This window comes from Meleagris gallopavo, chromosome 1 (genome assembly GCF_905368555.1).
Source record: "Meleagris gallopavo chromosome 1, MGAL_WU_HG_1.1, whole genome shotgun sequence".
NCBI lineage: Eukaryota > Metazoa > Chordata > Aves > Galliformes > Phasianidae > Meleagris > Meleagris gallopavo.
This window is the reverse complement of record NC_139404.1, coordinates 32,917,779-33,187,169: the sequence shown is the minus strand read 5'-3', so window position 1 is coordinate 33,187,169 and position 269,391 is coordinate 32,917,779. Positions and strand designations below refer to the sequence as shown.

Sequence of the window (269,391 nt, the reverse complement as noted above, 5' to 3'; positions counted from 1 at the left end):
TGCCAGTTTATTATATTCTGAGTTTGGTACTGAGCATACAAAACTACAATATCTATTCTACCATGTCTTTCAAAAAAACCTACAAATTGTGTATCTTGGTAAAATGCTGTTTTTCAAATTTCACACAGTTTTGTTAATGGCTGCATATTATGGGGTGGAATCAGGGAAGCTTTGAAAAATCATCTGCAAAAAAAAAAAAAAGTATTCACCATAAATCATTATTGTTATACCATAGATACACACCCCTGAATTTCCTTCCAGCTTGCACTATCCTACAATACAGCAATAACCTATTATTTGAGATCTGAATACACAACTTGGTGCAAAAATAGTGCTGACTGCGCAGTCTCTGCATATGGAACAATGGGATGGTTTACTCAGTAGGAGAACTATTCCTGAGCTTACTGTATATAAAGTCCATGTTACTAATGAAAATAAGCAATGATTCTTATTTACGTTACCTGTATATACTCTGAGCTAATGCTTCCGCGCAGACTTGCCAAGCATCCTGAGATATCTTCAGCTGCTCAAAGTAGGCCAGTGCCTGTAAGCATCCAATTAAGTTTCATGTGATAAAGAACCAACAGAGAAAATGCCAACGAAATAAGACCCAAAGGACACAGCAAAACATCTTGTTCACACTAAGACACACTTCTCCTTCAAAAAACGCGGTATTTGGAAACTTCCAAGTTTTTGTTTGGCTCCCTCATTAACACAAAGCAAGTGTTCCTCCAAATCCAAACACTACAGGTGCTCGTTTCCACTTAACATTTTGTTACTTGAATATTAAAAAGGTCAGAATCACATAACTGGCAGAGTTGGAAGTGAATTCTGGTGACAGTCCAGTCCAAACTGCTTGCTCAAAGCAGGGTCAGCTATGGGAATTCGTTCAGGGCCTTGTTCACTTGGGTGTTGATTACAATTTCCAGGGGTGGAAGTTCAAGTCCAAGTTATAAATTCCCTCCACAAATTCTAAAGAGCAAGAGACTTAGACTTTTTCACTGAAAACAACTCATTTCTGTTGCACTACTTTGCTTGTATTCTACATTCCAAGCAACATTCAAACACAAATCTCTCACTGACCAGCTGACAATAGTCAGTTTATGAACCCATTACAGAGGCTGCTAAGAAATGTATACTTCAGGTAGATTATAGATACCAAAGTTGTTTATCAGATCTTTTAAGACTCTTCTGAAAACAGCTACCTTGACATAATTGCTTTCAAATTTAGTGTGGCGTGTTATACAAAACAGTAAAATAATTTTTGAAACTCAGATGAGATTGACAACATCACTTAAAGCCTATAAAGACTTGTATTTCAAGAGGTTTTTCTAATTATCATGACTGTTTACGTTCATTGAAATAATTATTCAGAGAGTTGAATTAAGTTCTTAAAACAAGAAATCACAGTAGCTTGCACTAACTTCCTTACAGTGAACAGTTTAATTAGCTAAGATTTGATACTTAGTAAATTCAAGTAGTATAATGTCATTTCCTGCACGAGGAGTAAAAAATTACTCACCTTTCACCATGAAGTATTTTAGAAGAATGCAGATTGCATGGTTAAAAGGTCAATAAATCCGTGAGCTTCAAATGTACGGTGACATTTTCTTGACAAAATATTACAATTCAGCCATACTCATCTTTTCAAGGACAAACACCCCCAACAAACAGATTTAACAGGCTGCTTAGCAACGCCAGGATGCATCAAATTACAGTTTTAACTTCCTTATACATTCCAGGGCTTGTTTTATGAACACCCAAAGAAGATGCTTGTATTCCCATTTCTGAAAGGTTTCATTGAATGTCATCTTATATGTAGTTGAATCAATTTGATAAGTAAGCATTTACTCATTAAATAGTTATAAAACTAGAAATGCCTTCCCAAGTGAGCATCTCTCATATCATCTAAGTTCCTGCTTACCATGACTTTAAATTACTATAAGCTTTACCATAATTTAAAAACCTGTGTTTCGTTAAAAGGCTCTCAAGGCAGGTAATCCATTCAAAATAACAACCAATCAAAATAAATAAAAAACACAACAGCCTGTCCCCCATCCCCAAACTGCCACCCAAGAATTAAAAGGAAATCACAAGCAACTTGGCATTTCCAGTGGCTGATTTCCATTCCACAGGAACCCACTTAAGGTGCTGAACAAGGACTAGAATTGAAAGGACTGGAAAAGCCAGAGCCCAGAGAAACAAATTCTATACAAGTTAACCATAGCTTCACTGGACTGGCAACATCTCTTTCAGCTTCGATACACACTTGCAACATGGCACCCCATACATGCCACCACAAAACCTTTGTGCATAAATCAAGAAAGCAATTACTAGACTTTTTCACTGAAGCAGCACCCCAAATTATTATAGAAATAAGCAAGTTAATTACGTACTCTTTGTCTGAAGTCTGCATCAGCATTTGGGTTCAGCCCCAGAAGGGCTTGCTCATCCATCTCTATTGCTATACTCTCCGTTTCCTACTCCTGCTAACAGGTTTGCCCACTTCTTCTAGAGTGGAAGCTACGATCATCTGAAAATAGAAAAAGAAGTTTTATTCGCTCAGCACAACAATAAAAATTAAAAGCAGGACAGAAAGAACCACAAAATTTTGTATACAAATCTCAAACACACTGTATGCACTGCACCAAAACATGAACATGCTTCTGATACAGATCTCAGAATTCTACATCTTTTCATCCACTTTCAGTAACAGAAAAATAGTATAATCTATACTGTTCTCTGGAAAGGTTTGAACTCAAATTTCAAGCACACCGAGGATGTTTCAATAAGACATGACATAAGCATAGATAGCTACTTAAATGATAGCAGCTTAGCAACTGCAAAAATGAGCATCCCTGCTCCGAAATACTGTTAAGATGCTTCATAAAGCCATCTGTAAAGTATTTCCTCTACTGGAACAAAAGCATTACCAGGCCCTTCTTCTAAAGCAAGCACACATTAGAGAAGTATCAGACATTAACCACAAAATAAATCATACTGAGCTGTTAACAAAGTGTTCTATTCCTATTAGTGGATGATAATTTACTAGAGATGATTTGTATTTAGACACATCAGTGTAAAACTAACAAGGAAGCTGGACAAGCGTTCTGAAGATCAGGTGTTTCTACAGGCCATTCTGCAATACGTTGGATAAAAAAGTGGATCCAAAAAAATCTTTGTTAAATGCACGGATGCTGTTAAAGAGCAAGAGAGTCCAAAAATGCACCAGGCCATCAAAGCATGCCCACATGGTAACAGAGTTACTCAGGCCCTAAGTAAGGCCTTGTTACATAAGTACGTAGGAGGTAAGGGAAAAAAAGCACACAAAAGGAAGAGACGAAACTCAAAAAACTGCTGTTTCAAACTGCCTGCAGGTAGAATTTCCGATTTCTGAGCACTGCGTGCCTGGTGCATGCCCTGCCATCACCTCCCCCACTGGAAGAAAGGTGGCACAGTGACAGCCGAGGAAGCAAGCCTGAAAGGGACAGCTCAGCAATCAACGCGACATCAGGCAGACATTTCTGTACAATTCACTACAGAACGACTGTAACTAAATGCAACAAGAAGGGCAGTTTAGTAGGGAAAATTTAAAGAAGTTCATACAAAACGAAAAAAAGTGCAAGTTGTGGCAGTAGAGGAACCAGAAAGTCTGGAACAAAGCGATGAGTCGTGGCAAAACAAGCTCTGCACTCTGCCTGACAACGAGCAGGGTAGCTCTGTGGAGTCAGAACCTCCAGAGATTAAAGCTGCTCTCCCCATGTTTCTCTCTCTGCACCCCCAGCTTGTTTTCCCCATAACTGATATCCAGAGCAGTCAGACAAAAACAAACTCTGAAAAATAGTGTAAGAATAAAGTGCTTTCTTGTATGGCTTCTTCCACTTGGGGCCTGGCCCACGGTTACACAAGTAAAAGCGTCTTAACCAGCCTACTGTTGGGTTTATTTTTCCCGCTGATTATCACTAGAATCTCTGTCCCCCAAGTAGCAATCTTCTACACACTGGTGACAAGCCTCGCTATTAAAGGTACCGTGGCTCAGAGATGAACTCCTTCACATGTTCAGCTCACAGCAGAGCCTGTGCAGCTCTGCTACCCCTGCACACACGACATGAGCACATTTAACATTTGATCTTCCACCATATAACCTGTTCGAAGGGTTTCAGCTTGACTCGCCCACTCAGAAGGCCATCAGTTACACAAGGAACAAACGCGGTCACGGCTCGGGTGGGGGAGGAGGACTTGTAACAGCATTAATGGTCAGAGGCGTGCGGTGCTCAGAGCAGGCAGGGCTGAGCCATAAGCGTGCTGAGAGCACGCACTACAGATGATGAGCATCAGAACAATTAGCGATTAAAGCGCCTCATTTACACCATTCATTCGGGGTATTTATAAGGCCGTGTCAGCAGGCAGAGCCACGTCCGCGCTGCTTTAATTCGCTGAGCTTTCTCGCCAACCCTACGCGCTCCTTTCTGCTGCCTGCTCTGCTTGCCGCAAGCCTGGGGCACTCGTCGGACCCGAAGCCTTTACGCCGGCTTAACGTATGCACGAGCAGCGCCGAATGACGGCCGTTCCCACAACTTCTCCCATAGCCTAGAAAGTTCTCCGGGCAGCACGGCGCTCCGCCGGCCGGCAGCTCCCCGCGTCCCAGTTTTCCCCTTCCCCCCGCCGATGCCGCGGGCCCTCCGGCACAGAGGCGCAGCTCCGCGGGTCCGGGGCCTCCGCCGACCGCCTCCAGAGCCCCGCGGGGTGACGGAGCGCTCCCCGCAGCCGGGCCGGCAAACCGGCGGAGGCCGCCACCGCCACCTCGGCGGTCGCCACGGACCCTGCCCGACAACGGCCGGCGAGCTCCGGCTCCCGCCCGGCCGCCGTTACCTTCCCGGTCACTCCTCCATCGCGGCGGTGCCGGTTCCCGCCCCACAGCTCCGATGTCGCCACGAGCATAGGGAGCGGGCCGGGCCGCGCAGGCCGCGCCGCCTCGGCTGGCGGCGGGAGGAGCAGAAGGAGGCGGCCCGGGGAAGGTGGCGCGGCCCAAGCGCGTCCGGAAAGCGAAGGGAAGGCGCCCCCACCCCTCCGCCACACCGCGGGACTACAGCTCCCACATCGCCCCGCGGCAGCTCGGGACAGCTCTAACGGCCCGAGCGCCCCGCGGCCCTTGGGAGCTGTAGTCCCGCCCCGCCCCCGTTGCGGAGGACGAGCGACGCGTCGCAGCGCACCCGCGCGTGTTGTTCGCAGGGGCCCGGAACATGGTTCCGCGCCCCCTCCCTCAACGGGCGGAGGCAGCTTGCGGCGTTTGCCTCGCGAGCGCCGTTATTGCGGTTACCCCGTTCTGAGAATAACGTGAGAAAGGGCCCCGAGCCGCCACCCCCCCCGCCACGTATGCAGGACCCGGCGGCACCGACGCGAAAGAGAGACGGGGCCGCACCCCTAGGGGCACCGACACGCTGCCGAGAGGGGCCCGTCGGCCGCCTGATTGCGCACCACCGCGCGGCGATGCGGCACACCCTCCTCCCACGGCCACGCGGATGCCGCCGCCCGGAAGCCAGGGCCGGCTGTCGCGAGCGGAGATTGACAGCCGCCTCGCCCAACCACGCCGCGCCGCGGGCCAATGGGAGAGCGGGAGGGCGGCGGGCGGTGCCGCGGCGGGCGGGTGACGTGAGGCGGCCGCGCGTGCGGCCTTTCCTTTCCTGCGGGCGGCGGCGGCGGCAGCATGAAGGCGTCGGGCACCGTGAGTGAGGGTCGCGGAGCGCTCCGACCGCGTCTGTGTCTCGCGGCGGGCCTGAGGCCGGCCCCGGGTGTTGGGAGCGTGGCTGTGCAGGCTCGCGGCGCTTGAGAGTGATCTCCGCGCTCCTGAGCGGGCCTCGCTCGGCCCCGCGTGGAGGCGAGTGGCCAATATGGCGGCAGTGGCGCTCCGGCACGACGCGTGAGGGGGGGCCGCCATAGGCCGGGCCGGCGGGCGGCGCTGCCGGTCTCTCGGAGCTCGGCTTTTCCTCGGGTGCCGGGAGGCCCGGCTCGGTGCGGCCCCTCGTCTCCGGGACCTCTGCCCTCCGCCTCTCACCGAGGTTCCCGCCCCGAGGAATCGTTCCGCAGCCGCCGCATCGCGACTCACGCCGCTGTCTTTCCCTGCAGCTGCGGGAGTACAAGGTGGTCGGGCGTTGTCTGCCCACGCCGAAATGCAGGACTCCTCCGCTCTACCGGATGCGGATCTTTGCTCCCAACCACGTTGTCGCCAAGTCCCGGTTCTGGTATTTCGTGTCTCAGCTGAAGAAGATGAAAAAGTCTTCCGGAGAGATTGTGTACTGTGGCCAGGTGGGGGATGGCAAACCCGGTAAACTGGGCGATTTCCTGCTGGTATATATAGGATAAAGTTACATGAAGCACTGCTACTAGGAGTTAAACTCAGCTTACATTTCTATTGCTGTCAAGTTAACCAACGCATTCCTCTTTTGAAAATGGCAGTATATATCCAAGGAGCTTAGGAAACAACAAATGGTCAAAAAAAAAACAAGATTAACTTTCTAGAGCTATGATGACTTAAATCATTACTGTACTCTGCTGTTTTCAGGGTCTAGTGTTCACTCTTTGGGCTTATATCTTTAAGAGTTATGTGGACATTCATAATTCTTGGAGAGCATATGCTTACCAATCTTCTTGCTTATAGTATGTTCTTTTCCATTTATTTCCATAGCGATGTAGAGTTGAATTTAAGTATTTTCACCAAAAATTATCAGTTTGAATGCAGCTATGTTGGTGTGGGAGAAGAGACAAAATCTTTTTTCACTAAAACTTTCCACAGTGCTTTCATTAGGGCTTCAGTATAGTTAAACTAAAATACTGATGATGTATTTAACTTCTTTTGTACCTTTGTCTAATTCCAGGTGTATGAGAAGACCCCTCTGCGGGTAAAAAATTTTGGTATTTGGCTGCGCTACGATTCTCGTAGTGGAACTCACAACATGTACAGAGAGTACAGGGATTTGACCACTGCTGGTGCTGTCACTCAGTGCTGTAAGTTTGTGTAATTGTTTGAGATAGAACCTGTATATAAACACAAGCTTAAATGTTAAACTGAGCATAAAGTCTAGGTAAGAATGCTGTCTTAAAACTGTGAGAAACAAAATGAAACTCTAGGAAACTAAATCAGGAAGCTGCTGGAGAGGTCTGTAGGTGTGATCTCACTCATAATATGTTTTCTCTACATAAAAATATTCCCTTTTGATCAGTATGTAACATTGAATAGCTGGTAACGAGTTTTGCTCTATAGGCTGAGTTTCTTAGTCTTTGAGGTGCTCTAGATGTTTACTATATATAATGTTTCAGAATGGCCTTGTTGAGGGAGTATTTCAGATTAGAACATCTCAATTTCTGTTATGTAAAGTACTTGAGGGGTACACCATTTGTATAGCTGATTCTGTTGATAGTTGAATTTGGAACTGTACAAAATGCACACAAAAACCCAAAGAATGTTGTTCTTCGTAATGATGTTCTTGTCGTGTGTGCAAATATTATATGGATCTTGTCGCCTTTCCAGAGCTGAGGTGCTCTTGAAAGTGAAACTTGAGGTTCTACATTAACTTAATAGGATATTTTCTGTTAATTAATGTACTGAAAGATTGCTCAAGAGGCCTCAGAACTTGTTTGCCATAATGCAATGATTGGTAGCTAAGTATCTAGTCTGAATAATTTAGGAGTTTTTTAGAACGTTTTTCCATTAATAATACTTCAGTGTTGATTCTGAATCAGCTCGCTTGTTTTAAAAAGGTAAATCCCATCTAGATTATTTCTATAAGTGCATATCTTGAAATCAGGCAAGAGTAAGATGGCATTCTTTTGGAGACATTGAGTTACGGGTTCTCTTGTTGCAGACCGTGATATGGGAGCCCGTCATCGTGCCCGTGCTCACTCCATTCAGATAATGAAAGTGGAGCAGATTCCTGCTAGCAAGTGCCGTAGGCCAGCAGTCAAGCAGTTCCATGTAAGTAAAACTGCAGTGCCTGCTGGGCCCCAGTCTGATAGAGGGCTGAAGGAAGGGAGCTGTGTCTGGTACAGGTTTGCTTTACAGGCAAGAGTGTGGAGGGGGAACCAAACTTGCACTCATAGCTTCACAGATATTTTATTTTGTGGTAAAATTCCTTTTGTTAAAGTCAGAATATAATGTATTATATTACAACAAATGTGCCTTTCACAGATGTCTTGTTCAAAAAGAATCACAGACCTTGTGCATCTTTTCAGTACTGTGAAGTGTAGAGCAGTAGTGATGAGTATCTCAACACAAATATTTTCCTTGCAGGATTCTAAAATCAAGTTCCCTCTGCCACACAGAGTTCTGCGTCGTCAGCACAAACCACGTTTCACCACCAAGAGACCAAATACTTTCTTCTAAGTAGAAAAATGTGCTGTCTACTCAGTGTAATAAAGGTCTATTTGAACCTTTCACTTCCAGGTTTCTTTGTAAACTCTGTCTCTCATACCCAGGAAGCCCCTGTTCATATCCAGTTTTCTGTATGTTATCTGCAGCCCAGTTGAAGAGTAGGAAAAATAATGGCCAGAGGAAGCTGGGAACGCTGCTGGTCTGGGACAGCAGCAGGGGAGCTCTGCAGCTCAGTGCAGAGAAGTGCGTGCTGATTTCAGTAGAAGGAGGTGGGTGGGACAGAGCTCTGGTTTCCCCAGGAGCTGGAACAGGCAATGCTGTCACAGCAGCCCCCTTTCCATGGGCTTGTGTGCCACAGCTCTGCTTTGTGCTCATCTTTCCAATCTGTTCAAGGAGTTGATCTGTCCAAAGCTTAAATTAGTGCTCCTTTCCAGTGGGTTGAGCAATTGGGGATCCCTAAACTGGCTGCAGAAATGTCAGGTGGGATTGGAAGCTGTAGATGTCACATGTCTGTACAAGGTGGGAGATCGTGCAGGAGTGGTCCTTTAGGATCCAAGCTAACGTTGCCCAGACACCCCTGTGTTTGGACACTTAATGGGGAAGACAGTGTAGCATGAAAGCGGCCTTCTGGTTTAAACCAGATAAAACAATTCAGGAGCGGAGAGCCCGTGCTCTGCGCGCTCCCATTCTTTTGCAGCGCGGCGGAGACGGCCGGCGCCTCGCAGCGGAGCAGCCCCTCCCGGCATGCCCTGCGCCCACCTGTGCCCTCGCGCCGCACGACAGGGAGGGCCGTCTCACCTCACGTGACCGCGACCTTCCCGCCCGTCTCTTCCCGCATCACGTGACGGGGACTTCCGGGGGCTGCGGCGCGAGCGAGGCTCCTCGTTCGGCTGGGAGCGGAACCCGGAAGCGGCGGCGGCGGCATGGGGGAGTCGATCCCGCTGGGCGCGCCCGTGCCGGTGGAGCAGGCGGTGCTGGAGACTTTCTTCTCCCACCTGGGTATCTTCTCGTACGATAAAGCCAAGGACAACGTGGAGAAGGAACGTGAGGCCAACAAGAGCGCGGGGGCCAGCTGGCTGGCCCTGCTGGCGGGGCTGGCGCACCTGGCCGCCGCCGAGAAGGCCTACCACAGCATGACCTTCCTGGGCCAGAAGCTAGGTACCGCCGCCCTCGGGCCCCGACACGGTCCCGGCGGGCCGCCGCGTTGCTCCGGGTCCCGTCGTGGGGGGGAGGGGCGAAGCGGGCGGGCTTGCGGGAAGCGCAGGAGTGCAGCGCTTGTGTGGAACGCGAGCGCTGGGTCCGCGCCCTCCGTGCGCTCTGACGTTCGCGTTACCCCGAAGCATATCTTGCGGCTGGCACAGCGAGTCCTTCCGAGCCTCTGCTGGGGAATAAGCAGCCTGGCTGCGTTTCCCGAGCTGTAGCCAGCTCTGTTTCCGGGCGGGTGTACTCTTGGTTGAGATTCTGGCAAAGGTGAGCTTAGTGGGGTCGCCAAGAGCTTCTTTCAAGTTGTGGTTCCAGGCCCTAAAACTAGAACAGCGTGTGTGTCAGAACGTGTGTAAGTACTCAGGGCTGAAGATTGCCTCCTGAAAATTGTTATTCATGTAGATGCTGCAGGATCTCAAGAAATCTTGGCCACGAACTTAGCTGCTTCTCTAAATACAGAAAACTGTAACTCATGCAGGACAAGCCATCATCATGCTGTCCTCTGGGCAGAGCTCTTTGTTTTCTCTTTGAACTGCAGACTGGCCTGGAAATTGAATCAAGGGATGCAAGTCTGCTGTATAATGCAGTAAAGCAACAAGAAAGTTCTGCTATGGCGTTTATGTTGAAGTGGTGACTTTATTTTATAGGAAGAACCTTACAGAGGGAAAAAGCCTATTGTAAAGCAGACTTCTAAAAGTGTGTTTGGTTCTTGAAGAAAGAGCAACACTGACAATGTAAAGGACATGCATAGTTTTATTTGCTTGCATACCTCAAGAACAGCAGCAGTAGGTGACTGTTCCCCTGCTATGATCGAGGGACAGCTTTTGGCTTGGAGCTGTTTTTCTATGATAACCAATTCTATGCTTTTCTGCTACAAATTGCCAATAAAACTTTTGAACATTACATGTGTAAAATAGATGTGGAAAGGACTATACACCACTATGAAAGTTATATGCAGTTTCAAAATGGAACCTGAAGTCTCTTAAAAAAAAACAAAATTCTGCAGGTTCTTTGTGATCCTTGCTCTGCTGCAGCTCATGAGTGCCACAGCAGCACATAAAGCCATCTGGAAATGGAAACAATCAAATAAAGTAGTACTTTTGTACATCAATGAGGAATATCTTTTGTCCGTATCCCTGGTGGTGGTGGGGTTGGAACTAGCTGATCTTTAGGGCCTTTAAGGCCCTTCCAACCCAAACCTTTTCACAAATACTTTTTGTTTATTATTTATTTTAAAATAATCATAATGTTAAGCAAGCGGAGGGAAGCACTGACTTCGTTTTTTCTCGGTTTTAGTTATGAATTAGCCTGCATTGTGGTCCCACTGAGATAAACTGTAGTTGTTTTCCCTTTGAGTTCAGGTTTATGTTAAGATAGGGTAGGAACTGGAAACATTTGGTTTGTACAAAGGATCGCGTTTCCCATGTAAAGGCTGCTGTGCAAGTCTGTGTGTTCTGTGTTTGAGGAGGTGTTATTAAGGGAATTCCCCATTAAAGTTTTGGAGTTACTAACAGCAGCTGAGCCTATTAAAACCTCATGTTGACTCATGACTTCCACAGATAATAGTGTATCATAGTAGCAGAGTTAACAAAACCCTTGTTAAAAAGCCCATAGCGTAGCTATGGTGTGAAGAATTTGAAGAAATTTTGCAGCAGTCATTGGCAGCTGAAATAAGAATTGGTGCAGGATGACTTGCATCAGATTACAGAGTGCTTCTGTGTGCAATTCGTACTTGCAAAATAATAGGCTGAAACTTATTTCTTGATGAAAAACCCATAGGAACACCTGGGGAAAAAACAAACGTGGTTTTGTTTTCCAGTATTGCTGTCTGTCTTTCCTCTCCCTGGAATTTGGTAATACCTCCATATTTATCTGAACAGGTGGTCAGTCATTCTTCAGCCGAAAGGACTCCATCCGAACCATCTACACATCCCTGCATAATGAGCTGAAGAAGGTGGTGGCGACGGGTCGCAATGCACTAGGAGGAACAGCTCCTCACTTGGAAGAGCTGCTTTCTCACCTGTCTGAACAGCTCTGTTTTTTTGTTCAGGCTCGGATGGAAATTGCTGACTTCTATGAAAAAATGTACACGCTCAGCACCCAAAAGTTCATTAACTCTGAGGAACTGGTAAACATTTTGGAATCCATCTTAAAGAAATATAGCTCAAGGTCAGTACTTATTTGCTGGCAGTAAGTACTCGGGCATACGATCTGTGATAAACTATATTATGGCTGAAAGCCTGAAGATTTTGCTGTCTTTTGATTGCTGAGGAGTACGGCTCCTTGCATGAATTCATGCATGAAGTGAATGTTGGTGAGCAATGACCACCCTTGAGCTGAGGGCTCAAAGTAAGACTTCTCAAAAAAAACCAGAAAATTCTATTCATTACTTTACAGGAGTCATCTTCACTATTCTTTAATTCATACTCAGCAGAGAGCAAAGAGTAATGTTCTTGATGGGAAAAGTGCCAGAATTCCATTCTTACGTCCATTGCTATGCTTGTAGGGTAAACAAGGACTTAATTCAATATGGACTTGAGTGAAAAGGGCTCGAGGGCTGGAGCACCTCTCCTGTGAGGAAAGATTGGGGGATCTGGGCTTGTTTAGCTTGGAGAAGAGAAGGCTCCAGGGAGACCTCATTGTGGCCTTCCTGTAATTTAAGGCAGCATATAAACAGGAGGGGGAATGGCTGTTTACGAGGGTGGGTAGTGATAGGACAAGGGGGAATGGTTTTAAATTGAGACATGGGAGGTTTAGGTTAGATATTAGGAGGAAGTTTTTCACCCAGAGGGTGGTGATGCACTGGAACAGTTTGTCCAATGAGGCTGTGGATGCCCCATCCCTGGAGGCATTCAAGGCCAGGCTGGATGTGGCTCTGGGCAGCCTGGTCTGGTGGTTGGTGAACCTGCACATAGCAGGGGGGTTGAAACTCAATGATCATTGTGGTCCTTTTCAACCCAGGCCATTCAGTGACTCTATGAAATTGGTTTAGGAATAGAACAGATATTTGTGTGCTGATTTTAGTTTTAAACTTAGAATTGAGCCAATGCATTCTAAAGCCATACGTTAGTCTTCATGTGCCTGTATCTGAGTAAATTTCAGATTAATTTCACAATATTAGCTTTTAATATAGACTATCATTGTTTCTGATCCTCCTGGAAGGGTTTTATGATGTTCTGTTGCCACTTCTTTTGGGAGCTACTGGAGTTAGTAGAAGGAGCACAAAGTCTTCGGTGGTCTTGCCTTTCTTACATTAAGATCTCTAAGTCACTCTTGGTTGAGTATTTCACAGCTAAAACGTGATCTGTGCAAGTGCAGTTTAAAAATAAAAGAAATTTTTAGTAACTTGACAGCATGCAAAAATGGCTGTAAAAATGCTTTTGTTTTAAAAGCCAAGCAAAGTAGCTGTTTTAGGAAGATAGTTTTCAAGTGTAGTTGGATTCTTTTAATCTTTGTTAGTGAAATAGCATCTAAGAAGACATTTGGGTGAAATATTGTGAGGTTTTTTTATAGTTAAGATTTTTAAAATGTACATTAAAAAAAATTCAGTGCTGCTGACAGTGTTTCTAAAATTCCAAACCTAAGCACTGCAGCTGACTCCCCTTTTGTTAATAATTTTAAGGAAATTGTTGTGTAACATTGTTATTTGGAAGTCTGATTTATATGATCTTACTAGTAATTTTCGGCAATTCTTGGTTTGTAAACCCTTCCAGTCTCAGGGTTGTTAGTCCAATGAAACGTAAATGATGGAGATGTTCTGAGATGCTGCTAGAGCTGTTTGGGTAGCTTGGTTCTCCCCAGTGTTGTACAGGATATTTCTGAAACAAAGTCCATCCTTTATTCTTTCTTTCAGTTGTGTCGTATCTCAGAGCAGTTTCTGAGGGCTGTTACCTGACGTGTGTTTGCCATGCAGCATTTCTCTGTCAGTCTGTTGACTCTCTCAAGTGAAAGGTCAGATAAACTCACCCTTAAGCTGTCTGTTCCCTCTGGGAATATATCCTCACTTATAGGTGAGGCTGTGCACCGTTTTATCAGTCAACACTTCTAAGCCAAGTGGGGCATCTGTTTTCCAGCAGGTTCTGGCCTTGGTTTCTTTGCTTTACATCTGAAAATCATCGATCTCTGAACAATTGGAAGCTATTTTGTTAGTGCTTATTCCTGGCTTGGAAACAGCCAGTAGAAGACATTTTCCTCTATGTTTTCTGTAAAATGCATCATTTCCTGAACTTTTTGAACTTTTTTTGTGGGGTGAAGGAGGCAATGTATGGGAGGAGAATGTTTATGTTTTTAATTGGAGAAAGTAAAACAGCCTCAGATCTATAAAAGCTGAATGTATAATAAATAAGTAATCTGTTTTGATATAATTATTCTTGTGTTAAATGCTTTCGTCTAGTCAGAGTTTGGTAGCTTTGTATGCATCTGTGATCTACAAAAAGAAGTTAAGAAGTTAAAGAAAAATATTTTCTTTATAGTCTGGAGAACCATCATCCCTGTGCTCTCATGAATGATTGGGGACAAAATTGACCAGTCTGCCACATTCCTCATTTAGTTTTTTTTTAATAAATTTGAACTTATGTCTTAGAAGCAAATCTTTTCGAAAGTATGTATTGTGGCTATCAAGAAGAAAGGGGACCCTTGAAAAATAATAAGGCTGTCAGACAATTTTTACAAGCTGAAGCATTGATGTTTTGGCAGCCAGATGAGTGGAAAGTCAAAGAAAAAGTAGTGAAGAGGAAGAGGGGGAAAAGCTTAAAATTCTTCTCCATTCTTTTGGCCTACAACAAAATGAAATGTTTTGGTTTTGAACCAAGTATTTCCAAAATTGCTTCTGTGTGTTGTGACTGGAGAGTTCAGGGAGATAATGAGTGGAGCTGCTTTCACCTTGGCTGTAGATCTCCTGTTAAAGGTGTGAAGAATTCATTGTAAACTTGTTTGCTTTAAAGGCGTATCAAGACCCAGGATGTTTGAAGTGAGGGCATCAATCTGTATTGATTTCAGTCAAGTCTTGTCTTTGAAGTGTTGGTTGCTCTTTGATGGAGATCTCTTTAAGAGGTCACCTAAATGCATATTATGGGAATGCACGTATTAAAAAGGCTTCTTCTGTCTTAGCTGAAGTTCTGTCTTTCAGAAGTTGAGTGTTTACCTACTGTAACTGAAGCAGTTCTGCACAATTTGAATTAAAGTGTATTTATCTCCAGTGTTACAAATCTATGAGTTTGAGTGACGAGGGGAAGGAAGTAGACTGGATCTGAATGAGGTTTTTTGTGGTGGGGTGGTTTGGCTTGTTTGTTTTTTTTTTCCCCTCTGTGAAGTTAAGATAAAATAGAGAAAGGGTGGGAGGAGAAGAGAAAGCTATAAAATGGATCTATTAAAACTCCGTTTCACTGAGACTTGTCCTAATGGTACAGTCACTCTAGTGAATAAGATGTGTGTTGGCACTTCTATCTTATGGATGAGATTTTCATAGCATCTGTTAAACTGAGAGCTGGTCCTGCCCTGAATTCTTAGAGAGGGAGATGTGCTGATAGTTAGAGAATTTTTGCTGTGAAAGTATGACATCCTGCTGAATATTTTTCCTCTTCATTGCTCCTGGCACACCAACATTCAAATTTGAGACTGGGTTCAACAGTAAATACAGTTAACTGTGGTTCTACTGATTTATTTCCCATCGCAGTTTTATTGTAAATTAAAAAGGAAAGAAAGAAAGCTCAAGTTGGTTTCCTCATAGCTTCCCTGCATGAGCAGTGAATTTATAACATAACTTTATTTAAACTTAGTATCTTAGTACTATTTGACAACTATCAACACATATTACCACCAGAAGAGATATTGAAACAAAACCACTTGAATTTAAAGAGGAATGGTTCTGTAATAGCTTGTGAATCAATATAGGCTGATGTAGGTATGCTGTACATTCATTAAAATGTTTGTCCTAGTTGTGCTAAGTAGGAATTCTTAAATTAAGAAGATAACTTGTTGGCTTACGCTTCAGCCTGCCTTGATGTGTTGTGTTCTGTCTGTGAATTGAGAAGCAGTAGCTGATAACTTCACTGTTGTCTATAGAATTTCTCATGTCTTGAATAATGTCGTGTTTTCTAGATTTCATCATCCAATCCTCAGTCCTCTTGAAAGCAGTTTCCAGCTGGAAGTAGATGTGCTCGCACATCTCTTAAAGGCTCAGGCTCAGATCTCAGAGTGGAAATTCCTTCCATCCCTGGTCAACTTGCACAGCGCTCACACAAAGCTCCAGACTTGGGGCCAGATATTTGAAAAACAACGAGAGACCAAGAAGCATCTGTTTGGGGGGCAGTCTCAGAAAGCTGTACAACCTCCTCACCTCTTCCTCTGGCTGGTGAAACTCAAAAACGTTCTCCTTGCCAAGTTTAGCTTTTACTTTCACGAGGCCCTTAGCCGACAAACGACCGCGTCTGAAATGAAAACTCTGACTGCTAAAACAAATCCTGATTACTTTGGGAAAATCTCCAGTTTTATTCGGAAATATGATGCTGTCAATGTTTCCTTAATCTTTGACAATCGTGGATCGGAGAGTTTTCAAGGACATGGTTATCATCATCCCCACTCTTACAGGGAAGCTCCCAAAGGAGTGGATCAGTATCCTGCAGTGGTGTCTCTGCCCAGTGACAGGCCTGTTATGCACTGGCCCAACGTAATCATGATTATGACTGACAGAACCTCTGACCTCAACAGTTTGGAGAAAGTTGTTCACTTCTATGATGACAAAGTCCAAAGCACGTATTTTCTGACTCGCCCTGAACCTCATTTCACCATTGTAGTTATTTTTGAGTCCAAGAAGTCGGAAAGGGATTCTCACTTTATTTCTTTTCTCAATGAAATTTCACATTCTCTTAAGAATTCCAAAGCTTTTGCAAGTTTGAAGCCTGGATCCAAAGGGTAAAATATGTAATTGTCAAGGCAGACTGCCAGCCTTGGGGTAACAGCAGCTTCCAGGATTACATAAACTCACAATTATAGTCACCTAATTAAAAAGGAACCATTATTTTTAATGATATAAGTTCAATTAAAAAAAAAACAAAAAAACAGCAAACTGACTCTTGGGGGAAAAAAATATTTTTGGCAGTATTCAGTGGGATAACTTAACTGTGGGGTGCTAAATGGCAGCAGTGAGAGCTTTTGTGTGTGTGTGTGTGGTTTTCAATTTGCAGTATGATTTATTTTTTCAGTCCGCAACTTAGTTGCCTGTATAACAAAGGAATATATGCACTTTATTATAGTCTGATCTATAGAGATTACTGAAAATGTGATGAGGGTGGAAAATGTGTATTTTCAGAAAACCAAAAAACTGTCTGACAGGAATTACTTTTGGGAACTGTACGCTGATGGAAGGGAATATTGAAGTGTGTGAATCTGCAAGAGCACGTTTTAAATAAATAAGATACATGAATCACAAAGGAACTGGCTAATTAAAACACTTTTAAAATGGTTGAGAACTGATGCTGTCTGCTAAGTTTATTCTGAACAAGCTCTGAAGCATAAAGCTGCTTCAGAACACAAGCTCAGTCAAATAAAGCTGAAGCGTGTTTTGGGAGTAGACCATTCCCTACAGTGATGTGACCCTGTGTGTATCTGGCTCCAACTGAAGCTGGAGGAGGCTGAACAGGTGGTTTAGATTGGAATGGCTCCACAGAAAAGCAGCAAAGCTCTTTTAAGTTGTGCTTTTGTTCAGCTACATGTTAAAAAAGCGTGCAGGAGGAAATACCCTTTGTGAGTTATTTTACAATTTGTGTCAGGGCCAACTTGGATATACTTTCAGGTTTTTGGAAGTTTGTTGTTTTTATTCTGTTCTGTTTTAAATGCTTTCACAAGCTAAATTGCAACTCGTGGAATTTTGATTTTCATTCCTTTGCAGTATGTTTTCCTCATTCTGAAATGTCTGTTTCCCTGCTTAGTTTTTCCAAATCTGGAGGGTAGAAGTGTGGTTTCTGATTATCTTGAAAGTGCTGTTCATTTTGAGAATTGATATTTCCCCATGTCACACACGACTTACAGGCTTATACTGTGTGTTTCTTCCGACCATTATGCAGTTTCCTTGTATGGGAATTCGGAGGGAAGATGTGGCTCTGACATACAGTGTATGCTGTTGTAGTCAAGTTAGATCCTTAGCTAACACTGTTGAAGCTTTGAAGCAGAACAGATACCCTTGGATATTAAGTTTTACTGAGTACCTTCTCTCTTGCAAAGGGTTTTGGTAGCTTGTTTCACCTCTCCTACAAGTACTGATTTCTTCACAGTCACGTAAGCATACTCTCATCTCAAAGTGTGAGCTCCAGTTTCGCATTTTATGCCACAGAAAGTCTTCCATATTTTGCTATAATTAGATGTTGGTCTGTTGTAAATATCTGCTGCTTCCTTTTTCCTCAGTCTCAGTCTAACTGCAGTATCACCCTTCAGATTTTGAAGAGACTCCTTTTTGTCCCTGGAAAAGGAGTTTAAATATACCAGCAGCAGACCACCGCCTGGTTCTAGCAGTGTTGCATTTTGCATCTCCTGTTGTCCTTTTGCCCGAGTGAAGTTCCAAACTCTCCCAGTACTGTCTTTTGCGTGCTTACCTTCTTTCAGATAGTGACTTTGTAATATTGTCGTGCTTTTGACTTCCTCAGCCTGAGTAAGAGAGAAGAAGCTGTCACCTGAACCGATTCCCAGTCTTCAGCAGTGTAATAAAGTGTTGCACAAATTCTGTCTGCCTCTGCAGTATTTTCCCATGAGCTATCCGCAGTAAGGGGAAGAAAGTAGCGTTGGGAGGAGAAAAGCATATGAATACAGTCACCTGTTTCCAATCCTTAGGTAGCAACCGTCTTGGCTGAGCAGCTCTTTCTGGATAGATGATTTTGAGAGTCTTAGTTGGTTTACATTATTAACTAGGACATGCTAATATGATGTTAAGAGCTAACATTTGAAGCTTAGAGCAGTGCAATGCTGGTTGTAATTGTGCAGCTCACTACTGATCTCATAAAGTATTTAGTGTCACTAAATATTTGGCTCTGTGTTATATGCATCATTTGCTACCAAAGTACTGGGAGGTCTTTTTGGTGTGTTTAAGTCAAATTACTCAGAGCTGTAAAGAGAGCATAATTGTGCTGAGTTGTTGTGGTCCCATGTGGGGATCTACAAGTTGAATTAAAACTAGGGATGCCTGTGTCAAGCTAAATTCATAGTCTGTTTTGGAGTTAGTACTCTCTGGGAATGCAAGTGGGGGAAACGTTTCCTCCCTACTACCAACTAGCTGATTCTTCTCTTAGGAATTTACTTCACAAAATGTCAGACCCAAGCCAGGGTCTTCTCATATGTATGTTTACAAAATGTTTGGAGCTGAGATTCCAGATGAGCCCTTGACTTCTCATGGGAGAGCCAGCCTTCATCCCCCTGGTCCTGTGCCTTTGGAGCTGTGCTGGATGGTGCTGCAGCCTCAGCTGGACTGCAGGTGTTTGCATTAAACATCAAGACACATATAGGATCATTCTCCTGGCTAAAGGGGGATGAGAATTGAAACTTGGCAAAGAGGAGAAGATTGTCTGTTTCTTGGGTCTTTCAAACAACTGTGACAGTTGTTAAAAGACTTGCTTTCATCAGCACCAGTGGCAACTGCAGCAGGCTGGAGTTATGTCCTCTCAGGGTGTTTACTAGGTCTGGTTCTTCAGGAATAGTGTAGTGCTTCTCCAAAGACTTCCTGGGTCGATGTAGACTCTAGGTAGAATTGTAGGAATACTCCAAGGGTGAAAGGTTAGGTTTTGCGACTCCACTTTTCACCTAAAAGCTCAGTTAGAATTGTGGCGGGGCATCTGAGGCTGGTTTTGCCCTCATCAATACAGCTAAGTAAACTAGGCACCCCCACTCTGAGAGATGCTAGCTCTTATCAGAGGATGGGGTGGGAAGTTGTGAGCACTAATAGGCTTAGTCTTCTGCTTTTCATCTGATGCTCTAAATCTGCCTGCCAAATGATTTACAAATTTGACCATTTAAGTCCCATTGTAGGTGTGGAAATCATTTCGTAGAGCTCACTTCTGCCTGGAACTATGCTGAAGGAAAGGTTCAGAAACAGTAAAAATTATTTCCTTCTTCTCTTCATACGTATCTATCTAGAGAGAGCAGTAGGCAATTATTTTCAACTGTCATTGAATAATAGGCGTTTGGGAAAAGCGTGTCCTTTTTTATTGTTACTTATGTGGGGAATGAGCGAGATAAATGAAGTCCCCACCCCATCTTCCTAAGCAATTTGTCTCCACCATTTTGCCTGCAAATTCAATATTCCTAGGCGTAGTGGATCAACCATTTCCATGCTGAAGTTTGCAGTCTGCATGCAGAATATCTTTAGCTGGAGAACTCCAAAATTTCATGCGCTGAATTTTCACAACACAGCAGTTGTCTGAGGCCAACTGAACTACTGATTGCACATCACACACAACACACACACACACACACACACAAAACATGGTGAATTTCTAAAGCTGTGTGTTACTCACTCTCTGTTAGATATAAAGGTAGATGGGGATAAGTCTTGGACCAAGCTAGTTGAATTTGTGGCACTATCCCCTCATTATTTTGCTATCCTGGTAGACTGAAGTGATACCTCAGATCCATTCATGCCTGAACTTGTGAGGATTTCTGTACATAAATGTGATTTGGGTGCCTCAGGCTCATCTCTAATTGGGGATGACTTATTGAAACGATGGCTGCTAGATTAATGAGGGATCAGTCTACTTGCTTCTGAGAGAAGCAGGATAGAATAGAACAGAATGGAATGGTAGAGTAGAACAGAACAGGACAGGACAGTTGGAAAGGACCTTTGTACATCATCTAATCCAACTGCCTGATCACTTCAGAGCTAACCAAAAGTTAAAATATATTACTGAGGGCATTATCCGATCATTTCTTGAAAACTGACAGGCATGAGGCATCAACGATGATGTTGATAACCCACCAATGTCTTAGTTTTTGCACAGCAGTGCTCACTCTAAGTTAAGAACTTTCCAGCTTTCCCCATTAGCTTGCTAGCAAGAGGCTGGGAGATCATGGGAGGGGACAAAGCCAGGAGAGCTGATCCAGACTGGCCAAAGAGCTATCCCATACCATATTGCATCCCTCTGGATCAAATTGGGAGAGATGACCAGAGAGAAGGACTGCTGCTCAGGAAGTCCCTGAGAATCTGTCAGCAGGTACCGAGCAATTGCATTGTGCACCACTTGTTCTGTGTATTCTTTTATCATTATTAGTTTTCCTTCCTTTTCCATCCAATTAGACTGTCTTTTTTCTCAACCTGTGGGTTTTAATTTTTTTCCAATTCTTTCCCAACCATTGTGGCAGGGTAGGAAGAGTGGATGAACAGCTGTGCAGTGCTTAGCTTCCTTTAGGGTTAAGCCACAACGAGTGTCTGGCATTTATCTTTGATGAACTTCATGCTACTGCTGACTGCCCAGTGTTCTGATCTGTCTAGATCCTTCTGCAGGCATGCCATCTCTCCAAGAAGTCAACAGAACCTCACAGTTTAGTACCATCAGCAAACCTGCAAAGACTGTTTTCAACTCCTGCATGCAGGTTACTGACAAAAATGTTGACCAGAACTGGACCAGTCCAGAAACATGCCGTATTAAAGGTCTTACTGAAAACCAGAAAGGTTATGTCCACTTCCTTGCCTTCATCAACCAAGCAGGTGGCCCTATCATAGAAGGAGATCAAACTGCTAAGCAGGACTTTCCCTTGATGAACACCAGTTGACTATATCTGATAGCAGCTTTGTTCTTTAAGTGCTTTTCAAAATCACCCAGGAAGATTTTCTCCATAACTTTTCCAGGGACTGATTAACAGTCTGCTGTTTCCTGGGTCTTCACTCATGCCATTTTTGTAGATGGTTATGACATTGGCTATTTTCCAGTCAGCAGGATCTCCACAGACTTTCATGACCTTTGGTAAATTGTTGAAAGACATCCAGCTATAGCAACTGCTGATTCCTTCAGTACTCTAAGGTGAATCCCATCTGGACCTATGGCACATCAAGCTGACATAGTCCTTTTATATATACAGATGGAAAGTCATTGCTCCTCAAGTCATATTCCCCCAGTTCTCCCCAGTTCTGAGGCCAAGCTGCCCAAGATCTGTCAGTACTGTTTTTCGTTTGAAGAGAAAAAAAAAAAAAAAAAAAAAAAAGGAGAAAGCATTGAATTCCTCTGTTTTTTTCCCCTCCTTCCTCATTAGGTGATCTTCCCTCCAAGTATTAGTCCAATTGCAGTTGATATACTTGAAAAAGATTTTTTTGTTGTCTGACACCACATTGGCCAGTGGCAACTCAAGCTGGGTTTTGACTTTTCTCATTTTCTCCCTGTAGATGAAAACTGGAGCTCCATACTCTCCCCACGAAGACAGACCTTGCTTCCAGAGATGATGTATTTCCCTTTTCAAGTCTAGTTCCAGGCAGAGTTCCCTGTTCAGCCAAGCTGGTCTTCTAGCCCATTAGCTTAACTTGTAGCATAGTGGGTTTACCTGCTCCTGAGCTTTTAAAAGGTGGTTCTTGAAAAGTGAGCAGCTCTCATGGGCCACTATGCTCTCTAGAGCAGATTCCCAGAAGATGCTGCCAACCAGTTCCTGGGAAAGAAAGAAGGAAAAGAAACCAAACACATTCATGGTTTTGCAGTATATCCAACTACTCGAGAGAGAGGTGAAATTTCAAGAAACAGAACTATTTCAAGTTCTTCTATATTTATCTTCAAAGCTGCCAGCTGAAATATCTTCTAAGAGTTGATGCGTTAATCATATGTTAAAAGCATAGCTTTCATGCTTCAGAGTATAATTTGCTCACCAAGTGTGGAAGAACTTATGTATCCATCTGAAAGGTTATTCTGAAACCATGTTTCATAGGGACTTATTATTTTTTTGCACTTCGTGATAGTATTTCCTTAGACGCTTATTTAACAAATTATATTTAGAAATAAACTAGACAGAACTTTCCCCAAAACTGGCATTCCTTCAAGTATGCCAAGTGTAAGCGTTCTGTCCACCTCAGGGAAGAAAACAGCTGAATCCAATTTTTGTACCATTTTTCCATGCATAAGAGCAATACATTTATTACTTTTTTACTTTGGTAAGATAGAAAAACTACCACTAGAGGGTGGTGTTAATATTAAAAGTAAGTGGTTTTGAGCTCAGTCTGTATCCAGGATAGAATTATTATTTGTACTCTCCTACACGCTTATGAACACGTGATAGATTTTAATGCTCTAGTCAGATTTGTTGTTTTAGTATTGTTGGCTTTCTTCCCCATTGAGTGACTTATGGAGTTCTGTTTTAGCTGTAAACAGCAATAATAGGTATCTTGTTTCATCCCTTAGTATGTATGTGAGCACTAAAATGATTTTGTTTCATTCATCTTCTTCATGAGGGGATTCTCACTGAGTTGAAGAAAAAAAAAAAAGACTTAAAAAGCTTTACAATTTTTCTGTTGAAAACTACCAATTCATTTAAAATTGCATTGCATTTTAGAGATTTATTTTCCTCATTCTTACCATTTCTTTCTTCCTCAACAGTAGAGGAACGATTTTTTTTTTTCCCCAAGGCATTGCAACATGATCTAATGAGTGTTACAGCCCATTGAGGGAGCTGGATAATGTCCCCCTGCCAGTTTGCTCCAAACTCTACTCAAGGAATGGTCAAGACACGACTCCCCAGTGGGGCATATCAATCCAAGGCGACATCTTTTGAAGTGTGCTCCTGGGAAGATTTTTCACTACTTTTTTTTGGTGGGGGTTATTGTTTCTCTTCAGTGTGAGCAGTCATCTATCAAAGGCAAGCAGAGTTGGTGTTCCATACGACGCTCCTGAGGAGGCTGCTTGCAACCCATTCTGATCTTTATCAGTCTGTACTGACTGACCTTCCCCAAAAGGGGATTTGTTTTGGGAGGGAGAGATATTCGAGGAGACCTTGCTGGCAGACAAAGGTGACACCAGGTTAGGGTTTAAGCCTGAAGTGTGTTAGAGGGTTTTAGTAGTGTAGCTTGGTCAGAGCCAGGTCTGTTGGAAGTGAATCCCTGCCAAGAACCTGCTATAGATATCTGCTCTAACCACCAAGCTCTTCCACCACCCGTGTTCCACTTCCCACCCCCCAGTCTGGGTCAAAACACATAAACGGTTGTATTTTTTCCTCCTTTCTCCATGCTGAAAGATAGTTGGGTGAAAAACATTACCCAGCAGCAAATTATTGGACTTTGAAGTCATCTTAAGAGTGTCAGTTTTTATTCCCCCCGCTGATGCTGTACATCACCACACAAGATGACCAGAGAGCCCATGACTGTGACTGAACCAGCACTAGAATTACAATTGCGAGGGTTTTGGTGGTGCATAGTAAACATACCTTTCAGTGTGACTGTGTTGAAATTATGACTGTTCAGGGGATAGGACAGTGCCTTTGAGCTGATAATGTGACTGCGTGCATGGGATGCAAATGCAGTGTGTACAGCCACCCCGTGGTGCACAGGTTTAATAGAGCAGATCTTCATTGACTCCGCGTGAAGATGAAAATTTTCTAGTCATGTTTAATCTTAGCCTGATAAATCACTGGGAAAACAAACAAACACGCAATTAAATGGGTTAAGCGTACAGTTGTGGCACTCCAGCAGGAAGATGGGCTTGGTTTTGGAGAGCTGTCAGTGGAAGGCAGCTCAGCCAGTGGCTGGGAAACACAGAAAGAGATTGACTTAACGCCCAGAGGTGGGCTGGGTGGGACTGCCAGCAGCACAGAGCCGAGCACCCACCGTGTTGGTGGCCGTGGTGGCTGAGGTGGTGGCTCTTCCTCAGTGGTGCTTTGGCCGCCTGCTCACCGCGTGTCTGGTTAAGAGCTAACAGTATTTGTCTGGTTACTATGGCAATGAGCAGCATGAGTTGTCATGGTGATAGAACAGATTTTTTTTTGTCATCTTTGTACTGAAGAGTGATAGATGTAATCTATCTATAACCCCTAATCTAGGGGTCTCTAGACATGACAGTTCACCTCATATCTTTCTCCTGGACAAAAATATTCACACTCACCCTGGACAGTGCATGTCCTTCCCATATGACTACTTGCTTTTTTGCATCCTGATGATCCATTTTTCTTTCATGTTTGGGAAGAAGAGAACACTTCTGGTAAACTATAAGTTGCTAAGCCCGATGTAATTATGTGCACTACTGTCCAAGGTATGTTAATAAAATATAATTCTGCTAGTGAGGCTGTTTCCGGGCACTTCTTTAATCTTGTGTCTGCTATTTATATTATTTACATCTGTACCTGCACATGGTACAGTGGGATACTAGGTTCCCATTTGAAAAAATATTTTTGAGCTCCTCTCCGAAGAAAATTTGCTTCAATTTCTCCTTTTAGTATATTACAATGTTTCTGTTTTTGTCTTGGAAATGCATCTTTTTGATGCAGTCTTATTTAAATTGACCGCTTTCTCTTATTTTTTGAACTCCATGACCAGTACACAGTCGTTTTCTCTTACATGTGAGCTTTGCACCAGTATCTCCTGGTGTTGCTTTTTTTTTTCTTCATTTTTTTCATATAGGTCACTAGCAGGACAAGTATACCGTATGCATGATATAAATTATATTGCTTTCAGTAGTCCTTTCCCTAGGAAAGCTAATAAAGTCCTATTTTACCCTTAGAGACCCAGAGTCTACCAATCAATCATCTGCGTTTTTTCAGCTGAATGAGAAATGAAATTCCTGGAGTGCAGAGCATTCCCAACCAATTGGTTGTGTCAGAATAAAACTCTCAATCACAGAATCGTAGAATCATAGAATGGCTTGGGTTGGAAAGGACCCCGAGCGTCATAAAGTTCCAGCCCCCTGCCACAGGCAGGGTCACCAACCTCCAGATCTGGTACCAGACCAGGCTGCCCAGGGCCCCATCCAACCTGATTTTGATCACCTCCAGAGATGGAGCATCCACAACCTCTCTGGGCAGCCTGTGCCAGCACCTCACCACTCTCCCTGTGAAGAACTTCCCCCTGACATCCAAGCTAAACCTTCCCTCCTTGAGCTTAAAACCACTCCCCCTTGTTCTATCACTGTCTACCTTTGTAAAAAGTTGATTTTCCTCCTTTGTTTAATCCTCTTTTAAATACTGAAAGGCTCAATGAGGTTACCGCACAGCCTTCTCTTTTCCAGGCTGAACAAGCCAATCTCCCTCAGCCTGTTTATGCAGGAGAGATGCCCCAACCCTCTGATCATCTCTGGAATATTCACCTTGACTCAAGCTTACAGCTGTTTCTAAGAAAACAAACATTCTGCTCATAATCTAAGTACCCCTAAAACCTTAACGGCTCTGCAGTGTCCCTGCTAAGCCAGGCACCTCAAAATGAAGCCTGAAAACAGCAGTGGGAGTGTTTCTTGACAAGGAGTACAGGGTGCTTTGTTTGTAGGCACCAGGAAGTCTGGAAGATGGAAAATTTGAAAACTAGGTGTACAACTTAACATCACTGATACTTCATAAATGTCTTCAATGCTTTGTTATGTGCTTTTTAGCAGGAAGTCGTGTGTGTGCCAGTAGCCCGACACTCATTGACAGGAAGCATAGGAAGGATATTGGGTCAGGAAAGTGTTAGGATTTGGACCTGAACAGTGCTGGGTGGGAATCTGGGTTGTGCCTGACAGTCCTAAATCTTTGTCATCACAGTAATATTTTTAGCATCCTTCTTGCTTTATAAACCACTGATTACTGTGTGCGTCAGCATACAACTTGTGTGAGGAGTTCTCATTGCAGCTATATGCTGGAGGGCTTGTTGTAATTCCTCAGAACCAAGTCCAGCTTTCACAGCATCACTTTGACATCTACAAATAGTAATTCTGTTTTCTTTCTCTCCTTCATCCACAGCTTTGTGATTACTTCCATAAATTGTGTCAAACTCAGTGACCTAAGGAACAAAGTTTTCAGAAACCCACAGAGCCATGGGTACCCAAGTACTTATTCAAATACAGAACTGCAGCCTCTGGGTGAGGTAAACTCTCAGCTGCAAACAGCTGGGAAGCAGCAAGGTACTACAAGGTGCTGGCTCTGTCTTTCCAAACTTTCCCTCTGAATCTCTAGAGGTCCCTGCTAGCACCTAAAGGCAAACATGGTGCAGCCCTCCTTGGCTTGCTTCTAACTCAGGCTTCTCAGAGCCATTTGCTTTACAAGAAGCTCAGAAATAATGGGAAAATGCTGCTCCATCAAAATAAAGATCTTGCAGGTGTGACACATCTGCTTTTGCCATCTCATCCTCCTGCTGTTCATCGGTTTTCATAGGAAATATGTGTGCTTTCAAGTTCTGGACTTAGATGCAGAACCTGCTTGGACTGCCTTGCCAACACAAGATGGGACCTCTGCAATGCCCGTCTTGTTCTTCAGGTGTAAGTTGACCATTGGATTAGATGTTCTTGAAAGTCTTTTCCAAGCTCAATATTTATATGATTCTGAGACACCCAGACTCTCTGCTAGATGTGACCAAACAAGTGTTTTGTAAAAGCCAGAATATTTTGGAGGACAAGCCAGCCCTGCATTTCCGTACAGGTTACCTTTCTCAGACTGGATACAGGATTTCCTAGAATCATAGATTGCTTGTGTTGGGAAAGACTTTAAGGGTGACCCAGTTCCACCTCCTGCATGGGCAGGGACACTTCCCTTCAGCTCAGGCTGCCCATGAGTTCCAACCTGGCCATGACTGCCTTCAGGGATGGGGCACACACAGTTTCTCTGTGCAGCCTTTGCCAGAACTTCACCATGCTGAGCATGAAAAAATTCCTCCTAATGTTTAATCTAAACCTGCTTTCTTTCACTTTAAACCCATTACTCCTTGTCCTATCACTACATGCCCTAGTAAAAAGTATCCTCATCTTTCTTACGCTTACGTATTCATAGGCTGCAAGGAGGTTCCCTGGAGTTTTTCTGCTCTCTCCTCTCCAGGCTGAACACAGATTTTGGTGCTGGAGTCCCAGAAGGGAAACAAAACCCCAAAAGTGCTCTCATGCCATGGGTTCACCCTCCTCCTCTGCCCTGCATAGGAAGTGAATTCCAGCAGTTCAGAGGCTGCAGTTCCAGCTGCAGAAGTAGTGGTAGTCCAGCAGCATCCACACCGATGGGGCCGCAGGTGGGAATGAGAATGGAAAAGAGTTTAGAATTAACTACATGTGAGTACCTGATCAGCTGTGTTTCGGTTCGTTATTTTTATCTTGTGTATAAATGGATTTTGTTCAGGATAAATGGGATTTAAGCACAAAATTAGCCCGTGATGTAAGTGAAATTTAGAAGAGAGGTCTCGATGATAGATTTGAAATTAATTTTGGACATGCCCTTATAGTAGCACTGAGGAAAAAAACATCTGAAGACTTGAGAAAATTGTTGTGGTGAAATTCTGCTGGATGTGAGAGTACTGTGGCAGCTGCTAGGTGCACTCTGCTGGCTGCCAGCCATAGAGTTGCTGTATGATCACAACAAGCTGCTCTGCAAACACTGTAGTCAGAACAAAAAAAAAAAACCAATTAAGAACAAATCTGATGTGTTGAACTGGTTGGTGAACAGCCTCACAGTTCTCAGCATCCCTTGGTCAAGGTTGTGAAGGATTTTAGATTCCACCCGTAGCACACTTGAAACGTACATTCTGACTGACAACAACCTCTTTAATAAGTTCTTCCATTCCAGTCAAAAAGCCATTGTTAGAAAAATGACTGCTTCAATGACCATTTTATTTCTCTGTGTGGCAGCACTTGTCTCTGTGATGTGGCTGACCTGAAAAGTAATGCATTTAAATAAATGCATAGCACTTTTAATGTTCTTTGGTCAGTGTTTACAGATGTTAGTGTGCACTACAGAACACGCACACAGCAGATATGAAGTGGGGCACCAGGCATGGGATGCTGCAGGGCATGGGTCCATGTCAGCTCTGGGTGCAGCAGCTGCCTGCCTGCTGTGTTCTGTGCACGTATACTCCTGTTCTGGTACTCTAACCTGGGCAAAATGAAAGTTTCTTTGATTTCATAGAAAAAGTGACATTCTTAACATAAGAACAGTACTTTCCTGCATCAATTGCTGATTGATGCTTGGTCTGGTTTCAGTTGATCCCCACAGATCAACACCATGTGGACCAAAGAAAGGCTCATCCCTCTGAGCAGTGGGGACTTCGTGGCTCTCCCACACAGGGTCACAAGGCAACAAGTTCCACACCCTTCCAAGGACACTGGGAACACTGCAACAAGTTTCCAGCAGTTCCTGAGCCCCCGGGGCTGAGCAGAAGTTTGTGACACTGAGGACGGCTGTGCCTGGAGCTCCCTGCAACTCCAAACTCTTGTTTTCAGAGCTGACCATCGAGCTGAATGTACCACCTCCACCACTGCTCATTTTCTGCCCTGCTAATTGACTTTTCTCAGATCAACAACCCCCACTGCTTTGCTAAGTGCTGTAAGGTCGGCAGACCCCTTCCTCCTCCAAACCTCTGGGCTGCGCAGCGAAGGCAAGGGCTGCTCTCACCGCAAGGCCTCTGAGCAAAGAGCAACGTGGCACCAGGGTTTCAGCATCAAGTTAAACAAGGGAAGGGTACTCCTCAACTCGTCATTTCTCTTTTGTTTTAAAATAGGTTGAAAGCCGCCACAGAAGCCTCTCTGTGCGGCAGCTGACTGCAGGAATTAGGTTACACTTCCTCTGGGCTACGCAGGGCCCCGAGTGAGGGACGACCTGTGCCAGCCCTTCCTGCAGCTCTGAGCCGGCTTTTGTGCGGCAGAGGACGAGAAGAAATACCTAAAGTAGGTCACTGGGTGCTGGAACGCAGAGGCTGCACTGCAGGCTGACGGATGGGCCCACCAAGAATGTTGCTGTGGGTTTGCAGGACCTGTATGGAAAGTGGTACTGAGGGCAGCAGCACAAGTCCAAGAAGCCCACAGCCCAAGATGGCTGCCACAGCCCTGGATGGCTCCCCTCACTCACTTGGGTTTAAGCAAGCATTCCAAACGCTTGTTTCAAAATGGTTTTTCTCCTCCTTGAACCATTATAAGTTGGAGGGACTTTGGTGAGCGTACGGGGATAGTGCTCGTTAATTAGGAAGCATCCTGTCTGGGAACAAGCACTGCTTCAGGCCAGGATGGCGACCTGATGCAGGGTGGGTGTGGATGGCGAGGGAATACTGATTATTCTCTCATGGGGAAAGTAAGGATAAATGAGAAATCCACGCCAGACAGTATGGAGGTTGAGCCATCAAAACCACACACACAGACAGAACTATCTTCTTTATTATAAAGATACACTATGAGGAACAAACCTGAATGTATACTGAAGCTTGTAATGGTACATGCCAAAATGTACAGTACTATACATAAAAGTGCATTGTCACAACAGATTAACAGTGCATTTCTCTTCCAGAACCGTAAAGTATCCATGTTTTTGTTTGTTCTTCGAGAATGGAAGGAATGCAATGGGAATGCAGCCATACACGAACAGGGAAAGATGCAATGGAAATGCAACAGTACAAGAGCAAGGCTAAAGCTCCTCTAAAATTTAAAGGCACTTTCACATGTACATACTACAGATGTACATTGACACAAGTAGGTAACAGTCAACAAGCAGGAAGCTACCAGTACTGCAATTCATCAAACTTGACAGTAAAGGACAATACTGACTCGATTAGGTGTGCAGGAGTTACCCTTTAGTACGTCTGTAGTTGTAGCAGTCTTTCCTGTTACATATCCACTTACTATACTTTTAAGTATCTATAATTACCATCGAACTACACATTTAACTGTGTGAATGCACTAAGTGGATGCATTCACTAAATGCACTGTTTCTAATATTTTCTTTTGCTAAACAATTTCTAGTATAAGCATTATGGAGTTCAGTACAGTTATTTAAACATACAAAATTCCCTACGCAATTTAAAGATACAGGCATCCATCTCAATTATGCCAGGTAGGTTATTTTAAGAACGCTAGACTACAACTGCATGTCAATGACAGCTGGAATTCCAGTTTGTTTCACTGTTTCTAGTAAACTGAGGAACCACTGGCACTTATCTCCTGGTCCCGAAGGAGCGTGCAGACCCCAGAGAGCAGCGCTAACCAGGCTGGGGAGCCACTGCTGCACTGTGCTCTGGGAATCCAGACTTTGCTTCTCAATGGGACAGAGGACAGCCTGCAGTGGGGCTGATGATGGGTTTGCACACAGTGGGAGTAGTGGAGGAGCCCAGATGGGTGGGCTCTCCAATGCATTGAATGGGATGCTCTTCTCTGGGGCTTTGTGGTATCTCTCTATAAAGTGTAAATCATAGCAGAAGTAAATTGCTCGTAGATTACACCACCTCAGTAACTGTCTGTATCAAAAGTTGTCACCACTCTTCCTCTCCTAGACTGAATTATGTGTAGTGAATGGGACAACTTAAAGCTCTCCATTGGCGAGGTCTTAAATAACGCATGGAAAGAGAGATCTCAAAGCCTGTTTTACTCCCATAGCTGGACTACTATGGATTTTTTTTTCCCCATCCTCTTCATTAGAACTTATTTTTTGGGTTGGATGTTGGAAATCTTACTCACAGAAATCATCTGATGGCTTACTGCTGCAAAGTGCTGAGCAGCTGTACATTTAGTTCACGTGGAGCAAAGCTCAACAACAGAGTGCTAAGCAAAGCCGACAGTCTTCACTCACACATTGGCGTAAGAAAGGTACTGATTTCTGCCGTTAAAAAAAAAAAACAAAACAAGAGGGGAAAAAGTGGTTATGGAAAACCTGAGTCAGGTTGAATCCAGGTGGTAGAACAGCTGCCTGTTCTGTGGGTGAGCCCAGCCCTGCGTGGGGCAGCCCGCCTGCAGAGTGCCCTGTGGGGCTGTAGTCAGCACAGCGCTGAGAGACAACTAGCAGCACTGGGGCAGCTCAAACTCTGACTGCTGCAGCTCAAATCACATTTTTAGTCTGCCACTGAGCAATAAAGTCAATGGGATACTTTGCTGAATGACTGCGTAGCTGATCCTTTTAACTGCCTACCAGCCCGCCAAATGGACCGACAGTCACACGCTTCCTAGAGCCTGGCTCGTCCAGCTAGCAACTTTAAATGAAGTTAGCTTTTGTATGCAGTATCGGGGAATGAAGGTCTAGGTTGGTGGCGAGAGGAGTTTCTTGATACTATCCTGGAGATGCGTTAGCTGTGACCTATCAGTGAGAGCAGAGCAGTGTGATCTCCAGATCTATTCAGCACCTGTCCCAAAGTGAGACTGACAACAAGAAAGCTAAAAACTGGTGCCAACTGTGAGAGCTGTGGTGGCTTTTTTTCTTTGTGTGTGTCTTAAATAGGAACTGTGGCCTGAGATGACTTAGACATTCCACACAGACACTTAACCCTCACATGCTGTATTTCAGCTCTTCCTAACTTGCTTCAGAATTGTTTTGGTGACGCAGAAACGAGAGGTTCCACCTCTCTGATACCCCCCTCCCTGCCCCTTACTTTTGTGCAGGATCTGTTATTACATAGTTACAGTAAGACTGTGAAATACGGTACAACGTGGCAAGCTGTTTGTGATCCGTGTTGATTTTATTACAAACGGTGCAGCATCAAGTTTTCAAGTAAGTGTATGTTTGCTTTCTTTTAAAATGATGCACAATTGTCCAGTTTTTTTTTTAATTGAAACCATACAAAATACAAATGCCCATGTTAATGTAGCTACTTTCAGACAATACATTCAAAAACACTGAAAAACAAAGCCTCTCCAGTTATAAACATGAACAAATGATGTTATGGAGCCCTGACTTCTATCGTTAATCCATTTCTTTCCCTAGCATACTCCAGCCGGGCACTGTGGGTGGCTGAGCTTCTACATTGTGCAAGATTTGTCTGCTGGACCCTGGGAAGGAGGGGAAGGCCCTATGCTAGGGTTTGTTTTTGGAAGAACAATAGGTTTTGGCCTAAGAGCGGGAGGTTTCAGCTGCACTCCCATTCTAGGGGCCACCATGGGCTTGAAAGTACTCATGGTGTCACTGGAAGAACTAGTGCTACGGCGAATCTGAGGCTCAGAGCTCCGTAAAACCACGCTGTGGAGAGGGCTCAGCGACTCTGTGGAGGTGGCGGGGGTGGGGCTGTTCTTCATCTGTTCCAAGGTGTCCAGCACGACGTCGGGGGCGTGCTTGGCGGAGCTCTGCCGCTCCAGCTCCCGCAGCTCGTTCAGCGCCGTGTTCATCGTCTCCTCAATGTCCTGGGTCAGAGCACAGAGACAGTGGCACGTCATTGGAGCCGCTACTGAACTCACAGAGCAGGACGAGCAGGGAGGGGTGCAAAATGCACGAATTAACTTGCCAGCTACCCTCTCTTTAATGAATATTAGAGTGTTAAAGCCAATTTGCACCAGATTTATTTGAAAGACGTTACAATCGACAAATCTGCAGTCTGGTTGAACGCTGCAAAATTTAACCTGCTTACGCGACATTAGTCAAAATCCATCTCAACTGTTAAAAAAAATCAATTAAGCCAAAACCTGGAATAATTTTATTAGGTGACAGTTAGGGCAATGAACATTTGCTTCATGGCATTTTTATTTAACTGAGAAGACTTCTTGCATCTTTGGGGTAACGCCAGCTCTTTAGATTTTGTCCCATTTGCTGGCTCTTAGTTGGCTGCAACCCCCACACTCAGGTGTTCAGGATGGGCACTGCCTACAGGGGTTACAAACCACGTTTTCTAAGGAAGTCGTGCCTGCATGTCTGTCAGCTCTTCTCTCCTGTTTCTCCAAGTTACATTTTAAGCAGAAAAACTGCAAGATGTCATTGTTCCATGAGCTTATCTTAGAAACTGTTTTCTATTAGGTTTTCCAGCACAAATATTGAAAGAAAGCACCAGCACTGTTTATTTATTCTCAGTGGTACTGAGATAGAACTGAGGTTAAATATCTAATGTTCCTTGCTTACTCACAAGAACTTTCACGTAGGTTAAGCAAAGTTCAGGTTCTTTCACAGCCAAATTATCACTAGTTTAGGCATGAAAAATGATAGCTTGAGCCAAACAGCACTACGTGTGGCTCATGAAAAGTAAACAAACAACTTAGAGTAAAACAAAACAGTAACAACATTTAGATTTTCTAACTCTCTAGTAGTGGTTCAGCTTTCTGACCCAACCGTGACAGTCCCCTGTGTCCCTTGTTGGAAGCTGAGTTTGAAAGCAAGCACTGTCAGTACATGAAATTTTAAAACATGAGTGCCAGTGTTATTAGAAAATACTTCTGCAATCATACTGTACCCCAGGGTGCCCCAGTAATCATGTTATACTATCTAGACAAAACCTGAGTTTTGAAGACAAAAGCATTAATTTGTTCAAGAGCTCCCTGTTACCAGTTTTGCACAGTCACAGAATCATAGAATGGTTTGAGTTGGAAGGGACCTTTAAGATCACATAGTTCCAACCCCCTGCTATAGGCAGGGACACCTCCCTCTAAACCAGTTGTTCAAAGCCCCATCCAGCCTGGCCCTGAATGTTTCCAGAGGGAGGCATCCACAGTCTTGCCATGGATGCCATCCTCACCACAAAGCACTTCTTCCTACTTCCACAATGACCAATGTGATGATCGGATGCTCCCTGTTCCACCCTTCTTATCATTCCACTGATAGGAATGAAACTCTTGAAGGGTTCTCATGGGGACCATATGGATTTACAACAGGGCAACTTCTTGCATTTTATGTTCTAAGGAACAACTACAAGCATCAAATAATTGTACAGTACGAACCACATATGATCTATATGAAAGCTAAATATGATTTACACTTCACAAGACTCCAGAAAGTAAATCTGTGCTTTGAATGGCAAAGGCAGCTACTAGCCAGTCAAGGCACTCAGAAATAATTGAACACTAATTACATGCATGTTAGATTAGGCTTGCCTTCATCAGAGCACAGAGACTTACGTAACCATTGCAATCACTTATTATCCTAGCAGAGTGTGTGGCAGAGGCAATTTCGTTATGGTATAACAGGAAATTATTTCTTTTTATTGCTTTTGCAACATCTATTCCCCTTGTGCTTCTCCATCCAGGATCTCTTAATGCTTTTTCCTTCACATGCACTGTTTAGAAAGCTAAGTAGGATATTCTCCTGCACACTCATACTTGTGTTCCCCCTTCCCCCCCCATGCTATGCTGTTCACTGAGATTTGCCACTATTAAAAGCAGAGTGAGTGGGGAAAAAAAGGCACAAACCTGAGCTATTGACTCTGGGTCCAGTGGCTTATGATCATTGAAACCTGTATACTGACCAGACGACGTAGATCTTCTGATTGGAGGGCTATCAATCTTCTTCAGAGAATCATGCCTACTGATGTTGGTGAGACTGCCATGCCCAGGCCTACGTCTCCTTTCAGGGCTGTCTGCATTGAGGTTCCGGTTTTGAAGGAGGGCTCTGGGACTGCAGTGAGTTGCCAGGTTGGGGGATCCCAGGTCCACGGATGAACTGGAGAGAGGGTGAGGGGGGTGTACTGGGCAGTGACCATCACTGCTTCTGCCGGGGCGCCTTAGAGGAGGTGGAGGTTCTGATCTCTTTCTTTGCCTGTATGAATGAATAGCAGTCATAGTACGAGTTGTAGTGATCCACCACAAACACGTCAAGAATTGGTGCATTACCTGAGCTGTGAGCAGTACTAGTGAAAACCTGTTATGCTCAGACTTACCTTCCTAAATATACATCAGAATGACGATCTGTGGGAGAATTCATGTCCTTTGATGATGACTTGTCCTCAGTTACAGGTCCACTGCTGGCCTCACTGTCTGCTTTTTGGCTCAGTGTATCAGAGAAAGTATCATCCCTGAGCAGAACACACATACTGAGATTAGAGGTCAGAGAATTAGCTGTGACAGAGAGCATCTTGGCACTCCCAGGTGTTAATCCCCTTTAAGGAATTCCAAGCATGTTATAATGCACTGCAGCATCTCTGAGTCTCCAAAAATCACTTATAATCCTTCTGATTACTCAGCTCTTTATGTTTGCATGCAACCTTTCCATAAACAACAACTTTGTCATCCTTGGCAATGCACATGCTTAATACTGTAATACAAGAGCTCAGGGCTGCTCTGCTCCACCCCTTGCTGTTCTGAAGTTAACTATTAGCAATTGCTAGAAAGAGATAGGCAGATTAAAACAGGTGCAGCAGCACCTATCTCTTAATGAACTGTGAACACATGCACCAAGTTGCTTAGCCAAGCAGTGGCTTTTGATTAAGAGCCACCAATTTGAGGTGATAGAGACAGAGGGCTGCTGCTTAGAAGGTAAATGTTTAACCTATCTGAGCCTTCAAAACACTGTCTCATTTGGAAATGACTTATTAATTGCTTCAGTATGCTTTTACACCCCACCAAGAGCCCTGTTGTACGAGACACTGCTTACATATCTTGCACCACTATGTACTGGTGAGGGACAAGGCCATCGATTCCATTGTGCCTTCCTTCCCACCAATCTTCAGATGCTCGATGATACAGGAGAAGGGAAGCTCCTTTTTTGAAAGAGAGTTCTCGTGCAGATCTTCCAATGTAGTCAAACTTGGCTATAGCTTCTATGGGCTCGCACTCTGGGTAGGAAAGGAAGAAGAGTGGTTATCAGATTCCACAGAATGCATTTTGGCTTCATCAAACTCACTGATTGCATTTTCTTCATGCTCACTCTTACTAAGCAGAGCTGGCAGAGCTGACAGAGCTCAGTTGAGCTAAGGCAGACTTCAAGCAGTCACTGCAACATGTCCTTTACAACGAAACACAATCTGTGCCCAAAGCATGAAACATCTGGGTACGTAATAGCAGACTCCAATGGCACAACAGCTGCTGCTGGCAGAGAGGGCTCAATCTACAGAGCAAGGGCTCTTTCATGGCTGGGTGTGAGCTGGAGGCAAGGTAATGAGGACCCCTGAATGTAAGATGAACAAACTGAATAATTGAGATCTGAGGAAGCAGTGTGATAAAGACAATGAGAACGCCTGAAGACAATCCTGCAAAATACCATTTTAAAAATTAATACACTATTGGTTTGAATAACTCAAAGTAGGACCTCTGAAATAACCATTTTCTTTATACAACAGAACAAAATCTGGGTGGAAATTAACATCTGGACTAATGACTAGCATAGCAACTTTCTGTCTGGTGCAAATTAAAATCTCTGAGGCAGTAATTCCCCAAAAGGCCAGGTGTGTAATAAAAGCCACTGTCTCTTTATGACAACATTTTGCACATTTTAAAATTAACTTCATCCTGCAGTAAACAAACACATGACTGTACCTTTATTGAGGCCACAGTTTGCAGCTATTTGTTTTAATGACTTGCCCAGCCCACAGAAGGCTGCCTGGTGCCCTGCTGTTTGGGTGGCCGCGCTGTAGCAAACTGCAGGGTGCTCAGCTTGGTCAGAGCTGTAACACCAGAAGCTTTCCTGAGGTGGTACACAGGGGCATGGGGAAGTAACTTCTACAACATAACTGAACTCAGGTAGAACTCAAAAGGACAAGATTGTATGGACATGACTCTAAGCCAACAAGCAAGCTAATGGGCTATGGAATAATGGGTCAAGAACTCAGAAGCAGAAGCGCACAGGTTTCAGAGAGTCACTTGCTCACTAATGGGTAATAATTTGAAATGCTAAAAAAACAACAAAACAGTAACAAAAAAGAAACCCAACACCCCCCCCAAAACAAACAAAACAAACAAAAAAAAACCCACACATTTTTCCAGCAAATAAGAAGATCCCAAATTGCCCAGACGTAATTTTCTCTGACATTCTCTGAAGTGAACTGATAAGAGTCACAGATACTGGACTGACTGATAAACCCCTAAGTTGACTCGTTATGGGATTTCCTGTTTATCTGCTGATTTCAACAGATATCATATAGTATCCCACACTAGAGTGTACAGGTCTAAATGTCTTTTTATTTATAATTAATGGACTGAACCAGAATTAGGTATATCTCCCTCAATAGAATTATGCTAATGCAAGCATAGCACACGATGGAACTCTGTCTTCTGTACCCCATTGCCTGCACCTCACTACAGACCGACATATTTTCATACTATCTTTTGAGTTGGAAAAAAACCTCATTGCAACTCCCTGCAGTGAACAGGGACAGCTACAGCTCCATCAGGCTGCTCAGAGCCTCCCCAGCCTGACCTTGAGTGTCTCCAGGGATGGGGCATCCACCACCTCTATGGGCAACCTGTGCCAGTGCCTCAGCAGAACCATGTTCGAGGAACTGGTAATGTACTGATAACAGATGTGACTTTCGAGACATCTGACAGACTTCAGAAACAAATCCTGCTTCTTACTGGAGAAAAGGCCAATAAATCTCAGAGTTTTATTAATGGAACTAAAAATACATTCAGACAGGTTTTACTGTTTTGAAAGGGGAGTTTTCCTTGCTTGAATATTCCTGTTACATGGATAGAACTTTCCTGTAGCAAACAGCATTCGGGTTTTATTTTTTAAACAGCAATTAATGTTAGCAATTTATATAGGTCAACTCTGATCTTCAAAACCAAAGTACCATGACAGTTACTCTTAGAAATAAATGCATGGTGAGAAGCTAAGCCATTTAATACCAAGGTTACTGAATGGCAGACAAATATTTTTCAAAGAAAGCAAAGGCAATGAAAGCTGAATTTGGGATCTGTATTTCAAACTCTGCGTGGTACAGAACTGCAGTGTCTAACAGTAAAATTGACAGCTTGGAGGGAAATGTAATTGCACTGCTCTGTCAATACCTGGGGGCATTTGCCTACAGCAGCAAGGAGCATTTGGTGACATATATGATCTCACCAGCAATCATCTCCAGTGATTCAGGCAAAGATAAGGCAGTGAAAAATTAGGACAAACTGAAGTACTGCGGGAGAAGCTTTAGGGACTTGATTACATTCAGCTTTGTTCTCATTTCTTTACGACCCCGAGTTCTGTTGTGATTACTACCACCATTTGGCACGTTATGTTGTGGTGTGCTCAGAAGTGAAGGTCAGATGGACAGTAAGCAGAGCTGTCTAAACCCAGAAGTTCTCCAGGGGAGAGCAGAAGAGGCATAGGAAACGTAAGTGCTAATTTTAACTTTGCAATCTCAGTTCCAGATGTAGTACTGGCCTCCCTGCAGTGGTGACAGCATTAGGGTGGCACCAGACTGTTCTTTGCACCTCAGGACATGAGGAGCTAAGGCTGAGAGGGACAGTGGCTCCCTGCACTTTCCAGGAGGGTTGCTGTTGCTGTACACATCCTCAGTTACCCCGGGGGTACCCTGCCTGTTGGGAATACACTGTGTCCTGACATCCTCTGGGAAGAAGCTATCTCCTGTCTCCTGGTCTCTTCTGCCTCTTCTGCACCCCATCACAGAAAAGCTTTGCCATTGCAAAGTCTTGTCCTCAGGACAGCTGAGCTCTGACTGGGGAGCAACAAAAGCAAAGAAGTGTTGGTAGGACAGGTTTTAGCAGAATGAACTGCTGAAAAATAATACGAACATTACATGCTGGGGACACAGCAGTAACTCAGAGCCTTCCACGTCCCTTTAATTTTTGTCTCCAGCAGAACTACCGTCTCAGTTCTTATCCTATGTTTATGAGATATCTATGAACACAATGACACTAACTGTATGCATGTTTTCCCAGGAGAAACGACCCATCTGTTTGACTTCCTCAGGAAATTCTCATTTACATCCTTTGAAAACAAACCTAGTCATGCCTTTTCATACGCCCCAACAGGAATAAAAAAAAATCCAGCAGGTAAAAGAAGTATTCTAAAGACTGCTTGAGCAAAACACAAACAACATCCTTCATTGTTTGAATCTTTACTGCAGAGGCACTTTCAGGAAAATGTTCTATTGCAAAATTAGATAGATTTTTCAGTGTCTACACAAACTTCACAAATTAGACTTCACTTCCAGAAAAAGAAAGGTATGTGTTTTCTTTAATAGGGATACTTTACCCATATTTACAAAAACCCAGAAACACTACAGTAAAATGCATCACAGAATCATAGAATCATAGTATGGCTTGGGTTGGAAGGGACCCCAAGCATTACCTGGTTCCAACTTCCCTGCCACAGGCAGGGCCACCAACCTCCAGATCTGGTTTAGTATCATGCAATGTAATTCACCATGAAATGTAATGCATCATTTTCTCCTTTTCTTTTCCCTTTCCAGTGATCAACAGAAATAAACAAAGATGAATGGCCTCAGAAGAAAAATGACTACTAAGATGCTTAAAACTAAGCAGTTATGAAGTATTTATATGCTCAATTACAAGTTGCAGCCATCTTTTCCCCAAGCCTCCAGATGTAACCTCTGTAGACATAAGTTTTTTTAATTTTTAAAAAGTCTGGTTGTTCTGTAAATTGTAATTAAACACTCCTAGTGCTGCTGAACTAGCAAATACAGAGGGGTTTGCTCTCCTAAGAGCAGAGAGATTCACATGCAATTCAAGTTTATATAGCAAGCAAATCTTAAAGCAACCATAACAGAAAAATAAATCCTTTAGCTTTTGATCATAGCCTCTGGATTATGTTTCAATAACCCTGTAATTCCTATGAGGTTAGCTCCTTGGTCTTGGGTACATCCAGAACATTTCAGCATATACCTAATCAGATTTTCAGCGTTAACTGAAATTTACAGAATTTGCTTCTTTCATCTCCCAACAGGTGAGTACCATGTGTCTGATCAATACAACAACCCCATGCCTCCCCTGTCCACATACCAGTGGCAGTGACGAATCCAGTCTATAACCAATGAATCAGTCACACTCGATTCCCCCAAATACTCCAGACACTTCAGGTCCACCACAGGTTGATCAGTGGCCCTCATGAGATTCGATATGCAAACTGCACAGTTCTCATCTGTTCTCACATTTGGTACAAAGAACGTTTAATAAAAAGATCTGTCTAAAGAAATATGTAAATATGCACGTTGGAATAAATGTGAGATGGTAAATGCACTTAATTTAGTGCCTGTAGCCGACATTAGAAAAATGAGCTATTATAACTGAAAGCTCCTATCTATGGAAACAAAAAGAGTTAAAGCTTGCAGGCTGAGTGAGAACTGAAGGCCAACAGGGCTTTGTGTGCAACCCAGAGGGTTGCTAATCTTTGTCTTTGCAACAGTATTTTGCTAGATTAGAAATATTTTTGTGCTAACAATTATTTTGCTGTAAGCACAAATGTCTGCTTCCTTTCAATACTGAATGGATTAAAAAGGTGCGATGGGACAACTAATTGCTGGCCCATCTGGTGAACAAAAAACCACACATATCCAGCAGCTCAATTTCTCTGTTCTGTTGACAGCTCTTTTCTTCAGGGTTTGTTTCCATCAAGGACACAGTTGTAATACAAGTAGCAACAGAACAGTAATGTAAAACTGTTTCTCTGACAAATGGTGGAGTAGAGCCCACAATTACTGAGCCCCGGGTGACACACTACATATTTTCATAGCCTGAATAGGGACATTCTTACTCCTCTAATGTTTTCATCTTTCCTAAGCTTGGTTTTGAGGTAACCACTTCCATCTGCAGATGAAAAACTGTGCTTCTCTTCCCTGCCCACTTAATACTCTGTCGTTTTGGCCATGGGCCCCCAGTGTTGGCCCTTACATACAGCACTGGTGCGTTGCCTGCATTTCACTGCTTACTTCATTTATGCTCTAAATGAGAGGCAGATGGAATTCTTCAGCTTCTTATCTGGCTTGATACCTCCAACAGAAGGATGTATCCTAAAGTACAGTTATGCTGTCTCGGAAAGATAAGGTGTATTTATGAGTTTGTTCACATCATTTAATGGCGCTGTACTGTATAAGGAAGTTGCTTTTAGCTCTACACAGGTGGTCAAGGTGATCACATGTCCAGGTTCACTCATAAAACTGCCAATATTCCCTACAGTAGGTGTAGGCATGGGTATAAACCCAGGCACAAAAATAACAAGAGACTTCTATTCTCCTTTCAGTTTTTTATCCCTATATGATGCTTATCCACTCAAGTGTGCTTCCTCTCCAAACAGGTGCATAGACTGTTTGGAGAGACAGATAAGACTCTGCCTGCTTCTCCTCACCCCAGCAAAGGGGAAGAGACAGGCAATCTGTCACAGGCAGCTTGTCTCCATGACAGAGCAGACAGACACAGCTACACTTAAGCAACTGCCTGCATATTTTGTGTGCATTAGGACCAATGTAGTTAAGTCTCCTACAGGAAACTCTTACTGTTTCCCTTCTCTATGGCAGTTTTCCCAGCTCCTATCTAATGTCCCCTATATATTACTTTTTAAAAAAGAAATAATTTCCTTTCTTGCTGTAGCTTCCTTCCTTCTCTCCCTCTCCCCTCTCTACCTCTTCCCTCCTTCCATGCATCCTCTAATATGGTCAAGAGGTACCTTTTGTTTGCACCGGCTGTAAGTGCAGGTGTGCTTGTTGCTCTCTGAGTTGCCTGTTGGACAGATCTGCAGTGAATTCACACTGCAGCTCTTCTCTACAGGAAGCAATATTTTATTCCTTCTCCTCTAACTGGCTACTTAACAATTCTGACACCTCCTTTCATCTGTTACAATTGCTTGTTAACCAGGTAGAAGTTTATGGGAGGGATGGTTCAACTGAAGTATGCCACAGTCAAACAGACCTTTATTATTTATGGAATCTAGTTAAAAAGAATTCATATAACAAAGGTGCATCAAATTTTTCATGGATATCAATGGTATCTGAAACTTTCATAGTGCCTATGATCAATAACGTGAATAACTTGTTCAGAAATTTTACTTGGAGTGAATACATGTTTTTCAGTAGTTAAAAGTCTCCTAGATGGCAGCAGCTTTTACACCTATATCAAAATAGAGCATTTTGAATGACAAACAGCCCTTAGATAAAATATTTGAAGACGTACTTTTGCGAAGTTCAACGTTTGCAGACAAAAGACAATCACAAAAAATGTTACATTATATCAGAAATAGTATAACAGCATTTGCTGACTGAAATAGTTTCTCTCTTGCCCTTCCTGTGACTGCAGGGCAAACCAGAAGAGAACAAGGAAACAGCTGGCCAAACACAGATAGATCAGAGTGAAAAAGAACACAAAGACTATAAACGCTGGCTTTGTTACATCACACCAGGACTGAAAATCTCTTCTCTCAAATGAGACTAATTGTGTCTCATTAGGAAGGGAAGAAGGTTGCCTGCATGAAACACCTGTAAAACTTATTTTTATCAAAGAAACAATAACAAAATGGGCATACCGTCTTCACTGGTATGGGGCTCTGTACTAGCATCCTGGTCCACTTCCTCTAATGTACCATGTTCACTGTATGGGCTGTCACTGAAAGGAAACAAAAGGTCAAGCAGAAAGAGAAACTAGACCATGAAAAGGATGCTTCAGTGAGCATTCAACTCCAGTCCCTCTCCTCTGCAGTCCACCAGAGGTAACTGACATCTTCCACACGTATCAGTGATTTGCCACTCCCAGGCAATTACTTAGAAGTATTCTTATAATGTTATAAAGTAATGTGCAACACAAATTGCATGACATGCTATGAATATACAGTTACAGAACAAGTCTACATACCTCTCATTCGGACAACATCTTCAGTTATTAAGAATGTTAATCCTTTCATTTATGAAAAGTGTGTGAGAGCAGGGGGAAGGCATCATAAAAGAAAATTTGTTAGAAGTGTTTCACCTCCCTTCTGAACTAGTGGTTCCCAGTCAACTATTATCCTATCTAACTGTGGACTCTGCTCAGTACACTGTGAATTCTGGTATCAGCTGGCTGAGTACAGGGCTAGCATCTTCCATAAAATGTAGGGAGCCTCATCATAACTGTCTTTGCTTCACGCGTTTTACAGCTAAAACCTTCCTATATGAACCTAAATTATACTCTCCATAGTTCTTTGAAAGTGATTCTTTATCACAGGAGTTACCCAGACAACCAGTCTAATGATTTTATTAAGGAGATAGAAGGACAGTGTTCTGACTTACCAGTAGTCATCTCCAGCCATGCATTTTTCATACACTGGGCCATCAAGTTCCTTAGCATCTGGAAAAATAGCCTCATGATGGATGATGATAGTTTTGATTATCTCATTCACGTGTGCCTGACAAGACACCTGATCTTGTATGTCTGGAACAGGCATCAGGGTTGGCCCAAAACAAATGGCCAGATTGTACGGATCCATCATGTTTTCATCACTATACTGTGAAAGGCTGTAATAAAAGAAAAATCAAGAAAAAATGACCTTTCCACTGTAACTAACCTTATTTAGGAAACTGGATAAACTTAATTTTCTGACCCATGCAGAGATTTCCTGCTCTCTGACACAATTCTATGTAACACAACACAACAAAAAAGGGAATTTCTTCAGTAGTTTACATACATTACAGAATGAGTATGTAGCACATATATGTACATTTATGCACATGCTCTTAAACTGTTATATATAGTATAGACTGACCTAATGGGCTAATGTAAAATGCACTGACTGCTGCTGCATCCATCTCATCAGTGTTTATCCCTGGAAGCCCAAGTGGACTGCATCCTAAGTGGGTATTACAGGCATATCATTTCTCATCTGACCTGGATGCACATCTCCCATCCACCTGCTATGTAACTTAAGCAGATTGAATTGTCTTCTGGAGGTAACTAAGTTCCGTTATCTTGCAAAGACTCTTCTGACTTCTAGTTTCTGTTTTTACTATACAACACTTGTGTTGTGCTCAGAAGCTCCCACAGAAGTTTCAAGAAAAGGTTTTGATTAATCTTATTAATCAATTTTTGCTAGCTCTTCTTTCCTATAGGAAATTAAACATTACTAGTTTTCAACATTATTTTTTTGAATGACAAGTTGCTTTCTATTCTTGCATTCAAAAGCACCAAAACTTCTAGTGGACATTCTAGCTTTTGAGTGGTTTGGTGCAGGATCAGTTGAAAAGAATTGGAAGTGCTGAGACATCCTTTACCTTAGTGCTGTTCTGTACTCTGCAGCAGCATATGCTGCTGGTTGTATTTAAATACAGGAATATATTCCCTTTAGAAAGGGAATTTTACAACTGTTTGCCATGTACAAACAATACAAACCGATGAAGCAAACCTTAAAATGACTGCCTTTGTAAAATTAATCATGGTCTCCCTATTTATGCCATGATGTTTTCATATCTTGTGCATTGAATGAAGTAGAATGTTCTACTGATATATAAGCCGATCCAGACTTCGTGAGTGTACAAGATGTTTGTGTAAAAAACACATAAATCATCATTGTGAAATATGGCAAGTACTGCTGGTGACTGGTATCATTCCATACTCTTCTGGATTCATTACTGGGGCTGATACTGTTCAACGTCTTTATGAATGACCCGGGCAATGGGATGGAATGCACACTCAACCAACTTGCAGATGATGCCACTCTCTGGGGAGCAGGAGATACACTGAAGGGTAGGGTTGCTATTTAGAAGGACAAAATGGAGGGATGCATTAACGTGTACTTTATCAAGTTAAAGCAAGGATGAATGCAAGGTCCTGCTTCTGTCTTGGAATGTCCTATTATAGTCTGGAGCTAACTGCTGTGTAGCAGCTCTCAGTGGAAAACACGAGGGTCTTGCTGGACAAGAAGTTGGTTGTGATTCAGCAGCGTGTTCTCTGGTGATGATGATGTAGTTGCATACGTAGCTGTATTAGGACATGCAAAATCAGCAGGTCAAGGGAATTCATTATTCTACTCCACTTAGCACTCATGATGCTATCTGTACTGGGGCATGAGGTACTACGTCTAGTTTTGAGAGACTGATGAACTGGTGCAAGTCCAATGAGATGGTTAGAGAGCTTGAGCATAAGGGGTACAAAGCAACACTGAGAGAAGAGGGTTTGTTTAGCCTTAAAAAGAGAAGACTAAAAGGAAACACAGCTGCATTCTTACACCTTCAAAATCACAAGCGTGAGAGAGAGAAACTTTTTTTGGAAGTATACATCAAAGGGATAAGAGGCAACAGCTACAAGGCACAGCAACAGACACCCCAACTGAGAGCAGGAAGAAGATTGTTCACTGTGAGGCTGACCAAACACTGGGTCAGATTACCCAGAGAGGCTGTGCGTTCCCTGTCCTTTGAAATACCTGACTGGTTATGATCTTGAACAACTTGATCTACCTTTAGAAGCTTTGAGCAGGATGCTAGACCAGGTGACCTCTAGTCATGAAATCTGATGACTTCTTGGCCATATGAATATACGCAAAAAGCAGAACTGGATTGCAGAAAGTCAAACTATGGGAATGTTTTTTCTGTAGCTGCAACAAGAGCAGTTTGGAGGCAGTAAGAGATTTAGCCTTCCTTCTGAACTGCATTTCTGTGTAGAGAGCATAGATTTAGGTAAGATTACCACGTACCAAATACAACCCTGTATAACTCTGGTCAGTCTATATGTCTATTCAGAGGAGAAGCTGAAACACAAGCATTTGAGATATTTACACCATGTCACTACTGAGTGATGAATTCACGTCTTCAATGAATAGCTGCTTTCACAAAACTTTGGATCTCTGCCCTCTTTTAAATATTACCTGAAAGAGGTTCATGAATTACTAGAAGAAAGGAAACATGAACAGCTGTTAATACAAGCAGATCCACAACCTGGCTGAAAAGAGCCTGTTTCTACAGGAACAAACATAAAGGATTAAATGGGGAAAGTAGCAAAGACAGAATGAATCAGCAGAGGGGAAATTTAGAAAAAAAAGAGGAAAAAGGTGATATGAAAACAGATATAACAGGAAATAGATATGTAACAGCAGAAGGAAGAAAGAATCAGGTCAAAGTGCTCAGCAAGAAAAGTTTGCAGTGAGAATACTGGACTCAGCAAAACTAGACAGGGCTATGAGGTAGACCAATTGCCCAAACTATCTTTATTTTTCCTTCGAGAATGAAGTAGCTTTTCTAATATAATAAAGACCTTCTCTCCCTTTCTCACACAACCTTCCTTCCAGCAGCTGCCTGTGTTCTGTTAGGATTCAAACAGTTTATATCAAAGCATACACAGATGATACATGTTTTATGTACTGGTAGTCCCATTAACAGAAAACAGAAGAGGCAATATACATCTCATTCTGGCAGTGCCTAGCATTAAACAGGTAGCTTGCAATGCCTGTGTTGTTTGAATACACTGTTTACTTTTTCCATCGGGAGATCAAAATCGGATTGAGGGAAAAAAATCTACTTTTAAATTATGTAAATTATTTTAAATGTAACTAAAGTTTGTATTAGTTATTTTTGTTGCATTACTGCTGTAGACTGCACTCCCCATTTTGGACATTACTTTAATCTGTCTTATTACAACCTTGCTCACTGTAGGACAAATGCAATATTAATTTAAACAGAAACTGGTATTTTCCTCCTATTTTTGTTGCCAATTAAAAGATTATCTTTTGCATTAAATGCAACTTAAACATGAACTGTACATTGAATATAAGTAAAGAATACTGATACCAGTAGAGCAAAGCAGATAAAGAATGGTATCCCCAAGAAGTATAAAGCACTTACTGATTGAGGAAGGCAAAGAGGTATCTCATCACTATAAGGACCGACCTGGGCAAAGTGAGGAGGAGTTTGCGGATGTGAAGAGCCCTCTCATAGAGATTGTCTATTCCTGTAAACAGAAGAAAGTACTTCAAATCACATTTCATATCAGTCTACTTAATTTGACTCTCTCCTATCACATGCCCGTGGACAGTATCTTCTTACATTATGCTATTAGAAAAGTGAGACCTGAAAGTCTTCTTTTCTCTCATCAAAATCACACATCTTTAAATACAGAAAGTGATACATCTGCCCAAGTCAAACCTTGGGTCGTTTGCTCAGCTAGGCAGTTCATGAAACCAAATAACAGAACATAAATAACATGAGGGAATCAAGAAGACATGTTTGCCACCAGTTTCAAAAACAAACTCATTCTCTCTATTTAAGTATACATATCAGCTATAACTTTCACATAATTTTCACATAGACAAGTGGACTTGTCTAATCAGTTTTCCTAATGAACAGCTATAATTCTATTAAAGCCAAAGTAGAACAAAGGTCTTAAGTTGTTTGAGGTGTAAACAGCAAACACAAAGATCCCATGTACTTTCCTGGTTGATTTTATAGCAGTTCACCAACAGCAATAGTTGGTGAAATAATTGCTTTCATTAAAATGTTAACTGTAAGCAGAGTTTCATGTGTTTATTTGTGCTCTTTGGTATGGCCAGTTCTACCAATAGGAATTTATTTGCAGAAGCAAAATGTGTGGTGACTTATATTTCTTAGAAGAATAAGTGCTGTTTAATAATCAGTATTTTGGTACCAAAATCTAAGTGTAAGAAGAGAATCGGCAGTGAGACATCCCTGCATATCATTAGGATTATTTAGTGTAGTGAACTAAAAGGCAAAAACTATTCCTATGTCTGCATTTATGGGAGATCCCACTGGCTCAGCACCACTAATATGCTTGGAAACAGAAGATTCTGGGATGTCTTACTGGTTAAGAACAGGGGTCCTCCGCAGGGGCCTTGGAGATGTTTGCACATCTGAGATCTGCAGAACAATTGCAGTTCTCTGCCTTTCCAGTACATACTGTATCTTGGACATGCTAATACTACGTACCTTCACTTCTGCACCGGAGTGCCACGCTGCTCTTCTGTCACTGCTCATGTACACTGCTTTCAGCCCAAGGCCTTTCTCCACCTGTCTAAACTTGGTGGAAGGAGCCTGACTATTCTTTCCAACAAATGCTGCTGCTATTACTGCTAGTGATGTCTTGTAGTCTCTACCTCACCTGACCTCTCTGCCAAACCTATCTGTCAGTCTTCTAAGGAATGAGGTTTGGGAAGGAAGGTCCCAAAGTGCTTCAGTTAGTTCCTAGAATACTCCTGTCTCAGCAGCATGTCTGCATGGTGCTGTGACACGGTTTCTCCTGAGCCTTCCTACTCTGCGTACTGGATATGCGAAGCTACAGGGAAGATGTAACATAGCCAGGATCTCTTTTCTGCATCAAAGGCTTTACTTGGTAAGGCTTTGTGCTGTGGTTCTGCTTCTTCCAACAAGTTCTGGAGACCTGCCCTGAACCAGGTTCAGTTAACAATGAATTCAAATCAGCACTGAACTGAGAAATGCACTGGCCTGACTCCCAGGTGGGTCCGGTGGCTCCTTCCAGCCGTGTGCTGCCAACGTGGGTGCAATAGCTTTGTTAAATCTAGGAAACTAAAACCAAGATGGGGCATGATCCTGAATGCTGGCATGCAGGTACTGCATAGAAACCTCCCGGTCTCTGTCAACTGCAACTCCTCCGAGCTCTTCCCAGACATAGTTTAGAGGATGTATGGGCCAGGAACTAGTCTCTACAGTCAGCACAGACAAGGCAGAGGAGGCACAGAGAATTTGGATGTGTGGTCATGTGCTGAGCTACCTCAGTTGCCCTACCAGGGGCATTGCTGGTACCAGGAGGTCTCCTTTGCAATGAAGCTGTTAAAAACTTTATCACACAGGCTGAAATGTGAGTATTTCTAATTCCTTCCTGGTAACCCAGCCCCAGCTTCCATGAAAGCCTCTTTATTGAGAATCCAAACCACTGCCAAGTGGTAAGTTTGCATGCTTTCCACGTGATTTCAAAGGGTTTGTTTGTCCTTCTAAGCACTGATTTGGTATAAATGAGATATCTAGTAACATCATGTATTTGCGTGCTGCTTTTGAGTGAGGAACCAAATTTTAGAGCTGCCCCTGTGTCAAAGTGCGTGAGTGTTTGGATATGTCAGAAAGAAGGACTGAATACACAGAGCTCCTTCTGCATTCAGGAAAAAAGAATTTGCAGCTCTGCTGCAGAGGAAAGAGGAAGCATTGCCTTATCGCCTCTGGCCGTGTTGCTAATGAGAACCTGAGGACCAAATGGTCATCCAGGCCACAATCTGGCAGCTGCAAGGAACCACTGGCAGTGCTAATACCAAAGCATATTAACACCATTTTTCCAGTACTGAAGCACACATGCCACTGTGCTTTCCCTCCCATGGTGCTTCTGTTGGAGGCCTTCTTCATCAGTCTGATTTTAAAGAACTGTAATTATCCTCAGTTCAGCACTCAGTGACCTACTGCCCATTTTTTAACTAAGAAAACTGAAATACTGATTCTACACAACTTGTTCAAATACTGCAATTAGTTGCATTAATGGAAAATGGAATCAGAGAATGTGAAAACTGATTTGTTACTCTAATTATATGATAAGACTCTAATTTTCAAAAACAGAGAATGGAATAAGCTTCCGGCAAGGACAAACATACTGAGAACTAAAAAGATTTGTCTAACTATGGCAGGAAAGAGAAATCTGTGTGAACAACACACGAATATCAACATCATATCAAGATTACCACTAGGTAAAAACAAAAAATACAGATGGTCATTTATTTACTAGTTCCTGTGCCTCAGAGCAGAACAAAACTTCTGGAGCTCTTGACTGACTGACACACCTGCCCCCTGACTGTCTAAGCTATGAGGATCAAACCCACAGCCAGAACAAATCCAGCATACCAACGTCACTGCAGAAATGAAACAGATTATCAGCCAGCTGCCTCTTTGTCAGCCACAAGCAAAGGAGCACTTCTCAATGGCATGAGATAGGCACAAATCCTAGCAATCCAAGACTTACATAGAAGGTGTGATTTTTGACCTCCACGACAGATAAAACACTGGTGTCTGTTTTAGAGAGGTGGTGTCACCTTTGCTTATTGCAGAGTCAGTGAATGCACACTTTTCTCTTTTTTAAGAAATAATACATTTTAGCCATCTGGCAACTCACAATGAATTTTTTGCAAAGGCAGACATTAAAGTGAAACAGGCCAGAAGTGAATTATCAGCCTCAGAAGAGAGTAAGAAGCGTAAGAGAGGAGAAATATACATAACATATATATAAATAATGAATATATAAGTTCAGTGCTTTGGTGATGAAAAATAAAAGGGTTTTGCAAGACAGCAATTGCTGGTGTTTCCCAAATCCTCTGGGCCATTTGGCCACATGCCTTTATCATCCTAGTTTAGTTAAAGATGTTACAAAAGCACCACTCATTTCCCGGTCATGGTCCTACATGTGACCTCTCCTTCACTAGTGGTGAAATGTTCAACAGAGAGAACTTCAAGCTTTGGGAACAGTCAGAGCTCAGAAACCAAACTATGGATTCTGGTTTGTGCTCTTCTATCACACTCTGTTGATATACTTCCTGGGCCAATCTCAGTAGTAACAAAAGAAATGCAAACATTTTGCAAAAGGAAGATACTGACTAGAACATATGGGAGGCAAAGACTAGTGTTAGCAATGAATGAATTGTGCTAACCTAATTGCCACTGCTGTGCAAGCTAAGCATATTTCACAGGTAAGGTCACCACAAAGGGAGAAGAAGAAAGCCATCAGTGGTAACATAAGACATCTCTCACCTTTAGAACCACTGGTTTGAAGAACAAAAATCAGTGCAGTAGCTCTGTGTGGGGGTCTCCCACTAATTAGAATGGCAGCTACTTTAACAGATTGAATGCTGATGCTTATTTTACATATCCACTGAACATCAAATGGGGCTGAGTTACACTTGCAGATGTAGTTTTTATGGTCAATTTGCAGCTGACAAGTAGTCTACATGAATATGCATTAGTGCTGAACTTCACAATTTGTGCACCTTTCCACTTCAGTAGATAAATCCAATCCAACTCAAAGGTATGTATGCATTAATTCAGCAATGCCATTTACAGCTCTTTCAAATCTCTTTCAGAAGGCATTATAGGAAAACAAACACAAGGGCATCCACTGTCACTTGGTGAAGAAAACAGCTGTTGTCACTTGGTTGAATATTTTTCAGGAAAAGCTGACAATTCATAGCATAGTTTTTTACTTTTTAAGTGATACTCTGGAAAAGCAGTGAATAATATGCATACATAACGATCACGTCTGGAGCTAAATGCACCTTGCTGGCTGCAAAGGATCAAAATGATACACACTAGAAGGAAAAAGTTTTCATCATCCTGGCATTGTAGTGCATCCAATTTAGGACACAGGAGATGAAATCCAGAACTATAATGACCTGAGCAGAAGCTGCACTGTCTGGGCAGCTGAGATGAGCGTGCCGCCACACTGCACAGTTATGTATGCAGATGTCAACTATAATTCACAAGTATAAAAATTCATTCCAGCAAAGGAACTGTAGTCCTTAAGTAGTGAATTATGGCCAGTCTTCCACACAGCTTCAACATCCTCTGCCTATGCAGAACTCCTCTTACAAATACTTTGCTTGCTTGGCCCAATCTATTTTCAGAAAAGGGCAGAAGAGAGGTACAGCACAACTCTTCACCCTTGCCCACCACTGTATTTTACCTGCTGGATTGTTGAGTGCTGCTCTGAGTAATAGTAGCCACTTCTTTTGCTAACAACGCAGAATTATGGCCCATAATAAAAAGGAATCATTATGTTCTATCCTAACTTTCTTGTTTGCTGAGAAGTTAGAGTTTGGATGCAATTTTACTTAAATGATCCATAAACCCAAACAGAAAAACACCATTCTCATGAGTCTAATTAATACAAATTGCCCTAAAAGCCAGTCATTTTGCTCTGCTTTCAATGTATTTCCAAAAGGGAAACCATTAAATCACAATGCTCTATTTCATTTGAAAATGTATGCATAGATGCAAAGGAATTCCTCAGTGGCTGTACTGAGGAAAGGTTCATTTTGCAGCTGTAACCTCAATTATGCTTGACATCCATAAGTAAGTACCTCAGATTCAAGGGTTTTTTCATGGCAACATCACATTTCCATATAGAATGCGTGACATTCTGCCCTTTTAAAATTTTACATGAACATTAACTTCATTGATTTGTTTTTCTCCCTCCCAACTCTTACAACAAATTCTGCCACTAATTAACAAAAACATATTGGCATTTGCTTCGAAAAATTATTTGAAAACAAGTTAATGCTTAATCCTTTTCTCACTGTTCATCAGAAAGCAAACACAGTAAGTACTAAGAACATTTCTTAAATAAAAATGTGAAAGCTTTCTGGACTTTACACACTCAATTGTGATCTAAAGAAGTTACATAAACTTCTGTTCTCACGGAAGAAACAGAATCTGGCCCTGCTCCCACCAACATGAAGGACAAGACACTTAGTATGTGATGGAACTGTTATGGATATTAGGGCTACAAGGTTACAGAAAAAGAAACTAATGCAACTACAACAGCTTCCAAATCTCAAGTGGGAGAAAAATTCTCGCCTAGACTGTCTTCTTTACTGCAAGACATATGAAGTATCAACGCTGAAGGACAGCAATAGAAAGGGTCTTAGAGACAGACAGTTTCTAATATGATGTGCTACATAGGTTCCATTTAAGCTAAATGGTGACAGGTTAGTGTATCCTGAAATGTTTCTTTTTTTTCCAAATGAAAAGCATCTAATTCCCTGAAAGTAGTGCACCACCTAACAAGGCACACAGACTAGGTACACAGCTGTAAAGACTCTCCACCCTGAGCTTCTCTCAGATAATCAGAAGATGCAGACACACAGCTCGCTATTCCCAGTGTGTGACCCTGCGCTGGCTGTGGATACAAGGCACAAGAGCTGTTTTTTTCTCTCATCAAATTCAAGACTCCCACTGTGACAACACAAATAAAACCACCCCACGATGTTCAAAAACAAAATCCCTTTCTTTCAGCCAAATTCCAATCTTAAGTCTTCTCCTTCAATGAAGGGAGGCAACGGCGTGTTATTTCAGAGTGCCCCTAAAGATAACCCTGAGGAAACAACAACAAAATCAAACAACAACAAAATCATACTTTTGTAGATATCTGTCTTCCTTCAAAAGCTGCCAAGAACACTTGGCAAACATTATCATAAAGAAAATTCCTATCTTCTGCAAGAGCAATAGTACAAGTCAAATCCAGCAGAACTATTCAGCTAGTGTCCTGGTTTCAGCTGAGACAGTTTTTTTTTTTGTTTTTTTTTTTTTTTTTTCCTTCATGGTATCCAGTACAATATTGTATTTTAGCTTTGGGAGAAAAACAATGTTGATAACACAGCAACGTTTTAGTTTTTGCTGAACAGAACCAAGGACTTTTCAACTTCATGTACTTCTTGTACTACTCTGCCAGCGAGGGGGCTGAACGGGCACGAGGAGCTGGAAAGGGACAGAACCAGGACAGCTGACCCAACTGGCTAAAGGGATGTTCCTTGTGTGAAAAAAACCTTCAAGAACTGTAGGGAGTTGGCTGGGGTCAGCCACTGCTCAGGAACTGGCTGGGTTAAACCACAACATCACATCTTGTTTTGATAAGATGCCTCAGAGAACAGGCTGGTCTAAGCCAGGATCAGATGGCAACATTCTTCCCCAGTAACGATCCCACTAATGGGAAAAGCAGTGAGTTTGTTCAAAATTAATCAAAACTAAGCTCTGCTGCATGATTCCTACTAGTTAAATAAAAAGGTTGTTAATTCCTGGTTGAAAACAATCCAATTCCATAAACACGTAATAGTCTGACCTCCTCCAAGAAACCAAGGCCTAACGCTGAAGTCTATATTCACTGTTACTTTTCTCAAAATTCTTGATAACAGAAGATCACTCTAAGATAACTGAACTTGATCACTCTCAGAATTGGTAAGAGGTTGGTGAATCACCCCCAACTGCAAAGATGCCATGTACACACGCTCAGTCTGCTGAACTTCTGATCTCCTTCTACATATCCTATCCTGTCTTCAGAAACATCAATGGAGAATGGAATTTCTCTGAAGCCTCCCAGGTTTCTCATAATTAATTTAAACAACCGATTCTGGCAGATATTTTTCCATCTTCTAAATACTTCACTTCTGTAATCTTTGCAAGCTGAATAATACTTCGAATTTTAAGTTTCTATTCAAAGCTCTTCAACACAGAGGAGTGCAATTGCACTTACTTTACTCCATATAATAATGCATATAGTATCTTCACATATAAGAACTGTCATCCCTATTTTTCTTAATGTTTAGTAAAAATGATGAAGTCATAAGGAGATCCAGTGGACAGAATCTGAAAGCAGAAATTCTGAAAAGGAGATCTTGTGCAAATGTTTGACGATGAAAGCGATTAACAATCTGAACAGCTTATCCACTAATGTGGTACATTTTCAGTCAACTGAAGCTATTAAACCAATACATTTTTCCAGCAGACATGCTTTAATTCATCCAGAAGTTATGGAAATCTGCACAGAATTAGTAGGTGAAGTTCCATCATCCCTGTCATGCAGAAAATCACTCAGTCAAAACGATCCCACTTTAAATTTCAATTTCTATGACTTACGGACATTTTCTGGCCTGTAACACTGCAGTCAGATAAAGCTAAGCTCAGGCAGGACAAAGATTATGCTTTCTAAAGAGATGGTGGCTCTCTCAGCATCCTCCTTAGGGGGGAATCAGACTGTTAAACTGCTGAAAACTGTGCAGATCTGTCTGACAAAAAACAAAACTTTGCACACAGACCTGATCCCAGCAATCCATATATTTCATAACCTCCAGGCTGAATTACTGCAATCCTCCCTAAGTGGGAAGGAAACTGCACATGTAGGGTTCCCTCTGGCACAAGGCAGAACAGCCCATCTGCTGGCCAGTCCAGGACACTGTGCACACATCGGTGCTGTCCTAACTACTGACTGTCTTTTTTGCCAAAATAACACAGTTCAGAGAGCCTGTCCTAATTAATATCCTCAAAGGACTAGCCCTCATTACCTGTGAAACTGTCCATTGGCTTCATTTGGCTGAAGCAAGCAGTTTACAAAGGAAGGGTTCAGAGAAGAAAGTTCCCCACACAGTGTGGACTGCTCTGACTACTTCTAATGGACCCACAGGGAACAGTAAGCCTACTGATGGTTGGCTGGGCCTCACACCTCCTGAATATCTGCAGGGATCTGTGAATTGGAAAAGGCTTTGTGCATGCCAAAGCAAATCAGCCATCCACTGACTAATTCCTAAATTACTACAAGCTCTCAGCATCCAGCTATGAACACCAGCAGCACGCAGGCTAACACGCTCCTCTTCTTGGGCATCCCATTACAGCTTGACAACTCTGTGAGTTGGAAGGTGGACTGGGCCCTTCTGCACACAACATTCAGCTGCTTTCCCCTGTTCTTGCACTGAATGGTTTTCCAGATAGTTGGATCTGGGCTTGTAAGCTGAGCACAACAAAGGTCCAGAACCACACAATGCTGAGCGGTTTGTTACTTATTCACCAGCACCGACCCCAAGCTGCAGGGCATGAAAACCTCTGTGAAAAGTAACATATTCTGTTTGCACAGTCATGACTTCATCCCCCTCCATCTGCCTCAGTGCATAGAAGAAAATAATAATGCTTATAAATTTAACTATCTCCTGTACACCAGAAGATTTTCTTCCTTCCCTATTAAACAAAGAGTTGTACTGTACATTAATCCCCCTGGAAATATGGAACAACCACAGCTGCAAGTATGACTAATAGCTGACCCAGACTGCTACAGACGGCAAACAAATTGAGAAAAGAACTGTGAAGTTTGGTCTTTTTTCATTCTGCTGTTGTATATATGAAAACAAAATTATGTTAAGAAATAAACAGATTTCTACTTACTGATACAAGAAATAAGATCATTAAATCTTTCCTTAGGAAAGACAGGATTTTCCAGCCCTCGGAAATAGAGCTTCAGTACTCCAGCAACTGAATTAATGTCATGGTTACTTTGGTCATCTGCCAAAGGATTTTCACCTTAAAAAGTAAATAAAGTGAATTAAAATATGCATGTAGGAGCATTTTTTCATGAAGCATTTTAATAAATGAATGACATTTTTCTTGTTGTTTTTACTACGTGGGAGGTGGCAATGCAAGCATGCAAAATAATAAACACTGGCTTAGAAATCCGAGGCTATGATTAAACTGAAAATGTCAGCTTAAATAAAACTTCCTTTACAGTACAGAACCCAGCAATCTCTTAGATCCTGAACTTCCTACCAGGCATTTGTGGACATGTTGTTATCTACAATTAGTAAATTAAAAACACTGTATGTGCTTAACTGAATAAGGTTTCTCAGACTATTTTTTGAGAGCTTACGTAAAAAAAATGGAATTAGATAATTCTTCAAATTGCGAATTTGTCTTAATTCTGAAAAATTAAAATGTTCAGGAATTTATGGAACCATTTGGTGAAAGCACTGCATGGAAACTGAAACTCTAAGGCCCATGACTGAACTATGCTTAATTCTGAAAACTCAGACTTTATTCTGAAACACTGTAGAATGTATGCACCTTCCAGAATAACACTACCTAGGAGAAGCAGTGAAAAATAGGGCATATGCAGGAGTGGGCAAATAGGAGAATCTGCCTCTACTTCACAGATAAAAACAGCTTATTTGTGTATTTTTTCAAGGACCAGATCAAGTGTAACAAGATATGCAACTAACACCACGGAGAAAAATATTGTGTGTATTCTTCCATGCTTCTAGTCATAAGATTGACTGCCCCAAGGGTTTTCTTATTAGCACATGATCTGTAAAAGGTTCTTCTAGAAAATGAAAAAAACAAGCAGCTTCCAAAACACAAGAAAAGAGAAGACTAAAAAGAGATAAAATTGTAACTAGTGTTAACACAATTAGGGATTGTTGGACTCTATCTCCTGTGAATCCTAAACTTGCTGCTGCAAGCCATCCATGTGCAAAAAATCTATTTTTACTTCCTGTTGTATTTCCCATAATTCTTCCTCTGGGGCTGAAGATTCCTTCAGGATCAAAAACTGAAAATGGAATGACTCATTTGCATTGACCTGTATGTGCCTTGATAGTGATGTCACTTTGGCACAGGGGGTAGAAACTTAAGCACTTATATTCCAGAAGATCAAGTAGCATCATTCTCAAGTTGCTTTAAGTAGTCTCTTGAATCTAATTAAAAACATAATATTTCCTTTTTAAGAACCTTTAAAATAAAGACTAACTATTCCTTGCTTTTTACCTTAACAAAACCTACCTCAAGCTCCTGGGACAACTGGGGGAAAATCACGTTCATGTCATCATTACACTTCACCTTATGATGGTGCTAAGTTTTAGGAGCAGTACACAAAGTGCATACAAACTGCTTAAATGGTCAGGAAAGTAATTAGAATTTAAAAGACCTTTACATATCAGACACTAGAGTGCTTGAATAAACAAAAATGCAATTACCTCTCTCAAATGAATTTTTAATATCATTCACCTCCACCTGGGAACCAGACACTCTAAAAATTCCCTGATGCTGAAGACCTGCAGCAAAGACAGGAGACAGTGGTGAGAAATGAATCTACTTTTTAAACAGTTTTCATCCCTATTTTTAAAACAAATCAAATGTTTTATGGGAAAGATACATTCAAAGGTTCAGTAAGTCAAGTAACTTAACATATTTCAGTGCTTACCATATAAGTTGATAAATCTGATACAGCTTTCCACGATGAGAGGAATGACTTGTCCTGAATCCTGGTAAAAATAAGAGGAGAAAAAGTACACTGCAGATTTGAAAAAGGAAAATTCCCTTCTCTGGACTAAACGAGAAAAAGATTTCTTTTTCCTCAACCCAGATGACACACAGTGCTGTCAAAAAAATACATACAAAAATACCATTCAGGGAGGGATGGAAAGGAACAGGTGAAGAGAAAGGATTACGGTTCTTAATGAAAATCAATGAAACAGGAAAACCATAGACTTCAGTCGCTGCCTCTGCCATTTTATTTGGCTAACACTACAGTGACATCTAAGCTCACGCATCTGGTTTAGATTTTTGAAGCAAAATGAGCTAAAGCAGTGAATTTGCCTTTTTAGAAGTTTGTTACTAAGAAGAATACTTCATGATGAAGATTCTGCACTCATTTAACCTATCTTTTTTTTATCTGATGGAGAAAGTCTTACATAGGTCTAATGATACAGGGCCTAATTCCTGGAGGTGCTTTCTCTTTGGCTAAAAGTTATGATCGTGAACAGGACCTGTTAGACTATTAAAAAAGTTATTGGAGAAGAGTCACAATGACTCTGCATGGGATAGTGGCTGTCTCCTTCCTGACTCACTCCTGATCCGTGTACCCTAAAATACAGTGGATGATCTGCACGCTATTTCTGGCTACACAAAGTACCTGGTAATACACAGGATGGTGAACTGAAGCCACTTTCAGCCAAGCACAGTGCCCAGCTGCCTCTTCAGCACGATCGGGGAATAGGGAAGGGCCTACGTCTTACCACTTTCAGCTGGCAGAGCTCATGGATCAGAGCTATTGGTCTCAGCCATCATAGAACAGCCAATTTAGATGCACATTTTCAATTTAACAGAGATGATTTAAAAAAAAGGTGAAGAAATGCTTGTGGTGGTAGGGGGAGAAGAAGATCACTATAGACCAACTTTCAGTGAACTGTCTTTTTCCTTTAAACTGCTTGTTTTCCAAAAGAACTGTCATAGTCCTTTAGTTGTGTGTTTTGGCACCTTAAAACATGGATGTCTTACTCAATGCACTTTAATGACTACAAGTCACCAGATATCTATTAGAGTTATGAATCATATGATTAACAATTATTTAGAAAAGTTAGTGCTTATGCTGGAAAAATTACTATTTCATAAGTAATAAGTACCTTCAAAATTCTTGTCTTAAGAGCTATAATTTTTCTTTCCAAACGAACTTCAAATACGCAAGCACTGAGGGAATTGACTAATTCATTTGTAAGTTTAGAATAAAAGCAGTCTGTATTACAAAACCATGAATTCAAAACCTGTAACTCAGAATACACATTTCCTCTTACAAACTAGTCCTTCATATTTTCATACTAAATTACACTAAAGGGAAGTTTATGAATTGAGCTCAAGTAGACAAAAAGTCAAGTGCTAGAAAAAAATGACTGAAAAATAACACACACTGAAGCAACAAAATAAGCACTTCCTGAGACAACCTAACTCTTGGTTTTCTGTGTCCTACATATTGTTTTAGTGGGCCTCAACAAAGAGTGTAACAGTAATTTCACGATTTCGGTTGTGGCTTGTTTGTCTTTTAAATCAAAGCCTAGCAAAACTGGCTAGCCAAGAACCAATAATGTCTGGATGAGCACTTTCTTTTTGAGAGGTCTCATGACTCAGTAAGAGTTGAATAAAAAGACATGGAACAAGTCAATTGCTAAACCAGAAATACTGTAATCTTCACGAACATCAAGGACTCTAGTCCTCCAAAAAAGCAGAGTATTAGAAAACATGCGCAACATGCACCCGTATCTCCTGTTAGTACACTGGTTCATGCAATGAATGTAAAGCCTCTGAAAAGATAATGTTTGCAGTAAGAAATTACAAATAAAAAATTACTTTCATACTCATTTGTGGAGAATCTGGTACAGAACCACACACAACTTTGTAGTGAAGGAATTCCTTTAAGTATCAAAGCAAGATCTTAAGGTTTTGGATCCAATGACAGGGAAAAGATATGAAGCAGCAATCTGAGTTGGTGAAATGTCAAGAACAGTGTGACCCTCCTATTGCTGCCAGTTTGATCTGATGTGCGCAGTCAGCGAATATACATTTGAGACTAATTATTGTATCTTATGATACAAAAAGTAACAAAAAACAATTGGGCTAACTCCCACACTGCCAAATGTGTCATGAGGCTACATAGTTTTTGAAAGACAAACTGTAGAACTCTCTCCGCTTGCAAGTAAGCTCTGTCACCCACACTGCATGTAGTGTAACCCTCTTCAGCATGAGGGAAAATGACAGGACAGCATTTCTCTGTCATGGTTTTATGATTTTTTTTTGGTTATCAGTATTCCACATCATAACATCATGTTATGCACTGGGGGTTTGACTGCTGATGCTCAAGTTCCAGGTGCCTCTCCGGAGGAGAAGAAGAGCTACATTTCCCCAGGGGGCTTTGCGGTCAGCGAGGAGATATAACTCCTGGCAAGGTCACCTGATGCTCTCTTCTTCGCCTGCGCTTCTATGTCTGCTCTTCTCTGCTTTTCTTCATCGGCTCAACTGGACTGCACTTCTCACCTCAGCGTTGTGGTGAGGCCTATCCACCTTTCAGATACACTCTCTCTCTCTCTTTGTATTTTGCTGATACTATATTTAGTAAATTAGTTTGTTTCACCTCAGATCATTGCTGCTGTTTTCAATTATTTTGGGGTCCCTTGTATCCCTTTTCCAGAGGTGCAGATCCACGGATCCCTCTGCCCCGCTAGTCACGGAACCGGGCCAAACCAGCCCGTAAACCGCTGACATTCTCCTAATTTCCTCTGTTCTTCTCTAATCCAGCAGCTTTCTGCTGTGGGAGTTTCTGTTTCTTTGCTTACTTTCTTGAGCAAGAAACATTGTGTGATATTAATCTTTTGCACCATGTGAAGATTTCCTGACAGTCTTTGCCACCACTCATATAACAGTAACAGTTTTTCCACATAGTTGCACTGAGACTGGCAGCTAAACAGTTACAGTGCCACCAGCACAGAGTTAGCTCTGAAAAATATTCTGCTAACTGCACTGTGGAGGAAGAAAAAAAATCACGTAACATTCTAACTCAGTTCACAGAGCTTGCAGTCAGGAATTCTTTTCACTGTGTTTATGAATATATTGCTACAAATTTTTTTTAAGCTGGCTTTCTTTTTGCCCTGTCAGCTATTGTCCAAAACCACAAACTAATTGGGAGGGGTAAGTGCTTGTTAATGAAGAGGGAATATCCTCATCTAAGGCTACAATCACTCCGCAGAGTTAAGCCATGGTTCAGTTTTGCCTGCTGTACTTTAACAACGTTTCTTAATGCAAACTTTTCCCTTCAGTTTAGTGAAAGAACTAATTTTGAGCCAAGGGTGAATGAAGCCCAACAGTGAGGCAGAGATGGTTCTCTTTTCACCAGAACTATACCTGATGTCTTGCGTGAGAGTTCCTTCGGCCTCGGCTAGAAGCATTATTAGAAATAAAAGTATGAAAAAGAAGATAGTAATTACAGCAAAGGTACAAGATCCAGAATAGTGGTGATCATAATTTCACACAATATAATAAATTCCTAAAGTCACAGGAAATCAAAAGCTGGATATGAAACCCAGGCTAATACTGCTTCTTTGCAGACTTTGAATACTGAATCTAACTAAAATGGCAAGCTAGAAACTGTGCTAAGTGTGAGTTACACCACTAAATTCTATCTTCTACATGATGCTATGTTTCCTAATAAAACCAAGCTGTCAATACTATCCCTACTTGATTAACAAAATCGTAGGAAGACTAAGGTTGAGTAATTAATCCTCCTCTTTCCCTCTGACTTCAGGAAGTATTATATTGATCAACTGGGAAAGATAAGAGCCCCAGGACAGACTTACACATAATGATCTGCCTCAGCTCACATGAGGCTGTGACCATTATAGTAAGGAGTGTTGAGATCAGCCACTCCAGTGGCTGGTGCCAGTACCTTAATGAATGACTCCAAATCACCATTAAACAACTTAGCACTATACTGTGATCGGGGTCTGGACCTCCTGTGTTTCTGGGGCTTAGGGGGAAGATTTGGAGGCCTAAGGGAAGGGAATATGATTACTGTGCAAGGTAGAATTAAGTCAAACAATAAAATGAAATGTCTGTAAACTCAGTAATAACAACAGAGTATTGTGAAGGGAGAAATAAACAAAGTAATTATCAGGTACAGATTTTCCAACAAATTTAACTGTAACATGTGAAGAACACCTCCATTAACAATGCATTGCTTATGCATAAATATTGCCATTCTTTATCAATCCCCGCTTTGAAGTTGCACCACATACATTTATTCCAAACACTGTACAAGTGGAACAGCCATTTCTTGTTGCTGTCATCTATGACATCTACAGCACTACTGGAATTCATCCTGCCAGCCACGGCAGAACAGAAGGCACTCTAAGCACCTCAAGCAGGAAAGTTGCTTCATGCTGGAGAAGCTTCACTTTCAACTTCAAGCTGCTGAGCACAATCCTATGACGCTTCAAGACCAAACTGTCTGTATCTTCAACTACAGTCAGTAAGATTAAACACCTTTAGACTTCGACATTCAACCACCAACATCTTTGGAGAGTACTCCAATTTGTCACTGCTTTTCAGCTGAAGACATCTATGGAAGAAAGGTGAATCCAGCTGATGGAGCTACAATGGGCACAGATCAGTGGGAAGAAAGGAGGTCTGGAGTCTGTTGAGATGTCTCCAGGAATACTGGGGACCAGGCAGAAGAAATTATATAAAACCAAATGGTCTGGGCAAATACAAAGCAAGAGCTGCATCCAAACTTTTTAGCAGTGGACAAAACTTTTGTTGTTGGTGTTTTTTTGTTTTTTTTTTTTAATTCAAGAAGAGGGGCAGTGGCAATGCCTCTCCTGTTTGGGAAGCAAAAACTGACCATGGCTGGAATAACTGAGAAGGGCAAGGAAGAATAAGATCAGATAGGCTGGGCTGGAAGTTCCTACTCTCACAGGGTTGGGAAAGGTGGTGCTCGCAGCCGTGATACAGGCAAGTGGCAGCTGCAAACCCTAACAGTTGCCATTGCCCCCCACAGCCTGATAGCCCTGGGGGCTGTAACGTGCCTGTCTGTGTTTATGTCTGGAGGCAGCCTCACAGGTGTGGCATTACACAATGGAAAAAGTATGTGCTGCACAAAGAAGGGAGACCTAACATGGCCTCCCTTCTCTTCTGGGAATATATAGGCCCTCTTAAGCATCACATACATGGATACTGAGGTAATCATGTACTCCTGTACTCCTGAGGTAAGTTACCACAGATGTGGCCTATCCCCTAAATACATGTCTGTATCAGTTTCTTCTGAGATGAGCATCTTAATCAACACTTTTTCCTAGCAACAAATATTCCCCTCCAACTCACAAACTTAACATGTTTCCCAATACACAAATATTTTCAGTGATTTCCCTGCTTCTTCCACCCTTGACACTGGCATAGGCAGCTCACAAGAATAGGGAAGATGAACAGGCAGTCCTTAATCCATCAGCATGTGGGAACAGAAAACGTTGTATGTTAAAACACACAGTACCTGCACACAGTTTAGGTAACAATAATAATGTTATACATCAGTAGGAAATTGCTCTAAGATTTATAATTTCTTTGTTTTCCATTTGTAGCTCTGTAAATCTAGTTAAATAAAAATGTCTTACCTTGTTGTCATATATTCAGCCCTGTGACCTAGAAAAGTTCAATAAGCAGGAAACAATTATTTGCATGTTTTAGGTAGATTTTTAGCTTTTTGCATCTAAATTATGCTTGACAAATAGTTTTTAACCCCAACTTTCATATTAACAGCTAAAGATAAACAATTATACAATTAACAGACAATGTAATTATCTACCATCTCCAGAGTTAGATTTAGAATACAAACACGTTACCAACAACTAAGAAGCCTGCCCACAGATTAAAGGATCATTTGATACTGTAAATAATTTGAAGCAAAACTCCAACCAACACATGTTGCTTATGCTCATGTGTTTTTGTGGCTAAATCAGTATGGAGATAGAGCTGTGCCAATATTAGATTATACCTCCTGCTACGCTTTGTGTCTGAACTTGTTCAGTGTTGAAAATAGAGAGCTCTGTTTATCAGTGGCTTGCTGCTGAAAGCCTTTACTCTCTTTCATTTGTATACTCTGGGAAAAAAATACAGTGCTATCACCAGGACATGCAATATAGACGTAAGAACTGTGACAATCGCACAGAATAGTACAAAAGCAAATACTGTACTCCAGAAAGGTTTAAGCTTTGTAGAACAACAGATCAGTAAGTTAGGCATGTGCTCCATGCAAATGTAAGATAATGGCAAGCAAAATAATCAAACAGAAGGAAGGTCATGATAAGGTACGTTCCACCAGTCTAGTTTTCCCCAAGGGAGATTGTCATCAGTTTAATACCAGACAAAGGAGAATCACTGTAATTAATTTATTTGTAAGTTCTCTAATCAATTTCTTCAGGAGAAGCTACTGAAGTAACTACACAGCCATGGATTGAAAGGCAAAATAAAATGGCTCATCAAGAAACTAGTGAAGAAAAAGGAAATGGGATTGAATTAAATAGTCTATTTTTATCATGACAGAAATGTAACTGTCATTTAATCAAGCCTTCCAATCATGGCCACTTACGGAACACATTTAGTAGTGTCTAAGAGAGATCACAGCAGCTAAGGAGGCAAAAGATTATGAGATAACATAATAAAGTTATGAGGTAACTTTTGTATCACGTCCTGACCAAACTGTGAAGTTCTTCAGAGGGGTTTAATCATGAAGAAGACATACAATGGCAAATTAAAATCAATATTGACAAGTTTAAATAACAGATACCAGAGAAGAAAGAATTAAACACCTATGGAGCTAGTAGAACTACATGTAACTATACTGACTCAGAAAATCACTCTGAGCATCTCTGGGACTATAGGTCTAAGGTCACTGCTCAGTTTGAAAGTGACACCAAAAAAGCTCCCTAGACTGCACAAAGAATGAAAATTGGTGATATACAAAAAATAATATTGCTATGTGGCAATGTCCTGTGCAACTCACATATTGTATGGTACAATTTTCTACTGAAAATATATTCTGCGATACCAGAAGGCTGGGGATCCACTGAAAGCACCACAAAGAGTAAGTTCTGGGGAAAAAAATCTCCAGCATTAACAGGATGTGTAAAGATTACTGGCCATTATTTTACAGAGGTGTAAAAGAGGGATAAAAGAAGAGTATGGTAGATAATAGATGATGTGGAAAGGGTAAGCCAGGAACGACTCCTTTCCATGTCACATGACCACAGGTAATTCATCTCAATATCTAAATTATTAGTAAAACAAAAGATGTTAAAAATCCTAAGACTGGAGGATTTAAAAATATCTCTTTAACATTTAACTTTAGCATTTAATAAATTATGACAAAAACTATGTGGGACAGAGAGTCAATTTCTTATTCTCTTGCCTTTGTCTTCGCTTTGTTCAACAGATAAGCCTTAAGTCTGAATGAACGTGGGTAAGCATGCTTCCTATGCTTAGTACTAACACTGCTTGAATATTTCTCATTTATTCTTCCAAATCTGCAGCTGCACACTTAGCACAGAGTATTTCACCTATCTTCCTTGTGCAGATCATGAATATGCACCTAAGAAGCCCAAGAAGAGCAACGGATGTAACAGCTATGTGACTGGCTGGAATAGAATCCAAATGCTATCAGTGCTGTGGATCACATGCTAATCTGGATTTATTCTGCCTACATCTTTACACTGTAGAGGTTCAAATAAAAGCTAGAAAAACTTCCAGTTCAGACCATCCGCTTCCCCTCCTCTTTTATCCTTCTTCCCTCCTATTCCTCTCTCTCTTATTCTCTCCTGCATTGTGTAGTTGGGCACCGTATTAGTCGTCAGCTGTCTTGCTGACATGCAAGTTTCCAGAAAAGGCAGTTTAAGTAGAGAAGGAGAGCTCACTTCCTAAAAAAAAAAAAACATTTCTATAGTAGCTACAGTAATCATGTGCTTAACTTCACAGTAATTCTACTCTTTCAATCTCTTCACTCCAGGCACATGCAGAATACAGGTCTTCCTTCCCACGCGTGTACACTGACATGTCTCAAAAAATGGGGCAATGAAGTTTGTTTTTTTTTTACCTACAGGAACAAGGGCTTTTGCTCCAAATACCAGCTTTGAATAAGCATGTGCACATTTCATACAAATAGTATGTGCTACAGCATGATAGAAAAATAACTAAGCGGAAAAACACTGTGGGCAACAAAGATAAACAATCTGAGGTTACAGCTGCTGGGTCAAAGGGAACTCTTCAAACCGAATGGTCCAAGCACATCTGAGCGTGGCTAAACATCCCTGAGTCTGGCGGAAATTTATCACTTAAGTCATGTTGCTGAGCAACTTTCCTTTGATACAGTTCTGTCCTCATATCTGTCCAGCATGCATTAGGCAAGGGGTTCTACTGCCTTTCATCTTTCTCCCTTCTTCATGTATTTTGCTGGGCTTGTAAATAACAAATATTCACTTCATTTTTCCAAATACATTTTCTGTGAGCATTTGGAGGTGAATATTCCTAATTTTTGATCAACATAGATGCATACTGTTTTGTGGGAATAAACTGCTTAACACTGCACTGCAACTAAATCCTACTAAGTGAAAACTTTCATGAAAAAGAATATAATTAGTTGTCTGAAAAAATTACTATCTTCTAGCGTCCAGGCTTGCAAGAAAATGTTGCTTATTTCATGCTCAGTCACTCCCTGAACAGGGGCTTTATTTGAGTCATAGCCATAGAAATGCTAAAAGCCCTTTAGGAACCTTCACAACTGGACTTGTGAAGCTGGAGTTTTATATTATAGGCATGACGAGATCTGATTAACAACACATTTTTGGCAGTAAAAAGAAAATAATTTGACATCCTGTTACTCTTCAGAGAACAAGCTTCCTTTCTTGTGCCTGGACTTTGAATTATATAGTCTTTAACCTTCAGGAGAGAGTTTTTATTCTTTGTGGTGTAATAGACTTCTTCTCAAGTATGTAAAGCCCTGTGTGGCTAGTCCTCAAGGCATGTGGGACAGTCCTCCTTTTCCCATTTGGTCCATGAGAAAGTGCCTGCTGGGAGGGCTGGTAAGAGGTAGGCTCAAACTACGCACAGTGCCAATTCAGTACTGTCCTAATTCAGCTCATTTGAACGTAAGCATCTGCTGATTTGGTTTACATTTTAAGAGAATGTGTTTTTAATAATTGTGGAGTAAGTTCAGGAGAATGGATAATTCTCTGCCATCACAATTCGTAAAAATTCAAATAATTTTATATGCAATACTGATAATTATAGGTATTTCTAAATGTATTGCTATGTCTATAGGTATAGAGCTATTCATCAAGTTTTCACTCATTTCACTTCACAATGAGAAAATATTATGTAGAATCCCACACTAATTATGTCTACAAGAGTATCTCTAGTGACAGTAGGTGAGGAGCTACAACGTAGCAGGAATGACAGCGAGGTCTGGATTTCACCCGTTGCCTTTCACAAATGCTCCGCTGACTTATAAGGCTGCAAGAAGGACATTCATACCCATGTGTCAGACATGTTGCACTACTGAATCCATTGTAAATTATGCATGCTGGGTAATTCTGCATGCTAAGTTTTCACTTTCCTCTGACTCTTAAAATAACCAAAAACTCAACTTGATACAAATCACTGAGACACGGAAACAGTGCATTTGTTACAGCTCTTAAATCACCCTGCATTGATTGTATCAGCTCTCCTTTCAAACATGAGATTTTTCATTCAACAGTTCCATCTTCATATATAGTCACTTGTCTAAACATTTGTACAGTGGAAATAAGTATCTGCTGAAGAAATAAAATTGAATTATTCTCTGTATTCTTACCACTGTATCAAAACTATGACTGGTTAAAAATCTATGCTTAATTGACAATTAAGCTTTAAGTTTCTTCATTTTCTCCTAAATACCTCCTGCATTTCAGTGGGTTCACTGTATATATAGTCTAGAAACACATTCACATATACTGTATAATATTTACCTTCTCCAAGTGCCCTTTGCAGCAAGTCATGTTTTGCTTGAAGTTTTGTGATTAGATTACTACCTTCCAGATATTCTCTGAATTTCTGTAAAGGTGAAGACCGATCTATTACTATGCATGTGACATAAATTCCATGAATTTCTGCACAATGATTACTCTAGGTGTTTGATCTGTTAACACAAGAATGAGGCAGCACACAACATACCATGAAATAGAATTGCTCAGTTTCCTGCTGGTTAGCCCTTCTTTTTGCAATGCTAGGTTTACTTAAGTATGTCTCAGAGACTGTTGACTTCACAGATTCTGTTGAACGACTGTGCTGAAAACATTCGGACACATCATAGTCTTCAATGGTGACCATATCTTGTATTGTCTGCAAAGTAGCTTCTGTTGTTTTCTTAACCTGGTATTAAAAAGCACAACTTACCAAACGGGAAGATAAATGCATACCAGAACAGCTTATAATGGAAGTTCATTATTTATACTAATTCTCTGGCACACTCCTCTGGCACACTCTCCCAAACAAACTGCACCATGTGAATGTGAAAAATAAGATGTTGTATAACAGATAGCTACATAACAGAAGAATGACATAATTAGATTTCACATCTAGCTCCCTGCTTTACCATAGTACAATCCACAAACATTGATGTTCTCTTCTGATGACTGCGTAACATTCTCAAACATTTGTTTCCTGAAATTAGAAATGTGGAATGATTTGATTATGGTCCCTAATTTGGGACAACAAAAAATTGTGTATCCACAATGCAAGAACTGGCAAGACTGACAAGGATGTCATTTACCATTCAGTTCTGCTCCACTCTCTAGCAGAGTCAAAAGAGTCATGCACACTTATTGTGTAGGAAAATATCTTTGTGCCTGACAAAACGATTTCTCCCTCTATGCTCTTGCACTTACTGGTGAAAAAAAATATTTCCTTTTGTCTCTACTACCTTGAAACACTTGGTGAATTCTAGTTTTATTTTTTAAGACTTAAGGTCTCATGGACCTCAATATTTTGTTCTAGGCATTCAAGACGTCACATAGAATGAGAAAAATTTGAATCTCAAAAGTTTATCAAAAAATTACACCAAAAAATTAAATAGCCTCTATGATTTAATTTAGGTGCAGATATCCATTTAAACTGAAGGCCTTTAACACTGCCTTAAATTGGATAAAAGTTCAGTGTCTACTCACAGTGGGCCTCTTTCTACTGCTGGACCAGAGGAAAGAGAACAGCACTGTTTTTTTGTACTTGACCAAAAAAGTTTTTTATTTTACTAGGTGAGCTATTCCCATGACAAGCATTCAGTATTCCTGTTTATAAATAGCTGCAGCTAAAAGCATAGCAGATTTTGACTAAGCTACCACAAATGACAGTCTTCAGAAGCAGCAATCTGGGGACTGGACAGAGGGTGGTCATAGACGACAGATACCAAGTGTGATCAGTGGCTATCTGCCACAAGGTTGCAAAAATAAAATACGTCCTACAAGTTTTCACTGAAGCACAAAACGCACTACTGTGACTGCATGGACAGGAAAAAGGCAAAGTTCTCAAGCATCTATAAAGCAGGCAAGGATTTAGATATCCTTAAACGATACAAAAAAAAGTTCTGTAGCATTCTGAGTAAATGCAGTGCTCACACACATACCTTTACATAGTTAGATACATCAGGCGTCTCGTTAGAGTTCTAGATGTATCATACAGGTACCAGCTGAACAAGAAAGACTTCTAGAAACATACACCTTGGTGACATTTAATGATACTTCCTAAATGGTGCTTCTCTTAACACCTCTAGAAATGCCCCCAAATTCAACACATTTGAACATTTTGTAGCAGACATGAAAAGTGGTAGTTTTGTATCTGAATGCACATTGTATCTCCAAGAGTTAAACAACTGAAAAAGCTTAGTGCAGATTTTGTGGTTTTCCATGCCTATCACATCCACAAGGGTGGCTACAAAAGGAGGTTGTATATAGCATTCTGCCAGTGACCTTCAAAATTAGGTTCTACACTGGGATAACTGGGTCTCAGGAAGTTAAGCAAGATGACAGGCATGTAAGGAAAAATCAGCATGTTTCAACTCTTTCCAGTTCAGTAGTTCCCTAGTAATTCCTGGACAGAGCAGTTATCAGGAAAACAGTGATATCAGTAATTCAAAAGAGTGCTAACATTTGAGTGTGTACAACTACACATTTGGTAAAAAGAAAAAAGAAAAAAAAAGCACCATGTAGAATACAAGTTTCCTTAGGGGGTAGAATTACGTAGAATTATTCTCTGAAATATCAGGGTTAAGTAAATACAAGTGTTAGAAAAAAACAACTACTTATCTCTGCTGAAAGACATTACACAGTTTATGAAGTTTATTTTCATATTTTCATACAATTCTTCACATTTATGAATTGCTAAATATAAACGTGAAAGCAGAATAAAATTATAAAATTATAAACTGGTGCCTGATGCATTGCCCATGCACACACAGACCTTACCTCCTCATTTTCAATTTTGAGAGTGGCCAATCGTGACTGCAGTTGCTGATATCTAAGCATAAGCTCTGCTTGCACAGGCTGCTGGGCAGTGACTTGACAAACCTAACAAGCAATCAGAAAGAGCTGTGAGATGTAAGGAAGAAAAATAAAATCAATTCTTCAGTTGCTCTCCTCAATGCTATGGAATTCCCACCAAAGCCACTAAAATGTAATAAAGCAGACAATAAAATGTATTCATCTAAATTAAAAGTATTTGTATGCTACAGAGTATGGAACTATATATGTCTTAGGAATACAAAACATCTGAATGGCTGCCTTGTGCTGTTGACTCTCTGTCACAAAGAAATGCAAATCCTGGAGCTGCCTTCCCCTAAAGATGTACGTTCTGCATCCTGCTTTTCTACCAGCCTTTGAAACAGCAGGATACAGTGCAGCTGGGGAGCACTGTATTCTTGAAATAATCAGATGGCAAAATGAGAGAGGAAGAAGGGGAAAGGGCTACATTTCAGTGAGCACAACTTGGAGATCTGCAGTTGCCCTCAAACAGCAATCACAAGTGCCATTATAGGAAAAGCAGGTAGTGAAGACAAAGTCACTACGCACGTCAGTGTTGGGCAGAGCACAGGCTGGCCAGAAAATGTTCTGGTATGTCATAATGGGTAATACTGAATATTGTAACACACAAAAAGCGTTTACTTTAGAACTCTGAAGAACCCCAGAACAGTGCTGCAAGTTTTGCAAAAGCTTACTGCTGACCATTTGCTTCTGGACAGCAACAGCAGCTGTTACCAAGCTGTGACTTTGTAAAAGGTGATAACATCTCTATCTTTTTCTACAGGAACAAAAATTATCTCTGGGGGGATATTTGTCACTATACAGACCTCATCACCCATATGAGACTGGAACTCAAATTTCATTGGTGGACAAAAAGCAGTGGGGAACATTTCCATGAATCTCTGCTTGTCACTTCGAGGCTCCAAGCTGTCAACTGCATTTTCTATGATGTCAAGGCCCTCGTGCCTAGAAGTTTCAAGGTTATACTCTGCAGAAAGATACGTTCTTAGGGCTCTGTTCAGACTTGCATGGTATCCAAGATCACAACACTAATAACATAATAAAGGGAGAAGAAAACAGATTAAAAAGCAGGAATACTATATCCAGGACTGCAATATCAGAAACACAACAAAAGGAGATAAAAGCCAGTTAAAAAGCAGGAACACTGTTCCAGTACCCCAGGTCACAAATTATCACTAAAATTTTCTGTCTAGGAACTTTTCTGTCTTCAAAATACTTTATGAAATACCTTGTAATTTTAGTATTGGGGTTAAGACAGTAAGTATTTAGTATTCTCATCCTACTGCAAAGACTAAAGGACCGTTTGAGAAAAGAGATCAAGTGTACAAGTATGCCAATTCGTCTTCTGGATTCAGATAAGCTATGATCACATTTCAGAGAAAAAGTTTGGGACTTCACAAAGAAGCAGGCTTTTCAGCATAACAGTTAGGTCATCTATTCAAACAGATTTAATATTCTCTCCCATCTAAGTCAACGCTAGCACCTAACTGAATACTAACCATTTCCTGCTAAAAAGGGCTGTGCCCAACCAAAAAAGCCCCATATCTGCCTCCCACATTAGTGATCCATTTAAGATGTTTTTTGATGCAGTGACAATGATTTAACATCCCCCCCCCTTGGCAGTACAGGCATATTTACCTTATGCTCAGACAGAGGCAGCAGTGCACATCATTACTAAATACAGAAAGTTATAATTTACGTCTTTTTTTCTAGGAGTGAGAATAACACTGGAATGCAACTGAAATCTAATTGGTAAAATGTAATGTTCTGTTTGTTCGTGAATTTTAAGTATGCTAGGTTTGCATTATTCATGATTGGTTAATATTTTAGAGGAACAGCTCAATATATTTTTAAAACGTCACAGCAGGAGTGTATCAAGTAGCTGTTTTCTTAACTCCTTCCCACATTACACAGTAAACAATATCTTCAGCTTCTACTCAGTGAGCTTCCAGGTAATGGCAGACGTAATGCAAACCTTCGTGTCACTCCTATACACAAACATCAATCTGCTAACAGTTACATACAATGCAATGCTAATCTGAAATGTGTCTTTAGGCTTGGCTCAGTCCAGAGTGAAACTGACCAAACATCTGTTGGTACACAGTCAGCAGCAGACAAAAATATCCAATATTTCCCATCTCATAGAGCGTTTGCAGGAAATCATTGCAGTTTTAGGAGAGATTTGTCCCAGTCAGAGGACAATGCCTCCCTGGGGCAGACAGACAGCACATGGCCTCCACTCCCCTCTTCTTTCCCAGGTGATGCCCCACAGCTTAAAATCATCCTTCCCTGCAAGATGCATTTGGATAAAGAAGCAATTTGAATTCAGTCCACTGTTTATATGCAGCCCCCCTTCCCAGCTATTACAAACTCCTAGGACTCATTGAATCCTTTCCCTTTTCCTTTTACAAAATGAGCAAACCACTCACGCCTCGCCTCATGTACATTCATTATGAGTGATTAAACTGCTCTGAAATCTGTCAAGGCTGTTGTACTCAATATGAATGCCAAAACTTCCAGACAAACTTCTGGGCTTAGCAAGTATTCTGGGTAGTTACTGCCAATGGGACAGTGTTCTACCCATAAACTAGCTCTTGAACTATTTACAGAAAAAAAAGAAGATGTCATGTTCAATCAAACGCACACAGCTTATCCTCTTTCTTTTGCACTTATACAACAGAAGAGCCACTCAGCTTTCATACTAAAAGCCATCTATATTTCAAAGACATCCATTCTATAAAATACTGTTTCTAAAAGGAAAAAAATCTCCTGGTGTTTTTCTCTTGTTCTGTGTCAACTCAGATCTCATATTTAATTCACTACCTTGGATGAAAAAGACAGACTAAAAGTGATGATAAGAAAGTGGATGAGGGCAGCTGTTTTATTTCATGTGCATTAGTTTCAGAGACACCTCATGGAAGATTTAACTGAGAGGAAATAAGGGCAATGCTAGCTTTAGCATGGCCAACTACCCATGTGTTATAAAACTACAGGCATCTCAAGCCTGAATTTTGGAAGATTAACAGAAAGTTCACTGATTTACAATTATAGATGTGTGGGTTTCTGATGCAGCTGTTTTACAAGTTGAAATATAAGGTTGCAGCCTTGCAGCTTCTCCGTTTAACCCTTAATCTACTCAGTAACTATCGCCTGCTCATGAATGAAAGCCACAGTTATTTTTGAAAGCAATGACAGCTGTACAGGGTAACAAATACAGCTTCTCAGCCAAGAACACGGATTCTTCAAGTGAAGCAGAACAATCTTGCAGACTAAGGCGTTTTCCTGCAAGACTAATACCAGTGGAACAAACAGCAACAAAATCTAGAACCTGAACTAATGCCTTATCACCAATGGCTCTTTGAATCAAACTTAAAATGCTTGGATTTGGATTTTGACTTCAAAAAATTAAGTAAAAGTTGAATTTATCTGAGTAGTATTACATTTTTAAAAGCAAAATGAACCCCCGTAAAACATCCCAAGTCTTACTTCTGCCAGAAGGTAGTTCATTTTCTCTAAATTAGGAAGACAAAGATATTCTTAACCTGAGAACAGGTCTGTAACAGTATCAACTCACAACTATTCAGAGAGGAGAGCACTCTCTTAACCTGCTAGTACTAGTGATGGTTTAGAAATAGAGGAGGCTACAACGGAGAAAGAGCTTGATACATATGCTCGTTATTGAGAATAATGACGTGAGGTACTGCTACTAAACCGTTATCCCCACAGCACTGGAAAAAAAAAGCCAACAACAAAACCCCAGTCCTTCAGGTGCTGCAGAAAAGTATGCATGCATGCATATATATGCAAATATACACACATTCATGCATTAATACATGATTTTCAGGAAAAAAACACAGATCCAAAAGACTTTTAAAGCTCAAAGAAGCAACCACACTGTTAATCAAAAGATCAGCACAGCAAGCTGACAGCCTGGATGGCTAATAAGACCTGCTATCAATCTACAGCCTAGAGAGAGATGGTGTCTGTTGATGCAGTAAGAAATGAAGATGAGAAATGAGAGAATGAAGTCACAGACTATGAATTTTATTGCATTTCAGGACTCATAAAGACTTTTGGTGAGGCAAAGTTGGGGGAGATGAGTGATGTAATTGGGGTATGTGTGAAAAATTAATTTTGTTATTTGCATTTTATACTTATTTGGAATTAAATCTGAAGCAGTCTCAAGAGCATTTACCGTCTTTACTGCACCCAAGAGTATATTTAGGCTTGAACAAAACAGACTGCAGTGCTTAGCACAGAGCTGCAACCAAATATCCAAGATGATCTTCATTTCAGTAACAGTAATAAAATACTAATGCCATGGGTAGAGAAATTAAAAAGAACGTGTCCAGCAGGTCGAGGGAGGTGATCCTCCCCCTCTATTCTGCCCTGGTAAGGCCTCATCTGGAGTACTGTGTCCAGTTCTGGGCTCCCCAGTACAAAAAAAGACAGGGATCTCTTGGAAAGAGTCCAGCGGAGGGCCACAAAGATGGTGAAGGGCCTGGAGCATCTCCCCTATGAAGAAAGGCTAAGTGAACTGGGTCTGTTTAGCCTTGAGAAAAGACGACTGAGAGGGGACCTGATCCAGGTTTATAAATATCTGAGATGTGGCGGCCATAGTGGTGAGGCCAGTCTCTTTTCAGTGGTACGTGGAGACAGGACGAGGGGAAACGGACATAAGCTGCAGCATAGGAAGTTTTGCACGAATGTGCGTAAGAACTTCTTCACGGTGAGGGTGACGGAGCACTGGAACAGGCTGCCCAGGGAGGTTGTGGAGTCTCCTTCTCTGGAGATATTCAAGTCTCGCCTGGACGCCTACCTGTGCGACCTGGTGTAGGGAACCTGCTTTGGCAGGGAGCTTGGTCTCGATGATCTCTAGAGGTCCCTTCCAACCCCTACAATTCTGTGATTCTGTGAAATTCATAAAAATGTCTTAACCTCTGAGTAAGTCACATTGTAATCATTTGTCTTACATAGACATCAACACTCAAATCAAAGAGATCTGACTGCACATCTCACATTTATGAGAATTTTTAATACAGACTGAGCTGCACAAACTCTAGCCTAGTTTTAAAATTGCTTCCATCGATGATTAACAAAGAATCTTTACCCAATAAAGTCTGTGACAGAGAAATATTCTCTAGCTTCCGAACCATCCAAGGCATGCAGACTGCAATTAAAGATTTGGAATTTCCCTTCTAAAGAAGATCAAAACATAAACATTGTATTTATTCTAGAAGTAGAATTACAGTCAAATTAATTTTGACCACTGTTTCCTTGTGCTCACCTTCAGATCACACAAGTGCATGGTCAGCCTGGAAAAGAAGGTCCCTACCCTCCTCTTATACCCAGATAAAGCTAATAAATGCAATTACATGGACATCTTTAAATAAATGAATAATAATTTCTGACATGTGGACATATGTTGGCACCAACAGTCAGTTTGGTGTGTACACTATTGCTCATCAAAAATCAAGAATTTAAAAAAAATTCGATGTGTTAAATAAAGCTTATTTAATTGGGGTAAAAAGCACTCTGCTGTTTTCTGCATGATTCACATAAAGAGTAAAATTAATCCTATTCCTCACTTGAACTAGAACCTACTAGATATCCAACAGAGAAGAAATATTGAACAGAAAAAACAAATTCCACTAAAACTATATGGACAGGACAGAAATGTATTATGCACATCAAATCCTTCTCATCCCTCCACTTCTTTGCAAATGATGGTCACAACCCTCAGCTTACTAACTGCATTAGAACATCCAGCTAAGATTCCAGCAATATTTTTATTTTTTGTATATCACAAGAGCTTAAGATGAACACATTTTAAACCAGAAGCCCTGAGTTTCGTTAATGAAATGAATGAGTTGAACAGTTCACATCGAGCTCAGCCATGGAGCTGCAATTTAGGATTTTCCATACGAGCCTCACAAATCAAGCTACAGCAGAACCCCAGTGAAAGAAAACTAAAGAAGAAATAAATCCCACAATCCTCCCCAGTCTTGCTGCAAACAGTTTATCAAATACTTCATTGAGTTTCTCCATATCTTTATCTAATTTTCATCAGATGTATTTATCAGTAAAGTTGGAAAGCATTCAATATCATTTACGGGCAATGCCAACAGCTCAGAGAGATCTGTATCCTTTCCATGTTAGCAAGAATTCAGACACTGAGGATATGTAATCCCCTCCTACACAGACAAAGTTCATGGAAGCACAGAAAAGAAGAAAGGCAGATAGACAAAGTAGAAAAGGTAAAAAAAAAATAACCACCACTGCTCTGAAAACTCAGAACTGTTCAATTACACTAATAGATTTACAGAACGAGATAGTTTGGACTGTTGCAACATATGGCGAGTGGGAAGCATGTCTCACATTCCAATGATATAACACAAAAACCTTGCCAAGACTCTTTCATTTACAGAAAGTGTTTCCTTTGTGAAGTAGTAAACATTCTGTCTAGATACCACTGCTTTCACAGAATATTCTGATGAAACACAAATGCCTGCAAGACACTTCATTTAAACAAGATCACAATCAGATTAAGTTGGCTCAGAATGAAATTCTAGTTACAGGTTTATTAGCCAAGTGTTACAAAACAGTAATGAAAAGGGCAGTGTGGGCTTACAGCCCAGAAAGCCAACTGTATCCTGGGCTGCAAAAAGCAGCATGACCAGCAGGTCAAGGGAACTGACTGTCCTTCTCTACTCTGCTCTTGTAAGAATCCATCTGGAGCCTCCAGCACAAGAGAGACATGGTCCTGTTAGAGCATGTCCTGAAGAAGGCCACATAAATGCCCAGAGCATTGGAGTACTTCTCCTACAAAGAAAAGCTGAGAGCCTAAACAAGAAAAGACTCCACAGAGACCTTATTACATCCTTTCAGTACTTAAAGGGGCCTAAAAGAAAGATGAAGAGAGAATTTACTTATGTGTGCAGTGACAGGACAAGGCGTAGTGGCTTTAAATGGAAAGATGGTAGATTGAGATTAGATATAAGAAAGAAATTCTTCACTAGAAGGATGGTGAAGCACTGGAGCTGGCTGCCCAGAGATGCTGTGGATGTCTCATCCCTGGAAGTGTTGAAGGCCAGCTTGGACAGGACTTTGAGCACCCTGACCTACTGAAAGATGTCTCTAACCATGGTAGGGGATTGAACTAGATGACCTTTAAGAGTATTTTACAATCCAGATCACTTCATGATTCTATGAAGAGTTTTCCTTCCTTCCAGCAACCAGGAAACAGCAATAAAGTTCACAGTTATCAGACATGCTGTAACTAGAAGCTAAAAATCCATCATCCTCTAAGCAATTATCAGGAAAATTATCCATTATGTAAGGATAACTTCTCATTTGGGTGGCACCGTAGTAGGTATGCCATTTGCCCTTAGTTTTCTGCCTTCATTAACTATTTGTTGGCATCTTGTTAAATATTTTCATTGCCTGGGCAGGACAGGTGGGTTGAGCAAGATGTACAGATGTATGGCTGTAGATTATAGAAAGACATGTGGCAAAATAAAATAGAAGAAATCAGAGGAGGCAAAACATGCAACTGTGAACAGGAAAAAAGAAAAATGCTCAAAACACAAAAAAAGATCATCATCAGTTCCTATCGGAAAGAAGAAAAAAAAAGTGCTGTGTCTTGAACTTTTTCTTTGATAGGGGGAGGTTGGTGACCCTGCATGTGGCAGGGGGGTTGGAGCTTCATGATCGTTGAGGTCCCTTCCAACCCTGGCCATTCTGTGATTCTCTGAATTCACAGGCCACCACTCAATGGACTTCCATTTTGACTCTGGCTTGTAGCGGCAACATCACATCCTGTTACTGGTAATGATGCAGTTAATGAAGCTGTCACCTTCAGCCTCATAGTGGTTCAACAGGTCCTGACAAACTCGCATACAGTATTCTTTCGGTTCGTGTGTGAGCATTCTTGTGTCCCACACAGCATAAACTCCGTGATAATGCAACGTTGTCACCATTGCTTCCAATGAGTTGAAGCTGATATTCAGCTCCATACATGGTTCCCTGATTGCAATTCGCTGATTCCTGTGGATGAACTGATTGAGATGTTCTTCATTTCATGGTGTGACAGCTGCGCGTGGCCATCTAGAACATGGCTAGTCTTTCACACGACTGTTGCCATTGTTGAAACACACTACCTACCACCTCACTGTGCTTGCATCAGTGTTGTTTGGTCTCCATAACTGTTCAACAAGCATTGATGAATGTCAATGGGTGTCATTTTTTCCACATGGAGAAATTCAGTGACACACCTCTGTTTCATAAGTACTTCCATGTCAGATGTCATTTTGTCAGACTGCCCCTCTGCTGCCATCTGTCACATGGCAACAAAATATTATAGAATACTGGCAGGAAGGTCCAACTTACTAGTGCCGTATCACCAACATCTGCCTCTGACATTGTGGGCAACATACTAAAATAGGACGCACTACTTTTGGAGCAGCCCTCATGTTACTGAAGAAAGTAAATGAAAAAGAAAATTGACTCTCAGTATTTAAAAACCACAGAGCTGTACATATATACACATGTTCATCTACAAAAATCTAAATATATGTATAAATATTTTAAAAATATATGAAACAATAGAATCACACAATCATTAAAGTTGGAAATAACCTCCAAGATCACCTAGTCCAACCATCCACGTACCACCAATGTTGCCCACTAAACCACATTCCTTAGTACCATATCTACACATTTCTTGAACACATTCAAGGATGGAGACTCAATCACCTCAGGCAACCCATTCCAGTGCCTAACAACTCTTCTGGAGAAGAAATTTTTCCTGAAATCCAACCTGAACCTCCCCTGGTACAACTTAAGGCCATTCCCTTCTGTCTTATCATTGTTATCCATGAGAAGAGGCCAACTCCCATCTCGCCATAAACTTCCTTCAGGTAGTTGTAGAGGGAAATAAGGTCTCCTCTGAGCCTCCTCTTCTCAGGATAAACAATCCCAGTTCCTCAGCTGATCCTCTTAAGACCTGTGCTCCAGTCCTCTCATAAATACAATAAAATGCAAACAACTATTTTAATCCATTCATCTCAAGAAGGTATCTTTCCCTTTCTCTATAAAAGCTTTGCTAATCCAGACAGTAGAAATAAAACATTTCTTGTCAAATGCTAAATTAATTTATACTGTACAACAAACCAGAACCTAGCTGGCTTATCATTGCATTGAACCTCCCACCAGAAATGACAGTGGGTGAATACTATTTACTCTTACAAGTAACAAATGTCATTGTTACAGGAGAAAGCACATTCAAGTATCAGTGGTAAAGCCATTGACTCATTTAACACTATGCTGCTTCCTGAGGTTGTATGTGCTGTAGCCTAATTTTCTTTAAAAAAATATATGATTAGTTTACAAAGAGGGTGAGACACGACAGAGCGCGAGTTCTGCCCTCTGTGTCATCTGAAATGTCACTAATACATGTTCTGCAGACAACAAGCTGGCATAGATCAGCATCATCGTATAACCTCATATTCCTAGGATGTTCTCATGGCCTACTGAAAATCAGTAACAAGTTCTGTTGAAAATATAGAGAACTGATTCTGCACGTTCTGCAAAATATATGAAAAAAAATAGCGTGTATTCAATTCAATGACTAAGTGAATGAATCTAAATGATTTTGAAGACACAAAAGAAGTTACTTCTTATTGAGTTGAATATTATTATTACATGCCCACTTAAGAAGTTTCTCTCCTAAGAAATGCTTATACTCCAGAAATACCTCTGTAGTACAAAATGGAATATTCAGCTTTTTTTGTGTGTTATTCCTGTCATATTTGTTCTTGCCACATAGGAAAGAAACATAATGTTCTAACTTTAGAGGAAGGTTCAGCATCTTATTGGTTCTTTATTTCGTGAAATATAAGGTTAACAGGAAAATCTGAAAATTATACCATACAATATTATAAATGATGAATATATTGTAGGCAATCCATAAGATCTATTCCCTTTGAAAATAAAAATAAAGGATATTAAAAACAAATATGCAAATACTTACATCAATTAAATCTGAAAGGTCATGAATATAATACTTGAAAACAGAAGCATTGGTTGCTTCAAGGGTGAGCAGATATTCGTTACGGGCCTTAATAGATTTCAGCTTGTTTTCAGAATATTTTGCTTGACGCTAGAAAAGAGATTGTACATTAACGTCTTTGAATGACTTAATTGTTGGTATCTAGCAAAAGCAGCAATGACTCAAGAGCACATTCTTATTAACAAAAATGAACCTTAACTGTCAGACTATTATATGTATAAAGAATGTAATATATAGTAAGAATTGTACTGGGAATAAAGTATTCCTCCCTCTGAACTGCAATTAAATTGTCTATAACCCACTTCTAGTTCATTTTGTGTACCTTGTTTAATTTTATTTCCCAGCTGGTTTCCCTAATGTCATGCTAAAGAACATCGGAAATGCATTGAATTGATTTCAAATGAAGCAAAATAAAAGGACTATTTACTTTTTCCTTCATTTTCTCAATCTTTTTCACAGAGCTCCGTCTTTGGTGCCTGTCTTCTAGTCGTATATGAAAAACAGGGTCTCCTGACCTCCCAATCTGTTTCTCTTCTTGCTTCTCTGCTTCCTTCAGTTTGCTTTCTGCACTGATGCTCTCTGCATGATACATGTGGTATGTTTTCATGACCTGCAAAAGACAGAATGAAAAGGGAGTTAGGAGAAAGTAAAAACATACATATAGAAAAATGACGGGGCCATCAAGTAAAATGTTCTCCTACAAAGATGGAGCTTGAGTAATTTTCTTGGTCAACAGAATTGCTACTATTCACTTTAAAGTAATAATAAGTATATATAAAACTCTAAATGTTTGGAGTGCTTCAATAGGCACAGTGAATAAAGATGATGGAGAACTAGTCATCATCTGAGTGTCTGAGATCGTCTTGTGTTCTGCTGTGCTTCTGTTGAGAAAGGCGCTGTATCTCAGAAATATTTTGGCAGGTGATTAAGCAGAAAGCTATCGAATATTTCAGTCAGTAGTTGTATAAAATATTTCCTAGAATTTTTTTCTCATTTTTCTGTCAGGAAAGAACCAAATCCTTGTTACTATACTTCAGGACTTTTATCTTTGTAAAAAATCAGAAATGATGAGTAATAAAACTAAATATCAGTGCCAAATCTATCTCACCTGCTCAGTACTTAGTTAATGACGGCCCAGCTGGGGACATCAAATGTTTGAGACTGGGAGGGTCCATCTAGCTCTGAGGACAGGGCATGGAATCAGAAACAATAGGAAGCTTCAGCCTGGGGATACATCCCTAATCAGATGGATTGCTGTTGAAGGCCTGGAAAGAAACTGTGTTCAACCATGCAGCCAGTGGATTAGGCATAACATAGAACTGGCCAGCTCTCCAGACGTGATCTGGAGAAAGAGCAGTTTGATAGATAAGCCTTGAAGATAGTCCCTCCATAGCCCCAAGTTAATAACAGCATCCCTCTCACACGCACAATTGCTCTGTAGCTGAGAAAGCTTAGGCTGCCAGACTACAAATACACACAAGATACAAGTTAGGAACAAGGCGGGAAGGCATCTCCGGGAGGACAATGGCTTATTCTCTTCCTCACAGGATGCTGGAGCTCTCTCTCCAGCAGATGTCACTTTTGGGATCAGGCCACGCAAACACTTGCATCTCCTGCAAAGGATGCAGCCATGGAGGAGTAAAAGGGGCTGTTCCACCTTCAACAGGGTTTTGTATGGCTGCTGAAGAGATAGATTAGTTTGGGGAACTGTCTTGAAAATGAGACAAGTAACTTTTCTAACTGAGAAGTTAGGGCAGCCCATCCACAGACTGGCAACACTAAAGCTAGAGGGTGTAAATCAGCTATTATCAACCTTCAAGCCATCCTGCATGTGGCTTAGCATGAATCAACACAAACCAGTTGAACTCCACATCAGATGAGTGGTGAAGAGATGCATAATTGAAGTCCTATGCAACAGGACTTTACAGATATTCACACCTCTCTGCCAAAAGGCTGCACAAAGAGAAAAGCTGGTGACCACAGTCTAAATGGATGGGGCACAACCGTGAAGACTAAACAAGCAGGGCTGGGAAGAGGATGCAAGCCTGCAGAGCTGAGATTTGCCCTGTTTTCAGGTTAACTACATACCATGCTTGGCTTCCTATATCTGCACTGTTTTCAAAGGCTTTTTAAATGTTGCTGATAATCCATCTCCAGGGACTTTAACTCATATAGACATAAGGAAATAATTACTGAGAAGGAATGCACTTCTTAAAGAAATTATGTATGAAATAAATAATAAAAGGCACAGAAAGTGATATGGCCCTATTAAAAACAATAGGGAAAACCAATCAAGTAAAATGATTTCACCTTTCCATTTTGGTCTTTGTATTCAATTTTTAAGTGTTATTTACAGAATTCTACACGTATTTCTTTTTTTTTTATTATTTTTTTGTTCAGTGTCAGCTCCAGGAACTTTTCAGTTGGTGGGAGATGAAAGTAATTTATTTGTCTTACCATCTAGAAAAGTTATTCTGTTTTATACTCCTTTTTTTTTGTTTTGTTTTTTTGTTTTCTTGCCAGCAAAGAGAAAACAATAATAATATCTCTGAGTTTCCTAACAGCACATCTCAAAGCACTTGACTTTAGAACAAATCCTTGCTCTGTCACTTCTTGATAAAGGCAACAGTGAATGCTGAAGTTTCTGAAGTGGTTTTTTTGAGTGCTACATAGCTCAGCACACTAGGCATAAGTGACTTTCTGCAGTGGCTATGAACTTTTCAGCCTGTCTCATTGTTGAGTGAAGGAGCATAAATACACCACTATCTGCTCTCACCAAGAAGTTTCAGAAGCCTCTGCACTGACTCCACTAACCTTGCATCATTGAAGATCACTTCTTCCACTCACTGCCTGCTTATAGCACAGACTACCAAACCCAGTATCCCCATACAGCCTGACTGAAAGCCAAGTTCTGTGTGAGAATCACAGCATCATTAAGGTTGGAAAAGACCACTAAGATCATCTAATCCAACCATCAATCCATCACCATCATTAGCTTTGAATTTGCATGCTATGTTACATATATATTAATCTTTCTCTTAACATTGCACTTCCTTTTCTCTCAGAAGTATTTAAAAGATTGTTAAATTCTGTAAAAGACAATAACAGGCTTGTCTAATTCTTGAAAACAGACTTACTGTAAGAATAGTACTGGGATCCATAGATCCCAGAGCTGTAAATATGTAACAGATCCATAGATCTGCTATTCAAATGACAAATCAACTAATGAAATAAGTGATACAGCTTTTTAAATGCCCACCAAACTGTTGAACTGATAGACTATCCTGTGGGAGTATCCATCACTGAACTGACTTTTATTAGTCTCCAAAGTGCTTATTGATCAGCTATCAGGCATACACTGAAAAGAGAACAAGGTTGTAATTTTGCAGATGCTGAATTGCCATCAAGACAGACAAACTGCACTTTCTGCTGAACTCAGCAAGCACTGTTAAATGTATGCTAGTCCCCTTCTAAAATCAAATGGTGAGTTCATCTCTGACTAATTTAGCAAGTCTGTTACTGCAGATGGAAAATGTAAAATACAGATTTCTGATAGATAACTGAGTTAGACTGCAAGTAGATAAAAAAAGATGATGTTATACAAACTATGTACCCTCCTACTTGTAGGTGACACACTGTATGCTTAGTGATATAAACTTTCATCATTTCTAAGAACTCGGAAAGGGCATCTGTATGGGAACTGCTGAATCATGGCCTGAACCTCTGATTGATCACCTGAGGTGAGCAATGCATCAGCCATGGGAGCACAGGTGAAGGCAATTCACCTGTGCTGCAGGAAGGGGTGGAGCCTGGCTCCAACTCTCCTAGACCCATTTAAGAGCTGACTGCCAGTGGGGAAGGATCTGTTCTGGAGATCAACTTCACTGGAGTTTCCTAAGCAAGCTCAGGATGTGGGTGAGTGTCTCTATCTTTTCTGCTTTGGTGTAACAGCAATGTAGCCAAGCTCTCTGCTATACTGTAACATCTGTAGATTCATTGATTGTACAGCAGCGCATAGCACTTAGATCAGGGAAAGGAACGTTAGAGTCAGCACTTAGAAAATCATTTTATTTAAACTCACAATAATTACTGGGACAAATGAAGCAACAGGACAGCAGTTTGTGCTTACTTTCGTGGGCTACAAGAGGAATGTTCCTATAGCAAGGCTGTGGCCTTCATTTTCTACATGAAAGCTTCTTTTCTAGAAAATTTCTTAACCTAAGCTACTGGCTGAATGTTTCTAAGTCAAAACACATTGTATTTATCATGAGTTGTCAGAGAAACATGCTTTATTTGTGTAATAAAATGGCATAATTAATAGCTTTTTCATAGTATTTCTCAGGAAATAAGCATTTAACAGAGCAGAAGTTCATCTCTGTTGGAATTACTGAGTCTGAATAGTTTCAAAATTGACTCCGGTAAGTACTGAATTCTATTAGAAAGTGCAGTTGCAAGGAATTCATCATATCAGATTAGAGAGTGCTTTCCCCAGGAAGTAAGTAAAATCTTATGCCAATTCCACTACATCATTGGCCTTTAGCAGTTTAGCAGGCTTAATATTTAAATGTTTTCAGCATTCTTATCACTTCCAAGACAGCCTCTGATGTGGCTGCAGGAACAATCACTGATTTATTACTATCAATGCAGAATTACCTATTTCATCAGCTCTCAGATGCCTGATGTACTACAATAAATTGAACGTAACTTTTTTACAAAGAATCCAGATTCCATGTTAATGAGTAAAGAAAAAAGAAAATCTGGCAGCAATGACTCTCAAAAACTAAACAGCCAAAATTTTAATGAGTGAGATAAAACAACGGAAAATGCAAGTGGGACTGCTGCCTTTGTCTTATTTAATATTAAATTGTTTCTTTTGGATTGTACCTTAGATATTTTCATTTTTCTGCAAGCCCTACATCTGTACTGCTGTATTTCTAAAAGTGCAATGCTGGGAAATGTAATTTGGAAAATCAAGTAGGAGACAGAAAGATATTTACAAGATATTGTAATTTTCAAGAGACATGGAAGAAGAGTTTGGGAAGCTTTCTCTACAGTAGTGATGATCAAGTGTAAAATGAGTGATTTATTTCCTCTTTCATTCAATGCGTAGTAAGATTTCTAAATCTCTCCGTTCACAAAATAGACCAACCCAAACCCTTACACTCTTCTGTTTGACTATTTTTTTTTTTCTGGAATTGCTAGGAAAAAAAATCATTCTTTGACCACCTAGAACTGGGCCCCGCTTTTCTCATTCCTGCTTGCTCCTTATGTAAAATATAGGACTAATAACATTGGCTGAAAAAGTAATAGAGAGAGGAATAAGAGATAAATGCAGTTGCTAGGATGTTGCAGACCTGAAAACACCGATTATCTGGCACAGCCAGAGAAAAGCCATGCATAATTAAAGTACTTGCCACTTACAATTTACTGAACTTGCAAAGATACAGACTGAAGCTTAGCTATTCAATTATTTTTAGCATAAAGTTTTGAGTAATAACATTAGGACCAGAGCATAAAATACTGAGAACTAAAAATGAAAGAGTCTTAAAACCTATTTTTACTAGTAATGCGAGTAAGAAAGAAAACATACTAATATTTAATGTAACATTCAAGTAAATCTTTTCTACAGAAGAGAGATGGAAATTAGAAAGGAAAGTTTGTCTTATAAAATTCTGATTACTCCAATAAAATCTACTTCACTCACGGGTTCTGAAAACACACTCTGAAGCCCTGGTTCATCATCTTCTGTTAATATTTTTTCATCAATTCTGTACATGATGCATAATTTTAATTAAGATGACACACAACACACTGAATACTCCAAGGGAACAAATACAAGAGCTATCACACCTCCTACTTTCAAGATAATTTCTAGTGATGCAAATGGGAAAAGAGGAATTACTAAAGTATAAGCATAGAAAAAGATCTCCTAATGGAGTGCACTTCTAAAGAATAGCTATTTAATGTTCTAAAATATCTGGGTTTTGGACCCAGGTGTCTATTTTGTTTTGGACATCTGACTGCAGTTCTGAGCTTTCCACACTCAGTAAGAAGCCAAATCACTCTAGTTTCTTGAAAGACAGAGATTGAAGTTTTCACTTATCTCTGAACAGAAAGAAGTTTTTTAATTGGAAATCACTGTGCGTTCTCAGTGGGAGGTGGTAAGTACTTTCAACTTCTCAGTGCTTTATTTTTTAATTCTCTTGGAACAGTTTATTCTTTGCAAAATCTATAGCAGGACTTACGGACTTAAAAAATTTGATCATTGATGCCGATGGACAGAACTCCCTTAACTGCAGCGGTATTCAGATATGACCCATAAAGATATTAATTATTATTAGGAACTTTGGAGGCATAAATGTAGTCTATAATTTCAGAGAAGGATCATGAAATCATCTTTTATATCTGGCATCTTCTATGATACAGGTGACTATCATACTTGATACAGTATTGTTGCCAGAATAAAATTTATTATTCTCATAATCAGTAGGTTGTGCTTGAATTCAACCATTAAAAATACCATCGACAAACTGATATTTGTCCCCTCACACAGCTGCTTTAGAGGCACTTAAACTTCAGTAAGGCTTTACATTTTAACAGTTATACTTCATGAAAGCACCATTCCTTTAAAAAAAAACAAAACAAAACAAAAAACAAACAAAAAAAACCCCCAGAATATATTGCTACGGAGAGACTTCAATATTACTGTGCTTTTTACTGACTTGAAATTCTTTATTTCTTTTGGACGGAAAGATTTATGTCACAATGATAAGACTGATTTTGCTTTTTTTGCTAAGTCAAAAGAAAAGCAAAAAAGATGACTTCTCCCTTTGTAAATGACTGAGAAATATACTTCCCAGAGTTTAAAACTGTTGGTATTTGTTTAGGTAAGGTCACTATCACCTTATTCTCTAAACAGCAAGCGTTACACAGAATTAAAATCCTATGTATGAGGTTTCTATTTGTCTAGGTATCTTTCTAACTTTATGTACAGAAGAATATATTACACAGATAAGCTGATGATCACCCTAATGCTGCAAACAGTGGAACAGATGCTACTCAGCACTGTCCTGCTATGCTACTATGCAAAGCTTATATCTGGCTAAATATAGGCACCTACAGCTGATCAAGTCCTTTCCAATCAGTAAAAAGCTGGACACCAGAGCTAATAGTGTAGTAAATTTTATCTGAAGCACACACTTGCACCTGATTAGATGAAGGGTTCTGATCTCCACGTATTACATCTTACTGACTATAACTGGAAAACAGATGGCAAGCTAAGATATTTGCATCTACGCTGCAGTTGTGTAAAAATTAGGTGTAGTTCATTTCATACCAAAAAAAATAAATCAGTAATTCAAATGGCACATCTACTCTGTATTTTATCTATTTCAAAAAAACTACCTAGTTAGCAAAAATCTTAAAGCCTAAGAAAGGAGCTGGTGTTCACTGAAAGACATAACATGGAAATTAGTACCTGAATAAATTTTTGCAGCTCTCAGTGGGAAGACATAGCATGAACACGAGTGAGACTACTAAAACACAGTCCTGCAGATTTTCACTGGTAATTCAGCCAAGGATTTCAGAACATGCATCAGTGTTTCTCTATCCTGGGAGCACATGCACTAATCCCATGCCTTGCCAGGCACTGGAGTTATGTAACTGTTTAATTGGAACAAGTGTGTATCTTCAGGACTTAACTCACCATTGGAGTCCTGCCTGTGCAATGGCTCCTACAGTTGCTGATTCCCTACAGCTGTGTGAATTGTCTGAAGCTACCACTACTTTACAGAAGCTGATTCTAGCATTTTTAACAGACTATAAACAAGCCTGAGGAAACAAGGCTTTACAATATCACACCCTACAAAACCAATGGTTATTTTAAGAACAAAAAGCCGTAAAGAAAAACCCTCTAAAAAAATGAGGTTTTAGGTATATTTTAGGAATTTCCATCCTGAATCACAGTCTGAAAGAATCTAGGGCAGTGGTACAGGTCCACATTCATTTGGGTCATTTTTTTGCCACCTAAGTTGTTCAAATGCTTGTCAGCCGATCTACAAGTAGTGCACAATTTTTTGTAGGCCGAAAGAAAAGGAAATCAGAAGCACTCAAGTAACTTTTGACTGATCACTGCTTCAGGAGGGCTGGTCTCTGATGTTTTCCTAAACATCACTGAAATCTCAAATTGTTTCTTAATATAAACAACATGTTGTTTTGTTTTGTGTCTTTTTGCTTTTTTTTTTTTAATCTCTCAAATACCATGGATAGGGAAGGGAGCAATCTAGAGACTGTTATGTAATTATGTAAGGTACTGGAGCATAGAAGTTTCAGCTCTTTCAGGCTGAAGATAAAATACAGCCATACTACTTCCTTGACAAGCAGGAATCAACAGACTTTTGTAAGAGGTGGATATTACCATTTCTTCTTCACTGTATAACTATATTAAAAAAAAATAATAAATCCTTGTTTTGTTCTTTCTTAAAAAATGTTGTTGGTACCTACACCCAAAATATTTTGGGAAATGGCTTTCAGGCAGACAAGACTTCACCCTGTAGTAATGAGCTGTGTAGGTGAGTTTCAAAACTCTTCCTCAGATTTTCCACCACCAGCAGTTTGCCAAAAGGCAAAAACGGGAGAAGCCTTGAGTAGAAATGTCTCACTGATAACCAATGAAACTTAAACTGGCTTAGCGCAGTCTGGGAGGAGAACAGGCTGAAAATAAAAATTAATCCTGAAAGCATTAGCATATGTGTTCTAAACAAGTTAGTGGTCTTTCTGCGAGAGAGAATTCAGACTTTGTAAGAAGATAAAAATAAACAACTCCACTGGGGGTAACCTGCTAGATAAAAGGATACTTAGTACTTACAGAAGAAGTTCAATACAGAACTTGAATAAGATAAAGTAGGTAAGATACTGTACTTACTGTGTAAAGCTCGTTAAGAACTTTCATTAAGTCTTCATGAAGCTGGAATGCAATCTCTTTGCTCTGTAATTAAAAAAAAAATCATTAGAAAAAAGAATGCAAAAACTGCAACATAAACGTATCTCTTAATGTTAGTATTCACTATTCATGCTAGTGAATGTAAGGGAGCTCACAGAGACATTATTCTGACAGAGTTACAGTGCACTAAAAATAAAGATTCAGGGAGACAGGGGTAGACAGACAACATCTATATAGAAAACTTCTAGAGGGAAACCCAGAAGTAATTTAAGAGATATTCTCATGAAGCATTAGGAGACTAGGTGCCAACAGAAAGGGTAAAGTTTGGGATTAATGTTATAAGCCTTTTTAATGGAACAGATTGTGTACTGTTTTACAATTGCTATGCTATATACATAAACTAAACCACATGGAATGTGATACTCTAGAGGGACGTCCCTCCCAGTTCTAGATCTAGAATAGCTTTTGTTTCTCAGCACATGCAATTATCTAAATATTTATGCAAGAAATAATTGTGGCTTCTCTTTGAAACAGATACTCAACTCCACAATATTTCACAGAGTGGGCTGCTGAAACAGCTTTGTTTAGCTTTCCTGGACTCTGCTTTTACTTTCATTCTGACCCAGAAAAAAGAAATGCTTGGCAGCAGTTATTAACAAAATCAAGTATGTCAAAATAAGAGTATTTAATTAGAGTCTCATTCAAATATATTCCTTTGTCAGTTGTGCACAGCAGTTCAATCAGATGCAACATTTGAAGGCATTTGTACCACAGCCTTTGGAAAACAACTACAGGACAGAACTACAGAGCTTGTTAAACAGCCTAGCTACATTTTTTCTGCACAGTGTATAATTGTAACACACATTCTTTTTTCCACACACCCCCTCTTCAGTGAATATATTGACATTAGCCCAACTTCTAAAAACTCCAACTTCGTAATAAATAATGACGTTAGCTACGAGAAGTACTTTGTATTTGGATAGAAGCCAAAGGAAAACCTTCTAGGGCAGCTAATCTCCAAAGCTGCTAACACATACTTGGCCATCATTAAAACACCTGCAAGAATAACAATTTCTGAATGACAACTTCCAGTGCAACACCCACATATGAAAAGGAGCCACAGCACACATCCCATCCACTATGTCTCCTAAAAGAACAACCAACACACACAGTAGCTGGAACAGAACACTTACCAGATTTTGCTCCTATCTGCGGTTGGACAAGATGACCTTAGAGGTCTTTTCCAACCTTGATGATTCTATGATTCCAATCCCACTGTCATACCCAACTCTGGGCAGCATGTTAAGGAATGTGCCTTACCACTTACAGATATTCATACCAACCCTTACACACAACATGATTTTTAACTGACAAGAAACTAGAAATACAATCATGGAATTGCAGAATCGTAGAATGATTTGTGCTAGAATGGACATTAAACACCAACCAGTTCCAATCCCCTTCCATGTACAGGGACGCCTCCCACTGGATCAGGTTGCCCAAAGCCCCATCCAAACTAGCCCTGAACACCCCCAAGGATGAGGCATCTCAAGGCTTCTCTGGGCAGCCTGCATCCGTCCCTCACCATCCTCACAGAGAAGAATTTTCTCCTAACATCTAAATCTACCTTCTTTCAGTTTAAAACCATTACCCCTTGTCCTATCACTATACCCCCCGATAAAGAATCCCTTCTCAGCTTTCCTGTAGGCTCTATTTAGGCACTAGAAGGCTGCAAGGATGTCTCCCCAGAGCCTTCTCTTCTGCAGGCTGAATAACCCTGACTCTCTCAGCCTGTCTTTGCAGGAGAAGTGCTCCAGCCCTTTGATTGTCCCCATGCCTCTCCTCTCGGCCCATTTCAACAAATCCACACCCTTCTTTTGACGGGGGGTCCAGAGCTGAACACAGTGCTTTAAGTGAGGCCTCACAAGGGCAGAGAAGAGAGGGACAATCACCTCTCTCAACATGCTGGCCATCCCTCTTTTGATGCAGCTTCACAGTAGACAAATATAATTGTAAGACTGTCAATACTTTTAAGATATTTGTAGTACAGAGATTTACATCAAAATTCATGATTGTGTTTGGACCTTGAGTATTGTTCTACCTTTATCTAACTGGAGGGATTTATGAATCTGGTCACCCCTCCCACCCTTCATGGGCAGGACGTGTCAGCAGCCCAGGAAACAATTGGCTTTCTGGGCTGCAAATGCACTTTGTTTAATTCTCATGTTGCGAATTAAAAAAATCTCGAGAGATTCTTCTATTCTCAACAGCATCAGCTGTAGTAACCAAGGTCCAGTAAGATAAATGCTCTGAAATTGAGTTATGCAGGTCTGCTGTGAAACTCCACCTATTATTTATACTTCTAAAAGTTTGTTATTTTTCAAGATGTATGTTTTTCTATTCCAGTAACTTTAAAAAAAAAAAAAAAAAGGCTTATTACTTAAATTTCTTTGCAAACCTCAGGTTATTTCCATCAAATATTAAGGACAAAAATTCATAACAGTGCCTAGACTGCATGTGGAGAGTTGTAAAGGATTGGAGAAAGACTGCAGATTCGCAAGCTGCTGTAGGGAAACACAGTCAAAGCTTTAACAAAAATTCTGAATCATATTTCATTGCTTTACATTGGCACCCTGCTTTCAAAAGTCAGCAGTGCAGCTCTGACACAGCTTACGCACCTCCTCAAAGATCCAAGAAATGGAGACCACCTGTTTTTTCTTGGAAAGCTGTTCCTATAGCACTGAATACAAGCAGCCTATTTTAAAAATTACTTTAGGAGAAAGAAGAACAAAACCTACAAGATGATAGACATTAAGACTGTTAGATGAAAACATATTCACAAGGGAAAAAAAACAGTAGGGATGAACTCCAGCTCCAAGCAATTTATCCCTTCCAACTGTTGGTGAGCCGCTACCACTTCAAAGCTGCTGACAGCTCAAGCCCTAAATACAGCAAGGTTGATTCTAAGTATTCTTCATGATTTAACTGGGCAGTGCAAAAGGTTTTTTTGAAAGTGAGACAGAAAAGCAGATTTTCTTTGGTGGGTTTTTTTTTTTTCAGACTCTTGTGTAAAAACAAAACAAAACAAAACAAAACCAAAAAAAAAACAAACAAAAACCAACCAAACAGAAAACCCAGTAAAAATCAGGGAGATACAGCAATGCCACATGATCATAAATGAGTCATCCTTCCATCAGTTCAACTGGGGACTCAACCTTCAGTACTGGTGTATATTATGTCAGTTTCTGTCTTTTTCTGATGAAAGATTTTGCTGGAATTGTCCAATAAAAATCAGGAAATTTGGTTAGCATTGGCAGCATAAAAAGGATTAATTTTCAAGAACCAACACATTTTACATTAACATTTATAATCAAGAAATACTGACTCAAGTGCAAGCAATATGGCTTTCAGTGTGTGATATGCAGATCGTTAGAGCACCAGATAAGAAGAGCATTTATTTTCAGTCGTTAATGGCTCTCCTATTTCTCCTTGATGCTGCCTATTCCCCACAGTAGTTCAGCATGCCTAGGAGCTTCTCCTCAGGGTAGCCAGACAGAACGTAATATGCAACATGCATTTTTCTGGAGTTAAGCTGATAGCTCTAATCAGGCCATTAAAACCTGAGGAACAATCACTGAGATGCTTCTTTATTCACTGTGTCCTAGGGAAATGTATAAATGTATTAGCATCTATTAACCAAAAGAACATAGACGGTAATAAAAATGTTAGAGTCCATACAAATTGCTGTTAAAAATATACTGGCAACCAATCTGGTTCAAAGCATGAAGAGACATTTTGAAGAAACTGCCACAGTGTGAAAGTTCTGGGTTTTTTTTGTTTTTTTTTTTTGTTTTTTTTTTTGTTTTGTTTTTGGGTTTTTTTTGAGGGGGGGTGTTGTTGTTGTTGTTTTAAATATCTAAATTACTGGTAGGATAGATCATGCCTGTGCAACAGACACAAGTGAGTGTAATTAAACCAGCCTTTCAGCATATGCTCAATTTTCACCCTATTAGTGGTCCTTCTGATGTTCTCAAGATAAGTATTTATTGAATAACAACTGATATGCTTAGAATTTTAGTCCACATTAATACCCTTTCTCTGGAGACTGTAGGGAATTTCTGTCCATTCTTTCCATTGGGAACCCAATCTTCACTCATCTGTTTTTTTAGTGAAACTTTAGGCAGTGGAATTGTTCCTGGAACTCTATATTGTCTGTATTTAGCACACACAGTACTACTATCAGTTACATCATTTCGGGAAAATATTCTGTGACTATTCCTTTTAAATGAGTCTGCTGCTGGTCCCTGGGGGAAGTGATACGCAAACCCTTGTTTAAAAGAAGCTTCTGTAAGCTGCTGTGACACTGACACAGCTATTGTGTCACAGTAACGTTCTGTCCCAGATTTGCCAGTTTACAGCAACAAATAGCTTTGCTATCTTTTTAAACCTTTAAACGTTTAAGAAAGTGATGTGAAAAGTCTCTATGTACACCACAATTTTCATAACTTCCAAACAGATCTGGCAGGTAGTCATATTCCCTGCTAATAGTCAGATTACGGAACTAAAATATTTATTGTACTTGGCTTCTTCAGCATCTTTTACTGTAAACACTGGAAGATATGTTCATCTTGCCTTGTTATGGTTTCTGTCCAAAGAAAATACATTTTAATTATAAATAATATTATAATAAATTATAAATATACAAATCTGCTTAAGGATTTTGTGGCTGTGTGTTTATACAGTTGATTATTAATGCTGGGGACCAGAATCGCTGCATGAAATGTTCTGCATAATACTTTTCCCTTCTGCTTGACATTTTTCCTTATTGCTTTATTCTTTAATTGTCCCCACGAGGCCATCTACCCCATCTGCCTGAAGAGATGTGCAAGCATGCAAGATCTGAACTCTTGCTACTTTATGTTTGCAATTTTATGTGCAACAAGAAGGCAGAAATGAACTGCAATCTGCACTGCTTTCATATGCCAGTAACTGAAAAATAGAAGAGCTTAAGTGCTTCCCTGGTAGTAAGAAGCCGGAGATAATATCATCAGGTAGATGCCTTAGTATCTCCGAATTAGATCCTGTCTTTGTCCTGCACTTAGTAGATTTAAACAGAAACTGGTTCCCGACCTCTGTAAAACATAATGACAAATTGCTCCCAGGAGAACAAAAATAACAAGTGTCCAAACATTAAGTGGAAAGCCATGTATAATCAGGTGCAGGAAAACAATTTATTTTGGGCCCATCGGAATATGTACATTAGAACCTATAAGGGTCATTTCACCAGATCAGGTCAAATATTAAAAATGATGAGAATGAGAAGCAATAACGTACAGATAGGAAGAACAGAGAGTAAGCCAAGGGCAAGGCATAAAGTCCAAGGGGCAGAGACATCACCCATGACTACATTTCATGTAGAACAACAGTGGGTACTATACACATCTTTTTCATAAGGACTAGAGCAAGGGGTTGCTACACGTAACAGACATGAACAAAAAAGGGAACAAAACAATACTTCTAGGCACAGCCAGAAAATGAAGACAATATTGTTTGATATTTTCATTACATAATTTTAATGAGAAAAAGTGTTGGATGTCACGTTTCTCATTCTAAGTGCAAATAGATTTGCTACTGCAACCTCTGCCTGCCAGGTGAACATGTGCATTTTGTACCTAATCTCTCTCTGGTTCCGGTGGATGTCAACTAGGCAGTCCTGAGATGCGAGGTACCTTATGTCACATAGCTCATTCCTATCAGACAGAAATTATGGTTGAAGCTGCCCATTTGAACTAAACCTAAGTGTAGACAGCTTATGTTCTTCATGAATAAAACAAGACAATTTGCTAATAGCTCCACTTCCCGTACTGGTCTTGTTTTTCTCTCTGTTCAACATGGTTCACCTCATTTCATACTTGCTTTCACTTTTACTCAGAACTGGAACTTCACTATCATTAGAGTTTTAATCAGTTCTGTACCTGGGAGCTAAAGGCAAATTAATCACCTCACTAGCACTCTGCAGCAAGCACTACAGCCCGAATTGTCTACACAAGCACTGAGAGGAAAAACCAATTTCTCCAACAAGTACTAATTCCTGACAGACTAAAGTCCTAAAAATAAGTGCTCAAAATTAATACTGGTGAACAATCATTGCCACACTGAAGATGCATGCTTGTAAAACTCATTTGCATCATGTCGAGGTGCTATGTGTCTTCCTGCCCACTATTTCCCTCAAATCACAGAGCCTTGCTCACATCCCTTCACACATCCCTTGGGGAGCTCACCCTGCCTGTGCTCCAAAATATCTAATTGCTTTTTGATGTAACAGTATCACTTTGTGTATTAACTAGAAAACCCTGCTGAAAGGTAGGATAGGGTTGGTTAGGAAATGGGCTCCACTAACGTGAGCCTCAGGATATGCATATCCAATTTCTTTTCTTTCCCCTGCAGAAGACTCATATTAGGAATAAAAATGAAAGAAAGCTCCTTGGTCTTCTCCAAGAAGCTATGCTACGATGAGAAAATCTGAAGTGTTATGTGTTCAACACATCTGGAGAGAAGGAAAGCAAAAGCAAGATTTCTAGCGCTAGAGACCCTCAACTATGGGCTAACCTAGTGATGCACATATAACAAAATAGATATTTCTGAGCAACGTAAGCAACTGAAAAGCCATTCATTCCAAACTCGTTACTGAAAAATTTCTACTGTTTCAAGCAAGTCTGAGACATCTCCACACAGATTGTACTGGAACATTTCCACATCGCTTTTCCATCATCTTTTCAACTTCCGCAATGTTCTCCCTTATTAGTAAACTTACTGGTTTGTGAATTACAGCTTTACAGAGACACAAGTTAACAAACCATTAGAGACTGAAGAACTAGAAATTTTGATCCTATTACTGCTACACGTTTTAATGCACACCAATAAAATTGAGTCATGTTTTTAGATCTTTTCCATCAACTACAACCTATTCATTCTCTAAATCATTCTTCCCACTCTGTTGTTATCTGTCTAGATTACAGTAGAGTAAATGTGAAAAGAGTCTCCCGTTTTGAATGTATTAACCTATTACCTGTTAACCTGTCTCAACTCTTTGAATGGGTAGATAATAGCAGAACAAGGGGAAATGGTTTTAAGTTGAAGGAAGGAAGATTAGGTTGGATGTCAGGGGAAAGTTCTTTACTATGAGAATGGTGAGGTGCTGGAACAGGCTGCCCAGAGAGGCTGTGGATGCCCCATCCCTGGAGGTTTCAAGGCCTGGTTGGATGGGGACTTGGGCAGCCTGGTCTAGTATTAAATGTGGAGGTTGGCGGCCCTGCCTGTGGTGGGAGGGGGGGGAGGGAGGTTGGAGCTTTATGATCCTGGAGGTCTCTTCCAACCCAAGCCATTCTATGATTCTATGATGATTACTCCCTGCTACACATACTATTGTTTAGTCACATACTTTATATTCTGTAAAATTCTTGGAACTCTTTCTTGTACTAAATACAACCTTTGCCTACAAACATCACAACTGTGACTGATGGATATGCATTTCTATTCTATTTTTATTTCAGAACCTAGTAACAATGATGACTGCAAACACATTATATAGATCTCAAGCTAAGACACTTAGAGTGCTTAGCCAAAGAGAGATATACATGTAGGTCACTCCAAAAGTAATGTCTCCTATTTATTTCCATGGAAACTACAACAGATACAAAGTACACTACACTACTTGATAAAGCAAATTCTCAGCTGCAAAACACTGTTTTTTACATAGTCACCACCATTAGCTGTGCATTTTCACCAGTGATGAACAAGAGTCTGCATATTTGTAAAAATCTGCAGCAGAGGAGGTGATCCATTGTGACTGATGCCACTACTGAAATGCACCACCCACCACCTCCCTGTGTTCATATCCACTGTTTAGTCTCCAGAAACGTTCAGCAAGCTCTGGTGAATGTCAACAGGTGCCATTTTTTCCACATGAAGGAAATGTGGAAACCCCTTTGCTTTGTGTACACTTCCTTGTCAGATGCCATTTTGCCCTTCTACTACCATCTGTCGCATGGCAACAGCATGTAATGGGATACTGGTGGGAAGGTTCAACCTCCACTGCTGTGCCACAGCCATCTGCCTCTTATGCCACAGGCCAACTTAGTAAAATAAGAGGCACTACTTTTGGAGCAGCCCTCATACATTATATGGCTATGAAAAACATGCAATGGCCATGTACAATGACAAACACAGATACAATGCTTAATGACCTAACAGAAGTAGTTATGTTATCAGAAGTGCATGTTCATACCTAACATTGGGAAAGAAAGGAAAGTCCTTCAGAAGAGTCACTGTATACGCTAGAATAGTTATGCCAAGGCAGAGCTGCAAGGCACACCCTTCATTTGGCTTGAATCACAGTTTCTCTAATTACAGAGTTACAATGAAATACTGTTTTTACAAATAATTCATTAATTCAGCGTGGCTATTTTGGAGTCCTAAGTAAAAACTGTTTCCTTTCTGCATGGATAGACAAACGTGTTTTTGAAAGAGGAACAGGCTTTTTTCCTTGCCTCTTGGATATTTGCAATTCAGTTCTTAAGGTCAGCAGCATATAAAGCAGGTTTCCAAGCACTTCAGCACCAAGGACTTGCTCCATGAGAACTGTCATGAAGAATTTATGTGTGCTACAACAGATTTTATGCTACATATGCTGAACCTTCTCTTCAGATGCTACTGATTGAGACACGTTTGCCTTCCTCATGCATGTGAGGGTCCCCACTGCAGAAGAGGCTTTACCTTCTTGAACATTCTGGTGGAGTCTTCGCTTATCTGCATGAAGCGCATGATGACGTTGTTTAGGTAGATATCGCTCAACGTTGCATGGTCTTTGCTTTCTCTTCTCACTTGGTTCAGGAGTAAATACCAGCAATTCACTGGTGATAAGAGGTTCTGATCTTTCCTAAGGAGGAGAGATACATATGTGTTATGTACAGAAATGGAAAAGTTACTTAATTATTACAATCAACCCCCTGATATTTACACTCATAACTTGTTATGTAAAAATGACTACTTCTGAAAACTCAGACTATCCATTCTTGGAGTAACTCAGATCAGGCAAGCTTCAGATGATTCTTTTAAGACAAATTTCAGAAATCCCATGAGGCATGGATACAAAAATACTAAAAAAGTGCAAGAATTTAGAACACTGCAAGACAGCCAACAGTTTAAAAATCCTGCCACAAAGCTTCAGTTGCTTACAGACTGCGTACATGTGAATACGCAAAATTAATAAAGGTTGTTGGTGAGATTAACAGTAATTATTTTTTTTACATTAGAAATAAATAAGGACTGTAGGTGCATTCCAAATCCTTCATGAGAAAAGTTGTAGCTATTTCACAGTAACGGATTTGTATAACTGCTATAAAATCACAAGGAAATGTCACAAGCATATATATATATATATTCTGTGATCAGCATTCATGAATGCTGTGGAACACACTGCTACTGCCAGTCAAAGACAATTCAACTACAGGGCCAAGAGAAGTACAGACATTTTCCCCAATGATCCAATTCTGAACTTCCTTTACAGAATTTTGTTCTATAGGCCCAAGTGATTAATGTTGCAGATGGTGAAATCACAAACAGCTTCTCATTTCTTAAACACAAATAGAAATGTACGTAATTCAACAACTGTTTCACAGACAACAAAAACCTATTTGTAAAATTTGCCTTATCATTTTACTTAAGCTTTAAGTTTGCCTTCATCCATGTGGCCTAGAAGATCACTGCTCTCTCTTTTTTCTTCCATAGGGATTCTCATATAGTAGTAAAGGATCAGGCACATGGAGATAACATAGTCAGGGGTGGCAATGAATTGAGGGAGAAACTCCTTCAGCTCTTGGTAAATTATTCTAACAATTAACTATTGCCACTGTTAACAATGTGTCTTTAATTCCTCATCTGATTGTCCAGCTTTAGCTTTTACCCCTAGAATGAAAGCAACAATGAATAACTAACAGACAAAAGCCTTTTCTTAATCATTCAGTGAGCACTGATTTGCTGTGAATCAGAAGCATGTTCAGGAAACTTCTCCGTTTTGTCTGAAAGGTACATCTTAACACAGGTACTCACAGCAACAAGATTCAGGGTCTTACTTAGCTTAGCCAGCTAAGCATCCCTGAAGGGCCACGCTGACATTACTTGGTCTGCACTGCTTCTGTGTGTCCTAAAGGTAATCCCACAGGATCCCAACTTCCCATAGGAAGGTACTTCCACCTTCCAGCTGTTCTGGGATGGAATGGTGGGAAGAGCAAGGAAACCACCAGCTTAAGTGACTTTTGCTACGATCACTTCTCAAAACAACCAGACAGTTGCACAATGAAGTTGAAGACAGGACTTCAGTCATGATACCCACACACATTGGCTAGTCTGGATTTAGACATGTTTAAGAATGAAAAAATATGTTTGTATGCACAAAGCAGAAGGATCTTGACACAAGTTGTGTAACAGCCTGGGCTCCCTCTGAAGCAGTGACATGCAAAGCTTGGTTATTTCGTAGAACTACTGAGTCACTTAACAGAACTTTTGGAAATATATAGCACTGTTCTTTGAATTGTGTGCTATATTCAGATTAATCTCTTCTGTGTTCAATGAGTTTGGAGAAGATTTTTGTCCCCAAACAAAAATATCTGTGTCTACAGCACAGTACTAGCTGGATAGTGGAAAAAAATCCAAACACAAAATTTTGGGTTATATCCCTAAGCAAAAGAGAGCCAGGCAGAGCATTCATTAATCAGCCCAACTCAGGAAAATAAACAGATGACACCGTGCTAGCAAATAATGCGTTTGAAACACTTTCTAAAATACGCTGTAAAGACTTTTTGACAAATACTGCCTGCCCACTTCTGTTTTGTCCCAAGTTACTAAGCCATCGAAGGGATATATTAAATTGCAAGCAAGACGTAACAGTCACATCCTAGTCCAAGAATAAGAGTGGCAAAGAGATACCAGAAGTTTACATGCAACAGCAAAATCAAAATAGCTTTCTCTCTCAATATCTTTTTGCCAGTATTTGTGGCCTTTTTTTTGTTGTTGTTGCTGTTGTTGCTTTTATAATATTGATTGACCTATTTAGACACTTTTAAAATCTGTCAATCACACTGCAACAGATCAGCACACAACTTTCAAGCACTTTTGGGGCTCTGCTTCTCTTCCAGATATCAATTGCATTTCAGATGGTTTAAATTCAATGTAGTAGGTGAGGAATATTTCTGTAATATACCTTTTAAGAAACTGAAAAATGTTCTATGAAACTTACATGAATAACTGCAATGGCAATGGTCCAAACCAACACAACAGTATTCAGGTGACCAGCTACCTTCAGCTGAAATGAGAACTGCTATGCTCCTAAGCACGGATGAGAATTTTTAATACGCCTTTGGACCTGGCTCCAACCAAACAGTACTCAAAACCAGCAGAGGCTGACACAGAGGTGAGGAGGAAGAAATATCTTACTTGTACTGCTGATGGTCTTTTGTACTTCTTGTTTTTGCCATGAACCTCTCTGCCAATTTTTCCAGGTTTCGGGAATACTCCATCTCTATTTCCGACTTCTTGCGGAAGAAGTCCTGCAGATCCTGAAGAAGCTGCACTCTCATTTCAGTCTGCTGCTCCAGGCATTTCTGCTGCTCTATGAGTTGAGCTCGGATCTCTAATAAAAGAAGCACATGCCACTCAAGTCAGTGAAAGTAAATGAGAACTGAGCGTTATGAATCAAAATTACAAACACTCCAGACAACTTCAGCCTCTGCAGCTACACCAGCTGGACCTGAATTTCAGGTCTTGTGGTGGGATGCAGCCAAGGCAGCTCTCATTTCTGCCTGTGTCCCCACACCCGCTGTCAGTCTGCTGGGCTGCTATGAGCAGATCTGCCTCACATTTCCTCTCCCAGCCTCTGGCATTAGCAAGACATCTGGCTTGGAGCTAAATGCTTGTGGGGGGGTGGTGTTCAACTGTTTGACCAGCAGCTCCTTCTGCTATCCCCAGAAATGTCAGGCTAAGCATTCACTCTTTGGGCTGCAATCAGCCTACTGCCATGTGGACCATGCCAGCTCATATCACCATACACAGCATGGAAATAACTCTGCAATAAATTCTGGAGGCATTATCCACCATAACTGTGCACAGATGACCTTCCGCAGCTGCCCATCTACACTGGAGGGAGAACTGGTGTATTATTCACCAATATGCTACAGTGAGCTTAGAGCAAGAAGTGCACTTGTATTTAGAAACAGCTATCTGAAAATGTGTAAAAAGTTTCAGGCATTGTGGTATATTTATTAATATAAAACAAAATTAGTCCATTTAGAAGAGAATGTATACTTATAGAGAGTACCTGGAGTAACAGGGAAAAGCCTCCAGATTTCTTACCCCTGTATTCTGTACTGTTTGCCATATGTACGGTTACTACATGTCTTTATTTAGGTCTTTTTTTTTTTTTTTTTTAAACACTTCTATTTCTTCAGTGCTAAGTTGATAATCACATTCTGGAAAATCGTCTAAAAATATCCCTCTACCTCTTTTGAAAGGCTGGTTCATTAGAGTTTTAGAATTTGCCCATATATACTGGAATCCAACACTGTGGAGTAAACACTTTGCAGCCATTATTTATATACATACAGTTTAGCATTTATATTATAATAAAACAATATGTCAGAAGCGATGTTCATGAAGTTGTCGATGTTTATTCCATCACACAATCACTGAGGTTGGAAAAGACCATTAAAATCATCAAATCCAACCATCACCTAACACTACTGAGTTCCATCACCAAACCACATCCCTTAGTGCTACATCTGCACATCTCTTGAATATCTGCAGGGATGGTGACTGTACCACTTTCCTGGGCAGCTTTTTCCAATGGTAAGCGCTCTCTTCATACAGAAATTCTTCCTTACATCCAGCTTAAATCTGCCCTGACTCAATCTAAGGCTGTTTCCTCACATCCTCAGGCTGCCTCCTCATGTTCTACTGATTTAACCTCGCAGTGGGTGAAAAGACATCAGAAAGCTTAGATGCCTCATTGGACTGAAGTAGAAAAATCTTTCTGAAAACCACCACTAACATCACATGGAACAGCAAACCAGTAAGAAACAACAGAATTGCAAAAGCTTGTCTGAGGCAACTAGGAACTAATGTATCTTCACTCATCTTAAAGCAGGTCTAACAGCAGAGATCCAGTCTGCTGGGATTCAAATGTGTATACTGAAATAAGGTAGGATGAGCACAGAAAGCTGTTAAGTCAATATATTTACTGGAGGAGACAGATACTGCAGTGTTTTCTTCCAAACCTCCTTTGAGCTACCATCTGCTGTGTTAATCATTAATGAGACCATCCATTTTTATACTCTGGTAGGTGAACCAAAGAATTCATGTTTTGGTTTTCATTTCATCTAAAATCAGCTCATCAGAGAAGGACCATGCCTCCAGCAAGGCCGAGCCACTGTAATACAACACCCTATCAATGACATTCATGTATGCAGAGGAGAAAAGCACACTGAAGCTGGAAGGTTATTAACAGAAATAATTTTAAAAAAAGCTTTTTTTTCTTAAATGCCCACTACTTTGTGGACATTATCATCACAGAAAATTCCTTCTTAAAGGAAATCGGTTATACAGATTCACTGATCAGAAGCAGGAGTTTTGGCTCAGTCCAAATCCACGTACATTATCCCTTTACTCTGGTCATCTCCCATTTCCATCAGAGATTTTCCACTAGTGACTTTAAAACCAGAGCTTTGTATGGAGCAGCTATCTTCTAATTATTTTGTAGGTCAGTGGATCTTACTGTTATAATTCTTCCTTTTTAGGCAAGCTTTTACCATAGCAACAAGAAGAAGAAAGAGTGTAGAAAAAGGAATACATGAACAGAGATGCAAGAAACAATGATCACGGGATGACAAATTCCATGTGAGAAAACTACTTGACAGTGGCTTCCTTCAAGCTTGTATGTTCAAAGTCAAAATTGAAGCATGACCACTTTATGTTGATGGTGGCTGGTGGGCTCCAAGCTCTATGCAAGGCAGTAAGCTAGTGATGGGGGACAGCTTCATGAAGGATGTCTCACAATTCCTGGCTGGTTGGATCTCAGCAAGGAAGAAGACTGTCAGTCCTATAGCTATGCCTCTCATCTGCAGCAAGGAGAGAAAGGGGAGATGCACGTTCTGTTTGAGCCAGCAAACCAAGATCTGTTCAGAAGAGACTGTAGCACTGTAGCACAGCAATTCTCCTTCTAGCCCTTCGTGTCCTTCTGCTCCTGCTCCTCTGAATTCTACTGTTAGGAATGATGTGTGATGCCATGCTGCTAGGCTGGGGAGATGGCAATGAATAAGAAATCAGATCAGCAAATGTGTGATTTTCACTTTCTGGTAAGAGACAACCGTGGATTTAAAAAAAAAAAAAAGGAAGAAAAGGAAACCTAACAAACATTGGCACAACAGCCAGCCAGCCTGAGTGGCTGCACATCACAAAATCCCGAGTAACTGGCATAGTACTTCTAAGGAGCACAGCCTGTCCATCTCCTCCTGTTATGGAAAAATTCACCAAGGCAATGCTATTGTCCTTAACAAACCCACATGCGTGACTTCCCTAGAGCTGCAAAGAGCTGTGTGGAATACTGTTGCACTATATTCAAAGAAATAACTATCCAATACGCTGAGATGGTGCCAAGTAAAAACCAGTCAGCCCAACCTCTATAGCGGCACAGACAGGTGTAGCAGGCAACAGAAGACTGCCTGTCCTTGCTCAGTATTGCAAGCACATTTAAATTAAAAGTTGAACTGACACCAGCTGTAAGGCACAATGACATTGTCCTGCTCTGCTCTGTGGAGTAGCTGATGTAAAATGATTGTCAGGGCGTTCTGTGCCAGGAATGCACACGTTCAAACTGTGGACAAATTAACACCTTCGCCTTCTCTGTACAGCAATTTTCAGTCGCAATCACTGCTCTTCTGGCCAACCGAAGGGAATCCCCTCCATTTACAATGCAGCTTCAACAGACTGAACTCACATCAAGTGGAAAAAACCCACTTGACTTGAACGCATGACCAAAACCAGGAAGTGGTTAATGCAACTATAATTAAATCAATAACCTCTGAGTAAACTTTTGTTCTAAAGATTTTCATATTAAAACTCATTTCAAATTTATGCTCCACTCAATAGTGTTTCCTAGAATTAAAGCTTTAAGAAAAGAACTGATTGTGTTTGTCATAGCCTTTAAGATACTGCTTTAACCTTTAGCATATTTTCTTCTGGCAAGACATTAAAGCAGTGCACTACAGAAAACAAAAGCAGACAAGATTAGAGCTGTTTTGAGAGGTGTAAGGAGTAGATGAAACTGAACTTCCAAATCATAATCAGAAATACACTCATCAAAGTTGCCTCGCAGCATTACAATGACTTACACAGCACCACAGTAAGATGCAGCCAGTGACCCATCTGAAGGCATCTGCAGTGAAACACGATGATGCGACACATGGTGATCATGCTGGCCACACACCAGCAGGGAACACAACTCATTGCTTTTACCTCCATGAATACCCCACCACCATGCTCCATCAAGCATCCTGGAAAGCTGTGGATATCCCTCTCCTGACCTCAGAAGTCAAGAAGCTGGTCATCTCATAGATACACAGCATTCTCTGACTCTAAAATTTAACATGAATTCTAAAACAAAACAGTGTTATTTTAGCACTTCCTATGAAGACTACCCAATTGCCCCACTGGGACACCCATGCTCCTCACAGGTGATGCTGCACTGCCCACATCATCAGACAGGCTCCAGCCACACCACTCAGAGACCTTCCAGAGCACTGCAAACCCTCACTACCAAACTCTCAACCCAAATGACTCTAATGAATGCTTCACAGCACTGTTACATGGCTGCTTTTCACTAGAACTCCCTATAAGCTGCTGCAGCCTGCCATCTTTAACTCCCTTCTAACTCTACCTAGGTGGAAATAACTCCTGCGCTTGTGGAACAGCACTGGCATGGTTCTTGCTGTTTGCTCAAAACCCCGTAAAATGCTGCATGAACCGGACCTGGTTTGCTCCTTGGGTCTGCAAGCTCCCACCTGCTGCCTTGGCACACTGAAGTTGTGATTACAACATACAGATACATCCGCCCAGCAGTATCAGTGGACAATGATGCAAAGAGCCCATCCTGCTAATGGTGGTAACAGCAAGAGCTTATCAAAATTATTGAAGAGTACAAACAAGGCATGTTTGTGTGCAGGTCTACAGCCACTTGGTAACTGTATCACCTACCCATCTTTTTCAAATATCCCCCTCACAAAAAAATTACATTTTATATTAGCTTTAAAACACTCAGTGTATCATCAAAAGCACTAGGATGCTTTTTGATAGTGTTTTAGACTTCCTCTTTCCAATCCACTACAACTCATCCATTTTTTCACCAGTGAACTACTGACACACATATTTCTCATTCTTACGTTTATGCAATCCAGACTGTATTTCATAGGAAAATATTTAGAACTTAAATTCAGTCTAGATATTATCTAATGACTGCCATGTGTTTGTAATTAAGGAGATACTGGTGCCTTATTAATTTTGTAGTTCCTCCTTACAGACACAATCTTACATGATTCTCACTACGCCTTGGTTACTTCATAATAGATCAGCTCATGTCTAAGTTTGTTGGTTGAAGCTGGGACGCTACAAAGAACCATAGGCTTGGGTTGGAAGGGACCTCAAGGGTCATGAAGCTCCAACCCCCTGCCAACAGGCGGAGTTGTGAGCCACTACATCGAGTAGTAGATCAGACTGCCCAGGGCCCTACCCAACCTGACTTTGAATATAGGATATCCACAACTTCTCTGGGCTGTCTGTGCCACCACTCTCTCACCAAAACTTCTCCGAAATCTAATTTAAATCCCCCCTCCTTCATTTAAAACCATTCCCCTTTGTCTTATCACTATCTACCTGTGTAAAAAGTTGATTTTCTTCCTCAAGGGATCAACCTTCCCAGTTCATCATAATCTTCTGTCTTTGTAAGGATCTGCCTTTGGCTTCTCTATTGAGATGAGCAGAGCTTTGGTTTAGCTGAACACAGCTGGACAACAGCTGCATCAGTGCAGACATTCCTTAACCCTGTGAAAGCACAGATAACTTGGTTTACAAAGCCAATTTTTCCCATGTTTAAATATTCTCAGTAAAGTACTTAGCTCCAGCTGGTCAGGTCTGTACCTGTCAGCAGAGAAAGAGCAGCAGCAACCACCAAAAGGCCCAAGGAAGCTCCTCCGTGCAGTTAGGATTAAGTCACCCCTACAATCAGCACTCCCAAGCCTGCCTGGGATGTTATCCTGCCTCTCAGCAGACAAGAAGATAAAGATTGTAAGAGGTATGAGCCTTATGGTGACTCTTCTGGCCCAGCTGTTGGTACTTCTCCAGAAGATAAGAAGCCTAAAGGTACTAGTGTCGGACAAGCTTTTATTTCTCAGAGTCATAACTAGAAAGCTGTCAAAGTGCTTCTATGATAATTCATGGGAGAAGCAGTGTGGTCAGCAGGGAGCTTGGCTCATGCTCTGTTCCAGCTCCATTTTCTAGGAGCACAAGCACTTCCAAAGCCAGGAAATCCCAACTGTCTGACAGCTGATGAGAGGTGCTGGAGTCAGACTCTCTTAGGTTGCTGCAGAAATGCCTTTAAATAGATCGTAAGTCTATTCCACAACATTAACTTTCTCCAACAGATGAGTGATTATCACTTCTCTGTCTTCTACATGCACATAAGAAATGTGGCTGCATAGATGGTGACAACCTGGAGCTTCCAAAGGCAGAATTTTGGGGGACTTTCTTCTACTCCCTAGCTGATTTCACTTAGGACATTCAGCATTTGCCTTATGCATGCTTGCACTTAAAATGAAACCTCTCCAATACAAACCCCAATTATAAATTTATTGTTTGGCTGCGTGTCATTTCAAAAATCCATTTCAGGTTTTTTGTCTGCTTGGGGATTTCGGGGATGCAGCTGAGGTTCTTCCTAGCACACGTTTCCAGGTTTTAGGAGCCTGTGGAGATAGAATGTGAGTAAGAACCATGACTGGCATCTGGAGGACTGCACAAAGGGTCAGGGATCTGAAGACTCTGTTGACATCTGTACAATTAATTCATTTGAGCACCTCAGCCTTAAAGATCAGTCGTTGATTGGTCATTAGCAGAAATGCTGTAGAAAACATTTCCACCATGCAGACAAGTGCTTACAGCTCCATTTGTCCGTCATAGTAGAAACAAAGAGCAGAGAAATAACAGATTCTCTCCTTGCTGTAACTGAAAACTTCAAGCAATGTGTTCACGCAAATACTGCCCTAGTCCTGCTTACTGCAGCCACAGATGGAGCAGCAACATGCTCTCAGCCAGTAACTGGGGAATCCCAGTGGATGGGGTTCAAAAGGGATGGCTACATCCAGGCACCTTCCACCTTCCAGTTACCTTCAGACAAGTCTCTGGAAGAGCCACAAAAACCTCTAGACATAGCTGAAGAAGATTTTCATCGTGTTGTTCTTGGAATAACGCCCTCCTGCTATTCACAGCCACAGCTGTTGGTCACTTGGCTGCCTGCAGTCCAAGCCTGAATGGAGGGCAGCTTGCCAGCTCACAACTTGGCTGGGTGTGCTTCTGCCATGGTGCTGCTGCCAAGTGGCCGTGGGTTTGGGCAGGCAGGCTGCCTGCACCACCTCTCAATGCTGCTGCTTCTGCGTTGTCTGCTCCCGTGCATCATGGCAAGGCATCAGCCATGCATCCTACCTATACCTGAGGACAGCATAGGTCAACTTTCTCATCCTTGTTTTGCCAGAGCTGGAACTAAGGAAAAAACCTGTGACTCCACTCGGAGGAGAGGGGACTTTCTTTTGCTAACAGTAAAAGCCCAGCTCATCCCAGAACACTGCCAGTCAGAAAAAACACCAAAGTACAGGACACCGCCTGGGCCTGGAAGATCTGCAGCAGGGCCCTGCAGCAGCCTCCCTCAGGCTGCACAGTGACGCAGGCAGTGGGTGCCCTTCACCTCCAGAACAAATCCATCAGCTTGCAAACCATGGGCACACAAAAGGAGAAGAACCCACATCAAACAAGCCACAAAACACATTTCAAAAGAAATGAACAAACCAGACACTGCCCCAACCAGGGCATTCATGACAAAGGCCTACAGCCTCACAAAGGAAAGAAAAAAAAAGTGAGTGAGGGACAGACAAGGAGTCTGTGGGCATCTCTGTCTGCCAAGCAGACAGAATATCATGCAGTAGGTGTCCAAAAACCCGTTTAGGGCATCTAAACTGTCAAGGTCTGTGTGACAGCTCATTTTGATCCTTCCAAAGGGTTTCCACTGTTCAGGCTTTTTAATGCTTGTTACAGATACTATCAGCCTTTCCCTGCAGATCTAAACTCTGGGCACAGAAGAATATTAAATAAAACCTCAATACACCCAAATCTTTCTTTTCTTACTAATGAGGTATCTGTCAGCAGAACAGAAAAATCATTCATGACTCTCCTTTGAATAATTCTTTGCAGCAATGTCTGGAATGCAGGGTTGACAAGAGCACTCTACAAGAGAAAAAAACCCACCACCATACCCCTTCCTGGCCACAGATTTCTATAGGTCTACTATTTAATTTAGTTATTATAGGCTGCTGCAATTGCCCTAATCACAGCAGATGAAATGTATCCTTCCTTCTGCTTACTTCTTCTCTACAAAAAATTCTCTCTTTACAGAACAGAGAGTGTTTTTTATCTATTCAAACATAATTCATTCATCATACACATTATGCTATATTCTTGTTACATGCTTCTTCTGTGTTTAGATTGTAAATTAGATTGTAAATTCTACATTTTAACTAGCACCTGGAGAAATGTTATTTCAGCATTACCATTTTATAAAACAGACAAAAGAACCCCTCTATTCCTAGACATTTAAAAGCAGTTTTAGCACTGACTGACGGTGAAATTCATGTATCCCAGAAAATTAATGTCAGCAAAAGATCGAGATTTTTAAAATAAATTTTGATCTCCTTGAAATCAATAGAGATTTGCCACCAACTTTACACACGCTGGGATTACTACCTAACTCTCTGCTTGAACTCAAGGCTGACCTAACACACATACTGCTGTCAAAGGAGGCAGTACCTTTTTCCCCTCTTACATCCTGGCTACACAAACCTTACAGGTCATCATGCCTCAGTACTGCCTCTGCAAACAGAACAAATAAGCCATAGGGAGAAATGAAAGATTTTCTCAGCTGTTCTCCAAAGGTATTGTCAGACCAAGGAAAAGGAAGGAAGGCGCAGCTCAGACTACTTAAGTCACTGCCACTACAGGTCAGCCTTTTTCAAAACAATACCGAAGTGGGTAGCTACAGCAAAGTTTAGTTCCCAGCAGAAGTTTACATTGAAGAATGAATACCGAGTTCTCCACCAGGCTTGGCAGGAGCAGACTGGAACTTTTTGGAAAGTCTGATCTGAATTTTGCAGAAATTAACTGAACTGATTCCTACATTGAACCTGTCACAGACAATGGGAAACTCTATCCATAACAACTAACAATTCATAACAATCACCAGAACATCATCTTGGCACATCAACATCAATTCAACGGGACTGGGACTTGGAGATAAAACTCATCCTTACAGGTGAATGATTCTGCTTCAGGGATTGGCAGAAAACACTTCTGAACAAAAATACCATTCTGTACAGGCTGGGTGATCTTACTGCTCTTAAATCACTGTGTATGGTTCACAAACTACAAGGCAATATTTTCTGGATGGCAATCAATTCCCCTGCTCTTTACAGACAAACTGCTGGCGGCTTTTACCTTCTGTATGCGTACCATGTATCTCTATGCATGTATTTCAGCTCACCTGGATCTTTCAAAACAAGACCTCCTTACTTTTGTGGATTCTCAGCTTATCAAATCACTCTCTGACTACTTTAATGAAGAACGCATAGTATTCACTTTTTAAAATCTACTCTAAGAATTTCTCCTTGGTTGTGTTTTGCCACTTACTTTTAAAGCCAAAATGATCTTGAGAACATCATTAAGAAGTTTCATAATGCACATGATATTGTTCATAGAGCTAACTACCTGTATAATGAAACAACAAATATAACAACCTATTATTGATCCTCTGCCAAGGTAAAATGACCTCAGGAGTGAAAAGAAGTCAAGAAATTAACAAGTTTCCAAACTAGTCTCATTTCACTTAAATTTCTATGCTTGGCATCTCACCTCTGCAGGTGTTTCCAAGCCTACAGCCCTATCATTGACCAAATGGCCATGGAGGCTCTTGGCACTGTGCTGGGGGCTGCTGCCATCTGAAGAGCACTTCTGAGGTAAGCGATACACTGGTCAGGCGAGAGCCACAAATGGCAAGAAAGGAAGAACAAAAGGAGCAGCAGCTGGTAGTCTTAAAATTGATGGTACAACACAAAATCAAACGTTGCTTGTATGCAGATTTTACATACCTTGGAATCACCATCATGAATTTCTCACTAAAATACAGGCAAGCACTTCTGTTAGACAGTCTCGTTCTTGCCCTGGAAGACTTCTGTACATCTTTTCTTTCCCATGCGAGGAAATTGTAAGTCAGACAGAAGACATTGTGGTCTTTTTTTTTTTTTTCTTTAATTTTCACTTTAGAGACAGCCTGTGAGCAGGCAGGAGCTGACAAAGCACTGGGGAACCCTTGCATCCTGTCTGACGCTGGTTTATTATCTCAACTTGACAGATTTAGGTCCTCTTTTTCCTTTTTCCACCCCTCTCGAGAGCTCAGAAGTCATTTTATTGCTTCAGTTCACTAATTCTCTAATTAGATTTAGATGGGAAAAAAATATGTAAAACTGATTAAAGTCATAATTACTATGACTTTTCACAATAATATCCAATTGCAGAAGAAAAAATGAGATTTGTAGTGAAAGCAAGTTCTCATTTACCCTGGAAATAACTCAAGACAACTCTGCTTCAACACGCAGTGCATATATGCTCTTGCTGTGGAGTCTATACCATAAACATAAAAGATACTCGGTACATGCAGTAGCATCTCCTTTAGAAGGTTCTCCTAAAATTATCAGGATGCAGAATATAATACGCAGGCTAATATGAAGAGAAAACGATCTGTATCGGACTGTCAAGAGCAGAACGGTAATGAAAACTGTATGACCTTTATCAGGTAGGTGGTGAAAGCTCTGTCTTGGCTCCTGCACGGCTGCAGACAGGCCTGCATCGCCACAGCACCGCGCCATCCGTCACCGACAGCTCCTGCAGTGGCACCAGGCTTGGAGCTGACATGTCCTTCACCCGCAGGGAGAACAGAAACCTACCCACTGCACAGACCACCATTTTGTTCTGTTAAACTCTACAGCAATTGAACCCCTCCTTCTTAGTATCTCAGGTGGATAGCCGACAAGAAAAATGTCTGATGGCATTTTGTATAAATTAAATGTTGAGAGATGTGTCGTTTTTGAACAACAACAAAAAATTATCCTGAGCCTCTGGCAAGTGACATAGCTCTTAAAATGAGAGTCACGCTGGAAGCAGCACAGGCAGGAATTCCTGAACAGCAAACGACCAGGAAAGCCATGAAACCCAATGTTGCTATCTGCAATTCCATCAGCACGCTGTGCACGGTCTCTCCTGTACTTTGATTACTATCACTGTGATAAGGCTTAGGAATTAATAACTACAGAAAATGCCTTCTCTGCATCCTCTGGAAGTGATTTCTCATGCGTGGCACATCTTTGAGAGGTCAGTAAAACATTTCTAGTATGACATATGCACAACTGCATGGTGTAAATCAGACCACACATTTGACCCAGCCATGACTTTCAGTGCAGCGTCCCAAGGTGAAGTCACCATCCAGTTAAGGACAAGAGGAAAATTACAACTCGTATTCCGTGTGCGAAGTTGCTACTCACATCCCTTTTCAGTTCAGCCTGTCTAACACATAGCAAAATACTTTCACCGCTGCTCCTTTATCTTTTACACATTAAACTCCTAAGAATTGTAAATTTAACACACCGAGAACTTTTTACCTAAAACAGTAATTTTGTGCTTTTTTGCTGTGACATGTCCATGATGTTCCCTTTCTTCACTGAGACAGCTATGTTGCTGTGATGCCTTCAGTGCTAATTTTAAAACATTCTGCCAAATCCAATGCTAATAATATGCCCGAGTACATCCTCCTCACTGCATGAGGCCTTATCTACTCCAGTGAACCAAATGGGACAGAGACCCAGCCATGAGCAGCATGCCAGAGCTGCAAAGCCTGCTGTCACTGCTGCACTGGCCCCTGCCCATGAGCCCCCTCCTTGCAGATGCGGTCTGGGCAGAGCTCAGGGGCAATATGGCCCAGGGACCATCCACAACACCCTGCATGGGTGAGGGATCTTCATGGCAGTTGGGGCCTGGAGCTCCAATCTCACTGTGCAACACTGTGAGGGGGCTGGCATCTACCACCCAAGAAATCTTGGAGCTAAACCATATCCTCGAGATTCATACCCCTTCTAGGAATGTATCTGTGCAAATGCAAGCCCTGCTGGGTGGCATGTCCTTCAGGCAGGCAGATGGGCCTTGATCTGCATCCTTTCGTAATGGAGACATGGTCTGAGTGTTTGAGAGAGGCAGTTCCCAGTCTGTAATTACTGGCCCTCTGAGCATGACTATATTACCTAAAAATACATTCCAGTGCCTTGGCTCACTTTCACATAACAATACTGAATTTGAATGAACGGGTGATACAAGAAACAGGACAACAACAAATTCTGGGAATTAAAAGAAAGTTTCATATGCCAAACTTTGAGTAGAAAATGTTAAAATTTTTACAATTTGAACAAAATAATAATTCCTATCGTAATAGGAGAACAACTTCTGTCTTCTGGAATCTGACAAAACTATTACATGATAATCGCAGTGTTGGTTCAGTGTAACTATTAAACAAACAGTGGTAGCAGTCAAGTATTTTTATGTGTTACTGAACTAATAAGATAATATAAATTCAACCAATCTTCAAGTACATTGTTTATGTACTGCTCTGATCTGGTAAAAGACGTAATTTCTAAGTGAGAAAATAAAATGTCTACCTCAAAGGAATGTTTTTTGACAAGTTTGAACTCAATTACCCAAATTCCACTCACTACCAGCAGTGAGAAAAAAAACAAATCCTTTAGTGTCACAAAGCAGATTCTTTGTTCTATCTTTCTGCTATGGGGAAGTATAAATTGGATTGTGGACCACATTTAATTAAATTTAGCTTGAGTTGTTATAGCTGGAGGAGAAGAAAGCCCACCCGAGGTTCATGCTAATGGGGATAGAAAAAATACATCTACTGCTGAGACTGTAGGTAACTGCTGCACACACACTCAACACTAAGATGAAGAATAGTATCTGCTAATAAGGGATCTCTGGGCTAGAATCATTTGCATATTACCAGATCCTCTGGAAACAATTTTTAAGCCGTTAGAAATTTTAAAAATAACTTTTCTTTTTTTGAAATGAGATTAAGTATTAGAATCAGTAAAATAAAAAGCTGATGATTTGCAGAACTCAGTATCTGCACTGTCTTTCTGCAACAATTCTCTAATCTACATCCATTGTGAAAATTGTCTCTTTCCAACAGACATATGGATGGTTATGGCCTCCAGTGGGGCTCTGATCACTGCTCTACGGAAGCAAAGGCACTGAGAACAGCTGTAGGAAGCAGATGTGCCACTTCGGGCACTTTCAATGAAAGGCCAAGGGAGGAATCCTTCATGAGCTACTTAGCGCAGGATCCCCTCATAAAAAGACCATTAAAAACCAATGATTGCCTTTATATTTAGTCTGTCACAACTTGGAAGCAGATATTCTGATAGTAAAGTCCTTGCTGGAGCAAATAAAGGAGAAGAGTTGCTGCAATAGGCAGAGCAGGAGCAGTATCTACTAAGTCCTTTCCCTGGAAAACTGAATCTCAATCCAAGCCACTGAATTTTCATACATACAAAGTGCCAGCTATAAGAAGCACATCAATGGTCATAGCAGTAGTACAGTTTGGTAATTCACAGAAAGCGGTGAGACAAATGAAGGAATGAAAGATGTGATACCTACATTGAAGAAAAACTCGTCCTGTAAAAACCTATCCTCCAGAGCTGGGTTAAAAAAACAGGGGAAATTTTCTTAAGAACAAATGCAGTAAACCCACTGGCTCAAAAAGCAAAAACTCTCAAAAGGATGAACCAGCTATGCCAGCAAGAAATGAGAGAAGCAAAGGACCCTTCATAGCTGGCTACACCCTCCTCAGGTAGCCATCAGTAACCCAGCTTCTACTTCCAGCTTACTGAGTGCCCCCATAGTGCTGAGCACAGTGCCAAGCCTGGATGTGACTGCAGACAGTAACACAACACCCATTAAATACTTGTGGTCAAGCCATGGCGGTCATTAGTAGACACACCACTTATAGGCAGCACCGTCTGTTTGTGCACACAGGCACTAGCACTATTCAAAAACTGTATGGTCCTGATCTTTCACAGTAGCATTTCTAAATACGATGGTACAACAAAGATCCTAACATCTTAAGGCCAAATGCAAGCAGCAAATTCTAAACCATAAAACTGTACAAAAAGTAGTATCACCAAAAATTTTTTCTTGGTTTTCACACTGATTTTCAGGTTATGAGTAATGAGACTAAAATAGTTGGTAGATGCAATGAAGGGCTTTGAATATAATTTGCCTTTATCTACTTTGAAGGAACAAAGCGCTAATACGAGAAAATTATCTTTGTTTTTTTCCACAATGGAAAGCAATGACAGAAAAAGCTCCGATGGTATCTGAGTTCTGCAAGTCAAGCCTTTCTGATGTGCTAAACAGCTTTGTCCTTGTCTGTAAAACACAGTTTCATTCCTGATTAGTATTGGTTTTGACCCATCAGAAAACAGATGAGCCTTGTACATGAGGAAAGGGTGCTCAGACAACTCGATGGGACTTCAACATCCAGACACTGCTGTGGATGGGTCAGCAACCCTCACCAAGAAGATCCTGCAAATCTAACTAAATTTACTGAGAAGTTGCCATTACTCTCTTCTTTTCCCCCTAAGGCTGGATTTAGAAATTGCTGCAAGACCTGATACGGTGTGAGAGATGATGGCAAGTGGTGCCAACCAGACAGCTCAGCCCAATCTTCTCTGCAGAACCAGCACTGCTCTTTCCAGAACAAGTCCTAATGATGCAAGTGCATGGCACTATCTGACAAACTTGGCCTTTTTCAGCCTCTCCAGCTGAAGCTCTTTCCTTCTGTATAAATCATGGAACATGCATTATTACAAGGCCTAAAACTGAGCTGCCTTTTGCCAAACAAGCATTGCAGTTACTGTGCTGGAAAGCCGGACATTGTCACTGGTCCAACTGGTCTTAGAAAGTGAGTGCTTCAGCATCTTTCAAATCTGTACTCAAAACTATAACAAGGCTGGTTCCGAAATATGCCTGGTTTTTGAACTCCTTTGAAATTCCATTCATAAAAATTCCTTTTATGACTTGCTCCCTTTTCAACTTCTTTACACACTGGAGATAAGCAAATTTCAGATCAGAAAAGCCAGTAGCTTAAACAGAAAGAGGTGGCTGTAAGCCAGCTTGCTAGGAAAAAGTTTTCCAGCAAACCTACAAGCACTTCACACTCCAGCCAAACAAGCTGCTGAGCTCCTCAGAGTGGGTGGAAAAGCCACCCAGAGTTAGTGTAGTCTGAGCAACACGAGGAAATGACTGGAGGCAAATCTCCTGTCCTCTGAGAGAGAAGCACATCTGCAACAGTTTGATCTTCTGAATAATTGTTTCTTGCATCATCCTTAAGGCTAGACATACAATGGATCTTGATAGAAATGTATCAGATTTCATTTTTATTGTCGGTCACTTACAGTTTTGTGAAGTGATTCTTTCATCCAAAAAAACCTCCTATCTGCCCTGCAGTGAGGAATGCTGCTCAACTCAGCCCACTCTCATCCCAAGACTCTGTTGGGACCGCCAGTGGGACAACCATGTCCAACCAAGCCCCCTCACACTGCCTGGAGGCTGACACCCCCCAGGCAGGCTCTGGGGGCAGGCTCATGCTCTGACCGGTCCAGGGATCATCTGAGGTGTGCATACGCATAGGAAAGATGCATTTAGAGCCTATTTGCTGCCCAAGAGGCAGCAAGGTCAGGATGTGTAGAGGTCGTCTAAAAAAAATGACCACAAAACTCAATAAATCAGAATAACCCTCAAGCATTTTAATTCAAGTAACCCAAGTCAGTTCTAAGAACTTAATGATTTTAATTAAAACTTCCCTCCTCCGCAAAGTTTTGGTCTTTTAATTTATTAAAAGAATGTAATTAAGATATAAACAAAAGTTCAAACATTCTCACTTTCTGCAAAAGGGAAACATTGTGGATTTTTTTCCTAAAATGTCATTAACCAGTGTGATTTAGGAAGAATTTTTAGAATTTAAATCTTCCAATAAAAAGAACGAAACAACTGCTGCCAAAGAAAATTCAAGGAAGGACATAAAAGCTTTGGGCACCATCACCACGCCATCAGTGCAGGAGAAGCAGCAACCCTGCAGAGGCTGTACCTGGTGGAGAGATGCCTGGCAAATGTGTCTGCTTGGGGGCAAAAGGAAGCCCTTTCATTATCTTTCCACGCATGCACTATGGAGACACGTAAAGCACTGATTTGCAGGATGCTCATCTCTATTTACCAATATGTTTTACTCAGCACACATATGCTCCCTCTGTATTCCCATATGTTGGAGGGGTTTTAAAAATAAATTTGGAGGAATGGAGTCATTTGCTCTATTGTAGGCAGCTTATATGAGGGGCATTTGGAAAAGCAGAGCAGAAGAGAGAACTCTACCTGATGGATTCATGAGAAGATATTTAATCTTGCAATATAAAAACTCTTCGTTAAAAATACAGAATAAGGTTCTGAAAGATTAAGGGCATTCCTTATTAATGCCTACAGACATAAACATCTGAATACGGTGTACTACTTGAGTAAAAAATACAGTAAAGGGCAGGTCACCTCAAGAAGCTGTACCCTTCTTGCACACAAAGGCAGAATGCTGCATCCCCTTCAGCATGAGATTGTTAAGATCTAGCCACGGAAGCCATTTCCAGCTCACAACAGCAGCTGTGCTGATCAAATGCATTCACACCCAGCTGTGCTTACTCTTGTCTTAAGTACCGGAGACCTTTCCATCAGCCACGTACACAGAAATCTCACACCATCATTTGACAAATGCTGCACACGCAGGAACAATGAGGTTTTCGTGCTGCATTTAGAGTCCATGCCTGAACACATGTAGCTACACAGAAGCTTGTGGCATGATGGGGAAAACAGGGTATGGACACAACACCTGGGAAACAGAGGTTCTATACTTTTTTGAAGAACTTTTTGTACTCACTAAATTAGAAGATAAAGTTGTTGGGCGTGCACTAGCACACAGAGTTGCAGCAGCTGCAGGGATGCCGTGCCTGGCACTGCAGCACCTTGGAGGGGGTGAAAAGAGCAGCAGCACATCAGGGCAGCAGCATAAGAATAAAAATGCACTTCAGATGCGTGGTCACGTGTTAAGAAAAAAAAGGGGTGAGAAAAGCTCTTTATGCCCTGCATGACGTGCTGTCATCTGATCACAGGCTCCATTATTTCCTGCAGTGACTGGCAAAGGCGCTGTCTTGTCTGTCAATTCTGCATCAGACACCTCGGTGAAGTACTTGCAAGGATACAGTTCCCAAAAAACGACATTCTGATGCCTTGGCAAGAGCAATGGCACTACTGCTGAGGGCTCGCTGCCTTCCAGTCTAAATCCTCCAGCACAGAGTCGATTTTTATTACTGTCAGCCACAAAGTACAACAGATATTGTCAAGCACTTGAGTAAAAATGCACGTGCAAAGCATTAACAAGAAGGACAATATAGCTTTCTCCCTGATAAACAGCTCTGCTGCCTAAAGCCTGCAGCACACACAACCACATATTTCACCTTGTTTCCTGTGGAAGAATTTCCTTTTAGTTTTGCAGACCAAACCATCATTTAACACGTCTATCCCACTAATGGATGTTCAGTGGTATGCAGCGACAATCCATAGGAAACCATATCTCAAGTGAAGGCACCTATGTTAGCTAAGACATACCATGGTATCTACGTTCAGGAACTAATTCCTCATTCAGGTGACTATGAGTGGAGTTCTCCTGCATGGTGGGTATGATGCCCAAAGGCTGCTCCGCCACCAGCCCTGTGAGGGCTAGCCATGTTGGGGGCCGGACACCTGTGCTGGGGACAGATCCACCAGGGCACCAAGGGCACAGGAACACGAAGGATTCCTCTGAATCGCAGAGGAAGCCAGGGAGGAAGTGGTATTTCATGTAATTGCTCCTTCATGTGTGTGTTAAGCCTGAGGCATGGAGGTGTCAGGATATTACTCAACTGTGAGGAAACGGAAGTATCTTATTCTGTAGGTTATTTTTATTTTTTTTTACTGTTACTTGTTTTTATTGGTTGTTTTTATTGTGGAGGAACAAAAGACATCCATGACAGGAGCTGGCATTCCAAAACCATCTGTCCCAGAAGCAGCACTCCAAACTATGACACTGTTCAGGACTCTCCCTTTTGTAAAGTGCTGGATACCACACCAGCCGTGGATGAAAGGGACAGATTTGCCAAGCAGGAGCTTGGCCAAGTCACCAGCTGGCTAATACAGACATGCTAGATAGCAGACGTGCTGACCTTTTTGAAGGAGCAGAAACATGCCTTCTTGCTTTGTGAACAGCAAGTTGACTCCTTCACCACTGGAATGTCTTCTGTAAGTACAGCAGCATTTTCCTTCTTGCCATCTCTCCTTCCAACTCTATGCTTTCTGGGTTAGGAAGGTAGGATGCAATATATTTGATGACAGTTGCTGACATGAGAGCTCCATGGAAGAAGATATTCGATACATGTTATGGACCAGGGGCACTTACTAAGGATATCCAGGTCCAGATGTTGGAATGCTAACACAAAAGAAGCTATGAGCTCCTAGAAACATACTAGTCAGGAAAGAGTGTAGTTACGGGAATTAAATAAGAAGTAAAAACAAATATTTCCTTGTTCAAAGGGACTTAAAAGTCTGAAGAAAATACAAGAGGGAGGAAATGCTATGGCAAAAAGCCATTCACAAGAACAGAACAAGGATTTGTCTCAGGAGGAAGGAACTGTAACTATTATAAATGCCGTATCAAGTGCAACAGATAAGTTTCACAAACAAATTTAAAGGAATTCTACAAGGAACTCAATCTTGTGTTAATTATTTCCAGGTGTAAGATGATAGCTAGAAAACCATACTAATGACCAGCCCTTAACTATGGCAGAAAAAGAAGCTCTAACTAGGAGGTAAATTTTCCCAGAATGGCCTCTGCAGAGTTCAGCAGGCTCCTCCAGGTTTCCTTTATCATATGTAATAAAGGCATGCCACCGACTCAGCTAATCTCTAAGCTATTGGTAGGAGTCACAAGGCTGGGATCTATCATTTTAATCTTTTGATTTTTTTTTTCCTGACACATTAAAAACATTTCACTCAAATCCCAAACAAAAATCAAAAAGCTCCTGGAGAATCAGTTTTACAGGAAAAAGGAGAAAAACTAAGTGCAAGATGCACAGATCTCTGAAACACAGAATGACTTGTGTTGGAAGAGATCTTAAAGATCACCCAGCTCCTATTCCCTGCCATGGGCAAGGTTGCCATCCACTAGAACAGGCTGTCCAGGTTCCCATCCAGCCTGGCCTTGGACACCTCCGGGGATAAAAAACACATTTCTTTCCAGCCCCCCGAGCTAAACACATCTCTCAAGGAGTCACCACTGCCACTCCTGGGTATTTGCCACGCCTCTGCCCAGCTGCTAGCACTTGAAACCATGTACATCAGGGACTTCATCTCCAAGCAGCCCAGTCCCATATAGATGAGTGCCACAGGCTGTTGCACTACTCTTCCCACCTCCTCCTATCCTCATTCTATCTATGTTTCAAGGACACAGATGTCTTTCTTTCCAAAAGCCTCTTTTTCAGACCCTTATGCTTCCTCCTTTCCCTTCATTTCTTCCTACTTGACTACTCAACCTACAGGGGACAGAGAGAGAGTAGGAGAAGGCTTAAACATCTTATATTTGCCTGTCTTCAAGCTGCCAGGGAGCAAAAAGAAGGGGGTGTAGGGGCTCTCTATTGCTGCCATCACATGCTGAGGAGGGGAGAGTGTTTTCACCACTCTACATCCACTGCAATAGAAAAGACTGAGATCAGACTATCCTTATTCCCTCTCCTAACCTCAAAGTTGAGCACAGGGGACCCAAGAGCTACAGTGACTGTTGTACATCTCATTCTCGGACCTGGCAATCCATTCTCCTTTCTCAGCTTCTCCCCCCACCACAGTTCTATTCTAGTCACGAGCTTCCAGGTGACGGATGCTTGTCTACTACAACTCACATAGGCAGCCCTTATTAAAACAATACACAATTAAAACAGCATTGAGTTTCTCTACTGCCTTTATCAGTCATTGCATACAGTGAGATAGTTACCACCACACCTGTGCGATAGCTGAAAGCTAAGACAAGAGCAGAAGGAGGTGTCTGAGGTCTCACAGCAGGATACAAAAGCACAGCTCTGGGGAAACAGCTGAGCAGCAGGGAAGGGGTGACAGCAGGTTCCTGACGCCCAGATCACCGCCAGCTGTAGGTTGGTCTCTCCATAGATGCACACCCTCGGACAAAAGCGTGTCACTGACGGTAAAGGAAATCCAGGAGAGTAACAATTCTGGTACAGAGTATATGCGATGCATTTACCCCCATACTAGCACTTCTGAAATAGCTCATTTGAGAGTTCTGTTGTGGGTCTGCATACTAATAACTTCCTCCTGCTTCCTAAGGAAAACATTTTGTTCTAGGTGTCAAGAAGCCCTTTTTGAGCATTCAAATACACAGACATCTGTAGCTAGGATGAAGAGAGGAAACTGTGCAATGCTGCCTTCAGCCTGCAAAACTAACATCTGCGTGGTCACAAGGAGTTAATTGTCCAAGTGTAAAGCAGGAGAGCACAACAGCTGTCCCCATCTACTCCCAGCAGTTGCAGGGAGAAGAGGAAGTAAATGCTAGCTCTGAGAAGAGTGTAAGAGGTTCCAGTACAGAAGGCAAAATGCTTAAAAACAAGTAAAAGGGAATGACACAGCTAGGATGTAATCTTGTAAAACACCTGAAGTATGAAAAGCTGCTGTACATTTTCTGGCAATATTTCGACCAATCTACAGTTTATGGAAGGATTTTACTCACCTTTGACCGCTTCAAAATGAATCTTTATCTAATCTGTATAATCTTAACCGCAAGTCTAGGATTCTAATTGAAGGAATTTAAAAAGTGCTTTTGAAGAGTAAAAAGTTGCTTTATAACTTTTCGCTTCCTATCTGAAAAACACTATCTCATCCTGAAAGTAGTGTACTTGTGCATTAGTAAGATAAAAAAACAGCAGTTAAACCTAATGTTGATTTACAAATAAAATTTACTACCCAACTACCCTGCAACTTTTCAGTTTGCTTGAAGAAATCCAGCATCACGACTGCATTTTGCAGAGTGGTGAAAATACTGTGGAAAATCCCCAAGCTAGATTTCAAATCCTCAGACTTGGAAGAAAATGAGCCTCGTGAATCTCAAACTAAGAACCTCTAAAATATAGGGCGATGCTCTCAGTGCATCCAAAACAGGAAAAATATATTTGCTTCAAAAGTAAAAGGATTTTCCTCTGGTTACAACGTTTGCCGATGACTTGCATGTCAGCACAAGTTGGCAGTAGAGCAGCAGAGTTAGTGCTTGGGTCACTGTACCTCTTAATAAAAGAGCCTTTGGACAAATAAGCCATTCTCAAGCACACTGCATCTTTACATCCTAAAAACTTATCTGCACATTTCAAGTTAACAGGCTATCTAATAAGATGTATCACCACACAAACACACCCCCATTTTAGAAGCCCTTATTTTTCAGGAGATCCCCAGCTGGAGGCTACTCACAGCTCAGCCACAGTGTCTGCACAACAGACAGAAGCCAAGAAGGTTGAAAAGACCTTGAACTACATCTCCTCCTCGAAAATCTTGACCTCACAAAATAAAACACAGGCGCAGGCTGACTCAGTTGGAGCTTTTAAAAAGATATTATCAAAATGCCACGCTCTGATTTTAAGTCTTACAAATTTTATGGCAAATTCTGACCAACTGCGTAAGGACCTTGTTCAATACACTGCAAAGTAGAGTTGTCTGACCTTCCTGCAGTGTGGATAATCCTTTCTACAGATGTTGGCGTGACAGACACGAGTAAAAAACATTCAGGACTCTGGACTCCTCTGCAATATAAACAGGATCAGGCTTAAATCTCAATTTTTAGAGGCATGAAGCTGAAAAAATTCAATATCTTTTGGTGTTACATCATCTACAGCTGCGTATGTGACATCCAAATCTATCAAACTTGTATATAATTATGGGCATACTTGCATCAACCTGTAGCTATGCAGAACAAGGCAGTGCTGATCTAAATTTTGAAAATCTCAAAAGGAGAAATGTCATATTTGTTCCAAATTCTCTTAAGGGAAGGTGTCCTGGATTTCCAGAAAGAGAATTAATCAGATAAATATCTGCCACCATATACAGCTTAAACACAAGGACAAGGAGATTTACCTATGCATTTCCTCTACCGAAACTAATATTATTGCTCATCGTTTGACTGAGACGCTTCCTGCCCTTTTCCCTTATCCTTCCATGGAAAAGGTAGAAGCTATTCCATATTTTTATTTTATATATAAATACCGTGAAGAATCTGTAAATTCTCTATGTTGAAGGCTATTATATGGCGACAAATGTCTTCAGGAAAGGGAAATCCAGAAAATACTATCAACAGTTCAGAAGCACAGCAGTTTTATGGGCTTTCACTGTGTACAAACTAGATACTTAAACATTCCCTAGCTAACATACTATATGTATGTAATACATTGTGTGACAAACATGGTAGTGGCAGAAGTGAGACTGCTAACATGGAAAAGGGATTCCGATTTAGCTAACTACCAGCACGTAGCCCTTCCCAGAAGGCTGGCTAGGAGAAACATATCTAATGAAGAGGCTGGAGAACACCTACTTAGCTATCGGTCAGCTGGGAAGAGTTAACAGTCAACCCTAACAAAAAAGGGGAGATAACAGACTGTAAAGTGCTTTACAGATACACTTCAGAGTAGAAAGCTGTCCTTAAGCTCCAGTAGGGCTCCTCACATATGATGGGCTTGGCTATAAATCTCAAAATGCAAAAAAGTTCATTCCTTCCATGACATCTTTTTCTTTGGTTTTACAATATTTAATTCACACTGATGAAGTTCCGGAAGCTTTTCTCTTCTGTAACACGAGTTTGAAGCATTTAAAGCATGTCATGTCCCAACTTCTTTAACCACAACAGAAATTTTGGAGCAGCATGGCCAACCAGGTACAGTTCTGCACACCCAGTGACCCACACACAATAATATGGTTGGAAGGAAATGCTGCGATTTAGGCACCAGCGGAACACACGGGTTTTAGATATTTTTCCGGGAAGTAAACACTATGGGAGGCATCTGACAGCGCTGAGAAACAGAGCCAGGTTATTAATTAAAAACCTTTGGGCCTTTCACCCCAGAAGAGTCCAAACTCCACTTATCAGCGTTTTGCTAATGGCGAGCTTGATGAAGGGTGAGCTGATCTCATTGATGGAACAGCGCGATTAACCTGTGCTTAAAAACATAAAACTTACTTTTCAGACAAAAAAAAGCAGGAAGCAATAAAAGCTGAAAGCTGCCCATCTGGAGTGTGATATTTGTTGGAGCATAACTTACATTTTACAATAATACAGTTACAAAAATTGAAACCTATTTTTATGCCACTACGCTTGCAGAGAGACTAACTCCTTTGGCAGCCCAAGACTGAGCACAGGGAAGGACCAGCCTTTCAATGAACCAAAGCTGCAGCCGAAACTAAAATGCTGCATTTCCTAGCAACCGCTAAGTATTCGTATGCGTTGCTAATATATGGCACCTGAAGCAACAATCACAGCCTCAATCTAAAGTAAAATTGTATTTTTTCCAGTCAAGTGAAAATAATGTACAGTTACTGCTACGATAACAGGTCTAATCGTTTCCTTAGGCTGTCTCCATTCTCCGTATGTTGGCTGTGCATAATTCATAGGTTGTGCCATATGTTGTCTGAAAGAAGTGTCCCTATAAGTGTTCGTGGTTCTGCTCAAAGGCATGTCTTCATAAATTACACTGTGATATATTTGACATTTTAAAAAAACAAACAGGGAAAACAATTCAGTGAAACATAATCTGCCTAAAGTTTGCCACTTAGCCATTTGTTGAATGTTCGGGTGATTAACTCACCGGAGTACATTGGGTTTTCAGTGCGCGCAGGCTGCTGCTGGCGTGAATTTCAAAGGCAAGAAACAATTCAGCTGGCTTTCAAAATAAGGACTCAATCCAGCTCCTTACACACAAGGACAGACTCTGCTGGCTTCCCAGAGCCTGAGCACACAGATGAGGATCATTCACTGAGCAGAGGACGGCAGGATCAGGCTTTACAGAGAGAGCAGCCCTGCGGCAAGCAAACATCCCCCCAAAAAACTCCAGTTTCCTGTTTCCTGACAGACCTCTCAGCCCTGATGCCTTTTGTTCTGTGCCTCCCAGCTGGCCTCCTGACAGCATCTCTAACAACTTCTAGGCAAGCAAGGTTAAAAAGATAAGCAGCTGCAGAGCAAAGACGAGAGCAGTGGTCAAAATAACAGGATGACGAACAGCAGGCCCTCCCCAGAGAGCGGCATTGTTCAGAGAGGGGAAGTGAACGGGAAAAAGTAGAGACAAGGACAGAGGAAAGGAAAAAATAAGAACGGAAGTGATGAAACCTATTTGCTTCTGTCTCCTGCCTTCAGAGGCTTCTGATAGCTAATGAAAGATGAGCTAATGAGCATAGCCTTCAGCTGGAAAAGCCACGATACCTCTCGCCTACAGAAGAGCTCCGCAGATTTTACAGACTGAGAGGAGAACCCTGCCTTGCAGACTGCTGACCCTCTGACCAATCTGGCCCAAAACCTGCCTGGATGCTGAGAAAGTACCAGAGAGCAGAGCAGTGATGACGGGCAGGAGCTTGCAGCAATGGTTCCTTAGGAAAACAGGTTACAAGTCTGAAGGGTAGAGAAAAACAAACAAGCATGTTCCTCTTGCTCCGACAGAAAGCAAATTGTCTTTTGAGGTTTTTAAGAGGGAAGTGGGAGCTGGATGGAAAAGAGAGGTAAACAAGAATGGAAACAAACGTGTCTATTTATGAACTCACAATTTTAAGACAGCTTCTCAAAATACCAACTGTGTAGTAAGGTCCCAATGTGTAGAGGAAGTCAGAAAGGCAAGCATGAAATTAAAGTCTGAAGTGATGCACATTTTCTAAATCACAATTTCTTTCTCGTGCTCATAGTAGCAGTATCACCAAACCTCCAGGCAGTTACCACACCAACAAGTTTCACACATAAAAACTGCCACAACCCTATAAAGGCACACATTTCCAACATGAGTAATGCAAGCAATCACATCTGAACCTGCAGGACAACCAACACTTACAGCTGAACACAAGCTCATGCCTGTAACTGGGATAAGGCTGAGAATCAGCAGCCTCCCTCAGTATATGATGGTTGCTTTCATCGTAACAGTTAATCCAACTTGCTCCTGCCTTTACTCTGAGAAAGCAGATAGATTATACCATGATGACCTGAAGTTGGTATGGGATTTGTGTTACACAGTGCCACGCTCCAGTCTGGTATCTCACTGATTAAATTACACACAAGGAGAAATGAGTTGTCTTGGTGCAAATCAGCAAGAGATTTTTGTAAAGGATGTTAACCAAGAAGCTTGATTTCACTGGAAGCACCTAGAAGGCTTCTACTATTTTGTTACTGGACAGAAGTTTTTTGCCTAGTTCTGTCAACTGAAAAAACTGATAGCTCACCTGAATTATCAGTGCCCCCTCTAAAGAATGTCTCTGATGGGAAAACTTAAGGCATTCACTGATACTAACAGCATGCTGACAATATTTTTCTTTTAAATGAGATTTCTGAGTATCTCTTAATAATCTAACTCTTACTACATCAGAGGAGTGTTCTTTCAAAGCAGGTTTTGAGTGTAAAGAATTTATGGGATATTTCTGTTCAAGGTTAAGATTCTTCAGTTTCAAGCATATATTTAAATGAGTAAGAAAGCTAAATGTATTATTTCTATAGCACAAAAAAAGTTTGCTGTCATCTTCATTTTTCTGAACTTGTGCATGGCTTAATAATTGAGGTAGATAAAATTAGTCTACTCCTTAAGCAGAAAGGCTTCCAGAAAACCCAGCTAAGAAGGAACCCTGCTGTGCTAAATCATGTGTAACAGACAATGTTCTCCCACAGTTTACCATCAGGAGGATGAAAAAGAAAGCACCATCCCTGCTTTGCAGCAGCAGACCCAAAGGAAACGAAGAGGCTTTTTCAAACCAAGCAGGAAAGCTGAGAAAGCAATCCAGATCTGCAGAGATCAGAGAAAACGGACTTACCCACAACATGATGTCTTCCTCCAGAAGGACTTGAGGCCTACCCTCTAGTAATGCTCATTAAGTATGATCTTCTTCATCCTTTTCATGCCTCTGTGTTAATCTGTTAATCTACCTTTTTTTGAGGGGGGGGGTCACTCTACCTCACTCAATTTTTGTCCTTCTGGAGTCACCAGTAGTTCACTCAAAGTTACTATTAATATATAATACACTTCATTGGCATTTTGCCATGCTCTGCTCCAGCTGCAAGTGCTTAATCTTCTGTTCTGAGTGGCTTATTTTAGTGGTTACCGATGTCCTCTTCATTGGATCTGATGGAAGCAGTCTACCCATAGAGGTAGGTAAGGCATTAGAAAATGCACAGACATCACTATTGTCTTTTTTGAAAATAAAAGTACCACCTATTTTGCAAAGTTAAAGCACATTGTGTTATTTGACTGCTCCATCACGCTTTTTAGCAATGCTATGATAGAATGATATTCTGCCTCTGGAGTAATGCATCAATCTACCAGCCATAACTCAGAAGATGGACAATGTAAGCTGTGACAGAAGCACTATTACACAATATAACAGTAAATATAATGAAAGCTGCTATGAAAAAAAATATATATTCATAACACTGCAAGCATAAGCAAGTTGTTGACACTCCATTGCGTACCACTGTCTAACAGACCAGTTACTGTATGTCTTAATGACAAAACTCAACAGGGCTGTGTGAGGAGCAAACATGGAAGTAACAGAGTGAGTACCCAGGTAAGAATATGAAAGTATACACCTTAAATACAATGGGGCAAGCTGTTTAGCATCAAGAAAATTATTTCCTTTCTCTGCAGTTAGGTGCAGATCTAACTTTGCAGGAGCCAGCACGACCAGACCACTGACTTTCCAGACAGTCTGAACAACACCTTTGCTGCAAAGGCAGGATAAGCTGCTATGGGCTCCCAAAAGTCAGCACAAGGCAGCTGGAGAGAAGGACCTCAGCTCATTCAATGCTGGAAAAACATTCTGTAAACACTAAGTGCATTTAAACCATTCTGCTTTTTAAAGCTAACACTTATTTTTGCATGGATTTTGTTCCAAATCCAGCGAGTCACTTCAAAGAGAACAAAATTACACAGTCTAGGGAATAAATTAGGCCTAGTGAGTAAACCACAATCTATATTTGGAGGACTGAAACTCAGGGCACCGCCTAAGAGTGGGAGAGCTGCAAGCTGCCTCACAGAGACAGGACTGCTCAAGGCCTGTGGTTGGGACAGTGCTCAACTGGAGGTCCCAGCAATGCTCAGACGCCTGCTCACCACGGCACAAGCTATGGCAAGGCTTTCAGGGATGCTCATTTTGTGGCAGTCACCACATGCTAACGTATCATCCAAGGCAAGTAAAATCAGCACAAACCTGAAGTCTGTTATAAACGTGTGTGGATGTGAACTGACTATAAGCTCAGTGTAGTCCCACGTGAAGAAAAGCACCTGAGGCACAGTCTGTAAGTTCCAACAAAAGCAATCTTCCAAATTCAGTAACATCCATGATGTCATCAGAATTTGGAGCACAGAAACTGTCTATATAATAAATTAATTTATAATGTTTACAAACAACTGAGTAAGGTGACAATGCCAGTCCACTCCTTTTTAAACTGTTTTCCCTACTAAGAAAGAAGGCAGTAAAGAAACAAATGCTTAAGAGGTGAAGTTAACAAACCAACCCAATTTCTTCTATCTTAAAACTCTCAGAATCCTATAACCCTGGCAAACTGATGGCTTACAAGCATATTAGTGGAATGAAAGATTTATTTTCCTATGTTCTATGAGAAAGTTTTTGTCTCCGAGAACATAATTTCACTGCCACGATTAGAAAAATAAAAATGTCTCTTAAGTCACAGGCATTTCCTTCTATTCTGTGCAAACAACATATTCTTATGCAATTCTGCATGCTTTTAATGAGCATTTTGTTATGAAGCTAAATATGAAATGGTACAGGATGTATTCCCCAGCATATGCAATGATATTTATTTGCTTAGAATGGGTAGAGATACCATTAAATAAAGACATACTATACCTATTTACGGACACTGCATAAAAGATATTTCCTACTCTTGTGTTCTGCAGCTCTACTATGAATACCCAAACCAAGCCAAACCAAACAAACAATCTCCCCCTTACAAACTCCAAAGCTCTGCAAATTAAGGTAAAGAGTTTGAAAATAGTGTTTTTTTAAACAGAAATAAAAAATTAAGTTCAAATCATTTTCTTCTTTTGCGCCGCATGAAGGTTAAGTATTAATATAACTTTTATTTCCAGATCCAAATCAATTCCTTCTCCAAAAACCTTCCAATCTTATAGTAAGCTTGATTTAATGTGAAAAGTTTCAGTGCAACAGCAGACATGTTCTAACCTGAAACTAAGATTAGCACACAGGCAGGTAAGTTTGCCATGCAGCCCAATGAGCACAGTGCTAGTAGCATCTTAAAACCAATTAATGATGAGTTTTAAGGGAAAGCTTAAAACATTAGAGATAGCTCACGAAGTCAGAATGAAGACAAACCCTGTAAACAATGACATCTCTGAACTATCTTGAATTTTCTGTATACTAACAAAGATGAAAGGTATATCAGTATAACCATTCAGTGCAGTGGAAAATGCCATAAAGACACCATCCTTTAGTATTTTCCTTGTACACACTGCTGGTCATTGTTCTTGAACAGGTACTTCCTTCTCTCTAGTGTTACACCTAATCCTGACACTGGGCAAATGATACACCTGATCCAGGTCACTTTTTAAGGCCTTCTTTTGTTGTTTTACTCTCATGACAAAGGCTATTCCAAGCAAAGCAAATCTACTCCATCCCTGCAGGAGCACAGCGTAGGCAGTTACCTGCTCCTGCTTAGGCCTTTCTCCATGCATCATGTGCCAGCTCTTCAGGGCATAGAAGGAGTACTGGAAAGGCAGTGACAGGCATCAGTCAGGATTCAAGCAGCATGGCCTACAACCTCACAACTTGTCTGCTAACAGCCAGACACAAACAGAGAATCATAGAACGGCTTGGGCTGGAGGAGATTTGAAAGATCATCTAGCTCCAAACCGCTGCCTTGGGCAGGAATACCTCCCACCAGCCCAGGTTTCCCTGGGCCCCACAGAGCCTGGCCCTGAGCACCTCCAGGGATGGGCCATCCACAGCTTCTCTGAGCAACCTGTGCCAGCGCCTCACTACTCTCACAGTGAAGAATTTTTTCCTAATATCCCAATTCTTTCAGTGTAAAACCACTATCCTTTGTCCTATCGCTATGCACTCTAGTAAATAAAGTCTCTCCCTGTCATTTTTACAATCCTCCTTTAGGTACTGGAAGGACACAATGATGTTCCTCTGCAGCCTTCTCTTTTCCAGGCTGAACTAGACTAGCTCCCCCTCCTCTGGACTTGCTCCAATAGCTCCACATCTTCCTTCTGCTGGGGGCTCCAGGGCGTGACACAGTCCTCCAGATGGGGCCTCATGAGGGCAGTGCAGATTGGGTTCACACTCTCCCTTTCTCTTCTGGCCACCCCTCTTCTAATGCAACACAGGTTGGCCCTCTGGGCTGCAAGCACACACTGCCAGTTCACATTGAGCTTCTCATCAACCAACACCCGCAAGTCCTTCTCCTCAGGGCTGCTCTCAACGAACAGGTCACCTTGAAGACACTTAAAAATAGCAGTCACTATAGTAGCATCTGATTTATTGCAGAATTTAAAGAGCTCTCTGCCCCAGAACAAACCCCAACGATCTCTGCCTGCCTGTATTACACAGTGCTCACCAGCACCAGACCACTGAAGCCAGCTACAACACACCGCTGTGCCTTTCCCCAGTGGCAGTGGTTCCATCAATACCAGCCCGACCTACTCATCAAGGCCACAGGCCCAAGAGCACTCTTTGCAAATGTTACGTAAGAAAGAGCTGCTGGCTGTACCGTTGCCTTTTTGTTTAGCCACGCAAATTAAAAAGTGTGGTCATGCATAAGGTAATCAATAGCAGAAAACAGCTATCCCTACTTCTTATCCCACATGGCCTATTTATTGCTCTCCATTTAAAAAGCAACAATAAAAAGGCCACAAACCAGATGTCAGATAACTGGAGAACAGCAACCGGTGTGAGAGGAAGCCAGATTGTGACTGCTGTCATATTTCCAATAACCCAAAAATAAAATTGGCAAAAGTTATGGATGCATCTCTAGCCAACAATATACATTAAGACCTATTGTAACATGATAGAATGAAGTCCTAAGCACAGCAAAATAAACTTGGAAGAAAGGAGATGACCAAGAGGTATGAAGAAACAGATGCAAAGTCACTCTATTTTAAGAAAGCACTGTAAGAAAATAAAAACTACAAGAAAATCTCTATAACATATGTCATATCCACTATTTAAGTGTTTCTAGGAGAAACAGGACATTTGCATCCAGCTGTCAGACTTTGGCAAACGATGGAAAAATTACCCCAGAATTTGCCAACTAGACATTCTGAATTTCCAGCATCTCTTTCACTTAATATTAGTAGGAGTATTGCAAAATACTTCCTCCCAGCAACCACAACACATCCTCTGGCATAACATCAAGCTTTGCATCTAACAACTACGTTTCATGGTACCCAGAGCAGAAATTTGCCAAGATGCTAACTAAAAAAAAGTCAGCACCTGCATGAGGTGACCTTTTATACATTAAAAAAAGTAAGAAGCTGCAAGGTGTTAGACTGTGGTTTGGTGCCTGTGATGCAGCATGTATCAATCACAAACATTTCTCACAGCCATCTAGTATCCGGACAGCACATTCTGAGGTTTGATATCATTGTAATACCAGCCTCATTCTAGCCTTACATAATACTGTGTCTTTTTTGCGCAATAAAGAATTAATTTATTCTGAATTAATTCCTTCTTCTCTTGCTCTCCATACAGTCCTTCAAAGCTGCACAGTGTACTTCAGCACTTTAGCCATTAAAAAGTTGAAATGCAGGGGGAAAGGAACTGTAAGGTCCAAAAACCTGTTAATCGAGATGGAATGTCCCTTGGTGCTCTCATCTGACCTCGGGATTTTTCAGGATTTCACTGGTCTCCCTAGTGATAGTTGCTATGAGCACTTTCAGTGTGTGTCATGAGAAACACTGAAAAAGGCATTTTCAGTGCCCTTACAGAGTCCTCTAATCAGAGCTGTATTAACTTTTATCAGTGTTGTAACCTCCATGAAACAAGCTGCAAAATTCTTATAACTCATTTTAATACCCTTGGGAATCCAAGTCTGAGCAATGGACAAGGGCTTGTCTTTGCCAGCCACCTGGACCTTCCAAGACAAAAAGACTTTTCCAAAACTTGTCCTCCAAGGAATGAGCTTAAGAAGCAGCTGGTGCTTCAACTGACTCCAGGTGAAGGTCTTTTTAAAAAGCTCAACAGGTGTGATGCTAACTACATTAAAGTTATCGGGTTATCTATGCTCATCACCTTCTAAAATCAGGCCCTAAGAATTTTACTGTTTTACACACCTGAACAAATTGAGTTTCACTGTATAAGAAGTAACAAACACTAAGCCTTCATATTTGATTCTCTTCTCTTTCTACTGATTTGAAAATACTAATGCTGGGTTTTAAATCTTTTAAACCTCCTAGCCAAAATGCTTCTTAATAAATCTTAGCATGTACAGTCATCTCATTTAAGGTGTGTTCCATATCATCAATGCAGTAACTGCTTAGGTCAAAGCACTGTAGAATGTCTGTTTATGCATGGTATGTTCTGAGCAGTTAAAACCATCAGAATGGATGTCAGAGCCAAACGCCACAGTAAAATATAGCAACTCTTCCTGTCTTTTTCTTTTGTTCTGTTTTCTGGCTATTCCAAGGGAAATTCAAATTTAACATCTGAAAGAGCAAAAAGTAAAATCAGCTTTTAACTTTGCATTAATTGCAAATGTCTGGTAAGAAAGAAAAATTAGTCATTAAAACAAGGAAACAATTCCAACCAAATTAAACTGGGGTCCTTGCTGGCTTTTCTTTTTCTGAGAGAGTCCTATCGGGAACCTAAGTGATTTAAATAAATGAAGTGAAATCAGCTACTCCTGAAAACGCAGTAAACACTTAGCTCTGAAAATGTATAGGAACCAACTTATGGAGATCATTAGATACTCAATGAGAAAATAGTACAGAATACTATCATAATTTATTAGGATGAAATGAGGAAAAAACATTGAGTTTTAAGTTTTACGTCTTGATCATATCCTACAACATGAGAAATTGCCACAACTTCAAATGTAACAAAAATGAATTTTCAGAAGGCTTGGGAAACACAGTTGAGGCCACCATTTTCAGAAGACACTCAAATATAATTCCTCCGGCAGCAGCAAAAATGCATCCAGATGTACTAAATATGTTAAACATCTGCTCAAAGGCTTTCTGACAAAATTAAGTCAAAACCAAATTTTATATCAAAAGGCAAGGCTCAGAATTTTCCTACAAGATTTCTTTACACACACACGATTTTCATATTTTGTTGGAAGAAAGCCTGAAAGAACAAAACACTTCAAGTTGAATGTATCTGGATTCAAAATGGAATGCTCAGAGAGATGTAATGCAAGTGTTCTTTCTATGGTTTTCATTACTATTTAGTAGACAAGTTCAGCTGAACTACACTCCGTTAAAAAGGAAGGGAAAAAATCCTATAATTAGAAAATTCAGCTGATAGATGAGTTCTGAAGCAGAAGACATTTGTATTACAATTCCCAAATGAAAATAAAACAGCAACTTGATTTTTTTTCCCTTTTTAATGACTGTCTAAAATACAAAAGGAGATATCAGTGCCCTGCTCAACCCAGTGAGAAGGAATACAGAAGACAGATGACACCGTTCCCAGAGGTGTACTGTGACAAAATGAGAGGTAGTAGAAGCAAACGACAATACAGGAAGTTCTGAGAAGCTGTAAGGAAAAACTCTTCTCTGTGATGGTGGTCAAACCCAAGAATAGGTTGCCTGGGAAGACTGTAACTATCTTTATTTGATGTGTGTTAGGCTAGATTAAAAGCTCTGTGAAACATTTTTAATATGACAAGGTCAACACTCACTCAATCGTGCTGCTATACCCATAATATCACTCCCAAGCTAGAGACCACCTTTCAGCACAACACTGTCAGGAAAGGCTAATCATTGGTCTAATCCCTTCCTAATCCTATACATACTTTGTCCTCACTATCTTAAGGAAAAACATGCTCCAGTGCTTTACCACTTCAGTCACTCCCAGTCATCTTCTCCACATTATTTTGCTGACTTACAGCTGCATACAAGTTCCCCTTTCCCTCTCCAGTGATTTCTTTCCAGACTATCCGGAATCATTTTTGCACCCAAGTGGTTGCATGCTTCTAATGATCTTCTATACTCCTTTAATTATACTTCTTTATTTCTGAGATAAAGTGACTGCAACGCCTGCAGGGTTCAAGATGTTCTGCATCATGGATTTACACAGAAGGCTCTTTGATATGTACCATACTATTAACTTTGAACACTTACAGACACCACATTAAACCACAGCCATGGTTTAATGGTTTGATCCATAGCTTAATCCATAGTTTATTACGTATTTTACCCTTTGAGCTGCTCCTTTTAATATGCCTTTGATTGTTTCCTCATTTTTATCTACTTCCTTTCTGAAACGTTATAGTGGGAAGTGTTTTTTTGGAGGCTTTTTCATTTTAATGAGAAAATTGAATTCAAATAATTACACTGACTATTAGAACTCTTCAGTGGATTAACTGTGAACAAAGACTCAGGACAAATCAGATTTTCTCTTGTGGGTTCTCCAAGAAAGTCATTTGTATTTGACCACTACTTCCACATCATATATTTTGTGACTTCTTTGTGTTGCAAAAGCAAATAGAGTCTCTGGTCATCACTGTTCTCTACCTGGCAGTGATCCTCATTTATTTTTGTATTCTACATCATTAAAATTACTGCGTGAAACTGACAGTGTATTTACAGAATAGCAGAAGACCACAGGGGTTGGAAGGAACCTCTAAATATCACTGAGTTCAGAGCCATGCTAAAGCAGGTTCCCTATGGTAGGCTGCACAAGTTTTGAATATCTCCAGAGAAGAAGACTCCATAACCTCTCTGGGCAGCCTGTTTCAGTGCTCTGTCACCCTCACAGTAAGTAAGGTCTTACTTATGTTCATATTGAACTTACCATGTTGCAGTTTGTGCCCATTGCCCATTATCCTGCTGCTGGTTACCTCCAAAAAGCCTGGCCCCATCCTCTTAATATCGACCCCTTGAGTATTTTTAAATGTTGGTGAGATTCCCTCTAAGTTTTCTTCTCCCAGGGTCACTTCTATGCATACACTGAATTTCTGTCAGTAAGGACATAATCAACTGTTGATACATTTGGTTTATTAATGCAATACAGTGTCACTTTCATCAAAGAACAAAGCTATTCTCCTCATAGCATAACCTACTCTTATTTTGCAATACAGACTAATATTTCACACTGAAATATCCTAATTAATTAAAAGTATCGTAACTACTATTTGCACACACCAATATATCTGTATTAGCTAGCGTTTGATGTTTGTATAGAAACAGATTTGGTCTTAGTTTGATTATCTATTTTTATGTGCACTGTTTAAAGGAGACAGTTGAAAGTTACTTGTCATTACGTATATCCAAATTAGGGTCTCTTTCACATATATCTAGTCTTTTAATATGATGCTGTCTATCACACGATGGTAGAGCCTTGGCATTTTGTTGGTAGAAGTCTCTTGGGACAGAAGGAACTCCACTGAGATCCATGATGACTAATTGTGGTCTGCAGCCCACTCTCTGCAGCCTGGTCCAAAAGAGAAGGTGAAAAATGCATGCTGTGGACTCTGGAAACTATTCTGGTAAACTGAACATTCCTAATTCAGAGGGTTTCTAGAAGAATGTTTAGCATCTCTTTTTAATAAGCAAACTACTGAAAGATAAAATTCTCACAGAATGCATATGGTAACTTTACTTTCTTTCGGGAGCCCATACGTACCTTGTGTCTCCAGCTTGCCAAAGAAGTTTTGGCATCTGACAAGCATCAACTCTCTGAAGAGGCACAGGGAACACTACTCTTCTTGTCATGGCTGAAGAATAACGTAACCCATCTGACCAGATTGCCAAGTCTAGAAACATCTGTGACCAGATGCACCTGCTGCTTGTTATTTATCAAAGCACATGGGGGAGAAGGATCCTACACTTTCCAAGGCAAAATTTGCTGGGGATCTAATGGCAAAATTGGAAATTGGCAAAGGGAAATGAACATGGTCCACCTAAACAAACCAAAAGTAGTGACTGCAGAGGTAGATTAGTTTTTTTTTTTGTTCTTGCTGTTGTCGAGAGCAGCAATAAAGACTCAGCGGACATGCAAAGAAAATGCAAGTATTAATCCAGTGAAGTCCTAAAACCCTTTCCAAGTGCTTCCAAAACAAAAATTCCTTGTTTGTTAGTATAGTTTTTCTTATTCTAGATGTGTTCAACACAGAGATAATGGTCCATACAGAAAAAGATTCCCTTTTCCTCAACTCATCTATTATCTCTAAAATAAATAAATAAATAAATAAATCAGTTTTAATTCTGGCACCATGTCTTTATTAATCCCTGTAAGCTAGTACAGGGATATTCTCTTGTCTTAGCAGACCAATTGTTGTCTGTTGATGAATCTATTTGTTTACAGGCAGCATGAAACAATCATTGCTCCTACAAAGTAAAAGCAATGATTTTATATTTTCCAACTAAAAAGGCTCAAAATTAAATTTAAAATATTTACTGCCTTCTCCCCACCGTGTCTATATTATTGATAAGCAATTACTTCCCTTGCAAATAATTGTGCTATCTCAGAGATGGGCAAGAGCGATTAACTGCTTAGCAGCAAGTGGAACAGTCACTGACAGATTGGCTTCTTGGGCTCCCACCGAAATCTGTTTTCCAGCAGGTGAGGGAAAAATAAAAATACAAAGAAAGGGAAGCTGGAATTGCTATAATTATCTCTCTTTCAGTGTCTTTGCAGCAGGCACTAAACATTACTGCTCTGTAACACTCTGATATCCCAAGGACATCCCATCTTCCCCTTCACACCCTACAGGCACACAGCCTTCAGAACACACTCACGCCAAGGGCATTGAGAAGGGGCTGATACAGCAAGGTCAGAATATGGCTCTCAAGTGCAGTATACTTTTTTAAACTGTTTTTCACCCTTACCACAAACTTAGCAAGCCATATACATTTAAAATGCTATTTTCATCCTATATGCGTTAAGTATGCATGCATTTAAATTAGGTATCAAAAGGAAGCGTGGCCAGTATCTCTGAGCAATGAAAATGCCACACAGGCAGGCCATCACGTTAATATATAATCCACTGTTTCATTCATAACCCACAGATGCAAAGCTGTTTTTCACAACTCATTCATTCAGCAGAAAGAATGGCCCAAAAGCACAGTAATAAGCAGCGATGTTTTACACAAATTTAGTGCATGTGGTAGGAAATATATTGCTGAAATTGCCTCTAAGCCAACAGGGCACACACATGCTTGTACACTCTGCAGTTCTGGATAACTTCTTTTATCTTCTCTTGTACCTTATCTGATTGTTGGTAACAGCAAATTGTACTTCCTTAAAGACATGCACAGAGCATAATTACTACATTATCTTGGTACTTAGCTGTAAAACTTCACTAAAGTCAAATTATCATACAGATAAGAGCATGCCAAGCGGTGTCTCCTGTTGCTTGTAGAATTGTGCAGGAATTGTCAAGCAGAAGACCAGAAGCTATAAATTTAAAAGAGGGCTACGTGACCTCTTAGTACAGCTAAGCTTCCGTTCAATGTGAATGTTCAAAAGATGTACTATAAATGCTATAGGCATTTTCCTACAGACTAAGCAAAACCTGTTACTAGAACTCATCTGTGTTATAATAGGTAAATCAAAAGTAAAAAACAGATTTAGAGTGAGATATGCAACACACTGCAGACCTATATATACTGGAATTTAGTTTTGGTTGTGCTGTGTAAATCCATAAATACTGTTCAGAGAGGAAATTATTTTAATAAATATTAATGTGAGACGTCAGGGGCTCAAAGAAACAGGGAGCTTGGAAATCATGCCAAAACTAGCGAGACCCTTGGAAGATTTGAGAAAACTTTATTTCTCTCACTTAAATACTTGTAGATGTACCATGAATTGCCAAACAGTTCCTGTTGGACCAACAGTGCCCGCAGTCTTACTGAGATCGAGCAGTCTATGCTACTACCACCACACAGAGCGTAACATGCAGTAAGACAGCAAAATCATGGGAAAGCAGTGCTTCCTTCTAGGTAAAAAGACAAAATACTACCTCAATTTTCAAACACGCTGCAGGATATACTTTATTTTCAAGTTGATACCACTTTAAAAACCTGCGAGACGTTGAGTTCTAAGTAATGTGTGTATTTGTTAAACCTATGCTACTTATTCCCTGATACAACTCAAAATGTTTTATAATGAATTCAAGATTAAAATATAAATAAATCAATCAAAATCCATCTTAAATGATCAAATTCCAGTAATAGGCAAAATTATTGCTAAAACATTTATTCAAGAAGGAACTGGGGAAAGAGGAAAAAAAACCACCTATGTATTGTTCAGAAGTGCCTTTACATTCTTCCTTACTTAACTGATCATCCAACTGAGTGCAAATGTTGTGATGTACAAGTTCTACTTGCTTCTGCAAACAGTTTACATACCCATCTGTGTGTAGTAGCTCCAGGGTACTGTTCAGCTCTTTCATGATAAATATACAAGTGAAATATATGTAAAGTGGCACAGGAGGAAGTCCTCATGTAAAGCATACGCAAGAATTCCTTAATAGGTTGTCCCTTATGATTTTGCTTTGAGATTAAAACATTTAATTGACTAAATCAGTGAGACGTACAAGATCCAAGCCTGCCCTCAGTAACTTACAACTGGAAATCCTGACTTAAGTACAAACTGAATTGCAGACATAATGTAGGAACAGCTGATGTGCTAGGCTGGCGTGCATAACATGAAAACATGTCAAGTGGGACTGTGTTAAAAAGCAGGTGGAGCCTATCCATACTGGCCTTTAAAATACATTATTTATTAGCTTCCTTGACACTGAAGGACTGCAAGACCAGGCTATGAATACTTTGGAAAAAAATGAAGTATAGACACTCAACCAAGTAGAAGCACTTCAGGTGTGCCAAGAGATGACTTATTTCTCTTTGAGAAAAAACTCTTAAAACAGACATCTCAGAATTACTAGAGAAGTGAAAACAGTCCGGGTGTAACAAAATCTTTACTTCTTAGACCAAAACCAATTTCACCAGCCAAATCAAATCCAGATGGGATGGAACTAATAAGGATCACATCATTTGAGTAGGAGTGAAAAATATACATGAACAAACTTCTCTCCATGCGAATGCTGTGTCTGGGAAGAAGACTTGCGCAGAGTTTGCGCAGCTGACCAGAGAGAGAAAGCACACTCTTACCCGTGTTCCAGGATGACATCCAACTACAATTTGAACTAAGGAAGAATAAAAATATCTTGACTTAAAAGCACTGGGTCCAAGTCAAGTAGCACTAGGTGGGCTGTGGAATTTTAAGGTCATCTTGACCACCATGACAGTACAGTCAGGAGTCCCTTTTGTCAGCATGGTCTAGGGCAAAAATAAACCGCATGTTCCCGGTACATAACATAGCTCATGTAGAACATCTGCCATCGGACTGGGGGAAAAAAAAGACTGGAGAGCAGCCTTGTGGAAAGGGATCTATGGGTCCTAGTTGACTGCAAGATGAATATGAATAATCAGTGTGCTCTGGCAGCCTGCTCTCTTCTCTCTGTGACAGCAACAGGACTCAAGGGAACGGCATGGAGCTGTGTCAGGGGAGGGTCTGGTCTGGGTTAGGGAAAGGATCTGCACCAGAAGGCGGTGGGCATGGAACAGGCTGCACAGGGCAGTGGGCACACCCTGAGTGACGGAGTTCAAGGAGCGTTTGGACGGTGCTCTCAGACACAGGGTTTGATTTTTGGTGCTATAGCGTGGAGTCAGAAGTTGAACTTGATAATCCCTGTATGTCCTTCCTTCCAACTCAGTATATCCTATCCTAAATGGTAGGACTTGAGGAAAAGGCACATGCTGTTAGCCCATGCTCTGAAGATTTACTGCAAACTGGCTGATTATCTTTAAAATAAGAAGAAAAATGCGTGCACTTTATCCTATTAAAATCAGCTGCATAGCCCCAAACTGCACAACTGTTATGGCAGGAAGCTCTGATCTTACTAGTCAAACCCTTAACATTACCAGGAAGACAATGTTACAAGTCAACAGCAGAAGGAGGAAAAAAAAGAGAAGTTTACTTAGCCGATATATTAAAAAATGAAGTTTACTTTAAGGAAAAATAAGTATTTTAAATCCTCTACAGTCTCAGCAGTGTCTGAGTCAAAATTCAAGAGCTGTGTGTCTTTCACACACTTCATCAATTGCCTAATTCATTCTGATTAGAGAAAAAAAGTGTAGTACCAAAAACAATGAAGACTAATGAAATGTTTGTATTATTTTTCTTTATTACTTTATTACTGCAATGAGGTAGAATTTTTAGTTACTGTAACATATTTACCCTTAGCCTTTGCGAATTCTCCCCTGTACAACTATTCTCTTAAGAGGGTTTAGAAATGTCATTAGGGACACGTAGGCTTTATTGTACTAAAGGGAAACAATTTTGTCTTGCAGTCCTCTTGGCATCACAATATATCCATTACGAATTGCTGATTTAAGCTTTTAACAGGGACTACAGCAATATCAATTCATGACGCTGACCTCTATTTTTCTGAATGAATTAAAAGGAAGAGAAAAACGTGGCTTCCACTAAGCTCCCATTCCAGCACAGGAAATCCTGTGTGGTCAGATACAGTATGTGTCGTGCTCAGAGGTTTCATTCTGCTCCCCTTTAAAAGCCAACATTAGCAGCATGTCACAGGAAATTCTTCCTTATTTTCAGTAGTTGATAGGACAAGGCTTCTTTGGAAACAAGGTCAGCGTGAATAGAGCATTGCTTTCTTATCGCTGCTAAGCAGCTGTGTCGAGGATGCAAGACACAACACTGCACCCAGTCCCTGAATCCCTCTTTTCATAAACTTTAAGCATATTCAGCTCCAGCAATTAGAAGTTCCTTTGTGTGTTTTTGCTCTGAGACCTTAATAACACACGCTTTCCAAAAATATTTATTTAAAAATGCAGTGAGTTACCTTTAAGGTTAATCTCCATCAAAACAAAAAAATAAAAATCAACCTTAAGCTAGTTTGAAAATGGCCAGCCAGCACCACACAGCAAGGTGGAGAAAGAAATGAGGTCCTTCTGGAGTCAAGGCGATGAAAGACAAACTTACAAGCACAGAGGTTTGGCCATCACTTCAGGAAGCAGGGGCCCAATTCCAGCCCCACTGTAAACTATCGCTTTCAAGGTATTAGTGGAAGTCTCATGATCTTAGCTAGGCCTCAGTTTTATGTAAAGTTCCGACTGTAATTAGTCTTGAACTTCAAATGCAATTTATGAAGGAATTGTACACTTGCAGAGTAAAAGTAAACTCCAGTTCTTCTTCATACGGAACATTAAGCTCAGAAACTGTGAAATTGATTTTCTGCATTCTCTGCACTAGCATGAAAAGCACCCAAATGACAACGACAGTCCAACCTGGTGAGAATACTCTCAAGTACTCTGATGAATAAGGTGTTGCTAATTTCCTTCAGAATGCCTTAAAAAGGTTTGCATTTATAATAACACAGTACCTGGAATACTTCCATTTCTTTTTCTGATATTTCTGAAAGGGAGTGAAGCAAGGAGAAGTAAGCTTTAAAAGCAGAAGCAGTTTGTTACTCGCAACTATCTAACTGGTGACACATACCAAACACCCCCAAAACACAGGAAGGCCTTTAAAACTAAAATGCTTACCATCCCTCCCTCCACTGCCACCAGACACAGGCAGTAGGCAAGGCTCAGCAACACCGCAGAAAGACAAACAGCAGTTCACTGCTCTTGGCAGGGAAAGATGCAGAGGCAGCACAGTTGGTCTCGCAATGCAGACTATCTGATTAAGAATGTAGGTGGAAGAGCTCCGAGGTGAGGATCTGCCAGCATTCCTCAGGCAAGAGGATAGCAACAGCTATCTTTGAGACACAGGATTCAAAGCGAGTGAACATAAAAGAATGGAAACATCACAGAGTGGTGAAAAATGGTCTCAGTAGTTAAAATAAATAGTAGGCTGAGACACACTGCACCCTGACTGCACTGCATTTCAATTCTGTGAGCTGAGCAATTCTGCAAACATTTTGCAGAAGAGGTACAACAGCAAATATAAGCCCATTGTCAATAGGCTTGTCTTCCAAGTTCTCTGGCTGCAGACCCTCTTAGTAGCTTTTCACAAAGTCCCAGCAGCCCTCAGAAAGCTCTCATCTAGTGACAGCCCCCAGCTGATGAATTCCAGGATCCTCCATTCCTTATTCCAAGTTGGAATGCCAAAGCATCCCTCAGGCTCCTAGATAATATAGAAATGCTCTGGGCAAACATAATTATCTTGGGCAGAACCTCTTCTTTTCTTCCAAAGAAAAGCCATAATGCAGGATAGGTCGCTAGAGATAAGTGTGTTGAAGGAAATTATGATGGCCATAATCAGCATACAGAGAGGCTGTCAGATGTATAAAATCAGTCATAGACCGTGGTATCTCTCTAAAGACTAGGGATGCTTTCAACTACTATCCCATATCATTCTGCTTTTGGTAAATATTCAGAAATCAGTTTACAACCAACAAAAAGTTTACCCATGTATTGAAATGCAAACTCAGTTTTAAAAGCACATTCTAAAAATGGAGTTGCACAGTTAGTAACACTTAGATAAGTAACATTTTAAAGAACTAAAATAGTAAGGATGTGCATATAGAATCACATTAGATATCTAAGTAGCTGAGCATTCCTAAGAAATGGGGGCAATGAAAATGAGGTTCATTCTGCAGCATAAGCAGCAACAAATTAACTTTGCCCTAATATGGAGAGAGTAGCTTTTCAGCTCATGTCCTTCCTTGCAGAGTAGGAAGGTTTCTCTTCAAGCATCCAAATCTTCAGCCAGTTTGTTTTTTCAGAAGGCTGCTGTTACCTTAAGCCTCAATATAATTTATGAAGTAAGCACATTTTTATTGAATGCTATATTTCCTGTAGAAACCTATTTGGATAGACTTCTCCTTTATTTGTAATGTAAAGGTGAAAAACAGAAGGAAACAACAACACAAGCTACACTCAACCCCTTAAATCTTTTAACAGCATTTTGAGTTTGTTGTTACATCTGACTGTAGCCATATCTGAAACCAGACAGGAAGTACCACCACTAGCCTAAGTGCACCAGGAACTACTCCCTCAGCAGAACTTACGATATTCCAGAATCAGCTCCTTCAGTTATCCATAGAAATTAGAGATGTGCAAAGCGAGTCACAGAACAGCACTTTATAATGAAACTCGATAAGCACTTACGGTTACTCATGGACAGATGTATAAGATCCTTTCCCTCATTCCAATGCATTTGGCAGGGAGAGACCTCAACTCCTTCCCAGCTGTGAGGCTGAGCACTTCTGTTCAATGAGTGACTATGAAAAATCCAAAGCAATTCTCTTTCAGCATTACCTAGACTAGAAATTAAACACGACCAGGGCCTGAACAGTTCACTGATGGCCTAATTTCCAGTCCCAGGATGCTGAAATGAGTCAGAACAGTCCATCCATACACGATGTCTGACAGGTCTGAGTACTTCAGATAAGTGATGTGACCCACAGCAGGACTGCCTGCAACAAGGGCTGCTGAAACAGCTATGGCTATTCCCAATACTTACAAAAGCTGATTCCACTTCTCGGTGCGGCAGCAAGGTCTCAATTCAAGTCACTTGAGCATCAGTCCCAGCTCCCTGCTTTCAGGCCTCACAGATCTGCAGTCCACAGCCTACAGAGGCCAATTATTACTGTGCTGGGTTTTAAATTTGTGAAATATGTATTGCTTGGTTCAAGAACATTTACTGCTTAGTCTAGCAGCACCTGTTATAAAAGAAACAATAGGGAAAAGCTTCTGCCTGAGTCATATACAGCATAAAGTACACTGACATCATGCTAAATGCTGACCAGCTACGAGAAAGGAAGCTACCAGTCTAGAAGCTGCCCTCACCCCACACCTGATCAGGACACAGCTTCCAGGAAGTCACTACTGACAAATTTAAATGATTTACATTGTTTGCCTAGGGATCATTTGCATGCAGTACACTGTAAGAAAGGAGAAAAATAACACTCACTAGAGCACAGCCCTTACAAAGCAGCAGAAAGCCATAACAAATGAAGCAAGGGGACATTGACTGAAGTCATTAAGAACGACTGGTTGCTTAAGTGACTCTGCTTCAGGTCAGTGTCAAATTCCTTTCGGTTCTTTCAGAATCACAAAAATCATCAATATCCATCTCTCTCCTGGCAAGAAGTCTCATTCTTTAGATTCCCCTGTTAACTGAATAATCCAAGCAGAAGAAAGTTGGAAGTTTCTTTCTGGAACAGCCAGACCCACCCCTGTGCAAATGATTTTCATCTTATGGGAAAAATATTTCTCCTTTGCTGTTCCATCTTTGGCACAGGAGTATTTAATTCTAGTAACTGCAAGCCAAAGTATATTACCAGGTTCAATACCTCTCACATACAGAAATATACTCCTCGTAACTTAAACCTGCCTGGCTGAGACATTTCATTTAGCAGCAGACTCCAGGGCCAGATGAAAGGACAAAACGAACAAACAAACATTCATGTACTCAGAGAGCTATGAAATTCCTGGGGCAACAGGCCATTCAGAAGTCATAGAGAGCCTCCGGGGGCTGAAAAATTCCACTACAGCACATGCAACTAACCAATGGATAGCTTTTGGTAGGATAAGGAAGACAACAACAACAACAAAAAACAACACAAAGCCCACCCCACTCTCACATCTTAATATTAAAGTACAAATTCTAAACATTTGGGGGTGAATCACTGAGCTAGTCTCCACAGAGGCCTGATATTTCCTGTCCAGGAACAAGCATCTATTTCACCACAGTGGTCACTTGAATTTTAAGGGTTCCCTTGCCAGCGGTAAACTGATCTGTCACAGGCCACAAAGGATCCTATACAAGAGAAATCAGCTTTATTGCTTTCCATTGTTCTTTCAGGCAAGAACTATTTTAATCTTACCAGAACCTTCACAGGCTGCCAACAAACACAGACTGTTTGTATGGAGGCTTTCAGCTCATCATACCAGAAAAAGAGGAAAATGGTAGTTAATGCTTTGAAGAAGCAGTTCTGTTTAAGGACAAAACAAAATGCACATTCACATCATCAGTAAGAATGGCTTGGAAGATTTACTAGGTCTAACGCTGCTAATGTTTAAGCATGAGAGTAAGGCCTGTGGTACCTGGTCAGTCACATCAGATAACTCAGTGAGACAACTAGCTGAACTCCTTCAATTTGTGTAAAGACACCTTAACATTTGAGGATTAAACATAGAAACTGAGCAATTAATGCCCCTGATGTTTTTAACAGTGTACAGTCAAAGAGATTTTCCTCTAATGGAATTATAGAACAGAAGCATGCCTTGTTTAGCACGTTAACAAGCTTGCATTTACTGCTGTCAGAGTTAGGCCTCCCAGTACTGCCATCATCCACATAATCAATGAAAATAGTTTGCAAATGCCACTCTGGTATTAGTCAGACAGCGTTATTCACCCAAGGAAAGATCTCTAAGTATAGGAATAAGGGTAGCATTTTTTAGCATGGAAACTGGTTTGTCAACAGCTATTCTTCTGCACAAAACCTTCAATAATGCCAGCTTGGAGCAACAGTAGACTCATTTATTGGCGGGAAAAAAAAGGCATCCCTTTGTACCACCAGTTTTGTGCCCTTTCAATAGCAGCTCCGGTGGCAGACTGGTGTGGACAATTGCAGTGACCATCTGTGACCATGAGATAGTTCGATAGCTGCAGGACTAACTTAGGTTCAACATCACCACATCTTACCCCACTGAGTCTTTTATACTGCTTTGAAAAACTTAATAAAAATGGAAACATTCAGAGCTGAATAAAAAGAGGTCTCAGCAGGCTTGACCCTAGATCTAAACAATGGAACTGTAATGCCGACACCATTGTGACAACATGACAGATGTAGGTCGTGCTAGCTTTCATCTGTAGCTGTGACTGATAGCTTGCTATTTGCTGACAAGACGTATAAAGTTTCCAATTTCATTTGGTTTGTAGGCATGAATTTCTAGGGCTTAATTAACATGGAAGATGCACAGATTATTATTTTTTAGATTTTCTTGTTGCTCCCAGAGAAAATTCTTGCAAAGATAATAGTCAATGCATGTCATTGGAATGCTCGTCTTAAATCCACCTTGCAGAACTTATTCCAGAATTATTCAGTACAAGATCAGTTTAAAAAGCTTACAGAGGAATATCACTGCTTAGCTAAAGAGGTTCATTAAGAAATATTTTTCAATAGCTATGTACTAGTACTTACTTGATTGCTTCAATATTTAATCTAGATTGAATTATATTTCGTTAATTAACTCTATATGTCCATCCATCCTAAGCACACATTCTCAGTTGGTACATTGGCATCACATGTTCTGTTCCGTTTGGATCAAGGAGAGAAACTGATTTTAAATTGGAAAGCTAGGGAAAACCAAACCAACCAAATCTCCTAATCTAGACAGATGACTTGAAGAACAGTCACTGGGAGTTCTACAAGCAACATTAATCCTTCTCAGGTCTTTCCAGAAAGATCCAACAGCAGCACAGCCAGCTTGTTTAAGCTGCCCTGGTTTGACAAAACGCTTCCGGAAGAGCAACAAACACTCACCAATACATGCCAGCCACCAGTTTTAAGATTGTACCCCAGGTGTTTGGATGGGTGACCAGGGGAAAAATTGGCAGACCATGAATAACTGGATACAAAAGGACATCAGCAGAGCTTCCTCGGTCTTCCATGTTCTCCAGTAGGGAGAGCAAGCGGTGCCACTTTGTACAAAAACATCCCCCAGGTTGAAGGCAAGCTTCAAGACAGATGGCAAAAGACTTGGGCAATCTTTAACCAGTTAAGATTGTGGAAATACATTTGCACTTCCTAAGAAGGAAAAAAAACCACCAACAAACAAAAAGGTTCTTAAAAATGCTTCTTCACAGTGTGGATGACTGAAAAACGTAACAGGTTGCCCAGACAGCTTTAAAGACTTCCTCCTTGGGGAACATGAATCTCAATTTAATTTAAGCTGGTGGCAAGAGCATTGGGAGGCAAAACCATCTCCAGCCAACCTAGCAAGGAGTGCTTTGAATCTGAAGCTACAGAAGAATCTTCAAGCAGAAAAAGGAAGATGATCCAGGAAACTACAGCTCATCCAATTTCACTTTGATCCGTGGGAAGAAGAAACAGCAAATAATTCTGGAAGTTACTTCTAAACATAGTAAAGAAAAGAAGGTAATTACAAACAGTGAGTATGTATTCATGAAAAGAAAAAAGAAAATCAGGCCTGACCAATCTGACAGTCTTCTAAAATGAGATAACTGGTTTGGCAGATGAAAGAACAGTAAACATTACCTTGACTTCAGTAATGCTTTCAGTACTGCCTCCTACAATATCCTCATGGAAAAACTGATAAAAGTCTGGGTTAGATGAACGGACAGTGAAGTGAACTGAAAACTGGTTGAATTATTGATCTCAAAGGCTTGTGATCACTAGGATGAAGTCCTACTGGAGGCCAGTCACACAACTCAAGGAGTAGTTTTGTAGCCAGTACTGCTTAATAACTTAATAGCCTGGATATTTAATCGGAATGCTCCCTCAGCAAGTCTGCAAATTGTACAAAATTGGGAAGAACATTTGATACATCATGATTGTACTGTTATTCTGAGAGACTTTGAAAGGCTGGATAAATGGATAGGAACTTCACAAAGTATTACGAAGACAAATGCAAAATCCTACATCAGGGAAGGAATAACCCCAGGCACCAGTACACATAGCAGCTAGAATTAAGCTTACAGAAAAAACGTCTTGAGGGTTCTGGTGAACACTAAGCTGACCGTAAGCCCACAACATGCCCTTATGGAAAGAAAGCCAACAGCCTCTCAGCCTACACTAGGAATTAATGCAATGCCAGCAGGTAGCACAAGTTGATCCTTCATCTCTACCAAGCAATGGTAAACCACATCTGGAGCTGCGTCCAGTTCTGGGCTCCCCAGTACAACTGGCATACTAGAGCAAGAGTCTCCAGCAAAGGGGACACAATGACAATTGGAGCACAGGAACATTTGACATAACGGGAAGGCTGACAGAGATGGGATGTTCATCCTGTGAAAGAAAAGGCTCAAAGGTATCCGAATGATGTCTATAAAACATCTGATGCAGTCTGGGGAGGGGCAGTACAGATGACTGAACCAGATCCTACTCATTAATGCCCAGGGAAAGGACAAGAGGCAATGGCAGCTAACTGATATTCAGAAGGAAAAAAAAAAAAAAAAAAAAAAAAGATACTCTAGACCTACCCTCTCAAGTTACTAGCATCAACCTCACAGAAGTTATCTTACCCAGCCTCCTTTTGACAAACAAGTCATGGGTCAAGCCAGGCAATAGCAAGAACAATTTAGCTGCACATTCTATGAATGCAACAAAATGTCCCTGCCTCTTTTTAGAGGTAAAGGCTCCCATGTGCCAGCTGAGGTCGTTCCAAGGGGAAGAAAGACAACAGCCTTATTCTGCTAATGAATTACTTGTATAAGATCCAGCAAAAGGAAAGCAAGATGTGGGTCAGAGCATTCGATTTTTAAAAGTTCTCAGTTTATTGTTATATATCCTTGCATCTCCACAAGCAAGAGGCACTGCATTCTGCACTTGAAACAGAATTTTTTGTTTATTCCATAAAACTGGAATGCTAATATTTTTAAAATAACACAGAATAAGTTTTGACTAATGAAGTTCACATCAGTTACTTAATACAAAAGGCTATGCCTTTCCTCTGCAGAAACCCAGCCAAAAGTCCACTGAAATCAGTGCCAGCTTTCTCCTGAATTTACTGTGTTTTTATTAGGTCCTTCACAGAAACACTATGGATTTTGCTCTGGAAAGCGTTGTCTAGATAGAAATGAGCAGGAGGCTGTACAACACTGAAGAGATGGGTAATTAGGAAAATGGAGCATTTTAGCCCACATCAGAGAGTTCTTTTGCCCAAACAAGGAGCAGAATCAACAGAAAACTATCCCAGAAAACAGCTGTCTTTTGTCACTGCTGGATTTGGCACCCAAACTGAGGGCAGGCATAGCACAGAAGGCCAAAGCTTCATCACAGCCATCTTTTTAAGGTGCTCCTTTAAAAAATTCTTTTAAGACAGGAAATTAACGTGTTGTCTAATTGCACGCAATAAGCCAATAAATAAGAGATAAAAGCAAAAGCAAAACTGTTTCAAATCTGCCTTGCAGGCTTTCTCTCACCAGTGACTGAAATGAAGAGACTACAGTTTGTATTTTTGCAAAGGCTCATTTCAGTGACAAGTTAAGAGTCCTTTGAACCTACTGAATATTATTCCTTCAGTCCCAGTCTTAAAATTTATTGCACACTCACAATTTACTGAGACTGTGTAAACAGTCTTCCTCTGCAACAAAGAGCAATGCACACCCCTGAAAAGGCCAGAAAATATTTACTATCATACTTCAGTGTTAAAAAAAAAAACACAACTGCATTGTATTTTGACCATATAAACTATTCACAAAGATGAATAAGGAGGAACGCATGTACCAATCTAAAAAAACAAAAAACAGAACAAAAACAACAACAAAAAAACAAACAAAAAACATAAACAGACCACTATTAATTTTACATTGCAATATAGATATATTTCATGTATGAAAAACTAAAGTAAGCAAGAAAACCTCCAAACCTAATCACTGAAAAAGCTGAAAAAAAATTTCTTAAAATATCTTTTCTTACTCAGGAATGTGGAGAAGGAGAATCCTATTTTAAGAGTTTCCAGAGTAAAAATTACTGGTTTATTGTAAACTTGGCACTTAACTTTGTAAACAGATGTGCTTCTTCCAAATTTCCTCCACCCTATCCATTGTTTTATTTATTTATCTTATTTAATGCAAGCTTCACTTACACAAAGCAAAAAATGCCACTGAAACTCCTATCCAAATCAAGGTTTCTTTGTTCTATTGTGAACCTTACTTCACTGCACAATACCATTACCCAGAACAATACACACTTAAACCTCTAATGCCCACAAGGGAGAGAGCCCATTTGGAGCTTCAAAGTGGATAAAGCAAACTGGCCTGGGGACAAAATATCGTTTGAAAATGTGTTAATCTACACTTTCTTCTTGAATGTAAATGCTCTCCACACACCCTGCACTCATTTATCTTTACTTTTCCAACGTTTTGTATACTTACATTTGCATGCAGTTGCCTCTAGTATCAGCTCATGAGGTTGTGGTAAGGATAGAAGTAGAAACCAGAAGAAGTATTTGTTCAGAAATAGGTGTAGTGTAAAAGTACACAATACAACTGGTACTAGTATCCACAATGCTGTTATAAAAAGAAGGGTCCTCCACCAACAGCTTTGTTTCTCAGAAACTTTAGTAGAGATACTCAGAGACAAGAGGACAAGACACATAGGACAGCAGCTTTTAGACCAGCTATAGCATTACAGCTGACATCTGTGTGCAAAATAAAAATGACCAGGAACCCCAACTCATTCACAATAAAATCATGAACTCCTTTTCCAGCCCAGCCTTCCAGGAGCCCATAGCTAACCAAGCTATCTATCCTGCAGAATGACAAAGAAGCTCAGAATCAGTGACATTTGTAAATTCCATAGGCTCTGAAGCCATTGATGCAAGTGTCAGGCCTCCACACACCTGCTTGTTAGAAACGTGCAGATATCTAAGAACTAGTGGTGCTCCAGGGGAAACGCCTTACAGCTCCTTGTGCATCTCCTGACTAAGCATATTACCTTCCCACACATTGCAAGCATGGCCGGAACACAAACAAGTGTGCAAGCAGTAACAGGATGGCACAAGCAAGCAGAGTCCAGCCATACAACACTATCTCATCACAGCAAGGAGTTGCATCGGGCTGTGATGAAGAGGGGCAAAAGGCAGAAGGGAAGATCTTGGTCTCTGAAAAAAAAAAAACGATAATCATTAGAAGAACAACTTGGCTCACAGCTTGTCCCAGATCCTACACAAACCAGATCTCCAGAGGCAATTCTCATAAACTCTTTCTGTTCTATGGTTCCTAAGCTCAAATAAATGGGGCCTGACTCTTTACCAGATGTTGGCTTGGCCATTCCCAGTTATTACCGAAAAATGAAACTCACAACGGTGTTGTGGCTTAACCCAGTAGGCAGTGTCCGTTCAAGGCTACAGAGCATCTTGCCTACAGATTCAGGGACCAGGGTTAAAAATAAAAAAATTATCATTTCCCAGGTAGTGATCTTTGTTTTATGCAATATTCAGCAACATCATCCCATCACCAAAGTGCCTTCCCTGTGAAAATATTTAGGGAAATAGCATGCAACATCTGTACAGCAATTCAGCAACCTTCTTTCATATATGAGCACAAAGCTTTTAAATATTTACACCTCTATGGTGCAAATACCATTCAGCTCATTCACTCTTCTACAGAACCTTTATTCCATCAATATTGCAATTTCACAGCTAAACATTAATATGGTCATAAATATACAGATTATGTAATAAAGGCAGCGGAAGCAGCCAATAAAATGCTGTTAACGTTCATCTACAGCAGCTGAGAAGGCCCTGCCAAATGTTGTTTTACATAACAGGTCGTGATGCTCTGGCTACACTAAGCCTTCTGATCACTTTTCCTTTATCCGCTATGATTTTTGAACACAATATGAAGTAGCACAGAGTATCCAAAGGATTCAGAAGTCCTTTCAAGCACACCAACATTTCAAAGGTTTAAAAGATTAAAATATCAAGAAGTACCTTGTAGTTACCACATTTGTGCTTTTGCATTTTACAGCACGTTCACATCACTTTTCTGCACTAGTTCAACAATTCATTGCCTGCAGTAAGTTTTAAAAGTGACCTTATTACACAATACTTTGGTTGAGCTATATGTACAAAAAGGAGAACAACATTCTGCAAATTTAAGAAATCCCCACTGCAGTTTTCAAAAGGCATCCTGAATGTTGCTGAAACATTCTGTACCATGTGTATAATCCTTGCAGCAGCCTAAATTAATTCTGTCTTGCGAGCTTTGCTTCAGTATACTTATTCACTGTTACGCTTCCTTTGTTGCAGTCCACTGTTACTCCCATGAAACCAGGATTCCCAACGCATGGACAGAGCCCACCAGCTCTCATGCAAGCACCAGGCTGGCACGTGGGCGCGGGACTAGGTCAGAACATTTGGCTGTATGAAGTGATGACTCACAGTTTGATTCATTCATTTTGCATATTTCCATGCCAAAATTAAGCCCAATCCTGTAGACGTTTATGGAGATTAGTGGCCCTGGGAAGGTTAAGAGCCCTGGTGAGGTCAACAAATTCATGCACGTAAAGTAAACAAGGCCGTGCAGAACAGGACACACACAGCAGCTACTATACTGCTTAGAAAAGCAATACTGCTTCATTCACTCCTCTAGCCCTGCATTTGTTAGCAACTATTCACAGCACTGAATGAACTACAAAGCCTAATGCTTTAACTGACTGAAATTCTACAGCAGCAGGTCTCAAGCTTATCCCGTAACCAAGGCTCATTACAGAGAGTTGAGATGTCTATATGTATCTATACTCCCCATCAGTTGGGGCACAGCTCCAGCGGTGCTCAGGCCACCAGCTAGAAAACCCCAACCTCAAATAAACAGGGTCTGACTCTTTACCAGATGTTGGCCATTACTGCCATTTCCAACTATGACTGGAAAATAAAACTCACAAAGGTGTTGTGGTTTATCCCAGCAGGTAGCTAAGCACCATGGATTTGTTCACTCACATGGCCCCCACCAGTGGGATGGGGGAAGAGAGTCAGAAAAACAAAGTATACAATTCATAGGTTGAAATAAAAACCATTACTAAGATAATAGTAATGATAATGATACACACACACACACGCACACACACAGAGGAAACAAGTGATGGACAAACAATTGTACACCACCCACTGACCGATGCCCAGATATACCCTGATAAGTGGTTGCTACCCCAGCTGACTCCTCACCATTTTCAAGTCTTTTTGCACGATGTCATATGGTACAGAATACCCTTCTGACCAGTTTGGGTCAGCTCCCAGTTCCTTGTGCTCCCCACTGCCCTCTCAATGGCAGGACACCATGAGACGCTGAGAAACTGAAATGTCCTTGGCTCTTTGCAGCACTGCTCAGCAACTAAAACATCAGTACATCAGCAACACTGTTTTTCTCCTAAACCCAAAACATAGCATCATACCAGATGAAGGTAATTTCCATTATGAAGGAAAAATCAATTCTGTCCCAGCTGAAACCAGGACCAAAGGAAAACACTAGTTTCATCAATACTCATTCAGCTTTGTTAAGTCTGCATCAAAATCCAAGACTACCTTCAGCCACCTTCTAAACTCCTGCAGACTTAGTGACTCTCATCAGTGCATTCTGTCACCTGAAACAAAGATCCTTCTTCACTCCAAATTAAATGCAATTGGCCAAGTTAAAGAACAGTTTTGTCCCAGTCTTGGGGAAGGAAAGACTCAAAGTGTTTTTTCCACTGTCATGTCTATTTGCACAAGAATACAAAAAGTACTTCTACCCAAAATCTCAGACTCTTGAGATGAAGCTCAAAAGGATAATTCCAGTGCTATAAACACACTGCAATATGAATAATGACCCTTATGGCCCAAGTAAGTGATCTGAATCCCCAGTATAAAAGGTGCAAGTTGCAATGTAAAAAAATCTCTCCTTCAAAACATCTCACAGATAGATATATACACAAAGCAAAGGCTCCCCAAATGGTCTCACATGCTACCGATATCTTACTGAGGAAAAGGTAATTTCAGAGATGGTATCTAAAAAAATAGCATTTGGAGTTAAATTTGTTTTCAAATCCCCTAACGCAAGCAATGCTAAGAAAGAAAAAAACCCACATAATGTAACAAGCGTGTTTGCTTCAAGTCTAATGTTACAACTCAGAGATCAACACATTACCTGAAGTTCAGGAACTGAACTTCCTAGTAGGTCTTCCATACATTTATCTTCTATATACAGTATTTTTATTATGCTTGTAAGCAAAATTCTTATCCAGTAGGAACCATTACTGATTCAGGATGCATTATCTGTTCATTTAATACACCATTCAATTACAATTGGAGAAAAAAAAAAAAAGTAGTCAAATGAATAACTCTATAAATTAATTGGAAACTTGGTGGCATGCAGGACAAAACTAAACACAAGTCATTCTTTCCAACACAACATACACCAGTGCACAAATTCAAAAACAAACCCAAAGAGTCTTAAACTCCCTTTCAAAATTAAGTAGGGAAGAAAGTAGACATTTTCCATCTCCTTGACTGATTCTGAGCTACAATGCTTTGCACACAGCTGTGCAAACAACCTGACTTCATCATAGGCAGCTGAAGTAGTACAAGTAAAGAACAAGTATTTTAATATACCCATGTAAAGCCCAACATCTTTAGGTGCTCTGTCTGCCTGAGTTGCTGCCTGCTGTCCTACAAAACAGCTCTGCAATGGAAATAATCTGATCAACCATCATGACCAATAAATAGGTGTTCAGTTTTCTTCTTCTTACAGCTATTTAACTGCATTTCTTACAACTGTATTAATGGCTCTATAACCATTCAGCTTATCAATAACCCCAACATATTCATTGTTGTTTGATTAACAACTGCAGATTTGCCTCAGCAATATCTGCGAACCCATTTCCCTTCTTTCCTCCTTAAACATTAGTTGAGATAACTTTAATCCTCAAAACAAAAAACAACAAACAAACAAAAATACGCAACAAAAAAAATCACCAAGAAAAAAAACCACTACCCTTCACAGATATAAAATAAGTCAGGAATATTTCTGGGATAAGTTCTGGTGGCTGCAATGAAAGCTGACTGCAAATCTGCAACTCAAACAACCAGAAAGTAGAATCACCACGTGATAGATCATCAAATATGCTGCATTAATCGAGTACTGCAGAAAGAATAACGTGAGCAAAGGTTCACACAAACAAACATTCATTTATGCACTTTTTCAGCAACTCTGAATAAACACTTGTTCATAGAGGTAATCTTCCAGAGATTGCCTTACACACCTGTAAGATATTAAAATAAAAATCCATGCAAAGGAAAGGGTTGGATTTTTTTTTTATACTGTATGATCATGTACAATGAAAGAACAAAGTATTCTCTGAATACTTCCCCTTCCGGATAAATGAGTATTCTCACTTCAGAAAGGCAACAAACATCTTTTTTTTTTTCTATATAGCTGTTACCCCTTTCATCTTTTTCATTCGTTAAAAAGTTAGAAGAGAAGTGCACACTTGCTGGAATACACAGTGAAACCCATCTCATAAGTGAGCGCTTTAACCACCAGGCAATGGATTCATATTCACCCTGTAAATAATTAAATATTCATTACGTCTAGGGAAAAGCAGAAAAGCGTCATCAAACAAGAAAAGAGGGGGAGATTTGTCCCTAACTACTCCATTACCTCATTCTTGGAGCAGTCACTTGCAATATGGGAGATCTGGGACTCAGGGCTCGACACTGACTAAGATAACAGCAGTGAGATACGAAGACAGACTCCTTATGTGAATGCTCTGATCACCAGGAAGGACGCAGTGATCAGGCTCCTAACATCACAGTATCGTATGGATTTCCACACGGCCCAGCAAAAGAAACTTTAACGCTTCAGGTCATCGCTGGTGGCAACTCGGATTACGTCAGGATGGGGCCAGCATTATCTCTTCCCTCTGCCAGCTGGAGGCAAAGCAGCTTCAAGTCTATAAATAAAAGGAACTACCCTAGAGAGGCGCTGTGCCTCAAATTATAACAGTGTGCAGAACAAACATGTAGGCCTGTATACACAGTCACATAAACATACCCACAGATACCTCTGTAGTGAGACAGCAACTAAAAGGGAAACTAACCTTGGCATCTGAGCAGCAAACACCAATCTAAAATTCTTTTATGGATTTCATTCCACAGGATACTTTCCATCCTATGCCTCTTGAAGCCCATATGGAAGAGTGTGAAAACTGCTGTGGTCGCCTGGAAGTCTGCTCCCTCCAACCTGAGCCAAGACTTCCCTCGCTACACAGCGGCCATCCTGCAGTCAGGAAGCAGCACAGAGCTCCACTGAGCTGGCCGGCTGCCTGCCTGCATCTCCTTGACCTGTCCTATTGTCTTCCCTTCTTCTCAGTAATCTGCTGCATTGCCAGCCAGGGTGGGACAGGCTGGAGGAATTACCCTTTGGCTCTGCTGTCTGTCCAGAAAGGTTTCCCAGGGATGCTCTGAGATAGAAGCAAAAACCAACAGGCAAATGTTACACGTGTTAGCTACTTGTTCTTTACTGGCCAGTTACCCACATTCTTTCACTAGCCTTGAAGTGTTCCACGCCTCACTGCAGCCCACTGCGACATGCATAAACTGGACCAGATTTTTTAAAAACATTTTTTAGTCTCATAACTAAAACATGGTTCAGTTTTCTGTAACTGCATACAACCAGGCAGAGCTACACAAAATTCAGTATTTGGTTCCCTGTGTTCAGCTACATTCGCAGGTAGATGAAGCACTGCAGCTTGACACAAATACAGACTTCCTCCTTATCTCCAGTTCTGTCATTAACTTTTTCATATTTTTCTTCACTTACAGTACTAGAGACATCTCTGCAAAAGCGTGCTTTGTGCCTCCCTAAGATGCCTTTATTCAGAATGATTAACATGATAATGCCTTGGCAGAAGACATCTGAAGAAGAGAGGAGACTCAAAGGAGGGCTGGAGTAAAACCAGTAAATCCCCCAACTCTAAGATCTCCTAACCTCCCAGGCCCAACAGGAACCTGAAAAGGTAACATTTTCATAGTCACATTTTATCAGTTCTGGGGAGACCTCAAGAAACCCTCCAGTATCTCAAGGAGACCTGCAACAAACCTAGAGAGGGACTTTTTGTTAGAGAGTTAAGTGATAGGGCAAGGGGTAATGGCTTTAAACTGAGAGAGCTGGTTTAGATCAGATAAAACGAAGAAATTCTTTACTCAGAGGACGGTAGCCCATCCTCCTCCTCCACAGCCCAGAGAAGCTATGGAAGCCCCATCCCTGGAGGAGATCAAGGCCAGGTTGGGCAGGGCTTTGGGCCCTGGATCTTAGAGTTGGGGGATTTACTGGTTTTACTCCAGTCTGGCAAAGCAGGAGGTGTCCCTCCCTATCCATGGCAGAGGGCTGGAACTGGGTGAGCTTTAAGGTTTCTTCCAACCCAAACCATTCTGTGATGCACGGGTTTTGGTTTTAACAGCAGTTTGTTGATAGACAGTTGACCATTTGGATTTCACTTAAATGACCACTTCATTCTTCGACTTCAGTCGAATATATGGAACAGGGTAGTTCAAGGTACTCTTAGCTGTTTCTCAATTAAGCCATCTGATCAAGTCTGCATTGGGGATTCCACCCTCCTCCAGGTAAGGTTAAAGAAAGCAACAGTAGCATTGTACAAGCAGCGCAATGTCTGATCCATACCTCAACATCATGGCACCAAAAGTGGCTGGCAATTAAAGGATTACAACAGACTCACTGTAATCCGATGAGCTGAGCTGCTGATGCGCACGGACTGCTCTCAGCAGGCTGAACCAAGGCAAGGCTGCATGGACTGCTCACAGCAGCCTGCCCGGGGAGGAACCGAGGCAGGGTATGTGGTGACTGAAGGCTCCCCAAAGCAGCTTCGGGAGAGCAGCCCTGAGCAGGTCCACACCGGGCTCCCCATAGACTTGCACACTGCATCTGCTCACATTCCATGTTTCACTGTGGCTTTGAGGAGAGAGAATCTGAGATCAACACTTTTGTTCTATTTTCTGTCATGCTATTACAAATGCCACTAATTTTATGCACTGTTCTTTGGAAATTAGGAATTGGAATTAGCACCAATATACAATGGCAGCCTTAAGAAGGCACATAATACATACAATCCTATTACGCTGGTTCTTAACCTCAAGTAGTCTGTTGGGAAGAAATGCCATCACAGGTTAGGAAAAAAAAATAAACTACTTAAACATGCCACTATCTCCCTGCAACACAGAGCAAACAAGCTAGCTTTCTGTGACGTAGCTGGGTCTTCCTGAAGCTGGTGCCATTTATGCCAAGAACACAGAGACACCAATTTGCCACATGCACAAAACACCTATTAACAAGAGTTTTTGCATTTTCATTTCTACTAACCAACAAATCAGGGATTTGCAAGAGAAAAATTATGTCGTGCCATCAAAACACAAACAGCAATGCTACAGTCTCAGTGTGTCAAGTATCCCGTGTTAAGGTACAAACTTTTTTCTCTTTAGCATGCATTTCAAATGTCTCCATAAATACTGTCAAAGGATGAAGAGTTATTTTCTGCCTGCCAACTTAATCACAGCGTGTTTTGGTATAGAGGTTTGTACTGCAGTGCAGCTAGGAAGCAAGGACAACAATGACTGGATGCACCACACAGCTAGTTAAAGTTAACAATGAAGTCTAAAGGCGTTTGGAATCTGGAAAAAAACAATGATAGGTCTTCTTCTTCCATAATAATAATAATAATAATAATAATAAATAGAATATAATAGTGGTAACTGAAGTCTTTTAATTTACTACTTTCCAAACAGTAATTTAATTGCTGAGTTAGTTTCGGTTCAGATGCCTGCTTATCTTAGTACTGAATGAACACTTTTTTTTTTTTTTCATTTTAAATCTTGTCTCTGACCTAGCACTTAAGATTGTTTATCCTCTCTACACTTAAAAAGCAGCAGAGGGGAAAAGCTGAGAGCAGCAAGGCTTGAAAGAAGACAGGTTGTTGAAAGAACAGAGCCATACAAGAGGTATCACTGAATGTTATTAGACTTCTGTTGTACTCTGTAAACATGAGCAGACTCCTCTGCTTTTCAGGAAGTAGATACTTCGGAACTGGCTAGCACACAAGAGACTGATCTTTTACCATATGAAAGTACAGACAGTGGAAAGTGAAAGGGGATCAGCACATCTCCTTATTTAGTTTAACACATGGATAGAACAAAGCAAAAAGCGTGCGCTAATCTACTTGCAATGAGTCCAAGCAGCACCTTGAAGACTTCTGACAGAACACAGCACCAGTGAACTGCTGGTAGATCCTACACATGGAGCAACTCAGATGAGTAAGCCCTGAGTCAGTTAAGCAGTCTGGACAGTCCGTTTACATGAATGTGCAGGAGTCATTTTTGCTTCCCACAGCAGCCAATTATGTGAAGGGTTGCAGTCATTACTTCCTGGAAGTCATCGTTCAGTAAGTTCAGTAAGTCAGCTGTACTTGCTTCTTATTTTCAGTATGGTTAACGAGAAATGGTACACCATAAATGTAGTATTCCTCTACAACTTTTGCAGTATTTATTGTATAATTTTGTATTTTTGTATAATTTTTGTAATTTATTTCTATTTTACAATCTAAAAACCCCCTTCATTTTGCACCATAGTAAAGTGGCTCAGGAGACTCCATTTGAAAATCAAACAGGTTTTATCACTCAATAATAAGTAACATAGCAAAGTTAACAGAGGTAGTTTAATTGATGAATGCATGATTGTACTTCTAAGCAAGTTCTACTGGAACTTTTCCTAAAGAAAAAAAAAAGACAGGCAAAAAAAATTTTTGTTCAGCAAACAGTGAGTTTTTTCAGCACTCTGACTTAAAAGCAACCTTCAGTCCCATCTAACCATGAACACTATGATCAAGGAAAACAAATCCACACACCTGCACAGAGTCTTCATTAAAATCAGGTCAGCTGCACTGTCCTGCGCAGAGTTAGAAATTAATGACACAGGTCATCCAGAACCCACTTGACAGATATGACTATTACAGTTAGGTCATAAAGCACACATTTCCTCCAAAGCACCTTCTGAGAGAAAAATAAGCTTTGCTAATGCTTATTTTTCCTCGAGATTTGTCTGACACAGGAGGCTGGGTCCTTTTCCTGCCCAAATGTTTCAAGTGAAAGACCACAAAGGGCACTTTCTTTTCCTACTTGCAATACCTGTGTCATGAATGTGCACCTAGAGCTGGGATGATGAACTAAACCAAGTGTTGCTTTTTTTCCTTCTATAGAAGACAAACTGTTGGTTACAATGTCTGTTCTCACTGACAAGCAGAGAGCAACATTAAGCCAAGGCCAAGTCTATACGCAAAACAGGATATTAGATTTGGTTAGGGTTATCTGCACAACATTCTCATGCTCTCCATAAAAAGATGGCACTGCAATCTCAAGATTTATTGGACACCTAATTCTTTTAATAAGGTAAAAATCAAGGCTTTCAGTGGGTTGTATGATGCGAGATTGAATACTGCACCCTGAAATTCCTACAGCTCACACTTGAGAAAAAGTCACATGAACAGAGAGAGAAGAGGGAAGGGAGTACTGAAGAGATTTTCCTTTTTTGGTTACTGAACTGTAGGCAACAGCAAACAGCTCTGGGGTATGAGCATTTTGCTCTGGACAAGATGAATCACTGGGCAGAGCATAGGTAAAACGTAACAGATCACCTTTAGCCTGCCTAGTGGCCACAACCAAATTGTGACATACTTGCATGTCTACCAGAAGGCACAATTTCCACAAGCAGCAGAACACAGCAGATTCCTGAGGAAGCGGTATCTCAGGATTACCGTTTCCATTACAACAGATCAAAGTGAATTGTTTGTCTTGGAGTACTCCCACAGGAGCAAACCATCATACAAACTGCTACAACAGCCTACAGTTGTTTAAATCCTGGAAACAAAGGAAAAAGAGCAGTGATAACCAACTCCTCTTGTTTTGGTCTCCAACACAGCCTTAGTACTGTAAAAGATACACAGCAAGCAGCTTTCCTGTGCAGACAGCTCTGCTTCTTGCCCAGAACACAGCCGCATGCTCCCAACAGTCTCCCTCACTGCTACACCCTGCACAGCCTTGCCTATGCCCACTAACACAAAGAAGTAGCTCTGTCAGCCCTTGTGGCTCCAACCACTGCCTCTGGTATTGGCATTTCTCTTCCTCCTCATGCACATGCAGCCCCACCACCTCTCACCCTTCAGGGTACCTGAGAGACAGGCAGGGACAGCACAGGGTGTGATAGAACGCCGGGCCATGGCCCACTTGCAGCTCATGGACTGCACAGCAAGGAGCCAGGCCTGGTGGCCTTGCCTGGGAGGCTCACAGGAGGTCCCAGAAAAGCCTCAGAAAGGTCATCAGCTCAGTAGCTGGCAGAGCAGGAGGAGTAAGTGGCAGGGAAAATGCTGCCACAAGAATGAAGTCTCCAAAAAGCAGAGGGGGCAGCACATGGGGAGCAAAGAGAGCAAAACTAATTGCCCGTGAATGAGAGCAACCCTAAATGCAACTCCTTTTTTACCCTGTGAAAGCCAAGCAGTAAGAGTAGATTAGACTTTAATAAGGATTAATACAAGCTAAGGTAGCACTGATTTCCACTACAAAGATCAGAAAGGTCACGTGTGAAGTACTGCACCAGCAAGATGTCCCAGCAGCTTGAAGAAGATCTGAAAAGTACCATCACAGGAGCACCTACTGACGACCCGTCCAGGTCCATCTATGCTCTTCCTGATGTCCAGCCCTGTCCAAAGCAGAGATCAGACATGACACACAGTCAAGCCATGGTCAGTGATTTCCAATAGGCTGTATAATGGTTAGAAGGGGACTTCTGGAGCCTCAGCAGCACTGACCTGCTTCCTTCCAATGCTACCATCCATCACTCTGACTGACAGAGAAAATAGTTTTAATAAAAGGCAAAAGCCAGCCCAAGAGAAGTTTGAGGCAGAGAATAAGATGAAATCTGGACCCCACTGCCTCTTACCACAGCCATTTCAAAGCTATAAGTTTAATCTTATTATCAACCGGTACTTCAGTTCATAAAAAAGTGACCAATAAATGATAATGGCAGGAAATTAAATGAACCTTAGCATGATTTAGAGCCTTATTCTGCAATAGTGCAACTGCACAGAAAGTAGATTTGAAAAGGAAAAAAGCCCTAAAGAAGTAATCATAAATACATCCAAACTGCAGCAGATGCAGAAACAAGTTAAATCTTTCTTAGAAAGAATAATGGAAAAAGAAGTGCAGGTACAGACAAATCTTATACATTAAGTGTACATTATGATCAACATGTTTCCAGAAAGAAATACTGGTCAGACAACCCACTTACTGCTTGTCCTTTCATGTGTGCTATAGCAATTAGGATTTCATTCACCTTTAAATTCAATTGAAATACTAAATGTAGTTTCACTGCAGGACTGGGAAACAGCAGCTGCAGTGTGTAGTCAAACAAGGAAAAAAAAAAGATCTATCTTCATGATTATTGGTCATGTTTTCAAAAAAGGTACCAAAAAATGAATTTGTTCTTTAGTTACTAGAAAGACTAAGAGATCTAAACATCTGAAATTATTCCCTCATGACCTTTGGGAAGGAGGCTCTATTCAGGGTTATCCACCACACAAACAATTTGCTGCACAGTACTGAACTAAAACAAGTTCCTCGGATTGTATTCCAAAACATCTATGAGAAAGCCAAAAGTATCAAATATAAAGATAATAAAGTCTGTTCATATTATGACTGAACTTCTTAAACCTGCAGATACTCTTTCAGACGCATATCCAACTACAGTCACTGATGTTTACCCAGAGAACTCAAGATTACTATCCTGTAGAGGATAAGAGACCAGTAGAAAGTAGTGGGGAAAAAAATTTAAATCTAAGGACCTACTCTTCTCTATTCTCTCTCTCAAAAACATATAACTCCAATTCATAAGCAACATGGAAACCAATATCCATTCCAAACAAGACACCAGTTGTTGGGGCCAAGTTTCTTGACCAGAAAAATTTCTACTGATCGAATGATACTCGACAAGCCTAAACTTTGGAAACTGGAACTTTCAAACAAAACTCAGGAACTATCTTCAGCATTATCTATACCTTTTCTTTTTTTTTTTTCCCATCATGTTTTTCGAAGTAGTGATTAGACAACTTTACTAAAACCTCAACCCAACTTCAGTTTTACAACTTAGCCTTCCTCCAAAAGATTTCTGATGCTGTTTAGTTCTAGACTGCTTTAATTCAGAACAAACTGAAATTCACTTTCACAAGATTTAATTTCTGTTTTCCTTAGAAATGAATTGGCTATTTAATACAGAGTTGCAACAAATTGGTTTTGGTGGAAAATAGGTGTTTTGTTCAGGAGAAATCCATACACACATCAATCTTAGGGAAGTGTTCCTTTTCACAACATTGCTTTAGGAGTTGCCTTCTAAAAGCAGCATGTTCCTATTAGGTCACTTCCAACTGTAAAACGAAGGCTGGACAAAGGAAATGTCTAAGTAGCTGTTCTCTCAGTCCTTTTCAGTTGAACATATGGTTGGGTAGGAAGGACAAAACATTAACTCTAATTGTCTTCAGCAGTTGAAACAACACAGAGGACCTTCACCTAATAGACAGCCCCAAACTGCATGATGCTTACTTATTAGAAGCACATTTCTCTTGTAGACAGTTCTAAGTCTTAAAAAAGTAAACATGCCAATTTAGCATTTGAATCACCTGTAAGCTACTGAGGAATACCCCGAATCCTCAACTTCTACTATATATTTCTTCTCTGGAGGAATACATTTCTGTAGTGAACCAGGTATTCAAGATTTCACGAGCTTACTACTCTCCATATCTGAGATACTCACAAAGACCTCAGAAGATGCTCATGTATTTGTTCACTGCCATGGACTGCTCATTAAGTTTACCAACAGACAGTATTTGACATTAGCCATACCAGGTTAGATTACAGAATACAAAAGATAGGATAATACAGTATAACAAGGCTATAACAAGACAGTCAAGTGAGTCAAGGAATAGCTTTGAATTAAGATATGCTGTGTATAAATCAATGGAGTTAAGGAACAGCTTTTAACTACGATATGCTGTTTAAACCTATGCTGTGTATCAGAAGGGTAATACTCCAAACTATACCACCAGTCTGCTGCCCATTAAATAGGACTCTTTCCTTCCCAGCTCCGGGCCTACCACCACTCCCTACCTCCATTCAGCTTCATGGCCGGAAAGAAATATGCCTCCAACGATTTCAGAAGCCCTATAAAATTACCACTTTCCTTAGAAAAAAATCACATGCAATTGACAGTATGAATGATCAGAGATATCATAAGAAGCTATTTTATTCAGTAATCCAATACAGCCTGCACATTGCCCAAGCCACTTTAGAAATAATTTAAGTCATTCCTCCAAACTGTCAAAATATTCTTGAATAAAGAAGCTCTTGATGCTTCTTCTAAAGCTTTTGCTTAAAAAGTGGATCACTGTTGAGAAGTAGGTGCTTCAGCAAGATTATGAAGCAACAAGGTCATACTGAAAGAAAAGCATCTCAAGACAGCTCACTTTCACATATTAATGAGTTTCAGAACTAAGCAGTACCTCCCATCTGCCTCTATGTCTTTACAGATTAAGATACCCACATTGTCATAATTACCCTTATATTCTCCAAAACAATGGCTATAGGTATCCATCTATACAGATCTAGCTTTAACATTGTGACATCCTAAAGAAATATCCTTCTGCCTTCTACACAACATGCAAGGAAGGGAATTCCTTTATTTCTAGAGTTGGTCTAGTTCTTGACAGAAGTTAGCCTTTTCCAACAAGAATGTTGGGAAAAAGAAAGAAAAAAGTCAGAAGCATCTTGTCCACTCATGCTTGACACATAGATATAAAACTCCTGTGCAACCTCCATTAAAGCAACAGCCAACCTGCTGGTATTGCTATAGGAGTACCCAAGCAACCCAAGGAGGCCAGTTGTCACCACCCAGGGATTAGACAGAACAGTTAACATCTGTTACTCCTTCCCATTTGAGGAGTTAACTGCAAATAAGCTAGGTGAAGAATGGCACTGTTAAATCCTTATTTCCAAATCCAGCACCACGTGCATGCTCCACTACCTATGTACAAAAGAGGCCCATTTTCCTTCAGTATTAATACTCAGACACCTCAGAACAAGATTTACAAGTGCACACATAGGGGATACGGCTTCTGAACCACCAACAGCGGTGCACTGTCTGCTGAGCTGCGTACAAACTGGTAAAGTGTTAAAGGGTGTATTGGTGCTATGCTCCCTCACACGCACTTGTCTAAAGGACATCCAATGGCCAGTTAGCCACCAAATCGCCATGTCCCTAAGGCAACCAGATGTGTCAGCAGCAAGCAAACCACTAGCCAAGGTGAATCCCAGAAACCACAATCAGCAAAAGCCTTCTGGCCACACCCTTTCTCCTATCCTCATGCATGAAAGCCTGGCAGCACGCAGGGACCTGGGTTTCCTGCATTTACAGTCTCTTCAGGTTACCTAGCTGGCTAATTAGGACTGATTCCTTAGCCCCTGGCTTCCCAATATCAAAAAGATTCTCAAGGTATCACACAAAGGCATCACAACTTTGATGTGTTATCACTGTGCTAACATCAAGCAGAATTATCCCTTAATACAAAGAGTTCTTCTGACATGAAAGAGCATTGTAGTAATACTGCTTGAAGACAGAGCAGCTCTGGCTACAATTTCCAGCCCAGCACATCTTACCAAACAGCTGCTCACCAACAACCTAAGGGGGATGGTCAGGACCAGACTGTACAGACTCCCACGGAGGGGCAAAGAAAGTCAGAATTCCTACCAAGCTATGTTTACAAATGCCATTTCCCTTTGCAGTTACAATGGGGGACCATGACACTGAAGGAGGGAATGGTTATCAGAGGTGCTTGCTGCCTGAGTCTTTGTTGTTCATGAAATGAGCCAATGCACTTCGCTGAAGGGCAGAATATTTTTTTATTTGTAAGAAAAGAATGGCTTACAGAGCAACTAGTTATAATAATAAACATCGTGAGCCCGTGACAATCGTGTTAGAAGGAGGCAAAGAGCAGCCTGCATACTCTGCAGAGGGGTTCGGATCATGAGCATTTTTCCTGCTCAGTGAGCAGGACAAGCCCGATCCATCTCCAGTGGCTCATCTGCCTCAGCCCTTCCCGGCAGGCACCCAAGCCACGGCTCGTCAGCCAGCTCAGAAAGCCCTCGCTGCCCACCGCCCCTCTGTCTAGCATCTTTCCTATTTATTTTACGCCTAAATCTAACCCCGGACCCAAGAAGCCTTTCATAGCTGACAGGTATTCACACATACACACAAAGTTAAGCTTGGAAAGAAGAATGAAAAAACTACCACTTTCAGGTAAAACACCAAAACCGCAGGAATCATTTGATCCCGCAAGATCGGTTCTCGGAGATAAGGGGGAAAAAAAATGACCGCGGGGTTACAGCAAACCCACAGACCTCCGAGCAGCGGAGGGGCTGGGCTCCTCCCGCCCAATGAAGGCCCGCAGCCCCGGGCGCTACGTGGGGCGCGCTCCGTCCCCGCACCATCGCACACCAGGAGCAGTCGTAGCGGGGCCCAACCCGGGTACAGGGAGCGCACCCGCATCGCTGTATGACCGGAGCCCAGGTGGAATGCAGCCTTTTGGGTGCCGAGTCTCAGGTTCACACCCATCCCCGAAGTACGAATTTACTGCTGTTCGTGCCTTATGTAAGCCATCCGCCGACAGTACCGGGAAGAAAAGCCCCGAGGAGCTGCCACCCGCCACTTTCTCGTTCCCTGCTCCACAGAGGGCTCCGCAGCGGTGAAACGCCGCGCAAAGAAAAGGAGACCCGAGGCTCAGCCGGCGCTACTCCGGGCACGACGCCTGGATGCGGCGCAGCCCGGCGGTGCGAGGCTGAAACACTTCCTGGGATGGCTGGAAAGGCTCATTCAATACCCGGCGATCACTCTTTCGGAGCCACCCGGCGCAGAACCGCAATCCCCAGGGCTGGGTGGGGGCAGCCTGGGGAAGGGGCACGGCTCACCATTGTCTCTCGCCTCGGTATCACCGCCGGAGGCGTTCTGCGTTCCCCCCGACGGTACCGGCGGAAGGTGCTCCGCTGCCGGGCCCCCGCCGCGCCGCCGCCCCACGAAGTTCGGGCAACGGGCACCGGGCCGGGCCAACCTCCGCAGGCCGAGCCCCGAGGCCGGGAGCCGCGCCGCTTACCTTTCACTTGACTTTCATACTCCGCTATAATCTCTTTGTCCTTTTTGAATCTGCTCGGGGTTGACATTATCCACTCGCTTCTTCCGCTTCTCCCTCTTCTCCTCGGCTTTGATTATTATTAATTATTAATTGTTATTATTTTCCGGACGGGCTCGCCAGCTGCCCCGGCTCGACTCGAGTCCGAGCGAGCGCGGCGGAGGGCGCTGCCCCGCGGGAGCGCCGCCGGCGGAGCGGCAGCGAGGCGGGAGGCGGCGCTCAGACCAAGCCCGGCGCGGGCACCATCGCCTCCGGCAGCGCCGCCGGCAGCAGCAAGGCGCTCCACGGCCCGGGGCCACCGCAGGGCGGGGCGGCGGCGGAGGGGCTGCCGGGGGGCACCGCTTCCACTAGGCGAGGGCGGGGGCCCGGCGGCTGCGCCCCACCATTGTTATCGCTCCTCACGCACCCAGGAAAAAGGAAGGGAAGCAGAGCGCGGGCGGTGGGAGGGAGGGAGCGAGGAGGAGAGCTGGCTGGCGGCCGCGCTCGGCCCGTACGCCAGAGGCACTGCTTACTGCCGCCGCGCTCGCTTGGGTGGGGACTCGAGGCCGGCGCTCGCCCCGCCGCCGCTATCCCCGCGCAGCAGCGCCCAGCGCATGGCCCAGCCCCGGCGCGGGGCGGCACCCAGCCGCGCCCCGGAGAGGTGTCTCCGAGAATAAACTTCTCCCCGCCTCCCCCTCGCCGCTCTCTTCCCTTCCCGCCTCCTCGGTCGCTCGCTCTGTTCCCGGTGGCGCCCGCTCAGTTTCCCCCGCGGCGGCTGGGCCCGCGGGCCTCGACGTGCCCCGCTGCCCCGAGGCGGGAGGCCCGGCGGGCGGAGGAAGGGAGGGAGGGAAGGGGCCGCTCCCCGCCCTGGCGAGCAGATGGCGGCCGTACGCCGCCTGGGGAGCGGCGTGCGAGGGGGCCGCGAGGTGACGGAGGGGCCTCGAGCCGCCGGGGAAAGTTAAAGCTTCTCACTGCCGCCTTCGCAGAGCTGCACGGGGCGGGAGGGGCCGGGAGGAAAGGGACCCCGCGTTCTCCCTGCGGGCAGCGCACGGCTTCGCCGCCGCTTTTCTGTGCGGGCCGCGGCTGCCTCGTGCCCGCGCACAGCGACGGGGCGTGGCGGCATTGTGGAACGGCTGCGGCTCCGTCCCGAAAGCTGTCACTGCCCGTCCTGGCAGTTCTCGTGGGAAGGAAACAAAGCGGGGTGGGAGGGCGCCCGAAATCTTTCTCCCTTGAAGTGGTGCGCGTGATAGACGGCGACGGAGGCCCTGCTGGGAGAATGATGCCAGTGAGCACTGGTGTACGGCTCTGCCTGCAAGCCTCGTGAGCCGAGCGCTGCAGTGAGCAGGAGTCGGTCCGGAAGGGCAGAAAGAGTTGCAGGTGGGAGTGCAGCCCCCACGCCCTCGCTCTGGGGTGACTGCAGCAGTGTGGGGTCAGGCTCCATCTCTGCGGAGCTGGCACCAGGCTCGGCCCTGTGGGGTTGTGGAGGATGAGCGAGTTGCCAGTGCTGCAGGCTGAGATGATGGCGTGTGTGCCAGGAGCTGAGCACAGCAGTTAAAGCAGAGCCAGTAGCCATGCTGTTTATAGGTCCCATACTCCAAGCTTGGTGTCACCCACTGAAGGAGTTGGACGTGGCTCAGGTTGTAAGACCCTTTTCCTTGTCCCCTGGCTGCCCTGAAATTCAGCCTTTGGCTGAGAAGAATTGCCGGGGAAGGAAAAAGCAAAGGCTGATGGACATTGCTACCATTTGATGGGCAAGGAGTGTGGCTGTCATTCTTGGAGTCAAAATGAAATGTGAAATTCCAGGGCTACAGATGCAGATTTTGGGCTGCAGGGAGGTCAGCCTTGAGGAGTTTAAAAGTAGGCAGTGTAGTTAGGGAGACATGGAGTGCTCTGCTGACTTTACGTATGTCCAGAAGCATTTAGGCAAAGTTTTCAAAGGTAGCTCCTGTGTGATGGTAGTACACAGTGAAATAAAATACCTGTAGATCCTGGACCTGTAGATGTCATGGATAGGCAGTCCTGACGCAGCCAGGCCTGACCCTTCAGGACAAACTGGAGTGAGCAGTGGGGTCATCTACTCTGGAGTGGCGTAAGCCAGCTACACAGTAATTTGGCTTGATTTGAGCTCTAGTGCTATGTGGATCTGGCCTTCAGAGAGAAGTGGCACACTTATTGTGTTAATGCTGACATTCTTGCCTGTATTTGTATTTAAATCTTAATAAAACATTGCCTAAGCATTGCAGCTAATCACTTCCAAACCTCTACCATGTCTTCAACGTGTTACTAGTAAGTGGTCACTTACTACCCTTTGCAACTCATCTTTCAGATCATTAAGCACCATTCTCTCCCCTGCTACTGGATCAAGGGCAGTGGAATTCTTGTTCTCCTTACTATTTTCTTGTGTTGTTCTATATAATTTTATTATGTCTCTTGCTCTTGCCCTGCCAGTACAGCCTCTCCTCAGTGCTGATCCTGATCCAAATCACCTGAAATGGGAAAAAAAATAATCTGAAAGGCAATTTAACTCCAAGCTGGATGGTTAAATTACATCCTTTGAATAAGATGCCCTGACATAGAAGAGCAGTCGTCTTCATAATCTCTCCTAACTCTGATTTCCATCTCAGCTTTTTATGCTTACATCTTTCTTTCTGGCTGTTCTGATCCATCTGTTAGCTTGGGGACTGGCTGATCTGCAAGACAGTGGGCCACTTTCCTGTGGGACAGAGGATACTAACTGAAGATCAGCTGTACACCTTGCCTAGTTGTGCAGAGCGCAGTATTTATGCAGCTGGTGAGGGTGGAAAGTGTGGTCAAGTTCCCTCATGCCCCAAGTGAGGCTTTGCAGTTTAGTGTCTCAGGTCAGGCCAGTCCCCATCTCTCTGGTCTGGGAGCTGGGTGTGCAAACCATGCCCAAAATGTGGCACGGATTAAGAACGTGAAGTTACTTGCTTTCTCCTCTTTGGAGGCTGAAGGACAAAGACCTTTCTTGCCACTAAGCCTAGGATGGGAAATACTGCCCAGATTTTTCTGACCAGAATGGTGCGGGGGACTGGATTTCCATGTCTATACCATCCTTTTCCTTCTGTGCTAGATGCTGCAATCAGAGGATGTGCCTATCTGTGGAGCAGCAGGTAGAGAATTCCTGTTTCTCTGCAATTGCCTGTGGAGGTACAGAAACCATGGTTTGCTTCTGGAGACTGCTCTCTCTTGTTGGTGCATTCAGCCTGCTCAGCTCAGGGCTGCCTGTCTATGGCAGGATCACTGGCTAGGGATGGACATGTGTTCCCAGCTGGCGTGAGCATGGCTGACTCAGAGCATGGCTGCGCGTACTCTGGATCCCTGAGTTAGGGTTGGCCCCCAGGACAACCAGGATTGAGCTGGTTGAGAAATCTGATTTCCACCCTCCCACACCCCCTGCTCTTCTTTAGGGATTGCCAAAGGATTGTGCATTATTACATGGTTGTAATCTTCTTTGAAGATGTTCGTGGCAGCTCAAGTCTCTGGACTCAATTCCGCACTGATTTACACAGCCTGCAATCCCATGGCAAGGAGGGTGATTGCACAGGAATAGACCCTGCCTGGCTCTGTGACACCACATTTGAGGTGACTTATAGGACAGAGGAGATTATTACAGAAATTCCTGTCTTTTTTCCCAAAAGGGTTTCTGCACACCCATCAATTTCAAGAGCAGCAAGCACTAGAGGTGTGGAACAGTCCTGTTGTATGTGTATCCATAGATGATGCTTCAAAATGCTTGGTTATCCGTAATGTAATTCTGTGAACTCTAAATTAGTGCATGTAGAGCATATTCAGGTCTTGTCAGGGGGGACGCTATAGACATTTAAATGTATTAGAATAAAGCTGACTGGGAGCACATATGTTGTTGGAAGAGGCAGAGTTGTATAAAAAATGCAATGCAGTTGGGTACTGCAGCTGTACAATACGGGAGCAGAGTTTGTGAACCATACCTCAATGTACAGTTAGATAATCAACTCCATCAGGGAACTGGAAATCCTGAATTATGTATGATAAAGCAGAGATGTGTTTATACAGAGAGCAGTTCCTGCAATACTTGATGCACTCAGTGCAAAAAAAGGAATAACATGAGCAAGCTGGATTCAGCCTGCTTGAGGACTTCGTTATTGCATTTCATTTACACAGCCTGATGAGCTGTGTGTTTCATTTCTAGTGCTGCTAATAAAAATAGACCGTATGTAACTGATGGCTGGAATATCACTGAGCTCTGTGAGCACATAATGAAATGCAGCCTTAAACAACAAAACCCCACGCTAATTTTCTTTAGGCTGAAAAGAAGACAGAAATAATTCATCATGCTTTACAATTGCAGTCAGTCAGTCATTTAACTGTTGGGCAGTTACGTCTCTAAATGAAAGACCAAGCATTAATTGAAACAATGAAACATTTGATTGTTACTGGAAAAAACAATAAGAAGCTGCATTCAGTGAGCTTGTTCAAATGTTTGTCACTGATAAGACGCACATTTCTATAGAATCAAATCTATTTGCTCGGGAATGAGATTATTTTAGTAAATATAGTTGCTTATCTAAGGTATAAAACCACTGAAGCTTTTTTCTCCCTCCCAATCAGTGCAGCACTTAATGCTGCTCTGTGCTCATAAACTCCTGAGACGAGGAGACAAAATCTGGGATAATGGGGTTTGTCACTGGCTGTAGAAGAGCTGGGAATTCACCCTGTCTGACCTGAAAGTGAGTGGCTTTAAAGCATTCAGCTGGATCTCTACAGCTATGAAATGAGGCTCTGCGTGCTGTCTGAACTTCAATGGTCCAGGAAAGGCATTTCCCTCACCGAAGCTATGTGAGGCTAAGCTGTTACTAACCTTCCATTTCCAGGAACAGTACTCTGACCGCTGGCATAGGAGCATTGCTTGTGAGGTCCTGTGCACATCATCTCTTCTGGAAGAGAAGTCCTAGGGGTTTAATGTCTACCTCCTTGGATTACTGTTTTTGTCTGTTGACAAATTGCTGGGTTTCTTTCAGACACAATGATCCATGTGCCCATTTTGTTAGCTTTACACACCTAAATTTAGGCAACTAAAGGCACATGCCTATTTTAAACATGTCATTTAACCTCCTTCAGAAGTCAGCCAGGAGATGCGGGCATGTCCTTGGTGGTGATTACTGCACTTCACTTATTTTAGATACTTATTTTAGGATGGATTTTGTTCCATTTTACCTTACTTTCCCAACCAGGAATCATACCAGACAGGAGGGACATCCGCTTTTGAAAACCTGAAGGTAACATGCTGAATGTTAACAACAGTCTATTAGAAATATGGGTATTAATTTTAATGCCTCTCTCCCAATTAAAATGCACAGATAAGCATCTGCAGATTGTTTGTTCATTTACTATCTGTAGTCATGTTGGAAAGGAATCCTCTTGGCCTGCTGTTTGAAGGAGAGTTCAGGAAAAATACAATTAGGTAACTTTCTATATATGTGTTGTGTACGGTCAATCTGGCTGTGTTCAAATGCATGTGACAGCTTTGTCAGCACAGAATACATAGATGTTCTGAATCCAGTGGGGAATTGTTGATATCACACAAAAAATATCTTCCAGGTAAAGTCACTGGCTTGAAATGAAAGGGAGCCCTCTGTCTGAATAAGGTAAGGTAAGATTCCAGCCCCAAAGGACTGGTAGTGTCTGGTATGTGAAAAATCATTTTATTTCTTGTAAAACAAAAAGAAAAGTACCAAAGCCAAACCTCCTGACATTAGTTTAGTTGCTGCTTTGTTTGAAGAAATTCATGAGACTTAAAGCAGTAATTGGTATGTCAATATTTAGTCCTCTGGCTTTAGCATCATGAAATGCAGTTGAATGTTTCCTTGTTAATTTCTTCATTTTGAGTGGTGCTAAATAGGACTAATGACATAACTGATATATATGGAAAGCTATGAGGCTAATTTGTGCCTTTTACTGTTATTGGGAACATTATCCTTTTCCCCGTGGTGTTGCTATTCACTTCCCAACTAGCAATTACAAAGAGGAATGAATTTGGGGTAGTAACTTTCTCACTTAATGAGAAGGGACTGAGGCAGATTTGCTGGTTTGAAGGAGAAGCCACATCCGAGCAGTTATATTCCCAGTACAGGCATTGCATTATCTGTAGGGCTACTTTCAGCCTGTTGGTGGCCTTTGAAGCCCCCATATTCTTCTCAGAAAAATGATCTGAATGTCCAATCTGTGAGCGTCACACACCTAAACTTAGGCAGCTGCACGTGCCTTACACCTGCCAGCTTACAAACACCACCATTATTCCGTATCTTTATCTTACTTCTTAAGCATAACAGCTGTATTGTGCAGAATAGCATCAAGAACTTTTATGGTTTAGTTTTTCTTTCCAAGCCTGGTGGGAGAGCACCGGTGTGTTTGAGAGAGCTCTTCCAAGTGAGCCTGAGGGGCCAATTCGAGTCTCTGATGAGCAGATAATTGCAACTCTGATAATTAGCTTTTGGTTTTAAATTTTCTGTTTGCATTGTTTATGTTTGTTCAATCAGTTCTCAGCTAAAAATGAAGTACTTCTGCCACTTCATTACTCCTGACCTTCTCATGCTAATGACTCTGAGTGGAGAACATTAAAAGTTGGAGTAAATTTAAAAGAAGAGACTGTGCTCGAAGGTACAGCAGAGAATTGAGAACACTGTATTTTTAAAAATTAGTCCTCTATACTTCATCATGCTGTTGCTGTCTGACTTTAATGAGAATGCTTACACGAATAAAGCTGCTGTATTGCACCCCCAGCATTTAATAGGGGTATGTAACTCCTAGTCTTGCTATCCTTATATGGCCTAAATAGGCCAGCTAGATCTTCTAGAATCTCAGTTTTTGGGGCTGCGTCTGTCTGTGCCAGTAGCTTAAAGGTTGTGAACCGCCCTTATTTGTCTCAAAAGGGCATTAATTTTGAAACTCAGCAATGACACTTCAAATGTCAGCCCTGTTCGTTTTGGCAAAAACATCTGTCTAGTGTGCATATTTATTAGTGTGGGCCAGAAGGGTGGGAACAGCTGCAGCCTATCAGGCTAAAAAAGTGCACTGCTATTAATGGTCCACCCAGGATTCTGTTCTTGCCTTGATTCAGTCTCTTGGCCCACCCTCTGGCTGTGCCCTTCTCCAAGAGCAAGGCATATGTGAGGAGGAACAAGAGTGGAAAAAGAAAGGCCATTTCTGTAATATTTTCTCTAATTATGAGTGGTAGCAGTATGCTCAATTTATTTTTTCCCCCAAGTACATTCTGGTAGCTTTTCTGCTGCAAAAAGATGAGCCGGGATTATGGAGGGGAGTGTCAGATGGCCAGATCTCCAGACAAGTGGAGGTAGGAAGGAATACAGGCCCTGACATGCCTGTATGTACCTGAGACGTGGTATTTCTACATTTTGCACCCAGCTGTTAGTGTGAGCTGGATGGTGGCAGCTGGAAGGGCTTCAGGCCACGGAATGAACTGAATCAAGACCTCCTACTTCTTGGACAGCTGATCGCTGAATTAAAAGGCAATGTGATGTCATTCTCCTAACGTTGTGTTTTAAAAGACACGGGTAATCCAAGAGCTCTTCCTTCAAACACCTTGTACTTGTGTGATCCTCGAAATGGAAGGTGGTCCTTGCTGCAGTCCCCCCTCAGAAAATGCAACACCTAGCCCTGGGCTAGAAGGAGACTTCAGACATTTCTCTGTCCTTAGATTTTCTTATTGCTGGCTATAAGAGGCTCTCTCCATGTAACATGCAAAGTTTGGCGTGAATTTAGAGTTGCTTACGTTTTCCTAAGGCCGTGCCTGCTTCCCTGCAGCAGAGGCATGGATGCACCAAGGCCTGGGCACGCAGGAAATGCTGTGGGATGCACATCCCTTATTGAACCCGATATCATGTCATATTCTCAGGTTGCAACTGACCCTCTCTGCACGTTTGAGCCACCAGTTCTCATCAGCTGGAGACACACAGAGGTTTGAAGGTAAAATATGATGACCTCAGCTTCACAACTGTGGCTTCAGAGTAAAGCTTTCAGGTTTTCATCCAGTTGCCCAGGAAGACATCCTCTATTAAAGAGAATTGGCAGGGAATTCAGGGAGTTTGAGTTATTTTTTCTTTTTTTATGAGGGGTGCATTTCTTTGTACATTTCTTAGTTTTAGTTTCTTTTTGTTATTTGTGTTCAGAAGCACAATATCACAATAACAGGGTGCACAAATATTACAAAACGCACATTTTTTTCTGAGTAATATATATTACCTACACATATGCAACAGAGTATTTATATATTATTGTTTCTGTCATGTTTCTCACATGCGCACCTATAACCAAAAGCTTTATGTTGACAATAATTGCTTCAAAAATTTTTTTTTACTGAAGACAGTCTTTGTTTAACATAATTCCCAGTTTTCAGAAGTGTAGAAGGCAAAGATGGATAGAATACATTTCCTGAGACCCTCCAGTTCAGTTTCCAACTTGGAATTTTAAAATATTTCAGATGTCAGAGCTCCCTCAAGTGGAAAGACGAGAAAAGCAAACTGATGCGAGGTGGTGGTTTTCTACAGACCAACCAAAGCTTCTAAACTCAAAAAGAAAACATTTATAGCAGACATGTTCATGTTGAGTTGGGCAGCATGGATTATCAACCACGATGAAGATTTGTTATATTAACATCCTATCAATGTCATTCTCTGAGATCGAATAGCTGCAGCAAATATAACACAAAATACAAGCTATTTGTTTAAATGTATGTGAACAGGCACAGGTTTGCTGTCATAACACAGATTAGCAGTATCACTATACTGTAGTATATCTACAGGAGCTGCTGCCTCCTTTTACAGGCTTTCAAGTGTGACAGTGAATGAAGACATGTCCACACGGGTAACAAGGTCTAACCCAGGCTAAGTAACACATTCACAATTATTCAGCATAATTATTCAGCACAGTTATTCACGAGGTTTCCAGTATTTCTAATTCTGGTTGTAATTCTTTCAGTGACTTTCATATCCCAGAAATCTTTGTTATGGAAATGATACATTCTGACATGCATTTTATAAATATCTTAAATTATTTTTCCCGAATATGGTTACAACTGTCACGTGTATTAATAATTATTGACCGACAAATTAATATTATTACACTGATAAATTCATATGAGAACAAAATTAATTAATGGAATTTAATGTTCCTTTCTAACCAACTTACGCTTACATACTTGAGAATATTAAGTAGTGATTCAAGTTGTAGATTTAAAAATGTGCCGGCAGCAGATGAATAGCGCTGGTAAGCCAAGAAGAGTCAGCAGGATGGCTGTAGTTTGATGGCAGCTCAGCCTATGAGAATCTGCATCAGAGGCGATGGTATCAGATACAAGAGCAGCACAACATAAATCATGTGCATTGTTATACATTCTCAAGGTACGTAGGATGTTGCCTGGCAACTGTGTTTGTCCTTGCTCTGCAAAGTAAGTGATTTTAATTATTTCTCTGATACTGCATGATCATGGAGTTTAAAAAACTGGCTCTGCATGATCACTTCTAAAATGGTATTAATTAAAAAATAAAGCTCCTTTCCCCAATCATCCATGTGCCTTGTCTTAATCAAGCATCTTGTGCTTCTGATGTTCCTAAGCATACATTACAATACTGCAGTTCAATTATAATTATGCAGGAGCAGTTTTCTTTCCCTTGAGTTTTCAGGGTTTATAGGATTTATAAAACATCTTTCACAGAATAAAAGGATGCTTTTTTTCTCTGTCAGTTTGTTCATTCATCTCTGTGCCCATAGAGACAAGAAATCGAGGCATTTTGTTTTCCTGTTTCTTGGACCTCCACTCTGCAGAAGTGAAGCTACAAATACTCAGGCTGTCTTATCGCATGTCAGTCATTTACAACGTTTCATCTGGATTGGATAACTAAATACATTCTAAAAATTAGATCCAGCATATGTTGCCAGGTTTCTGCTAAGAATAGGAGATGTTTGTAAAACACTTTTTAAAATCACAGACCTGACGCACACTCCAGTCTATAGTCTTCAGTATGCTGGCCTCTGTGGAGAACACACTCAGAGAAGGAATTGCAAATCTCATGAATCTTTACAGGCCCAGCTTCAGCAGGAAAGGGTGACACTGCATTGTCACCAATTCCCTGTACCATGCTGGCAGGACACCCAGCAGTGTGGGAGCCACCCCACTGTTCCAGCTCACTTTGAAGGGGTGAATTAGTTTTCCTATTTTGGGAGTGAATTCTTTAACCAGAAGGTGGGTGATAGAAAAGCTGTTGTGATTTCACCACATATGTTTTGTAGACTTCTGCCTGTTTGAGCATCTTAAACTCTTGGACCGGACCTCTTAAAAAACTTAGGTATTGATTTCTTTTCTATCTGGATTCTGATTGACTTTAGGCAAAAGATGATGCTGAGATGCTAAAAGGTAAGAACTCCCAGGTAGATGTGGTAATTCAGCTATATCAAACAAATATTTTCAAGTTGCATGGGCAAGTTTCTAGTGAGGCAGGGGGCCTCCAATGTTACTAGCCACCTGGTGCAGTTTTCCTTGAGTTGAAACCATGGAGGAAGGTATTCAATGCAGTTCTACCTTATTTCTATATTTTATCAAAAACCTAGTTGTTGTGGGGTAGGTAGAGGGAAAGGTAGGTGTGAGCTCAAGTCCAGCCATTGTGCTCTTTTGGTGTCTTTACAGCTAATTGCCCATTAGAGAAGCCTCAGGAAATAACTGAGTGCTACATTGCTCCTTTTAAGAAAATAGCTCTGGCAGATGATCTAAGAGAGGATAGCATTAGTAGTATCCCTTCACATCATACAAAGCTCTCTACAGCTTTTTTTTTCCTGCATGATTACATGAGAACAAAAGCCAGATTCTCTGGGGCACAATTCCTTAATACTCAGAATGAACACTAAATTTTTGTCACACGTTATTTCCTACTGTGTTTGGATTGGATTTTGTTAAACTTACCATGCGTATATGTTATTAAAGATACAGTGAGGGGAACTTTATTAAAAAGCACAGTTAATGTATCTGTCCCTTCTTCCTTCCCCCAAACCTTCTTACCTAACATGAAAGTACCTACAGGGACAAATAAAGAAAAAATTCTAAAACCATAGCAGTAGGACATGACTCAGCAGTTGGAAAGTTCAGTCTCTGGAGTAGAGTGAAGAGCCAGATCCTTCAGCCTTGTGGTTAGCTTCTAAGCAGCTGCAGCCGGGAGGGGGGGGGTCTGGCAGCTGATGCCTTCCATCTGAGCAGTCAGGGCAAAGTAGGACAGAGCATCCTGGCACAAGTTTGTTGTTGTTGTTGTTGAAGGATTTCTTGCTTTGGTGCAAAATTGTGTTAAAATTTATATCTGTTATCATAAAAAGAGTCATGAAGGATTGATTCAGGATTTTCAGTGAAGAGTGCACTTCAGAGAATGCCTTTTAGGTATATCATATTGTCCCAGCTTAAGATTTTAGTCCCAGTAGATCAAACACTACAATGCCTAATGCCAAATGCAATCTTAACTATTTACTTGTCTTTTACAGTGTGTGGAGAAGCAACAGACGAGAAAATCCTATGTGCTGTCCAGAAGCTGCCTCGTGCAGACCACAAAATTTGGGGAGCGGGGGGGAAAGGGGGAGTAAGTTTGGGATCCCTCTTCAACTTTCTGGCATGGAATTGGGTGTCCTGGCCATATGGGGCAGATAGCTCCTGATGCCTACATTTACTCTTTTAGAGAACAGACCATAGCTGAACCTTTTCCACTGGTAGAATTCTGCTGGTATAGAGAACTCTACCAGAAAGCATACCTGCTGTAGGCAGAGAGGGATTCACCCCTGTATCTCACTGCTCAAGAAAGTGTCCAGCCCACTAGACTGAAAGCAGTGCTGGCTGGTGAAGCAGTCTCTGTTCTGCTCACTGAACTGTGTGGCTGAGCAGAGAAGTTAAGATTCACTGAAAGACAGACAGACAAGATCACAAGAGAAAGAAGATGAGTGTAAGTCTTACTCTGCAGTAGAAGGAAGTGAGGTTCTATCTGCTCTATGTAGATTAGAGGATAATGTGGAAATGAAATGAAGAGATTCTTTGATTAAAAAGTGTTAAGGATGGCTTGTTTAACATTGAAAGAATGCAACCTGCTTTATACCTGTAACCTTTTTGCAGTAGCTAAAGGGAAAATTGAAGTTACAGACAAGCTCTTCGTTATTTTACAAAAGCAGAAGTGCAGGCTCTCATTAGCTAATCCTGACTGCACTGCTCAGTTCCTGAAAATAGGTCATGGAGAGAATCTGCGCTAATTAGAAAAAGTTGGTAAAGACAATCATTGCCAGTTAAAAATGAGCGCCAGGTTCATTCTACTTGCATAGCTGATGTAATGAACAGTTTTTGTACCCTAACTGCACATGCTGATCAGCCCTGGGAGCTGCAGGGAGCAAGTCAGAACAGGTTCACTCTGCAGAGCTGCAGCTTTGGCTGACTCCTCAAGAGCACCAGCAGCTGTACCTCCTCAAAATGCCCCACAGCATATTGACATTTATCCATGCGATCAAACTTTTTCATCTCATATCCAATTTTCTCTTTAATGGATTTAAGCTGCTACTTCCTTTGGCTAAACCCAGCAGAGGACTCGAGTGCCCGTGAGTCAGATGATGTAATGGCCCTCAGGGATTTGGCATGCAAAACAGAGTCTCAGAGCTTGCGTCAGGCATCTCCCAAGTTCATACAATGTCAGGTATGAGGCTATGCAGCCCCTGGGGGAGAAAGAATAATATCAGAATGGAGAGCTACAAAACTGATATGTATGCAGGCCAGTGTGGCCAACAGTGTAGGAGTTAGCAGGAGATAGGAAGGGTGGGTGAGCTGCTACCACGAGAATTTTGGCAGGAATGTCACTTGGTTTGGGATGCAAGATGAAATCCCCTCTTATTCCTACATCCTTTGTTCCCAAAGCAGGTCATGGCTGATCACTGAGTTTTACTTATGGTAAAATCCACAAGGAGCCATGGAAGCTGAACCCATGGCTTGTTGTCAACTCCTGGCTGAGCTCCCAGCAGTGGCTGGGTCCTGCATGGAAGGTGGCACTTTGGTGCCAAGAGGATCAGCTTTTCACAGGCACTTGTGTGTTCAGGTTCTCCTGCCAACTCACAGAGTGACAGCTGAGATGACATTCTGGGGCCCAGGCAACGAAAACTAAGCCCTGCCATGCTTAAGTTTGAGTTCACTGTATAAATTGTAAACATTAAACCTTTTCTTTCCTTTTCTTCTCTTTCTGGCTAAGCAGTCTGTGTTTAATTATAATGCCAGAGTGGCTGTGTGGCTGCTCCAATGTGTCTGATCTTCTGCATGCCCGAAAGTGGGAACTGAAGGGACTGCTAGGACAAGTAGACAAGTGTGTACAGAGCAAGATAGGTGTCTGGCCAACCTCTCAGTGATGTTTATATTACACTATAGAGTCAGGCATCTGTTATCTGCTTGGATCCTCTTGTAAGAACGGCATTGTGCCCAGGCTGTTGTTTAGGGGAAGACTTTTTCCCATTTTACATTACTTTGCTATTGAAACACAAGAATGATTCTTCTGACATTAGTGTTAAGTATTTTGCCTACCTTCTTCTAGAAAAACACCCTGGATAAATCACCACTCAAAGCAGGCAATAATGTGGAAGGAAATTTTGAACTGATCTCCAGGTACATATTCCAAACCTTCTGAAGTCATTTGGCACCTTTTTGCTGGCTTGAGGAAGAAATAAATCTCTATATCTTTGTGAGTATCTGGATAATGTGAGAAGCTGCATTTCTTTTATTAAGTTCCAGCATTATTTCATTACATGAATCATTCCAGTATGCAAACCTGTCATGAAAATTTACAAGCCTAGGCACACAGTCCTATCTGTCCTATGTTTTCTATAATGAAAAGAACTAATGATACCTTACTCACACATCAAAAAATTTGTTTGCCTTGGGCTAGCAGAATTTCAAACTTAAACAGTTTGTCTTCCATCAGCTCTTCAAAAAAGATAATGAAAAAGCCTTCTGTCACTTTTCTTTTTCTTATGTTCTTATGTTAGTTTCTGATTAGTCAATCCACAAACACTCTGAAAGAGTGACTAAAATTTACTCTGAAGTGGGAAGAAAGGGAAGGTATTCTGACTTGATGCCCCTTTCTAGAAAGGAATTCAATAAATCCATATGCAGTGTTTAGAAAGCATTTTACCTGAAGTATTTCTCTCACTGCCAGAAACCTCATTTTTATTAACCATTATTAGTAAGGCAACTAACATTTTTATGTGATTGTGGAATTATTATTCTGGAAATGAATATTTGAAAGTTCATACATTGCGCAGCTCAAGCTGTAAGGTGTTTGTTTTGGGTAACTTTGCCAAGGGAAAATGAAGAAAATGTCTTCTAGAGAAAGCAGATTCAGAGGTGAGGAGAAAATTGCATTCTGATGAAAACAGTCCTCTGCTTGTCAATATTCTGTATTCTCTTTGCTGGGAAAAACAGATTTTTACCCCTCACCTCTGTTGTCAGTAGCTTGTTCAGTAAGATATCAAACCAGCCATTAAATGGTAACTATAACGTCCCAGCTGAACTGTACTGTCAGACCAGAACATGGGGACTGCAGCACTCATGTGAGGTGATTCTGTTGCATCAGGGCTCTGGTTTCACCTAACTTCATAGTTACCTGATATCTCATCTCATTCTTCTTTCCTGTGCCCTGCCACAACAATACAATTTTCATGTTGCTCTTTGGAGTTGTTCAGATATTTTCAAAGTCTGACTCTTATGCATGAGCCAAAGAGTATCTTCATCACACTAAGTTGTTTTCCATTTTAAATCTTATCTTTCAAGATGGATTCCTGGTGGGTGAGTAGAGCAGATGAGAAGTGAAACACAAGATCCTATCTGTCTAGCACTACACTTCCTTGTTGCTGTATGTAAAACTGTGTAGGTCCCTTGGCATCCTGAAGGAGAAGGCATAAGAAAGCTTTTGTAGCTCTGTTCTCTCTCTCCTCTTTCCTCCTGACACCAGCCAGCTGAGAAGCAGAGCCTTTGTGTGGGATTTCCAGCACTGTTGGCAGTGGCACTCTATTCCATAGACACAGAGTCCTGCTTCCCTTAGACCTTCCTTTGTCACTGTGCCCCAAACAAATTCCCCATCGCTGAGCCAGGGTGAATCTCGCTATGCCCCTGGATTCCTGCCTTCCAAACTTGTCTTTTGGACTTGCTGTATCTGCAGACCCCTGCTCCTTCCGGCTCAGAGAGCCTGGGGTAGCAGTCACTGTGATCCTGTGACTGTAAGCCAGCGACAGTGTTCCTCTGTGTTTGGGAGGAATGGAGGGCTGAGTTCCAAACTGGATTCCAGCTGGGGATATCAGGAGTCTTCTGAGGAGGACAAGGAGGGGGGATGATGATGATGGGGTTAGGCATGTCCGGGTCAAAATACCTCTCTGCATGCTTTTTAGAAAGCAAGAAAAGCAGCTTAGATGATTAAAACTGAAGTCTCTTATTACTGAAAGTAATAAGAAAAAGTTAAAATTACCAGAACTTATAATTCTGTGGGTTTTTTTTTTTTTTATCCTTCAAAAGGAAGAAACTAGAAATGACTTTGGGAAGAAAGCAGAGAATAAGTAGATAGTTATAATGTTCCAGATCACAACAGAACCCAGAGAAGTAAAGCATATTAAATGAGGCAAGGTCACATTTTAAAAAATCCATTTTGCATAATGCATGACAAGAAAAGAAATGTGATTCAGCATAGTTGCTAACTTTAATGAAGAAGACAACACATATGCTTTAAATAAGGAACTCCTCAAGGTATAAAGATAATTAGAAAGAGGCAGCTTTACCCATACTTCTATGACAATGCTGTTAAGGATTATTGCATATCATATTTAGTCCACTGTACCCTGTAATTTTCTCAAAATGAAGAGTTATTTAAAGGCTGTCTGATGATAAAATGATGAAGTAGAGGAGGAATATATTTTGAATTAAAATTTGGAGAAAGAGAACAGCCATGGACTGTTTCTGGGTGGGTGATATTCTAAAATTTATGTACAGCAACACAACAAAGTCTCCGATACCTTTCTGCAAAAACCCACTGAAAGTCTCGTTGCATAAATATTAACCTTTTGAAATGAGTGTTTAATATTTTCTTTGCTTCTCTGTGGTCCTTGGGGAACTTGTAATGAAGGAACACGGAGAGGAGAAAGGTGACTTTATGCTCTGCTGCTGCAAGACCTTCATAAACAGCTTCAAAGCAATACGAAAAGACTTTGTGCTAAGCTGTTGATAAGTTTAGTTCCACTGTGTTCAAAAGGATCCTTCTGCAAGTTAAGCTTTTGCTCACAGAAGGGGCAAACGTCTCATTTTATGTGTGTACCATTAATTATTGCAAATGCATGCAATAAGCTCCTTTTTCTTAACTCGTATTGTGGGGACAAATAAGATAATTTTCCTCACAGTATCAGGTAAGAAAAAGAGACTGCTGTGTCTTAGCTAAAAGTTCATTAGGATATTAGTGTGGATTTCCCAGCTGAGCACACAGCGATATCCTTTATCCCAGCATCTTTTCATATTTTAGTAACTTCCCCCTGTAATGGACTGAGAGAAGATAAAGAAAAGACCCTTTGAGTTGAGTCTCATGAGTTAGATGAAGAACAGTTCCTCTTTGTCCCAAGAGCAGGTTACACTTTTCTCCTACCCACTGTGTATTTTCCATTCTAATAGGTGACTGCACCTCCATGGGCACACATCTGGTGTTCTTACTCTCCAGATCTGTTTATTCCAGGTCTGGAAATTCTATTATTCTGAGCATTCTGGGACCAAACTGTGTCTGGCCCTCCAAACATCTCTCTTGCTAGGTGTCACAAAAGACTGTGGTGGGAGGAAGGGAGGGGCCATGCTAGGGGTACATGAGCTCTCCAGCTGCTTGCACTGGAGCTATCATAGCAGCAGCCACCTTTCTTGTTTCCCAGGTACAGGAATGGTGAGCAGAGCAACTTCTGTGTTGCTTTACTTGTCCAGCTTGTTTGGTGCACAGAAGCTGAAGTGGCTCTGCCATGTGCAAACCTTCAGAATCTGCTGCATCCATACTGTTGGGAGTGTTAAACATGTGTGAACCAGTCCCATCCTCTTCTGGGCTACGTGAGTTTTATGGAGGTTAAAAGCAGTTGGCTCTTTTCAGAACAGGGCACAAGAGTGAGGCATAACACAGTATGAAGCATCAGGGAGCTCTGGCTGACTACGTGCTGGTGCTCTGGGCTAACATGATAATGCAATCCCCAAATGTCTGGCTAAAGTCACAGACCTTTGGATGCAGCAGCACAGGCTTTCCTCATACGATCTGTGGCCTTTTGTTCAGTCTACAGGATGTCAGGGTAAACACGGCCCACTGTATTTGCTGAGAGACAATGGCACAAAGCAGGCAACTGAAGCAAACTCCACATTTGAGGAGTAGCTCAGTGTAAGCTTTCAACAGCTTAAGTATCTGCAGTTCTTACATGGTCCATTCATGAAAAGCTTATAGACAGGCCTGTATCAAAGTTGCTGTATGCTTGCGGGTGAAAATTAGCAGTCTCCACATGTGCGGACTAACCTGTACTTCAGCTTAAAAGCATGTCTTGTGTCTGCACATAGCAGTTTATTGCCAGCTTTCTGGAAGTTGAGCTTCTGGCAAGATAATTGAAGTGTTGCTCCTGATGAACATCCTGCTCTGTACTGTTGGGTGTGAATGCAAGTGCTGAGCAGGAGCATCTCCTGACCATGCAGTGTCCTTGTAAAAGCCAGGGTTTGGTAAACAAGGGATTTGACCTCTTCTCCTTCTTGTAAATGATCCAGACTCCCTACCTTGTTTTCAGTGCAGTGGTTTTACAGAGCTCTGCTAATTCAGCCTACATCTATTGTCACCTGCTGCCCTCTGGTTTCTGTTCTCTGAAGGGGAACATGAGCGTGTAGGGGTTATCTTCTTCCAAATCTTATTTCTGTGGATGGATTTGTAAATTTTCTGACAATAAACAACAACTCAGCATTAATTTTCACTAAACAAAAATGTTAAGGAAGAACAGGGAAGATCAGAGAGGCTTGCTGCCCTTCTAAATCTCTCAGAGCAGTGTGCTGACCAACAGTCTCACCTTATGCATCATCCTGTAGTATAAACACAGTCTAATAGGCATAAAAGGAATAGGAAGGAAGGAGATCTTTTATGTAGTCTTCTGAACCAATTGTTTGAAGCAGTTAAGAAAGGCAGCTCAGCATTCAAGCTGTGGGTGATTTTTTTCCTTTCTTCTTGGCAGGGCTTGTTTTGATCACCTACCCTTAGCAAAGAACTGCATACGTTAATTAGGAACAAAATGTCATCTCACTAGAACAAAATGTCATCTCACTAGAAAACCACCTGCCATGTGGAAAGTTGTGCCGTGAAACAACGTCTACAGTGAGAATGCAAATTTAGTTGTCTTGAAAATAGAAGCAGAGGGAGAGCTGGTGCAGTCAAATCACTTCAGCATGTCAGCCGAGGCATGGTGTAGCAGTGCCACCATGTTCGCTGTGTCCACTAGCCCAGCCTTTCTCATCCTTCTCAACAGCTGCTGGCCTCCTGCTTACTTGAACCCTGTGCTCATGAAATGAGGTATGAAAACATCTCTAAAGTGTAAGCTCCTTCTGCAAACACCGCTACGGCTGGAGCTTTGCCTTGCACGGCTGTGCTGCGGGTATGGGCCTGCCAGCCCTGTGCTGCAGGGGAGCCAGGGGCACGGCCTGGGGTGCTGCCATCCGCGGGCCTGGGCTGCAGGGCAAATGCACTGAGGTGTGTCACGGTGAGATGACATGTTATATCCTGTCATGGTTTCAAGAGGAGCTTTAATTGCTGAAGAAGACTCGAGATGAAGAATATTTGTAAGGTGAGGAAATTTAACAGATTAGTCAGTTCAAGTCAGGCTCATCAGTTGAGGCTCATAGCCACCAATTACAGAAGATGGTTTAAAATAAAAACACAAATAAAAGCATCGTTAAATATACTGTCACTAGGATTCAAGAAAAAGCTTCTGAGCATTGTTCCTATCAGAAAGATGAAATCCTTTTTCTTCCACTTCAGCATGAATTTACTCTCCCTCCCACAAAGGTCCTTTCAGAAGCCTTGCTGAGCACGAATCAATTCTGAATGCGCTTCAGTCCTATCTTAAATCTCCCTTCCTTTATTCTTTTATCAACATACTCCTGGTTATTCCAAAGTAGCTTAACTCTGGTGTTTTGTAGAAATCTCTGCTTTCGTTCTTTTTCCTGTGACAGGATTAAAATAAGAATGCCTGAGGACATACAGTTGATGAGAAATCTAGGATAGGGTATTTTTAGAAGAGCCAAGGCACTGTTTCCTATGGCGAAGAGACTGAGGAATACACCAAGCAGTGTAATTGTATTTTTTTTTTTAAAGAAGGGTTCAAAAGTTACATGCAAATGAGTACCATTTGGCATTTTGATTAACTCATCTGAGAGATATGATCCATGTTTTGCCTGCAAAATAAAAACAGTTACTTTGCTAACCTTTCAAGTTCCTTTTGATATTTCATGTGCAACAGTGAATCTCATGTACTACTGATTTCATGATGTTGTATAAAATCTGGGAATCTCAGTGCCAAACCAGAATGAAAACTAGTTCATCTTCACAATGCTGAACCTACAAGATACTAATCTCTTTTTTTTTTTTTTTCCAAGGGCTGGTCTCCTGTATTATGCAGAGCATAAGATTTCAGGAACTAATGGCTGCTTTGGGTCCTCATACAGTAAAGAATATTTTCTTTCAGAACAAAGTCCAATTTGTTCTGGTATTTCCAGTATTTTTAGGTATTTCCAGAACTAAGCCATATTCCTCCCCACCCTTAAAAAATACCAAGAACAAAAGCGAAAACCTTGACTGAGTTGTTTCTGTGGGTAATTACCAAATCTGCAGCACTGGCTGAGGTTCAGCAAGCACTGAAACATGATCAGCATGATGTAAACAATGATGGCTTCTTTTGTCACAAAGTGCATTCTTCTCTCCTTCAATATATTTTTTTTCCAAGACTAGAAAGCCCCAACATTGGATGCAGTATTATGCTGGTTAGCGCAGTATCATCTGTAATAATAGTTTCAAGAGCATTCCATTCTGGCTTTATGAGTCTCATTCTTAAATCACTCATATTGAGATTCCTTACAGTAATGCTATTCTTTTTTCCCCCTACATGTTACAGACAGCTGTTTATGCTCTGGTTGTTGTGTTTACTAAAGTGATACGATACTCTGTGGCAAATACCAACTTGTGAGTCTCTGTCTGTACAGAGCACTCATCCATATGTAACCATGGCAATCTATTTTCAAGCTGTTAGTGGCTCAGAAAGCTGGTGATATGTTTGACACTATTTCCTTCTTGCTGTCTCTGTATTTCTTAAGCAAGCCATAAGCTATGGCTTTAATAGCCTCATTGACAGAATCACCAAGCAAGACAGAATTTATGTTCTTAAAGGAACCTTGTAGCTTCTCCTGCTGATCTCACAGCATAGACAATCAGTTCCTTTCTTTTCTTCGTATTCCTTGATATATGGACCAGAGCTGGGAATTGCTAACAGGGTTGGTCAAGATAGAGTAAGTGACAGACCTCATGAGCTCACGTGGTGAACTCTATAGCCAGTGCTCAGCTTCAGGGTTTAGTTTAATCTAACTCAATAGTCAGATACAAAGATTAATCTTGAGCATTACTGAGCCACCCAGTAGGTCTGCTCCATTTAGTCTCATCGGGTTACTCCACTGTATATACAAGTTGTTATCTGTGAGAGCTTTCAGCAATAAGCAGCTTGAATTAATTGTGTAAATAGGCATTAGATAAATAAGGATTGCATCAAAATATGCACTGAAAGAGGATTTCCATAGAAAGGGGAAAAAAAAGCACTGTTTAAAAAAAAAAAAAAAAAGATGCTTTATGAAAACTGGCCTGGCTACACTCCCACTCCATTCTTTTAACTAATCATTGTGGAAATACCCTATTTGCAGATTTTGGTGGAAAAAGGAACCCACACCATCTGCACTTCATTATTCCTAATTGCTATCAGCCTGTAACTGCTGAAAAATATCTCTTCTTTCTTTTCATACCAATTGGAAAAACCTGTAAGCCAGTACCCTAGTAGTTGGAGAGACTCCCCCAGAAAAGGATAGTACAACACTGTGAGCACTTTCATAAAAAACAAAAACCACACACACATGTATATAAAATTATCATTATAAATCCTATTCATAAAACAGTTCTGAAAATACCCTTCGTGTACTAGTGAGGTTCAGTAGCAGGCCCTTTATCTGACCTAAGAACTAATAGGGTCAACTTTCATTTGCCTTCTTTAGAACTATGAAGGCAGAGAACAACTTGCCCAACATTTTGCTGAGTGCTCTTAATACTGTGGGCCTGTGCCTTGTTAGCTTCTCAGGGGTTAAATATCAGTAAATGCAACTATCAAAGGGAAATTACTGGACTAAACTTGAGTAAGTAGTTCTAGCCGCCTGCTGCTTTGAGGAAGGCATTGTGCTCATCAAAAAGTAAGGTGCAAATTCAGTCCTTTTTTAAGTGTCTGCATGATCTTACTGGAGCGTAATGATACGGCCAGTCATAGCTGCTCAAAGCAGCCCAGGGAAAATCTAAAAGACAAAACAGGATACAAGTGCTTTGTGCATATCCATTACCACTGCTGTCTACAGACAAGTTACTGTCAGCGTAAGATACCAGATGTGAGAGAGAGAATAAATGTATTACCAGTATGGAGATAGAGGATATGTTGCTAGATAGAAGCTCATGCTTCACTGGGTGACCTGAGGAGTTGCAGAGAGCTGACTAAAGGAAAGTTGGAGAAATAACTGTAACTATGCAGTTCCAAACTGCCAGATGTTACATGCAGTGCTCTTCTACAGTGCTGCAGTTCGTTGCTGGGCAATTAAGTGGCTGAAACAGTTTTTACAGTTCCCACGCTGAAGTGAGGTCTATGGAAGTGATGTGCATTCATTCTAAGTCTCGGAATCAAAATTGTTTCCTTCAGCATCGCTATCCCTGTGAATACTGAAAGGTTTCATGCTGGGATGATTCAAAATGAAGGTGGGCCAACTCCACACTGACACCTCCGGCATTTATTCGTCTGGGAGCTAGAACACACAGGTTCAAGTTCTCACAAGTGGAGAAGGGAACCAAGCCCAATTCTTACATGTGCTAGGGAAGCACTCTCCCCCCACATGGCATGAAACAACAGGCACAATCCACTCCTGCTTACACACTGCTCTCTGAAGAGAACAGTTTGCCTTTTCTTTTTGATGGGTCCAGCCTAAGAGGTGTGCATCAGGCATGCTGCAGACATGTAGTGGGCCCCGAGGGAAAAACACAGCAGAACACAGTCTGAGAAGAGGTGTTTGGCTGAAGATAAGCTTGAAGTCATTCATCCCCGACCTGACCAGGGATTCTATCAGAGCTGGAGGAGCAAAGTGGGAGGGGTTTCCTCTGATGGAAGTGTGGGTGCTCTGGAACATATAGCAAGCTTTTGGCTGAGGGAGTATACACTCAATGGGGGAATAGGGAAGAGACTGTCCTCCATATCACCTCACAGCACGCTTTGACGATGGAGAAAACAGTACTAAAATGCTCATCACATCAAATCATTATCTAAATCCCTCTGTATTTCACGTTTGTAAATGCTTTATTGAAAATCAACAGCGAAGTGGTCTTTTTTTCCACCACAAATACTGGCAGCAGTTGGTACTGCATATGGGGAGTGCGTGTGGCTGCTGAGGGCCAAAAGAAGGAATCATTTCATGCACCTTTGTGGTGTTTCTCAGCTCACCAGGTGGCAGAGCATCACAGGCTGCATTAAAGTAGTTCAAAGGATCGATCCTTTCAACAGCCAATCTAAGCTCTGTTCAACTGCCCAAAGTCTTACACTGGATGTGAAAATCCTCTGGTGGATTTGGTCCCAGGCAGTTTATGTTGTGAGGAGTGGAAGTCACATCTCAAAAGTCATGAGCCAATATCAAAGGCAATGTCAAACACCATAAACTGTGCAGGTATGTGTAGCTGGATGTGAAGTTTCATTCGGAACAAAGAACATTTCCTCCTCTAAAATGGAAAGCAAAGAGACATTTGAAATTCACCTCTCTCTTCTGCTCCTGGAAGCGCAATCCTTTTCACTCAACCTTTAATACAGTGACAGTCAAAAATCTTGAACAAAAGACTATAAAGGTTTAAGAAACAGGCACTCAGGTGAGGTAATATCCTACAGAGAGGTATTTGGACAGCATACTGTGTGACAGCGAGAGCTTTGCTGAGGCAGAAATTCAGTAAAAGCCTAATTATGTCTATGCTGGGATTGGGTGCCTGCTAGAGAACCTCCACAGGGACAAGAAAATGTTATTTCTACTAAATAGAAGGCAGTTTGCTATAATCTTAAAATAACAGCAGGAAAAGAGGGTCATCTGGGTAAAATCAGTTCAGCTCGTTTTATAGGGCACAGAGAAAGAAAAGAGACGTACATGAAGAAACAATCAGTGTCTGATTAGACAGTGGAAGGAAAGAAAATTGGTACAACTTGGTGTAATTTGCAAATTCCCATGTGCACATTCCCCAGCTGGTTTGCTGTCTTTACTTGTAGCATGAGTCGGGCTGCTCGAGTTTTATGGTAAAACAACCCTGATGCACTGTACAATCATCAGCAAAGCAAGTCTATCACAATTGATAAATTGCTATTAAATGAATAAAGTCAGCCCTCCAGCAACAGAGATATACAATTAAAGGCTGCATACCAGAGAGGACATGTCACTGGCTGTCTTAAATCTCTGCTGGCACTTGAAAGAAGAGCAAAGCACTGTTTAAATCCCTACAGAAATTAATCAGTACGTTCCCACCTCTCTTAGGGGAAACACAGCTGTCCTTGATTCTCTCTTTCCCCCATAGGATTAAAAAAGTGAATCCGTGAGCAGAAGACCACTGGAGTGTGGGGAAATTAAGAGGAAATTACAAAAGGCATCTTTTGTAACAAATGTATGCTTTCACACTTCTTGATGAATAGAGATTTGTAGAGATACGATCCTCTCTTGAGTATGGGACATACTCTTATAAATAACAGTGTTGCTTCTCCTGTAAAATCCCTCCATCATACCAAGGTCCATACATAGCTGCTACATTCCACCACTGCTTCAATTCACACTTTCACACTGCAGACTTAATGTTTAGATAATTTAACTGATCCCAGCACAGTGTGGCTTGGAAGAAATGCCATTTGACAGGAAGTGGAGAGAAAGAGAAAACAAAAATGAATGAGAGGAGAAAAATGATCTCTTTCGTTGCTAAAGCCCCACCCAAGTTGTCTGAACTCTTTGGGATTTTTGAGTTTCTTGGAGCAGAGTTGGTTGATTCTTTTTTTCTACAGCATAGAAATCTTTTTGTATCTCATGCAAAATTTCAAGATTTATATCTTATTCCCAGCTTTCCACAACAAAGGATACCTGCATCATATCATCATGTCACAAAATCATATCCCAGAATAGCTTATGTTGGAGGGGACCTTAAAGCGCACTCAATTCCAGCCCCTTCTTGTGGGCAGGATTGCCACCCACCAGACAGGCTACTCAGGACCCCATCCAGCCTGTGCCAGTGCCTCACCACCCTCTAAGTAAAGAATTTCCACCTAACATCTAACATAAATCTCTCTTATTTTAGTTTAAAGCCATTTCCATTTGTCCTGTCACTATTAGACCATGTAAAAAAGGTCGGTCTGCCTCCTGCTTGTAAGCTCCCTTCAAGTACTAGAAGGCTGCAGTGTCGACTTCCCAGAGCCTTCTCTTCTCCAAGGCCATTTTGCTCAACCTTTCTTCATAGGAGAGGTGCTTCAGCCCTCTGATCATCTTTGTGGCCCTCTTCTGGGCCCACTCTAACAGCTCCACATTCTTCTTATGCTGGAGACCCTGGACCTGGATGCAGTACTTGAGCTGTGACCTCAGAAGGGCAGTGTAGATGGGGACAATCCCCTTCCTGGCGCTGCTGGCCACCCCTCTTTTGATGCAGCCCAGGACACAGCTGGCCTTCCAGGCTGTAAGCACACACTGCTGACTCATATCCAGCTCTTTGTTCATCAGGACCCCCAAGTCCTTCTCAGCAGGGCTACTCTCAAGGAGTTCTTCTTCCAGTCTGTTTTCGTATCTGGGATTGCCTTAGCTCAAGTCCAACATCTTGCACTTGGCTTTGTTAAAATTCTCATGTGCCCACTTTTCAAGCCTGTCCAGGTTTCTTTGGATCGCATCCCTTCTTTCTATTGTGCCAACTGCACCACTCAGCTTGGTGTCATCACAAACTTGCTGAGGGTGCACTTGATCCCATCCTCTACATCTGATAAAGATGCTGAAGAGCACTGGTGTCCCAGGATGGACTCCTGGAGGACACCACTCATGACTGGCCTCCACCTGAACACTCAGCCGTTGACAATAACCCCCTGGCTATGACCATCCAAACAATTCTTTATCCACTAAATAGTCTACCCTTCAAATCCATCTCTCCAATTTAGAGATAAGGATATGGTGCAGGACCATGTCAAACACCTAGCGCCAATCCAAGGACATGACATCAGTTGCTGTGAACAGCATCCCTGTTTTGCTCAGCCCAGCCCCAAGGCTTGAACCTGGGCTCCTCATCTCTAAGAGTATTTTGTGCCTTAGCACTGCAGCAGTCTAACTGCTGATGAGGGTTGTCAGGTGCCATGATCACACAAATACTTAAGTGTTCTAAATGGAACTCGGTATGTCAGGGTGATGGTTGGACTTGATGGTCTTGAAGGTCTTTTCCAACCTAGATGATTCTTTGATTCTAAATAAGCAGACATGGAGGAAAACATTTTAGTCTCCCAGCAAAAATATCAGTTGAGATGGATCTCCTGTCAGTCATGGACAGCAACAGCTGTTATTAAAAAAAAATAATAATAAAATAAAAAATCTGCTACAGAAAGGAGGAAAAAGATTTCACTAACGCACAAACTTTGAATTTTGGGCCCTGAACAAGGCTCCTTAGATATAGCAAACTTCAAAATACAACATTTAACAGCTTTGTACTGTTTGAATAACTTCCTTTGGAAGAATTGGGCTAATTTCAGCCATTCAGAGACTCGTTTTCCTTTGTATGTGGCCACCTGCACAACTTAACTTTTTTGTATGGGCTGTATCCTCATCTGGATCTTAGTGAATGACTCGTTTCTCTTTGAAGCATTTATTTTGCATCTCATATTTTGAAAACATGCATTTTATGGAAGCTGTGTAATACTTGTTTGTTTTTGGAATGCAGCCCAAGCTAAAAAATAATATATTCCTAAAGATTAAAAAAAAATGAAGATCACAGGAATATCACTTAAAAAAGCCAGAAATTATGGATTGTCAGATTGAACTGTGAAAAATATCAAACAGGAGCCATTTTAAACTTATCTTTCTGCCATTAGGCTGGTAAGGGGCTGACTGACAATCTTTGCCCAACCACTTTGCTGATGTGTCGTTCCAGTACTCAGATGCATTTTCTTTTGCAGTTTGAATGAAATGCATCAGAAAAGCTGATGAGCATTTCTTTCAGCCCTTGGAATGCACCTCCTGCCTTTTCAGCTTTTAAGTTCTTTAGAACTAGAACTACATGGAGAGATTCTTAACATTCAAGTGTTCTTCGGATCTGTAGGGAAGATGTGGGAAGTATTTATATTGGCAAGATAAAAGTACAGGCCATTTTACTGGTTTTTATTGAGAGGCCCTGAAGAAATCCCAAAATTTTATCCACTCAAAGAATTTAAGTGTCAAAGATAATCAGAAGCACAACTTCTTGCAAGCTGTTTCCTTATATCAGGATTAGCAGTCGTGGTTTACAGGCTGGTGATTAACAAGAAATCTATGCAATTCTCTGTGACTGTTTAAGCTTCTGGATGGAGAAGAAAGAACAAGAGTGTGGAACTACTGTTGCTTTTGCTGCACAGCATGGCTTTTATAGCATCACTTTTGGACTGATCCCAGGATGGCTCATTGCACAAACAAACTATTTAACTTAGTGGACTCAGAAAGCAAAACCAACACAAAGTCCTGGGATCCAGTGTCAACTGTGTGTCATCCCTTCAGGCACATTTTCATCAGATCAGCTTTATTTCTCTGGCTGATTCATCAAATCCTTTGTGCAGGAGTCACATTATTACATAAACATTGGATTCCTTCTTAGCTATTGGAAAATGGCAGTCCCAACATGCCTTATGGTAGCAGTTTTCCTGGAAGCAAGTTCTGGAGTGCACAGTTGGATTTGGATTTGAAGTAGATTAGTTTCTCCCATCGTTAGTCTTCACAAACATGCCAAAATCAGTATAATCTTTTCTGTTGTCTTTCATTTCCCATTGCAGTAGGAAGAATGCCTGGAAATATTTTGGGACTCCATAGTATGGAAGCTGCTGCCACAGCTGCTGAGTTTGCTCAGCTCCGGAGGTTCTTACTAACTTGGAAAGTTTGCCAGGAAGTAACAGGATTTTATTTCTGTGGTTTTGCACGTGTATTGGTAAGGCTAAGAGAAAAAGTGGTGATACCAGCACTTTCATGCTTAGTAACTCCTACGGCGAAGCCTTCTACAAAACTTTTAGTTGCACCACTCGTATAACTTTCAGTCATTGAAAGACAGTATCTAAAAATACAGAAATACTGAAACATAAATATTGAAACATATGCAACTTTAATGTCCAATGATGGTAAATAATCAGGAGCCTGACTCTGCAAGCCACTGCCTTATCTGCAGGATTATCAACAGCTACAAGGACTGGTAACATTTCTCTGGAAACACATTGCTCTGGAGCTGACCTTTTAAACAGCTTACAGTGTACATTCACAGCTATTCCTAATGGGTTCAGAATTATGTAAGAGAGACAGAAGTACAGTAAATCGTGAGAAGCTAGCTGTTTCCTCTTATAGCAAGGCAATCCAGCTTAATTTGTAAAGACTTCTTCAGTAGGGAATATCTCTGATGATGAAACTGCTAGAGCTACCAATATTCAGCACACAAATCAACACATATGCAAATTACTGCCAACTTGGTCATCTATACAGTATGTGATGTTACAGTCAGCATCCTTGATTTAAGAAAGGCTCGAGAGTGCTCCACACTCACTTTCTGATAGCAGTGGGACATTTGGTTGTGCTCTGCAAAGCCTTACTTCACCATCACAATCTCAAACCAGAGGGCTAATTCCTAAAACAGAACATGCATCTCTCTCACAAGTTTGGCAGTGTAAGAAGTCTCTCTTGGCTTGACCAGGGTTTGCTCTCTTTGCTTCGTTAACGTTAGAAATAAAATGAAAAAACTTCTAGCATTAATTTCTTTTGGACAGAAGGTGAATTTGAATCACAGAATGGCTTGGGTTGGAAGGGTCCTCAAAGATCATCAAGTTTTAACCTCCCTGCCACAGGCAGGGTTGCCAGCCACTAGACCAAGTAGTAAATCAGGGCCCTATCCAACCTAGCCTTAAACTCTTCAGGGACAGGACATCCACAACCTCTCTGGGCAGCCTGTGCTAGTACTTCACCACTTTCAGTAAAAAATTTCCCCCGATATCTATCTAAATCTCCATTCCCTCTTGTCCAATCATTATCCTTGTAAAAAAAAAAAAAGATTTCCTTCACGTTTATAAAGTCCCTTTAAATACTGGAAGGCCGCTATGATGTCTCCGCAGCCTTCTCTTATCCAGGCTGAACAAGCCCAGGTCCTTCGGTCTATCTTCATAGCAGAGGTGCTCCAGCCCTCTGATCATGTTCGTGGCCCTCCATTGGACCCTCTCCAACAGCTCCACATCTTTCCTGAGTTGGGAGCCCCAGACTTGGACGCTGTACTCCAGATGGGGCCTCATAAATGCAGAGCAGAGGGGAACACTCACTTTCCTGTCCCTGCTGGCCACTCCTCTTCTCATGGAATTCAGAATACCATTCGCTTTCCAGGCTGCCAGCACACACTGCTGGTTCATGTTCAGTTTTTCATCAACCAGAACCCCTAAGTCCTTCTCAGCAGGGCTACTCTCAAGCAAGTTCTTCATGACTTGGCTAAACATAGATGAAATGAAAATTACTCCTCTTTGAGCTTCAAGAACATGTGAGTGAGACGCAAAATTCAACTCTGATGCACCTACTGCCCTCCCTTAAGGTGTAATTGCCACGAGTTCAGAAATAAGCTTGCGTATTTACTTAGAAACACGTGAACAGCACTACAGGTGATCGCGTACTGAACTGTTTTTCAAACTTCAACTTGCACACCACTAACATTTTCTAGGAATTACCAACCTTAGATATGAATCTAGGCTGACTCTCCCTCTAAATTGTTTTTTGTAGTCTATGTAAATCGTCCATCAGTGCCTAGGGAACTGTTGATTACAGTCTGAAAAATGCTGCTCTGGATCACTACTCCCCAGTGCTACGGCTTGTAGAGAAAGATTCTAGTAAAGGGAAACTACAGCTTTGACACTTCACTACTGCAGTGAGCACCATTCTCTGGCCTTCTGACTCTGCATACTACTGTGCTGATGGCTACCTTAGATCCTCAGGATGGAAATGTACTGGAAATTTCATCCTGCTCTTCCTCTCAGCAGGGTTCATCAACTCTGTGCTGAATGGTGATAGCTGTATTTATTTCCAGTCTCAGCTGAAAGGAGTACATTTGCGTTGTACTGCAATTGCACAGTGCTTCAGATAGAATAGGAGGGTGACAGTCACAGGAAAAGTATTTTAGACATACAGCTCAGATCATCTGGATTGAGTTTACTTGTCTTCTGAGAACATGTGTTTCTCTAGTTTCTCTACTGACTGCACATGGAATGCTCCCCAAAATCCAGGTGCTCTGAAACATGCATAATTGCAGATCTAGAACAGCCACTGTCAGTGAAGCCAATGATTTTATATGGTTTTCTTTTTTAAAGAGAAAGCATGCAAAAAAACCTGAAAAGAAGCACAGAAATGCTCTCATGACACGCTCCAGAACTAAATAGTATCATTACACTAATGAATATTATTCACCAGTACAGGCTTTTGAACTGCTACATGAGAACGAACTGATATGGCATACCAGCACTCAGACATGAAACTACACCACCCTACATCTGTCAGTGCTGTGATGCAGAAAAACAGTGCAGCCAAACACACAGAAAATAACAGCAAATACTCATTTCTCATGCACAAGAACAATAACAGATCCCTTTCATTACATTTAATGAAATCTGTTTGTTGTATATGTAGCGTCACAAACATGCAGTACTTGTATTCCTGCCATTGTCTGGAGCTGACAAGTTCCAGCAGATTTTTAGTAATCAGATAAATGACATGCAGGTTCATGTTTAAGGCCAAACATTCAGGATATGCAGCTGTAACTGCAGGGAACGAATGCTCTATCAGCAGAGCTTCAGAAAGGTAGTTCCTAAAACTAAAGAGAAATGAAAGACATTTTGGTATCTGACATTAAACGGGAAATAAATTGTGATGAAATACTTCTCTACTTTCACCTGGAAATACATGTTTTTATTCCACAGTGTTTAATCAGCTTTATGACCACTTCCATGGAAATGAAACACATCAATCAAGTAAACAGTTCACATTGTCAAAGTCAGTACGTACCAGGAGATACATTACTGACTGCTAAACCTGGCAATTTTGCTATAGCCATACTTTTTTTTTTTTTAGGTCTCATAATACATCATTCTGAACAATACAGCTTTCCCTTCCTTTTCTTCAGAAACAACTGTTGTTCTCATGCTGGATTTTAGCAAGCTCACATGCTCAAAGATGGTTTCCTTAAAAAAAATTACCACGTCACATATCAACATGGAACGTACAAAAACAGCCATAAAATTGTTGTTATCCTTACAGACTACCATCCCTCTAAATCAGCATCCTCTCTGAAAATTGTCACGGATGGAAGGCCAAACATAGCTCTTGGCTAAGCTAGCCCAAATCTGTTGACTTCAAACAGAATGCACCCACCTTTTGGGATTTTTTTTGTATAAAAGCTTCCTCAGAAGGTTAATGAAATTAAGCTTTCAATCTATTTTAGATTCTTCAGCAGGGAACATTTATCCTTTATCACTGGGCAGAAATGAATTTTCCAAAGTATTAATGAATTTCTGTCTCATCCATGCTTTGAAGTTTTGATACCACTCTATAAGTTTTTTTCTTCTTTGAATTTTTTCTTGTAAGCTCATTTTTTTTTCTTTCTCTAAAACAGCAGGAAGCTCTTTCCAGTTTTTAATAAAGATAAATGGAGCCCCCATGGTTTTTAATAATTGCAATGGAGCACTGTGGTACATTGATGAATTTCTGCAATCACCAAGTGTCATTACATCTTCTATAACAGGCACAGATCCATATGAACAAGCTTCATAAATTCTGTAACATTCTGTATTTATTCCCACTGGGCACAATGTCAGATCACTCTGCAGCAAGGCATCTTGATAGTTTTTGAAACTTTCATTTGTTTCCTGAGGCTGCCACCTAGGAGCGTAAAGAGGTTGAAAATTAACAACTTCCCCACATGCATTACAACGAAAAGCAGAGATATGCTTTAATATCAATTGCTTGGAGAACTGAAAATGTGGATGTAAAAAAAAGCTTTTACTTTTAATCTTAACTATACCTAAACTTTATTGAAAATATCACTGTTAAAACCAGATTACAACACTTTTTAGATACGGTCCTTTTAGTAGCATACAGACGTATAAGGGGCTAATCAAAACTCCCTTTTAAACATTTTGGTATGACTCAGATGATGTATGTCTATTTATTCCACATCTGAGTTCAGAAAGAATAGGAAAACACTCGATGGACTTAGCAATGAATTTTTTTTCACCTGAAATCCTACAAATTAGTGAAGGCTTACTCTTTACATCCCTCTGCTCTATAACGTACAGCAATCTGGTAAGCCTGGTAGTGTGCCTGGAGTGTCTCAGATTGTCTGTGGGATAAGAGTTATGCCACAGATAGTGTTCACCTCCTGATGCTCTTCATCAGGGTAGCAGAGGTCTTGCTAAGCACTGCTCTGCCTACTATCAATCATTTCACTGTTGTTCATATTAAACCCACCCCTGTATGGAAGACAACAAAATACTGCTGCCTTTTTCTTCTGGAAAGATTAAGACACACAAGATTTAAGACAAGTATTTCTTCTTCCATTATAATCAAATGTATGTAAGAAAAAAAATAAGATGTATGTATCCTGCATGTAAAGGCAAGACATTTCTACATATTTAAAACGTTATTAAGCCTTACACAAAGAATTCTAGCAATGTTCTCTTTAATCATGACTTTTACCTTTGCTTGTTCTATTTTTTAACATTTAAGAAAGGACTGGTAGTAATAAAGCAGGCAAAAATTCAGGGTATTTTCAAGAAGCGAATCAATGTCTTACTGTTCTCTGGCTGCAATCCAGCAAAGCTTATCAAGCCCATCCTGCTTCAGAATTTCCATCAGGGTTTCTCTAGAAGAGTTCTTGTAAACTGTTCCTAAAAAATTACAGAGATACGACCTTGGATCGTGTAGCATTGACCAGCTGGGCTCTACAACCGGAAAATTTCTGTAGCTGTAAAGAGAACGTGCACATGAATATACACATTAGACAGTAATATGCTTTATGCTGAAAGAAAATACAATTTGCACCATTTCAAGTTCACTGTAGCATATTCTAAGATTAAAACCACTTTTCTTTTTCAAACCAATCAACATCTCTGTAGCTATAAGCAAGCCAGTACAAGTTTTCTCCTAAAAGTTGGTCTTTTTTTCCCTCTCCTGACCACTCCCTTCTGGAATGTCTCCACAGACTTCTGTCCTGTTTTGACACCACAGAAACTATGCATGCATGCTACAAATACCCTTTAGAAACACACATTTCCAAAAGCAGCTGTTCTCTATTTTACTTCGCAATGATTTAATTTTCATTAATACATTGGTTGTCCAAAAGTAATGCCTCCTATTACTCCAATAGAAACTGTAACAACGAGCAAAGTAACACCTTGATAGAACAAATTCTCAGCCAGAAAACAGTATTTTTCAACATAGGCATCATCATTAGCTGTGCATTTTCACCAGCAATTAACAAAAGCCTGCCTGCCATTACATAAATATCTGCGTGGCCATCCATAAAGTGACTTGTCTTTCATGTCAGTGTTGCCACTGCTGAAATCTGAAATGCACCATCCACTGCCTCAGCATGCTCACACCCACTGGTTGGTCTCCAGAAGCATTCAACAAGCACCAGTGAATGTCAGTGGGTGCTATTATTTCCACATAGAGGAATTTAAGGCCATACCTTTGCTCTATGTGCACTGCCATGTCAGAGTGCCCCTCTGCTGCCATCTGTCACACAGCAACAACATGGAACAGGATATTGGTGGGAAGGTTCAGCCTCTTCTGCTGTACCACCAACATCCACCTCTGATAGCATGGGCCAACATAATAAAACAGGAGACAATACTTTCAGAGCAGCCCTCACAGTTTGGAATATCTACTCTCACTTTCCTCACCTTCCCAGATTTGGATGAAGCAGCCCTTTCCAAGTTCTTCTCCAACCTGATGAACATTAATTCATCTACTCTCACAGAACCATTTTTTTCCCCATGTCAAATATTTTTACAGCATTCTATTTATCTTTCTTTTCCTTCTTCCCTTGGAAAATCTGGCCCATTTACATGCCTTTAACAACAAGTTTTCTAACTGGCTGCAAAGCTCCATCCTGACATCTGATCTCTCTTTCTACATTCAGCTTTACAGCACACGTTACCACTCTGCTGTTTTGTCACCTTAATCTTGACATCTCAAAACTCAACTTCTTTTTGCTCATGAACTCCCAGTATCATCAATTCTCTGACACTATCAAGAATCCAATACTTCAGTGGCACGATGTACAAAGCTACATATACTCTGCAGACTGACTCCATACAGGATGCTAAATTCAAGTAGAACACAAGCTATGAAAATAATCCTGAATTCTTCTGTTCTTCTGTTATCATGATACATAGCTAAAAGACTGTGAACTTTGTTAATAAGGATTAAGGTAGAAAAAGACACATTTAACTGAACCAAACACATATTTACTTCACATACACAGCCTGAGCACTATGTAGAACAAAAAGGTTTTGTGAGTAAGAAGTTAAGCCAGTTTATTCTAACGTGATGCTGGAATGTATTAATTCCAAATGAAAGGTGTATAATTTATTTTTGAGAACCATAATAGGGGTTAAAAAAAAGTATCACCAATAGTACACCATTCTTGTCCTAAACAGACCACAGTTGGAACCTAATTACATTAATACCTTTTAAATCCTTGCGTACATATTACATCAGCAGTTACGATAAGTTTCAAGAGAAAAACTACTGAAGAAAAATAAATAGAAAACTCCACTAGACACAAGAGTTTTTTAGAAGCTAAACCCTCCTCTTCTTTTTCTATGTTATTATTGTAATTGTTAGATGTAATTTTGAAAGATTCCAACGCATCACGTAGAAAATCATTAATAGGACCGTGTTCTACTGTACTCACTTTGGATATCAGCAGTAATATTCCAATTCTATTTCCAGCCCTCATATAGAACAATTAGATTTCAAATGTAAATCTGTGTCTATAGCACTTACGTGGCTACTCCTAAAGGCCACTGGAAAATATCTTCTTCATTTACCAATGCATAGTCGTACGTCACAAAGAGCAGATTTACAAATCCTCCATGTCTTTTCAGGTATGGCTGAATCCATTCGTTGTTGCACTGCTCATTTCCAAGCAGCACAACTGCTACATGCTGTATCTTGTGAGTCTGAAGCAACGTTTGTGCATAATGTAACCACTGAGTGGCGTAAGTGATCTTTGCTTTTTCTCTGCCATTCAGAACCAGCACAACATTCTCAGCTTCCACTGAGAAGTAGCCAGGAACTACAGATGGACCAGTGATGAAGCTGTGAAAAGCAAAATACAAACAGTAAATACTCTTAAGGCAAATTATTGACTATGATCTTCTAAGCGTCCTCATTGCAAGCAAGAGACTTTTTTCTTCAGTAAAGTTAATGCAGTATACCTATGTGAGTGCAACCACTTGTGTTGTTAATATCTATAGTTATAACAAGGAATATAACCACCTTCAGCTTTATTTAGTGGAGGCAAAAAAAAAAAAGATTTAGACTTAAATGGAAATAAACCAGAAGTGCCATCGTGTTTGAACAAAATGTAGGCAAATCAACTTAAAAAAGCAAACACACACACACAAAGGACACACGCTCTGATGATCACTAAAAGTCAAGCTTCTTATTAATTCCAGTAATAACCAATGAATAATGCATTAGAACAAGGAGAGAAAAACTTGTAGAAGCTTACTAAAACAGATGTCTTAATAAGGGACAGCTGGCTGGTCTGGTGTTTGTTTTGCCCTGAAATTTTGGTTATGTTAAAGTAAGCCCAGTAACCAGACTGCATCATCTGATACTGAGCAGAATCTATAAGGCAAGAGATAGCTATCTAAAGGTAAACTCATGCTGCTTGTATGACCACAGGCTTTGATACAGGTCAGGTCGCACAAACGTTTTAGGTATGAAATTGTATTTTTAGATCTATCACAATATATTGAATATTGGAATTGCAGCCATGTAGCAAAATCATTACATCGCCAATCATTAACAAGATGGGAAGTGCAAGTACAAAAGCAGCCCATTATGAAGTGCCACGAAGCAAACCAGTGTTTGCCAGCTCCTGCTCTTCCATCACCTGCTTTGTTAACAGTGTTGACTGATCTCAAAGGATTAGTGATTACACACCATGGGAAGGAGTGGAGGTGAAAAAAGGCTATGTGTTCTGTTTTTTTCCCCTCAGAAATCGATTTAATATTAGTGTTCTCAGTTGAAAAAGAATACTGCATTACTACAGTTTTTTTAAGCACAATTTAATTTAGAATAAACTTTAATTTTAATGAATTGGGAATAAGCATGTGGTATAACTCACAAAATACTAACAGTTCCAATTCAAGCGTGCTTAGTGAGAAGAAAATTCACAGCAAAGCTGTATAGACTGCTTCAATGAAGATACCTGAAGCAGGCTGACCTTTGGTAAGTATATTCTAAACCTGAATTAAGCTGCCATGCTGCTGGTTCAGTGCCTTATTTTGGAGCCAAGAAGACTCATGGTTAGGAATTAAGACTGTTAAAAGATTTAATGTAAATCAGGCCAAGACAAAATCTAAAGTTAAACATACAGTGAGAAAAGACTTCATAGGGCACAAGAACAGTGACAACCTCATCACATTTATAAGAGAACACCCTGAGCATCAGAATGCCTAATACAGAAAATAGGATATGCAGATGATAACTTTGTGAGAAGAGACCCGGGGGAAAAGAGTTTTATCTATGGACAGTGTTTGAGTTGTACAGGAGTAACATGATGTACAGCTGGGGAGACAAGGATGGAAGGAAACATGAATTTTAGCAGCATGACATTGTGCTGGAGGGAGAAAAATCAAGAAAACACCATACTTCAGTAATAAAAACATAGTACTAAGGTTGTGCTATTAACTACCAATCAGAATACAACAGTGGTTAGGAAACATAAAGGAAGTTACAGAAGCTGCAAATTCACTATTCACATAGATTATATCAATACCTCATCAGACTGATATGTGGAGTTTGCATTTTTGGACTCAATAAACTACTCACTTCCAATGAAGTCTTTGTTTTTCCTTACTAGTCTGAAAACTTCTACAAAAAGGCAGTATTTTAGATTTGGTTTTCCAGACCTAGTTGCAAAGGTAACAGCCCCTCTGTAGCAGCAATATAATTAGGTTAAACATTTTAACAGAGGAAAAGATTCCAAATAGGTCCATGATTGGTGAAGGCTTTTAAATATATAAAGAACAAAATATATGAAAAAAATCTATAATAAAGGCAAGTTCAGAACTAGTGGGACCACTTAATGGCAATGGTTTGAAAAACCTACTCAGAGGTAACAAAGCCACAGCAGAGAACATTTCCATATCTACCTCATTCTCTGAAGAGGAAATACAAATCAAAACACATTAAACATGATATCAAGTGAAGAAATTGGAACTGGATGCCTTTCACTTGCGAGTTCTGAAGGAACTCAAACATGAAAACTGCAGAACTGCTGGCCAAGGTCTGTGTAGCTGTCATTATGAAGAGATACTGCGCCTCGTCTGCCAGCATCAGTCCCTTCTACAAAAACAACTTGAGGGGAATCTCAGAGCATGACCTCCCTCTCTGGAAGAACCTACAATGAAGAGTAACATCACCAGATCTGTTAAGGTCACACAGGTGGATAAACTGCTGCAAACATGGCTCCTACAGATAAACGCTGTCTCACTAATGTGACCTGCACCTATGAGAGTGTTAGTAAGAATACAGATAAAAGGGATCTCATAATACCAGTGTATCTGGCTTTTCAAAAAGCTTCACCAAAGGCTATTAAGGAAACTACATTGCCACAAGTGATCTTTGTGAAATCGTGTGTCAGGAAAAGAAAACTCTGCTTACTAATTTTGTTGAATATGCTTTCATTCAGCTATCTGCAATGAATCAAGAAAGATGTCTGCAGTTTGCACAAAGAGGGCAGAAGAACGGGCAGAAGAAAACCGTAGAAGAACAGGGATTATCAGGGACTCAGGGACTAAGACTGGGAAAGCATCTCTGAATGTTAAAATAGACAGTGAGACTCTCAGTGGAACAGAAATTTAGGAATGCTTGTTGTATGATTGGAAGTTTGACGTTCCCATCTCTACAACATCCTTCTGAAAGACAAGAAAAGGATGTGAACTGCTTCTGGCCAAGAAAGCTGATACACTCTGTTCTCCTACTTACTCTAGAAGTGCCAATGTGTAACTTGGCAGCTCCTTCTCCTACTGTTTTTAAGGAAATGTTCCTGAATTTCAGGTAGAATTCAGTACTTCCAGCATCCTTTAAGCAAACTCTTGACTAAAAACTCAGAGCTATTAAAATCTGCACCAAAAATGAATATTCTCCATCATAAAGATATGTATTGGGTGTAGTTATGCAAGTGTGTTCAAGTGATAATTTGGCATTTCTGTCTTCAGATTTGAGACTCCTTAAAAATGTTCGGGTAAACATCTAGCTCCCTCATCCAGTAATTAAATGGAAATAATTTACCTCAGCCAAGCAAAAAATAAGTCAATAATTCCAGAAAATATTTTCACCAGTGAGCAGCCAAGATCATACACTAATTCTTCCTGGCAAAAAGCTACAAAATAACATTTCCAATTCGACTAAGAAGTAGAACTTCACCTACCACATTTCAGAATCCCAATCATTAACATGAGTTATATTTTTGCTATAATTTTCACCAAAAGTTCTTACCAGTTTGCTAAGCTTTAGCCTCTACTATACTGGTTCCTGAATTAAACTTCACATTTTCACAGGATCTAATGCTCAAGTTGAAGACTCTACTATTCCCAACTCCTCTAAACATAATAAGAAGACATTAAAATGCTAATATAGAAGTCCTTCTTTGAAAGATGCATGCAACCAGAGTAACCACGTGAGGTTATTATTCACCTGAAACAAGTAGACCAGAGAGAAAATATGCTTAATCATCCAATCAATGGACTCAGTTACATGCAGCGAATTATTCCGTGTAGACAAGAAAAGCATTGTCTTATAAAATACCCTCACGTCCATACAAAGAAGACTGGGTGTGAGGCACTGGCACAGCTGCCCAGAGGAGCTGTGATGCCCCATCCATGAAGATGTTCAAGGCCAGGTTGGATGGGGCCCTGGGCAGCATGAGCTGGTGGGTGGCAGCCCTGCTCACTGCATGGCATTGGAAGTCAGAGATCTTTAAGGTCCTTTCCAACCCAAGCAAGTCTAGGATTCTATGATTCTTTTACTGCATCTTTACTGAAAGCCTTCAAAAATGGTATTAAAAAGTGAATGATGTAAAACTTTAAGGTGCTAAATTATACAAAATATGCTTGACTACAGTCTTAAAATGTGCACGCTCACAGATCAAAATTCATTTTCAAAACAAGCAGTGCTTCAAGTGTCAAATTCCTTTATAAATAAATTTTCCCTTTGCTTATCAAGTGGTTAACCAAAATGCTGAGTCTAGCAGGTTGTTTTTGTTATTAAAAAAAAGAAATTATGGTTTTGGTGCAATGCTGTTAATGAATGAGCAGATGAAGTCCATTTTCCCTAAATACAAGAGAAACCAAATGGCACAAGACATTTTCTTGCCTCACATCACTTTCAGTCAACTCCCACACTCAAACTTCAGTTTTAACACATTTCTCAGGGCTGGTTCCCTCGACTTGTGAGGTCTCTTTGCTGCCATCTTTCTCAGCATTGTGAGTCTTTTCATACTTTACAGAACAGTTGATGGAATTGCTCCCTAGCTTTTAAATTTTTTATGGTGATGTGTTTGGGCTAGACTTTGCTGTTTTTAGTAAGTATGTTTTTCCAAATGTAACTGTTTCTTGTGATAGTATTAAAAGAGATATTGTGTGCATATTCCTCAGTTATTCATACACCACAAAATTAAAGTACTTCCAACTTGTATTAAAATAATTCCAACTTCGACAGACAAAATTATGTACCTTTGCATCTCACCATGCTCTTTAACAAACTCTGCATTGGAAAGCAAAAATCAATGGTAATTTAGGCTAGTACCTGAAATGTGTTTTTCCTGCTTTTTGGCTTCCTTCCCTCCACTGTGCAGTCACATCAGCTGGCTCAAGATGCCCTCCAAAAATATGCTGCCATAGGTAAAGACCTACATAAAAGATGAAGATATGATGCAAATTTGAATGCATATCTCTACATTACCAGAAAGAAAAAAAGAAGGGAAAAAAAAAAAAAAAGTAGTGTTAGAAAATGAAAAAGAGTAAGTAAGTACTCAGAAAAGAGATGGACGCTGCACCCCCAAATTCTGTAAGACTTGCAATTAGTTAATATAACTTTTTCACACATCGGGGCATTTGAAAAGATTCTTCTGCTGACAAAACATTACTAAATGAAGATATACCACATTAGCACTTCTGTTAACATCTCTTTCTGGCATCCCTAACACTTAAAAACACTTACAAAACACATATTAATCAGTATTCCAATCACAAGCATATTTCTCTTAAGCTTTTGTGAAATACCCAAATTTTATGACAGAATGTATCACCATCTAATACACTGTGTGTTGTGTGCTAAGTAAAAGTTTTAACTAAAGCTGGAAATTCTACATTTCTAAAGAAACTTTAAAAATAACAGAGGGCCATAAAAACGATCGAAGGGATGGAACATGTCCTACAGGGATAGGCTGAGAGAGCTGAGGCTATTCAGCCTGGATAAGAGAAGGCTCCAAGGTGACCTGATAGCAGCCTTTCAGTATCTAAAGGGGAGCTACAGGAAAGAAGGAGATAAGACTCCTCAGCAGGGACCGTGGTAACAGGACAATGGGAAATGGTTTCAAACTTGAAGAAGGGAGTTTTAGGTTGGATTATAAGGAAAAAGTATTTTACAGTGAGGGTAGTGAGGCACTGAAATGGGTTGTCCAGGGAGATGGTGGATGCCTCATCCTTAGAGACATTCAAGGTCAAGCTGGATAGTGCTCTGAGCAACCTGATCTAGCTGTGGGTGTTCACTGCAGGGAAGTTGGCCTAGATGATCTTCAAAGGTCCCTTCCAATTCTGAGGATTCTATGATTCCATAAGAACAAAATGTCTTCAACAGTAGCCAAAGTCCAATTACAGACAGGCAGCTCAACGTCTTCTCAACGACAGAACAATTTCCCAATTCATCAATGGTAGCAGCAGTACACAGAATGGTCTATTTCTCACCGCACAATGCTTTAGTTCATAAAGTGTAAACATGACAAAAATCCTGTTTTAATCAAATAAGACACCTATCTTCTGTTGCACTGCAAGTTATGTGGGATTCATAATGTGATTCTGTTCCTTGGCCATTTGTGTAACTCTTCTTTGACAGATGTGAAAAGCAGCCCTGAAAAGAGCTGACAGAAGTAACTACTTTTATATTGGTATTAATGTAATTCTGGATAACTACCACTTCCTTAATGCTTCCCATTTACAGATATACACACATTTCAACCATGTGTATAATATTTGTACGTATATAAAATTCATTTATTGAAAAGCAGAGGAAAGTGTTCTACCAGAGAAGTTGTGAATAATAATTTTTCATTATATCTGCTTACCAATTGCTGCTTTTCCCCAGATCTGTACTCTGAGACTGGTTTGTTCTAGCTGAGACCTTGCATTTTGTACCAGCTTAAGAATATTTTCGTATCTCTGCTGAGCCGCAACCTGTTCGCTTCTCTCATCAGCTTCCCACGGGTTCCACTCTTCACTTCCCAAAGGAACATGATCGATACCTAGATACCCAAACACACAACTTACACAAAACCCCCACCTTAGACGTATTTATGAAGCGTACACGCGTTGCGGCCGGTACGGAACCCCAAGCGAGACTCCAGCCCGCATCTCATCACGCCCCGCCCCGGCCACAACGGCGGTGGGAAGATGGCGGCTGCCAGCGGAGGCGGGCAGCGGCGGGGTGTGGGCACGGGGGGCTCCTCGGCCCCGCTCTCCCCTCAGGGGCCGCCCCCGCGCCCCTGCCCGTCATCCCGCAATGGGGACGCTGCGGGGCGGGCACTGCCGCTCGCTCACGCCGAGGCCTCTCCGGCGCGGGCCGCCTTTCCCCGGCGCGGTCTGCCGCCGTTCTCACCTCGCTGGCCGCGGCGGTCCCTGTGCGGCGGACGGGAGGCGGCCGGGCGGCGGGGTCGGAGGAAGACGGTGTAGGCCGCGTACAGGGAGAAGAGGCCGTAAGCGACGAGCAGGGCGGAACAGAGCCGCTTGCGAGCGCCCCGCATGCCGCCCGGCGGGGAGAGCGCCGTGAGGCGGCGGCGGGAGGGGCTGCAGGCTCGGCCCGGCGCTCCGTGCGTCCCCGCGTGCCGGGGTTAGTGACAGCGCTGGGCGCGACAAAGGGCAGCCCTGAGGGTTTTATCGCACAGAAAGCTGTAGGCTGACTCAGTTGAATCGTTTTACATAGGAAGTTGAGCCATCAGTCTTTACTAAAGCTCGATGTTACAATTCCTGGGAAGCAACCAGCAACCTGTTTTCTAATGCCACGACCCTAACGGTAGTCGAAGCCCAGTGACCTTCAGCCACCTTGAGCACAGAGAGGGTTTGCAACAGTACAGATTGTAACACGACATACAACCCCACTACCTCTTCTGGCTCTTTTTGATTGATTCCTTTTTAAAAAAATTAAAAAAAAATTACCTTTTTGAGCACTAAGATTTGCTATTACACTGACTGAAATTTTTTAGAAAGGGCCCCTGCTTGCTCCAAACCAAACGGTGCCTTAGCAGGCTTTGGGAGATGCCAAATCTCAGATCTAACTTCGTGATCTGCATATGTTCCCAGAACTGGTGGCCAACAGTGATAGCAGCGATTCCTTTATTCTGGGTAGCCTTTCTGGTGGTCTACATTAGCTTGACTTATTGTTTTTTTCCAGCCCAGTTCCTAATCCTGAATGTAGCTGTGGTTTTTATCCCAGCCAATTCAAACCTTCCTAATACACTTTTCAATGCTAACAGAACTCTGTTGCAGAAGAGAAGTTCCTTTTGGGCAGCATGGCCACTTTATCTTGACTATAGTGATTTATAGTTTAATGGGAAAAGTGTGCCAGATAAAAGCTTTCAGAATGATGACTGGGTTTTATTCTTGGCTTTCTACCTATTGCTGTGTGAATGCAGAGTGAAGTGCTATAGTCTCAAACTTTGAGAAGAACAGAGACATGATATCTGTAGAGATCGATATCATACCATTTTCAGCTCTAACTGCACCCTGTTTTCTAGACTGTATTGGTAACTAGGTTCACATGCTGAACTGCAAAATAATATAGGAAATCGATGTGCAAAGAGTTTACTATTTAATTTAAAACAATGCAGTAATATTAACTGTAAAAAGTAGTTAGAAAATTCTCTCTTCTTCCCACACAGATTTAGCTAACTTCCTATAAAGGGGAGAGGCTTTAAAAAAAAATCAAGAATGACTAAATCTAAGAAACAAGTGTGACTTAAAAACATATTTAATATTAAGAATACATGAAGAGAGGGATAGAATTAACAGAATAAGTAAGGATCTTAGAGTAAGAGCTTTGTCTAGGGACTATACAGTGGTAAGACTAACAGGAAGGTAAAACTAGAAGAAGTCACCTAAACCATGGGGATTCCTTGAAATCATAGGAAACCATGTAGCAAATGCCAAAGTCAGGGAGTGCCTGTACTAACTACACAGTGTCTGTGGAAGCCTACAAAGGCCTACTAACTTTCTAGTACTCTATAACAAACTACATATATTGTTGAAGACCTAAAGCCCACCAAACGCCGAGAAGAGAGGAGGAGAGCACCACTAACATCCTAGATCTTTGCACAAACCAAATATTTGAATCTACTAGATGATGCTAAGTAAACTCACCTCTTCTACACAGCAGGACATAAGGCCCAATAGCATCTAACGAGACATGGAAAAGTCCTAAACCAACACACACACACACACACACAAAATTGCATTTTTAGAAGAAGTATAAAGTGCATTCAACAAATGCCCTTTCTGTTCAAGAATTCATTTCAACAAGTGAAACAGCCTGGAGTTTTAAAATTATTATTATGAATGTGGCTGGAAGTCAAAACATTCTGGTACAGCAGCTGCAGACGCAAGCTTTTTGCTTCTGTGAAAAATATATTTTTTTTCTGTATGGACTGTGATAAAAGATTCTTTCTGCTATTTGCTTTTTACTGCTCATGACTCCTACAATAAATTATTCTCTAGTCTGCTTTACACCCTCCACCCTTGATATCATTGAGAAGTTGTAGAAAACTGTATTGGGCAATATGTAAAGTAGGCAGAGCTGAGCAAGGTTCTGGGCACAGCTGGGAATGAAAGAAAGGATATAACTGACCTCATCAGAACAGAGAATCAGATTGGCTTGGGTTGGAAAGGACCCCAAGGATCAACAAGTTTCATCCCCCCTGCCACAGACAGGACCACCAACCTCCAGATATGGTACTAGACCAGGCTGCCCGGAGCCCCATCCAAGGTGGTCTTGAACACCTCCAGGGGCAGAGCATCTATAACCTCTCTGGGCAGCCTGTGCCATCACTCTCTCTGCGAAGAACTTCCCCCTGATACGCAAACTAAACCTTCCCTCTTTGAGCTTGAAACCATTCTCCCTTGTTCTATCACTATCTACCCGAGTAATATGAAATGAGTAATATGGAACAAAGACATTTGTTGTCAGTAACTTTCTACAAAGCTTTTCTGGGTATAACTACTGCTCTATTAGTCCTGTTTTCATCAATTAAGAAGCCTGTAGGAGTCCTAGTGCCGTCTGCAGAGCGTAGGAGGCAGCTGCTATTGCAAGTTTATTTCTGCAAAGGCCCAAATCTGCTAAGCTGCTTTGTACAAGTCTGAAAGAAAGGGAAAAGTCTGCAGGAGGCAATTAAAGAAACACAGATGGAAAGAAGCCTTCATTCTAGCTGCAAATCACAGCACCTGTTCTGAGGCTTTTCACAGATTCTCCTCTGGATAGAACTCTTGTGGAGAGAGAATTGAGAGGCCTTGTTGCTCATTAATGGAAACAGTGCTGTCTGTGCTTCGTGTGAGAACACCCTAATATCATTCTTCAGGCAGAAACAGACTGGGGCTTTTTTTACCTGGCTGAACTGTTCCCTTGATGGGGTGATTCCATCTGGCAGAGAGGTGATGGTAAGTAACTGCTGATAGTGGGGAGGAATTAATGGCAGTGACTTTTTTTTTTTTATTACAGCTAGGTCAATAGGAGGGAGTCCATCTGCAGCCTTGAAGCCTCTTAGTTAAAATGAGAGCAGCTCCCTCTTGAGAAACTGATGTTCTGCAGGTATGTCAAAATATATATATATGTTTTTTTAATTCTAATAAAAAGCCAAACCTAACTGTCAATCTACGTTTCTCTCAGGTACAAAACATAAATAGTTGGAGATGTTTTTAGGTATTATTTGTTTTGTCCTCCTGCATTTCACGCAATGTGTTGGAATGTCTCCAGGCTGTTGTCTGTATGGAATGTCAAAGTACAAATCCATCTGAAGCATTGTGTCTCTACCAGTAACACAAAGAAAGAGCTGATGGCTGCTGCTTCCAAGTCTTACATATTTTAAACGGCTACATCAGGACTAGGGTAGACCTTTCCAACAATACTGATTGGTCTGGCAATAGAAGCCTGCTTTCAAGTATGGGCTCCCTTGTTCTGCAACTCTTGCACTGCCACAGTTTTGTTAATGCATAACAAAAACAAGCAGTAAAGTCAGTTCCCTGCTCCTTTAAGATTTATTTGATGTTTGCAATGAGCTTTATACCCAATTTGCAGTCACAATAAGCTAAATAAACTCTTCCAAAAAACATGGTTTGTAAGTCTTTTGCTATTTTAAGTACAAATCTAAGACATATAAATATTTTGAAAATATTTATCAAAGTATCACTAATACATTTTCCATTTTCATAAATCTCTACATTTTTTCAATAGTATAAACTACTGCTTTGTGGATAGAAGGGCTTATAAACCCCCAAATCTTGTTTTAATAACATCAAGAAAAATATTTTTATATCACATCCATCTAACAAATTTCTAGTGAAATAATTTATTCTTGCAGGAAGAAGTGTAGAAGATTATATACTGACAGGAATTTTGACCACATTTTAAAATAAAACCATATGGGCATCTCAGACCTGGAGTCATGCTGATTTTTTCCATCACATGATCTGTATAGGAATGAAGGGATCATATAAAGTCTTCAGTGTTAATTGAGGAAGTTGTGGTGCCGTTTAAAATTCACTTAAAACTGCAGTTTCTTTGAAAATGATTTTTGGAGGGCAAGCATTGTAATCTCTCATGAAGGAATTCTACTGCTTTGCTTAGTGCTTCCCTCTGGCACTCTAACAGTTATGCTTTTGGCATTTTATTTGAGTATATCCTTTGGTATTCATGTATGTGCCTCAATTACATGTTAGTTACATGGGTGATAAGGGCAAGGGCAGAGGGTGGCAGTGTGTGTGCTGTCTGAACTCTTCAGCTGAGCTGCAGTTTATTCAGGAGAAAAGAGGTATGCGTGAAGGCTGTTCTAGCCCAAAGGAGTAGAGGATGGGTGTCACAGATTTGTAGTAGGCTTCTTTCAATTTAGCTTTGGAAACTTCAGTTAGCTCTAAGTGGAGAAAAAATCTGTGAAATGGATGATTTTGTGAAATTCATGTCTTGCCTGTTTGGTTTGTGGATTTGGGGCATCTAATCTTTCTTTGTCCAGTGGCTTCAGTACTGAAGAATTTAGCTTAAGGTTTTTTTTTGTTTGTTTTATTTTAATTGTTTTTTATAAATATTTGAAGCAATGAATTGCTTACAAGCTGGAGGAAAGCTCAAATGTTAAGCAATGGAGTCAGGATTCTGGTCTTCAGGAGAGCAGATCTCTTTTCTGAAGGATAAAAAAGCCAGCTAGATGACTGGACCCAGAAAGCAGTAGTGAATGGGATTAAATCTAGCTGGTGACAAGTCACTGCTAGTGTTCCTCAGGGGTTGGTATTGGGGCTGGCCCTGTTTAATATCTTTATTGACAATCTGGACAAGGGGAGTCAGTGCACTTTCAGTAAGTATGCAGATGACATCAAGTTGGGAGGAAGTGTCCATCTGCTTAAAGGGTAGGAAGGTCCTACAGAGGGATCTGGACAGGCAAGATTGATGGGCTGAGGCCAACTGTATGAATTTTAACAAGACCAGGTGCTGAGTCCTGCACTCGGGTCACAAAAATCCCACACATTGTGACAGACTTAAGGCAGAATGGTTGGAAAGCTGCATGGAGAAAAAGGATCTCGGGATGTTAGTTGTCAACCAGCTGCATGTGAGCCAGCGGTGTGCCCAGGTGGCCAAGAAGGCCAATGGCATCCTGGCTTGCATCAGAAATAGTGTATCCAGAAAGACTAGGGAGGTGATTATCTGCCCGTACTCATCTGTTACACCAAACCTTGAGTACTGCGTTCAGTTTTGAGTCCCTCACAACATTCTGAGACCCTGGAGCATGTCTAAAAAAAGGCAATGAAACTGTTGAAGCACTTAGAGCACAAGTCTTATAAGTAATGGCTAAGGGAGCTGGGATTGTTTGGTCTGGAGAAGAGGAGGTCCAGAGGAGACCTTATCACACTCCATGGCTATCTGAAAGGAAATTGTAGCAAGTTGGGCTCTGTTCACAGGTAACTGCTAGGATGAGAGGCCTAAGATGTGTCAGGGGAGGTTTAAGTTGGATATTAGATAAAATCATTCTCAGAAAGGGTAGTGAGGTATTGGAGCAAGCTGACCAGGGAGGTGGTAGAACCACCATCACTGAAGGTTTTCAAGAAACGTATAGATGTTGCACTGCAGGACACAGTTTAGTGGTATGGTGGTGATGGGTTGATGGTTGGACTAAATGATCTCAGTGGTCTTTCCAACCCTAAAGATTCTATGAACATTGCTTAAATGTTCATAGAATGCCTCAGAGGCTTAAATGCCTCAGAACATTGCTTAAAAGAATCACAAGGGAAACTGCCCTAATATGGAGAGATGTATCACTATTTAATTTTTAAGTAAAACATACTGAATACTTAGAAACAAACTGTCCTATTGTGCTGGAGAACTGGAAAGCAGTAATTTAGAAACTATTCAGAGAAGCTGAGTGTATTCACATCCGTGAGATTGCTTAGGATTCACCCAAGATGCTGCAAAAGCTGGTTGATACGATTGAGAGATCAGTATTTACCATCCTGGCAAGTAAGTGGACCTGGGCCCTGGCAACCTGAAAAAATTGACATTACATCCATCTTTAAGAAGAAAAAGATGTGTTGGGACCTGCTTGAATCTTCAGTTTTCAGCTTAAACTATAGAAAAATGATGAAATAGAATCTCTTGAAATTCATTTCTGAAGATGTGAGGGACAAGATGATGACGAATAGCCAGAAGATTTATCTTACCAGATCATATCTGCCAACTTGTTTGCCATCTATGATGAAATGGCTGGCTATATGGATGATGAGAAAAGCAATGAATTTACTAAACCGTGACTGTTGCAAGCCTTTTGATCTGCCTCAATATTCTTGTCTCTAAGTGGAAGAAATATGAGCTGGACAAGTGGATTTAGTTCAAGATTCAATGGCTCAAACAGTAATATCAATGATTCTGTGCCCAACTTGTATTTGGTAATGAGCAAAAATAATCTGGGGATCCATACCGAGGCATATACTGTTCAATATCTTCATTAAAGGCCTGAATGATGAGACAGTGAATTTGCAGCTGCTGCTAATCAGGGGAGGAATGTGGGTGGCATTCCTGTCTGGAGAGATCTTGAGAAAACTCGAACAACAGAAACACTGTGAACTTTATCAAAGATAAGTGCAAAGCTCCACACTCAGGTTTAAGAGCACCCATGTTTCAGAACAAGGTGGGGGTCAGCAACTCTGCTAGAAGAACCTTGGTATTACAGTAGATGCCAAATAGACTTTCACTCAACAAAATGTTCTACTTATAAATAAGGTGAACTGTGAACTGAGCAGCTTGAGGGGTATTATGATCAGCAGATCTAGGGATCTAGATCTACTGATTTTCTTGACATTAATAAGGCACAGATGCAATGCTGTACCTGGGTTTGAGACCCTCAGTTCAAGAAGGATGCTCAGAAACTGGATAAAGTCCAGTTGAGGCTTACTAATGTCAACATGAACCCACGAAGAATGAGGAGAGGTAAGGGACCTGGGATTGCTTAGTTTGGCTAAAAGGAGACTAAAGAGAAGTCTCAATCGGGCAAAACCGTGACTGATCTTGTCTTGGCAATAGTCTTGCTGTAACCTGGAGACAAGGCTAGAGAACGCTAGGGGTGCTTTCCTACCAACATTTCTGTTAGTCTTACCTGTGTTATCATTATTTTCAGGTGAAGCTTGTAAATAATTGGAATACCCAAAATTCAGTATTCATTATGGTGTAATGCATTAAATAGAGGACACATTAGGAGGAGAGCTCTGAGAGAGCTCTGAATGTCATGATTGCAGACTTAAATACGTCTTAAACTTTAGTTAGTATCCCTTAGTCACTGTAGTAGCTGGTTTCTTTTTCTGCAGTGACATGTACAACAATAAGGAGTGCTATCATGCTTCTATGGTTTGAGGGGTGAGGTACTTAGGTCACTCCAAAAGTAATGCCTCCTATTTGTTTCCATGGAAACAACTGAAAATATAAAGAGAACAATAACACTATTGGATAGAGCAAATTCTCAGCTACAAAACTATTTTTCAACAATCATCACCATAACTATGCATTTTCATCAGCGATGAACAAGAGCCTGCATGCCACACTCATTAAAATTTGCATCACGCAGGCAACTTATTGCTTCACAGCTGCTATAACAACATTGTTTTAGGAGAATGTTGGCCATGCAGTCCATCTTCCATCAGCCTGATGAAACAGAAGTCAGAAGGTTCCAAACCCAGCTTATATGGTGGACATGGTGGGACAGTCCAACCAAGATTAGCAGTGTGCTCCACAGTCTTCAAACTGGTATGGTGCCTGGCATTATGCTGCAAGAGAAAAGTTATCTTCTTCTCTGGCCTGACTCTGGAAGTTCAAGCCTTCAGCTTACCCAGCTAGTGCAGTTACTGAAGTAAGGCCCTTCTACTTTTTGGGTGAAAGCAGTTGTAATCTTATTTTTAAAATGTTATATTAGTGATTATATATTTATTGATAAGTGAATTCCATGACAAGTAGAAAGGAATCTTTACATGGAGGACAATCCCAAAGAAAATAATACAACAATCAGTTAGAAATGTAACAGAAGACAACCAAACCATAAGATCAGAATATAGAAGTTACAGACATGTAAGACTTCCATAGATGAATGAACAAGGGTTAGTAAGGAGCCAAAACACATAAAAGGATAGATCTAGATACTGTAATTCAAAACGATAAAACTTCACCTAATACAATTTGTCAAAAGGCTCACTAAATATGTTCGCTGTGATCACAGATCTCCTGCTGTTCCCTTTTCTGCCAGCACTGGTTCACGGTCTCTCTCTTTTCAAGGGACAAAGGCTCATGCTCCTCTTTAAACCCTAGGAGGTTGTTCTTCTCACTTGTGAATCTCTTTTCAGTCCCTGACATCTTTTTCAGAATGCTGACTTCAATCTGGGAAGAAAATAAGAACCACATTCCTTTCCAGCCCATAGCCCTTTTTGTAGAGCAGCAAGAGCTGTGCTTTCCTGTTTGTCATGTCTTTGAATGGTTCCATACAATGGCTGCTTATCAACTTTCATCCCCACTTTCATTTTTTGCTGCTTACCATGGTACTAATTACTGTTTCCCACTGTCTGCTCAAGCCCTCTTTCACGTTTTTTGAGCAGTCAAGATGTTACACATGGACGATCTGTTGCTCAAATATTTTATTAGTCAAGAACTGTACGTTTAACTTAAAACTGTTCATGAAGCTGAGTCAATGCCTGCCTACCAGTACTTGAACAGTTTTTTTAAAAAGGTAAAATACTGTGAACGTTTTGATATGTTTTAAATGAAAAGTTTGATTTTATAATTTTAAAATAACATGCAAATAAAATAAATTACCTTTGGGAATGAGATTACTTCATTCTGGGCTCAATAGGAAAATCATTTTGAAGAGAAGCTATAGAAGGTTGGGTGGATTTTTTTACATAATAAAACAGAGGAGAATGTTTAAGATAAACCAAAGCAAACCCTTCCTCTCCCAAGCTGACAAACAGCCGTTTTCAAGAGAGGAAAGATTGATTTTGGAAACACTAATGCATCATGTGATTATGAACATTGCTCTCAGTTATTTATTCTAGAATTACCTAAGGAATTGCAGCTGTGTCCTTCTTTATGCATGCAGCTTAAATCAAATCTTTTGTGTCTATTTTATCTTCCTATTATTTCTTTTTTTAATGTTTTTTTTCCTGCTGGATATGAAAACAGTGGAAGCCCTAGGCTTTCTGAACAAATCCCAGAAGGGAGTTAATAGAGCTAAAAAGCCAGCTAACTGTGACGGCTGTCACAAACAATGATTTTATATGAGGGCTGCTCCAAAAGTAATGCCTCCTATTTTATTATGTTGGCCCAAAACATCAAAGGCAGATGGTGGTGTTATGGCAGAAGAGGCTGAACCTTCCCACCAATATCCTGATACATGTTGTTGCCATGCAACAGATGGCAACAGAGGGGCAGTCTGACACTATGTTGTCTGGAAGTGTGCCTGAAGCTAAGGTGCATTACTGAATTCTTCCACGCGGAAAAACTTGTGTGCATTGACATTCATCAATGCATGTTGAATGTTTCTGGAGAAAAAAATAGTGGATGTGAGCACAGTGAAGCAGTGGGTGGTGCATTTCAGCAGTGGCAATAGTGGGGTCACCTACTCTGGTGCAGATTTCGACAAGTGCAGCACACGGATTCTTGTTCACCACTGGTGAAAATGCATAATTAATGAAGGGTGACTATGTTGAAAAATGATGTTTTGTAGCTCAGAATTTTCTCTATGAAACAGTGTTATTATGCTCTTCAAAGCAGTTGTCATTTCCTTGGAAATAAACAGGAGTCATTACTTTTGAAGCAACATACATAGATACCACTTTATTTTTGAACATCTAGTTCTTCCTCAACTCTTTCAAACCACTGAAAGGTTTTAATTACATGATGAACTCTTTCAGAATCCTTGGAGAGATAGTAAAAGGAAGACTATTAATGCTAGTATTTAGCTTCAGAACCTCTACTTTTCTGAAACTTTGAATACTAATCTGTAATGAAATTCATTTACTACAGTTTTCAGAGATTCATGTGATATTCTCACTGTCCATTCATTTGACTTGTCATTTACTGTCACTTCTAAAGAGTCTTGGCCTCAAGGCATCTGTGTGCTGAGCTGAGAAATAGCATGAACAGTACTTTAAAAGTCTGCCTTTGGCAAGATGATTTATTGTTTGTTAGGATGGAATTTCAAGATACGCTATCTCTGCTTATCATCCTTTCAGATACACTCTGTCCAAAGGGGACAAATCAAAGTAATTCCAATGTTTATATTCTGAATGGCATCTATTTGTGTAATCTCGCAGCTCCCTAATGATTAAGTTATGGGGGGAAGTTAAGCTATTTAGATCAGAACAGAATGTTTCTCTTTTAACATGGCAGATGAAAAAAGAGCTTTTGAAAGGGCATTAAAAGTCAGTGAAACAGAAGAACCAATTAAGTGAATGCAACTGGAGTGAGGCTTTTCCTGTCCATCAGGTAGGGCATGCTCCAGCTGGATCTATCCTCTTGTTGAAGCTGCTTTGGTAACCTATCACAATGAAGGCACTGATTTTTTTTTCTTTAATACTACATATTTCGTATCACCTAGAGGTTTAAGGAGAAATTTTCACTATACGAGGTCCCCAGGAAAGTGAATGACGTTCAAATATAGAATTCAGAAGAGCAAAAAACCCATAATGTAGTCAGTATCTTTATCCCCAGTTGTTCCGCTCACAAAGAAGCAAAATTGCTTCCGACATATTCTTGGGGATACCAGGCAAAGTACTCACAGGTGGGCCAATAGTCACATAGAGAAAAAAATAAAATAAAATTCACCCAGCCAGTTAGGGGCCCTCTAGATACACAACACTCCTTTCCAAGAAGTGACCTTCCTGTGGCTGGCCTTTATATGAGCCCAAGGTGGCTCCACCCTGGGCCTACCTCTTCTGGTCACCTACAGAGCACAGGTGCAAACAATGTGCCTGTGCTCCCTGGGCCAGCCACATCCCTTCAGCAGGTGCTCAGTCCAGTTCAATCTGTGACCTAGCGGTTCCCCTACACCAGGACTGCAAGTCTGATCTACTAGGGCCCCAAGGTCAGGGGTTAATTAGCAATTAAGCATTGCTGCAAGAATTGACTTTTACTTAGAATATCCTAGAAGATAGCATCTGGTACGTTTTGCTTTGTTTCCCTTTTTATTTTGCGCGATAGCTGAAAGTCATTTGGTGCATATTGATTTACAGCATAGTCCATAATCAGAAGTTTCAGCCTGAATATGACAGAAAAGTGAAAGCATAGGCTCAGCTGACATTGTCCTTCAGTCACTGCTGTGATTGTTTTAAAAGCTTTTTCCCTTATTTTCCAGTTAAATTGAGAAAAACTTCTGTTTTCAGTACAGAAATTCTTCACAAAAGCTTGTGCAACCAATAAAATAATGTTCTGAACGTTTCCATTATGATTAACACTATTTAACTTAGTCTTGAATAAAACACAGGTTTCTGAGAACTCTATTGAGAATTATTAGTAAATATAGTATAGAATGAATGCTATCTATACTTGTTCTAACTATAAAAGTTAGAAAAAAAAAAGTAGAGGAGGCTTTATTTTTAATTTTATTTTTATATAAGGTAATTGAATAAATACAACACATGTGAAACATTTGGTGATGGTGAATACAACTTAGCAAGGTTCTTGGATATCAGATGCTCTTCTGGACTATTCTGTGAAAGAGAAATCCACAAGTTAATAAGAGAGAGATTTTTCCTTTAGGTTTCACCACGTTTCAGTTCAGTCATTCGAGTGGCTGTAATGTGAACTGGGACTGAAATGTCATAGCTTCGATTCTGCAGTGTTTTACTTATTGTCTGTATGATGAAGTTTCATAGTATTGGTTTGTTTGCTGCGTGTGTTGCAATATGCCTCATTTAAGATAGAGAAGATTTCATCTGAGTAACTGCACAGCAATATGGCAGCTGAATTTCAGTGCCAATGAGTGCAGTTAATGTTTTTGATTTGAAAAAGAATTTCCGTAAGGCTGCATAGTGATTATCTGAATAATTTGTTATGATTCAAGGAAAAAAGATTTGGAGTTACCATGGCTAGAACTCAAAATAAAATAAAATAAAAAATTAAAAAAAAAATCAATATAATGATCTGAAAAGGTCAGAAAGGCCTCACATCAGATTTTTAGGGAAGAGAGAGAAAACAAAACAAAACCATCATTGTGCCAGTGAATAAATAAATTATACATTCATAGGAATAGTCCATGCAGTTCAATCATTAATGATAAAAAATCTGGCACTAGGAGTCTACTATGATTCCTCTCTGGGCATCTCCTCACCTTTATATTCGTGCCATTTTCAGATGCTTGTTTAGAGACACTCACCTGGCACAACAGCAGGAACTGCTAATATGACCAGCAGAGTCATATTAGCATTTGGAGTGCCATATGAACCTCCAGCATTTTGCAAAAGAAAAACGGATGGAAGCAGAATGGAAATTGGCTACCTTTGCTGCAGGAGCCTGGCTGTCTGATTTCAGACCAGCAGGTCATTTGGTCTGGCTACTGCCATGTAACTTCAAAAGGAGATTACTGGTCTATACATTTCATTGACTTTAATCTTGTAGTTCTCATAGGTAGTCAAATTAGGGTGCTTTAATGGAAATAAACATTTTTACTCTTTTTTTTTCATTCTTTCACTCAATTGTTCATTCAGCCTCTATGTAGAAAGCAAAGATCTCTTGATAGTAAATTGAGAGATGTATTCAAACAGTCATTAACTGGCACCTGAAATACAAGTTTCTAGAAATATTGAATATGTAAGGAGTCATCTTAATTAGATAAAAAAGGTCACAGAAATGTTTCTGGAGTGGAGTATCTAACCTTATACTTCATAGCACAGACATGCAGTACTGTCAGGAGAGTAACCTGAAGAACTGCACACAGAATGACCAATAGTTTTCACTACAGCACATCCCTACACATCTCTGCACCATGGCCATGCTTCTCTGGGTCACTGTTGACCTGGGCTGCAGTACTGGCAACATATATCTTGAATTTTAGCATGTTTATCCTTAAGCCTTTTCTTTGTTTTTATTGTAAAGAAAAAGCATAAATGCATCCTTAGTCACATGCTCCCTGCTTCTCTATTAAACTTTTTTTTTTTAAACGTTTAAAAGACTTTAAATGCCTGTAAATTGATACCATCTGGTAATGTTTCCATTATTCATCTTCTCTGCTTTCTCCTGGAAGTTAATTTTTTTTCTGGAAAAGTGTGCATTATTATAATATTCCAGTATTCAGGGGCTATGAGAGGATTTTTATATATGGTGGAAAGATGAAGTTACTATGGTTGGGAAAAGTGAAGTGGGTGCATGTAAACTGTATGTGGTACCACACTGTGTACAGGAAGAAGGGAAGCAGTCTCAGGGGGATAGTGCAGGTCTTTGGGACCAAGGCTGCTCCAATATTTATTTTATGATTCTGTTTTACACCTTATGTTGGATTTTGCCCTATTGCAAAGGCATTTTCTAATTCTTAACTGGCAGCTTGTGTAGGCTTTGACTTATCTTGATTTATGCATCTGTTTTATCCAATATGTAATTTCTGTGTTGTGTGGTCTGCCACCCATTAATTACTAGGAAATGAAATACTACATCTTACCAAAAGATTTCATCATAAAGCAGAAAATAATTCATCAAACTAAATTATATGGGTCCCCAAGAGTCAAAACTTAGAAATCCTGAGATTTATAGCTAGATTGATAGAAAGCAAAGATAAAGCCTTTTGTCAATAGGGACCCATAAAATTAGGCAGGGCAGGGTATACTCCCTGCACTTTAGGGAAAGTCTCTTCCTCCCAGGCACCATGACTCTGTTGAAATATTATGCTATGAACAAAACAGCTAAGTTAAGAGAACGTATCTGGTGGGTCAGGCTATGGTGGCAGAGCTGCCTGGTGTCCCCAGCCATGTCACAGTGCTGCCAATCACTCTGGCAGCCACATCCAAAGGGCTGTGATGGCAGGAGGAATGAATTTGAATGTGTAAAGTGATCAGAAATGCAAAGTATTTTGGGAGATCAGGTACAAGCCTTTCAACAGATCAGTCAACAGAAACTTCCAAATTTTATCTTGTTTTCATGCTCCTTCCCTAATTTCCCAGTAATCCCATCCCTGGAGGCATTCAAGGCCAGGCTGGATGTGGCTCTGGGCAGCCTGGTCTGGTGGTTGGTGACCCTGCACATAACAGAGGGGTTGAAACCAGATGATTATTGAGGTCCTTTTCAACCCAGGCCATTTTAGGATTATATGATTCATGATCTCCAATTGGCCTATTGTACAGATTAATGTCACTGCAGTATATTGACAACATGGTCAAAGAAATTCCATGAAAAAAAAAAAAGGAATATTTTTATAATTGTATGAGGTTTTAAACAAAGTACAGTAAATAAGACTTGGGTCCCCCACTCTGCAATGAAATGAAATGACAAAGTCATAGGTCCATAAGTCCAGAGATGAGAGTTTACTCTGACCTCCAGTGCAGCACATGCTGATTCTTCCCTGAATAATTTTTTAACTAGAGCACCTCTTCTAAAAACATGGAAAATCTCAGTTTAAATAAATTCGGACAAGCAATCATTATTTCTGTGAAATTATTGAAGTGGTTCATTTTCATAAAACTAATGTATATGCTTTCTATTTCTGAATGTCTCTACTTTCAGCTTGTAAATGCTTCATCTTGTTATGTTTTGTGCTTTTCAGGCTGAAGAGCCCACAGTTATCGAATTTCTATTCCCCCTAAAGGTAATTAGAAACTGTGATCAAGGCACACTTGAGCCTTTTTATGAAGGTAAACAGACTGAACTTCACTTTTCCACTAAGACATGCTTTCTTGTCCTTTTTAATCTTTCTCCTGGTTCATCTCTGAACCAAGAGATCCAATTTATTCTTCCTTGAGTTGTGGGCTAGGACTGCACTCAGCATCTCATTTGAAAACTTAGCAAGTTACATAACCTTTCTAACCCTTTTCAGTGTTATTTTGCTCATTTGTCCCAGGACCGAATTTTTATTTTGCTGTTTTTTCCTTTATTTCCTGCGCAAGAGATTTGTCTCCAGCTGACTGACATGATGGCCCAATAATTTCAGTTACTGTTCCCAAAATAGAATCTCCATATATGCATAATTCCTACTTTTTAAAAAAAAATTAATTACAATTATCCCTTTTGATTCACATATCATCTATTTGCAGCTGCTTATAAATTCGTTTGTTTCAGTGCACCGTCTTTGTGTGTTCCAGTTACCTTTAATCTGTAAGGATTCTCTGATTTCTTCCAGATCATTAATCAAAATACGAAGGCCAAAAACTGACCTGAATGTGGCCTTGATGAGTGCATGCCCTTAATGAGGCCTCACTGTTTACACTGTTATTTTGAGACCTGTCTACACCTTTTTAAAATTCATTTTCTTTGTACCACATTGCTTTTGTTTTAATTACCAGGATGTTGGATAGGGCCAAGTATAAAAGATTCTGACTATTCTATATAATCCTTGTTCCCTCTCTCAGTCACTGAACAAATGCCCTTTAATTGTGCATGGGATGAAGGATGCATCTCTTCAGAAAAAATGGAAAGGGTGCTTTAATTAAAGGTTATATCACCATGCATATATGTAAGATGGGCAAATTAAAGATGCTCAAGCTGTCATAATCCCTACATATCTAAATTTTTGGGTGCCGGATAATATAAGGGAATTCTTTATGTCTGTGTGCATGTAAGTGCATATGTTACTATATTCAAAAAGCAAGGGGATTCATCTCACTAGCTTAAAGTATTTACAGCTGAGCTAGTCATGAAGCCTGCAACTTTACCTGCTTTACCTGTTTGATGAAAATAAGCATTTCTGGGATATTGCTCATTCATTTGAATGTAAATGTATAAAGCAGACTGCATATATTGCATTCCCTAAAGGCATATTTCCTGCTACTTGCTAGAGAGAGACTGCACCACAAACTCATACTGTGAGACAGCCAAGGTAAGATGAGATGAATCCCAAAGAAAGCTCATGGACATTCTTATTTTTCGTTTTCCATTTTGATAAGTCTAGAAAATAAGTTCAGTTTTATGGAAACTAAAAAAGAATTCTGATTGTTTTGCTTTACTGAACAGCACTTTATTTGTTGATCCACCAGTTATTTTCTTTAACAACTCAATTAGCTAATTAATCATGATAAAAATTAGCCACAAAATAAGGTTGTTTCTGTTAACCTCCTTGGCATAGGTCACATGGGGAGCAGTACTGGGAGAACTCCATTTGATCATTCAGAAATATTGGCCAAAGAAAAGAATGATCAGGTTAAAAGAAATCTTAGGAACAAATTCCAAAGACCATATGATAACTTATAAAAATAACTCATTATGATAGCTCATAAAAATTCTTTATTGAAATTTAAAAAAAAAGAGAGAGAGAGAGAAAAGAATTTGAAAATATCTCCCTGTGTTTTATTGGGGTGGATGATTTCCTTTTTCAAAGCAGGGTTCCTGTTTTCAGTAGCTTGATTAAGGAATAATATCTCATTTCATGAAGTGATCCAAATGACAATATTTGCATATGAATGCTGGATAATGTGCCATAGAAACTGATGAAGCCTCATTTCTCTCACATGTCTGAAGACTAATGCTAAAAGAAGTTAATACCTTACGATTTGGAAGAGAAAATGGTGTTGAAAGGAACTTTTAGAACTTTATCTAAAATGTTTTGGATTTTTTTTTTCTCTCTCAATTCAAATATAACAGACAGGTTCTTTATCTCAACTACTGCTACTTTACACATGCTTAAAACTACTAGTTTTCTAATCAGTCTATAAGTGATCTGAAGAAGATAACAAAGTTTTTAAGTAACTAAGTAAGGTCTGTGAACAGATCTCAAACTTTTCCACTCCTTTGTTAGATAAGACAGTCAGTAGGAGTAAGGGTACTTGCTTTCTACAAGCTTTTAAACACAAGAGAAAACAAGTTATAATTTTCAAGCTTTGACAAGGAATACTGAGGAGTTACATTAAATGTTTGATAAAACCATCATTTGATTCTAATTTAAATTCAATATTTTGCTTATGCTAGTATCGTTGCGGCAGTTTACCAAAAGATGTGCAGTGCTGAGTGCTATAAACCATCAGAATACCCCCGAGCTTGCTACTTGGAAATTCTCTCAACAGGCTTCAGAAGAAAGAGCTAAAATCATGAATAAGGTCAAAATAAAAACACTTTTATCTCTGCACGATCCCTGCCGATGACAACATGCCTTCACTAAAACAAGTAACTTTTCCGTGACCTTTTGGACTCTTCTAATGCCTGATCTGGTAAAAAAGATCTGGCAGCCAGGGGTGAAATGAACTTGGGCTGAGGTCAAAAAGTTAATCTCATCACTCCTGAATACTCAAGCAGCAAAGGTATATACCTTGGCATCTGTGCCTTTCTCTGGAGGAACTGAAATCTTGCATGCAAACTTCTAATGTGTAGAAAATTTGGATCCAGACAAAATGGATCTCATTAATTCTGAAATGTTCTCATGTTCTACTGCAGATTGTCTTTCGATTACAGCACGAGTCTACCATGTGTAATACTTCAGTGCAAAGATGCATTGATCTCATCAATATTCTCCTATAGAAGTTAATAAGCCTGGGGGGAAAGTTTATTTACATTTTAACTAAATCTATGTCTAGCCACTGTTGATACAGTAAAAAAGAAAATGCCTCAAAATATCTTCAAGGAAAACAGTGGTTGTTTTGTGAAATGGAAAGTACTAACGATGTTGATAGCTGCAACAGGGTTATTTTGAGCATTACTGTGTTTTTATTCAGCTTCTGCAAATTGCAAGTGCTATGATGGTGTTGGAATTTTCAGTTTTATTTACTTTTGAAGAATTTAGGTGCTTTTCAGTCTATTAAACCTGAGCTAGTCTTTTAAATAAAACAGTGTGCTATTTTAATCTAACAGGAATTTATGTGGTACCCAGAACTATGTAACAAATATCTTTTCTAATACCTTAAAAGCTAGGATAGAAATACATGTATTTTATGAACATTCCTTTCATTTTAAAGCATTGCTCAACCGAGACAATTTATAACATAAATGAGGATTTGATCTTGTGTGTCACCAGCTGTCAAAAAGTGGGAAGTTCTTACCTCACTTACAGTGTTATAAAAGGACATTGCTCATCCAAATACTCACCTCTTCTTTTGAAAATCTCCAGGTGCTCTTTCGGCCATGAACAAATCTGCAGATATTCCACTGAAGTTGGGCGACCAACTCAAGACCACTGTTTCTACACAGCAGCCTTTCTGTGAGTTAGTTTTCTATGGCCTATGAGCTGCAGAGATGAATAGAGCAAAGCCCCGTTGTACTGCATCAGCTACTTTGTTCTACAAGATAGCACCAACACTTCTACCATTGTGTAGTAGCTGTGTTTGCAGATGATACAAGCAAGCGCTCTGAGCAGACTTCCCTTCCTTTCTCAGTCCTGTGAGTAGAATGGCAAGGGAGCAGAAAATGCAGATGAAGCTATTAATGTATGTCTATAATTAGGAGTTTTGAAAATGCAGCTGATGTGCTGCTATTTGCCACATGACAGAACTCACTCTGTATCTGCATTTCCTGTTTCCAGTTTAGTTCTGAGTATGCCATCTCCTTTGCACTCCTACAACAACATATTTTTAGCTTATTTTGTAATCTGAAGATGGAGCTGGATTAAACATTAAGAAGTCAGCATAAGAAAGTCCTACAGTAGGAATATTTTATAGTAATTTTCCATCATAAGAAGATTTAGGTAACAGTGATGCCTGATCTACCTTAGAAATCTCCGTGAACAAAAAACAGTTAACAAATTAAATAAAACTGATAATCTCCCTTTGGATGGAGTTGCAATCAAGCAAAGGGAGACATAGAAAACATTCCATAAAGTCTACCAAAGCAATGTTTGGTTTGAGATTCATACCCCTCAGCATAGAAAATGCCACAGGACCCAGTGGTAGCCAGCCAGTCCATGAAGAAGCCACTGGTGTCCTCTCATGGGCATTTAGCATCCCTAGTAAGGCATGAGTGTGCCTGGCTGTTCACCAGCAGCCGCTCTTGGCATCATAGGTCTTGTGTCGGTTGGGCCTTAGGCTTGCTAGGCCTAGACATGTCTCAGGCCCTTGCAATGGGCATCTCAAAGAAACACAAAGGTATCTTTTTCTTGACAGCAGAGTCAGGCCTCAGGGCTGATGATCACCCTCTGGCTGCTGCTATTACCTTCAGGAGAATACAGGCTGTTTAGACAACTGGAAGTTTACATCTACTTGTGTATGCCATAACCGGAGGCAAATCATGCCTCTGAGTTCTCATAATGTGATCAAAATAAATAAGAAGAAACCTCAGTGAAGTCAGTTTCAAAATAGTCCACATTTTCTCCTCTACTTAAATCACTCTATTTAAATTTAAGCCCAAATTTGGGGGGATCTACCAGTCATTATTAATCATTATCATAATGATTCTGCTGGAAAATATGCCTGGGAGTGACAAGACTGTCCCCCATTTCTCCAAAATACTGCCTTGTATTGTAACCACTGCTGGACAATAACGTACAGCTCTGTGCTGGGAGCAGTGAGTGTACGTGCATTGCAGTGGCTGGATCATGATCCCACTGAAGTCAGCAGGAGTTAATGTAGGGATTTAAACTGAACTAAATGGAAGAGCATGAATTCAGACCTACCTTGTAGCCCTAAAATGACTGGCAGCAATGGTGCAGTGTATTTCTGTGAAGTCTGAGAAGCAGTGAGCATCCAGAAATATATTGTGTTTAACAAAATGTAGCATTTTCTGCATGTTCCTGAAAATCTGAGGTTAGAGGTGTACTAGTAGTGAGTACCAAGAGATCATACTCATTCTATGTATGCTTCTTTTAACTCCTCTTCTACACTTTTCTATAACTCTTCTAACTGCAGCTTTAATGAAATATTTTGCTGAGGCTTCTGAAATTAACATATATACATAGAAAAAATGGAAAAAAACAGTTTCTCGTAGATAGATAGCAAAGAAATGAGGAGGTTGCACAATGGAAATAGACATGTATTTCTGTGTGCTATCTTTCCACGACCCTTCTTTCTCTTTATCCACTTTCTTCTCTCCTCACCTCACTTTTAAGGAAAGTAATTTCAACAAGCAATAGCAGGGATTTGCAACCTGTCATAGCTAATGAAGGAACTTGTAGTAAGTTTGTCCAGTTTTTTCCAACTACATCAGCTGGTTGTGAAAGAAAATATAATGTCTCTCCCTGCAAAACCTGCTTAAATGATGAGAAACAATTAAAAAAAAAAGCAACTTAGTGTACTGTATGAATAAAAAATGCACTGTGGTAAGGCTGGAACTCAATTATATTTGTGTTTGCTATGCTCTGCCTTTCATCAAAGCTACTGTGGCATTTAGGGGATGCCACCCTACCTCATAAAAATCCTTGCAGTGTCTCCACTGTCTGCTGCCTTGTATCCTTTTCTCCCAGAGACAAAATTACCTGAGCAAAGCAATAGAAGCTCTAGGAAGATTCAAGAGCGGCACAGAATCGGAAAAAAGATATAACAATTTGCTGATTTTTTTTATTTGCAACTTTATACCTGAACAAATCTGATAATCCTACACATTATCTGCTATATGAAGCAGAATTACACTTCACTCTGGGATGATCATTTCTTTCTTTGCTGGAAGGGCTATGAGAGCATACCTTCATACCAAAGATCTCTATGTGAGTCAGTGTCAATCAGTTTCAAAAAACATGTACATTTTGGTGGTATAATGAAACAGCCAAATCGTCTGTATTTAAGGCAGTAAGTTTTGGGGCTCATTACTAAAATAGTAATGTATGGCTTATTTTAACTGCATTATAGCAGAAGTTAGCTGTGAAATAAATGCTTGCTCATCACCATCGAAATGAGACTGTGGCACCCCAGTGCCCTGTGCTTCCTGGCTGCTCTGAGAAGTGGAGGGGCCTGCAAACAGCTGCCCCATAATGATAAGGAAGGAAAATTGTCTGCATGAGACTTGCCACTGAGTTCTGTATATCACCATATTAGATGTGCAATTAATTGCTTGTAGAAGATTGAACTGTTATATTAGCCAGGACAAAATGCAAACAGGATGTGACCTGCACAGTATTTTCCCCTTCCTTCTCTGAGTGACACTGTCTTTGAGAAGGGGAACAAAAGTAAAGAGTTTGATCCTTACCTTCTTATTTACAAAACCTGACACTTTGGGGATTCTGCCTGGGAAAGCAGCCTGGTGTCTGCCGTGAAATACTCGGTGACTTACACAAAGGTTTCTACTACCACAAGCTGCTATCTGCATCCTGGAATCAGGCCCTCTCAGCTGGAGAGATAGATAATGCAGACATGAATGACACTGTCCCTTTCAATAAAAAAATAATCATACCTGCCTCCAGGAAACAAATACTGATCCTTATGGTATAGCCAAGAGGTCAGAGAATAATACACAGTAATGTTGGTCTGGGGACACAATGAAAATGTAGTGATTCACGGATGCAGGTTTCCTTAAGAACAAACCAGAACACTGTATAGATTTTCTCATCTTTTTTAAATAGTTCTGTTGAGTTTCATTATTCCTAGGGCAGTAGAAAATGTGCATTCTGAAATTCAATAGTAAGTGAAAACAGGAAAGTTGAGGCAATAATTCTGTGATCTAGTCGCACTTTGGCATCTCATTATGCAGTTCAAAACTATTCAAAGAAAAACAATGCATACAAAATTGTGTACCAAAAAAAAAAAAAAAAAAAAAAAGAAGAAGAAGGAAGAAGGAAAAGAAAGTAAACAAAGAAACAAACATCCTGAAAGAAACAGTGTAGAACCTTATGTAGAATACAGAAGTATTAAGTATTGTACACCGTTGCCATCACTTCCACAATTCATCTTTGTGTGAGTCATGAGTTTAATTACGGATTGAAGTGGGAGAACTCCTGTCATGCAACACGTTTGCTTCTTGCTTGAAGCATGGACCACCTACTCTCATACAATTCCGAATTCAGTCTCCAGTTCTCTGCTTGGCAGAAATTCTCTTTTTCCTCATCATGTATGGTGCTGCATAGTTCATAATGCTTGATTCACTTTGATACACTAACAGTTGTAGTTCACAAGGAACCTTGACCAAAAGTTGGCACTAAATTCCCTAATATTTTAATTATCATAGATTTGCTCTTGGCTAGCATTCATAATGAAAGGACTGCTGGTAAAGACTGATCTATTTGCTTTACCGTTAGCATTGTCTGTACAGGGCACAGCCTGGATAGTGGGCAAGGGCACAGCTGGCCTGCAGTGCAGTGCCCTGTTCCCTCAACCTCAGCCATATGCTCACTGAAGCTAGCCCTGATGTAATTTCCTCAAAGACATGAGAAAACAGAGCCTTGGGCAACATTTAAAGGTCTAAGTTAGAGGAGCGCTGTAGTTGTCTGCAATATACTAAGGGTAATATGTGAAAGCTGCAAAGGCGATGAAGCTCATTTTGCTATTGTGAAGGTGGGAAGGTTCAGTTCCCATGGCTCATTTGCCATTTTAAATGCAGGCAAATTGAAGACTAGTCAGATTTCAATAAAATTCCTGTCTCCATTTGTCTTTATGTCTAAGTTATCCTAACACAGTGATGGTTTTATTAAAATAATACTTTTTCATATATTGGTGATGTGAAATAGCATTTGTAACTTGGGCTGTGTGTAAGTGCTATTCTCCAAAAAAAGAGAAAAATTAAAAGGTACAATGTGGTGGCTCATTCCAATGCTTTTTTAATACTTCAGTGGGAATGATGCAGAAGAAAACACCATATAGTCTGATCAGCGCACCAGAGTCTGATCCAAAGGGTTTGTTGAATATTTGTTAGTGGTGCCTTTACTACACTGCAGAATGCCTGAAATCTAGACATATTGAACTGCCACAACATTCCTCAACATGTAGTAACAACACTGGGCAGAGCAATGTATCTTGCATTATAGATGCAGGAACATTTGAAATCTCGTTCTCATGTAGCTCATTTGCATTGAAATTGCCTTTCAGTATCACACCATCAGTTACGTTCATGTCATCCATTGACATACAAAGTACTATTTGGGGAAAATAGATGCCTGGCCGCATAATACAAACAGTACCTCACAATAGAAAATTAATTTTTTCTTGCATCCACGGCAGTGAAAAATGTGTGATGTTCAATAAGACCGTGAGAAGGTGAATGCAAAATGAAATTTGCATCAGATATTTTTAAGTCCTATGTAGCTTCCTCCCCAGTCTTTGAAAATGTCAGATCCATGTGGAACATATTCTATTGTGAAGATCAGTCATTGTTCTTTTTTGGTAGTGATATTTTTAAAGAGATGGAACTAGATGCATAGTTGCTGAAAAGCAGAAAATTTTCATTGACTTCAGAGAGAGTGGGAAGATAAGGAGAGGCCGCTTAGAATATTGTTTAGGAAGAACTGAAAGCTGTGTGAATGACAGATGAAAAGAAAGAAAGCAAGACTGCAAAGTTTGTGATATAGGGATCTGGTGTTTGTTTGACATGCTTTGCCTTTTGGACTGATGAACGAATATAATCTGTAAATAACGACTGTGATGAGCACTGACTTCTGAGTGCCCCCCTCTGATACTGCACTGTGAGACATCATTAATAATACACAACCTGAAATAAAAAATCTTTCTCATCAATTATTAAAAATTATAGTCAGGAATTTTACCTCGAGTGATCTCCTTGAAGATTATTTTTTTCTTGTATACCAGGTTGTCTTATTCATTTCACTGCAAATGCTATGTTTTCTCCACTGAGTGCTTTTGCAGGCCACTTCAAGGTTTGCCCTTCATTCTGACATTCAGATATGTTTTATAGATCTGTAAAACTGCTTTTGAACTAGTGCTGGGGACTAAAGCTGTATCTTGCTCAGCCTTTGTACAGAGGCAAGTCCCTGTGCTTCAGGTCTGTGAACCGAATGTGCTGATGTTAATGTGCCTCTGAGTAGCACACAGGTGATAAACACATGAAAGGATTATCCCATTCTTTTCACTTGATTAAGATAAATCCTCAAAGAGAGTGCATTTCAAAATTGTTTGACGAGTGAATGCTAGTAAGGACACTTGGCATGCTGAAGGCCAGTATTTCCAGCACACCTGGGCAGAGCTGGGAGTACCATCTAGATGGAGCCCATGGGAAGATGATGGAGATCTGGAAAGTTGCATGGCCTCAAGGAACCGTTCCATTCCTCACCACTGGGTGAGAGTGATGTGCCCAGCAACCATGTCCTGTCAAAGTGAAAACACAGTGAAACTCCTCTTTGGGATATATTGACATGTTTTACTCTCATTATGTTCTTTGAGGATGCTAGGGCTGAAATAAAATCAACTAGGCGTACTGTATTCAGTGCAGAGAGAGTCAGGGATCTACAACAATTAGTCAAAGTCTACAGCCAATGAGCAGTCCCTTCCAGCCTTGACACACTGCATCACTGTCAACAGGAATAAACCGTGTGGTCAAAGATTTTCATTTAATTTTAAAGAAGCAAAACTAAGGATACAAAGGGCAGCGACATACATTGTGATGAAAGTTTGACAGTGTTTGCACTACTTCAGAAAGACAGAGTAACATGTTTTTTTGTTTTTTTTTTTTGTTTTTTTTTTTTAACCCAGTGAACTGGTATCTCTTCAGGATATCAATAATATCCTCATTTCTTACACTCTTAGAAGATAAGCAATTTCCTTTTGCTGTAAATATCTTCCAAAAGCCAGGAGATGGAGCCATGCAGCCAAAGGCAATGATCAGTTTCACTTTCTACATCAAAAGAAGTAGTGCTTTGCATTTGAGAAAAACACCTATAGGTTCTGCTTCCACAGGATGAGATTTTATCTATGCTGTCCTTCAGCAAAGTGTGACTGCTCAGTGAGGAACAGGGTTGATGGGCATCTGCTCTCAGAGAGGGTGGCACACCCCCATTCAGTTTTACACAGGTGGCTCCTGACAGCTCCAATAAATGCTACGTGTAAGGTTAATGGGGCTGATGAAGCTGCGTGTCTGAGAGGTGGTGGGAGAGGGGAGCAGAGCAGTGCTGGGGTCTAGGGAATGTGGACCAGCACAAAGGCTGCAGCTGGGGGGTGCAGCCAAGCCAGGTGGCCTCCTTGTCTCCTTCTCCATGCCTTGGTCTCTGATCTGATGCTACTTAAGCTGCTGCTGCTCACACAGTATTTATATTAAGCTACACATTGACAGTGTAATCCATTAGCAGGGCAACAGGGCTGGGGAAAACCTGGCAGCAAGCACACTGCCCAGCCTAAAAGCTCTTTGTGTACTCAGCACCTGCTTTACCCAGCATGTCAAAGTCTGTCCAAATGTGATGCTTCTCCCTTTGCATTACTGGTCAGTTATTAACAAGGACAGTGCTTAGCAACTTAATTGAGCAGCTGGGGCTGAGATGGTCCTGCAGTACTGTGCAGGAGAACTGCTCATTGCTTGATTTCAGCAGGAGTTATATGGATGCACTACTTGGTGGCAGCCTGCTGTCTCGGCAGTGGCGTATTTCTGTATATATGCACACACATGAATCCAGGAGAACTATTAACTGCACAGAATATGTATAAGCGAAAAAAAAAAAAAAAAAAGGCCAACAAAAAAACCCCCACAACCTCAGGAAAACTTCTTGCTCCATGGTTTATAAATAAAATAGAAGCTAAGGAAAACTGTTCACTTCATTTGTTTGGGTTTATTTTCTCAACATGAAGAGCTGAGTGCTGGCTGGCTCTCGTGCTGGTTTAGACAGGCTCAGGGCTGCCAGGGCAGCACAGAGTAGCACTGCTGTGATGGTGGCATCAGCTGATCCTTTAGCATGAGCTCAGGGCAGAGGAGGAAAAGGACAGATCCCATCTCAGACCTGGCAGGTTCCATCAAGAGATTTGTTCTGTTTGGGTAACTCTACAAGGGTGCAGATGTACACTTTGACAGTTTTACTGCCTTTGGTGTTAAATTAATCTGTCCCTCAATCACACTAATTCCCTGCATGGCAGCTTCCACTGTGATATGAATAGAAAAGTAAACAAAAAAAGGGAAGCTTGCTTTACAGTGCTGTCAGGCAGACTTGCAAGACTCACAAAGCGTGACCTCCTGAGTATGATGGCAATGTGCACTTTCCGAAGCCTTTTCAACACAACAAATGCACACCACTGTCCTAATTGCACGAAGGTTTCCAGCTCCTGTGACATCCATCTCAATGTATCATTCACCATTATTAATTAACATGTCCATTTCTTCTTGGGCACGTCTATCCCAGTGAAAAATGTTTTGGAAATGTATTGTTGCCCCTTCTGTGGCAGAGAAAGACTTTAATAGTTTGAGTCTGATGATTTTGCTTAAATTTGCAGCCTGTGAAATGCACTTCCTCTGCAAAATTACTGCTAATAACTTGCTCCTAAGTTTTGATGTAGCCCTAAGGAAGAAAATGTCTTCTAAAAATGGATATATAGTTCATGAAATATCTAATATACAGTAATACAAATACAAACATGTTTGAAATATCACACACATTAGTACTCCAGTGTCTTTGAAGAAAATAGACTCTGGACATGTTTCATGGGAGTGTTAGAAGTGAGAAGATACTTTCTCCATTGGTTTGCTGGATTTGTGTCAGATGATTTAAAGCAGGCTTGTGAAATGTGAGGTATTGCAATTAGAAAGGCCACATACACACTGTCACAGAATACAAATTTCTTTGGAGAATGTCAGGAGAAATTCAGTAAAAATGTCTGTTTTGTGACTGAATTATTAAAGCTTGTGCTTTGGAAAGGATGATGTTGTCATTGCCCAAGAAAACAAAGCAGCATTTCTGCTGGTTGACGCCCTGATCAAATGCTTTTCTGCTGCTATTTATAAACTGCCTCTAACCCTCGTTGTTTGTTATTAAGGAGGATAAAAAGAAAACCTGCCAATTCCCTTGCAATCCCGACAACTCCCAAACAAACAAAAACTTCTACTGTGTGCCTACCTTGCAGTAAGCAAACATTAAATTTAAATGAATGGCTTTGGGCTGAAACTTGTGAATTTAATATAGTTAGCTGCAATGAACTCTTTTCAAATGAAGCATTCAGTTAATGATATGAAGCCATAGGGTGTTCTGGGTTACCCTGTATTTACTGAGAAAAACCTTTCCTTATACAAGATGGTCCCTGGACATCAATTAAAAGCTCTTCTGCTCATCTCTAGAGTGAGCTGAGAGGAGTTCCTTGCCTTCTTTATTTGAAATTCATAAAATACCAATCCCCAAAATGATTTTTGCTCATTATCATGCTGAAAACGGGCACATTTTATGGTATAGAAGGTACATTTCCAGTACTGGGTAGTAAATGTTCTCATTGTTTTTAACTTTATTGGCTATATTCCTGCATGCCTTGTTCTGAGTAACTAATACCTTTATTTACATCCATTATTGAATGTAAAACCTGAGATAAGTGCTTTTACATAATATTTCTGGATCTTGCTAGGAAACAGAAGGCAAACCAATGAGAATAATACATAATGCTAACACCAAAGCTCCATGAATTTTCAGAGCACTCTGCCAACTTCAGCTCAGGCCCCCAGCTGAATTTGAAGTGAGAGAAGGTAATATTGAACGGTGTGAGATCTTCAGCTAGGGGGTTCAGCATTATTATGCTACTATTTATTTATTTATTTATTTTTTTCTGAGAGAAGTAGGAAGAAATACTTTTGTCAGTATTAATTCAGCACCACATAATTGATTAAACAAGGACAGACACTGCTGGGATTTGAAGGAGAAGAAAGATAGGATGAAGAAGGAATGGTCATAGATACAGTCCTGGGTAACCATACGTTAAATCAATATGAAAGGACAAGAGCATTTGCTTGATGCTCTGTGGAAGAATTATCTGAGGGTGATGGCAATCAGTAATATTTATTTTTAACAGTCTCTTTTTTTTATTCCATTCAAAGCAAGAGTCTGTGTAATGTTTTTCTCGTTACAAATTTGGGCAGTAGACAAAAAAAATTTGTTCAATTTACAAAAAAAAATTTGTTCAATTTTCTCCATTCTCTTTGCTTCTTGTCCCCACAACCCCACCTCATTCCTGGGTGCCTCTGTCTGGAGCTGCTTCTGCTGCTTGTCTCAGGGATGGCTGAGGGGCTCATCCTAGGGATAATTCTCTGTGCTGAGTGGAGTTGCAGCTGAGACTGTATTAGATGGGCTGCCTGGACTTCTCTGAGAAAAGCAATTGGCAATCAGTTCCCTTGCAGCTTATGAAATTTAGTGCTACTGTTCTCTCACTGATTTCTCCTGCCAACATATCTGTGCTTGTGCATGTGTGTGCTGAAGCTCTGAGAGCACACCTTCCAGAGTGTTATTCCCTCACATTCTATGTTAATGCCCTAGCACTCTTCCTTTTTTTGGCTCTATTTTTTTAGATACTGTTTTTTACTGCGTGGGGTAGAAAGGACTGTGGGGAACAACCAAAATGAAAGTTGATCCTTCCATCTGGCAGGTATCTCAGGCTGGAGAACATAGAATTGACAACTCAAGGGCATGTATATTTGGTGTCCTGATACTGTGTGAAGGATGGAACATTCTGCAACTCCCACTGAAGTATGTAGGTTGAAGAATAATGAACACTGTTTTGGAATACTTCTAACTTAGTGGAAATGTTCTTTTCTGTTTTTTGTTTTCTTTTTTTTCTTCTTTTTTTTTTCCTAATTATAAGAATAAAATAACAATTTATTTACTGTGCTTTAAATGGTGTGGTTTGGAACAGTGTTTTTTGATGATAACCAATGTGGTATATCTGGTGTCATTGTTATCAGTAACTCTGTTGATATATTGGCTGTACTTAAGTTGATTTCCCTACTTTCATTTGATTTCTTAACATTGCTCAGGCACCAATTGTGTTATGAAGAGAAATGTGCAAAGCGGTGATATGTGCTCAGGATTAAAAATTTAGCAAAGTTTTCATTAAAAATAGAGGGGAAAAAATCTCTCCTCTTCCGTTGCTTGTCATATGCTGTAATGCTAACCTTCTGGGTTTGAGAGAAACATAAATAACAAACTCTGCCAGTTGTGCCTTTAAAAGTCTAACGAAGAATTATAGACACAATATGATATGTAGAGATTATGGTAGTTTATCACCTTTTGTATACATTTTATTTTCCCTGCGTTTTATTGAGTTCAGTAGCTATTAGATCTGGAATATATGGAATTATTTCCTCCAGTTCCTCTTGGATATTTTGTTGAGATATTTTTTTTTACAATGATATATTTCTCTATATATTCTATAAATATTTTTATTCTGTTAAGGTAACACCTAGGTCTCATTGACTGTTAGGATGACAGTGCGTTGTTTATATGCATTCATTTCAAAAGATCACGTTGTCATTCAGCAAGTATAAGTATTATGGGACAAAAAAAATCCAACAGGAGCATGTGCAACAGTTGAAATCACTTTGTTGTGTTTAGAAAATAAATGACATATGACTAACAGCTTGAGGCTGAAAGAGTCTGATCATATTATTGCCCAATAAAATATGCTAATAGTATCTTTCACAAATTAAAATTATGTTTCTCATTTCCATTTGACTGCCCTATTTCATCTTCTTATGGTTGGATTTGGATTCTTCTCTGTATCATAAGATGATACAGTGAGGCTATGTGAGAAGAAGTATTACAGTAGACTGCATGTGAAAATGTAAATATAACATTTCAAAGTACATTTTTATTGGTTTCCACCATTCTTCCCAAGAGGTGTCACGGATTAGTGAGACACTAGACAGTACGTAGACTAGAGGTATGTTCTTCATAAAGAAGGGACTACGCATACATATTTCAGTGTTATCCCATACTATGCAGAAACAAATTACATTCCATACATCTGAAGATGTACCTGGGTAGCGAAACATGAAGTCTGTTTCTTCAACTTTATACATTTTTCTGTAACTCTTATAGAAAGCTAGTAGGAACCATTTCGCAGGGACAAACTGCAGAAACCAAGTGCTTATTAATCTTTCTGGGTTTATATATTGTGTAATATAGATTTATTTCAACAGTAAATCTCTGTCCCATGTTACAACGTATTTTAAAAATGGCCTCTCCTATAGAGAACGTATAACATATTTGGATTCACTCAGAAGTTACACTTTTTTTCAGAGCTAAGATTGGCGAAATGTTGTTAAGGAAACAGAATGGCTCTGAGGAATCACTGGTTAGCACTTATTCTACAAGTCAATGATAAAAATAATTTGACTTTAAAGTAGAGAAAGTCTCATGCTGAGTGGTCTGGAAAATAACAATGACAAATGTCTTGCACAGATGAAGTAGGATGATATAACTTTTATACATCCCATGATTAAATGCAGTAAAATCCGAAGTAACTATAGTGCTGGCACTGGGCTGTGAGTTTTAGGTGACCTTTCCCAGGACATTCAAAATGGCATTTAAGGTGCAGTTAGTATAAATAATTCCTTTTGTTTACTAAACTTGCTCCCTGTTTTTATAAACCTGGAGTACATTTCCAGTCTGTAGCTGAGAACTAGAGAGCCTCCCTGGTGACTGGGTAACAGAGAAGAGAAAGGAGAAGAGAGATAAAAATGCAACATTTTGGGCTCCTTGCCAGGGATGTGGCCTCCAAGGAAAAGATCTGATAAGAAAGGTGAAGAAACATCTGTGGTCAAATGGATGCATAGGGGTTGGGCAACACTGGAAATTTCCCCATCACTGGTACTTCAGTCAAATCAAGAAGCTGAAATAGCTCTACACGCTTTGTTTAATGCAGAGCTAAATACAGTATATTACTAGGTTCAAAAGACACAAATAAAGAACCATGTTCTAGTACAAATATAATCTATCTCCTTGGTGATGGATTGAGACTGAACTAATACATTGAGGTGTAGAGTAGCAAAAAAAAGATGGATTTAATTCATTTCCTTGGGTTTCTGAGAAAATAGGGTACAACGTAGTAATATTTGCAAATTATCTTGTTCAAATAATATGGTCTTCACAAGGTAAAATTGGTATTATATTAATATAGTAGTAGTATAGTAGCATAGTAATTTTCTCAAAGTCTTTTAACAGATGAGGCTTTATGAAGGCTGTGTGGACTTATTGAAAGAGTAAAGACGCCACTTACAGTAACAAGACCTTAGAAATAAAAATTAAAACCCACTTTTTTTTTTTTTTGCTTTTTTTCTTTGTGCATTTTTTACTGGGAATAAAATCCTGTAAGTACAGGGTAGCTGTCTACCCACTGTAGATTTTCTTTTCACAGAATGGTGGGAAGAAAACTTGATAATAGTGATTAAAAGTTCAATGTATTATGAAATTATATTTGCTCTTTTGCCACAAAAATCTGATAGGTAGTATTTGGTCTTCTCTGGTACAAGATTAGGATTCCAAGCAGTTCATAAAGACTTTCATAAGGACTCACACATCTATCAGTTTACTTTGAAAATCCAGGCTGTAAAGAATACAGTGTCTTCAAAATATTGATGTGAAAACGAGGAAACAAGCAAACTAGAACTCTATGGACTTCTTTTGAAGTGAAAAAAAAGTACACGTTTTCCACGTGAAATGATTAAAGCTGTTAGGAAAAGCTAGAATAATTCACATTTTAAAAGACAAACTAGGGAAAATGGATATGGGACAAAACATATATAATCGTATTTGGCAACACAGATTGACAAGAATGTTTCCTGAGTCAAACTGTATACTTACTGTTGCTAGTGAAAGTAAAATTCCACATAAGCAGTTAAATAACTGCAATTTTAAGTGACTAGCATGAACTAGTGTTATTTAGTGCCACTTCAAAAGCATTGAACTTCAAAATAATAGATCTTTTAGCCTCCTTCTGGCATCCTATTTCTTCACCATTTTCTTCTGTTTGCTTGTTTTGCTTTTTAAATGAAAAACAATTTAAAAGAAAGAGGAACATAGAAAAAAATGTCTTCAGAACATTTCTGTTTGGATGAATTTGAAGTTTTTTGACAGCTCAAATGAAGTGTCTAAATACAATACTTTGCATTTTTAATGCATTATTTTGTAAGTCTTTGAAATCAGCTAGTCTAGTTAGTAGGGTTAGTTATGAAGTATGAAAACATAACATTCTGAGACAGCATTTCTTCCTTGATGAGTGTGTAAACTACTCTTGCTACATGCTACAGCAGCAGATGAAATAGGATGCAGATTCAGATACACTGTTAATTGCCTGCACAAGACGGGGATAAGAGGAAAATAGAAACAGACGGTACCAGAAAGCAGAAATTCCCACAACCAAAGATGAGTTTCTTCAGATAGTCAATACAAGTGTGACATCCAGTCCTTGCTTCCAAGGACAACTGGAAACTACTATGCTCCTCACTTCCCTAGGTCTTATATAGTAGTTTTGTATACATTACATTTGTACTGCAGTAGCAAAGAACAAAGGAAACTCAGAATAGAGAGAGACATGAAAAGGCAGTACCCAGGTGTTTCCAGTGCCTTAAAAATGCTGCTGTGTCTGAAGATCTTCATCAAGACAGAGTGCCCAACATTAGAGTTTCATCCTAATACAACTCAAAGGATATTACAGCAATGCAACTATCTGAGTATTACAGGAGCTACCCAAGGCCTGGGGGAACTGATGATTTCTGAATGAGAAAAAAGAAAACAAGATAAATAAGATGCAACAGAAATTAATGTTTGAGGTACTTTTTAGCTAAGATGGCTGTAATGAAGGGGAGCATTTTAGTGAATGAGAAAGATTATCATTGTGTTTTATGCTAAGGTCTGCAAGGTTACTAATTGAGATATTTCAGCCTATTGGCAGTTTGTGACCAAAATACCCCAAATCTAGCAGTCACTGAAAGTGAGCCTTTGCCTTCTGCCTCCACTGTGACTGCACACTTCAACAATTTCTGCATCTACAAATGTTTTCTGAAGAAACATTTTAACTAACATCTTGATTAATATTGAGTTCAAGATTTTGTCTATGCTCAGTCAAATTCTGAGGCTGAAGAGCATTTTTGGAAAGCTGTCCCCATAGTCCTCTCTTTTCTTCCTTTCTGTGAGGTGCTTGTGTTGGCAAAGCCTTGACAGTTTTAGGCTGATAAAAGCTTAAGGCAAGGGAGGAAAGGCTTTGCACCTCCATGCCAGATGGAGGGAGGTCTTCTAGGTGTTCAGCTGCTCTAGATGCTTTCTACACAGGCTTCCCTTCTCCAGCATATCTGGCAAAGGCCACTTTTCGGTGAGCAAGGATGCGACCAGTTGGTTTGGTGTCTATCTACCCAAATAGCTCTGGGACAGGCAGCTCTGTTTCTCTAAGGGAAAAGCTAGAAGCAGAGAGTTGGTAAAATAAAGCTTGAGACCAGATGCTATGGCCACATCTTACCAGATGAATGATAAACATCTGGGTGGCAGTTGAAGGGAAGCTTGAGGCCCTGCAAGCCCCTGCCTGTGATGGGGAGTAGAACTAGGGTCATGTCCCATCCTCCTGCTGCCACCTGCATCATAGCCATTGCTGTCTCAGAGGCTTTCCTGCTGCTACACAGTCATAAAACATCTGGGGAAATACCATCTATTTTTCTCCTCGCAACAAGTGTCTCAGCAAATCAGAATTGGAGACACCAATTTAGATGTACAAGATAAATAAGAGCAGGAAGACAAAAGCAAAGATGGAATATGCTCTTTCAAACCAGTCTGGTGGTTGAGAATTTCTGCTTAAAAAATCTGCAGTGGCAGCTTGATTCCTCCATACTGAGAATCTGCTTGAGAAGAATTGGGTTTTCTCTGTTTTATTTACTCAAGATATAAGGTTTTCTGCCATTGTCCCACTTCCTACAACAGATTGCTATGTACTTAATATTCCTATCTTAAAAAGTGGCCAGGAATAAGTAAAATAATTCTCAGTAAAGGATAGTGAAGACCATTTCCCTTTTTTTTTTCTGATCCTCTGTAGGCCCTCATTTTATGAGATCAAGAATTTTCTCAGTATGAATTGGCCAAAACATATCTTCATACCATCTTCATACCCATATTCATTGTGCTCAAGGCTTGCTGTTTTTAAGGAGAGGATTTTTCTTCTCCATGTAGAGGCTTTTCTTATGTATCCATTCGCAATCTCCCTCCTGAAAAGGGGAAAAAGTCATAAGCAAATGGAAGCTTCTTATCTTTAAGCTCAATTTCCTTGCATTTTTCACTGGCAGAATAAATATGAGTAGGTAGTACTGCAAGTTTTATCCTTCTCAGAAGGAAAGTCATGACCCATTTTTTTTTTCCTAGAGAGTTAAGGAAAAAGAGAAAGAAGAACCTTTATTTTGAATATGGTTATGTCCTCAGTTACGAGGATAAAATCTAGATGTAAGCTGCTTTAATGAAGCAGAGGAAACTGTACGGAAAGTTCAATTTGTCAGTGACCCTTCTTGGCTTCTGCCAGACACTATAGGATGTAACATAGGGCAGATGGCAATTTAGAGAAACCCATACTTTGCAAGGTAGAAAATGCCTCCTGCAGTACCATTAATATTTGTTCTCTATTGCCACCGACCTAATAGCAAATCTCCCAACTACCTCTAAATGTGCTGTGCCAGGAACTGTCAAACAAGTATTAGAAAAGCCAACTGCATTTTTTAATAAAGACTTCATTGATCATTCCTGGGCTTGTCAAATGACACTGCTAGCAGTAATTCTGGAAATCTCAGCAAAAGCCACAAAATCTTCAAAATCATCTAATGGCTCATTTGCTGTTGAGGCTTTATGACTTGCTCCGTAGCCTTTCACCAGCTGCAGAAAACTAAGGACATATGGAATGAATTGTATCTGAACATTCAAAAAAAAAGGCTTCTTAGTTTATATAGCAAATCAGTTAAATGCTTCTTTAAAGCTCTATACGTGGGCTGTTTTGAGGGATTTAGAGAAACTTCCAATTAAAATCACAAAATGAATGCTAATACCTTGCTGCCGTCATGAGCACGATGCTTTATGTGGTGCTTCTGGAGAGAAATACAGGGTGGAAGCTGATGAAAGAAGGTTAGGGCACGTTGATGCAGAATTTCTTAAGCTGTGCCCTGTGAGAACAAACACCTTTCTACTAAATATTTTCATTGTTGCTTCCATCTGGGGAAGGCTCTGGATGTCTCTGCCTGTGGGCATAGAATCATAAAATCATAGAATTGTTCAGGCTGGAAAAGACCTTAAAGATCATCAAATCTAACCGCAACCTAACCATATTACCTTAACTCTAACAACACTCCACTAAACCATGTCGCTGAACACCTTTTCTTCAGAGGAGCACTCCTGGGCTGGCTTACTGATTTTGTTCAGTCTCCCCACCTACAAGAAAGGTCATTAATCTAGGACTACGTAATGGAAAAAATATGTTTTTAGGTAGGGTCATAGACGTTAAGGCATGACTTCCATGAAGTCATAGGAGACTTCCAAAATTTGTAATGATTCGTTCGTTTTTACATCAGGAACTATGATGTATGCAGAAACATTCTTAGAAACATCCACAGGAATAAACAGCCTTAGGTTTGTGAGGACTACTATAAATGCTCAGAGGTCTATCAGAGCTCCTCAGCTATTTACCTCTGAGAGGTATAATTCACTCTGACATTCATAATGGAAAGGTCAAGTGGCTGTCCTGTGAGCACAGTCCCACTGGATACAAAATTAAGAATATGAATTGCAATTTGATTTGATCTAAACTTGGGAGCAAGTGAGTCAGAGTATTGATGAGAAGTGACAGTATGTCATTTGCTTATTTGCTGCATTTATTTCTGACATTCAGAGGGTGACAGTTTAACTTCCCACAAGGACCTACTAATAGGTTAAATCAATATAAGAAGGGAAAGTGCCAACCTCATTATTTGTATTTACTGTAAAAATGGCTCAGCCCAGTCTAAGAAACCTATCAGTTAGGTATACAGTATCAATTTCCTGAACATTAATATTTACAATTTCTAAATACTCTGTGAGATACAGTACGGTTTCTTTCTGTAATTAGATAAGAGAATGGCCATAATGGCAGACAGACCGGTATAGGTAGCAATAGATATGTCATGGTTTCACAGCTCAAACCATGACAAGGTACTATGCTTTAACATCTTCATTAATGATCAGGATGATGGGGTAGAGTGCACCCTCAGTAAATTCACAGATGATACAGAACAGGGCAGAGTAGTTGAGTCATTAGAGGATCCTGCTGCCATTCACAGGGACCTTGACAGGCTGGAGAGGTGGACTGACAAGAATCTCATGAATTTCGGCATCAACATAAAGACTGGTGCTCTTTAACATCTTTATCAATGACATCGATGACAGAATCGAGTGCACCCTCAGCAAGTTTGCTGATGACACCAAGCTGAGTGGTGTGGTTGACACAGTGGAAGGAAGTGATGCTATTCAGAGGGACCTCGAGAAGCTAGAAAGGTGGGCCCAGGTGAACCTGATGAGGTTCAACCTGGCGAAGTGCAGAGTTTTGCACTTGGGCCAGAGGAATCGCAGGCATCCATACAGACTGGAAGGAGCGGTCCTTGAGAGCAGCTCTGTGGAGAAGGATCTGGGGGTCTTGATAGATGAAAAACTTAACGTGAGCCAGCAGTGTGCCCTTGTGGCTCAGAAGGCAAATGGTATCCTGGGCTCCATCAGGAGAGGGGTGGCCAGCAGGGACAGGGAGGTGATTGTCCCCCTCTGCTCTTGTGAGGCCCCATCTGGAGTACTGTGTCCAGCTCTGGAGCCCCCAGTACAAGAAAGACAGGGAGCTGTTGGAGAGGGTCCAGAGGAGAGCCATGAAGATGATCAGGGGACTGGAGCACCTCCCCTATGAAGACAGGCTGAGGGAGCTGGGCTTGTTCAGCCTGGAGAAAAGAAGGCTGCAGGGTGACCTCATTGCAGCTTTTCAATACCTAAAGGGAGCCTACAAACAGGAGGGGAATCAACTCTTTGAAAGGGTTGATAACTGCAGGACGAGGGGAAATGGTTTTAAGTTGAGGGAGGGGAGATTTAGGTTGGATGTCAGGGGGAAGTTCTTTACAGAGACAGTGGTGAAGTGCTGGAACAGGCTGCCCAGAGAGGTTGTGGATGCTCCATCCCTGGAGGTGTTCAAGGCCAGACTGGATGGGGCCCTGGCAGCCTGGTCTAGTATTAAATGGGGAGGCTGGTGGCCCTGCATGTGACAGGGGGGTTGGAGATTCATGGTCCTTGAGGTCCCTTCCAAGCATGGCCATTCTGTGATTCTGTGAACATGAAGAGGGGAGTCCTGTGCATGGGGAGGAACAACCCCAGGTACCAATACACACTGGGGGCCACTCAGATACAGACTATTCACAAATAGTGTCTTCAAAAATGTTTTGTCATCTAAGTAATTAGACTGTATGGGATTAATGTATTAATGATGATAAGAAGCATGAGGTTTAAGTGTAGATTTGTCTTACGGAATAACTGTGTGCTGTCAGTATTTGGTGGCTTATATAGTTGCTGAGAAACTATGCTACTGCAGTTGCAACTAGCAGAGAAATAAAGTCAAGTTCTGAAGGGTTAAGAAGTTACATAAATTATTGTGATTGTTTTTAGACAAATCAATGAGAGAAAAGAAAATGTTAGTATTTTTAGTACTACTTAATGCCTTTCTTAAAATAGAAGGTGATATAATAACAAAGTGCCTGTGTGTTGGCTTTAGTACTACACAGCTTTTGGTGATTAATGGCATAGGCAGTAGGCACTTTGGGCCTACCCACCGGATGGTAACTTAGAAAACTTTCCTTGCATTAAGTAACTATGAATTTACAGAGGATCATTTAAACTACACTATATCTTGTGTATCTTGTCATACAGAAATGAAATAGCTATATTCTATTTCCAAAATAAAAAGCAAATTAATTCCATTCACCTTATTTCTCAGTAAAAGCACAGCCTCCCAAGAGGATTTGGTGCAATTTAATCGGCCCATTCTCAAATTCAGATCAGTTTTCTTGAATATGTCTATGTGAAACAGCCCCTTCATCTTAATGAGTAGCTACTTAAGATTGTAAGAATATATAAAATAAATTGAATTCAGTAATTATACAATTAATTAAAAACAAGAAGTCTTTATTCAGAATAATATTGGATATGGGAATATGTGAGTTGTTAAGTGTTGGAACAGTTCAGTGACTAACCTCCACAGAGTTTTAACCACCACTGTCTAAATGACTGAATGCCAAAGAATCTTGGTTTACAAACAAAAACTATAGTGCAGTCATGCCACCAAGAATCACAGTAAAGCACTGTCCATGACTCTGTGCAATGAAACTGATTTTTCATTTGCTCCCTGAGGAGAGCAGGACCTTTGGGCCATGGTAAGAGTGTCCACTCTCTGTCTGGAGAAGAGCAAACAGGGTGACCTGTTTTCAGATAGGAAAAAAAAAAAAGAGAGAGAGAGAAAAAAAGAAAAAAAAAAAAAGAAGCTTCCAGTGAGAAAATGAAAACGAAATTAACTGTCAATAAGTCCATTTGTAGTTGATCTGTTCAGGGAAGCTCTCTTCACAGAAGCAAGAATAGTTTTTTCTTTTTTTCATTTCTTTTGTGATTTCCTTAAGTACCTTCTGAAGTTGCTTTGCATGTCACTGCATCTGTGACAGTTCCTTGGGATAACTTGGTGAGCTCAACCTACTTTTGGCTTGCGTGGCCCCAACAGGATGGCAAGGCTCTTGGCCATGGAGGCGTTGTTCTGTGGGCCAGTGAGCCCAAGAAGCTGTGCAATTCTCCTGTATCTCATTGATGAAAGTATTTGCTTTAGCTCTCTGCACGTATTCTAGGATTGACAAAAGAAAACAATTGTTTAATATCACTCTTTTTGCTGTTTTCTTGGGAGTAACTGAAAGTTTCCTATGAACTACTTATCGAAGTTAATTCAGATGAATCCTGTAGTCATCGTGCTCAGTGTTCAACTGATGACTCACAGCCTGATTGATATTTTTGCCCTGTGAACTTACTTGTAAAGACAAATTAGTATTGCATATCATTTTGGTCACAGTAAAATAATCTATCACCTGCTATAAAGAATAACTGTGTTTAGCTTACACCCTGCTGGTTTTGTTCTTGCTGCTAGAGCTTCTCCTCTGGGTGCAATATTTCCAAACTAAACACAGTAACCTTTTCTTGGTTTTAACCGAACTTGAAAATAAAGGAAAATGACTTATACATAGGAGTTCAAATCTATTTTTGTTCTAGAACTAGAGCTGAGTTCATTATAGTCATCAACTTCAAGATTACAAGCATTATACTGAAGTTATTAGTTTTCTAAATAATCTATTTATTAAAAAAATAATCTACTGAAGAAGATAACGACTATCTATTATAGTCATGGATACTATTGCAAAGTCCACTGATCAAATTAAAAATTTCAACTTTCAGACTTAGAAATTATTTTTTGTATTTTAACCAAGAAATGCATTGGGAGAAATATTTGTATACTAATCTTTTACCTGATTTTGGATTCCAAAATATTTGGGCCAAGATGTAGATGTCTCATATCACTTTATGTTGTGGTATAGAAGCCTTCCAGAGACACATGCCCCAGTTTTTAATCCTTCAAATCACACATATTTTAATAGTCATTAGAGGCATGAACATGTCAACCACTTAGCCTTACACATATTCAGTAATGGAGATAACATTTATGTTAACAAAGAATGGTCCAACGCCATTTTATTTCAGCAGAAGACTGAGGAGAAGAAGTTTAAGGAATTTCTATCATCAGGCTTTTCTTGTCAACTTGTTTTGGACAGCTGGGGTAGCAGCAACTCACGGCAGCAGTCTGGGCATGCAGCAGGCTCAGTCTGTAGTGGTGTGGCTCAGGAACGTGCTTGAACACCATGTCTCACCTCAGCAAACACTCCTTGGTTCAACAACAAATGATCTCCATTGTTCACTTTTGTTACCGAAATATAAGCTGTAGCTCTGCAGTAGAGAAGCCTGGTAATACCGAGTAAATAACTGGAGTTTAATTTTTCAGACAATTTTCCCAAATATTTTCTCTCTTGTTGGGACCCACGCATTGCCAGGCATTATGTAGCCCTGTTGTGCTGCCCTGCATGAAGGAGGCAACATCTTATAGGTAATCACTCTTGACAGAACGGAAATGGTTGAGCTCTGTACCACTTGACTCAGCTGAGATGTCAGAGAGACTAAAGCAAACCACATGAGAAAGAATGCAAGGGAAGTTCTCCTTCTTGCTGGCTAGGGAACAAACTGTCACAGCTGCAGCACAGTTTGGGTTCTACCCTCTTCCCAGAGCAGCATGACCTACATGAACTTCTCCGCTGAGTTTCTTTGCAAGGGTTTTCACCAGAACTGCTCCTTTTTTTTTATTGACGGATGGTAACCTTACTCCATGAAGCTCTGCTCCAGTGCCATCAGCACTGGCTTGCAGCTTTGCGGGGTGGTGGGCTCTGGTCCCCACAATGCAGGGCCCAGGTGACCCCGGTGGGAGCTGAATGCAGCACCACATATATGGCACTGATGCTGCACATTCATGTGCAGCCTAAGACATGAAGCTATTCTACCAGCTGTGACCCCCCGGCAGATTCAGAAAGGTTATATCTAGTACGAAATATAATTTTCTTGGCTGCTGCTGAGCTCTCCAAGTTCTTCTCTGTTATTTTTTTTTTCTCCTCATTGGCAGAAGGTTAATAGCTGTTCCTCATTGATCCTGTCCAAACTCAGGAGCAATCAGAATGTAGTAATCAGATTTATTGATCACTCAGCAATGCAGAATTTGATGGACAAAAAAAGGTTTTTTTGTCCATCAAAAATCCCTATGCTATTTTTCTTTAACAACTTCTGGATGAACAAACCTTAATGACTTGTTTAAAAGTCATCAGTGTTTCATTCCACTGGGTATCACACTGTGGCACAATTGATCTGAATGATTGTTCCAAAAACTTTTGATATTTTTCTACTTAGTGTGTTTTAATGCAAAAAGTTTTTGCAGGAAGCATCAGAAGATTTATTTGTGCATGTGTGTGAAGCATAACACTGCATGACATTTTGTAGGAGACTGAGCCAGAGGTTCAAGTTAGTTATGAGACTGGTGATTGGATGCATTGAAGGTACTCTGATGGAAATCATGTTGTGAAAGTAGGCTGATGATACAGAAATTAAGAAGGGGACATGGAAAGTCTTATGGCTTTGATATTAATTATAGGAACTTCCCACAAATATTCCACTTAGGCAAAACAAACCAGAATCATCTGAATTTGAAACAGATGCTTATTTATTACAAACAGAACTGACCAGAAATGAGTATGTTTTACATGAGACAGCTCACGTTAAACACTGGAAGTCTTTCCTACCATTACTTTAATGAAATATAGAGCAGAATGACAAATACTGATATTTAGACACAGCAAATCTGTATTTGAGATCTGAATGAAACAGAATTGAGTGAAATGTCAAATGTCTGTTGCTATAAAGAGCCACAGACCTTAATGTTATCTCAGGCAAAATATCTCCACCCTTCTTTGGAAGTGCTTTGAACTTTTTAATTGGAGATATAATATTTACTAGTATTTTGTTGCAGAGAGAGTGCAATACAGCAGCTTTCTAGAACCTCCCAGAGCTGATCATCCACAGCTCTTCACTTCCCAGAATGTCCATCGTTGTGGACAGACATAATAAAATAGGAGGCATTACTTTTCCGAGCTGCTCTCGTAAAATATATAATATTGTTAATGTACATACATAACAAAACATTTTCATTTTTAATATTTTTATTAAAACATAAAAAGAGAACAACAAAACTGTAAAAGTAGTGGGATATTTGATCTTGTTTTTGGGATATTAAAGCATCAGGCTGGTTCAATAGCAGTGGCTGCAATTCTTAGTCAAGTCTCAAGGTGTTTTTGGAGGAAATTTCATTTTTCCTATGCTTCATCCTTGAAAACAGTTGCTCACAAATATACATATTGCCAAAAAGCAATGACACGAATGAAGCATGACTGTGAAGCGAGGGATGTTTCCCTCTGTTAAGACAGAGCTTATGAAAGTCTAGTAGAGAGGCACTCTGAGTTGCCCACCAGAGGTGCTGGTGAAGCAGGACAGAGGCTAACTAGAAGAGTTGGTTTTGCAGCATGGTTTTCGTTCACACTGGTTGGACTGGATGGGTGGCTGCCACAGCCCAATAATATTGGCATTTCTCTCCAGTCTCCACCACCCTGGGGAATCTCTGGTAAGGGGCAGGAAGGATGGAAGACCTGCAGAGCTGCCTGTCAGCAGCAGCCTGGATTGAGACACCTTCTCACAGTTCCCATGAGGTTTCCAATGCAATCTGTTGCTGTTGGTTATTACTTTTCAGATTCACATTTAAATAGGAAAATAAAGCTCTTTTTTAATGCAATTCTTTGTTCTTCCAACACTCTTTCTTTGTATTTTCACAGTGTATAATGCATTAGCCAAATCAGTCTGCCATATTATGATTAATAAAATCACTGTCAAAATGTATGAAGGGAATATATTTTAGCATATTGCACTTGGTTTTGTACTTTTTTTTTCCCCCATTTGTCATTGATTGCAAGGCTTAGTAAATTGTAGTGGACCTTCTTGTCCATTCTGTTAACTACCAAGATCCTGTTGCTCTTTTCCATTGGGAAGCTTCTTCAGGTGGGTGGTCAACATAGTCTTATGTGATATTTTTGTGTATGAAAGCAGGGGCAGTCACAGAAAGCCTTGAATGAATAATCCAATGAGAACTGTAGATAAGAGCATGGTGTCTGTACCAACTCCTGAACTGTTGTTTTGAGTGTAGAAGGAAATATTTTGTTACAAAACAGAGTTATAAAATTTAATTTTGAAAATAACATCTGCTTTTCAGCTGTGCCTTTGCACAGAGATTCCAGCAAGCACATCTGACTTCTGCAGCAGCAGCAAGCTGGGACTGGGGATATGAAATTCAGTACAGGGCCCTCATCGATGGTTGGGTTCTCCAGAGAGTGTCTAGACATGAGGCATGTTAGCTGTATTTCAAAGAGAAGAGAAAGCATTAAGCTGCAATACCTAGCAGCTTAGGGGTGATAATATTTTTATATGTGTCTGAAATTTAACGTTCGTATAGAAGTCTCCATTCTGCCACATTGAGTAATATGTTAAAAGAATATGCCAAAATTTAAGCACTTTCATAATACCACTTAAGTCCACACAACTAAGCTCTCCTGCACCAAAATCTTTGTTACTGTTCTACCTTAATGTTTTTCTGCACTTTTTTAATGTCACCTACAGTTTCTCAAAATCTTCATGTATCTGTGCCTCTTACAAACACAGAACTGTCTGTGGAACTGCTTCTGCATTTATTGCACATATAAACCAAAGTGTTTATTTCAGTTCTAACTACAGATCAGTTTGGAACAGCTATAGCACGGCAGTCAGCAGACAGGTTGGCTTGCATACGTACATTTGCAAAACTAGAAGCTGTAGAGCAGAGTAAGAAACAGAATAGCCACACTTCCTAGTGTCAGCTGGAATAGGGTTGATTTTCTTCATAGTAAATGCTGTGGTGGCATCCATATTTGTTTTGGATTTAGGATGAAAGTAATGTTGATGACTCTGATGTTTTAGTTGTTACTGAGCTGCATGCTTTGACTTTTTGGCTTCTCATGCTGTCTTGCCAGTGAGTAGCTGGGGATGAACTAGGAGCTGGGAGGGAACAGAACCAGGACAGCTGAACCAAACTGGACAGAGAGATATCCCATAGCATCATGCAGAACAACAAAAGTGGGGGAGATGACCAGGGGTGCAGCCACTGCTCAGAGGTTGGCTGGGTATTGGTTGGCTGGTGCTGAGCAATTGCCTTGTGTGGCACGTGCTTTTTTTAGTATTCTTTTCTTACAATTTTATTTGTTTGTTTTTTTTTTTTCCCCCTTCTTTTTAAACTGTCCTTATTTCAACCCACATTCACTGTGCTTTTACCTTTTTTTATCCTCTTCACCATTCCACTGAGAGGGGAGTGAGTGAGCAGCTGTGTGGTGCTGAGCAGCCTGCCGGGTTAAACTGCAGCTCTGCAGCATAGCAAAGTATGCAAATGCATATTTGGATATAAGAAAGAATCTTACGCTTTACTGAACTGGAATCCAAAAGGAGCTGTATGAGATACTTGCTAGATCTATCCCTTTTGCTGTGATTGTCTGGCTAAACAACATAAAGACAAACTGATCCTTACGTTATCTCCTTGCTGACCTGGTAATGCCACTTTCTTTTCCAGGTTAAATAAGCTCCTCTTTATTCACCGTCTTTGACAGTACAGATCTCACCTCTCCCTTCTCATCTGAAAGGCTGGGGATTTTCATCCATAGAAAAACCTCCAGACCTAGCCTCAAACAAGATACAATCGTTGTATTATTGCAATTTACAGGTTAGTCTATTGCTGAAAGTTATTTTATGCTTTAAGCATCTTAAGTAAGCTTAATTCCTAATGAATGGTGGCATAAAGCTCAAGGAATTATTTCTGAATAATGTACATCTGTCTCCCAGGTTGTGACCACACCTAGCTCTTACATAGCTTCTCAATCAGATGACTCCATTAACTTTTTTATGGGGAGATCTTGCATGTTTGTTTTTCTTTTTTTTTGATTTTCAGTGGAACATTATTCCAATAAAAGTGTTATGGAAAAACACTGTTGTTATTTGTAACCAGAACAGTTTGTTCATAGTTCAAGACCTCTTTTGTAACCAAATTCTACTCTCCTTACACAAATAGTCCCATTCAATAGATAGATAGTCCTGTTTTTGGCATAATAGCAACTACACAGTTGATATTACCAGCATTGCTCTTGAGAAATGGGCTCTAAATCATCTTTTGTCATTTTAGAACATTATATACAAAACTGTGTACAGAATCCATGGAACTTATTTATTTTTTCAATATGTATCTGACCAGGTCACTACACGACATCAAGGACAAATGTGGAAGATCCCGAAGTGGTATATTCTATTAATGTACTCTTAGAGGTGGCAATATCTTGAAATGAAAAAGCTACTTCATTTCCTCTTCAGTGGATTAATTTAATCTTTTGTGTGTGTGTGTGTGTGTGTGTGTGTGATTATTGTAGTTATTAAAAGCAAAATAAATATCAGTGAATTCCATTGTGGCCACCATCATATAGACCATTGCAAATCCTGGATTAGGCTAGTTCTTAAATGGAACACTTTTATGAGTGATGGCTATCTAATTCCCCCGGGGAAAAATTAAGTTCTTCTGAGGTTGGATGAACTTACTCTGTTGTATTACCTGCCTGTGAACCTAGATGGCTGTTGAAATAATGAAATCCAGAGCTTCTTGCTTCTGCCACTCAACAATAATTAGTCCAAATAACTATTTTTTTCTCTGAGTTGTTACAGAGAGGTGATCTTGCAATCTGTTGATCCTACTGCACACTTAATGGAAGCCTTCACCCAAAATTCACACGTAATTATTATCATCATCCATTGGAGCCCTTTTAGATTCACTGCATTTTATTCCATGGGATCTTTGATCAACAGCAGGGATGTACTTTTAGGATGGTGCCAATCATCCCAATCTGTTCTTATAGAAATATAGAATTTTATAGAATCAGGTCCTCAGAGTTCACACAGTGGCATGGAAAACTTTATACACCTAAGGCACTGAAAATATATTTAAAAGAATAATAAGGTTGCAATGTAATGGCTATTCCCCAAGGCTCAGAATGGTTCTCAGCCCAATTAAAAATGTGTTTTATTAAAAGCAAAAGATTCATCCTGAGCAATTTCCTGAAATGTTTGTATTCAGAACTCAACCAAGCCTTAGTAAGAAGTAATTTGCAACTCTTTCACTTTCTATGTAAGGTGTGTAGGTCAGGTCATCCTGTCCAGGCTGAAATAGTTTAGAGTGGAGTTTGGCTTGTATATACTGAGCCAGGGGTTGGACTTGATCCTTGCGGATCATCTTGTGGATCTTCTAACTCAGGATATTCTATGATTCTATGATTCTTTCTAAACACGTTCCTGGGGGAAAGAACAACATTCCTGCAGGCTGATGAAAATGTCACCATCAGAAAAAAGACAGAGCTCTTCTCCTTGACTTAATCCAGTCAGTGGGAGCCACAGGGAAGCAGATGCAGCCCTGTCCTCCTGAACTAACAGACCCTGGTGATTCCTGGGCCCAGATGTACACTCTTTCCCCCTTGGTATGTACCAGAGATGGGCCTCTGCTCTGACTCTGAGTAGATTTATCACCGCCTGACACCCCTCCCGGACATGCACCAAGGAGAAGAGATTCCTCTGCACACATGCCACACATACCGCACCAAACTCAGAGAAATGAGATTGGTGCAGTAGGTAGGATGTCATCCCAAAAAGGCCTTATTTCCCCCAGTGCATCTTTCTGACAGTCATTTTTATGTGTTGCTTTATAGAACTGGAATGATGTGAGATCATGATGGGAAAGAGAAATGTTTGTACATCATGTTAATAAAAATGTTTTGACACAAAGCAGCTCTGGCTTGCTTCTAGCGTGTCTGGTATATCTTATGTTTGTTATTTATTTGTATATAGCCTGGGCTGAAGAATTTTCTAGGTTTTTTTCTTGGAATGTGAAGGAAGAATAACCAGATCGTGAAAGTGCCTTTTGTGTTTTTATTACCTTCTCCTAATGTAATTGTGAAGAATAGTTTAAAAAATGTTTCACATCTCCTACCTGAGATGTAACATTGCTGGGGTCTGGTGCTCTGCACTGGTTTTGTAGGCGTCATGATTTTGTAGGCACTGTCAATTTCTAAAGATTTTTTTCTGAATTTCATTATTGCTATTGGTCATGATTAAAGAAAATGCTTCAGATGAGCATGACTATTTTATGTGAAGCTTTCAGGGCTGTATTTTACACAGCCCAAATATGATTTAAAATGAAATAAGTGGAACATTTCTAAAATGACAGATGAAAGAAATCTTCACCAAAAAGCAAAGAACTGCACATTTACTCACTGAAAAAAAAAAAAAATACTGAAAAATTACTGAATTTTTTATCTGTTATTCAATTGCTAAATGTGATACTACTTCTGCTAGTCAGAATGCAGCAATAAAAGGGTGAGATGGAGCTGGGCAAACTATATGGAAGAGTAGAAGCTCGTAAAAGAACTAAATGTTCTCCAGACCAGTGGTGAGATTTCTGTGATGATACTGATAGCAGACAGTGGAGTTCAGAATTTTAAAGAATACCTAGGAGGAACCTTCACTGGCTTCACTAAGTACAATGACCTGATCAGTTTTTTGTCAAATCTGTTATTTCCATTTTAAGTTAACATTAAAGCTTAACTTGAAACGATGGTAGAAGCAAATAGAAACTTTGATGAAATAACATTTGCAAAGATGCAGAGAGGCAAAAGCGTGGTCTAGGAGGCTTAGGTCAGTCTATGACAGAAGAGACATCACTGTATAGATTACTGTATTTTTTTCTAAGCATCTTTGATTGTGAATGAACCGATATTAAGGTTTGCTTTAAAAATCTCAATTTAAATTTCTCTAAATGCTCAGTGTTACTCTATTCTTATTCCTACTGCTGCTGAGTTGTCACAGAAGGACACAATGTCCTTGCTTTTAACAGACCTGCCCCAAAGAGATCTTTGCAAGGTCCTGCTCTACTAGCTAACTTTCATGATAGCTTATGACCCACTAAGTTATGATTCTGCTTTGAAAGAAGAAGTATAAGCTGGTGGCTGGTGGGTTAGCTTTTCCAAAGGCGATCTAATTCAGCTTTGTGATCCATCTGTCTAGTGTGGACTTAAGCAAACCACAACCTCTACATTGCATGCACATCAGGCAATAGGATCATGTTCACCTGAGCTCGTAAAGTACCTGGTGCTCATAAAGTACTGGCTTTAAGCTGACATGCTGTGCTTCTTGTCTGTCTTACTCACGTGAGCACAGAGATGCTGAGAACTACCCCTGGACATGGCATTTGAGTATAGTGCTCCTGACACATTATATCACCTTCGTCTGTCCCAGCCAAGTTGCTATGCTACTTGGCTTGATGGGGACTTTTGTGCACTGAGTGTGGAACACTGTATCCTCAGGCTCATGCAGGGTTTTGAGTGATAGATGCAGTGTCAGAGCTCTGTTCTCACCGAACTTGGCCTGAGCATTTGTCTAAAGAAAAGCAACACATTTTGGTAATGTCAAATGTCATTTTAACAGAATTCAATAAGCTCTCTGTGAATACACTAAATTTGTCACAAGTACTTGCTAGCTCTGACTGGAATAGTAATGGTTGGGATACTCACAGGGGAAAATTGGATCATTAAATAAACTCTTGTGCTTGTAGCCATCAGTTGTCAGAAGAAGAATTTAATGAGCATCTCTGCCATGGGATGAATGATTACAAAAAATGAAATCAACAGATTAAATTTGATTAACAATTCAGTAAGTTAATCGATTGCACATTTGCTGCCTTGATGGTAGGGGCACAGACTATTACTCAAGAATAGTAAAGCAAAGGAATAGCTGTGCCTGTTTCCCATGCACAGAAAAGTTAGGGCAGAATGAGCATACTTATCTGCTGTTAGAACGGTTGTTTTTTTCCATAGTGGGGGGTTACTTGTTCTCAAAATGTCAGGCACAGTACTTATATGGTGACACAGAAGGGACTGACATTCTTTGTATTACTATCTTTTACGTTTTTAAAAGAACATTTTACAGGTGTAAAACGTGGTGTGATGTTTTGACTGATAAAACACATTTATTTTTCCTGTTTTGCTTTCAAAAAAGCTAGGAAATTCTTACTATACCCTGGCTAATGGCAGAGATCAGTGAATTGGAGGACTTACTGGGATGATGCTGGAAGACAGCCTCAGATGGTAGGAGTGAAACTTGTTCAGATTTACCCTCAAACACCATGTTTCCCTGCCAAAGACCACCTAGTTAACCCCAGATTTGAGAGAACCTGGGTAGAGTGGATGGTTGGGGATCATAGAATCATAGAATGGCCTGGGTTGAAAAGAACCACAGTGATCATCTAGTTTCAAGCCCCTTGCTATGTGCGGAGTCGCCAACAACCAGACCAGGCTGCCCAGAGCCACATCCAGCCTGGCCTTGAGTGCCTCCAGGGATGGGGCATCCACAACTTTCTCGGGCATTGGGTCTGCAGTGAGAATAGCAACTGAATTAAAGCTGCGATCTATCAAGGCTATAGCATTGCATGTAATGAGAACAAGAGGGTATTATATGAAAAGTAGCAGTTGTCTGCATGAAGCGATGATCTGAGTCTGAAGACATTTCTTCCTTGTGTAAGAAGGACTAGGATATTTCTGTCTGTGATTCGGATTCATGTTCACAAACTGTGGAGATGTAGTATTTAGGGATATGGTTTTGTAGGTAATATTGGTGGCAGGTAGACTAGATGACCTTAGAGGTCTTTTCCAACCTTAATGATTCTATGATTCTAGATATATGTCCCAAAAGGGTACAGAGAGCAACCTGCCAGGTACTTTCTATATGCTTAAATCTATTTAAAATATTCTCACTCTCTAAATTAGAAATTCTGTCGTTGTTAAGGCAGAAATTTGAATCTTTACCATAACTTCAGAGAGATATTTTTTTCTGCAGTCCCTGTACTTCACTGCCAGTTCTGCTGGTCAAAAGATTTTTTATTTGCTTAAGGCAAGAATGGTGTTTACTCTGCATATGTCAATATGATTTGAGTATCTAGGATCTAAACCATAAAGACAACTTATCACTCTCTTTTCAGTGCATAACAACAGAGGAGGTAGTCTTGTATACAGAGCTCTAAAATACCCTGAGAGGCTTTTTCCTGAACATTAAGTATCACTCAAGGGTCTTCTTACTGCACTCTGCAGGAAGTCAGAAAACTACAGATCCTGTTTTATCTGGCTGCACATAACCCTGATATACTCACTTTTCTTTATTTGCCAAACATATTGGCAAGAATCCCTGTGTCAACATTTATTAATAAAATTGGCTCATGCTGAGAGCAGATTCTCCCCTTTTTAGGCATCTGAACCATCCATGCTGCTATTTAAGGGGACTTAAACTATTTCTCACTGTTTGATTTTGTGAAATAAATAAGCGAATGCACACATTAAAAATCCTGTAAAAGCCTTCCTTTACTTTTCTGCAATGCAAGACTGCCAAGCAATGTCTATTTTCTGTTTTTAAATAAAGAAAGGAGAGGTCATTGAGGTAGTAATTTGCTTTGCTTCCCTATTATTGGTTTGAGTATTACTGCACGATATCCATGTTTTTATGGAATTTTCTAAAAGCATTCTCTCCTTTATCTGTGCAAATTGTCAGCTCTCCCTTATCCGCATGGTAGTGTCATCCTATGAGACTTCTTTGTTTGTTGTATGCCTAAGTTCTCAACAACCCTCCTCAGATTGGCTCTTTCGTGGGAGATCTTGAAATTTTCTCCTGGCCATTTTGAAATTTCTGCAGATACCTTAATTGGCCTAAGAAGTTACTAACTGTGCTTAACTAACCTGTCAGCTTCCAGCAGAACAATGCCAGATACAGTGATGGAAAGTTACATTAGCTCATTCTCTTGAACAGTTAAATTATTTTGAAAAGTGTTGAAGAAATGGGGTATATCAGCCCCAGAATATTTGTCATGTAGTTGTATTGTGGCAAATGCGGTGCCTGTTCAAAATGTTCAAAACATTTCATCCTCTGTACACCAGTCAGATTGTGCCCTAACAAGCTGCTGGTTATCAAAGTCCACCTTTATGGCCCCATTGACAATTTCTTCCTTTTCCTTCTCTTTTTCCAAAACTTACAGTGGATAAAAATATTTAGAGAGTAGTATGTGGGTAAGGATGAATATAGAGGTTATGGTTAACATTTCCTTCATAGTATCTTTGATACGAATATGTAAGTTGCTCCAAAAGTAATGCCTGCTCTTTATTTACATGGAAACAACTCCATCTGATAGAGTGAATTCTCATCTACAAAACACTGTTTTTCAACACAGTAACCACCATTAGATTTGCCTTTTCCCCAGCAATGAGCAAGATCCTGCATGCCATGCTCAGCAAAATCTGTACCAGTGAAGAGAACCCACTGTCCCTGTTGTCACTGCTGAAATGCAGCACTCACCACCTCGCTGTGCTCACATCCACTGTTTGAAACGTTCAGCAGGCATCCATGAATGTCAGTGGGTGCAATTTTTTCTGCATGGAGGAATTCAGTGCCACACCTTTGCTTTGTGCGCACTTCCATGCCAGACACCATTGTGTCAGAGTGTCCCTCTGCTGCCATCTGCCACGTGGCATCAAAATGGAATGGAATACTGGTGGGAAGACTCAACCTCTACTGCCATACCACCAACATCCATCTCTGATGTTGTGGGGCAATATAATAATAATAATAATGTATAATAAAAGTCAGTACTTTTGAAGCAGCGCTCATAGATCTTTCATTATTTTAAAGTTTGTTTTCTACAAGAAAGTATGAATGACAGAATAATAGAAATTTTGCCGCTCTCCTACTAACAGTCCTAAGGAGCACAGCACAATAAGGACTGTGCCTGTGCTTTAAGGTATTTTCCGTCACTGGGCTGCAAATCAGATTATTGTAATGGGTTACTGCTATATTTATCTTTGCTTTTATTTATGATACTATTATTTTAAAATCATCTTACTTTCTGACAAGATTCCTTGGTCCTTTAACATTTATAGAAATAAATGCATGTTGACTGACTCACTGCATTGGCGTTTACCAAGCTTTCTGCTTTCTGGGTGTACTTTATTCCTGTTAGCCAGCAAGGATTAGTTATATGTTGGTCAATACAAGAAATTATCAACACACGAGACAGTTTGGGGTCTGTTGGGAATGCTGATATTGCTCTTTGGCCCCCATTAATACATGGAAAAGTATGGGTCAGCTCACATTTTTTGTGTGGAAGCTTTTCTTACAGTGCCAGTTGGGGTTCACTTGGGAGAACTTGTCTGAAATGCAGCAGAGATTAATTTTTCAAGTCCTTTGCTTAAAGCCATAATTCAAGTCTTCTTAATAATTAGCACAGCAGGGCAAGATAATTACAGATTTTTCTAAAATAATGTTGTGTATTGTTAATTAATGTAACATTTCTCGATGAGGGAACAGAGGAATCAATGAAAGGGAGCAATAAAAAAATGGATGAATGTAATCATTACATTTCAAACTATTTGAATTATATGTAACTCTATCGTGTTCAGGTGTAGGATGTGGAGACAGACATGGTCTCTTATTTGCCTTCCCTTTAGACAAATTGTTTCAGAAAAATTTGAAACTTTTGGAGCTGTTTTTGGAATTTTTGAAGTGCTTTGTGAAACTCAACAAAATCTCTGACTGTTCTCACTGAGACAATGTGGCATTGAAACATTTTTCTTCTTTATGAAGGTACATCATCCAAACATGAAGGAGCATCAAAACTTTTTGTATTCAGTGGTAAAGTCCTAGGTATAGAGCTAACGCTGAAGAATCTTGCTACTAGAAGGATGATGCAGCATTTAACCTAGCATCCTCCAGCCTCCAAGTGATGCAGGAAGAAATATGGGTGGGTTTAGCTGCTGGAAGGAATCTTTAGAACAGAGCACTTTGGAGGTTGAGAGGAAATGAAATGCATTTGAACACAATGACACTGAGAACTTCCTGAACTGCTAGGGGTTGGGACAATGCTTATATCAGCTCTATTTGGCAGATTAGCTTCCTCTAGATCTTGATTTGTTTTTTGTTTTGCTTTATTTATTGTCAACATCATTGTTGGGCAAGATCAGAAGAGATCAGAAGATTCTCTTGGTATGCAAATAGTTGATTTAGCAGTGATGCTGCAGGATTTCTAGCTTCCTTTTGATGAGCGTGTTATCTTCAGATTCTCCACCATATTCTGCAAATGGGTCCAAGAGAATATTCTCCTGCACTTGTTTGTACTATATCCCTCCTGAATGGATTGCTTGTCATAGAATCTCGGCTATCTATCACTCAGTCGGCTTTGAATACCTAGATACCTATTTATAGGAAGTGAAGGACCAAGTGGTATCCTTGAGGTCCCTACTCCTCTGCCAGACTTGCTGTAATGGACCCACTAATTCATCTGGGAGATAAACAGGTACAAGCACCATGATCCTCTACTCCTCATTTCCTTAACAATCAGAGCTAAAGAGAGCAGCTTTGACAAGGAATATACCATCTTATCTAGACAAGACATAATCTTTATGAGCTTTTACATAACTGGAATCTGGGCATCTTTTTTCCCCCTCTAGCCAGGTAGCACTGGAAGACATCCTTGCTACAGGAGCTGCAAGCCCACTTGGGGTGCATGACCACTGCACTGGGAGCTGGTATGTAGTGGAATGTCCTCTCCCAGATCATACAAAAGGAACTGACATCTTCTGTATGAAAACTACTCTCCTGAACCACACACAGGCCTCCTTGAAACAATCAAGGGGCTCCCATTCATGCTCACCCACCAGAGTACCCCAGGCAAAACAACAGAAGTTGTCTCTTCTGGATTTTAGAGTCCCCTAGAGCCTTCGCAGAATTCAGTGTGACAACACTCAGCTTTCTGAGCATCTTCTATCTTTAGATTCATAGAATCATAGAATCATAGAATCACCGAGGTTGGATAAGACCTCCAAGATCATCTAGTCCACATACCACCAATATTCCTTCACTAATCCATGTCCCTTATTACAACATCTACGTGTTTCTTGGACATCTTCAGGGATGGTGACTCAACCACTTCCCTGGGCAGCCCATTCCAGTGCCTGACAACTCTTTTGGAGTAGAAATTTTTCCTAATATCAATCCTGGTGCAACTTGAAGCCTTTAGTCTATTATCTTCCTTGATAAAATGGAAGCTCACAGTCTCTTATTAATAATTCCAAAAGAATTTCATGAGCATGACAGTCATTTCCTATTTTTCATCTTTAACTTTGATAATAGCCTCAGTACCCACTGCAGGCACCCTCTGACTCAGAAGGCACAGGCATTTTTAGCAGCCACCCTGTGTCTCTCTCAAATCAGGTTAAAACTGATGTGTGGTGGAGACCAAAGGCTCTAAATAGGTTCAGCACTGATACAGAAAGATGCTCCACCTCATATACCCTATTTTTCCCATTTTGAAAGCTGCTCTTTGTGTGGGAGATTGCAGCCTTTTGTCATATACTGGAAATGGCTTTTCCATAAAAGCAAAAAGCAAACAAGGATCCCTCAGGGATAGCTGCATTTCTTCACAGCTGAGCTATGAGTAGGCAAAGGAGGAGAAAAAGCAGTGAACGAAAAGACCCAGACAGAAAGCAGAGCATCTAAGTAAGTAGAAATGGTACAATAAGGATATTTGAGGTTTGTGGTAGGAATGTTAGTCAGAGCTCAAAAGAGCTCTTGCTCCTCTGAAATGAGCAAATGGGAATATCTCCTAGTTTATGCTTATGTTATAAGACCAGCTTGTCATTTTACAACCAGCATCTCTCTGGCCCTCACTGTTTGGCAAAGTAGTTAGAGACCAGAGATGTGGAGGCAAGTCAGGGGAAATGTAAGAACATAACTGTACAAGCTTCACATTCAAAAAGATTCTGAATTTTATGCTGGAAAATGCTGGAGAATGAGGCCTGATGAGTTCAATCTCAGTAGCCCAGAACTACTGCTACAGCTGCAGAATGAGCAGTGCAGTGTATGCACTGCAGAAGTTCATCATTTTAACTCATCCAGCTCATTTTTTTGTGAGACACTAAATCTTTCCAATAGGACAGTTATGATGACTTTAGTGTATAATTAAAATGATCCTGACTGATGATACTTCTGGAATCTTTTCATGAACATACATGGTCTTCATAATATGACTTAACAGTTCAAGAGGATTTGAGCTGCAATCCCGTTTTTGAGTTTAGAAGTAGTTGTGAAATAGTTTGAGGTTAAAAAGCACTGCACATTCTTATTTTCATACAGCAGATAGCACAAAGGATCCTTGATCTCTGATTCATTATCGTTTAATATCAGGTAGAGAAGTGATACTTAAAATCTTTACAAGGGCTGAAAAATACCTTTGAATTATATGCACTGGAGCCAACGGCATGACCAGGTTTTACTGCTGCAAATCAAAACAAGACAGATAATCATATTGAGCTCAGTGGCAGTCTTTAAGAGCAAACTTGTTTACAGGCTCCTCCAGGTGATCTCAGGAAGATTTGGGAATACCTGTTCCCTGAGTTTCACTTCTGATTGAAGTTCTCTGAGGAAGAATTTTCCTGGAATTGTGTCTGACCAAATGTATGCGAGGCTTTAGGTAGAGGGGAAAATTAATTTGTGGAGGAGGGAAAAGTAGAATAGCTGGGAACATTTAGTTCTTGTGCAGATGGAAGTAGAAATCAAGAGAAAATTCAGCTGGTAAAGGACAGTTTCACAGCTTAGCAGCAAGGAATTATTATTGCTTCCCTGGAGGAAGCCAAAGTTTCTCGATAGCTACAAGAAGAAATTCAGGACAAGATATCCTGGAGTCTCAAATATGCTTTTTCAGTTGTCTTAGCCACAAGCTTTCAGTTCAAATTAATTGGCAGGTTTGGAATATGGGCAGAGATTTTCCCTGAGGTTAGACAAGTAGGCATCGGTGTAGGCTTCTGTCTTGTAAAATCTATCCTGGTTTGTTCTCCATTATTACCTGGGAATATCTTGCTTGTCATAACACACATGAATACATTTTAATAGGCCAAGAACCTCGGTAATCCTCTTTCTCCTCTTATTTGCCCCCACTTGAGAATTCATGGAATAGTCTTGCACAGGAAAATGCTTTTATTTCAGTTTAAGAGTTTTTAATGCTATCTCTAAAGTCAAAACCAGAATTACATCCAAACATCAGACACTCTGCAATGTTCTAAGCAATGAGGGAAGAGAAAATTTTGTCAGACAGAAAAGAATAATGTTTCCTACAGTCAGTCATCTAACAGTTCGTGTTCTCTACACTAAGCACTTCAGTGTTAATGTTGCTCTGACCTGTCCCATGTTTCTGAAATCAGAATCAGGCTTTGGGAAAACTTGGAGTTTATGGTGATTCCCTCTCACAAAATATATTTCCCTAGAATATTTTGCTGAACCCCTGATATGAACTTGAAATCGTAAATGTTCAAGTACCTAACTCCAGAGAAACCATGTGCTGGGAAGAATTGGTTTGCAAAATCAATTTGCTGAAAATGTTAATAATGAGTTCAATCGAATAGGTTTTAACTTGGTGTAAAGATTGCACAAAAATGATACATAACTATAAAATAATTATAAATGTGAAAGAGTTTTACATTATGATTTTCAGATTTTTTAAAAAGTGTTGAAGGAGAACCATCAGATATTGAAAATAAACCACATCCAAACTTCAGGTGACAAGTTCAAAGAAGAAAAGGTTTTGCTGCATGAATAGGCAAAGACCTGAGCACAGATGGCTGAGAACAGAGAGGAGTTCAACATCAGTGCAGAGACCTTCTATTCAAACTTGATTATGAATGATAATGTAATTGCTAGGAAGGAAAAATGTATAACATTTAACATATCTTCCTGCTCTGAAAAGACTAGAACTTACCTTTAGCCCGACTTTCAGTACCTAAACCTGTGTGATATTTTGAGATCATTTCTAGATATTGAGGTGAAAGGTTCATGGCTTTTACTGCCTGTCATCCACAATCATTTTTCTGAAGTTATCATTCCTTCACATTTTTTTGTGCTCAGGTTACCCAAAAAATTCTAATTTATTAAGAGAAATTGCTACACGTCTCTTAGTGGGATTTGGGAATAAGATTCAATTCTTTGCAAATTGTATTAACATCAGTTCAACCCAGCTAGCATTCTTTGTATACACTTTCTCTTTGTTGCCTAGGCAAAGAGCAGTCCTTTATCCCTTTAAAGCAGTCAGCATATTGAAGATGTAGGGTATGGCTGGAGTCCCCTGCAGAACCCCAAAGAGCCTACAGTGTGGGCCCTGATGCTTGCTCTGGGCATCATTCTCTTTAGTTCTCCCTTTGATGTTTAGTTTTTATGGTTTATTGCTTTTCTACTGAATTATGGTTTCTAGAAATGTATTCTTTTGTACATAAATGCACACAGATCCTGAACCAACTGTTCCTGCCTGTCCAGGGGTTAGGGAATTATACCAAGTCTTCTGCTGGCTTCCAAAACTTGAATCAGTTGGATGGACGCAACTTGATCTTTTTGATCTTTTTCAGAGAAGGTTCATTCTTTAATATTTTGCTAACAAAACAAAAATCAGAATAGTGGAGCTGTCACTGTACTTAGAGTTGCCTTCTCTAAGGAGCAAGTCTAATTCCTGGAGACGCTGAGAGGAGTGTCTCCTTTCTGCTTTTCTCAGGCTACTCCCTTGACTGCATCAGATAGAAATTCTTATTAGCTGTTCTGCCCAAGAAATCTTGCCAACTTTTCAAGCCTGTTGCTGAGCGTCTATGCTAGTACAAGGTGTGCTGCCACAATATTTGTGCTAAAAGGTTTCATGTCTCACTACTCTCTAGGTACTAGTTATCCATGACATGAACTGTCCATGACTGACAGCCACCAAGTGATGGACCAGTCTGTCTAATTCTCTGTCCCTGAGGCACAGCCATCTTCCCCTAAAAAAATGTGGGCATTACTGTCATTTGTGGCCTGAGAGACGACCTTCAGTGGCCACTGTAGAAGATCTGCATTTGATAACACTGCTAGGACTGTAGAGCTGTTTTTGGCTACTGTGGGTTCCTAATTGAGGATGGATATCTGCATGCCAGATTAAACCAGCTCTAGGAGTAGTGCTCATACTACACAACAGCAAAGAGTATGTGTGATTTGGATGTATCACATACATCTTGCGGGCACATGGAGCGTGCGAACATGCAGAGTCCCTTGGGGAAGTTTTGGAGGTCTGCATTTCATGGAAGAGGCCAAACTGCTGTTATCTTAACTGTTCAAAGATACCGGTTCCTTGATAGATCCCTAAATTTCATGTTTCTGACAGCTAATTGGTTTGCTCTGATGGGACTCAGGAGCAACTAGTGGAAACAGTTCATCTTCAGATCCAAAGTCTGCTCTCTGGTGATGACCATGCTGTAGCATCACACCCTGATATGGATTTCATCTTTTTTTCAGCTGATAGATCTCAGGTTGCAGCCATTACTCCCTTGGGACACCCAAGTGAATGCAGCACTTCTGCTATGCTTCTAAAGTATTGACTGGCAAAACCAACTCAGATGTAGGATCGTTTACTAGTGGGTGAGAATGCTGCTTTGCTAGACCAAATATCAGTCATGTTCAATAGGCTTATAAATTGTGGTTTCACTTTATGAGACAAAACTTCCTCTTGCCTACCCTAATATTAACAAAAAGTGCAGCATTTAATGTCTCATCTCTATGCCTTTTGTTATTTATTAGCTGTCTCCATGTTAACGAACATCAGATGAAAACATTTACATAAATGTAGCCCCAGACCAGACCTTAAAAAGAAGTTGATTACCAAATCAACCCTTCTGGGTGTAATTTGATTGCCATTTGCAAAATGCCTCTCATATTTCTCTTCTGAGGATCATGACATTAAACTAATGATTGAAAACTAGACTCAATTAATATGAGAAGTCTGATTTTTACCATTTTCCTGTTTAGTAGGGTCTCTTATTAGCAGTTAAAAAGCTCCATCAGCTTCTCTTATTGTTAGCATAGACAACGTATGATAGGAAACAGACTGAGGTCCTCTGTCCGCCCTAATTCTTATGGCATTGCCTCTTCAAAAAGTCAGTGGCAGCTCCAAGTAACTACAAGCAGCTTGATGATCAGAGACCAAGAATCACATATTCTTAATGCACAGGAAAAGCATTCAAGCCATTACACAACTTTGAGGATGACTGGATCAGGTGGACCACAGCATCCCTCAGGAATTTGCTTAAAGAACTGCCCTCACACTGCTTTCTCTGCTCTGCCACTTTTTCTGTTTAGATGGATTAGGTGGACTACAGAGTCCCTCAGGAACTTCTTGCTCAAGGAATTGCCCTCACACTGCTGTCTCTACTCTGCCACTCCACCTGGTTAGTCAGCATGCAACCCTTTAATCATCCCCCATCTTCACTAAAAGAAGATGGAAGACAGGGTGACTTCATGTGTGCTCTTATGTTAGTCTGATTTGACTTCCTCTGTCTCTGATGACTATTTAAAATCACACTTTCTGGAGAAAATAGTTATAGCACTCTGGTCGTAAATGCAACATAGGAAGCTTAAATCAAAATGGCTGCCTGTCTGGGTTTTGCCTCAGAGGGAGTTAATGTGATGCTCACAGTAAAGGCTGGGCCCAAACCTGGATAAAGCTACCAGCAGATGGTGGAGATGGGAACACTGGATGAGAGACCAGCAGTGTGCTGGCATGGCACAACTGAGAATTCCTCAGTTGAGCCAGGAGATTGCTCCTGGGGGAAAGCGAACATGATGATCATTTTACTTCACTTCTGCAGGGGACTTGCCAGCAAAGTGTCATCTGCTTTACAGTGGTGTTCCCTGGGGAGTTATTTGTTCACACTGGAGAGCAGGTAAGGTCAACTTTCCAGGATCTGTCCTGTTTTTTCTTGAGCACATTGCTGGGGCAAATAGACGGGAACTGACCTCTCCTACTCAGAAGTGTATTCCTGGACTTTTATGGTGCCCTGTTAAGCAGAATGGCAGACAAGGGAATAGAGACGTTGCAGTAATGTTTTCATTTTGGGCACAACTAATAAATAATCTCACCATTGTTCCTGTGCTGCTGCTGTTCCTCTAATAGCATATAGATTTAATAATGTTAATGGCCATCTACCGTCTTAGTTTCAGCTGGAACAAGGAAGAGAAAATGGTCCCAGGAACCCATCTGGGCATGATGCCACCATGGCTTTTTTTTTTTTTTTTCTTGTTTGTCACAGT

At 40.7% G+C, this 269,391-nt stretch overlaps 5 protein-coding genes and 1 non-coding gene across 10 annotated transcripts in view; 3 read left to right on the top strand and 3 right to left on the bottom strand.

Moving 5' to 3' along the window:
• The window catches only part of XPOT (exportin for tRNA), a 26,631-nt gene extending 21,086 nt beyond the window's left edge, over positions 1-5,545 (bottom strand). Inside the window, exons 1-3 of one of the 2 annotated variants that reach the window (XM_085220354.1) lie at positions 5,423-5,545; positions 2,397-2,533; positions 462-544 (exon numbers count right to left, since the gene is read on the bottom strand). In XM_085220354.1, the coding sequence (XP_085076480.1) occupies positions 462-544; positions 2,397-2,456 (143 nt within the window). In that variant the 5' untranslated portion in view covers positions 2,457-2,533; positions 5,423-5,545. Of the gene's footprint in view, positions 1-461; positions 545-2,396; positions 2,534-4,872; positions 5,088-5,422 lie in introns of those variants that run through there. The other variant, XM_085220350.1, reaches the window with a different exon arrangement.
• A 53-nt stretch (positions 5,546-5,598) lies between these two features.
• RPL18A (ribosomal protein L18a) lies at positions 5,599-8,433 on the top strand. The gene is made up of 5 exons (XM_085220519.1): positions 5,599-5,725; positions 6,127-6,306; positions 6,876-7,005; positions 7,863-7,972; positions 8,288-8,433. Exons 1-5 carry the CDS (start codon positions 5,708-5,710, stop codon positions 8,378-8,380), a joined length of 531 nt encoding a protein of 176 aa, XP_085076645.1. The 5' UTR covers positions 5,599-5,707; the 3' UTR covers positions 8,381-8,433.
• On the top strand, positions 7,439-7,570 carry LOC116216238 (small nucleolar RNA SNORA68). The gene has a single exon (XR_004158692.1). It is a non-coding gene; the product is annotated as a small nucleolar RNA SNORA68 (small nucleolar RNA).
• Positions 8,434-9,199: 766 nt separating the features above from the next.
• KICS2 (KICSTOR subunit 2) lies at positions 9,200-16,637 on the top strand. 2 transcript variants are annotated; one of them, XM_010707725.4, is made up of 4 exons: positions 9,200-9,526; positions 11,452-11,525; positions 11,604-11,740; positions 15,671-16,637. In XM_010707725.4, the coding sequence occupies exons 1-4, from the start codon at positions 9,292-9,294 to the stop codon at positions 16,485-16,487; spliced, it is 1,263 nt and encodes a 420-aa protein (XP_010706027.1). In that variant the 5' UTR covers positions 9,200-9,291; the 3' UTR covers positions 16,488-16,637. The 2 variants fall into 2 exon arrangements, with proteins under 2 accessions (XP_010706027.1, XP_003202089.1); XM_003202041.5 differs by having other exon boundaries at positions 11,452-11,740.
• Positions 16,638-29,811: 13,174 nt separating this feature from the next.
• Positions 29,812-168,445, bottom strand: SRGAP1 (SLIT-ROBO Rho GTPase activating protein 1). Of its 3 annotated transcripts, none has more exons than XM_085220324.1 (22): positions 167,615-168,445; positions 101,122-101,317; positions 98,404-98,566; positions 89,611-89,673; positions 81,115-81,297; positions 80,649-80,777; positions 71,425-71,646; positions 70,544-70,645; positions 68,259-68,456; positions 68,054-68,138; positions 63,671-63,698; positions 61,951-62,053; positions 57,943-58,003; positions 57,716-57,793; positions 56,136-56,270; positions 47,052-47,157; positions 43,512-43,736; positions 42,773-42,852; positions 35,942-36,122; positions 35,229-35,363; positions 34,762-35,107; positions 29,812-32,772 (listed from the first exon to the last, which is right to left on the bottom strand). In XM_085220324.1, exons 1-22 carry the CDS (start codon positions 167,679-167,681, stop codon positions 32,395-32,397), a joined length of 3,264 nt encoding a protein of 1,087 aa, XP_085076450.1. In that variant the 5' UTR covers positions 167,682-168,445; the 3' UTR covers positions 29,812-32,394. The 3 variants fall into 3 exon arrangements, with proteins under 3 accessions (XP_085076450.1, XP_085076457.1, XP_031409357.1); XM_085220331.1 differs by lacking the exon at positions 61,951-62,053 and adding an exon at positions 61,410-61,443 and having other exon boundaries at positions 167,615-168,443; XM_031553497.2 differs by lacking the exon at positions 167,615-168,445 and adding an exon at positions 106,606-106,732.
• Positions 168,446-194,761: 26,316 nt separating this feature from the next.
• Positions 194,762-209,580, bottom strand: RXYLT1 (ribitol xylosyltransferase 1). The gene is made up of 6 exons (XM_085220316.1): positions 209,379-209,580; positions 208,849-209,025; positions 207,312-207,414; positions 202,275-202,589; positions 200,056-200,226; positions 194,762-199,142 (listed from the first exon to the last, which is right to left on the bottom strand). Exons 1-6 carry the CDS (start codon positions 209,521-209,523, stop codon positions 198,725-198,727), a joined length of 1,329 nt encoding a protein of 442 aa, XP_085076442.1. The 5' UTR covers positions 209,524-209,580; the 3' UTR covers positions 194,762-198,724.
• Between the last annotated feature and the right edge of the window lie 59,811 nt (positions 209,581-269,391).

Coding starts and splice junctions, on each gene's coding strand:
- RPL18A (XM_085220519.1), top strand. Junction 6,307..6,875: donor AGATTGTGTACTGTGGCCAG/GTGGGGGATGGC, acceptor GTCTAATTCCAG/GTGTATGAGAAGACCCCTCT. Junction 7,973..8,287: donor CAGCAGTCAAGCAGTTCCAT/GTAAGTAAAACT, acceptor TTTTCCTTGCAG/GATTCTAAAATCAAGTTCCC.
- KICS2 (XM_003202041.5), top strand. CDS start 9,292: ATGGGGGAGTCGATCCCGCTGGGCGCGCCCGTGCCGGTGGAGCAGGCG. Junction 9,527..11,451: donor CTTCCTGGGCCAGAAGCTAG/GTACCGCCGCCC, acceptor TTATCTGAACAG/GTGGTCAGTCATTCTTCAGC. Junction 11,741..15,670: donor TTAAAGAAATATAGCTCAAG/GTCAGTACTTAT, acceptor CGTGTTTTCTAG/ATTTCATCATCCAATCCTCA.
- SRGAP1 (XM_085220324.1), bottom strand. CDS start 167,681: ATGTCAACCCCGAGCAGATTCAAAAAGGACAAAGAGATTATAGCGGAG. Junction 81,298..89,610: donor TTCTTAACGAGCTTTACACA/GTAAGTACAGTA, acceptor TGTCTTTTGCAG/GTCATGAAAACATACCACAT. Junction 68,457..70,543: donor TCAAAATTGAAAATGAGGAG/GTAAGGTCTGTG, acceptor TTTTAATACCAG/GTTAAGAAAACAACAGAAGC.
- RXYLT1 (XM_085220316.1), bottom strand. CDS start 209,523: ATGCGGGGCGCTCGCAAGCGGCTCTGTTCCGCCCTGCTCGTCGCTTAC. Junction 207,415..208,848: donor CTGGGGAAAAGCAGCAATTG/GTAAGCAGATAT, acceptor TCTTTTATGTAG/GTCTTTACCTATGGCAGCAT. Junction 202,590..207,311: donor GCAGGAAAAACACATTTCAG/GTACTAGCCTAA, acceptor TGCTTTTCACAG/CTTCATCACTGGTCCATCTG.